The 231,533-nt window shown below is 34.9% G+C and overlaps 5 protein-coding genes across 11 annotated transcripts; 2 read left to right on the top strand and 3 right to left on the bottom strand.

The window, feature by feature from the left end:
* Positions 1-6,268: 6,268 nt before the first annotated feature.
* Positions 6,269-12,277, bottom strand: Atox1 (Antioxidant 1 copper chaperone). Its single transcript, XM_089108041.1, has 3 exons — positions 12,169-12,277; positions 9,942-10,017; positions 6,269-6,530 (listed from the first exon to the last, which is right to left on the bottom strand). Exons 1-3 carry the CDS (start codon positions 12,178-12,180, stop codon positions 6,394-6,396), a joined length of 225 nt encoding a protein of 74 aa, XP_088964167.1. The 5' UTR covers positions 12,181-12,277; the 3' UTR covers positions 6,269-6,393.
* A 4,511-nt stretch (positions 12,278-16,788) lies between these two features.
* NijC (Ninjurin C) lies at positions 16,789-55,974 on the bottom strand. Of its 4 annotated transcripts, none has more exons than XM_089100024.1 (5): positions 55,817-55,974; positions 39,601-39,748; positions 34,060-34,184; positions 22,762-22,982; positions 19,767-19,906 (listed from the first exon to the last, which is right to left on the bottom strand). In XM_089100024.1, the coding sequence occupies exons 2-4, from the start codon at positions 39,725-39,727 to the stop codon at positions 22,782-22,784; spliced, it is 453 nt and encodes a 150-aa protein (XP_088956150.1). In that variant the 5' UTR covers positions 39,728-39,748; positions 55,817-55,974; the 3' UTR covers positions 19,767-19,906; positions 22,762-22,781. The 4 variants fall into 4 exon arrangements, with proteins under 4 accessions (XP_088956142.1, XP_088956147.1, XP_088956150.1 ...); XM_089100028.1 differs by having other exon boundaries at positions 19,773-19,906; positions 22,770-22,982; XM_089100016.1 differs by lacking the exon at positions 22,762-22,982 and having other exon boundaries at positions 16,789-19,906.
* Positions 55,975-59,852: 3,878 nt separating this feature from the next.
* On the bottom strand, positions 59,853-68,573 carry LOC148955067 (uncharacterized). Its single transcript, XM_089100007.1, has 2 exons — positions 68,100-68,573; positions 59,853-63,353 (listed from the first exon to the last, which is right to left on the bottom strand). Exons 1-2 carry the CDS (start codon positions 68,542-68,544, stop codon positions 63,082-63,084), a joined length of 717 nt encoding a protein of 238 aa, XP_088956133.1. The 5' UTR covers positions 68,545-68,573; the 3' UTR covers positions 59,853-63,081.
* An 18,092-nt stretch (positions 68,574-86,665) lies between these two features.
* bonsai (28S ribosomal protein S15, mitochondrial) lies at positions 86,666-116,175 on the top strand. Its single transcript, XM_089108040.1, has 5 exons — positions 86,666-86,797; positions 95,028-95,193; positions 97,777-97,913; positions 100,634-100,850; positions 115,948-116,175. The coding sequence occupies exons 1-5, from the start codon at positions 86,749-86,751 to the stop codon at positions 116,135-116,137; spliced, it is 759 nt and encodes a 252-aa protein (XP_088964166.1). The 5' UTR covers positions 86,666-86,748; the 3' UTR covers positions 116,138-116,175.
* A 3,458-nt stretch (positions 116,176-119,633) lies between these two features.
* On the top strand, positions 119,634-229,227 carry LOC148955065 (uncharacterized). Of its 4 annotated transcripts, XM_089099987.1 has the most exons (21): positions 119,647-119,948; positions 129,073-129,202; positions 141,324-141,454; positions 143,311-143,425; positions 148,849-149,051; positions 156,159-156,377; positions 159,311-159,485; positions 162,401-162,652; positions 166,978-167,138; positions 180,250-180,465; positions 184,749-184,991; positions 187,224-187,370; positions 190,362-190,562; positions 193,034-193,233; positions 196,546-196,731; positions 203,414-203,674; positions 206,979-207,199; positions 210,516-210,660; positions 213,306-213,587; positions 220,362-220,592; positions 226,788-229,227. In XM_089099987.1, exons 2-20 carry the CDS (start codon positions 129,082-129,084, stop codon positions 220,543-220,545), a joined length of 3,663 nt encoding a protein of 1,220 aa, XP_088956113.1. In that variant the 5' UTR covers positions 119,647-119,948; positions 129,073-129,081; the 3' UTR covers positions 220,546-220,592; positions 226,788-229,227. The 4 variants fall into 4 exon arrangements, with proteins under 4 accessions (XP_088956120.1, XP_088956113.1, XP_088956107.1 ...); XM_089099994.1 differs by lacking the exon at positions 226,788-229,227 and having other exon boundaries at positions 119,634-119,719; positions 220,362-220,891; XM_089099981.1 differs by lacking the exon at positions 226,788-229,227 and having other exon boundaries at positions 220,362-220,891.
* The last annotated feature ends 2,306 nt before the right edge of the window (positions 229,228-231,533 follow it).

Here is a 231,533-nt window from a genome sequence, read left to right as displayed (position 1 = left end):
ACGAGTTTGTGAGACACACAAAATAGAAGGCAAATTAGATGGAAAATTGGCTGAAATAGTAATTGACTCAGGGAGTGAGCAAACTTTTGTGCGAATGGACCTAATTAAAAAGACGGAAATAGACCATAAAAATAATATTACAACAGCGTGTTATTATGGAGATAAGCACCAATGTCCGTCTGCTTGGGTAAGAATAGAAATTGCAAAGAAGGACGGTACGGTCCAGAGAAAAACGATAAAAGTAGGCTTAGTACCTACGTAGCAGTGAATGTTTTAGTAGGAGGAGACTTTGGGGATATCGGAAATCTCCTATCGTTGAAAGCGACTTCTTTAACAATGGGAAAATTACACTAAGACGGAAAAATATACAACTTCTGTTGACTACGGGGGGAGGTGGACCGGCCCATAAAACAAATTGGGAGGCTGTGCCGCCCTGTCGGAAAAACGAAATACTTGATACACGGGTTCGAAATATTGATAATCAACAGAAATGGAATGCAGAAGTAGAAAGACAATATAATATTTAAACTAAGACGCGCGAAACTGATTTTTCGGGAAAATTTAAAGAAAATAGAAAACTTGAGAACATTTTTAAGGAATATGAGACGCTAACAAGTACAGGCCAAAACGAAACACTGATTGTACCAGAGAAAATGTAGACGAAATTTATTGTACGCGCTTTTCCTCGGAAAGTTCGAGAAATTTTAGTACAATAAGAAAAACCAAATGTCGGAATTCAGTTCCCATTTGATAACGAGCTATTTGTTGCGGTGGTAAAAGTAAAGAAAACTAAGAAGGAGAAAAGAGATATTAAACGGAGCTACAAAAAAGTAATGCAGTCAAAGATGGTAGACACTGTACTCCAAATTAGATTTAACGAAGATTTATTATTTTACGCCATGGAAAAAATTCAGAAGAGTGAAAAAGAAAAAATAAATGCAAAAAAGAGACAAAATTTGGAGATTCAGCCTGCAATGGCGATATATAAAAAAAATGTTGTATGGGCTGTGCCTTGATATTATAAGTAACGGGAGGCACAAAGAGATCCAAGACCCATGGAGAACAAAACAAGATGGTTACAAAATAGAGATGCACGACCTATAACAATTTGGGGGAAAGTAAGGAAACATTGAATGTCGGGTTGGATTGGAAAAACTTGGAAGAAATCTGAAATTAGTACTATCAACTCAAAAGATATATCGATCCTTTATGAGGGAGAAGAATCCTTTGGGGAAGATCCCCTCTGGGAAGTCGCGAAAGAAAGTCCTTATCCTCAATGCACAACTGGAGGACAAGTTGTGATCCCTTTACCGAGGTTTTTCCTCTCTGATCTGGAGTCCTTGGGGGATACTTTCTCCCAGTCACTTCACATTTCACCCAAAACGTTATCCAGTAACCCTATTCATAGTTTTTACTCTTCATGGGAACCGACAATTATTTTCTGCAAATTTTATTCAGTGGGAGATGTATTCAAATTTCATCTTCAAGTAGCATCAACGCATATTCTTAGTTTGATTATCCCTGGGGAGGGAACCCAGAATGAACTGATAAATGATTCGCTCTAACTTTTAGCTGATTTCCCTGTACCCTTATCGTTTTCACAGGCCTGTTTATTTTCGGCCTTGGATTATTTCAAATTATGCCAAGGGGCAATTTACATTTTAAGTTAGATGTGGGGCTGTTTCCACAGATGGAAACTAAGAGGCTAGTGCAGCCAATTTTTCATGATGGCTGGCATTATCAAATATGCCAGAAACTGATTCTCTGCTCCTCTCAAATTTAAATTCGTGAGAGCGAGAAAAATTGTGTTTTTGATTGTGCTGCGCACGATCATTTTTTACGAATCTTGGGGAATTCAACTTTCAAAACCTAATGCGGGTGCTATACGATAGAGACTATTGTGGTTCTACGGTAGAAACGTGTGGATGACGACGGATCCTGAGCCAAGCGGTGGAAGTACAGGCACTGGTGGAAGAAAGAAGAGAAGATATAAGTTTGATGATATGGAAGCTAAGTGTTATATTTGTAAGGGTGGACCAGCGTGGCGCATGGGTGGTCATTTATCTTACGGGGGGAGGTGTTGGGGTTCCACCCCTGTTTCTTTTCTTTTCAGATAAATGACAAATTTTCCTTTCTGTAATTACAGTTGCCTATAAGATAATTTGCAATCTTAAGTTGAATTCGTCGTCAAGGCAACGATTTTGCAAGAAAAACTAAATTGCTTGGATTAAAATTCAGTATGAGTCATCGCATGGGCTTGCTAAAATTCAAGTCATTGATTCTGAAAGTATGTGTCGGGCAAATTCAATTGAGGGACTGTAGTCATTTGATTGGCCCGCGTCACACTGGGCCACACCCCAAGTACCAAGATTCTGTTAGTGTGAAATATTATTTGGTTAGTCTGCATTTAGACCCCGTTTGGGGAAGCCTATTCTTTTTGTTATATGTGACCTTTAGAAGATTACAAGTAAGATATTTTCTACAACTGTGTAATAATTTTCCAGGAACCCAGACAGGGTAGAAACAGAGTTACGAGATACCGTCATTATTATATTGACAGGAGTGTTCGTTACCTCCAAGGAGATAGTTAGAGATTTTTTAGTGGTGACCTAGGTCGGGTACACTCTTGGCCTTAAAGTGGCCATTTGACCGCTCGATCACGTTATCATGCCCTGGGGGCAGGGTATACTGTAAATTGGGTATTACCAAACCCGATATTTACAGAACCGGTATGGTAGGCGCGGGCATCCCACTAAAATTTGGCGCCGCCGAGGGCTTCCCCCTCTAGTAAGTGGTGTAGCACCATTTTTGCACCAATAAGTGGTGACACCCGCACTTTACAACACCGATACCGGGTACATATGGTAAGGAACAAACAACATCCTTCTCCCGAGGTATGTTAAAGACTTCCTTAAAAATCCCTATAAACCTTTTCCTTCTTTTTGAAAAGGTCTGGTTAATTAACATCTCTGGATACATGTTGTTTGTAATTATTTTCCTTAGAAAAGACAACTGTCCTCAAAAAATTTTGGTGAGCAGATACTAAATATCCGGTCAGTTAAAGAAATGATCAAACCAATTTTTACTTGGCGAGCGTGACCGGATTTATAAGACAAAAATCTATGGTTATTTGTCGGTTTTCTGTAAATTTTGAAATCCAGACTATTTTCATTTTTCAAAAGAATAATATCAAGAAAAAGAAGTTTCCCATTCTCTTCTAATTCAACAGTAAACTTTAAATCCCCCCCCCCCCAAAAAAAACAATCAAGATGTTCCAAAAATCCTTTTAATTCTTCCTCCCCATAATCCCATACTGAAATTATGTCATCCATATACCAGCCCCAAGAAATGTGTTTAAAAAAATATGAATCCAACGCAATTGTTTTAATATTCTCCACAAAAATATTAGCTAATAAAGAGGATAAAGGGGCCCCCATAAGTAAACCATTTATTTGTTCGATATACTCCCCTCTAAATTGAAAAAAATAAGAGAACTCATTGCACAACCTTACTAAATGCATAATTACACAAATTTCCAAATCTGTTTTGCCACTAATCAAATCCAAGTTTCTTAACAGCTTTCTTTCTAGAAGAGTTTCGGCTGCTTCTACATCAATATTATTTTGTGTACATTGATGTAATTTCGAAGACTTTTACAGTGAGAGAAGGAGGTCATACCCAAACTCTTGTTTGTGGTGATTTTTGTTCGTTTCAAGCTTGATTTGCATATTCAATTTAAGTTTCATTCGTTTTAAGATTTATTGATTAGTTTATATTAATATCTATTGTATGTTTGTTTGCATTGATTGTTTATTTAATTTCTGTTCGTTTTAAGTTTCATTTATACTTCAATAGGAAATTTTTTTTTCGTTTTAAGCTTTATTTCCATATTCAATCTAAGAATTGATCGCTTTAAAATTCATTTATTAATTTGTATTATTACTTGTTGCATATTTTTGCTATAATTGTTTATCTAATTTCTGTTCGTTTTGTGTTTCATTTATTCTTTAATAGTAATTTCTGGTCGTGTTGATTTTTAAATTTAAAATATATTTTTATATCCTGATCATAATTTTAAAATTGACTTTAAATTTATTTTAAAAAAATAATTTTAGGAAATTTTTTTTAATTAATTCATAAAAATGAAGATCCGTCTGAGATAAATAATTATCGTTCAATCTCACTTCTCCCAGTTATATCTAAAGTATTTAAGAGAATTATTTTTTGAAGTCTTTCTCCCTTTTTATTTGAGATTAATCCTTCAGATTCGTTAATTTTTCATCATCAATATGGCTTCCGTTTCAAATTTTCAACAGTTCATTAACTAATCGACGCCACACAGCTTATACGTTCCCAACTTGACCTTAAAAATACTGTATTGGGCTTATTTCAGGGTCTTTCTATGGCCTATGACATAGTTGATCACAGTGTTTGATTAAGTAAACTCAACAGCTTAGGGATTTGTGGAGTTCCCTTCTCGTGGTTCGGCTCTTATCTGTCTGGTTGAGTATAGACTTTGAGTCTGGGCGGGGTGACTTCGCATCCCCTACCTGTCCGGAGGGGTGTCCCGCAGGGCTCTGTTCTTGGTCCAATACGTTTTCTCCTTTATATTAATGATTTGGTTACGGACCTGGGTCCATCAGTGCACCCAGTACTTTTTGCTGACGATAGCAACTTTTTCATCACCGGCCCTAATTTACCATCCGTCGTCGGCTCTACTCAAATCCTTCTCATCAAACAGTTCGTGGTAACGAACTGTATAGTAATAGAGTACAGGATTGGTGTCTCGTTAGCTGCATGACCATTAACAGCAGGAAATGTCAGGTTGTATTATTTCGAACCCCTTATAAAAAAAGGAAGCTCAGCAATCACTTGGCCTTAAATATTCCACCCATCTCCTCCCGCAGGTCGAAGTTGCCAAGTTTCTTGGTGTCTACATAGACTCCTCCCTATCATTTGCAGCACATGTTTCCTAAATCATAGCCATAATCTTGCAACAGGTAAGTATGATTATTCGTGTTAATTATTTTCTTCCTCCCGATATCCTTGTCACCGTTTACTTCTCTTTTATTTACCCAATATCTCATACTGCGGATCTGTTTGGGGCAGCACTTATCCTTTATCCTTCAGTTACGAACAAATTAAAATCTGCCCAAAACCGTGCCGTCAAAGCAGTTTTTCGGCTGCCCTGACTATATCCCACTCAGGACTTTAGGTATTATCCCTTTTGAACGAACCATCAAAAAATTAAATCTATCCCTTGCATACTCCGCTTACCATAAAAATTCCCCCCCCCCCCAATTATTACGCTATCTTATTTTAATTGTAATAATTCTAGAAGCATCTGTCTCTGTTCATCCAACCGTTCCTTCATTGTCCCCAAGTGTGTCTCTAGTTCCGCCCAGTGATCTCCCATTTATGAATCTATACTTCAATGGAATATAATACCCTCCAGTGTCGAGCTATCCACAAGTTTTCGAACGCTGTATAACAATGTTACTAAGCTTTGATATTATTATTCTCTAAATTGTTAATCAATTTGATTTAATTACCCATGTTTTCTCTTTTTTTTCTCTCTTCTTCATTTTCATTTTTTTTATTGTTATGGTCCTCAACAAGTTCGCTTCCAGGATCTTTATTATTATTTGTGTTATATTTTATTTTTATTTGAATAAACTGAACTGAATTGAGTTGACATAAGATTCAGAGCAAATGCTTAGGACACGATTGACGAGGAAAGTTACATCACCTCTTTTAACTTGTGGATGGCGATTAGACCTAAAATGAAGATATCTATTGTTTTTGTGTGGGCTTTTTGCAAATAGTAAAATCTGGTTTATCACTGCTGCGAATAATTGACACATCTAGATACGGTATTTTATTTGCATTTTAACATATAAATTTCCAGAAAAAAAGCTGGAACCTACAATTTCACCAATTATTAGAGATCATTTTGATCCATTAAATATTAAGGAAAATGCATCACAAGTATTAAGACAGAAAATAAGCGTAACGGAGCACGAGATTCCTTTCAAAAGAAGGATATGAGATCAAATTACAAGACAGTTATCAAAACAATTTAAATAACAATTTGCTTATGACAGTTTCAGCTCTAATTAAAGATTACCACTGACGCATAAGATAGTGGGTTAAGGGATACATTTCTAAAGTAGCTATAAGCCCCCGCCCCCTCCAGCACAGAAAGAAATCTAGGATATGGTCTACTAGTAGGATGTTCGTTTGCTTATGCAGTTTCAAGTCATTTTTAATTGCACATATCGTTTACTTTTATTTCTAACTTGTACATTATCTAAAAGTATTAAAAATAATAAAACTAATATCACACAAAATGCTTAGTTTTCACAATATTCCTGAACGATCATCATATTAACGTCATTGCTTCAGTCCAATGTATACAGTTTCCTTTCCTGTCTTTTTAATCGTTTCCAATAGAAAGTCTTCCGGCAAAGTTGAATCGACATAGACCTTCTGACCTGGAAGGTCAATATCAACGCTGTTGACGCCTTGACCTGAAAACGTTGGTAGAGTTTAATAAATTGACATCAAAATAATTATTTTTAAGTACAATGGGTGATTACAAGATTAGTTTAATGGGAGGGGGTTCTAAATCCATCATTAGTATTCCTATAGGATTTTATTTCTCCCTTAAGTAGTCTGCCTTTTAGTTCTCCATTCCTGAATTAATTTTGTGTCTACTTCCCTTCTGGTTAAAGTCAGTTCATATAGACTTATTCCTGAAGCTTTCTTTCACATTAGTATAACTTTTTTTTGAGAAGCCATATATAAATGGACTATGGAGAAGGGCTTGTGACAGGTACGTAAGGAAGATTTTTTTGGAGGAGGAGAGGGCATCAGAATAATTGCTTCTAAATAAAACAGGTTATTAAAAGAAAAATGTTGACTTCCAAGGAGTATAAAAGTGTTTGCGTCATTATAATAATCTATGATATAACTTAATATACATATAATATGGCTTAATAGTTATGATGATAACATAAAATAATCTAATATAATTTAATTCATAGCAATTAATACAATAAACTTAATATAATAAAAGAGATTGTAGTCATTTCATTTATCCTAATAATTGCGCCTCTAAACGTGAGTTTTACCCTTGACACTTTCAAGAATAAACATACAGCAATATTTAGCCCCCGAGGAGCAGTTTTAAAGTCTCTAATTTTCAATTCTTTAATATATATACGGTTGCCGAAGTTTCCACTTACTCAATTCAAACGGTTAATATGTTCACTGTCCTTGGTTCTCCCATGTGTGCTAATCGAGACTACTGTGTACATCTGTCAAAATTTGTAACAAATTATTTTGTCTAAGAAATTAGCTATTTGCATAAGCAAGGCCGTATCCAGTTTTTTTTTTTGGGGGGGGGGGGGTTGCGGTTGCAAAAGTATTTTTTCGGGGGGGGGGGTGTTACAAAAAACTTTAAAAAACGCATACAGATTAATTTATGTGCATTTTTGTTACTTTTTTACGAGTCAGACAAACATTTCAGTAGGAGGAATTCAAAGTCCCCCCTAGATAGGGCCTTGTGCGTAAGTTAGGGTTGCTTCTGGGAATTTTTTATTTTTAAACCTAAAATACTCGTAGTAAAATTACCATAAGACCCTGAGATCGACAATGTGTAATAAACTTCGATCAATAAATCTTCGATCGGAGATTTATTTCTGAGTCGTTCTGCATGAAATGAGCGATTCTTCTAAATTTTGGGCCCTTGCCTCGGGACTGCATGGGTTTCAATATCTTTGAAGATATATATTTTGAGTACTTTGATTAAATTGGCTACTTTTAAATTTATATGCAACCTCGTGTTTGGTCATAATAGACCCTGGGGTCGCAAAATAATGACAGAGGAGGTCTAATTTCCCTTAGTCAATTTAAGGTCTAAAAACTGCACTAGAACTCTTGATTTTTCTTTGAATGAAACCTGTTATCAAACTACGACCGCTAAGGCTGGATTACTTTTGGTGTTTCTCCCAGTTTTCCGCAACTACTTAAATTTGATTATGCTAATAACTTTCGATGAATGCCATAATTCTATAAATTTATTACTTTACATGATAAATATTTTTTGCCCATTTGGAATCATTGCTTTATTCATCGCGAATTGCTTTAAAAGTTTGAAAATTTTAAATATTTATTAGTTACGGGATTACCAGTTAGCAATTTTTATTTATCAATGTTTGAATAAGTGTTTACCAGAGGTATTTTGGGAAATTTTTAAAGCTAATTCATCTTATCACTGTTATGAGACTATAAATGTGAATGACCTTGCATCTGAGCTCCAGAATACTGAACATGCTGCATTTTTGGCTTGTTTTGCGGGACTGGTGTGTGGAATTCCCTCCCGGATGCTATTAGACATGCTGATAATGTAAGCCAGCTCAAGAGTAGATTGAAGCGTTACCTTTTGGGTGATAATTTGAATGATTAGAAATTTGAATAATGTTTGGTGTAAAAATTGTTAGGACAGATAAAAGTCGCATTTTCGCGAATTTACCCAGCCAAAGCGCATGGAGTCGGCTCTATAGTCTAGCTGATATTTATTGATTTTGTCATATTTGATTTAGTTGGAAGTATCTCATTTTTTTTTTTTTTTTTTTTTTTCTTTTTAGTGGATGTTGTAAGGATGATGGGTGATATTTCTCACTTGCGATTTCTAGAGTGTAATCCTTTTAGAGTAGGAGATGTTCTTTATGTTGATTTAATTCAAATGCTGATTTTCCCCGCAAAGAGATAGTTGTTATGTGAATGTAGAGCTTTATAATAATGGATTTACAGCCATCGTAAACAAACCTTCGTGTTTTTGTAGATGGCTGCTGTAAATTTATTTGTATTTTTTATGTTAAATAAATAAATATTCTTTAGATGCATATATTGTTGTCAAATTTTTGTATTTAGTTTCTTATGCCTGAATTTTGATTTCATTTTTTCAAGGGCAACAAAGAAGTTTAGTGGTTTGTTTTCCAGCCCACCTAAAACAAAATAAAAATTGGGTCCTTCCGGTTCCAGTGTATAATTTTGACCTTGGGATGCTTAGTCGTCTCTACTCTTTTTTTCAAAATACTCAAATTTTCATCATTTTCTTACTTTTAGAAATAGTTTGACAAAAGCATTTTGATTTCAAAACCGTTCTTGCCATCTCTTCAAGAAATGAAAAAAGCATTTTAATTCTACAGTTCGTCATTATTGGAAGCCAAAATCACTCGAAAGCACCTTTTTATACTAACGTTTACGTGCTTGAACTCCAATTAATTACCCCACTTCTTTCTTTCATTACACTGATGCACAAAATGAAGTTTTTTTCTTTCAGAAGAATCTAAATAATAGAAGCAGAATCTAAAAGAATTTTTTTGTGTTAAATTCAAATATCATTTCTGTTTTCCCCGTTAGCCAGGAATTTTATGACAGATATGTTTGAATTTTGATAATATTTAAAAAATATGTAACTAGTTATTAAACTCAAAATTAGAATTATTCATTCTGACTTACCTAGAAAGTGGCAGATAGTAATTTTTGGGCCTATTTTCCGTCAGGAGCGTCACTTTAAGTTAACATCTCTTGAATAACCGTTTCCTCGAATAAATACCCCCCCTCAACCCTCTGAACATATCCTGTAGTAGCACAATGGATTGATAGCTGCTTTGCACCCCGGAACCCAGGGTTCGATTTTAGCTGCTGCAAGAAGGGACGACAGGCTTGCTACCTGTCTCTGCAAAATACCCGGCAACCAGTAGCGGTTGTAGGCCTCGTAATCTGGGGGGGGGATAAGGTATACCATGGGTATTTAAAAATGTGAAATAAAAAGAATTTCATGCCAGATATCAGAAAACTGGGGGGGGGGGGCAGCTGTAACTGTTTATGATATGTGAAATTCATTTTAAAGGTGCACAAGTAGACACTACCTTTTAGTTTTCCAAGAACTCTTTCTACTGCCCCAGAACAGCCTTCACAAGACATGGCAACTTTAAATTCGTGAATCTAAAAACAAAAGAAATAAATTATCATATAAAACAAACAATTATACTCTATGGTAATCTACAATGAAACTGTGAATGACAGCGAATATTTTAGAAAATTCGTTCAATGGATTAAAATCTTTGGATTTTTTTAAAATAATAACTAAAAAGTCTGTAGTCAATTGGTCAGACAACACGGGTATTCAAAAAACACTTTCTAAACCTGTTCTGAAGTTATTTTATCATTATTTGGTCAGAATTATCTTATAAAAATCAAAAAATACACACACAAAAAGTTTCCGGAACTTTAGTAGGGTTCAAACCGATAAAATACAACACAAGATGATAAAGAGAAAGACAACTTTAGGAAAAGAGAATTTATGATGAAAAACAGAGAGAACAGCTCAAACCCGGATTAAAAAAAAGAATAAACCAAACTTTAATTGAACAAATTAATTAAGAATTGAAAGACATAGTAAGCGACACACCAGCTGGATAAGATACCTATAATCTATAAGAGAGGACGCATGGAATATTAAAGTAGAGATCTAGAAGCATCAAGGGAAAGTCAAGTTTATGTGAATAACAATGAGTGGTAATTTCTTTGAGATTGTAAAATCATGAACAAACTGAAATAATATAGATGGTAAAATTCATTTTTACTAGAGCTTGGTGTCATCTTTTCTGAAGCAAAAGAAGTATTGGCAAAAGATAAAAGAAGCTTTTGTGAAACTAATCGCTATCGATTGCTGAAATCATTTGGGAGACTGATGCTAGCGCATCAGTCTCTCTCCTTAAGCTCCTAAATAAAATTGGCATCCTCTCTTCCCAATCTTTCATGATTTATACTTCCTTTATTCGCCCTCATCTCAAATATTCTAGTCTAGTTTGGCACCCTGATCTTTGCACGGAAGAGTCAGAAAAAATAGAATCTATAATAAAAAGGGCCCTGCAAAAAATTTTAAAAGTTGGTTAGAAACGCTTGCGCGCAGGAAATATTTGTTCTTGCTGAAGAGAGCAATGGGCAGCTTGCTTAACTTGCGGCCCTTGACCCAGGGGCTAAAGGGGGTCATGTCATCCCTGGAGGCTTAGTTACTTGACGTTTGACTATTTTACAAAAAATGGGTATCTTGGAATTTAATAAGATATCTTTGGGGGAGGGCAGCTACAAAGAGGGTGTGGGAGGAGGGCTTGTCACCCTCCTGTCAATTTTGATTCTAAGAGAGGGAACTAGAACTTTCATTTTCCAATCGAATGAGCCCCCTCTGAAGTTCTTACGACAATTCCTTGCGTAAAAAGTGGCTCTGGAAAAAAAAAACATACAAAATAAATACCCATTACATTGAAGGCTTATTACCTTTTATTACAAGCAACTAGAGCGCTGCGTCTGATATGCCTGGATCTCGATTAACTACAACGTAAAGTTCCTAAAAGTTTAAAAAAGGCAACATTTATTTGCAAGAAATTTAAGATTTTGAAAAAAAAAATCTTAAAAATATGTTTGCTTTGGGATGGTAATCACAGAAAAGTAGACTCAAACCAAAGTAATTTTTTTTTTTCATTATTTGAGATTGGTTTACACCTTTCTTCTGTGAATTTTCTTAGCCCAAGAAAAAATGCAAGGAGTAGAGACAGTACCTTCAAAAATTCTGTATGACATAATTTAGACTATGAATTTATTCTTGAAGGTCTTATTCTCCTTACTCAACTACTTTCCAAGATGGCAAAAAGTATGCCATCTGTAATTTTACCAACTAAACTGAAAGAGTGCAACTACAGCTAACAAGCTATTCTGAATCCCATTGCACAAAAAAAAATCATCAAATAAAAATTGATTTTTCGTTTCAAATTTTGTACCAGCTCCATTTTTTATAGAGAATCGAACTGTATAACACTAGGTTAAAAATGCCAGTCTGGAAAATGGAAAAGTAGAATTTATTTGGAAATCAAAACGCACATAAAATATATTATATGTCTGTGGTCTAAAGGGAGAATCCGAAAAGAGCAATCTGTATATGTGTCATAAAGCAGAAATCTTTATTGCTATCTTGATTGTATTGTAATGCTACCTATAAACTAAAGAAACAAAAATAAACTAAAAGCAGTAAGGAAATTATAATCACAAAGCTTAAATTTAAAAATCAACTTCATTCTAATGTAGAAAAAAATATACCTTTGAATCCATTCTATATCATGTGGTGTGTATCCAATGATTGTGTAAATTCGCTCTTTTCACGTTCTTCTCGGATTTCCAGATCGAAGTCGTGTTTACTATCAACTCATATCCTAGATGGTGCTTAAGTAGACATAAACTCCAGCTCCAGCAGGATAATCAAACGACTAGGGTACATTCTAGGAGCATCGATGGAAGGAGGTATTTTGCCCCAACTGCTGTTTTTTTCCCTCATCGCTTCCTAGGTATTTAAACATTTTTCTTTTATTTAAAAATACTTTTTTTCTGTATTTTGTTTAGAAAATGAAAAAAAATCCTCCCCTCCTAGATTCTAAAAATACATTTCCCAATCCCTCACAACATTTTCGTAAATTGAAACCACAGGTATGTTTTCAGTAGAATAGAACGAAACTTAAACGATGAAACTCAATATAGTTTGCGCGGCCAGTTGACAGTTAAAGACTCGTATCTACTTTTTGTTGGAACAATCAAATAACTCTATTTCTGCCTACCCAGCTTCGATATGTATTTTAGCTTACGATTTAGTTGCATATATCTTGATCCCTCTTTAAGAGTAATTTACGTCTTGAAAAACTTATCTTGAATATTACATTCAGCTTTTTAATTTCTTTCTGCCTTCTTAGAAATCTGAAAAAAAAATGCAGAAATAATGTGTGTATTGATATTTCTTCATGAATCAAATATTTTCTTGTCGTGGGAAGAAAAGACGCCTTAGAATTGCAGTCAAGTCGAAATGTTAAGTCGCAGTTGCTGAAGTTCATGGGATATCCTAGTCAACTTTTCTTTTTCTCTAAATATTGCTTTGAAGGGTATCAAAGATGTGGGCGACTAATAACAATCGTTATATGCAATATTATTTTTATCGCCGGAAGTTCTTTCATTAGAAACTCCCCTTCTACCAGGTTTCAGCTTTTGAACCATGCCGGATTTGGTATCCAGGATTGCGGTATGACGCATTCTAAGATTAATTGGGTATTATTGTCACATGGATAAATTCAGTTAGTTATAATCTAAAAAAAAAGGAAAAAAAATTAGCCGATTGCGATTATATTTAGGCTGCCAGGCTGATGTTCAAAAACAAGTGAGAGTTAATAAGACTCGGAAAGCAAATCCAGGCTGCTAGTTTAAAGTATTTTTCGCTAGTGGTTTTTTCCCCTCCCGTTTTTCAGTCCCGATTCAGTAATTAGTTTTTCAGACCACCCGTTTTTCAGACCAGTATTTAGTTTTTTGGGTTAATCATGTAAATGTGTCTCTATATAGCCAGTTTTGAGACACGCGTGTTATTTCACGAATTAGAACTATAGGCATTGATCCACTTCAACGGATATTGACGTCCTAAAAACATTTTAACTTGAAGTTTTAAATTCAGTTTCTTAAATTCAGGTCATTCCATCTAAAATTCTATGTGCTCTTATAAGCAATTTGACAGAATTTTGTAATAAAGTGCGTTTTATCCATCGATGTTATAACGCTCATCATTATCCTACACAAGTACTTAGCACTTTCATTTTCCTTAATAAACCAAGCGTTTTCTTGCCTCATAACAGACCTGGAATGTCAAGGCACCGTTGCTGCAGTTCAGTGAGATTTTTTTCCCAAAACTTGCACTGGATTGCATAAAAAAACGTATGCGATTTATATCAATGATCTCGAAGACCGTATAAGCTATATTACTTGCATGAAAAGGAATTATATCACCAGTTTCATCAGAAAAAAACTTTTACCAATCCTGTTCGTTGTTCAGGATTATGGTATGCCATATTCTGATATTCTTTTTGTTACATTGATTAATTTTAGTCTAAAAATAGTTATCTATTTCCTTACAATTAAAAAATCTTAGGAGGGGTGGAATTTAATCACTCGCGAATAACAAATTTGATAGCTACTCAATATTTGGTAACTACTATATATTACCAAAACCTGGACAGCAAGATGAGGTCAATACAGGTTAGGGGATTTCTGCCAGATTCGTCCATTGAGAAAGATCTATATGTGCAAAAAATTATAATTTAATGCTACTGTAGGTAAAACACAATTTTTGTTATGGTGCAAAGAGAAATTAGAACATATGTCTCATGACTAACAATGTTTCATTACATGCACAGTTTTTAGCTTTGTAAATATTAAGTCAAGAATAAACCTCAACTCAGGTAAGATTCATTGTAGTGGATACGTTAAAGTAGAAGCAGCTGCGATCCTTGTGGTTGCTTGTTGCTGCTGAGTTACGCTATTGTTTCTTTTTATTTCAGTATATGGAGAAGCCTACTGGAATGATGTTAAGTATGGTTCTGGAACGTTGCCCCTTCAAAAGGCTGTGAGAGATTTCTTAAATGTCTAACAGAGGAATTGTATTTTGACAGCCTTAAGTACTCCTTTGAATGTCTGAATATCAAACAACAAGGTGTTAGTCTATTTGATCTCACTTTTTAGAGCTACAATCAGGCCAGAATTTACCAATAGGCTCACTAGGCCCGGGCCAAGGGGCGCACAATGCTAGATTGGGTAATAAATTATCACTGAGTGATTTTTTTTTTTTTTTTTTTTTAGCAAAACTGGACTGATGTGATCTGCGGTCAAAGTGCCAGGTTTACTCCGCCACCACGTTGCCTATTCGCAGAAAAATGATTTTCAAACAACACAAGATTCTGTGGTCACTTATAAACTGTCAGATGTCTCCCAAGAATGGCAGCTGAGAGTTCAGTATCACCTCTCTCTTTCATTACTTTTGGCTCATCAATTGCGGCTCTGTTCAGTACTTCCACTATCCCCGAATCTTCGGGGATTTCCCTGAAAATCTGTAAAAAACGGATTTGATAAAATGCTTGGGCCTAGAAGCGTCAAAGATTTAAATCCGGCCCTGGCTGTTACGGATGAGCGATGACTCATCATTGCAAAAGACTCCTTTTCGGACATCCCTCTGAGACCAAACAAAACGTAGGTCGTTCCTTAACGGGACAAAACGTAGGTCGTTCCTTAACGGGACAAAACGTAGGTCGTTCCTTAACGGGACAGGGTCAAGAATCAAATTTACCCCCATCATTTGGCATTCTTATGACAGATTTTCTGTGAAACTTTGAAACACAATTGATTGTGTGAAGTCAAATACGATACTGGGTTAATTGGTCTGAAGTGGCATTGCAAAGGTTCAATTTGGGTAAAATTTAGAGGGCACATTCTTCACTTGTTCATGTGCTTGGAAACTCCGTTAAAGAGTTAAACAACTTTACAAGTTGTTCAAACCAAGGGTTGAGACTTGTGTTTTTGATAATTATCTCTTCAATACTATAAAACCCGTAGCCTATTATTAAAAAAAAATCCTTTTTTATGTAGAAATAATGCAAGAACGTTCGTCAAAAGGAAGTAAATTAATTTTATTTTTAGTTGTTTTTTTGTAGAAAACAGCCATTATCGTTAACAATTTCATATTGTCCAGGTAGTTGACAATTCTTGACATATTTAGTAATTATGACATAGCGTCGGAGCAAACTTGAAAATTTTGTAAAGAAATTCGTAATTAAGCCTCTTGAGACCAGTCTTGTTCTTACATTTGCAATAGGTGCTTTTTCGAGGTGGCTTCGCATTGAAACCATCTAATACGTGCATTTTTTAAAGCGATTGTCTGGAGAATTGTACCGTCGATACGTTTTCCCTCGAGAAACCGGCCTTTGCCGCAACTTCGCTTTCATGGCAGCACTATTTTATACCAAGTATCTGACAACACTGCTTGTGATTGTACGATTGACAATATGTTTTGTAGTACCAAGTTAACCTGATGATAATTAAGAATACCGAATTCAGGTGATAAAATATTAATATTTTTAAATACTAGTAACATGTGACTAAAGGGATTTTTCCGTCGTCCAAACAAAAAACTGTTAGTTAGCTAGCAATTTTCCCAACAATAGTATTTTTTCTGTCCAACTAAAGACTGTTAGCTAACATTCTTAGAGAATATATTTAGCGAATCGAATACTTGTTGAAGAAAAATGTTGGAGAATTTATTTTTGTTAGCTAACAATTGTGTTTCCTCCGTCCAAACAAACACCTATTAGCTTACAAATACATTGTTAACAAATAGTTGGACATCAGAAATACCCCTTATAATGAAATACCTGGTGGTAGCTAGGTGAGTAAAATTGTGGCCTGGAGTCTTAATAAGCATTAATTCAATAATTTAAAAAAACAAAAATGTCCCCGTTGGCAAAATTGTGCCTACTTAACTCCAAATGCTGTGCGTAAAAACTGAATTCTGGACCAGTCTTTTAATTCCGTTTATGCTCTTCTAAATTGTATTCTTTATTTTTTTTTCAGAATTAAGGAACTCAACATTATTATAAATGGTAACGGTATTAAATTTGCATATTTTATTTGTTTGTAAAGTCTGAAATATGAAAAGGTTTACCAAAGGGAGTATTAAAGGGTTCGGTCCCCCTTTCCTCTTTATATATATTTTTCCATGACAGTCGCTTTTCTTGGGGGAAGAATAATCTTGAAAGATTAAGTTTCTTCATGAGTCATCGGGAAATCTTTGATTTTCTCCGATAATTTTATATCTTAATTTTATATTTATTAGAGGCCCTATTAAAAAAAGCTTTGTAGTCAAGGAAAATCCCAAAACATTTATTTTATAATGTTCATATAAAAAGATACAAATTCAGACAATTCCAAAATATATAATAAGCGACAAGTTTCAGATCCAAGCTGCAAGTAAATAATCACGCCTCGTAAATAATCACGCCACATACTAATGATGCTACGCAATGATCTGACACGAATCAGACGCTAATACTAAAATAATTTCTTTAAATTTGTTAGATTTACTTACTAGAATAACTCTAAAAAGCCCAAAACTGTAGGATTTGCACGAACACATTCAAAATAGTATCTACAGTCCACAGACAAAAAGTATAAAATGCAGATGTCCAACTAAGCAATTTTTTTCGTAACCAGTTAATTTGGTAATTGCGCTCATCTGTGTTCAGATTTTTTGAAAAATCTTTTCATGGATGTAGCTTGTTGAAAACAAGCTGATTCAAAAGACTTCATCGTTACATCAGAAATTCAAGAAAATTAAGCATAATTTACGAAATAATCAAGTTTCCTTATGATCACTTACCAGCTTTAAATCTATGCTCATTTAATACATATTTTTAATAAGCATGAATTGATTGCTGTCTTAAAACACTGTCTTAAAACACACAGCAACATTATCAGGAATAGCTCAATACCCAACACCTTACTTTAACATTACAGCATAGGTCTGCTGGAAATCAGTATATATACGCTTTGTACATAATACAAACCGATCTTAAAGGTAAAGGATTCGGCACTAAACTCTATAGTCCAAACCGATGGTGATCGGTCCAAACCGATCTTAAAGGTAAAGGATTCGGCACTAAACTCTATAGTCCAAACCGATGGTGATCGGTCCAAACCGATCTTAAAGGTAAAGGATTCGGCACTAAACTCTATAGTCCAAACCGATGGTGATCGGTCCAAACCGATCTTAAAGGTAAAGGATTCGGCACTAAACTCTATAGTCCAAACCGATGGTGATCGGTCCAAACCGATCTTAAAGGTAAAGGATTCGGCACTAAACTCTATAGTCCAAACCGATCTCCGTTCCATGGCTCTTTGTCCAGAAAAAGCAATAGGGGATTGGGTGCTAGCCATCCTGTGCTTTCGCATACCCTTTCTGTATACTTTTCCCAGGTTTCTCTATTTACCCATTAAGAGCTGGATCAACTCTGCCTTAGCTTAGAGTCACGCCCCTGACCCTCGTTCCAAACCAAATCATCAGTGACGTCAGAACTCGAACGCCAAGATTCCTTTGCTCTGTTAAATGCAGGATCACCGTAGAAATTACGTTTGTATTTTTTTCATTATTATTAAACAAAAAATTACTACGGACATGGTCACATGAAGGGGGGAGGGGGAACCAAAAAACTAAATAATTAGTGAATTGCATGAAAAAAAGGAACTCCTACGGAAGGTCGTGAAAATCGTGACATTTGGGGGGAGCACACACCTAAAGACACCCTTAATCCTGCGTCCATACATATCTTTATTTGTTTGTTTTTCTTTCTAACGAAATCAGATCCAGCTGGATCACAATCAGTGATCAATTATTGCGTTCCACTTCAAGACTGGCCCAGCTCTTTCCTACATAGCCCCATATTAACTGGTTACAGATTTAGACACCAATTGGTGTTAAAAAAAGGTGCATTTGGTTCATTATAGAATGCTGTTATTAAAAATGAGTAATGTCAGATCAGTACACAATGAATGTGGAGTGTAATAACGAACTTACAGTCAGAGGGAGCAGGGTCCCTCTATTAAAGTATTATTTTAAACCCAAAGGAAGATCTGCATAAAGCATTTTTTTCCGATTCTATTTTATCTCTGACACATAAGGAAAAGCATCTGCACCCTCCCTGTTCTTCAATGCTGTATCTGTCTCCACCAGTGTTGTCTTACAAATTGGTATTGCTGCTGCCCCAAAAAGTGATGGTGCTGAAACAATTATTTCATTTTCTACAGAAATATTATATTTTCCTGAAAAAGTTACATTTTTAAACTTGTGGGCATTATAAATTTTTTGTCATCGCAGCCCTAGCTAAATGTAAGGTTATTAATGACCGATGGGGATAAATTTAGGGGCAAATCATTTAAAAGTTTTCATACTTAAGTAGGTCAAGATGATAAGCTGGATAAGGATTTTTATAGAAGAAGTGGACAATTGGCTAGCTAGAGGTGGGAGTGTGAGCGTAAAATAAGTGAACGGATTGACATCGTCCATTAGATCTTGTAAAGCTGAAAGGGATCAAAAATATCAAATCCCTAAGGTCCCTAAAGGTAGTAAAATTGCATACGGGGCAAGAAAGAATACTCTATAGATTTAAACCTTTGGCATGTAACGTAAGGAATTCTTTTTCTGGGGCGTATCTATTAAGTGCTTGCAGAAAATGTTTAAAGGGAAAACGATACATAAATATGTTCACAGGGAGGAGGAGATTGAAAACAGTCTTTTACAAAGAAGTTTCAAGTTTTCGCTTGAAATTTAGTATAAATACCTGCTCTTGTGCATCTAAGCAAATAGAAAAGGAGATCTATATCTCCTGTGCGATGAACGTTTGCAAGAAAATTTTAAAGATAAAAAAGACACACATTTTTCCAAGAAGGAGAATGAAAACAAATATAGAAAACCATCATTATTCCAAAATGTAACAAAATCGTTCATTTTTATGAAACTTCATCGAACGAGAATCTTCCCCCGAACTGTATCCGTATCAGCTGAAGCATGCGTGCCTTCGGGAAATGCTTTGATAAAACGAAACAATAGTAAAAAAAAAAATACAATAGGAAATGCTTTAAGGGGAAAATATACACCCACTTCTCAAAAGACAGTTACAGAGCTATACAAATGCCACCTGACTTCCGAGTCGAAAAAAACAAAAGTTGTTGTCCTTTTACACCAGATAAATTAGTAATTTCACTTTCCTACTTTAGTCAAATTGTTAGAATCAATTAGATTTAAAGTAATAATATTCAATGAATCTGCATGCTGAATAACAAACGTCGATATGATCACGTTGACTACTAGCAACACAAACACCAATAAGACACTAACATCGTTGCAAATATTCGCTGCCCGATGATGCTTAGGATTGTCAATGTTGAGTCCACCAATGATTATAAACAATAGACCAATGAAGACCTGAAAATGTATTTCGTTGTAAAAAACAATCTCCTTAACTTCTTCTAATGTAAAAAAAAGTGGAAAACTTAATAGCTAAAAGTAAAAAAAAAACTAGGGTTGAAGAAGCTACACATTAGATACTTTCAAGACTTGAAAAGTGGAAAACTTGATGACTGAAACTAAAACAATAGCTAATGATGGCAAAACTGATCATCGACTCACAAATCCAGTCCTTTTGTTATTTTAGAAATCAACATTAATGAACGCGACCAAGGTAGTACATCCACTGCAGTAACGCCAAAGGAGTCAAATTTCTATCTTCTATACTCCCTCCCTATACTGGACAAATAGGATCAGTTCCAGGCTTCCCATTTTCAGGTCCTATTTCCAAATAGGACGGACTTTGCGAGCTCTGCAGCAATATTAAGCCTACATGTATTTGGTCAAATTTAGAACATTTTTTAGAAATAAGCTAGAAATAAAAAAAATTGTCAAAACGCTCCAAAACACCGTAATGATAGCACAAATTTAGCTTTGGTTATCCATTATGCAAAAAATTTTCCTTTTTGGATTTCTTAAAAATCAGCTTTTTGAATTTCTACTTAGTTTTCTTCATTGTTTATATTGTCTGAACATTTAACACAATTCATGAGCGACTTGTGCAAAAAATTAAATGAATCGTGCGCAACTGTGCCATGTCAGAAAGCATCATACAAGTGATAACGGAATATTTTTTTTCGTTTTTGCCCAAAAATTTTCCCATAAAAAGTGCAAGCTGAAAACAAATTGTGTTTAAGTATCACATCTATAACTCAGAGGCACAGCTTAGTTTCGTGTCTTTTCTCCTCTAGCAATGCTTAGTTTGACTAATTTACAATCAAACATTCTATTGCTATCTCAGAATTTTGCACAGAAGAAATAATAGCGCTGTCAAGAAAATTTTTGGGTCCCGTTTTTGGGTGGGCTGATTTTTTTTTTCTTGTTTATTGGGCTTTCCTTAGCCAAGGGCTTAAGAATGAAAGTTTAATCTTCGTTATGATATAACTGCCAGTGTATATGAAAAGCCTTTTTAAATATAATTTTATTTTGAATTGTTTAGGCGACAAATAATATATTTTGTTATGTTTTTTCTCAGGAACAATATTAGGCCAAACAACGTAGATATTGTAGTGAGAACTTCGGTGTATTTTCATATTCATGTCTTCAAAAGCTAGTGGAAACTGAAAAAGTAAGAGACCAAGAGAGAAAAGGAGAAGGAGGGGTAGGTAGAGAGAGAAAGAAACAGATAGGAAGGGAGAGAATGTGACAGATAGAGATGGAAAAGGAGAGAGAGAGAAATAAAAAGAGGGATAAGGAGATAAATTCTATATATTTGATACCAGCTAATGCTTCCCGGTCCTAGATGCCAAATTGTATCAGAGAAGAAGATTAAAAAGTATTTTTAATCGGTCATTTGTGATTGTCGAATAGTGATCACGTAAATCCTCTTCACCAACTTCATTTACATATGGTTCTGTGACATTAATCAATTTGCTTTCAAAAATGAAGGTGACAAGAGGGGCTACAAGTAGCTACAGGTGTTAGAGGTAATTGTCATGATTTGTCGTTTGTCAAATCATGACAATTACCTCTGACACGTGTAGCTACTTGTAGCCCCTCTTGTCACCTTCATTTTTGAAAGCAAATTGATTAATGTCACAGAGCCATATGTAAATGAAGTTGGTGAAGAGGATTTACGTGAGTTGACTGGCGTCACTATAGGGTAAATATTACTTGAGTAGAAGCTAAATAACTAATAATAGTCAGAAATCACAAGGGGTGTCACCCCTATAACACACTCAAAGATTAAGGAAACATCATTCAAGTTCATTCCTCACTTTTTTTAAACAGAGAATTATGACAAGAATGATGTTAAATTTTGTTTCAAACATGAAAAGTTTTCTTGTTCCTTTTTAGTTAACTAAAGTTAATGTTATCCCCCAATATAATGTAGAAAGTGGGAAATGAACTGGAATGAGGCTTCCTTAATAAAAACAGGTCATCTTAATAAAAACGTTGCTTTTTCCTTTTTAGAACAAGCAACTTTTCATTTTTGAAACAAAAGTTAACATCATTCCTTAATAAAACAGGCCTTCTCATTATTGCCTTCTTTCCGGATTATTTTTTTTGTGTAAAAACCAAATAACCAAATAGGACTGACACTATTGACGGCAGCAGATCGAATGCAAGTTATATAAAAGGTGTTAAGTTATATAAATTCAAATTAAGATTTAAGCCTCATCATTCGAAATCAGGATAATTGGATAAGTGTCTAGCACAATCACAAACTGCATGGGCATATCCAGGATTTTTGTTGGGGGTTATTTTTTCGAGTTTTGGGGAGATTACAATAAAAAATGTATTAGAATTTGTTTTTATGCAACTGTTACAGGGGTGTTACCCCTTGTGATTTCTGACTATTATTAGTTATTTCATAAACTACAGGGCATATCCAGGATTTTTGTTGGCGGTAATTTTTTCGGGTTGGTGGGGGGGATTAAAAAAACGACTAACAATTTGTTTTTATGTAATTTTGTACGCTTTTACGAGCTGGATAAAATTTTGAGGGGGAGGGTCAAAACCGTTACCCCCTCCCCCTTTTCTCCCTGGATACGGCCTTGGCAAACTGTATTTTACACCATTTTGTTATGTCTAACTGGTATTTTTACAGACACAGCCTGCTCTTGACAAGAACGAGATGGGTGGGTTGAAATTGATAAAATGCGCTGGCTTTGGTTTTGAATTATAAACATATTACAAGTGACCTTGAATTAAGTTTATCATTATATTTTCTAAAAATGCGATATCCTTTTAAGAATTGAACATGAACTCACATATTTGCCATTTTTAGTTGTTAAGGATCAGATATAATGGTTGTAATTGATCCAATAGAGGTGGGATCAAACGCTGATATAAACAAGTTTATGATGACAACACAAAATACCAGAGCCAAATTGGCGGTACTGAGCCAATTTGAAGATCTTTTGTATTCAGCATCATCTGTTCGACAATCGCGAAGGAAATTCAGAGACAACATCAAGATTCCTACGAGAACCTGGAAAGATACAACCTTCAAAATTAAAATACAAAATAAATTTGAATTGTTTAAAATTAAAATTTTAGTTTCACCTTTGCCTGGTATGATTTACAGCCAGTGTGAATTTATGACTTTTAAATCAAGGATTGACAATAATTCATCATGAGAAACTAATACTTGCAAAGGTGGTAAAAGACTTAAAGACAAGGTTTTTACCATACTAAAATAAACGCATATGATTATTCACGTTAAGCCTCTTTTTGCTTATCATTTTGTTTTCCTATCTCTTTTTTAGCCTTTTTTAATTTTAGTTGGACCCTTATTAACTTAGTACTTGATCATTAATGATTAGCTTAATGCTTATTATATCAGAAGATTGTCTTTCCTCAGATATCTCGCAAAATGCGTGTCTTTCTTTTTCTTCTTTTTCAGGCGTTTGATATCCTAGCTCCCTCTAGTCCTGCAATATTTTTGTCGTTCATTACACATTTGTTTCAATCAAAATTTTCGATAATTTTACTGTTCGAGGTGTTGTCGTCAGGGTCATATCCAGAGGGGGGCATCCAGTTTGTACCCCTATCCTGAACTTTTTGTCCGACTTGCAAAAAAGTAACAAAATGCATATAAAAAAATTGTTTGATCTGTTTTGTAAAGTTTTTGCACCACTAACCATACCAAAATCCTGAATATGGCCTTGGCTGTCGTTCAAACAAATTAATTAATTAAAAAACAATTTAACTCGCAAAGCAACTCTGTAGAGGTTAAAAATAAAACTAGTTACTGACAATTTTTAAAATAGCAATTATAAAATTGGATATAATTTCCCCTAGAGGGCTTAAGATTTTTTAAATGAGAAGATTTAACATTGTCATCTCTCTACAAAGTACTATCCTTTAATATATTATAGCGCTTCAATCATTTTTAACTCGTGACTAATATCCGAAATATTTTTCTGCTATTGAAAACAAGTATTCAAGGTCGTCGATAAGTATGTTAAACATAAAAACTATTGTGAATATCAAATAAAATGGTAGATTATTTAGAGACTAAAATCGCATTTGTTCTTCCATCTAGATTACAATTTTCCTAGAATTTTAGGAGTATCATTTATTTCATGAAGCTTTTGATTGACAAGATGAGAAAGATAATCAAATTCACATGATGTTTAAAAGCCAGGTAACTATCTCAACTTGGCAGCATTAGGACCTAACAACAAGCAGATTAGATCCACTTTCAAGTCTAGATCCAACTTGTCAAAGAACGGATGTTGGTCTGGCAGCTTCCTGCTGGGACTACAATCTTTTGCTGTGGAGAATTCTTGTCGGTTGTATAGACTAACTTCATGTGATATTATCTAAGCAGTCCAGTGTTGTGAGAAGTTGTGGGGCTGTGCACCACCACAAGCCTTTTATTACTACTACTACTACTACTAACAACTCGCCGCCTGAGGTCAACAGAGCTGCGTACCCTCTTCCTCCATCCCAATCTGTTCAAAGCCTCCCTTTTTATAACCTCCCAGGAAGTTACCATTTCCTTTAAATCTCCCTTTATGACGTCCTCCCACCCCAGACGGCCTGCTCTCCGTTTAGCCCTAGACGGTTGGCCGAAAAGGACAATATTCGGCAATCTGTCATCCTTCATCCGCACAACGTGCCCTAGCCCCAATCTTTCCTTCATTATAGCCCTAGAGAGCGGTATTGAACCACATTTTTCGTACAGCTTATTGTTTCAAATACGGTCAGTCAGCCGGGTACCCAGAACAATCCGTAAGCAATTTTTCTGGAAAACTTCTTGCAAATATTCATCCGCTTTTCGGAGCACCCATGCTTTAGATCCATATTTGACCACTGTCATCACGGTAGCTTCTAATATTCTAATCTTGGTTTGCAGACCTATCTTCTTATTCTTCTAAACTTTTCTTAACTGTGAAAAAACACCCTGAGCCTTGGCTATTCTACTTTTAGCATCTTCATTGCTCCCATCATCTTTACTAATAATGCTGGTAAGGTAAGTAAAGCTGCCCACCTGATCAATTTTTTCGTTACCCAGCGTAACCTTTTTCTCTTCACTTATTCCTAGCCTTAGTGATTTAGTCTTCTTAACATTAATTTTCAGACCTATTCTAGTACCCTGAACTTGCAAAACCTCTAAAAGTTCATTCATTTTGCTCACACTTTCATCTAGGATGCTTAAATCATCAGCAAAATCTAAGTCCAGGAGACTTTTTCCTCCCCATTTGACTCCGTGGTCTCCCATTGCCTTTCTTGTGCTCCTTAAGACAAAGTCATTCAAAATAATCCATGTAAAGTGGGATAGAACACAACCCTGCTTAACTCCTAATCTAATACAAAACCAGCTGCTAACCTCATTTTCTACCTTAACCACAGCAGTGTTATTGTCGTACATAACACTAATCACTTTAATGTAATTTTCTGGTATACCATTCAAGGCTAAAACCTTTACTAAAACTCTTCTATCAACAGAATCGAACGCTTGCTCATAATCTATAAAACTGAGGACCAAAGGTGTTTGACAACACAGGCACTTCTCAATTATTAACCTAAGAATGAAAATTTGGTCGACACATCCTCTAGCTTTTCTAAAACCACACTGTTCTTCTCTTAAAACTTTGATCTACAGCATCTCTCAGTCTAAAAAGTATCAAATTACTAAATCTTTTATTCCAGCCTTAAAACCAAAAGAATAATTCTTCCTGCGTGGCTACATAGTAACATTAATTTGAACCTTTAAATAGTTAACCTCGACAGAATTATGACTTTAAATAGCATCGCATTGAGTCCTTAAGGAGTGATGACATTTGAGGTAATTGTAGCCCGGTTAACGACAAAATATTCTAATGGGTTTCTAATTATTGATACTTCTAATTTTATTTGTTGGTTCTGTTTAATTTCCTCTGTTCCACTTTCATTTCCGTTAATTTACTCTAAGGCTGTTTAATTTCTCTGTGCTATGTTATTTGATTACAGGTTGCCTCCCCACTTTTGTATAATATTTTCAGACAAGAATATATATGGAGTTTAAAGCATGGATTCCTAGCGTAAGACGTCAACTCTGTTTGATACGAGTGCATTTCCCAGTATTGAAATCTATTCCAGGCTTGTCCAAAGCGTCTGTTTAGTCGGATGTTCTAAGAACTTCTTGCTATCTCCTGGCTTGAGTGCTAAATATATATTTTTAGATGAGTAATGATTTCTTACCTTGAACTGGAGGGAATGATTGCATTTCCCGACACTCAAAAGTTTTCAATGATTCAAATAACGTGAGTATTAGAATATGGGACTTTACGACATTACTACTACTACTAACAACTAACTGCAACACCAAGTCGCCTGAGACCAACACAGATAGCCACGCTCCTTCTCAATCCTAATATTTTAAAAGCATCCCTCTTTACACCCTCCCAAGTTGTTCCCATTTCACTTAAATCTTTCCTTACGACACCCACTTTAAATCTGTCCTCCCACCCCATTCGGGAGCAACCTGCTTTTCGTATGGCTCTAAATGGCTGCGCGACAAGGACGATCCTGGGCAATCTATCATCCTAAATCCATAAAACATGTTCTAGCTGTCTCACCCTTTCTCTCATTATAGCTCTAGAAACCGGGATTGGCCCACATTTTTCGTATAGCTTATTATTTAAGATACGGTTAGTCATTCGGGTACCCCAAACAACCCGTAGGCAATTTTTCTAGAACATCTCGCAAATCCTCCTCCGAATTTGGGTAGGTCCACACTTCGGAATCATATTTGACCAATGTTATCACTAACTATAGCTTCCAATATTCTAAACTTGGTGTGCAGACTTATCTGGTTTCTTTACGAAGCAAATAACTTGGTATGATGATACTTTTTAGACTTAGAGAAGCCGTAGATAAAGTTTTACGAGAAGAACAGCTTCATTTTAGGAATGGAAGAGGATGCGTCGACCAAACTGTCATTCTTAGATTAATAATTGAGAAGCACCTGATTCATCAAACGCCTTTAGTCTTCAGTTTTGTAGATTATGAGCAAGCGTTTTATCCAGCTGATAGAAGAGCCTTAGCGAAGGTCCTATCCTTGTATGGTATACCAGATAAATGTATCAAAGTGAGCAGCGCCACATACAAGAATAACATTGCGGGGTTAAGGTAGGAAATGAGGTTAGTAACTGGTTTCATATTAAACCAGGAATTAAGCATGGTTATGTTCTATCCCATTTATATGAATCATTTTGATGGATTTTGTTCTAAAGAGCACAGGAAAGGCAATGGGGGAATACGGAATCTAACGGGGAAGAAAAAGTTTCCCGGACTTCGATTAGACTGGGCATTAAAGCATCCTAGATGAAAATGTTAGCAATATAAATGAACTTTAGGAGGTTTTGTGAGTTCAGGGTGCAAGAATAGGTTCGAAAACTAAAGTTTAGAAGACTAAGTAGCTAAGACTAGGAATAAGTGATGGTGAAGAGCTGATTGTGATCGATCGTTTTATCGGGGATGCCCAAATCATCTGTGGAATCTCAGGCTGAGATTACACAGATGATTTCGATATCCCTGATAAAAGTAATAGCGAGGTGGATGGATTTATTGATGTTTTGAGGGTCTGGAATTAATGTTAAGAAAACAAATATTAAGTAAGAAATAAATAAGGATGAATACTGGAAGAAAAATTCGAAAGGAGTTGGGACTTCGTGAGAAGGAGTATGGAACGAAGCCCTTAAGAGCGTGGGAAAGAACCATGTGAATTTTTCACAGCCTCAGGGAGCTGGATACGGTGATGAGTTGCCAACAGTATAGGATTAGTAATTACGTAAGTTACTGCCTTGTAATTATTTAATTCCCAAGAGTAGCGTGATTGTTTTGGGTAGCTAACGGAACCTCATTCCTTAAGATTCGTATAAGATAACCCAATTAATGGTGTTGAACTGCAATGAAAGAAGGAAACCTGTCAATGAAAACTGAAATGCCAACAATGGGGTCTGAATATTATCAATGACATATATCAGATGAATACAATTATGAGGGTGATTGTGAATATATAAAATTCATCAAGCATAAAGCTATTATTCACAAGTTATTGATCACTAACTGTGATTGTAGCACGACAAGGCGTTTTCCGGCTAACCTGACATCTGGAATTCAGGTGTTTGGTAGGAATTTGTTTAACCGTAAGCTTCCCAGATTCGCTGCGGACAAGCTTGCAGAGTCACACCACTGATCCCCGGCAAACTTAACTTTCAGTATTTTTATTGAAAAAAAAGCAATTTGCTAATATTGATATTTATAAGCGCATTTGTTTGCATCTTCATTAAACAATGAATAAAGCAGAGTCTACCCCTTATATTTTCGTGAGTTCTCGTCCCTGAGCCCTACCTAAGATTAATTACAAGAAATAGCAAAAGAATTGTTTAGTTTGTCTTTGTAAGTATACCAGAGTTAAAATTTGTCTAATTCACAGTGTCTAGTATTTCCATGCCGCCTGCAGTATTTGGTAACTTCATAAGATGCACTTTCAGTGCATCCTTCCAATGCACTGATTTTTCATCAACCAATTCGAATTTGGCGCTCTTCATTCCGTTTGTTTTGCTGCCTGTTTTAGTGTTACATTTATATCTACATTTTTGTGCGTGGCCGAAACCATGCTAATTTAGCATTATTATTATACGCATAGACGTGGAAAGCTTCAGCCAATGGAAAGTCAACTTCAAAATGGAAAGCCAACTTAAAATGACTCAGCCGTATTATTTCCACTCAGATCAAAACTTTGACTTTAAAATTAGAGCTTTGACAATTTTATCTTATTGATAAATACAAATAGCGATAATATACGCTATAAGCTTATCCTTTTTTTTTACCTGATCTTGTGCTGATCAAAATGTGCTGATAATTGTGCTGATCAATTATTTTCTTCTCGCCAAAAATCTAAAAAAGGCAAAAATCTGACAAAAGTAATATAGCGGCATACGAAAAGAGGAAGTAGCAACTGAAAACAAGAAAATTCTAATAATAGAAGAGGAATCCAAAAAGGAAATCCTTGTTTACCATCACGCTATAGTTTCTAAAAAAGTTTAATGCCTTAATCCTCCAAATTGGTAAAAAAAAGGGTAAAATTGGTAAAAACCAAAGTGAGTCACCTCATAAACTATGTAAAATAGTATTTTCAATTACGAAGTAACAAAAACATTAGCAGCTTATAGCTGCACGGCTACTCTGTTTCAGTCTGTCTTTCTAGGGCTATAATGAAAGAAAAACTAAGATATCTAGGGTAGAAATTACGAATGAAAGTTGATAGATTGTCCAAGATTGCGCTTTTTGGTTGTCGATTTAGGGCTAAATAAATGCAGGTTGTTCCTGAATAGGCAAAAAAGAGGTCATAAAAACAACTCGAAGAAAATTTTGAGAAGGAAAAATGTGGAGAAGAAACGTGCGCAGCTCTATTTCCCGTCGGCGGCTTGGTGGTTCAATGAGTTTTTACTAGGAGTAATAATAGTATTTCAATCAATTGCAACCGTTTTCCTTCTTCGGCATGACCAACAACTTGTGTTCGTGAAGTATTCGTCACTTGCACGCACCTTTTACGCAGTTGTTATGCACCCGAGAAAGCTAACGTTCTGAATTACCAATTATTTAAAAAAATATTTCGAATGAGGGAAAGAGCAATATTGAAGCATGAAACGAGCAGATATGGCTTTGTATTTGAAGGGGCTGTCGGTCCCCTCAAACTTAGATCTTTGTGCTAAATTTTAAAAGGCATATGATTAAAGGATCAGAAACTGTAAAAAATTAAAACCAGCCTGTCGTTTAAAGTTTGTTATTACCTATTTGCCTTTCAAAATGTTATAACCGGCATTTTTATGCTTTCAAAGCCACTAAACTTTCCCAATTAATTCGAAGCGTTGTGATAAGTAAGTAATTAAGTATTTATTCGTGAGTAAACCAAACAAGGTATTTCACTCTACATACTAAACTAAAACTAAAAAACATCAAAAAAAAAATATACAAGAAAACACTAATCTAATCATAAAGTCTCAAATGAAGAAAAAAATAATAATCTAATCTTAAAATCTCAAATGAAGAAAAATGATCAAAAACCAATGATCACCAACTACAAAATTTCTAATCTCCTAGTTCTTTAAAAAAAAAACAATAACGATATTTCTAACGTACTTACTATTTACTACTAAATTCAGAGTAAACGAATAAATAAGACTTAGTTGGGATAAACACAAAGACAAAGACATTCTCGTGGTATAATATAAAGGACATTCAAATAAAAGACTGCTGCAACTGCAAGTTTCAGGAATTTGGCAACAATGACACAAGCTAAATAATTTCTTAGACCACACTGCTTTTCCATTTACAAAAAATTAAACAAGAAAAACGGGTTTTAATTTCTATAAAGCTGTGAATACAAAACACTTAATTAAACAAAATATTAATTAAATATTCGGAGTATTTTTGTTTAATTAAGTGTTTTGTATTCACTGCTTTATAGAAATTAAAACCCGTTTTTCTTGTTTAATTTTTTATGACACAAGCTAGAAGGAACTTTACCAATTCTATGCAGGAAACTATTAAGACGACAATGGCCAATAATAAATTGTGTCAAGTGGTGTTTTGGGTCAACAGAAGAAGTAGCTACTAAATCATTTGTACTCGAAAAGAAACGGCTTGGCCGATAGCTAATTGAATTTTGAAAATAAAAAGCCAAACCTTAGTGAAAAGGGTATAGGGTTAGGGTGTGAGAGGCCTCTTCCCTCACATGTCACATACCTTTAGTTGTTTTAACTTTTAATGTCGTTCTTTGCTTTCATTTGAAAAAATAACTTATTCGGTTAATTTTATCCAATTTATTTTTAATCATATCCTAGGCAACCCTTCATTTAATTGGGGTATCACCCATCTCAATCTTCCCCTCTTTACGCTAACTTTATAACTTTTGTATAATAGGAGTAACTTTTGTTTTTCAAAATAATAGCTAATTTTTTTGTATGTTTTAAACAAGAGATGAGATTTTCATAGATAAGAGGGAAGTTGCCACCTCCACTAACCGCTGTTTACTGGAAATTCCTGTTTCCAGGTCAATTATTTACGTAATATCAAAAATTACCGATTTCTGTCCATGTATATCATTTTAGAAACAAGGGACAACCTATCATCCCCTCAGCACCCGCTTCCAATACTTAATCTAAATAGACAGGTCCTATCTATGAAGCGAAGTAGTAAGCCCCCTCCCCATTACTGTTTTTTCTATAATTTGAAGATAACTTATTCGTGTATACCTTAGTTCTTCTTGAGCAGCATTCTTATTCATGCCCAGGTAGACTTTCATGCCTGTACCATAGACGCCGTGAGACACCTAAGACGCCCGTAAGCAGCTACTGGTCAAGCATAAAAATCAGTGATTGGCTAAAACAGGTTACAGTTCAAGGTCACAGAACTGTGTTTCTAAGATTAAATATTGGCATTTCACGGGCGTTGAAGTCTACAAGGGTAGACTTTCACATTCGTGCCAAAGATTTTAGATTACTCTATACACTAAATCATCAATTAGTAGTGTCTAGGGTTAATTTAAAGCTATGGTATCGGACGGGTAACTACCTTCCAGGAAGCCATGACGTTGGTAGACTCCAGGATGAAAATTTCAAAGAAACTTTCCAGGAACAGTTAAAAAATAAACTAGAGATTTTAATTTGACAATGTAGACGATGGATGGAATAGTTTTAGGAAAATAATTTGTGAAGTTGCTGATGGTGTCTTAGGGAAGAAAGTAAGGAATGCAGCTAATAATATTAGTGAAAATACTTTATGTTTAATAGAGAGGAGAAGGGGTCTGTCAAGAATTATCTGAGTGATATATCATATTAAAACAAGAGTAAATGTAAATAAAATGGAGAAAGCATTAAATTGTGAGCTATGGAGGTGTGAAGTGGCAGCCATGGATAAAATTGCCGAGGATCTTGAAGATCCAGCTAAACGGCATGACAGTAAAATACTGTACTGGTATGTCAATAAGTTGAGAGGGAGTAGTCAATCTGGACTTGTCACAGTTAAAGGTAGGAACGGGACCACACTAGTTACAAGGAAAGAGTCAAAGAGAGAAGGGCAAAACATTTTGAAAAGGTGCTAAACCGGGATAGAGTTACAGGAAAAGATATAGAGGAAAATGAAAAAGCTTCCGACACCTTGGATGTGAAGGAAAATTTATTTTTGAGGAAGAATTAGTGACGCTACTAAAAGGATTAAAAAATAATAAGGCCCCAGGTGCTGATAGTATGGTAATTGAGTCTCTTAAACATGGTGGCAATTAGGTTAGAAATAAGTTACTGAAAATTATGAATATTATTTTTGAAAGGTGATTTTTGAAAAAATACCTAGCGATTTTAGGAAAACGCTGATTAAACCCCTGTATAAGAAAGGCGATAAGAGTGAGTGGGGTAATAATAGAGGCATTAGCCTGATTTCTGTATGTAACAAATTACTTACTATTATGATACTTTTTAGACTTAGAGATGCTGTAGACAAAGTTTTGAGAGAAGAAGAGTGCGGTTTTAGGAAGGATAGAGGATGTGTCAGCCAAATTCTCACTCATAGATTTATAATTGAGAAGTGCTTGAGTGCTCAAACAACTCATCAAGTCCTCAGTTTTATTAACTAAGAGCAAGCGTTGAATTCCGCTGATAGAAGAGCCTTAACGAAGGTCTTATCCTTGTATGAAAACCAGACAAACAAATTAAACTGATTAGTTCTTTCAGAAAAGGCAATGGGAGAACATGGAATCAAATGCGGAAGAGAAACATTCCCTGGACTTAGATTATGCTGATGACTTAGATTATGGTGTGGGCAAAATGAATGAGCCTTTAGAAATTTTGCGAGTTCAGGGTGCTAGAATAGGTTTCAAAATTAATGTTAAGAAGACTAAGTCGCTATCTCTAGGAATAAGTGAAGATGAAAAGGTGACGTTGGGTAACGAAAACACCGATCGATTGGACATCTTCACTTATCTTTAAAGTATTATTATTAAAGACGGTGGGAGCAGTGAAGATGTTAAAAGTAGAATACCCAAGGCTCAGGATGTTCTTTCACAGTTGAAAAAAGTTTGAAAGAATAGGAAAAAAAGTTCAAAGCAAGATTAGAATATTGGAAGCCACTGTGATGGTAGTGGTCAAATGTGGTTGTGAAGCATGGGCCCTCCGAAAGACGGAGACAAATTTGCTAGATGTTTTCCAGAGAAATTTCCGTAGGCAATTGCCTACGGATTGTTTTAGGTACCCGACTGACTGACCGTATTTCAAACAGTAGGCTCTATGAAAAGTGTGGTTCAATCCTGCTTCTTAGGACAATAATGAGAGAAAGGTTGACATGGCTAGGGCACGTTCTGCGAATGAAGGAGGACATGTTGCCAAAGAATGTCCTTTTCGGCCAACCGTCTAGGGCTAAACGAGAAACAGGACGTCCGTGGATGGGCTGGGATGATGTCTTAAAGAAACTTCTGTGATATTCGTTCTAAATTCACCTCTATGCCTCAATCCTTTGTAAGGAGAATTCTAAAAACTAGACTTTAAAAGGTTTATTTTAAAGTTTTACTGTGAAAACATCCTTCTAAAAGAGATAGGATAATAGCTAATCTTTGTCATATACAATCTGCACCCAGTAAATCTAAGTCATCTCGAGTTTCCTAATGTAACTTTAGCAAAATTTCAAAGCTAGCCAAATGAGACCAGACTTTCTGGTCTCATTTCTGGACAAAGCTGGCCAGACTTTCGTGGCTATACCTACCATGTTCGAAGTAACTTTTTGGAGCTGTTATATCCTGGCATACAGGTCTAGCAACTACACATCTGTGACTGAAACTGCATGTTTAGCAGATTAAAAGCTTTTGATCGACTGTTTTTTATTAAGTGTCACTTATGCTTAGAATTATATAGTTTTTATTTGAATTTCAGTAAAGTATCATTGATGAAAGCTGACATAGACAAGCTTGTTCACGACCTAAACAGTTGGGATTTCCGTGTTGTTGATATTCGCTCAAATTAACGAATCAAATTCTCAGTTTCAGCTGTATCATACAAAAGGAAAACTTGTAAAGGAATTACCTGGAGTACAATGGACGTGGCGATCAAAGCCACCATAGCATTGTAGAAATCGTGCTGTTTTCCTGTTGATAGAATATATTTCAGCTGGGAAGCGTTTGCCGTCAAAAGAGCAACGTCAAGTAATCCTTTTAAAGAAAATTTGTGATTACAGCACATAGAAGGATGACGAAGGATGTTACGATGTGAAAAGATGTTTATAGAGAGAAAGGTATATGATAAACAGAGACATGAAGAGAGGGACAGAGAGAGAGAGTGGGGAAAGAAGAAAGGTAGAGAATAACAAGCTCAAATGACTACAACTTTTCCACGGTAAGTAATAGTTAGATTATCATAGTCTGCGAAATAAAGTAACTCAGTAAAAAAAAAAAAAACGCTTTAAAAAGGTCACTTTACGTGGGAAAACGTAAGAAACGCATATAACACGTTAGCAAAAGAAAACCTTGGGTGAAACAATTTGTGATAACGAACTGTAAGTAAGGAGCGCCCGGCTCAATAGTAACCGAAACTCTAATATGCAATTTTATATTTATAGATATATTAAAGAATGGGCTTATTACTGATTCCAAATATATATTATTAATTAAGTTTAGTGTTATCCATCAAAGGCTACGAGCCTGAGAAAATTTGTCAGATTTTTGAAAAAGGGAGGAAACGCCCCCTAAAAGTCAAAGAATCTTTATGAAAATCACATCATCAGATTCAATGTATCAGAGAACCCCAGTGTAGTGGTTCCAAGCTCCTATCTGAAAAAATGTGAAATTTTGTATTTTTGTCAGAAGAAAGATCACAGATTTATTTTTTTCCATGGGTGATAGTATCGAACCAATCACCCTAGAATACTACAAGAGGGCTAATTCGGACGGAATTTAAAATTCATAATGCCTTTTTAAGTGACTGAAAAAAATTGAAGGGCAAATAGCCCCCCTCCCACGCCCTTTTTCCCCAAAATTCGTCTGATCCAAATTTTGAGAAAGCCGTTTTGTTCAATGTAGTTGAAAGGTATGATACCTTTGTCTTTGGAGATGATATGAACCCTCAGAATCACTGGCGGAAGGGGTGCAAGTTATGAAATTTGCTCATTGTTGACATATAGTATTTGTTATAGGGAAGTGTACCAACCTTTATAGGGGAGGAGAAATTTTCTGGGGATGGATTTTCTACAGAGAGAATGCATTGGAATGGAAGTTTCCGGGGGTGAACTGTCCAGGGGAAAGTTTACAAGGGGAGAATTCGCCAGAATTCGTATCCGAATTTACTTTCTTGTCGGTGACCCTATCTTACATTTGGAGATACTTTGGGGGAATTGTCCGAAAAAAATTCAGCGGAGTTGGAATTTCCTGGGGGATTTTTAAGCCATGGGGGTATTATCAACGGGAGTAATTCTCCACGGGGAAATTTTCTGCAGGAAAATTTCCCATTGAGGGGATTTCTGGTAAATTTTTCCACACGGGGGAATTCCTTATAACCTTGAAAAAGATCAGAAATCAAATAAAAAAAGCCTTCCTTCAAGTGAAAGTGTACTAAGGATTATTTTTCAGACGGAATCGTACGCAAGAAATTATCTGGGCGGGGGGGGGGAATTCGCAGCGAGGATGGAAGTGTTCGGGGGTAATTTCCCGACGGAAGAATTTACGTGGGAGGAACTTTCTATGGCGGAATTTTTCATGAGGAGGGATTTTCCGCGGAGAGGGATGGATTTCCTGAGATTATTTGAAAAACAATCGGAACTAAATAAAGAAAACAAGTTTTTTGTAGTGATAGCAAAAAGTAACATTAAAATTTAAAACAAACAGAAATTATTCCGTATATGAGGAAGGCTGCCCCCTCTTGAACACTCCATCCTTTACGCTGAAGTTCGACATTTCTGTCACAATTTTTTAAGAACGATTCCCGAAACACAAGGGCCGTGTAATTAGAATCAGGACTTTTTTTGAAAGTTCTTAAAAAATTTTAGCGTGAAGAGATAGATGGGTATTGAGGAAAGGTCAGGCCAATAAAATGCTGAATAATTTCTGTTCATTTTGAGTATTAATGTTGCTCTTGACTTTTAGTAGAAAAAATTTGTTGTTTTTTGTTTAATCTTTGAGAAGGGGGGGGATTAACTTTTATTAATCCCTCTATGAGAAAGGAGGTAATTATAGAGGCAAATTACTAATTATTAGTATTATTAGGAAGCAAATTACTTAGTATTATGATACTTTTAATTAAATATGTAAAACTATCTCTAAGTAAACAATTAAATACTTAGAGATGTTGCAGATAAGGCTTTAAGAGAAGAACAGTGTGGTTTTAGGAAGGGGAGATGTAGCGTCGACCGAATTTTCAGTCTTAGATCAATAATTGAGAACCTCTTGAGTAATCACACCCCTTTAGTCCTGAGTTTTATTGATTTGCAGCAGGCGTTTCACTTTTGTGATAGAAGAGCTTCAGCAAAGGTCCTATTCTTGTACGACATGCCAGATTAATAGACTGAAGTGATTAGTGCTATGTACGAAAATGACATTGCTGCGGTTAAGGTAGCAAATGACTTTAGTAGCTGGCTTCGTATTGATCCAGGAGTTGAGCAGGATTGCGTTCTATACCCATTTATATTGATCATTTTAATGGATTTTATCCTAGGAACACGACAAAGGCAATGGGAGAGCGCAGAATAAAATAGGGAAGTAAAGCTCTTCTAGACTTAGATTATGTTAATGATTTGAGCGTCCTAGAGGAAAATGGCTGAATTATTGGAGGTTTTGAAAGTTCAGAGTGCAAGAATAGGTTTGAAAATTAATTATAAGTAGAATACATAACTAAGACTGGGAATAAGTGAAGCTTTAAGAGATTAATTCTTCCCTCAAACATGGGAGAAAGCATATGTTCGGGTTATACCTAAAGTGAAGGACCCGAAATCATGTGAACAACTCAGTGCAACCTAAATAACTCCGAGTCTCGCCAAGGTCGCCAAATCTTTTACATATCGTGAATTCCAGACGCAAATAAACCCTTCCCTAGACCCTTTCCAGTATGGGTGTTTGAAATGAAGCAGCCCTACTCATTATCTTGTGCATCCGTATCACCTAATAACTTAAAGGCTAGACAGGGGAAACACCATAGTAAACCTTCTGCTCGCTGATTACCGTAAAGCGTTCAATTTGTATCCACCATAGTACTGCTGCACAAAACCTGAGGCAAATGGTGGCTAGAAAACAGACTCTGCTGTTGAATAGTCAATTTCCTCAGAAGCTGTCACCAGTATGTCTATGCACTTTTTGTCCGAAATATCAACTCTGAATGGGCTGAAATAACGTATGGTGCTCCCCAAGGTACCAAGCTGGCTGCTTTACTGTTCTTGCCTGTGATCAACTATGTTCTCGTTGACTTTGATGAACGCTTTAAATATGTCGAATGATCTCTCCACCTTGCGCAAATTTCTCGTGGATAAATCCCAAGCAATACTTCAGTTCCAATGTGAAATAAAAGACAGTTTCACTGATTAGTGCAGGAATAATGAAAGCTGTTTTAAATATAGAATCTTGAAGGTGAAGAGGTGATGTTTTATAACAAAAAGATCGATCAAGAGAACAACTTCACTTACCATGGTAGTATTATTGGTAAAGACGGTGGATGCACTGAAGATATTAGAAGTAGAATACTGAAGAACCAGGTTTTTTTTCAAAGTTAAAAAAAAATTCTGAAGAATAGGAAGATGAGTCTGCGAACAAAGATTAGAATATTGGAAGCTAAATTGATGACAGTGGTAAAGTAAGGTTCTGAATCGTGGGATGTTTTGAAGACGGAGGATTTTTTATATGCTTTTCAGAGAAATTGTCTATGAACTGTTTGCACCTGTCTGAATGATCGTATTTCAAGCAGCAAGCTGAACGGAAAATGTGGTTCTATCCCACTTTCTAGGGCTATAATGAGTGTATGGTTGAGATGGGTAAAACACATGCTGCAAATAAAGGATGACAGATTTTCAAATACCATCCTTTTCGACCAAGCATCTAGGGCCAAACGAGAAGTAGGTCGTCCCCAAATAAGGAAAGAATAAGGAAATTGAAACTTCTTGGGAGGATGTAAAGAGGGAGGCTTTGGATGGATTGGGATGGAGGAGGAGCGTACGTAGCTATATTGGCTAGAGGTGGCTTAGTGCTGCAGTGATTTGTCAGTAATAATAGTAGTAGTTTATTAAAATTACAATTCTAGAAAAAATTGAAACAGTTCATAGAAATTGTCTATGAACTGTTTGCACCTGTCTGAATGATCGCATTTCAAGCAGTAAGCTGAACGGAAAATGTGGTTCTATCCCACTTTCTATGGCTATGATGAGTGAATGGTTGAGATGGATAAAACACATACTGCAAATAAAGGATGACAGATTGTCAAATACCATCCTTTTCGGCCAAGCATCTAGGGCCAAACGAGAAGTAGGTCGTCCCCAAATTAGGAAAGAATAAGGAAATAATTAAGGGAAATTGAAACTTCTTGGGAGGATGTAAACAGGGAGGCTTTGGATGGATTGGGATGGAGGAGGAGCGTACGTAGCTATGTTGGCTATAGGTGGCTTAGTGCTACAGTGATTTGTCGGTAATAATAGTCGTAGTTTATTTAAACTACAATTCTCGAAGCATCGTTATTCAAAACTAAACTTGGACGTAGGCAGCACATGCAAGGAGGGATGGCAGGCCCTTCAGCTCCTACATTTAAGAGATCCCTTGCTCACACAGTATGTGGTAATAAAGTACCAGTAAAAACAGACCATTGAGAAACTTAAAGTCTAAAATAAAATTTGGATCGTATCATATGCACCACAGGAATCGGGTTTTCCACAATTTTAAATTTATCCGGCAAAAGATACTAGCATATGAACATCTGTGGATCGCTAAAAAAAAAAGTGTTAAACTTTTTAGGAAAAAAACTTAGAAAATTTATATGATTCAAAAACTGTAAAATAAAATTCAACGTGTCTGAAAACCTTAGAGAGACATTTCAAGCTGCTGTCTAACAATATAACGACAAATTGTTCCGGAAAAGGGTGGTCATAGACACATGTTTCCTTTTTTTGTGTTTTTCCATGTTTTTTTTTGTGTTTTCTTGTTGTTGTTTTTTCAGAGATGAATGGTTCAAGTCAATGGAGATGGATTATTGAGAGAGATAGAGAAAGACGGAAAGACGGAGAGAGGGAGAGCGAGAGAGAGAGAGAGAAAAAGAGAGAAAGAGAGAGAGAGAGAGAAAGAGAGTTCAAACAGGAATTTAAAATTCTAATGCCAAGCAACAATTCTGATGATGCCAAAGCAAAACAATTTCTGTCGTTTTATCTAGCAGAACAAGAATTTCACTCCGAACACGGATAAAACATTATCAAGCAACAAGGAAAACTTATCTAATCGGCTCTCTCTATCTCTTCCTCGCTTTCTCTCTCTTTTCTTTGTTTGTCTGTCATCTTTACTCTTAGCTCCAAAGCCCCCCAAACGTAATACCATTTGTAAGGAGCTTGTAAAAAGAATGATGAAAGTCATGTTTATAATCAATCAACGCAAATATACATTGTCTTACCTTGGGCGACTGTTTTCTTCGTTGCATACTTGTTTGTATCTAAGCCCTTCCGCACAGCAATCACCTCAGGTGGAAGAACACTTCCCTCTCTCATTTCAAGGTTCCGATTGCGATCTTTGAAACTCATGCGTCTTACTGTTCCCTTCAACTTAAAAAATTAACACATGATAAATTTTGACAAGCTAAATTAAACTCTATCTGGGACGTACACAGGGGGGGGGGAGGGCACTTCACCACCTCCTCTAATAATTTTTGCGAGTTTTCTATTTTTGTACTGTGTCTCTTTATACCGCATTGACAAATTTACCCCTAATTCATAAAGTGTATGCCAAGCTGCAAAACCCGCAAGGCTACTGCCAATACCTAGTAATGATTCGCATTGATCGTCACGCCAAACTGAACATGATTTTCTTAATAATTCCATATAAATTCGACACTCATATAAACAACAATTTGTTTCTCATGACCTATTACCGTTATTTTTAAATGGCCACGAAATATAGAACGGATGATCGCAGAAAGTTATGGGGCAGCTGACTCGATTGCAAAAACTGATTGGTGCGCAACATGCCACCCTCTTGTGTCTATGAAGGCCCAAAGGATATGGGATCACCATAATTTATATAAAATTCAATTCCGGTATTCCTGGAAACTTTTCTAGGAGAAGGGAAGTAGGATTAAGTTTAAGAACAGCACGATAGTACACCATTTCTCCTTCTACAGGTATTCAAACATATTGCTTTACTGTGGTTGTACAATTGGAGGTTGGAAAATGAAAATCTTGGAGGATTTGAACAATGAATGTGATTAGCTCCATGTGGATAGTTGAATTGAAGTTATCAGGTATTTTGCAGTAGGTTGCATCAAGACATGGCCAATTGTAGAAAGAGAAAAGCCAAGACAGATAGTCGAAATAATTGAGAGGCAAATGTTTAAATGGGATTAATTAGAGTCAGAGTAGCCCCCTAACTTTTGGAAAGAGATAATTACAGTCAAAGATAGCAGCAGTCAGTCAATGGTCTTGGTTTTACCTTAATTTATACTGACCCTATGCTCTTTGTTCAACATGGAAAGATTGTTGAACCATTGGAATCAGAGTCAGAGTAACCCTCTAACTTTCGGAAAGAGATCATTAAAGTCAAAGATAGCAGCAGTCAGTCAATGGCCTTGGTTCTACCTAAATTCATACTGACCCTATGCTCTTTTTTCGACATGGAAAGATTGTTGAACCGTTGGAATCAGAGTCAGAGTGACCCTCAAACTTTCGGAAAGAGATCATTAATGTCAAAGATTGCAGCAGTCAGTCAATGGCCTTGGTTCTACCTTAATTCATACTGGACGTATGCTCTTTGTTCAACATGGAAAGATTGTTGAACCGTTGGAATCAGAGTCAGAGTTACCCTCTAACTTTCGGAAAGAGATCATTAAAGTCAAAGATAGCAGCAGTCAGTCAATGGCCTTGGTTCTACCTTAATTCATACTGACCCTATGCTCTTTGCTCAATATGGAAAGATTGTTGAACCGTTGGAATCAGAGTCAGAGTGACCCTCTAACTTTCGGAAACAGATCATTAAAGTAAAAGATAGCAGCAGTCAGTCAATGGCCATGGTTCTACCTTAATTCATACTGACCCTATGCTCTTTGCTCAACATCGAAAGAGATCATTAAAGTCAAAGATAGCAGCAATCAGTCAATGGCCTTGGTTCTACCTTAATTCATACTGACCCTATGCTCTTTGTTCAACATGGAAAGATTGTTGAACCATTGGAATCAGAGTCAGAGTAACCCTCTAACTTTCGGAAAGAGATCATTAAAGTCAAAGATGGCAACAGTCAGTTAATGGCCTTGGTTCTACCTTAAATTCCCCACTGACCCTATGCTCTTTGCTACATGTTTCAGTCGACCCAGAACGTGAATTCGCCTGTCTGAATTTGTTAAAAACCAGTCGAAGAAACAATTTAACACTGACATAAATGCAGCTCCAATGAACTAAAAATAACTTTGCTTCCAAGCAGGGGCGTTACTAGCCAAAATGTTTGGGGGGGGGGAAGTCAATAGATTTTACCGACTGGTTGGTCATTTTTACCGACTTCTTTTATTTTGTTAATAATTAGAAGAAAACTTGAGTTTAACTTCTTGTGCTTTGTGTTAATACCGAATCGCTATCATAGGAACTCCAACGATTTTCCTGAATTAATTGAGCCCAATCCACCCCGAGAGGCACATCTTTAATAGGCTACACTATCCTCTGATATAGCGAACGATTTTGCTCTTTTCTTGTGGAATAAAGCAATTGATGAGGAGAGGTATGATGATATTATGATTTATATAAGCCAAAGTAAGAAATTTAGAATTTCAATTAGTATATATAAAAAGAGTCGGAATAAAAAAAAATAACTTGAATTAAAAGGCCAACCGTCTTGGCTTGGCAGACAACCATACTTCTAGCAATTTGTCAAGTTTCAACTCGTCAGCAACGTCAGTCTCGCAGCACATCATGAGGAGATGATCCAAACGGTCGTGATCCATTGTTGCACGCAAACGTGTCATAACCAATTTCAGTTGGCTGAAACTTCTTTCTACCGTTGCTGCAGTTGGTGGCGCTGTTGCGATCCACTAGTAAACTGACCAGAGAGTTGGGAATATTGTCTTGGCAGCATAAATTTCTTTAAATAGAGCCTCGAAAACGGTCCGATCAATGGCTTTACTGCTTTCGACCTCAGTCCTGGTCAAAAAGTATCTGAAGGCCTTGAGCTGTAACACGAGTTCCACGGGATCTAGGCCTCTTCGCGGAAACAGCTTTGCTACTTCCGACAGGCTTTCATAACTGTCGTCCATTTTGCCCAATAGACACTGGTACGCTGACTCTAGAAAAGAGGAATTGTCATGGATTGCATCGTCCAAGCCGTTCACAGGATTCTGAGGTTACCGCAAAACTCCTTAACATAAAACGATTTCCAGTCATTTGACATGTCGGCTCCAGAATTAGGAATCACCTCTGAATAACGAGAAGGTGGACGTCGAGGACGGTGCTTAAGTCGGAACTCGTTTTCAGCTATTGAACCAAATTTTTCTGCTGCTGCTTTTGTTGCCTCACTATGCTTCTCTATCTGAGCCATATCTTGGAGGAGAGCATCTCAGATGTCACGTGTTGACCAGAGTTTTGTATTTGCAGTCATCAGATCGAGCTGTTCATCCAGCAGCTTTTCTGCAAGAACCTTCGTCCTGAACATGATTTTGCGCATTAACATAAGTGTAACAATAAAATCAAAGCAAGTAATGTGGCGATGCGGAGCTCGAGCTTTTTCTTTTATTATTTTGTCCTCATCTTGTTCTATTAGCTCTTCAAGGACTTCAACAATGGTGTCAACGCGGGCCCACAACTCTGTCAAGCTCTCGGACCTGGAGGTCCATCTTGTCATTGACAGATTTCCTAGCTAGAGCATCGACTCAGCTCTCTCAAGTGCTCGTTTGTGAGCTAGAACTCGCTTCGTTCCACCAGTAAAGAAGACATAGAGTTCCTGCAAGATTTCAAATATTTTTCGAACTATGGAACTGCTACTACAGGCGTGTTCCACAATAAGATTTTCTCTATGAGCCATGCAGCGAATATCGCGAATTTTCCTTCCCACTTTAGCTGATATATGTTCCTGGACACCTTGAAGACCATTAGAAATGGTGCTCGCATAATCGTAGCCTTGGTACGTAAGCACCTATTTGGTTATTCCTGCCTTTTCTAAGATTTTTTGGATTTCATCGGCAGTTTCTGTCCCCATTCTTATTCAACTGGGTCATGAGAAAAACGTCTTTCTTGGACTGTACCAGCAGAACCAGCAAATCTAATACAAATCACAATTCTTTCTTCGTGCGTGCAGTCCGGTGCGGTATCTGCGATATTTGAATATGCACCATTAGTATTCACAGTAGTTACACTCATGCGCTAAATTTCGGTACCCAGTACCTTAAGGAATCGGTTTTGCGAGACATTGCTAGGGTAGTTTACCGTGTTCTTCTTCATTGTTCTTTAACGCAACCAATTACTGAAATGTGGATCACAGCGAGCAACTAGGTTTACAATTTGACGAAAGTTTCCATCACTTTCATCAGCTGCACCACGAAGGGCCATCTGTTGTTTTCTCAGTGTCTTTACTATGTCCATTAGGACCTTCACGGCTCGTCTGTTTTCCATTGCTTCCCTTTCTTGTTGCCTTTTCAAAGCCTTGGTCTGTTCATCAAAAATTTTTTCAATGCCAATTTCGAGTTTGCTATAAACCGCCATGTTAATGACTGCTGACTGATCAGCGGCGCTTTCAAAATGTTCCTTCAGCTTGCTGGGGTTCTCAGCCCCTCTACTCATCATCTTGGTCTAAGAAAACAGTCCACTTTTAACCTACATATCTTTTGGCTTTACGCGTTTTGGCCCAAAAGGAAACAATGTGCATGCAAAGCAATAGATTTGGTCCTTGCTGATACTATGCTCAAGTTACCTGCACTTTTTGTACCAACAAACGTTCATTCTCTTCTGATGTCTGGTGCCTATCGATGCGTTTTTCTGCTCCAGAAAAGCTGCTAGATACGGCTGGTTAGGACCCATTGTAATTAAATAGCGTTTCTGATGCTCTTTAAGTGGGAATGGTCGCTTTCCAGGATCATGATCGACACGACAGTCAAGAGGCAGATTTTCTAAAGTCATGCTCTTTTGAGTTTCAGCTTTGATTATAGCTGCTGAAAAAACTTCAAGTTCTTTTAAGCTTTCACCTACAAATTCACACATACTGACAGTATCGATGACGAGAGTTTTAATTTTATTGCCCGAGGCACTGTCAAAGCGAAACTTTGCTCGGCACTCACCAATTAAATCATACGCAACATCTATCAAGGCCAGGCACTTTGTAAGTAGCTCTTCGTTGTCCTCCGACACACTAACGCTTGACTTTCTTGTGTCACTAACTTACACTGATGTTTTCGTTGAAGTTTGTCTTTACAGGCTGTACTGGGCAATCTTGTTTCGGTAAAGGGGTTAACGGCTCTGATTCACTCAACGAAGCCATATCTTTAACTTCTTCTATTATTTCTGCATTCACTTTGATCATATCTTCAACAATGGAAAGTTCAACTTCGGTTCCTAAGGGATCTTTATCGGTCATCGATTTTGACGGCTCTACGGATACCTGCACAACGGCTGATAACCTCACTCCATCATCAGCCAAAAGCATAAAAATATTAAAGGTATAAAAATACTAAAATATAAAAGTCGATGAAAATATTCATTCACCCCCCCCCCCATCGTCGGGAAGTCCTGTATCAGGGGCGTAAGTTCAGAAAAATCGCTGGGGAGGGGGCAAACTTCAAAAAATTTTGCCACGTCATTGCGGAAAATTATGCAATTTCCCCACAAAAAATGAATTTTATATTATATTTACAACTTAGAAAAAGTGGCAGATCCAGGATTTCAGGGGGGGGGTTGACACTCGGTTGCCAAATAAAATTATAATCTTGTCTCAAATACTTCTAGTTGTAGCCAAGGCCAGGGGCGTTGCTAACATTTTTCCTTTAGGGGTGGGGACGACGAAAGTGTGCCGACAAAATTCGACATTGCACCGACGAATTTCTAAAAAAAAAGAAGGCATGGATCATTTAACGTTTCTCTTTAATGATGGCAAGCAAATGGTATGAAAACAAAGATTTCTGCTGCGAAGTAGCGAAAACTTCGATAATATAACTGTAATAGTTTTCCACAAAGGATTAACGTTTTTATAAATTCAGGTCAAGAATATCTTCATTTTGTTTTATTGCTATTTTGCCAATAGGCAAAATAATTGGATGGTCTGAAGCAGCATTTTCAGGGGCTTATGGGTTTGCACGTCAAATGGCCTTTCTCAGTACCTATAGGGGGAGATTCACCCCCTATGAAAAGCCCCAGGCCCAGGCCGTCACTAGCTCTTTTCCATTGGGAGCGGTCAACAAAATGTGCTTCGAAATTCATAAACATGCCGATTATACTCTATTTAAAAAGGCTTTCGTCTCCAATCTTATCATAAAGGCAAAGGTATCCTAAAGAAAACTGATCTGTTTCTGTGGATGCTTGAATTCTGTAGGCCTATCTTAGTTTCAACGAGAGTTTCGACGACGCAAAATTCCAGCTGGGGGGGGGGGCAAACGGGGGTCTGGGGGGCAGTTGCCCCCCCTGTCCTAGAGCCAATTAAGCCCCTGCCCGGCATTAACATTTTAATTTAAAACACTGCGCTAGTCCAGTGGAATCGTGTAGGCTATTTGCACAGCCTACCCACTGGTCGATTCGCAGTGAACAATTTAATTGTATAGGCTATGTCTTACCTTTTCCTCTGTTGGAATGAACTGCCAATTTCATTTTCTCAGGAGCTGATGCAGCAAATGGGTTAGTCACTACCTGCTCGGTCCCTAGGATCCATTTCGGCTCAGGTTCATTTTTATGAAAACTGGCGTTATGACGCTTACGGTAATCCTTATCGAAAATATTCTTACACGCAAAGCACTTCATTTTCACCCGATTTGTCGTTAAACTTGACATATTTTTTTATTGCTAATATGTTCTTTGCAAATGAAATCAATCGTGAAACTGAACTGAACCCCGACGTGGCGATGATTCACAAGTCAGAAGTTCTCAACAAGTTGCTACCGAATAAATTTTCATCGAGTCATCCATTGTTTCCGGTCGATTTGACGCTCCAATTACCGAATGAAATCGAGATAGCGGCCCCTTTCAATCAAACCTAAAAATTGAGTCGGTAAAATCGTCTCATTTACCGACTGAGCCCGAGGTTTTCGTGACTTTGGAAGGATCTAGTTTTCAGTGGATGTCACGCCTGTGCTTTCATCTTCATTCAGTAATTTCATTCATCTCATTTATTTATTTCAAAAATTGAGTCCGTAAAACTACAGCGCTTCGCGTCGCGGTTTTACCGACTCATTTTTTTTTTACCGAGTCACCGAAAATATTTTAGACAAAGAAGATTCATGTGCAATATTAATAGTATGAAAAGACTTGAGGCTTTCAGCTCCAGCAGTGCCTTTTGTCCTCTTTTTACTTCATATGTCATTTTGCTGGTTGTTCCTACTTATCGCTATATTGTATCTGAACCTCAAATTTTGCTAACCATCTAAATAAGACACAATCAATGAAAGCTGATGTACAAGAAGAGCAGTAAAAACAATAGGAATAAGCATGTGTACTTTTTTCTTTTTTACATCACCAGCGGCTTTTCGAGGATTAATTTAAAAAAAAAACAAGGTTTTTAAACTGAAAGTAAGGAGCGACATTAAAACTCAAAACGAGCAGAAAGTATTCCGTATATGAAAGGGGTTGTCCCTATCCTCAACGCCTCGCTCTTTACGGTAAAGTTTTTTATTGTTTTAAAAAATAGAGTTGTGAGAAAGAGTCAAACTTTAGCGTAAAGAGCGAGGCGTTGAGGACACATTTCACATTTCAGCTTTGTACACATTCAGCTGTTCTTTCACATTTCAGCTTTGTACACTGATGAAATGAAAATAAGTCTACAGATAAGTAGATAAATAAATGCGTCTTTTTGACAAAATCTAGTAAAATGAAACTAAAGCTAGTACGTAAATTACTTTGACCAAACCTAGTAACTAATAAACTGTAGGAGCTGTAGCCCTATTGACGATGTCAAACATTGTTGTGAGATTTTATCTTAATATTCAAAATCCTTCAGACAAAATTAACATTTGGGTGTGATACATTCATTAGTTATACGTGCCTGTTTAGTTTAATATAAAGCGAAATAACTGCTTTACAGTAGAGAATGTTCATGTATTCAAAGTCATGAAATCAACTCGATTTCTGAGAGAATTAAATAAAAAAACATATTTTTCATCTGAAAGTATGAAGGAACATTAAAACGAACAGAAATTATTACGTATACGAGGGGGCTCGCCCCCTCGTCAATACCTCGCTCTTTACGCTAAAGTTTGAATGTTGTTCCAATTTTTTTTTAGAATGATCCCTGAATCACAAATGCCGTTTAATTAGAACAAATAGTTCTTTTGAAAGTACTGAAAATACTTAGTGTAAAGAGCAAGGTATTGACTAGGGGTCGAACCCCCTCATATAGGTAATAATTTCTGTTCGTTTTAAGTTTTAGTGTTGCTCCTTACTTTCAGTTGAAAAAACTTTTTTTTTATTTAATTTATGAATGTTTTTTAAATAATGCTGGGAAATCTAGCGTAAATTCTCTTCCCCGTGAAAAATTCCTCCATAAAAAGATCCTCCCGCGTAACCCCGTCCTCACAACCCTCCCACCAGAAAAAAAAACCCTGAAAACGATTGTATAATTCCCCATAACTAATACTATATGTTAACAATGGGCAAAGTTCATAACTTGCAGCCCTTCCCCCGGAGACTGTGAGGGATTAAGTCGTCCTCAAAGACATTAAATTTACTAAATTTTTCGACTATGCTGAACAAAAGGGCTATCTCAGAAATTTTGATCCAGTGACTTTGAGAAAAGAATAAGCGTGGGAGTTGCCCTCCAACTTTTTTGGTCACTTAAAAAGAGTACCAGAACGTATGAGCTCTCTCGCAACATTCTAGGACCACTGGGTCGATACCATCACCCTTGGGAAAAAAAAACAAACAAAAAAACAAATAAACACGCATCCGTAGGCTAATCTTTCTTCTGGCAAAAAACAAAATTCCACATTTCAGCAATTATGAGCAGTTTTCTGATGCGCTGAATCTGATGGTGTAATTTTCATTAAGATTCTTTGTTTTTAGGGCGTGTTTTCCCCTTTTTTCGAAAATAAGGCAGATTTTCTCAGGCTCTTAATTTTTGGTGGGTAAGCCTAAACTTGATGAAAATTATATATTTAAAATCAACACAAAAATCTCATGCTTTTGATGTATCTATTGGTATCAAAATTCCGATTTTTAGAGTTTCGGTTACAATTGAGCCCGGCCGTTCCTTACTTACAGTTCGTTACCACGAACTGTTTGAAATATCATTGGAACAAACTCTGTCTTATAAAGTAGCTGAAAAAAATTAATCCGCACATACAGAGAAACTGTTAACAACTACGGTTGTTAATGACAGAGATCATCCAAAACATCTAGAGTTCAAAAGAATCATTAAAACAAGAAAAATAACGTTCAAACCTAAGGCAATCAGATTGCTTTAACCTCGTAAGCTTAATTTTCAAGAAAAATGCAACACTAAAACGATTAACTAAGCTACTACTATTCCGGCTCGTCCCCTTTATCAGAAGAAGCAAGTTATCAGTGAATCTAGCTATAAAATCTCATCAGGTGAAACAGCAAAGGATTTTATCTTCACAAATTTCCTTGTTACACACAAACAGTGAAACGCTGCTTCAAGCTAACCACAGGGGCATGGGTGTAGGCAGCATACTGTCTAACCGGAGCATCCGATTCTGTGATGGAGGAGGGCTTATAAACACTTTCCGAGGTCCTTTGAATATAGGTCTTTACAAACTCCCCATTCTATATTTCGCTACAACTCGGCCTTTAGCATTTTCCATGTTCTACTTTTCTGGCAATACTATCAAACAGTTCGTGGTAACAAACTGTAAGTAAGGAGCGACTCAATAGTAACCGAAACTCTAAAAAAAAGAATTTCGATATCAATAGATACATCAAACGAATATAATTTATATGCTGATTTCAAATATATAAGTTTCATCAAGTTTAGTCTTACCCATCAAAAGCTACTTGCCTGAGAAAATTCGCCTTATTTTCGAAAAAAGGGAAAACATCCTCTAAGAGTCGTAGGACCTTAATGAAAATCACACCAGCAGATTCAGCGTATCAGAGAACCCAACTATAGAGGTTTCAAGCTACTATCTGCAAAAATGTGGAATTTTGTATTTTTTTGCCAGAAGAAAGATCACGGATGCGTGTTTATTTGTTTTTTTTTGTCTTTTTTTCCCCAGGGGTAATCGTATCAATCCAGTGGTCCTAGAATATCGCGGGAGGGTTCATTTAAACGGAAATTAAAAGTTCTAGTGCCCTTTTTAAGTGACGAAAAAATGGAGGGCAACTAGGCCCCCTCCCACGCTCATTTTTTCCCAAAGTCACCTAATCAAAATTTTGAGATAGCCATTTTGTTCAAAATGGTCAAAAAATATAATAGCTATATCTTTGCGGATGACTTAATCCTCCATAGTCCCCGGGGGAAGGGCTGCAAGTTATGAACTTTTCCCAATGTTTACATATAGTATTGGTTATTGGGAAGTATACAGACGTTTTCAGGGTTTTTCTGGTCGTGGGGGGGGGGGGTTGGATCAGGGGTTACGTGGGAGGATCTTTCCCTCCCCACACTACTCACAAACTACAGCCTCTAGACAGGACAGTCATGGGGCCCCTTAAGGCCTACTACAACTAGGAAGCCGCAAGTTTTATGACTGTCAATAAATGTAAAACTATATCAGTGTAAGATATTGCTGATTTGCTGGGGAAAGCATATCCAAAGGCTATCACTCCTGAGAATATAATCAGGGGATTCCCAGTGAGTGGGGTCAACCCCACCAACACAGATGTCTCCAAGGATCATGAGTTCTCGTCATATGTCTTGAACAGAATACCACATTTACATCTACCACATCTAGTGAAGCACTTACCAGGGAAGTTTTTATGTTCAGCGCAAGTCCTGTGAGACATATACACCCCTTCTTTAACATAAACCCCGAAACGGACGCAGAACAGGTATTGTCTCTAAATGAGAAGCAAAGGCCAGCAGATGACTCGTAAAACTCCATGCAAACACCTTTCCAAAATCTTCAACAAGAAAAACCGACAGGAAAAAAATGCAAAAAGTGGAACACCGGTGAAAGAATGCATTACTGCTGGGATAAAAGCTATACCTACCAAGAAAGCCCTACTCCTGGGAAGGAAATAGTCAGAGAAGTAAAAAGGCTAAATAGTAAAAGGCATGTTTCTTCTAACATTTAGCAGTTGGAGTGAAGATTCTGACTTAGATGAGCCTCTATACAACAACTCTACAGACTTCAGTATGGACGTTGAAGACGAGCCCCCTACCAGCAACTTTCAATTTGACATTGAGAAAGTCAAGGCTGGCGATTACATTATATTGCCACTATCAAAACAGTAGCAATTAAAGAACTTAAGGTCCCCTTTCTGAAGGAGACTGGAGTGAGAGACTTTGTTCTAACTTAGGAGATGGATAGTGTCTTAGACAGAAGTTGAAATGAAACTGCAACCACTGACATGTGGAACATCAAGATTAGCGAAGCGGCATACTTTTGGTGTTGATCAGTCAATTTATAATTAATACCTTTAAATTTGTTTTTTTAAAACTTTATTGGAATTGATTTTGCAGTTTTTTTATACTGACCATATTCTTTATTTTATAGCCAAAAAAGAAGTGTTAATGTTTCCATGGCCACTTTTCTGTTTCTTTTGCTGGGTGGCCGAACGTAAGATAGAGACGGCCAAACCAGTACTGGGGTGGCCAAGGTTTGGCACTTTTAACCACTTGGATAGAGGCATCCAGGTAGAAAAATGGTGGAATATTTCTATTTGTCTTTTTCAAGGATGGTATTGAATGAGTTACCTTTACTTTGCCATACTCAGCAGCTTCTTATCGCTTAAAGAATTAAAAAAAATCAAAACCTGCTGATCGTGGACCAGTCTCCTATCTATATATAGAACCAAAAATCAATCTTGAATATCGAAACATAAATATCTATACCGGAAACGATATTTAGAAATGTCTGTTTATTTCCAGCTTTTCCCTGTTAATCCAGCTTTCAACAGTCTACCAGTGACCATCCAACAAAAGAATTCCAAAATACAAAAAGTTCTCGTTAATATCTAGTGTAAATTTGAAGATCAAATGGGGGTTGCTGCCCCCTGCCTATCTTCCCAAAGCCCATGCACAGAGGCGTTCCGAACATCCGCTGACTTCAAAATCGATATGGTTTCATTCGAACTACACTACTTCTAAGAAACTGTCCAATCGCAAAACAGTTTATCTGCACCTTTTATTGATTTTGAATTAAGGGTAGCTTCTTACGTAACTTTCGCACTGAATTGGTTTGTATGCACAAAGTTGCTGAATCTCCTATGGCTGAGTTCATTTTCATAGTGTATCTGCTGTTTGACTTTGACCTAACTGTCAAAATCCATAAAAATGCATCTGATGGACGAATCAAAAGGCCCAAAAACAATCACTAGCCCAAAACAGTGTATCAGAAGGACCAATCACAGGCCTGGGTCTCTGCTACCATCAGCACCTGTACCAGAGCCGTCATTAGTGTTTATCTTCAACCCTGTTTCTTAAAGCATTTAAAAACAGTCTTGGCTAAAGATACCTGAGTGTGACTTGAATTTACACCTTGTTAAAGTCGTTGATGTCAGTATCTTTAGATTTTCTGGATATAAATAACATCCGACGAAAGTGGACTGTGGATTGGTGGAAGTTTCCTTTTGTATTTTGTATGGTGTAAAAGAGTGTATCTGCACGAAACTTCCTAAAGCGCATTTTAGAAACAGTGTATTAACAGAAAATTGTTTTCTGAAGAATGTGGTCAAGCTTTCGTAAAAAAAATGGCTATGCGTGAATCAGCACTATTTGCGTACTATTTATTTACTTTTTGTTCAAGCACGGTAATGACTTGCCTATAAAAATTTTAGAAATGCAGGTACACTAATTTGGGACTGGACAGCCAATGCTCAATGCCTTGTTATATTAGCAAAAAGAGTGTTTCAATCAAGGCCGTAGCCCAGATTGTTTTCGGGAGGGGAGTACTTTTTTCCAGCTGTTGGGGTATGGTACAAAAAAACGTTACTTGTTAATAATACGAAACACTCAAGAATTATGCTTAGGTCAAATTTCAGAAAACCGGTTTCAAAGCTACAAAAAGAAGTGACGGATGACGCAATGCATTGGACTTATATAATTTGGGCTATATATTTGCACATTAGGTGGGGGGTTAGATTAGGGGTGCTATCCAAATAATATACCCCCCCTAATGTCCAAATATGTAACCTAAATTATATTATTGTATAAACTGAAGATCATATGAAGGTTATATTCCATTAGGATTAACCTAACTTCACTTCTTGGGTGTTCCGTATTATTAACAAGTACCTAAAAAACTTTAAAAAACGAATCAAAAGTTGGTTTATATGAATTTTGGGTACTTATGCATTATATCTTACACACCGTTATATACTGTATCGGGAAATACTAAAGGAAACCAGTCAAACGGGTATTTGCAATAGACAAATGGATCGCTAAGCGTGGTTTCTCATTGTGTTTACAATATTTAAGCTATTGTTTTTTTGAGGGTTTAGGGGGGGAATGTACCTAGGCTAGGTTCCGTATTTAATATATGCTATGCTTTACCCCCCTCCCCTAATGTGCAAATATATAGCCAAATTTGTTTCTAAACTATTACATTTTCATCCTATTTTATTTTATTTCATTAGCATTAATTTAATTTCTGAACGTTTTTCAAGTAATGCAGGTTCCATTTTGGCTCACCGTACATGAAAAATTAAAACACAATTTGCATATAAACTTTTGCAGATTTATTCCGGATATAAAGGGTCGCCACCTCCTCAATACCTTGGTCTTCACGCTAAAGCTGTTAGCACTTTTAAAAAAGCTTCTTATTCTAATTAAACAGCCCATGTGTTTCAATTTTAGTAAAAAGCCAAAATTTAGCGTAAAGAGTAAGGTATTGATGAGGGGACAACTCTTCATACATAGCATAATTTCTATTCGTTTTTCAAATTATGTCGGTAAATCCGGCTCATCCTCTATGAAATATACCCCTCCCCCTCACAGAAAAATCCTACACGAGTATTTCATCCAACGAAAAGTGCACCCCCCCCCGTCAAATTCCCTCCAGACAGTTTCATCCTCTCTGAGAATCCCCCAACCTCTCTGCAAAATTGCTTGTGCACGATTCACCCCGAAAAATTCTTTTGATCATTTTTTCATTGGAATAAGACTTTAATCTCTAATCGGTTTCTCGATCACTCCAAAATGCTCCCTTCGGTGGAAATTATTTCCCAGAAAACAAAACGCACAGAAAAAAGCCCCTGGATAATTCCCCCAGAACATCTTCACATAAAAAATTTGGCAAAGATAATTTCGTATAGTAATTCTGTCAGAACCCCCCAGTGTAACATTTTCCTTAGAAGAATATTCACTCATCAGAAATGTCCCTCCCAAAGGAAGATTCTCCCCTTAGAAATCCACCCCAATCACCCCCCCCCCCCCACAAAAATGGCTCTATACTTACCTATTACAAATACTATATGTAAACAATGGGCAAAGTTCACAACTTGCAGCCCTTCGCCCAGGGACTGTGGCGGGTCATTTTACACCTAAAGACATAGTTATTAGAATTTTCGACTATGCTAAACAAAATGATAAATAAAACATAATGCAAAAAATAAAACTCAAATAAAATTCTCAAAATTGGAAGCCTTATTTTCCACAGGGTGAGGGGTGTTTTCCACAGGGGCGGGGGGTGGCATTTTCTGGGGTGAGGATAAACGCCTAGAACCATTTAATATATGCTATACTTTACCCCCCCCCCCCTAATGTGCATATATATAGCCCAAATTAGTTTCTAAACTATTATATTTTCATCCAAATTTTTTTTTTTTTGATTAGCATTAACCAAACTTGAATTCTTTCGTGTGTACCATATAATGCATAAGTACCAAAAATTGCATGTTATTGCCTATAGGGAGGATAGAGGGCTATCATTTTTAAATTCTAATACCTCATTTTTTAATTGAAAGCAGGGATGCCAAAAAGATATTTTTTTTTATTTAAAGCGGAGACGGAAGAAAATGATATCAAATTCCCTGGGAAACCATAGAAATATTTTAATACCCCCAGGGCCCCCCATTAGGACTTGTTCATTGTCTTGGGTATTTTTGGATTTCTTATAGGCTACTGGCTTAATTTGGATTTTGTATGTGCTTCTTCTTAATTGGATTCCTTGTAACTTATTGAATGCAATGGTGAATCTACTATTTGTTATTATAACTATTATACAACGATCCTGAAACGCCACATCCACTTCATTCCTACTAGATTTCTACTTCTTTTAGTTAATAACGAAGAAGACAAGCGTCAAGCCAGCGACTTGCGAAGTTTTTAACTCATGAATAGGCCCAAATCTGTTGTAAATTCAAGCTGAAAGTGTAAATTCAAGATGTCGGCGCGCCACCGGCATCTCGACGGCAGCGGCGCCAACAAATCATCGGCTGCACGCCACTGCTGCTATTTTTGGCCCCACCGCCGCCGGCCTTCCCTTTTCGGTGCGGCGCTGGGGTCTAAATCTAACGGTTATAATCGTTCGTTAGTTTTATAATTTTTTTGGTAATTATGTACCATCACATTCAGAAGTGAATTTAGGTTGATATTAATGAAATATACATAAATATGATGAAAATATAATACTTTAGTAATAACAGCCAAAAAGTTGTGACTATAAGACAGAAGTACCGTATTTACTGTTTTTCTCAGTGGCGGTTCTGGCCTCTCCTGCGTCCGGGATTTTTTCTTGATTAGCACCCCACTCCCTGTCTCTCACATATTTTTTAGTCCAAAATTTTCATTTACTAACAAAATAGTTTTCGATTTATTAATTAATTAATTTTTTTTAAATTATTATTTAGATTATCTTATTATTATAATTAATTTTTTAATTACTATTATTTACTATTATTTTTTCATTGTTTTAATTTATTTTCTTAATTAATTAAAAATTAATTCATAATTTTCATTTATTAACTACGCCCTCTACTTTATTTTAATAAAAAAAAAAACGGTACTTACGTCTTATAGCCACCACACTCAAGTTCTTGGTCTGAGTAGAAACGGTTTCTTTCTGTATTTCAGTATATACTCGGTGATAATCAGCTTAGTGTGAGAGAGATAAACTACAATGTAGGTATGTTTTAATTAAACTTTTTTATATAGAGTTCGTATTTTGGTTAGGTTAGAAACCGTTTAATATAATGCGTTCTGGGCGGCCTGATTTCCATAATTCTCTGTCACACTTTCCATAATTTTATTACTAAAGTATCTTATCTTCCTCACATTTATGTATATTTCATTAGGAATAACCTAACTTCACTTCTTGAGTGTGATGGCTATAAGACATAAGTACCATAAATACACTGACTCTCGGCAAAAAAACTAAAAAATCTCACCAAGTATAAGCAAAAAAAATCCTTTTCACCAATAAATACAGTAGTTTCTCTAAAATGGTCAAGGTGGTTTCACAGCGTAAGGATGACTGTGAAACCTATTTCCTATTTTCGTAACTGGCAATACTTCAGTGTTTCAAAAGAAATCGATGCGGGCGAATTCACAGGTGTATGCATGCGAACCAATGTTCTCTCCTTGAATAAATTGACTGAGCAATCAAAATGACGCAAAAAAAAACAAATAAAACATTGCGCCATTTATTAGAATTTAAAGCCTACTTTGAAAGTATAAAAAGACATCTCGTCTGCATTTAATTGGGCAAGTCGGAACCGGAAGTTCTCTTAATCATTAATACAGACACGGAGAGGGGGCTTCTAAGGTAAGGTCTGACCAAACGAGCCTCCCAGAAATCCGAGAAGTCCAGGTCTAGAAATCAGGACACTCGCGTGCACACCTCATTCGTAAAAAATATCGACTTTTCAGAACGAGAGAACAATAGAACTATAGGTCATAAATACTGTATGGGAAAAAGACACAATAACTCTAGTAACAAAACTCTAAAACTGAAGTTTGAACAACGATGAATCAAGAATGTCACGTTTTAAAGGGGATTCCATATATTTAATTTTCGCTAAATTTTAATTTACCCATAAAAAGCTACAAGCTCGAGTAAATATCCCCAATATCAAAAGGGGAAAACACCCCCCCCCAGGGGCGGCGTTTGGGGGTGGCAGTTGCCCCGCCAATAATACGGAAAAAAATATTATACATCCCATGCTCTTTGACTATCCAGATATGGACACCTCTTGCCCCCCCCCCATAAAAATGCTGGAGATTCGCCCCTGCCCCCCTCCAAATGGAGGTAGGGTCTTGATTAAAGTCTTAGCATCACGTTCAAGATGTCAAATAACCTAGTGCCAGTCGGTTTAGAATTATTAACAAGCAATATTGCCATATGCTGCCACAATCGTCCCTAAATCATACAACCAGTCAGTACAAAATGAAAGCCCATTTTATAAAACCTATATATAGCCTAAAAGTTCATGTCTTACTTAAGAAAAGCGGCGATTTCTTTCATTTTCTGCCGAAAAACAGAAGGTTTGGCCGAAACGGGGCAATTTTTTTTAAAAAGCCAGTTCTCGGCTACATTTTGAGGGGACTCTTTTTTTTTTTTTTTTTTTAGACATTGTTGTCCCTTTAGCCCAGAGTTTCAGGCCAGTCGAAAAAAAATTAACGATTTTTGAGTCCACTTTGTTAGAAGAGGGACAAATCCTTTGAATATTTTTATGTACATTAGTCCCCTCGGCCCACAGACTTATGGCTGTAAGTTTCAAATTGATTAGAAAACAAAATTGTGGCCCACTTACGGGACATAAACCCCTTCCCCTTCCCACGGCAAAATATGGATGATCTTTTTGACCAAGAAATAATTCCTGAATAATTCATGCTACTACTGGACTCCCAAGATCAAGCGTGTCCCTCTTTTCTTCCCCTATAAAATCTATCTGTAAGGAATAGACAGTTGGCATAATTTATTGTCCTTATTCTGGGGGCTCTGGGGGTTATGTCATCCTTGGATGCAAATTCATTGACATTTTTGGCTATTTTGAACAACATAGGAACCTCCAAATGTTGATCAGATTTCCTAAGGGGTTAAAAAAACAGATATCAAGGAAGGTTCTAGGACAGGGGCTGGCTACCTTAAATCAGTCTTGACCTAAAAAAAGGGCACCAGAACGCTTAATTTTCGATCGAATATGAGAGAATTAGTTCCTAGCACCCCGTCCCCGATACCTATTCTTATATTTATCTGAAGGCTCATGGCAATTTAGACAATCAGGCATTGAAATACATTCTATAGCCATAACTCCCAACCATAAAACCTCCCGCCAACACCCTGAACCACCACTCCTCCTTATAACAGCAGATCTCGAATTATAAATTTTTCTTTGTCTTTTTTACTTATATAATTTCCCACTGGCCGCTCAATCTTACACTTGAGGAGGATTACCAGAGGAAGATTTTCCAAGGGATAGAATTTTCTAGGTAAGAGATGCATCCATCCATAAATTCTAAACAACCCAATGGAGGGCGGTCCGTGAAATGCAATTAAAAAGGTCTTATCCTAAATTAACTCTGACACTTATCGAAATTCCATCTTCTACAATGTTTATAATAGTAATTTGCTTACCTTTGCTGTCATTTTGATCTCGACTGGAAAACTAATTCTGGAAACTAATAAAATCAGAGATACACAATGGGGGGAACTGGAAAATAAACTACTAGATAGCAGGCTGAGGCAGTTACTGAAATCACCCTACGAGGCCCCGTGTAAAACCATTTGCACAGGAGAAAAAAGACCGAAACACTCAAACATTCACACGCAAAGCTGAATGTCCATCGTGCCAGGCGCTCAGTCTCAGGAGGATAAAATACAACACTTCAGGCAATCAGTTTCTCCATGATAATGAATGATCATGGCTAGATTGGCTCCTTGGGGAGGAGGGGGGGGGGGGAATTAGGAGAATTCTGTAAGAAATTACCATTACACTCGCTTTAGGAAGATTTTCTAAAAGCAAAATGAATTTTAAGCGGGTACTACTCACCAACACCCCTTAGCTACCGCCCATATTCACGACTTGTAGGCAAAATAGTACAACTTAGCTTCATTTCCTCTCGCTTGGTGTTATCAAAATCTCCCTTCATCTTCCCTATCAACATGTCCTGGGGGCAAAAATAATTTTTTTCCTAAAAAAATATCTTTCATATATAATATGCTTAATATAGTATGCATATATAATTTACTTTGCTTAAAAATCATATATTATATATAATTAATATGTTAAGATTATTATTAATAATCTTTCAATTTTAAGCTCCATGTTCAATAGCATCGGTCTAGAAAATACATCAATACATACCCCCCCCCATCTTTAAACTAAAGCTTTTTAAAATGATACAAAGTCAAATCCACAGTTTATATAATTAGCAGTATGATCATTCTCTATCTCACCCATTATAAAAACCCGGACCGGGGTTAGCTTGTTTCTGCATTAGCTTTATTTCCGTTTTGGCAGATATAAACATAGGCGAAGTCAGATTAGCGGGAATGCAGGTTAGTCTGTTTCCGACTGTTTCCATCAAAGTGCATTGAAACAAACGGAAATAAAGCTAATGCAGAAAAAAGCTAAGGCAGAAATCAGTGGGAGGAGCTTTTTGTTCATGAAGAGCAGAAATGATATGCCATAAGCTTGCTGGTACATTCTGTCTACTATGGTAAAACCTAACTAAACCTGACTCTTGTCACAGCATCTTTAGCGATGTCTTGTTCTTCTCATTAAACAGTTTGGGAGATCGTTATCAAGCAAAGCGCCCAGGGATGGTACCTGAGGGAATATAGATTTAAGTGGCTGCCCCATCCAAGCAGAAAGAAAACTTGACAAGAAAAGGATTTCCAGTTCGTCTCTGAATAAAATACTAAACAAACAGCATTGTTTAAAACTATCCCCAAAAATCATTAACTGCAGTGTAAAAACCTAAATAGAAACATTACTTGATTATGAAATATTACCTTTAAAGTCTTGGCATAAAGAACTAACATCCCAAAAAATAAAAAAAATAGAAAATTGAAACTCAGATAAGTTTTTGGAACTACACTCCAAAAGTAAAAAAAAATTCTGCCTTCGAAATCATTAAATAAAAAAAAACATTTTTTTTCAGCTGAAAGTAAGGAACAACAAAAAAAAACTTATATTACGTATTTGAAGGGTGTTTCCGGTTGCCCCCTTCTCAATACCTTGCTCTTCGCGCTAAAGTTTTTTAGTATTTTTAAAGAAAGTTTCTTATTATTCTGATTAAACGGCCCTTGTTTCAGGGTTCGCTCTTAAAGAACTGGGACAAAAATTCAAACTTTAGTGTAATTACATACTTCTTGTCTGTGGTCTAACCTTGCAGTTTTCAGCTTATGCATATTTTATACATGATGACGGCACCGTAAATAAAGATTTAAAAAGGGAAGAAATCACAGAGGAGTAATAATCACACGTATTTTATTGTTAGTAACATAAAATACAGAAATAAATAGCATAAATACAATAACAATAAAATATATTTTACTAACTCCGTATATAGCAAAAACATTTGTAAAGAATGAGCAGCACTAGAGCCTCTCAGTCTGCAAAAATCTCTTAGATTTCATTTTTTTTTAATTAAAAAATAAGAACAATTTCACTTTATAGTATCTTAGAAAACTAGAAACAAAATATACTCATTTAAAGGGCTTCGACATGCCTTCTATAGCGCACTACATTCTAGAAATAATAATAAACTGAATCTTTTCACGACTTACAACAAACTATACTAATACCATTCCTTTTTAATTTAATTTAGATTAATTTTAGATTTTAATTTTAGATTCCTTTTAATTAGTCGTTCACTGTAATTTCAAGCCACTAACGAACCTAGATTATTATTTAAATTATGAATAAAAATTGATAGCAACTAATCATCCAATAGACAAAAGAATAAATAAATAATGAAATAAAAAGTTGAATATAATAATGGAATCCTTTACAGTAACTAACAGTCTAACATAGCTATGGTCAACAAATTTTCACGCACATAAACATAATTTAACATTTATCAGTTTTGGCACAAAGAAATAGAAATCATGGGGACTAGATATACTTTAAAGGTAAGTTCAAACACTGGGCCGTTTCCAGTTAGCTCTATTTCTGAGGAAAAAACAAAACCAAAACATAGTCCATTATCACTTATGTGACAACTGCGCTGAAAAATGTTCTTTTTCAAAGTTCTAGGGAAGTTAATCAGAAAACTCGTCGAAAGTTCAAACAAAATAAACTCTTGCACTGACCTCATACGAGAACAATTTTTCTTGAACAAGTCATAGCAAATACTTTTTTTCTGCTAGTAATTGGAAAGTTTTAGCTTCTTTTTTTTATCCTATATACTTTTTTGATTAGTTATACATATTATTATCTATTTTTATTTGTTTACTCCAGTTATACTTGTATTTTTTTTTATTAACGTTAACTTTTATTTATTATTTAGCTTTATGTTCCAATTCAACCTAATATTTCTCGGCTCAATCTCATACCGAGTTTGCACAGTCTGTTCTGTTTAAAAATTCCCCGATTCAATTTATAAAAACAAAGAATACATACACCAATCGGTTCAGATTACAATATAAGAACTATTGAAATCCGACTATCACATGTAAAATAGGCAAGCATATAATTCCCCTGCAGAAAGGATTCACAGTACCTATGGATGTTTTAAAATCCTTTCGCTTTTTTAAATTTTCTTCAAAAAAGAAGAATGCAAGACGGAAGTGAATTGGGTCAGCTAGACTTTTTTCTACTTATGAGAAGGCACGCTAATTAAGCAACTCCTCTCATCAGAACTCCTTATTTTTGAAACTATAATTGAGGATACATCAGGCTCACTAATTATGTTCCTAGCTCGTTTTTTTTTTCTAGACAAAAAAAAAAAAAAAAAAAAAAAAGTTTACATTAATTTTTTTAATATCTCTAACTCTTTTTACTGACTTCTTTTTTCCAAAGTGTTTGAACTTACCATAAACACTGAGATGGACTTTATCACAACAATTGGCACCAAGATATGAAAACAATTTGATTTAAAGGCACATAAACTGATGCGAGGACAATTACGAATGGAACATCAATGTACTTTATTTTTTTTTAGGGGATGGGAGAAGGAGAACGAAGGCGTCGTTAAAAGGATATCCGAAACTAACCCTATATTGGAAGATGAAGGCCAAGTCACTCTAAAGAGTGTCCCAAGAATTCTGCCAAAGTGTTTTTAGAAATAAATGTCAAAATCTGCGAATTATTTAATACCTTGACATGGAAATCCCTTCCTTTTGAGCACCGGGCACCATGATAAGGTGATGTCTTCTATCTTTACTTAGGTTATAAAAGCATTAAAACCCTGTCGTAGCACGGGACATTGCTTAACAAAATAAAAAGAATAAATAGGCAAATTGTACATGCTATTTACGAAACTAGAAAGATACTAAATTAGATTTAGGACATGGAAGGAAAGTACGGTCGACAAGCACACGTACTTAGCTGGTTCAGCAGAAATTCCTGGCACTGAGGAAGCACATTATATCTTTTCTGTGAATTAAAAAAAAGGCCAAAGAAGCATAGGCACACTTCGTAAGGAGAGAAGGAAACAAGCTGAATTATGGTTACCATAATCATAAAATACACCATAAAAATTATTTGTGTCAATCAACTATTGATACGTCTATGGAAATCACAAATATATTCTACGAAAGTGTATCCAGTTTTTAGATCATTTTTGAATGGCCGAACAAAGCATACGTATTTGTCAGAATTATCGTCTATCCTTATTATATCACTTACAGTTTAAAAATTAATCCAACTTTCTTCCTGTTCAAATTTGAACTCGATCGTCTTGAATGACCTTCACCTGCTGGAGGAAAAACCATCCACAAAGTCAAGACTTCCTATTCAAGGTTCTGGACAATGAGTTAGACTTTCCTCATAGATAGCTAATTGTATAGAAAATTCAACAGAGGGCCTAAATCACAGTCCAAAGCCATGAATCGAACATTTTTCTTTGGGGAGGGACGTATTTTTACGAGCAGGTCGGAACACCTGAACACAAGAGGGGAGGAGATTGGTGATACCCGTTCAAAGGACCCTCCCCTCTTTAAAATTAGAAACATTTTCCCTGACCATAAAACGCACCTTTTTTCATTTTCACCTCCCAACGCAACCCCTTCTAATCCATCCACTCATCATAAGGGTCAGACCTGTTTGCAATTATGCAGTTGGAATCATTCATTATGGCTGCATACAAATAAAAAAAAATAAATATATTCAAACAAATGTGCAAATATAGTATAAGAGTATATAAAAATTTTCTTTTTGTTTAAAAATATCTAGTCAATTGTGACAACCTTCGAATCCCATTTTGGTAGATCACTATAATGGAAAGATTTTATAGATTTTTAGATAACCTTTATTTGACTAATACAAACTTTAGTTTCATCCCAGATTTTATCAAGCCCATTCTAATCACCCCACATTTTTCTAATTGCTGAAAATACCCAGAAAGTTATTTGAGTTCATTATTATAAGCAAATATAAGGTCACGAAGAAAAAAAAGCTGACGACACACAATAGTTTCTTTTCGCATCGAAGCGTCATATGTTACCTCCTTTGGTGGACTAGATTTCAAACAATAAGAACTCTTTTTAAGGGACTGATATGGTTCGCTGTCCTCCATCCATCTCTTTTAGAAGTCTATCACAGAGCACTTTCAACTTTTCATTTTCTTCTCTAAGGGTGCTTAATCTTTCTGGACAATGTCGCGATAGACTAAGATTATATTCAAGGCGACGTCGGCTTTGAAACAGGGTTTGTTCGAGAAAATTTACATCCTGGCGCAGCTGCTGGAGTCGGAAACGTTCGTATTCGAGCTGCCGTCGGAGTTCAGAGCATCTGTCCATTTGAGACATAAGAATACCTATAAATACAATCTATAGAACCTTTCCACTTTCAAAGGCATTTTAAGCTCTTCATTCGCACATAAGTTTTCCTTTAAATTCAGCATTCCAATGCTGAAGCCTGGCACAACTTTTTTTCCAATTTTTCCTGGATATTTAGAGCGATTGATGGTAGCTAGTAAAGCAAATAAACCAAGTAAGCCAACAATCCCTCATTTCAAATTCTTTCAAGTAAAAGCCTTCAGATATTCCGTTCTTAGCTACAATTAAACTCAATTTTCACCAAAGGCAATGAAAGATGAAACTGAAATTTTCTAATGTTTTTATATAGAGTAAAATCTAGTTTATTATTCTGCCTTAATTTCACACTTTTAATAAGGTCCGTGGATACCATTAGAATTCACGATCAAAGCCCATGCACTAGCGTAGACTTAATCAGACTTTTGGTGCCTGGGTAACATGAAGTGTTGCAGCAATATTTGGTCAGTTTTACTGAAAAAACTATAGTAGGAATAACACTTTAGCTTAATTTCTTCGCAATCCATTTAACGCTGTGGCTGTCAATCCTGTCAACGCTGTGATTCTGTCAAGACCATTTTTCTTCAAAAAAACCTTCGATCATTTCCTTGAAAGTCTCAAAATACACTATTCCTGCTCAGAACCAGACAATTCTTTATCGAATCATTTTTTTTTTAATTAATTGAAAAAAAAACTTTTTTTTTTTGAAAAACTTCCACAAAAGAAGTTTTTCAAAGTGGAAATGACGTTCTAGTCTTTATAAGGCACAGGGGGTGTTAGCCCTACTTCTGTTCATGGAAGTTTGTGTTCGTTTCAAGTTTAACTTGATGATTTATTGTAATTTCTGTTCGTATTGGGTTTCACTTATATATTAACAGTGGTTTATGTTTGGTTTACACATGAATTACAATTGACCTTATTTTTTCTCATCCTAGGTTTAATGTAGCTCTTTACCTTTCTCTGAAAACTTCATTTGTGGAAGAGATGCTTTTAAGTTAATGAAAAATAAAACACATAACTGGAAATAAAAACTGGTTTCAGTAAAGTGCAAATGACGTTTTGATCTTTAGAGGGTGCTAGAGGGCGCTAGCCCTACTTCTGTTAAACGTAATTTCTGTTTGCTCTAAGTCTGACCTGGTTATATATTGTAATTTATGTTCGTTTTGGGTTTTACGCTTGACTTATTATCTGACTTTATTTCTACTCGTGATTGATTTGAAAACTTTCTTGCTTTAAACCTTTGGCTCTTTACCTTTCTTTGAGAAGCTTCTTTTCTGGAAAAGGTTTCTTTTAAATCAATAGTAGAAAAGGCGGGCATGTTGCCTCTTGTTTGAATCACAATCAAAAAGGATTTTCCCGTCTGGTACATGTAGATACCCTCCCTGGGGTCCAAGCCCGAGTGAGAGTCCAAAAGGTACTAACTATAAGAAAAAGTTTGTTTGTCTGTTATAACTATAAAGTTTATCTATTTATTTATTTTTCTTATAGTTTTTATTATTTTTTTCGAGCCTATTTAATCTACTCAATTAATTTAGTTTATTCAATCTATTTAGTTTTGTTTTCTGTAGTTTTTATTTTATTTATATTTTCTATTCTTCTCCTTTTTGCTCTTCTCTCTGTGAGCAAGTGATTATTTTCTTTACAGGCCAATGAACCTTTGGGGGACTAGTAAAATGTAATATTATATTGTAATTCATGATGAGTAAAATCTTATCTTATCATCCAAGAGCTTGGCTTGGGTAACAGAACTTGAACACCAGCACTTAATTGGCCAAAAAGACGGAAAAGTACGAAAATATGTTTGATTTTCAATCAGTTTGAAACTTAACGAAAAAAAACAAAAAAAACAGCCCAGACCAAATGAACATTTTCGAGGATCGCAAAACCCACTTCAGCTTTCATGACCTAGACCAAAAGGCGATCAAGGACTGTAAGCATTATTGATGGTTGACTTTTTTTCCGATTGGGTTGATATTTACAGAACATGTACCCTGGGCCAATAGAATTTCAAATATGCAACGAATTTTGCCAAAATGGCACGTGTTTTAGATCAGATGGACCTCAAAAAACAATAACTGTTGCCTAAATGGTATAAGTACGCCAAAAAAACAAAAACTTGAGAATTTTGACTACCCCAAATCAAAAAGGGAAATAAATATTACGAAAAGGCAATATTTAATATTGGTTAAAGTTATCAAGTTGAAACTTTAAGGGGATATAAGGGGAAAAGGAGGAATACTAAATTGTATTCATATATTATTTGGAGTTCAAGCTTTCAGAGGAAAGTAAAGAACAATAATATAAAACCTAAACCTGCAAAATGAAATTTTCAAAAGACCACCGATCCTTAAGATAAACCTCTTTTATTTCCTACTCTGAACATTTTTAGTCTTCACTCCACAATTAACCCCCGCCCCCAACCAAAATCTGGATGTTTCGAAACGTAGTTTTGATTTGAAAGTTTCTTACTTTTATATATAACAACATTTCCTATACCATTTTTTTTTTGTTTAAGATTAAGCGTTCACACTTAAACTTTGAAAAATTCTTCTTAAAAAGACAAGCAAACTGAAAAATAGCAGATTAGGATATTCCTAGACCATTTCTACTTTCTATAAATCTAATCAGCATAATTGGCTCCTTCAAGTAATATTCTATTAGTTTAGATAATTTAACGGATTTCGATGTTCAAGGAGATCTATAAGTCATATTTAAGTGAAATAGGTATAATCATAAGATATATTCTTCACTCCTGTGTAATTTACTGTGCTGATCAAACTTAATTGACACACTCTTAGTCTATATTCCGTTCACTGAATGTTGTCTCACGGAGTACATTTTAAAGTTTCACAGCTATCGTAGACAGTTTTTGATGTTTAAGGAGATTTATTTGTCATAACAGAGGGAAAAATATAATCATAAGACATATTCTGCTCTTATTTGTAATTTACTGTATTGGTTTGGCTTGATTAACAATTTTTGGTTATATGTACTAGTCCGACAAAGTCAAAATTCTAACAAGTCCAGGATAGACCATTAAGTACAGTCACAAGATATATTCTTCTCTCATAGGTAATTTAATTTATTTATTTTATTGGCATAAAATTTCTTTGATTTTATTTCCTTGTTTGAGAGTATATATATAGTCAGCATTTTAGCTTTACATGTTTGAGCTGATTTATATGCAGGTTAATTTACAGTAGATTATTCCACTACAGGGGTATATAACCTAGTTCGTATTTCTCCAGACATAGGCAACAACATACAGGAGAAAACCCCAACAAATAAAGATTAGTTAGGATACACAACAAAAGTTTTTGCTGCTAATTGAAGGTTCATACAGAAGAATATAATAACAAATATAAGATGTGAAACAAAGCTTTTTCTCAAAGTTTTATTTTAACTACAAATATGATGGTTCATCATAGAGGAATGCCTTATAAATACAAGATATGCACGAAAGCATTCTCTCAGAATCACAATTTATCAAAACATATGAATGTTCATCAGGGAGCAACATGTCCCAATTGTCAAAATTAGATAATAGAAACCGACTGCTTAACCAAAATAAAATGAAAACTTTCAGTTAATCTAGTGAAGGGATGTTTTTTTGTTTGCATAATATTATAACAATATATTTGTGTTTATTATTATACAAGGTTATTCAAGTTTCCGCTATATAGTGTTTATATGAGAAAATTTTTATTTGATCTTATTAGCACTTTCTTAGCATATACTTTTCATGTTTGAGAACCATTGGGTATAGTTTTCCAAGAAAGATACTAACAAAATTTTCATACAGCTTGCTTTTTTTGTCCAGAAGTTTTTATACGAATAGCTTTGAATTCACCTTCTTTTAAAATATTTGTATTTTTGCTAAGTAAAGTTGCTTACAACTTTTTTTCTTACCTAAATTTTAAAACAATTTGTAGCTTTTTTTTTAGCAAACTTAATTTTAATGCAACTCAGATTTCTTTGGTTCATGATGTTTTTTGCCAACTAATTTTTAGTGCTAGCTTTTCCTGTTCACTAAGGTTTAATCAACTTCTGCTAATTAAAGATTAATACAACTTTTTCGCTAACTAGCTTTTAACAATTTTTTTATTACTAACTAAATTTTATTACAACTTGCTTTTTCTTCACAAAATCTTATTACAATTTTTTTTCCGAACTAAATTTCAAAACAACGTGTTCTTTGTCGTTAACAAATTTTTAATACAACTTGCGCAAATATCACTGGATTTCAATTAAATTTTTTAACATTATCATAGGACAAGTATCATTATTTAAAATACCTACAGAACCGGTTACCTGGTTTTAATGGTTGTCTGATGGACCAATTCAAATAAAGGTGGTCTCCAAATGGGACCACATATGAAAACGAATGAGACACATTCCTTCCATTTGTAAGCAAATCCTATTGTGACGGCAATAATATGGCCGTTAAGGGTGATTAAGATATGGAATTAGAAACATCTTTACCTGTGAGTGTAATATCTTGTAATAGCGCGAGTGTAATAGCAGTAAAACATTGTTTTATTAAACCTTAGTGAAAAAAAATCTATCATTGCAATTTAATTGGCAAAAAAATAATAACTAAAAGTTAGTGAATATGAAAATATTGTAGGAAATTTTAGTTAACAAAAACAAGATGTGTTGAAAGTTTCAAACTGAATTTCTTATCAAATTAAAAATCATAAAAAGTCGAATTAACAAAACGTAAAATAGTAATAATGTTTCAGTCTTACCCTGCAGATCTCCAGCATCAAACGGGCGATTTGCTATAGGAACAATGCTGTTCTGCTGATGCATCCTGTATCTTGAAGGTATAATTGATCGGTTGGCATAGGGTCTTAAGACAAGAGGACTAGTTTGGCTAGTCGAGGGAGAATTAGGTACACTAAAACTATTTCTTTTGCTCTGAGCTTGCCCACCCTGAGCTGATGTTGGAAAACTTATACACGATGCTGAAATAGTACGAGCACTGGAGTCTATTGATATTTGAACACTGGCACGGTTACAATGTTTACCAAGTGAGACTGTACTACTGTTCAACCCATTATCATGCCTCAAACTCACGCTATTAAAATGAGTCTCAGATGAAGGTCTCAAAGAAAAGTTTATGGACGTTATGGATCGCCCTTTTCTTAGATTGGAATGTTGGTAAGCATGTGAAGCAGGGGGCTTTTCCATTAACAGCAATAATTCAATTTATACAAGGAATGCCTGAAAGATGCAAGATGTAAATAAAATTATACTAAACTAGAGTATCTTAAATGAAGCAGCACTTGAGTCAAGGATAATACAAAAGCACAATGCTATGCAATTATGTTCCAGATATTATGTTTGTGTTTAGATACATGTTTGTATATGTTTGTGTTTGGATACAGAAATAATAATCCTCACAATTCCAATATTAAATAAGTCCCCCAGGTCATTTCTGAAAGTTGAAGCAAATTAGGTAATAATTTTGTTTAATAATTGTATATGTCTAGAAAAATAATTTTAAAATACCAGTATTTATGCAAATAAAGTGCGTTTGTTTCTGTACATTGGAAAAACAGCTGAACTAACCTAGCAAGAAACATAGGTTTTAAGCTGAATAATCTGAAAAACATGAGAATGGCTGTAATCTATTAGAATCAAGAAAACCTTTACTAGAAAAACAACTTCTTGCAAACTCAATACCACATCTAAAGTTAAAATAGATTAAGCACTGAAGGGGATGGTAAATGAGGCTCCAGAATTAGGAATCACCTCTGAATAACGAGAAGGTGGACGTCGAGGACGGTGCTTAAGTCGGAACTCGTCTTCGGCTATTGAACCAAATTTTTCTGCTGCTGCTTTTGATGCCTCAATCTGCTTCTCAATCTGAGCCGTATCTTGGAGGAGAGCATCTAAGATGTCACGTGTTGACCAGAGTTTTGTATTTGCAGTCATCAGATCGAGCTGTTCATCCTCTAGCAAATCTGCAAGAACCTTCGTCCTGAACATGACTTGGCGCATGAACATAAGTGTAACAATAAAATCAAAGCAAGTAATGTGGTAATGCAGAGCTTGAGCTTTTTCTTTTATTATTTTGTCCTCATCTTGTTCTATTCGCTCTTAAAAGACTTCAACAATGGTGTAAAAGCTGGCCCACAACGCAGTCAAGCTCTCGGACCTGGACGTCCATCTTGTCATTGACAGATTTCCTAGCTTGAGCATCGACTCAGCTCTCTCAAGTACTCGTTTGTAAGCTATAACTCGCTTCGTTCCACCAGTAAAGAAGACATAGAGCTCCTGCAAGATTTCAAACATTTTTCGAACTATGGAACTGCTACTGCAGGCGTGTTCCACAATAAGATTTTCTCTATGAGCCATGCAGCGAATATAGCGTACTTCCATTCCCACTTCGGCTGATATATGTGCCTGGACCTCGCATAATCATAACTTTGGTACATGAGCGCCTCTTTGCTTACTCCTTCCTTTTCTAAGACTTTTAGGATTTTATCGGCAGTTTCTTTCCCTTTTTTTGATTCAACTGGTACAATGGCTAAAAGTCTCTCTTGGATGGTGCCAGTAGAACCAACAAACCTGATGCAAATCACAAGTCTTTCTTCGTGTGCGCAGTCCGGCGTGGTATCTACGATAATTGAATATGCGCAACTAGCATTCACATCGGTTAAAATCATGTGCTTAATTTCGTTACCCAGTACCTCAAGAATTGGTTTTACGAGACACCGCTAAGGTAGTTTACCGTGTTCTTCTTCATTGTTCTTTCACGCAACCAATTACTGAAATGTGGATCACAGCGAGCAATTAGGTTTACAATTTGACGAATGTATTCATTATTTTCATCAGCTGCACCACGAAGGGCAATCTGTTATTTTCTCAGTGTCTTTACTATGCCCACTAGGGCCTTCACCCAACGTCGGTTTTCCATTGCTTTCTTTTATTGTTGCCTTTTAAAAGCCTTAGTATGTTCATTAAACATTTTTTCAATGCCAAATTCGAGTTTGCTATAAACCACCTTATTAATGACTGCTGACTGATCAGAGGCACTTTCAAAGTGTTCCTTCAGCTTGCCAGGGTTCTCAGCCCCTCTACTCATCATCTTGTCCCAAGAACACAGTCCACTTTTAACCAACGCATCTTCTGCCTTTTCGCGTTTTGGTCCAGAAGAAAACAACATGCATACAAAGCAATAGATTCGGTCCTTGCTGACGCTATACTCAAGGTACCTGTACTTTTTGTACCAACCAATGTTCATTCTCTTCTGATGTCTGCTGCCTATCGATGCATTTTTCTGCTCCGGAAAAGCTGCTAGATACGGCTGGTTAGGACCCATTGTAAGTAAATATCGTTTCTGATGCTCATTAAGTGGGAATGGTCGCTTTCCAGGATCATGATCGACACGACAATCAAGGTAGATTTTCGAAAGTCATGCTCTTGTGAGTTTCAGCTTCGATTATAGCTGCTGACAAAACTTCAAGTTCTTTTAAGCTTTCACCTACAAATTCACACATACTGGCAGTATCGATGGCGAGAGTTTTTATTTTAATGCCCTAGGCACTGTCAAAGCAAAGTTTCGTTGAAGTTTGTCTTTACAGGCTGTACTGGGCAATCTTGTTCCGGTAAAGGGGTTAACGGCTCTGATTCACTCAACGAAGCCATATCTTTAACTTCTTTTATTATTTCTGCATTCACTTTGATCATATCTTCAACAATGGAAAGTTCAACTTACGTTCCTAAGGGATCTTTTTTTTTTTCAACTTAGGTTCCGATTTTGACGGTTCTACGGATATCTGCGCAACGGCTGATAACGCCACTCCATCATCAGCTAAAAGTATAAAAATATTAAAAGTATAAAAATACTAAAAGCTAAAAGTTTGTAAAAAATATTCATTCCCCCCCCCCCATAGTCTGGAAACCCGGCATCAGGGGGGTAATTTCAGAAAAATCCTGTGGGGGGGGTCCAACTTCAAAAAATTTTGACATGTCATTGCGGAAAATTATACAAATTCCCCCAAAAAAATGAATTTTCTATTATATTTACAACTTAGAACCAGTGGCAGATCCAGGATTTCAGGGGGGGGGTTTTGACGCTCGGTTGCCAAATAAAATTATACTCTTATCTCAAATACTTCTAGTTGTAGCCAAGGCCAGGGGCGTTGCTAGCTATTTTCCTTTAGGGGTGGGTACGACAAACGTGTGCCGACAAAAACCGACAATGCACCGACGAATTTCTAAAAAAAAAGAAAAAAGAAAAGAAAAAAAAGGCATGGATCATTTAACGTTTCTCTTTAATAATGGCAAGCAAATGGTATGAAAACAAAGATTTCTGCTGCGAAAACTTCGATAATATAACTGTAATAGTTTTCCACAAAGGGTTAACGTTTTTATAAATTCAGGTCAAGAATATTGTCATTTTGTTTTATTACTAATTTGCCAATAGGTAAAATAATTTGATGGTCTGAAGCAGCATTTTCAGGGGCTTCGGGCTTCGCCTGACAAACGCCCTTTCTCAGGACCTTTAGGGGGGGAGTCCCCCCCTTAGAAACGTCCCTGGCCAAGGCTGTCACTAGCCCTTTTCCTTTGGGAGCGGACAACAAAATGTGCTTCGAAAATCATAAACATGCCGACTACACTCTATTTAAAAAGGCTTTCGTCTTTCAATCTTATCATAAAGGCAAAGGTATGCTAAAGAAAACCGATCTGTTTCTGTGGATGCTTGAATTCTGTAGGCATATCTTAGTTTCGACGAGAGTTTCGAAGACGCAAAATTCCAGCTGGGGGGGGGAGGGGCAAACATCAAGCTGGGGGGGGGAACGGGGGGCTGGGGGGCCGTTGCCCCCCCCCCCCTGCCCTATAGCAAATTAAGATCCTGCCCGGCATTAACCTTTTAATGTAGATCACTGCGCTAGTCAAGTGGAATCGTGTAGAATATGTGCACAGCCGACACACTGGTCGATTCGTAGTGAACCATTTAATTGTATAGACTTTGTCTTACCTTTTTTTCCGTTAGAATGAACTGCCAATTTCATTTTCTTTGGAGCTGATGCAGCAAATGGGTTAGTCACTACCTGCTCGTTCGCAAGGATCCATTTCGGCTCAGGTTCATTTTTATGAAAACTGGCGTTATGACGCTTACAGTAATCCTTATCGAAAATATTTTTACACGCCAAGCACTTTATTTTCACCCGATTTGTCCTTAGTAGTATAAGAAATACAGGAGCTGCCTCACCTATCTCACCCCTTCAATTTACCCCCTTTTTCATTTGAATTCACCCTATTTTAAATGAAAATCTGCAACATTTTAACAATTTCCCATCATGACCTTTAACATCAAAAAAGGTCCTCTGAAATAAGAATTTTTGATGCAATTTGAAAAAATATTTTACTACTGATAAAATGTAAAAATTTAATATTTATCAGATAGTTCAATATACTACTAATCAAGTTCAATATCAATATCTAGATAATTACTATTATTTTTTCCTTTTCTTTCAATAGCCTTTAGAATGATACCTTTATCTTTTTCTATTTTTTTTAAATTTCTTTTCAAAGCCAACTTCTTTAGAGTCAGATCATTTTGGTGCAAATATATAAACACCTTCACCCACAAAATTAATACTAACAACAAGTTTATTACCACATTTAGTTACTACGTTTTCATTTTTTAATTGTGTATTCTATTCCAATGTCTAAGTCTTCTTTCTTAACGGTTCGATTGTATTTATTTTCCAATTTCATTTCTCTTAAAAGTTTCTCCATTTATTTGTAAATTATTATATTATACAAATTTTCTGAACCTTATTTTTTTTTTTTTATTACCATCCCATTAGCATATAAATCTATAAGAGTCTCCGATGGCGCAAATGGTTAAAGCGCTTGAACCGACTTGAAGCGGCTGACTGATCATCGGTTGCGATTCCAACAGTCCGACTCTCACCGTTACCCCGTGTAGCAGTTGATGATGTCAATACGATCTGGCTTCAGATCAAGGAGTAAGAAGCAGCCAGCTTTCCTCCAAACAAAAATCCCTGCGGGGTTTGCCCCAGAACCCAGGCTGATTTGAGATCACCAAAACCAAAATAAAAAAAATAAAATGGATAACAGCCTGGGGGAGGGGTTTTGCAAAAATTTTCAAATTTCCCTAAATTATTTTGAAATATTATTCTTGGACTTTACAGACTTTGTTATATATTTATAGCCATTTAATTTTACCTATTTCGCATATTTCTCATAAGGAAAAAACTGTAATATTTTCTATAAATAATTTTCTCTTTGAATCGTTCCATTATTGGCCAATTGACCAGATTTGTTCATAGTAAGCAATTGTTAATAAAATGATTAAGCAGTTTTATACTTAACCTTTCTTTATGCTATTCTTAGATATTTTTCAAGTATTTCAATCAGAATTGTGCCAAGACTTAAGGAAGCAAGGGGTAACATAGCAAAAGCAGATAAACCTGAAGCACTAAATATAAATTTAGATACTAAGAAAGCATTACTAACATTTTCATAATATTTACAACTTCTACGATAAACAATAATCGTTTCTCTAATTCTTCTTCCATTTATATTAAGAAATAAAATCTAAATAAAATTTTGTGGATCCACTCCCTTAAGTCTTTTTTTAATGAACTCTGCACAAAAATGTCAACACTTTAGATTAGTTAAATTTTGTATTGGAACAGAGTGACAAGCCGTTGATTTCTTGTAAGTTTATCATTACTTTATTATTTCACTTTCGAGTAAAATACCAAATGAGTCAGCTAACTCTACAAGTAGATGTTTATGTTCAGTGAAATGTCATGCCCAGTGAGTTCCAAACGAAATTCACAAGTCATAACAAATAACATCGCATTCTTTTTTATTGATTTTATTTGGTAAATTATTTCTAGAAGATACGCCTCTGAAGTAAGGAATGTGGTGTAATTCAGCAGTTATATCAATATTTGTTAAGGGATTTTTTCTTTTTTTACTCGCTTCACGTTTTTTGGATAAGAAGATGAAACTGCAGTATCAGCAAGTTTTTTGGCTCTTCCACGTTTCTTAGGAACTTCAACGTTTTCAGCAAGTTTTTTGGGTCTTCCACGTTTCTTAGGAACTTCAAGGTTTCCCATTTCAACGATTTTCTGTGTACCTGGAAGTCTTAAAGCTCCTCCACCGATTTTCCCAGGTAATTTTAAAGCTCCACCAGAGTTGCCAGTAATTTTATCAGCAACTTTTTTACCAGCATAAGTTCTTAACGCTGCAGCACCACTTGCTAAAGCCGTTTTTCCAAGTGCAACAGCTAAAGGTATTAAAAACGGTATTAAAAATTCTCCATTTTGGACTAGCTTTTTGTACAAAACATCAATATCACATTCTTTATTTCGTTTCTAAAATTTTTCTATTGCATTCACTTGCCTTTGGTTTAAAAGAAATGTAATGGGTTCTTTATAATTTTTTCTATTATAATTTACCCGAGTTTAAAAGGTTTGTTTTGACTTGAAGCATTTTTATTTTTCGTTTTTTTGAAAGGGGATAGATAAATTGTATAATCAATAAAACTTGGCATATATAAGTGAATTATTTTATGTAATTAAAAACCTAACATTATTTATTTTGTTTCAGCCTTCCTATTATTCTCTTTTTAAATGCTGCACCGGGATCTTTTTCAAGTATATTAGTTACAACATTTTCGAAATTGTCTAAACATCCAGGTAACTGCATAAAACACTTCAATTGTACCAATAACGTTTAAAGATTAGCTGCATCTGCACCGTTTTTGGGGTTTGCAACATTTCTAATTCCTCTGTGTTCTGCATTAATATCTTCTTTTGCTATTTTAAGATATTTTTACGAATAATCCTTTGTTATCAACTCTAGTCGATATATTGTCTGATGATTCATAGATTTTAGTTAATTTATTAAGATCCTCGCTTAAATACTGATTTGTAAGGATTTGTTGGTTAACAATTTCATCCTCGAAATCGTTTAAAATAATTTTTACATTTTGTAGAGTAATAGCATAATTGTTTGATTTTGTATCACCTAAATTAATTAAGCACTTGCCCTGTAAATCAAGATTACCATTATCATCGAGTAATCTGCTTTCACTGTTATCATTACTGGATTTACTTCCTAAACTTCCAAACTTATTCATTTATTATACAAATAAACTTATTAACAAATTTTATTCGATGAGTAGTATAGAAGCATATAAAACAAGCCAGTGATTTTTTTCTTCATAATGTTATGTCAACATTCTTTCTATATTTTAGAGTTTCTTTATTTTTTTCAGATCAATAAGTAAAAATCCATGATCCTTTGTAGCACGATTCAAGTAATTGAGAAATTTATATTCTTTTAAGTGAGATGCATTATTTTGTCCAATTCTACCGATTTCGATTCGATTACAGCATTTAAAAATGCAAAATAATTACAATTTAATCGCATGATTTTAGGGGTATTAAAAGAGCTTTGAGAAATATATACTATTGAGGCATTTCGTTTTCTACCTCTCACGAATAAATCTTCAACTCTTTTCTGATCCTTTTCTGTTACAAAATCGTCAAAGGATAACTAAATTCATATAATTAGGGTCTAAGTCATCTACTTTTACGATATCGTTTTTATCATTACTTGCAAAAAATATATCCTGCCCACTTTTTTCTTCTAAACAATTTATGCTTTGGATTAAGTCTTGATGTTTGTCGTTTTCAAGATCTTTAGCATATAAATAAATTTTATTGAAATATACATAATCATATATTAAATTTAAAAGTAAATTGGTTTTACCACTACCCAAATTTCCGCAAATTAACAATCGAAAAGGTCATTGAGGTGCTAGTGGATGTTTATTATGCGATTTACTATTCGAGTGTTTAAAATCGTATACCTTAATAGGTGCTTTTTGATTCATTTACTTAGTATAAAATTTTAATAGATAAAGTACTAGTAGTATATAATGTAGTATACCTACCTAACTAACTTAAATACCTACCTAACTAACTAACTTTACTACCTAACTAACTAACTTTTCATACACTGAGATACGCCACTTCTTATACCTTTCTTGATAAATGTATACAGATCATCATCAGAAAATAAGGGAATTTCAGTTTTAGAATATTTAAGAAAAGCTTCCCATGTTAATCCCGGTTCATGAAAAAAGTGTAAGGGATCTAGTTTATAATTATTTAAACATACCTTTCTAAAATTTTCAGCTACATCTGATAAAATTAAAATATCACTTTCTGGGTATAATTTGGTATAATCTAAGAGTGTTTTACATTTAAATAATTTCCAAATAGATTTTGCTCTTTATATTCTTCTTCAGAAATATTTTTTCCTGTTAATCTAGAATAAAACTTGTCTATTGAAGGTAATTCTGAATCATTTATTTTTTCATAGCTATCAATATATTCATAGGGATAAACCCCTTTCTTTATTGTTTCTTTAAATTCTAAAAAGGGAAGTTCTAGTTCCCTTTTTAAGTGACCAAAAAAAATGGCGGGCAACTAGGCACCCTCCCACGCTCATTTTTTTCTCAAAGTCACCCAATTAAAATTTTGAGATAGCCATTTTGTTCAGCATAGTCGAAAACCTAATAAATATATCTTTTAAGATGACTTAATCCCCCACACTTCCCAGGGGAAGGGCTGCAAGTTCTGAACTTTGCCCATTGCTTACATATTGTATTGGTTATTGGGAAGTATACAGACATTTTCAGGAAGAATTTTTTTCTGGTGGGGGGGAGGGGGGCTGGAGGAGGGGGTTACTTGGGAGAATCTGTCTGTGGAGGAAGTTTCTTTGGGGTAAGGGACATTTCTATGAAGGGGGCGCCGGATTTCCAAGCATAATTTAAAAAACGATCAGAAATTAAATTAAAAAAAACAAGAACTTTCAACTGAAAGTAAGAAGCAACATTAGAACTTAAAATGAACAGAAATTATTACGTATATGAGGGGGTTATCCCCCAAGTCAATACTTCGCTCTTTACGCTACAGTTTTTTTTAGCGCTTTCAAAAGAGCTATCTATTCTAATTAAACGCCCTTTGTGATTCAGGGGTTTGTGAATTAATATTTTTTTTAACTTTTAACGTAAAGAGCGTGGTATTGACTAAGGGGAGAACCCCATCATATACGTAATAACATATACGAAAAAAAAAAAAAAAAAAAACAAGCGATACGGCTCAATAGTAAGCGAAACTTTAAAAACGGAACTTTGATATCAATAAATGTATCAAAAGAATGGGCTTATAATGCTGATTCTAAATATATGAATTTTATTAAGTTTAGTATTACTCATCAAAGGCTACGAGCCTCAGAAAACTCACCTGATTTTTTAAAGAGGGGGGAACATCCCCTAAAAGTGAAAAATTTTTAATGAAAATCACACCGTCAGATTCAGCGTATCAGAAATCCCTATAACATAGGTTTCAAGCTCATATCTGCAAAAATCTGCAACTTTGTATTTTTTGCCAGAAGAAAAATATACGAATATAGTTAATTTGTAAATTACGTCAGAACCAAATTTAGAGACAGCCATTTAGCAAAAGAAAAGTGAAATTTTTATGCAAATTTTGTTTACTTATTCAATGACGGCGAGCCAAAATAAAAGCTGCATTAACAAAAAAACGATCAAAAATTAAATAAAAAAACAAGTTTTTTAAACTGAAAGTAAGGAGCGACATTAAAAATTAAAACGAACAGAAATTATTCCGTATATGAAAGGGGCTGTCCCCTCCTCAACGCCTCGCTCTTTAAGCTAAAGTTTGACTCTGTCTCACAACTTTATTTTTTTAAACAATAAAAAACTTTAGCGTAAAGAGCGAGGCGTTGAGGAGGGGACAGCCCCTTTCATATACGAAATAATTTCTGTTCGTTTTAATTTTTAATGTCACTCCTTACTTTCAGTTTAAAAAACTTGTTTTTTTTATTTAATTTACAATAAAAGATTTAGAATCTTGGATCCTTCCTAGTGATAGCTATCTTCATGCAAAAGTAAAAATATCGAGAGAGGATGGAAAGAATATCGACGCTGTAAATAAAGCTACTTTAACAAATAATGGGTTTAATCTGTTTAAAAATGCTGAATATATCATTAATGGTAAAACAATTGAATCTATTGATTATGTTGGTATATCGATAAGCATTAAAAATCTATTAGAATTTTCTGATGATTATTCGAGAAGTGCAGCAACAGATGTGTTTTGGTATAAAGATAAAATGCAAACAAATGATTCATTTACAGAAGAAAGTGAGTTTGTAAGTTCTTCTACAACTGCAAAACCAGGTGAAAGTCCAACAATTAAAACAAAGAAAAATGACAAATTTAATAGTGGTTTATTAAAAAGACATAATAAAACAAAAGAAAGTCACGTAGTCTATATGTATTTACCATTACCAAGATTATTTGGATTTTGTCAAGACGTTAATCGTGTATTTAGAGGTGTTACACATAAAATTGCGTTGAAAAGGAATAGTAACAATAATATGATTATAAAAAAGAGTCCTCAAAATTTTAAAGTAGAAATAATGTATTTATCTTGGATTCTACCAGTATTAAATCCTAGTTTATTTATTAGAAATGAGTTAGAAGGTAAATTAGTTAAAAAGTGTTCATTTGAATTAAGATGAGAAGCGTGTAATACTTATAAAAGTGATAATAGAAATGACAAAGAATTGACATGGAGAGTCGTCAGTGAAAGATGCAGTACAACTAAAATTGTTGTAGTGTTACAGAAAACAGAAAAAAAATAGTAATGCTTTACAAAATAATATGGTTTTTGATCATATTAATATTAAAAAAATTCAAGTGAGAGTGAATGGCTATAAATATCCACACGAAGATTTGAAATATGATTTCAGTAATGATAATGAGGATTATGCTAATGCTTATCTAAGATTTTTAAACTTAGGGTACAAACATTGAAACGTTGACAGTTGAACTATTGTTAACTATAATGACTTTAAAACAGTATATCCATTATTTTATTTTGGCGTTTCAAAACATGAACCTAATATTTATGCATCTGGATCAAATGTTGATATAGAAATTAAAATTTTGTTAGATCAAGAGCCTACTGATTCATACAAAATTTACTGCGTTATTTATTGAGAAAGAAAAGCAAACATGGATGTCATTGATCATAAATTATATGTTAATCTATAAATTATTTTTGATTCAGAAAATTTGTTTGATAAAATAATTTACAAATAAATGGAGAAAATCTTAAGAGAAATGAAAGTGGAAAATAAATACAATCGAACCATTAAGAAAGAAGCCTTAGACATTGGAATAGAATACACAATTAAAGAAATGAAAAACTTATTAACTAAATATGGTAATTAACTTGTTATAATTATTAATTTTGATGATGAAATGGTTGATATCTTTGCACCAAAATGATTTGATATTAAAGCACCCGACTTTCAAAAGAAATTTAAAAAAATAGAAACAGATAGAGGTATGATTTTGAAGGTTATTGAAAGAAAAGAAAAAAATAATAACACTTATCTAGATATTGATATTGAACTTATTAGTAGTATATCGAACTATCTAATAAATACTAAATTGTTACATTTTATCAGTAGTATAAAAAGAATGAAATATTTTTTCAAATTACATCAAAAATTCTTATTTCAGAAGACCTTTTTTGATGTTAAAGATCACGATGGGAAATTGTTAAAATGTTGCAGATTTTCATTTAGAATGGGGTGAATTCAGTTGAAAAAGGGGGTAAATTGAAGGGGTGAGATAGGCGAGGCAGGTCCTGTATTTCTTATACTACTGTCCTTAAACTTGACATATTTTTCTATTGTTAATATGTTCCTTGCAATTAAAATCAATCGTAAAACTGAACTGAACCCCGATGTGGCAATGATTCACAAGCCGGAAGTTCTCAACAAGTTGCTAACAAATAAATTTTCACTGAGTCATCCATTGTTTCCGATCGATTTTGCCACTCCAATTACCGAATGAGATCGAGATGGCGGCCCCTTTCAATCAGAACTAAAAATTGAATCGGTAAAATCGTCTCATTTACCGAAAGACACCGAGGTTTTCGAGATTTAGGGAGGATCTAGATTTCAGTGGATGTCACGCCAGTGTTTTCATCTTCTTTCAGTTTTACCAACTCAATTTTTTTTACCGAGTCACCGAAAATATTGGGGAGGGGGCGTCCCGCCCACACGTGACGCCCCTGCTTCTTAATCTTAATTTTCAAGCCTATGCTTGTACCCTCTTTTATCAAACCTTCCAAAATGTAATTTATTTTGGCAGCATTGTGCTTCCCCTTAGGGTAAACCTAATGCAGAGCAAAGCCTAGCCCATAGTAGCTGAAATTTAAATAGCACGTTTTGAAAAAAATGTTGAGTGAGGAAGAATTGCCATTTGGGCCTAATTCAGGACTGGGAACTATAATTTCCATTAATCTTGATGATGAATGTTTATCTAGGATGATACCTAAGGCGTCTGCATAGGAGAGAGTTTTACCTTCCCATTTAATTCCATTTTAATCAAGGAGAGTTTGACCTTCCCATTTAATCCCATATTCTGTTTTCCATGTTCCTTAGGACAAAGTCCATTAAAGTATCATATAAATGGGGATTAGCCTCCTGATTTAACATCAAACAAACTACTAGCCTCACTTATAACCCTAACAGCAGCAATATTATTCTCACACATAGCACATCACTTTAATGTACTTGTCTAGTATCATGGTTGACCCCTTAGGGGTAGCCTAGTAAAGGACAAACCTAGCCAATAGTAATAAAAATTTAAAAACTTGTTTTGAAAAAAAATAACAGTCAAGTCAGGAAGAATCACCATTCAAAGCTGATTCAAGAATGGTAACTATTATTTCAGTCGCTCATAATGGTAAAAATTGATTGTGAAAATAAATTAGTGTAATTTCAAAAAATAGCCTTAACCCCTACAAAAACTTGTGCCAGATTGAAATGAAAACTACACCATCAGAATCACAATAGTTGAAAACTCAATTTAGCTGAATTACAGCCCCCCCCCCCCTCCCATTTTGAGCAAAAACAAAAATCACTTCTTCAAATAGAAAGAATTATTGTGTCTTCTGTTTTTTTTTGTTTCTTTAGTCACCCCTAGTGGTACACTGAAACATCATAAAGACATGTCTAAGGGCTCATTTAAAAGAAAATTATTAGATCTAGCACGTTTTATAATGAACTAATTTCAAATTGTACAGGGAAGCAAGAAGTACTAGGGGATACATGTAAGAAGGTCATTACATTATGCGAACATGGAACATACATTACAAACAAACTTTTCCAGTGGGAGAAACCCAGGACCTGTGGGTTATTTAGGATTTCTGTTTGGGGGGAGGGGGACACTAGCTAAAGGCTATCAGAAGTCCAGAAACTTACCAGTAACAAAGATTATTAGTACTATGCTACTAAATAGATAAAATAACAAGTTCAATTAACCAAATTGAAGAGCTCTAATCTTGCTAATCCTTGAATCAGATACAAAGCAACAAAAGCACTGTCAAAAATTGTTATATTTTAGTATGTCTTGATTTCCTGCCAAAGTTGCTTAAAACATTGTTAATATCCACCTTGACATTGCAATTGATAGTCATATGTGCAATATCATTCAACATACCCTCTCCTGTCTGATTGTGGATGTATGTTTTGAGCTGCTATAGCCTGTGAACTGAATGCTCTGTAGATTTCATGGTAGCAGGGAAAATACAATCAAGAGTGAACACACAGTAACAAAAACAAAAAAAAAAGTTGTCGCATGCACCAAGAGTTTCAGAAACTTTATTGGGATTTGAGACTTGCCTATAGACCTCCATTTGGCTTGCCAGACAGTTAGCTCAGCAAGGAGGCTAGTCTCAGAGAAACAGAACTGCTTATAGTTTCACAGCTTCCTCACAACCACAGCTAATTTAGCATTAATATTAAAACAAGTGAACAGAAGTTGGATTTGAAATACTCTAGCTTGGTGGTTAAGAAATCCCATATGAAGTTCTTCACATAGCTACTTGGGGTACAGGGAAAAGACAAAGCCTCTGCAAAATAGAGAAGTTTCTGAAGAGAATGACCAACATTGGTGTTCTTGGTGTTAAGGTGGGTGTCCCAACTCTTTCAGCTGTCTGAACTGCATTTTCCAATAAAAGAAGGAAAATCTTCTTTCACTCTGCTCCTTTAATACAGACTTACAGATTGATATGTTCACAGTAGGTAATTAGATCTGAATTTTCCTTCTACAGAGAAACAGAAATTGAAAGCAGAATCAAACTCACTTTATCACAAGAATCAGAGAGAAAAAGAAGCTGAATTAGGTAATGGCTGCTACTAAGGAGTTGGCTTTTGCCATTAGATTTGAATCTGACTGTTTCTTTACAAAGATCCCCAGTACTCCAACAACAGCAGGAAACAGCTCCAAAAAAGCACCAATATTATCATGTCTTTTAATTCAACATATGTTACAAAAGCAAAGGAGTTTTGCTTTTGTATGGTCAGAGCAGAACAATAACTTTTTGCAAGTATTCATATAGCATCTTAATTAAGACCAGTCTGGAGGCCTTCACCAGCACAAGGTTTAAATGATTTGAAGCAGAATGCATGTAAATGGCAAGTGGATACTGCTTTACTATCCCTGCTTCAGCACACTTGTAAAAACCAGGGATGCTACTATCTGTATGAAAGCCAACCCCATCTAATTTGTTCATGACACTGCACAATTTTTGCCTTATTCAAAATGTCCTGAATGACATTGTCTGCACTATAGACAATATTATTTTGCACTGGAGGAGATATATATATATATATATTTGCACTTTTGGTGGATGATTCCAAATACTCCCATAATTTTGTGTTTCTACAATCCATCCTCAATCACAACAACCCTCTGAATACCCTTTCATTTTCAACACTTTTTGCAAGGAGATCCCTTAAAAAAAAACAAAAAAAACTGTCTAGTGAGAAACAAATGGCCATAATTAGTTGACTCACAAATGGTAATTATTATTTTAATTAATTAGTCTTAATAGTAAAATGGGTAAAATCCCTCTAGAGGGTACTGACCTCTGATAACCTTTAAAAATATTTGTGTTATAAAAGGGAAACCTTGCAAAATAGATCTTCAGTTTAAATGAAGTAAAAAAAAGGATTTTCAGCTTCACAACTCTGCTCAGTCCCAATTTATGAGGTTTCAAAGATTTGTAAATATATTTCTTAAAAAAAAAAAAAAAATGATATGGCTCAAAATTCTACTCAAAGAGCAGGAGTTACATTTTCAAAACTAAAACCAAAGAAAAGGAAACTCGAAATTAAGTTATAATTTTGTTTTGTTAAAATTTCAATAGGTATAGACTTGTCAAGTGGGCAAATTCCTAAGACTTAGAAATCAGAAGAGGGTTAACATAGTAGCATGGCAATACCTTTCCAGAGTACGTTTTTGGCCCTGGATTCAATACTAAACTTATTTGCCTAACTCGATTATTTTTCAAGATAGCAAGAGGCTCCTAAACTAGAATTTTACAATAAAATTTTATTTTGTAAACAAACTTGAGGGAATTTTTAAAAAGAGCCTAAAACCTCCCAATAAAGGCATCACAGCAATACAAAGTACATTGCTAGAATCACCATTGTAGGAAGCTACAGCTCCCACCTTGAACCACAAGGAAAATAACATTTTTACATGGCTTGCATTGATAAATCCTTCTCTCCTTTTTTGTTCGATTTTTCTTCTCTTGATTGCTAACAGGGCACTAAAACATCATACAGATTTGTTTAAGGTCTTAATTAAAAGCTAGTTTTTATATCTATATAAATTAGTTTTAACTTTACATTATAATTCTTTTTAACTTTACATTATAGTAAATTTACTATAATATTAAATTTTAGCTAGTTTTGGGACTGTTGAGAAGGAAACATGTTAAGAGAACAATTCTTACTTCATAATACACAGAACAATTTTAGTAAACACATTATTTTAGAACAAAAACAAGAGTAAGCCATGGGTTTTTCTTAACTGCAGTTCTGCTATACATTACCTTCAAACACCCCTCCCCCTAATGTGTAAACACATATTGCAAAACATGTATTTCCTATGCATTTGTCAGCACCAATCTTGTTTCAACCCATATACCTGTAATTGAATCAATGGCAGTGAAATCAAGACATGGAAAAACAGATGGGGAATATATAATTTGGGCTATATATTTGCACATAAGGGGGAGGGGGGATATAGTATAATGGAACTGAAGTCAAAATGTATTAACACCAATTATTCTGCCTATTATGAACAAAGAACTGTTTTCTTCACTTTTTTCCTTCTCAACAGCCCAAATTCTAGGCTTATACCCAGTGCTGTGTTTAAAGCTTTGATGCATCTAGGCGTAAGTATTTGGGCTGCTCCATTTTTGGGGAAATCCCCCAAAATTGGGAATAGTGGAAGCACTGAACAGAACATACCTGATGAGCCAAAAGTAATTATTAATATTAATAATAGAAAACTAATCTTTGTAACAAAAAGGAAATAATAAGAGAACTACAAAGAAAAAAAAACAGAAGAAAAATATCACAATATAACTAAAACAACATAAACAGAGTTGAAGAAGTTGGCTCCAAGCATGTCTTAGTTGTGTTTCTCTATAAGTTTAGCAACAGCTAAAGACTACTGATGAGCTTTGAATTGCATGTCCAAACTGCATATCTCAGTAGGTATTTTTCAAAACAAATAAAAGTGGAGAGGATTTTTAATTTATCAGCATTTGTAAAGAATCTTTCCAGAAGGGGGCAATGCACAGGCTGGGGGAGAGCAACAGTGTTGTACAGAATTACAAGATAACAGCAATTGAAACAAAGCTTAGCAGAGACTATGGAGGCATATGAAGCTGACATGCAGTGTTTGATGCCTTCTGTTAGGAGATGGCAAGTGTGAGAAATGGTACTTTCAGTGAGAATACAAAGGTAAACAATTTGGTCAAAAGGGAACATCTTTGAATTCTCTTTATATTCTGATGAAAAAGCACTATGTTTGACTTTACAGTGTTAAATTCAAGACCAGATTTTAAGCGTTCTGTTTGCAGTTTTTGCAAAGTTTCAGAAATCTTGACCAAAGTTTGGGAGATGTTAAAAATGTCATCAGCATAGGTTAACTTTAAGGAGACATGGAAGAGATGTTTTGGGAGACATCTGGCCATAAAATTCATTTGTTGTTTTAAAATCACTTTTCTGTGAATAGGCAGCAGAGAAACAGATTACATCTGGCACTTTGAGTAAATTTTTTGCACTTCATATTATTGACTTGGGTGGGTAAATTTGAATTTCCAATAGAAGTAATTATTATATTCATAAAGAGCATAAAAAAGGCATTCAATGGTATGTTCAACTTTTATTTGTAAGTCAATAATATGAACTGCAAAAAAAATACTGCACTTTGATGATAAATCACATCTGTCTAGTATTTGCTAAGAAAAAATCACTCAGTGATAATTTATTGTACCCAGGGGCATCCTGAGTCAATTTCATTGGGGGGGGGGGGGACCTTTGTAAATTTTACCAAATTGCTACCTGATCTGTGCAAAATTTTCTGCAGGAATCAAGAATTTTGCTAAATTTTAGGCAATTTGCTAAAATTCTGCCAAAATTTTCACCTTTGGCAAAAATTTTAACAAATGCCAAAAAGGTTGAGAGGGCAGCATTCCCCTCCCACCTCTTCCATTGCGATGCCCTGTAGTTTGTGCCTCCTGAAATTGCTTATTGTCATGTCTTCCTGGAAAAATCCTCACTGTCTAGTGAGAAAAAATTACCATTTTGCAGCTGACTTAGGAATGGTGATTATTATTTTTGAATAGCATTTTACTATTACAGCTAATGAAAATAATAGCCATCATCCTACCTACCATTCATGAACCAGCTAAAAAGTGGCAATTTTTTCTTCCTATAAGCTATGATTTTATTTTAGAAACACATTTTGGTCAATATATACAAAATCATATTATTGAGTTAGGACTAAAGTGAATACACAATTTGATGCCTTTTTTTATGCTGATTACAAATATAATAAGCATTTCTATCGGAAATGAATTTCAGCCCCCCCCCCCTATATAGGCTATACCTAACCTAACCCTGAATTGGCATATATTGGGGGTTGTAGCTCCATTTCCGATAAAAATGCTTATTATATTCAAATTTAAAATAGATTGGGCCCAAAATGTCTATGGTATTGCACCTTGGCCTGAAATCTATCGATATCTATTCAGAGGTTTCTCATAGAGCAATTGAGGAAGTCTTGGATCATTAATAAAAGTGTTTATTTAAGCCATCCTCAACGACATTCTCAGTGAATTTTTCCCGAGCTCTTCTTGTCTTTTTTTAAATATTATAAATAGTGCAAAATTTTCAAAGATCTATCAGCATGACCAATTTGCAATGAATTCCATAAGAAGTAAATTTTGTAGTTCAAGTAAAAACATCTCAAGTGAGTAATTTATTTGGTATAAATTCTATGTCTTTTTGGCAGCATGACTTCACTAATACTCAACTAAGGTTTTGCAATAAAAAACATTGGATCTGATAAGTTAAAGGCAGGGGCGTCGTTTGGGAGTGGCAAGGGGGGGGGGGGTAGGCTAGTTGCCCCCCCAATAATGTGAAGAAAAAATTATTATACATCTCATGCCCTTTGAATATCCGGATATGGACCTCTCTTGCCCCCTAATAAAAATGCTGGAGATTCACCCCTGGTTATAGGCTAGACTAAATTCTTATACAACTTCCAATTTTCAACTTTGGCTCTCATTATTCTTGAAAGCTTAAAACTACATATGGCGGTCAATAGCCTACATACCAAATCATATTATTGAGTTTCAAATAAAGTGAATACACCATTTGATGCCTTTTTTTATGCTGATTAGGAATATAATAAGCATTTCTATCTGAAATGAATCCCTAGCCCCTCCCCCGAGACAGGCTATACCTAACCTAACCCTGAATTGGCATATATAGGGGGGGGGGAGGAAATTCATTTCCGATAGAAATGCTTATTATATTCGTAATCAGCATAAAAAAGGCATCAAATGGTGTATTCACTTTAGTCCTAACTCAATAATATGATTTGGCATATATTGACCCATATGGCTCTAGTTTAGTGCCTTGCTTCCTCAGAAGGGAACACAACAGAGCATAAAGAAAAAAACATGAGTGGCTACAGTAAAGAGTAAGGGAACCTGGTTTGGCAAATTTCTAGGTGGCACTCAGGCTCATGAGGCTGGCTAAGATGAAAAATGTCATTTGATGCCTTTTTTACGCTCTTTTGTAATTCAGTAATTTCTTCTGCGGCTAATTGCATCTTGAGCCCTTAAAGAGGCCCCAAATGTATTTCTATTTTGTAACCACACAAAGAAGTTATCAGCACTAGTTAAGTTGTTGAAAAGTAGTTAAAAACATATCACTAATTTATAAATAAGTTGTTATAAGTTGTTCAAGAGTAATATATTCCAAAAATACTTATTTATAACAATTCAAACCTCATATATTACTACTACTACTAACAACTCACCAAGGCGCCTGAGGCCAACACCACTATGCACACTCCTCCTCCATCCCAATCCATTCCAGTGCCTCCTTTTACACCCCCATGAAGTTCCTATTTCCTTTAAATCTTTCTTTAGTGACAGCCCTCCCACCCCAGACAAGGACAACCTGCTTTCTGTTTTAGCCCTAGACAGTTGGCCAAAAACAACAATCTTTGGCAATATGTCATCCTTCATCTGCACAACGTGCCCTAGCCACCTCAACCTTTCTTTCCAGTTATAGCCCTAGAGAGCAGTATTGAACCACATTTTTGTACAGCCTATTGTTTGAAATATGGTCAGTCAGCCATGTACCCAGAACAATCCTTACGCAATTTCTCTGGAAAACATCCAGCAAATCTTCCTCCATTTTTCGGAGCACCCATGCTTCAAAGCCATGTTTGACCACTGTCATCAGTGTAACTTCCAATAGTCTAATCCTGGTTCGCAGACTTATCTTCATATTCTTCCAAACTTTTTTCTAACTGTGAAAAAACACCCTGAGCCTCAGCTATTCTACTTTGACATCTTCACTGCTCCCACCATCTTTACTAATAATTAATTAAAAAAACTCTCCAAAAAATAAGTTTTTCAAAGAAAAGTAAAGGCCATTTTCAATTTTATGACAAATATTGTCTTTTGTACTTAACATTGAAAATAAACATTAAAATCATAGTAACATTTTGAACTGATGAGCTTTCAGCAATTAATATCATTATACATCAAATATTCAGCTTAATTTATAAGTTGTTAAAGATGAATATAGTTTCCCTACAAACAAGTGTTTGGATACTGCCTCCTTTCCTAACTGTAAATAAAAACTAAAAGCCTTCTGCATCATTGGTGCTTAACTGAAAATGGATTATATTATAAATATTTTCTTTTCCAGTTCTTACAGTATTGAAAATAAAAATATAATTACAGTGAAATAAATTCTTGAACTGATGGATCTTTCAACAGTTAATATCATTATAATTGAATATTCAATTTGATGTTGTTTATACTTTCCAAGACTGTTCAAGATGCACATAGTTTTCAGTAAAGTGCCAATGACGCAGTAGGTCTTAGACTTTTACAGTGAGAGAAGAAGGTCATACCCAAACTCTTGTTTGTGGTGATTTATGTTTGTTTCAAGATTGATTTGCATATTCAATTTAAGTTTCACTTATTTTAAGATTTATCTATTAATTTACATTAATATCTATTGTATGTTTGTTTACATTGATTGTTTATTCAATTTCTGTTTGTTTATAGTTTCATTTATACTTCAATAGGAAAATTTTTTTTTTGTTTTAAGCTTGATATTGATATTCAATCTAAGCATTACTTGCTTTAAGATCTATTTAAGATCTTTAAGATCTATTTATTCATTTATATTATTACTTTTTGTATGTTTTTGCTATGATTGTTTATTTAATTTCTGTTCGTTTTGGGTTTCATTTATTCTGTAATAGTAATTTCTGGTCCTTTTGAGTTTGAATTTTAAAAGGTATTTGTATCTGCTGAGCTTAAGTTTAAAATGACCTTTACGCTTCTTCGAAAAACTTATTTTTTGGAAAGTTTTTTTTTAATTAATTTTTGTTTGTTTTGATTGCAAAAAATTTCAAGTTTTTAAAAATTCCTTATTTCAAAATCAAACTAAAAAAAAAAAAACAAATATTCATCAAAGTAACAAAACTGGTATCAAAGTAACAATATCAAAGTGAAAAAATGGGTTTGTGTCAACCTTGGGGTTTTTATTATATGATGCTTGAACTATTTTTAACAAAATTGCTATCTCAAAATTTTTATCAGATGGGTTTGAGGGAAAAGGGCATGGGAGGACTAGATTAAGCTTCGGTCTCTTTTGACTCTTTAAAAGTGAACTAGAACTTTCTATTTTCAATCAAATGAGCCCTCTCTGAAGTTTATATGAGTATCACTTCTATAAGAACCATATATATCCCCAGAGTATAACTTACAATGCCCATCCCTAGGCCCTCAGGGGTTGTGTCAACCCTGGAATTTTAATATCTGATGATGGAACTATTTTTAACAAAATGTGGTCACCTGAAATTTTTATTGGATGGGTTTATCCATCCAATACACCCAAAGGCATGAAGGGGGGGGGGAGGAGCTAGTTGTGTACCGTGAGTAGTATGTGATGTATTTAAAATACAAAAAATAAAATTCTTTCTTTCTAAAGATAATTCCAACATAAATTAAACTTCCCCTAATTAAGTTCAAATCCCGTTTCCAAGAGTCTAAATTTTTAATCAGCAAAAGGAGAAACTGTGTTTTGGCCTCAGCCAAACAACAACACTATTCGGTTTTGAACTTCGTTAAGATATTTGGTAATAAAAAAGATACTAAATACAAAGTTTCTCAGGAAGTTTAAGTTATAAGAGCAGTGTCAATGTTTAAATCATCAAAATATTTAAAACAATTTATTGGGTAGAGAGTTAGCATAATGAAGTGAGTTGGTAAACATGATTACAAGGTAGCAGCCCCCTCCACAGGACTTGAGCCAATCGTGAAATAGTTCTCACGGCACATGATCAGGACTTAGGATATATAGTGAAGAAAAGTGTTTTTTGTGCGATTATTATGGTTGTTATTATTATTGGCATTCAGGCATTGCAATTCTAATTATTATTATGACTTAGTCATTGTAAAGATTTGGTCATTACTGTTATCTCAGCCACTATTGTTGTCAGTTGAAGTGAAGCGCAAAGGCGTTTGACACCGTAAATCATTCATTGCTTCTTTTTAAACTAAAGTCTTATGGGTTTTCAACACAAGCTGTTAAATTTTTTTCATCTTACCTTTCTGGGAGATGACTAGATTGTGTTGATAAATCTCGTGATCTCTGTTCCAAAACTTTTCCAATTAGTTATGGAGTGCCTCAGGGCTCTGTTCTTGGGCCTATTCTATTTATTCTTTTTATAAATGATTTGCCAGAAGTTTTGCTTCTTTGTAAAATTATAATGTTTGCTGATGATGTAGTAATTTTTGCTTCTCACTGGGACCTATCAGTTCTTTTCCAGAACCTCGAAAGTATGTTACTAACTGTATCTGATTGTTATTCAAGGAATTTACTAGCTCTTAATGAAAAAAATATGCCAATACATGTTATTTTCATGAACTGGATCAGTAGTGTCAGATACCTTCTCTCTTTTCTTGAATGGTCTTGAATTAAAACAGGTAGATCAGTTCAAATATTTAGGGATTATTTTAGATGAAAATTTGTCGTTTCATAAATATGTAAAAACACTGTTGTTAAAAATTTCCCGAAATATTGGCATGCTAGCTCGTCTTCGTCACTTCTTTCCTAAATATATTCTAAAATCTATTTATTATTCTTTTGTCCACCCATATTTTCTCTACTGTATTTTGGTTTGGGCATCTACCTTTCTGTCTGTTTTCAAATCTCTCCAAATACTTCAGAATAAAGTAATGAGGATTATTTTTAATGTTGATTGCAGAACTTCAGTTAGACAGCTATATGGGACTTCAGGAATTTTCTCTTTGGACCAACTTCATTTAATTTCTATCTCTAGTATTTGTCACGATTATCAATATAGTAATTTACCTGTAAATTTCTCCAGCATTTTCTCAACTAATTCTCAATTTCATAATTATCCTACTACACATCGTTCAGACTTTTCGTGCGAAATTTTCCCAATATTTAGAGCGGGATTCAGCATCTTTCAAACTGGGCCAAAAATCTGGAACTCAATTCCTGCATCAGTTCGAGAATGCAGCAACAAGCGACATTTTCTAAGACTGGTGAAGAAATATCTTATGACATGCTAAGCATTTTGTTCATTAGGGTTTTCTTTTTTGTTGTTGTAAAATTTAGTTAGAAAATGGCTATGTATTTTCGTCAGCAATATTTTCAGCGCTAAAGTATGCCACCAGGCATGTGCGCTGTTTTGTGACATTTATTTATGTACGTGTTATAAATAAAAATATTCTACTCTACATACATATATACATATTTATTTGTATATATACTGTATATATATATATATATATGTATGTATATATACACACACACACACACACACACACACACACACACACACACACACACACACACACATACACACACGTTCACACACACGCACACACACACGCACACACACACACACACACACACACACACACACACACACACATACAGACACGTTCACACACACGCACACACACACACACACACACACACACACACACACACACACACACACACACACACACACACACACACACACACACACACACACACACACACACACACACACACACACACACACACACACACACACACACACACACACACACACATATATTATATTATATATTATATTATATATATATAGTAAAAAGTGAAAATAGAAATAAAGTATAGATCAAGTACCAAAAATATATGTGGGTGAAGGTTCATTTTGCTTTCTCTTTGTTCAAAATATATGTGGGTGAAGTTGTTCATTTTGGTTCATTTTTGCTTCTCATATTATTTATATATATATACACACACACACACACACACACACACACACACACACACACACACACACACACACACACACACACACACACACACACACACACACATATATATATATATATATATATATATATATATATATATATATATATATATATATATATATATATATATATATATATATATATATATATATATATATATATATATATATATATATATATATATATATATATATATATATATATATATATATATATATATATATTATATTATATATTATATTATATATATATAGTAAAAGTGAAAATAGAAATAAAGTATAGATCAAGTACCAAAAATATATGTGGGTGAAGGTTCATTTTGCTTCTCTTTTGTTCTTGCTACTAATCTAACTGAATTAATGTATTGTGTTATATTTTTGAAGGAGAAGCAAACTAGTGTGTTAACTAGTGCAAACCAAGCTCTTCTCTACACTGCTGAGACCTGGCCTGCTGCCATGGGCACCCATAAGCTGAATTTTATGGGGGGGGGTACTGGTCTAATTGGCACTTCCAATGCTGTACAATGGAAATCTCAAAGCAAAAAATATAAGGCAGTGTCATTCAGCCAGGGGGTTGGTGACCCCCTGCTCCCCCCCCCCCCCCTTATATGTGCCCTTGTTTGCTGTCGTTTCGGTCCTAAACGCTATAGACGTGGCTCAAACCAAGTTTCTCAGACAAGTCGAAGGTGTTAAGTGGTATGACTTCGTCTTCAACGCCAGACTATTGTCACTATCCAACCAAACACCCAACTCACATCAGCCTGCCTCACGAACTCTTTGGTGGTTCTGCCACCTTGCCCGCATTTCTGCAGAAATGTCAGCCAGTATTGTCTTTAGTTTCGATCCCTTTACGCACGGCTGGAAGCACCCGCGTGGAAGGCCTCGTTCTAGATGGAAGGACAGCCTTGGGTCACTTGGGGACAACCATTGGTCGGTAGGATCCCAGACAAAGCAATCGTGCTAGCTCAGGACCGTCTGCACTAGAGGTGACGAGTAGCATCTTTCTCTGTGCTGGACCACCAGCAAGAGCAATAAGTCAAGTCGACCTATTCTTGGTTGGATTTTATCTAAGTTTAATCTCGATTCCTGAAATACAATCTTGCGCAACACCTGGCTAATCTCATAAGTTAGCCACATAGATTTTTATCAAAAATTAACCCACATATATGTAATAAATCGGTAAAAAAAAAAGTTAATGCTAATGTGCTTATGATTTTGGAAATGGGATAATATCTCTATTTTTATCTAGTAAAAATTACCAAAAACTTTTAATCTTGTGAGTGCCACATACGCGCATCTATCTACGCCCCTAAGAAGTCATTCTTAATCTGTGTATGAGTGTATATGTGCGTTAATCTGTGTTTGGGTTTTTTCTGCGTTTATAAGCTTTTGCTGACTTTTTATTTATTACAAAAATAAATCTTTATTGCTTGACTCCATACACAAGGACATATGGTAATACACATTGGACACACTAAATGACACTGGTAAACAAGGTATAATGACTAGTTACCAGTGAAGTCACCCTATATCTTCTAGATAAAACACATATAAATATTTCCCTTCTTTGAATTCCTTTATTCAAAAATTGGTTGGCATTGCAACACCATAATTCAGTTCTAGTGTATTTTACTGAGAAATTGAGCACTTTAGTCCATTGATCATTCAGTGACATTCCATATTTATTATTGTTGACTCATTAAAGATTGTAGTTTTTTCAGCCATTCAAGAAATGCTTAGTGTATTCCTGAGAGTGAGTATGTATATTAACTGTCTATTAGATCTGTTTACAGCTGATGATGTTTAAGATATTATTGTCTAAATGCCCAACAATGGATAAAAAGTAGAATTCTTAGCCCTAACAGTTTTTTTTTATTATTGAAGTGTCAAACCTCTTTCCCATGAGAAAAAATAATTGCCTCCTCCACGCAGCTCTGGACTGTATGCACATATGATAAGTTTCTTCTTTTTCTGAAAAAGAAGAAACTTTATGTCTATTTTCTATTTTTATTTTTTTTTATGTCTATTGTGAATTTTGGAATCCACAATAGACTCCTTCCGGCTTCTAGAGCATTTTCTTGTGATTATTCTTTTGGTGTTTTGAATACCAACTTCATATAAACAAAAAGTTTTTTCGCCTGCAACATCAACGCTATCTTTATATTAACGAAAGAGTATGGCGGTAGTGTCGGCAAAAATAAACCTGTCAGTTGCATTTAGCGTTTGGCGGCACTAGGCATTTTTTCAGTGTAATAATAAAAATAATTAATTTAATTTGTGCAGTTAGTAAAAATTAGTGTAGCAATAAGAGTTTGATCTCAGTTCCTGATAGAAAAACGATTACACTGTTTGAAAAATGCCAAGCGTCACCAAAAGCCAGATGACATTGATGTTTTTTTTGCGCCAGTTTCCACTCTTATAAGTTATCCATACTCTTTGATATTAACTAAGAGCTTTTTTTATGCTATAACATTTGAAGGATTCTAACACTCCTGGTTAACAAATTTTCAAATATGCTTGCCATTCTGTGATCAGTTTTTTGTGTTATTATTAAATGACTAATGAGTCACTAATCTTGCAAAAGTATATGTGTGTATGCTTTTTTCAGTTCTTCCAAGGCGATTCAAGTCTGATATTGAAATTAGGTGGGTTCAGCCATTGAGAGTTCGAACACATGATCCCAAAAAAAGTGGAGATTGGCCGCCCTACACTGACCCGGAGCCTTCAAGGTTAAGACGTAGCTATCAAGTTTTAGCTGATACTGATGTCTACAAGTAAGCTTAAAATTTACAAAGATCAAAAGTATTCAGTAAAGAAAATTTCTGGATAGACAGAATAGCAGGCTAAACTTAAATAAGCTATCTAATTCTTGTTATATTTTTTCCTCTTTGATAAAGTGAAAATACTGCAGGATATTGAAATATGTACTTTTTTTAAATAGATGTTTCAGTGGTGTCTTGAAACAATTGAAAACGATTTTCGATCTTTTTATACACTGTTGAAAGGACTGGCAAATATCCCCTCTTGTATATGTTAACTACTGTAGATTTAAAAGCTTTTTACTTTAGTTAGGTCCTACAACTTTGAGTTAAAATTAAACTTCGTCCGGTATAGTAATTGTAAAATTGTAATTTACCTGTTTCCAATTCGATTAAGCACTGTGAACTTACCCTAACTAATCAGGGGTCAGTGGTGGTTTTTTAGCGGATAGAGTGGGCACTTACCCTGCGCTCAGAAATTTTAGGGGCACAAAATTTCAAATAAAGAATCTAACGGTTATGATCATTTTGTAATTTTTGATTTTTTTTTTTTAATTAAGTAGGGGGTGCAGTTAATAAATGAAGTAATTTTTATATTACTAATTAATTAATAAAATAAAAATCAGTTAAAAATAAAAAATCATTAACCAACAATAATAATAGTAATAAAAAAATAATTTATCAATTACTTAATAACATAGAAATAAATTCAAAAATAAAATTAGCATGATAGTAATTCAAAATAAATTATTAATTATTTAATAAATTGAAAAATTTTGTTCAATTGATGTGCCATTTGGTACCAAAAATGAGTCTTTTGTGTCGTTTACCATTGAAATGCTTGACCGAAAATCTTTAATAGGACGTTTAAAATTCCTTTCTTGAATGCCACCCCCTTCCAGTCCCCTTAGTAAGTGAAAAGGAAAAACATATTTTGAAAAAAAAAAAACTCTCTAGAGAAATAATCTAAATTCAAACTTATTCAGGAATTTATTTTTGGCGATAAATACATTATATGTTTATTCTAACTGTAGAGGTAACGGACTAAAAAAAAGAGGAATTTAAAAAAATAGCTTGAAATTCTGGTATGTTTATTTTTCTTGTTTTTCTCTTGAGCGCTATCAGGACACTGTGGCATCGAAGGAGCGATGAAAGTGTAACCACGGGAAATGTCGGCGATTTTGATTTCCCCATGCCGTCAAGGCATGGATTAGTTGGCCACTGTTTATACAACACACATATATCCGTCATTTGGGGGCTGGTACGGATCCTGTCCCCCAGAATTCCGATAATTTTCTTGTTTAATCTTTTATTCATAATATATGATTTTAATAATCACTTGTCCTAAAATATTAAAGGCCAATAAGCAAAACTAATGAAAGTACTCTGAGAAGTTCAAAATTCTTCGCAGCATTGTGACAGAAAAATTGCTACAATACTACCATGAATTTCCCTAAGTTGTACTAAGATCTTAAGTTATTTTAGTGTCCCACAGTTTTCTAAAAATCTGTTAAATATTTTATCTAGTGCAATATTTCATAAATAGTAGAATTTTATCTACAAGTCCTCAAACATACGAAGGATAATATATCCATTGAGCTCTTTAATTGCCGATTTTTTAAAAGGAAAGTTGAAGAAAATACAAGATGATTCCTTTTGGGCTGATGGTAACAACAGTTTTTAAAAAGGAATAAAACAAAATGAACTCAATAAAAACTTATTCAGTGCATAAATGATATAAACATATATTATTATCACCTGCTGTCTGCAATAGGCAATTTAAGAATTTTGATTTTTTTTTAAGTTGTAATGATATTATTTCTTTTTTTTATCTATTTTTATTGATAGGTAAGGCTATCGAGAGGAAAGACCGGTCCCTGTGGACAAAGTTTATTTTTACTAAATTTTTACAAAAATTTATTTTTTACTATAAAAGAGCACTAAGATACTGTAAATAGTAAAACTCATTGGGATTAAAAAGATGAACCCAGATTCCTTTTAATTTTCAATTTATTTTCCATAACCACTGTATAGCCTTGTAATTGCATAATTACAGAATTATGTACATATTAGTGCAGTTGGCCTTACCGTAGGTAATTGGGGGTTTTGTGTGTTGCTCATGGACTCTTCAAGGAGCTCTATAATAGGCCTCTATATATTATGCACATTTAACATCTTATTCCATATTTTGTTCTGTGGGAAAGTAAAGTCATAAAAGGTCATGAAATGAGCAAAAGTGTCTAATTTTAGATTAGCTGAACAGAAATATAAAAAATTGTAAATAATTGTACGCATAAAAAATGTTATATTAGGCCTGATCTCTTTGAGGTTTGTGTTCTGGGGATTTGTGCCTCCTGTCGCCCCATCCCCTCAGGTCAGCCAAGGTGCATGGGATTTTCTAGACCGCATAATTGCCAAAAGTGTCTTTATATTCTCTGATTTATCTTACGCGTATGGAGATGTTTTATAAGTATATCTGATACAGTAGTTAAACTCAAGTTCGATCAAGATTTTAATAGCCGAAACTTTGTTTCGAAACTGCACGAGATGATGGACAGCAAGAGGTGTCTATACTTTTATATCTTTGGCTTATTTCAGGAATGCCTCCCCGGCTGTCAAACAACTTCTTTCTGCTGAATATCAAAACAACTGGCAGAAATTCAAAATATATAAAAATGATATGATCAATGACGTAAGGAGACATCCATGTGATTTTGGATCTTCTGAAGCCTCAAGTGAGTACTTTTTAAATGAACCATGTTTACAGAGAAGCCTGCACAGACAGAGCAGGAATTTGCACTTCTAATGATAGTCCAAAGGACCCCTTCGCTCTCGGAGAAATTTATAAATAGTGTCTTTACAAAGCGTTTTTCATGAATTCACCTCCCCCCCCTGGATCACTTTTCCGCTATCCTACTCATTCCTCTACTTTTAAGTTTCAGTTTCGAGACCCGTAGGTGTAGTTCTACGCATCTTTCCAATTTTCTAAATTTTAGAACCTAAAACGAGGAGAAATGGTCTACCCTCCTACTGCTACATGCCCTGCCCCCGACACTGTAAGGTCAGAGTGTTATTTCCGCTTTATTGAAACGACTTGTTTTTTAAGAATTTGTTTTTAATTTGTCACAGTTGTAACCAAAAGGCAACAATAAGTTAATATCACAATTCCAGCCAACGTATAAAAGAAGGATACTTAATATAATGCAAGTCACACTAATTGACTAGATTGGCTGTTTTAAACAAAATGATATTTATTCCTAGAATAATCGTCAGTTTCTACTGACATTCTTTCTCATAGAAGCTTCATTTCGGTAATTAGTTGGCATATGCACACAAACTAGAGCAATACAACCCAAATCAACAGAAATACAAAAATCACTTGACTCAATATGACTATGATCATACTTTTTATGTACAGCAATTACTAGGCCTCCTAAGGGACGACCTAACGGTAACGTTAGCAGGTTTTCAGAAAAATATGTCATCTAAGGATAGCTCTATCATAGACACATTATTCTCACCAAGACGGTATTCGATAATGCACACGATGTCGAAGGCACCGAACAAGGGTTCGAGAGCATCTAACTTTTCACGGGCACCGTTAATATTCTGATAAAATACAGACGCCATTGTGTCAACATGCTGTCCGAACTTTTGTTCCTGCAGAATCATGAACAGGTAGGTGCTTTTTAAGTTCGGCACACAGCATCCTGTGGCTACGATGACTACCCTCACAGTTGGCACATTTAATACTCTCTTCCGGACAGGTTTTCTCAGTGCAATTGTGATTACCGGCTCACGTGTGAAACTTAGCTGCGAAAGTACAGTCGTGGGCAAAATGCCCAAATCCCGGCAATTATGATGCTGTTTTGGTTTCTCCGTAGGTATAATAACAAAGAATAAGCATTAATCTATTTTAACACCGAATTTGATAGCCCGATCCAAATCGTCCTTTGATTTTGACTTGAGTTGGACGACTCTAGAATTATCAAATCGGATTGCACTGATCACTTTTTCAACAACGACTGGAATCTGCGAAACGTCATACCGAGTATCCAGTTTAATAATCCAAGCAAACTCGGATTTCACTACTTTTGCACGGGAATTTTGCGTACTAGGTAAAATAGCAGTCGCCGCTATAGCACACTCTTCTGGTACCATATGAACTACCAGCTTGTCTTTACGAGCCACAATGTGCTTAACTTTGTCTGTAAAAGCCAATTTTTGAACAAATGCTCACTGATTAGCTGGGTTTTGCATGTTCAAACTATTAGGTAAGTTCACTAACACCACCGGAACAGCATTAGTTCGACAGTGTGGAGCCGAATGCCAGACAACCGGACTCGGGGCACTACTAGAAGTTTCATTTTTCCACAAGAAAGTTCCATATAGAAAGGACGCAATATATATATCCATATATATATGTCCACAAGAAAGGACGCAAAAATTATAACGCAATGCTGCTATCGTATCTGTGTCATTATGAATAGCCGGGACATGCGAGGGATCAATAATTGCAAGTACTGGCAGTTGCTCTAAACGCTCCACGAATCTACTTAGTAGCTAAAAGAAGATCACTTACAAATGTTGCAGTTGGGTGCATTCCTCTTTATCAAGTACATCAACATGTAACGCACTTTTACAAACATCAATCACCTGTTTGATCACCTCTTTCGCCAAAACATTTGTAGTTATTTTTATGACTGTATTTTTTTCTTTGGCCAATTGTCGCTGTAAAAAATTCAGCACGGGACAAACAAAAATAGGGTTCGCCATTGCGTGAGCACTGACCAATCAACGTGTAGCATAATGAAAAATGATTATCTATAAACAAAGCTAATTCATCAGAAAAGGCCTAGTCAAAGGTTAGGCGTAAAAAATTGCTCTGAAATACGCGTTTTGACGTCGCATATTTTACGTCAGATAACACTAAAATATTTCACTGCTTTCCCTTCAATATTTGTATACGAAACTGGCAACAAGATTTTGACTCCAAGGCCGTACCCAAAGGGGGCCGTAACCCCTACCCCCCTAATACCCCTACGTAATGACGGAGATGCGTTTACCATAAGTGCTGAACGACTAGATACTAAGTCACTGAATTGACTTTGTCAGTAATTTTGTTCTTGTATCTAAACCTTAAACAGAATTTAAGTTCAAGCGAGGTTCATTAAAGGCAGAATATCCAATAAAATGTTCAAATATAAAATTACGCAACGGATTTCACCTGCTATCCTTTGTATATTATGATCCAATTCCAATTAAACATTTAGTGTAATACATTTTATTAAAAATATTATATAGCATGCAATTATATGTTATATTATTATTGTTGTAAATTATTGTTATATGATACATTATTTAGTCATGATAATTACTATAATAATCATTATGCTTTTTAACAGGTTTTTAAGAGAATATTTTGATTTTATAAAGGTTTCTTTTCTTTATACAGTTGCTGCATTAACAGCCAGTATTCGCTATTATCAACGTCTAGTATTGGTGGATGAATACAAGTCGAAATCAAAAGCAGTTAGAAAAGAGTGGAAGGTGCAGCTTCAAGAAATGGTCAATAGGAGAAATGGTCTGTTAAGTCATTTAAGAAAGAGTGACTACAAACGCTTTGAATGGCTCCTTGAAAAGCTCAATTTGGTATACCGTCCCAGTCCAGTGTAAGTTTGTTTCATCTTCTCCCTAAAAAGAAAACATAATAAAAAATAATAATAATAATAATAATAATAATTTTTTTAATAATAATAAAAAAAAATTGATTTCGTTGAAAATTAATACTCCAATGTTTTGGATGATCGCCTTTCCGTAGTATTCTCTTGGGCATCTTATGTGTCTATGATGTGGGGCGATGGCGTTAATTGGTTTTCAGCCTTTATTCCATATTTTTTGCCCCCTCCTCGATTTTGAAAATACTCTATTTTGGTATTTTTATTGAAAAATGATTTTTTTTTTTTTTGTATTTTCAATAAAAAAAAACTAAAGAAACAACAAAATTGCCCACCTTCTTAAAATCTAGAAATTATAAATTTTGAACCTACCGTTTTTTCGTGAATTGACGCTACTGATGTGAAGTTCAATACAATTCGTGGGGCTCATTTATCTAACTAACTGTTTTGAATAATTACTTAAGTTTATCTAATCAACTAAACTTATTACTAATTATTTGGACATTCTCATAAATGAGGGAAAGAGAAATAGTACATTTAAGGATCGTTTGACTTTAAAAGTAAAATCTTGACTTTAAAAGTCGTTATTTAATTAGTTCGTAATCTGGTGCACCACCCTGATACATTAAGCTTTTTTTCTTCATAAAAAGAACAGAAGTCGGTAAATTGATAAATTCATTGTCTTTTTGCTCCTTTCTTGTCTTTCTGAATTTTTTGTAAATTTCTTCAGTAGCATTGCGACCAAGGCCGTATCCAGGGGTGGGGGGTTCAACTCCCCCCCCCCCCACCCCGAAATGTTTGTCTGACTCATAAAAACGTAAAGAAATTAACATAGACGAATAGTTTATGTGTTTTTTGAAGTTTTTTTTGTAATTTGAGGGAACATTTATTTCAAAAACAGGCTACCATAGCAGCCGTTATCGAACAGAGACTAAAATGCGAGATATAGAATCGTTAGAATACCGATAGAATACCGTTAGAATCTTTAGAATACCATGTATTGTTTAGGTGAATGACTTGCTATCTGTAATTAATTTCTTGCACCATACTGCCTTTCCATTTACAGTGTAAACGAAAATATATTAATAAGGGGTAAAAATTTTCTTAATAGACACCTAATTTTATTGGCTTTTTAAGAAATTCTACCCGTAATTAATATATTTTCTTTTTAATTGGCTTGCTATCTTAAAGAATAGTTCTCCAAAGACAAGTAAGTATAAATAATGTGGTCTGTAAAAGTAAATAATTTCTTAGACCACATTGCCTTTCTATATCAGAGGCAACGCTGTAGCGTTGCCTATAGTAAAGGCCATACGGCTCCAATGTTTTATTATTATTTTTTTTTTCCGAGAGGCACTTCATATGGAAGGGTCGTCATAGAAACTTCAAAGAGGGCTCATTCGATTGGAAATCAAGAGCTCTAGTGCCCTTTTTAATGGTCGAAAATGATTGGAGGGCAACTAGCGCCCCCCACGCCCATCATTCTCCCAAACACATCCAATCAAAATTTGGAGATATCCATTTGGTTCAGTGTAGTTGCTTTCCAGATAGAAAATATGTTTTTGAAGAGGACACTCCCCCAAAACCCTCAGGGCAAGGGTTTTAAGTTAGGCCCTGGGGGCATATAAGGTTTTTATAGAAGGCGTTGTCGTAGAAACTTCAAAACATGCTCATTCGATTGGAAATTAAAGGGCTAGTGCCCTTTTTAATAGTCGATAGTGATTGGTGTGTAACTAGCCCCCTCCCCCCTCCCCCACGCCCATCATTTCCCCAAACACATCCAATAAAAATGGTCAGATAGCCATTTTGTTCAGCGTAGTTGATTTCCAGATAGAAAATATATTTTTGAGGAGCACCCCCCCACAACCCTCAGGGCAAGGTTTTTAAGTTATATCCTAGGGGCCTATAAGGTTTTTATAGAAGGAGTTGTCGTAGAAACTTCAAAACAGGCTCATTCAATTGGAAATTAAAGGGCTAGTGCCATTTTTAATAGTCGAAAGTGTTTGGAGTGCAACTTTCCCCCCCCCCCCCCCCACGCCCATCATTTCCCCAAACACATCCAATTAAAATTTTGAGATAGCCAAATTGTTCAGCATAGTTGATTTCCAGATAGAAAATATTTTTTTGAGGAGGACACTCCCCCAGAACCTTCAGGGCAAGGGTTTTAAGATATGCCCAGGGGGCATATAAGGTTTTTATAGAAGGCGTTGTCGTAGAAACTTCAAAAACGGTTCATTCGATTGGAAATTCAAAGGGATAGTGCCCTTTTTAATAGTCGAAAGTGATGGGAGGGTGACTAGCCCCCCTCCACGCCCACGCCCATCATTTCCCCAAACACATCCAATAAAAATTTTGAGATAGGGATTTTGTTCAGCATAGTTGATTTTCAGATAGAAAACATGTTTTTGAGGAGGACAATCCCCCACAACCCTCAGGGCAAGGGTTTTTAAGTTATGCCCTGGGGACATATAAGGTTTTATAGAAGGCGTTGTCATAGAAACTTCAAAAAGGCTCATTCGATTGGAAATTAAAAGGGATAGTGCCCTTTTTAATAGTCAAAAGTAATTGGAGGGCAACTAGCCCCCCACGCCTATCATTCCCCCAAACACATCAAATCAAAATTTTGAGATAGGCATTTTTGTTCAGCGTAGTTGATTTCCAGATTGAAAATATTTTTGAGGAGAACACTTTCCCACAACCCTCAGGGCAAGGGTTTTAAGTTATGCCCAGGGGGCATATAAGGTTTTTTTAGAAGGCTTTGTCATAGAAACTTCGAAACAGGCTCATTCGATTGGAAATTAAAGGGCTAGTGCCCTTTTTAATAGTTGAAAGTGATTGGAGGGCAACTAGCCCCCCCCATGCCCATCATTTCCCCAAAGACATCCAATGAAACTTTTGAGATAGCCATTTTGTTCAGTGTAGCTGATTTCCAGATAGAAAATATATTTTTGTGGAGGACACTCCCCCACAACCCTCAGGGCAAGAGTTTTAAGTTATGCCCTGGGGGTATATAAGGTTCTTATAGAAGGCGTTGTCGTAGAAACTTCAAAGCAGGCACATTCAATTGGAAATTCAAAGGGCTAGTGGCCTTTTTAATATTCGAAAGTGATTTTAGGGTAACTAGCCCCCCCCCCACGCCCAGCATTCCCCCAAACACATCCAATCAAAATTTTGAGATAGCCATTTTGTTCAGCGTAGTTGATTTTCAGAAAGAAAATATGTTTTTGAGGAGGACAATCCCCTACAACGCTCAGGGCAAGGGTTTCAGGTTTTATAGAAGGCGGTGTCGTAGAAACTTCAAAAAAGGGTCATTCGATTGGAAATTCCTAGGACTAGTGCCCTTTGTAATAGTCGAAAGTGATTTGAGGGCAACTACCCCCCCCCCCCCTCTCAAGCCCACCTTTTCCCCAAACACATCCAATCAAAATTTTAAGACAGTCATTTTATTAAACGTAGTTTTAAGTTCTGGAAATTAGGTCTTTGAGGATTACAACTCCACCAAAGCCCTCAGGGCAAGGGTTGTAATTTAAGGATTCTCCGAATCCTCCATATTATTTCTTATGGAAAGGATGTTCGTATAAACTTCAGAGAGGGCTCATTTGATTGAAAATTGAAAGTTCTTGTTCACTTTTTAAGAGTCAAAAGAGATTGAATGGCAACTAGCCCCTCTCCCTCGTCCACGCCCTAGATGCATCAGATAAAAATTTTGAGATAGACATTTTGTTAAAATATTGTTCAAAGTTCAATGAACAAAATATTGTTCATTTTGTTCAAAGTTCTGATAACAAAAAACTCCGGTGTCGACACAGGCCACCAGGGCCCAGGGTTAGGCGTTGTAAGTTATGTCCTGGGGCATAACTTATTAAGGGGGGTTTATAACTTATGGGAAGGGGTTTTGTATGGGAAGAACATAGGAAATCCATTATAATTATCCAATTATAAGGTTAAAATACATACTCTGTGATAGATGCAAAATTGCTTTGGCACACAAATTCCTATTAAGGTCAATTCCAAACAGTCGTGATTCCTTTGTGCCAGTAAGTGAAATGGTCTAAACACCCTTATTGGAGCTATTTTTTCAATCCATTCATTGTTGTCAATCGCTGTCCACAAGTTATGCAAGCTGTCTATTGTTCATATGTAAGGTTTTTATCAAAGAGGTAATCGTGTAGACTTTGAAAAAAGCCTCATTCAATTTAAAAGTTGAAAGTTCTAGATCCGTTTTTTAAAGTCAAGAATAATCGGAAAGTAAGCACCCCCATGCCAAAAAAACTTGAAACTTTTTGCAATCAAAAACGAACAAAAATTAATTTAAAAAAAAACTTTCCGAAAAATAAGTTTTTCAAAGAAAAGTAAAGGACATTTTAAAATTAAGCTCAGGATATACAAATACATTTTAGAATTAATATTCACAACGACCAGAAATTACTATTAAAGAATAAATGAAACCCAAAACGAGCAAAAATTATATAAACAATCATAGCAAAAACATACAACAAGTCATAACATAAATGAATAAATAGATCTTAAATCGTGTACTGCTTTGATTGAATATGAAAATCAAGCTTAACACGAAAAAAAATGTTTTGCCATTGAAGTATAAATGAAACTTAAAACGAACAGAATTTAAATAAACAATCAATGCAAGCAACCTTACACTAGATATTAATGTAAATGAATAAATAAATTTAAAAACGAGTGAAACTTAAATTGAATATGCAAATCAAGTTTGAATCGATTAAAAGTAACTACAAACAAGAGTTTGGGTATCGTATCACTACAGAAGCCTAAAACCTACTGCGTCATTGGCGCTTTACTGAAAACGAATTATATTACAAATATAATTTTCTTTTGTACTTAATATTGACGATAAATATTAAAATTACAGTAAAACTTTGAACTGATGAGCTTTCAGCGATTAATATCATTATACATCAAATATTCAGTTTAATTTATTAGTTCTTTTCAAGATTGGTCAAGACAAATATAGTTTCACTACAAGCAAAATTTGGATACTGCCCCCTTCTTTAACTGTAAAAACCTAAAGCCTTCTGCATCATTGGTGCTTCACTGAAAACGAATTACTCGTATATTACAAATTTATTATTTTCCAGTTCTTACAACATTGAAAATGAAAATAAAAATTACAGTGAAAAAAAATCTTGAACTGATGGATCTTTCAACAATTAATATCTAATATATCTATATCCAATCTATAATATCTAATTAATATCTAATATCCAATTTGATCTTGTTTGTATTTTCCAAGACTGTTCAAGACTCATATAGTTTTGCCATTTTCTTTAACTCTGCCATTTTTTGTAACTAATCGTGTTAGTTTGTTATGAAAACATTCTATGGCTTCTAGGCATTTCTGTTTGAGCGGAAAACTGCACCTCAAACTTTGTGGAACATTTATTTTCTTGCATGAAACACCAAAATATAATAAAATGTCAAGTTTCGGAGTGTTCCACCACTTGCAAGCAAGTGCCATTGATATTTTTGAATCCGCATGGTCAATTTAGGGGGTGGAGGGTAGGCCAATTCTCGTAGCAGCCCCATTCCGTCGTGGTATGGTTATCATTTTCAACACCTGGCGTCCGGACTATCATATAATCTACCAAGCATACAACTACCCCAAATCAGTATCAATAAATAAATGACACCCAAAACGAACAAAATTTAAAATAAATATTAGAGTCAAACTCAAAACGAGCATAAATTATTGTGAGTAGGGTTCAAAACCCCTATGCTTTCTAAAAGCCAGAATATAATTTGTACTTTACTGAAAATAAAATTCAAATGAGTTTACTGAAAAAAAAAATGTGCATTGTCAATTTAATATACATATGCTGAATTTTATTCCCTAAAATCTTAATTAATTTTTGATTTCTTAAAGTTATAAAAGTGAAAATATTTCAAAGAATTGTTTTCAGTAAAGCGCCAATGACGCAGTAGGTTTTAGGCTTCTGCAGTGATACGATACCCAAACTCTTGTTTGTAGTTATTTTTATTCGATTCAAACTTGATTGGCATATTCAATTTAAGTTTCACTCGTTTTAAGATTTATTTATCCATTTACATTAATATATATATTGTATGTTTGTTCGCATTGATTGTTTATTTGATTTCTGTTCGTTTAAAGTTTCATTAATACTTCAATGGCAAAACATTTTTTTTTTGTTTTAAGCTTTATTGTCATATTCAATCTAAGCATTACTCGCTTTAAGATCTATTTATTCATTTATATTATTACTTGTTGTATGTTTTTTTGCTATGATTGTTTATTTAATTTCTGTGCATTTTGGGTTTCATTTATTCTTTAATAGTAATTTCTGATCGTTTTGAGTTTGAATTCTAACAGATATTTGTATCTCCTGAGCTTAAGTTTAAAATGGCCTTTACTTTTCTTTGAAAAACTTATTTTTGGAAAGTTTTTTTTTAATTAATGCAATAAAAACCAAATGAAAGTATAGAAGAACGGGTATACTTTATCAATAAGACAATGAAAAAAAAAATCAACTAATAATAATAAAAGCTCGAATGTTTTTACTTCACTTCTAAAAGCCTTTTTAAAAAAACCTAACCAACCTAAAATAAAAAGACTTGCATAAAAGATTTAATAGAAATTTTACTGGATTCCATTATTTGACGCACATCCTGTTTGTCCTGTGTATTGTGATCTGGACGTATGTTTTTTTTTTCTTTTCTTTATAGTTTTGCTTATTTTAGGTTAGTTTTTAAGGTTTTTTCCCTTAAATTTGCGGCGCCAGGTGCAATTAAATATCTGATTTGTCGCTAATCTTTTACATCGCTTCATTATGAGGTTTTGGATGATTGTTGAATTTTCATTTAATGGAGTTTATAGAGGAACTTTTAGAACTTTTATCAACCTTAAGGTATTTGGACCGAGCTGTGTGCCTTCGTGTTTATCGTTTTGTTTGTAGGGGTGGGGGGACAAGACGAGAAAGCTCAAGAGAAGGGGTGACTTTATATACTTATAGAAAACAACCATTGACGCTACATCAGATCATTCACTAACAGATTGGAAAGAGTCATGGGGAACGACAGGACCTGCCCTGTTAGCCCTGTTCTTGATATTTTTAAGTAGTGTCAACAAATTTTTTGGAGCACCAGCATACAACGGGCATCCATACTCAGCGATTGTTCTGATGCAAGACTTGTAGAGTGGGAGGACCGAACTGTGTGGTAAAAGTTTTGCAGCGAAGGATCTTCCATGGCATTCTTTTACAGGAGGTTCTTGCCAGATCGAAGTGGGTTTTATAGGAGAGGTCTATGGAGAAGTGAATTATGAGGAGAAAAACCTCGCCGTTCCTCTTAATAGCTTCATTTGTGATGATGAAGTTGGGGTGTGTGCATGGCACGTTCAATCGGGAGATCAGCAACTCCTTTGTTTTGATGCATTGAAATTGGCATTCCATGCATCGGGCCACTTTTCGACTTCCAAAAGATCAGTCTGTAGGGGTAGGGAGGCTTGGGCTGAAATTTTATGTTTTGGGATGGCTACTTGTGTTGTGGTGTTGCCGGCAAAGTGGTGCAGAGGGCTTGCAAGGTTGTCTCCCATGTCATTTATGTACAGAATGAAAAGTATAGGTCCCAAGATACTATCCGGGGCTACGCCTGCCTTTATTTAATATTGGCGGGAAGTAAACCTGTCAAGAACAACTTGTAGTGAATGATCAGAAAGAAAGCTCTTGATCACTTTTAACAGACGTCCGTGGACACTATACGTGTAAAGTTCCTTTAGTAGGCCACGATGTCATACTCTATCAGAAGCTTTGGCAATGTCAAATGACAATAACCTGATGTCGTATCCTCTTGCTAGAAGGTCAATCTACTCCTGGTGCTGGGCCATTTGGCAATCGATCTTTGAACGGTTTCGGCGAAATCCATATGAGTGATCGCCTAAAAGGTCATTTGACTCCAGATACTGATACAGTTTATAATTGAAAGTGCTATCGTTAACTTTCTTAATACTGGAGAGGAAGTGAATAGGCCTATATGAGCCTAAGTTCGTCTGATCACCATTTGGTTTAGATATACATATGACATGGGCGGATTTACATGTGTGCGGAAATGTTTACAGAGCGAAACACCCGCTGGAAAAGCGATGACAAAAATCTAGCTAGTTCGGCACTACAGGACTTCAAGAAAACCTTAGGTCAGGACCCGTGGATTTGGTCACATCAAGACTCTGCAGAATCTGAAGGACTTTGAGAGTGGAATAGTTTACACAATCAAGGATAGTATCGGTTTGATCAAGGAAATCGGGAACTTCTTTACCGTTATCCTCTAAATTTGAAAATTAGGCAAACGCCTTAGGAAAAACTTTGCCTCTGGATCTTGCACGATAGCCCCATCGTTGACTTTAAGAGAAAGAATTGAAGTTTCCTTAGACGACGGGAAAGCCTCTTTGGCAATCTTTCACCAGCTCTTAGCAGAAGTATTTTGAAGCTTGCTAACAAATTTCTAAGGTGGCGAATTGTGCAAACTCATTCTTTACGTGCTTTTATGAAAACAATTCTGTTCTTTTCACTCTTTGAGAGTAGCCTCCCCCTTGTGTGCCTTTTATTTTGTTTGGATAGTCTTTTTGCAGGGGATGTTGAGCCAAAGTTTGTGCTTGCTTGATACCTAGATCTGCTGGGATTTCTTGTTTTCCCTTAACAAAGGTTACCGGAAGTAAAGCCGAAATATTCGGATTATATTATGATTAGTGAAAAAAGAGTTTTGTTATTTTCCCACCGTTCTTAATTTAAAAAAAAAAAAAAATCACACTCGTTTTTCTGCATTTTCATTTTATTTTAATTGATTTTTAAGGATGTGTGTGTGTGTGTGTGGTGTTATGCAGAACATGATAAACTGAATATGTGACTTTAACAGACATGGACATAATATTCTACTTAAATCAAAATACATGTTAATTGTTATTATTGTTATTGTTTTTGTCATGATAATTGTTATTATTTCAGGTCGTCGTGCGCCAAGTCCTGAAAATAACTTTTTTACCAAAACAAAATTACAGTAAGCCCAGGCCTTGTCGCAAATGATGCTATGACGGTAACGAATTTTGTTTAGAGAAAAATAAGTATAAAAAAAAAAAAAACTTTACTGTTTTTTAAATGTCTGTCGTAACGATAAAGTTGGTACTTGATTTAGTAACATATATACAGGATCTCCTATTTGTGTTGGAAACACCGGGAGTAAAAAAAAAAAACAGTGACGGCTGTACAAGCCATTGCTTACTGATGCTTAGTTGCCTTTGTGGAACGGTTAAATACGTAAATTTTAAACTTCCCAGTTGCTACATTCCTAAATATGCAATGAGCAGCTCCAACGTTGCAAATGGCAGCCCCTACAAACCTTTGTATAGTTGCTATCTCGCGTAAAAACACAAAGAAGATTTTACACAAAAAGTTTGTTTCTCAAAAATTCATAAGTCAAAAGTGACAAGCAGCATGAAACGAATGCGGAAATAGGGGAGTTTTATCCATAAGACATTTACTCCAAAGTTCAGTAAGATGCATTTTCAACAAGGAAACAAAAATCGTAAAATATATATAATGCAATGATCTCAAAAAGGCTCTACGGCATGTAAAAGAGGGGGAAAACTACAAATACTATTCAAACACTAACTCACAAAAAGTATATAAAAACACAATAAAAAAAGAGGAAGAGAGAGAGGAGAGGGGTGAAGCAGAGAGAGAGGAGAGGGAGTAAAGCAGAGAGAGAGGAAAGGGAGTAAAGCAGAGAGAGAGAAAGATTTCAGCAGTTTACAATAATTTATTCTGGTCACTCAGCAAAAACTAGATTGGCAACCAATGGTTAAAAAACAATCAGAAACTAAAGCATTTTTACAAGTCTTTTGAATGTGTGAAACGAATGGTATTCTCGTGTCCCAATCAAGAAGTGCATTCCATATAATACGACTTTCAACTAAGGGACCGAGATCAGATGTTAGTGTGGAAGTATGTGTAATTTGAATATTCTGAGAGTTGCGGAGCTGATAGTTCAACAGCTCAGATATGAAAGATGAAGTAAACCCAAGGGGCCTGGAAAGACCACCGTGGAGCTTTTAGGGAAGGGAAGAATGCACAGAAAAGAATACAAATCTTTTCAGTATCCGTTAACAGTTTAGATGCTGAATGATTTGTCTCCTGGATTAGATTTGTGGCTTTAATATAAGTAGTAGGAAGAGGTTTAAAAAAAGATGGAAAAATAGACAACTATATAACTGGGCAAATAGAAGGATACTACTAAACAATAATGTGAAAGCGGATTCTCAGAGTTAGCCAATGAAAAACGTGTTTAAGCTTCCTCAAAATGCCAAGGCCTCCGCATACCTTCATTTTAATCAAAATGCTGCTTAAAAACATCAATTTTCTTTAAGAAGCCTAAGAAACGGACATGGCCATCCGTTGATCTACAAATGGGTACTTTTGACACATGGATTTCAGATAGTTGAGGATAAATCGGAGATACAAGAGAAAAAACTAGATTTAGTATTATTTATGGCAAGAGAGTTAGGGTCAAACCAAAGTAATATTATCGTGAAGATTTAATTATGAATATTACCGTGAAGCTCAGTCTCGGTTTTCACTGAAGTAACAAGAGTCCTATCATCAGCAAAAGCAACAAGAGATTCCAAGGAAATTAAACTATGATTATGAGCAAGGGAAATGTGGGATAACATGCGCAAAAAAGACCGTCTTCAGCTAAGGAGAGGCTATTTTAAATATTGTAAATTCCTGCTATATTTGCCAAGGTGGTACAGAAATCCCAAGATTCTTTCTCATTTTGGACTTATAGACCCTCTAGTGCTGCTTGACCACATCGCTAAGGATCTGAGGACCAATACTCCAAGGAAGATATGTCCCAGTGACCCCCTCACTTATTTTTTTCCATATTACTGATTCTATGGATATTGTTTAGTTATTTATGTTGTGTTTTCCTTATTATTTCCTTCTGGATAGTATTATTTTGTTTTTTCTTTTTTTACTCTGCATTTATTTTATATTGTGGGTTACAAATAAACTTACTTACTCACTTACTATAGACGACAACAATAAAAAGGGTTTTCCTCTCTAACATCGAAAATAAGGTTTTTCAATTTTATTAAGGTTATTCTGGCTCTAAAACTTACCCTTGAGGGACCCCCTCGTCAACTTTTAAGAATGAACGGAAAATTGGTTCAACCGAGATTATTCTACCAGACAAAGTAAGACTTAAATCAAAGAAACGCGCTACCTCTTACGCCAAAATGATAAAGTTTATATAAAGGAACACTGCGAGTTACAAATTAAAGGCTTAACGAACGTCCAAGAATAAAGCAGCAGGAATTAAATTGAAGTATATTGTAGAATGAAAATAGTTGAACAAAAATGCACAAACCACACTCGGTTGAATGATTTCTGCAAAAACCAAATTGAAAATCATGAAAAAAATCGGTAGAAGCAAGAAAATTATTCAGACGGGAAAGCATCGTCTTCTCCAAAATTAAGCTAAAACAGACAACAGAGATATTGGCCGATAGTTTGCTGGATCCTTTTGCGGCCCACCCTTATATAGTATGATGACTCTACACTAGCGCACTTGAGAGTATTCGAAAAAGTACCCTACTGAAAGGAGAGGTTCAGAAGTCACGTTAAGGGAGAAATGATATAAGTAAGTATGAACTTAATTAGCTTTGTAGGAATATTATCTGGGCTAGATGACCAGGAAGTCTTAAATCCTATAAAAATTGTTGTAATCTCTCTATCAGACGCTGGTTCTAAAAACATTGACTCAATGCAAGGCGGCCTAGGATAAGACCTGAAGTCAGATTTTGACGGAAAAAATTAGCAGCAGAAGTGGTTCTTTTACCAATATTCGCAAAATTTGAAATAAATGCTTATTGAACATTCAGTTTAAGCGATACGTTTATCATCGACAACCAGACATGAAGGGACTTCAGAAGACTGAAAGAAAAGCCCAAAGACAGAGCTTATCACCTGCAAAGTTTTACGAATATCTTTGCCGCAATCTGGAAAAACAAAATTAAAATAATAATGGAACGTGGCCTTTCGACATGCAGAATCATAGATATACCTGCAAAGTTTTACGAATATCTTTGCCGCAATCTGGAAAACAAAATTAAAATAATACTGGAACCTGGCCTTTCGACATGCAGAATCATAGATATGCCTGTAGATTTTGAAACGCTGATGGTGACAGCCTTCATTGAAGGGGTAGCCAAATTATACGCCATCTAGAGGTTTTTTTCCTTCGAACTTTTATGAAGACCAGGGTTAGGCTGTTCAGTGATTTATGGGAAAGGCTCTCTGAGATCTATGGTTAGGAGGGGAATCAGAGCAAATATCAAGAGTATCCTCTTAAATAGACTCATAAAAAGTGTCAAATAAACTAAGAAATCAGAATCAAGCTCAAAGATACCCTAAGAATTTTCTGCCAATCCTGACCTAAGAAGAGATAACTCCGCCTTGCCAATATTATATTGGCAAGAATATCTACTAGATCCTTGCCTAAAGAATATCAAGAATATCCTTGCCTAAAGAATATCTACTAGAACTACGACTCCTCTTAATAGTCATGTTATCGAAATAGAAGCAAGAGTAAACAGGGAAATGATAAGAAATGTCACTTACTAAGACACAATTTTTGATCATACAGAAGATATTGTCAATCAAAGATTGTGTACTCTCCGTTATACGAGATGGGATATATACAGAAGCTAAAGTACCAGCAGCAGGCATAGACAAAAGACTGAAGACCTCATATTCATCAAATTGGTATTAAAATCTCCCATAATAATTAGCTGCCTCAAGTACTCAAGGATTGTACTGAGGAGATCATTAAGAATACGTAGAAATGGAGGAATAGAGCCACTAGGAGATCGGTAGATATTGCCGACAATTAAATCCTTGTTTCCACATTTGATATTTGAACAGTGATTCAAACACACATTTGATATTTCTGGAAAAAATATTTCTAAGAGAATATGGGAGATTATTCAATATATTTAAGGAAAGACCACCCTTGGCTATCCTTTGTCGGTTCAGCTAATCCATTGTTTATCCCGAGTTACTCAGAACCATATCATCTTTTTAATTTGATAAGGTCTCGTATAAACTGATAACATCAGGTCGCCCGTCAGAAACAATCTGTTTAATTAGAGAACAGAGACCCTGAATATTATGCTGTGGCAACAAAAAATAATTGACCCAGACATTCACCCGTGCTCCTCCTCTACCGTACTTGCTTAAGCGCTTCACTCTGAGGTCAATTCCACGAAGTTTCCACTTTTTCTAAATTTTTCCTTATGACCTATTTTTAGGTCGTTTAAGGGTGTCTAACTTTTCACCTAAATCCAGGGGGATTGACCAAATCACAATATACCTTTCATCTTTCTTTTACAAACCGTAACCTAACTATTCTACCCTTTCTTTTTATCATAAAACCCGACATTAAGATCAAACCACATTTTTGGTGCTGCTTATCGTTTCATGTAACAATCGTTCAAAGGAGTACCCAAAACTATCCTTAAATAAATTTTCCTCGAAAAAATCTAGAATATATTTCTCTAATTTTTGAAACACCCACGTTTCAGAACTAAATTTTTGAAAAAGCTCTGTGCTGATACTTTTACTATTCCAATCATAGCTCTAAGCCTTACATGTTTTTCCAAGCCTTTTTTCAATGAAACTATCCAATGGGTCAATTGTCTTTATACACAGGATGAGCTCTTGTGCCCGTTCATTCAAAGTCTAAGCAGATAAGTTTTTCTAAAAATTTCCAAACGTACTGAATTCTCAAGAACCTCCAAAAATAATTCATTCATTTCAAGTCTGCCCTCAAAATTGTTTTATTGTCCACACTTGGATTTTTTTAAAGGCTAGATTTTTGTGGGGGAGTTTTGATGGTTTGGACTTAAAAAGCTCAGTGTTTATGACACTTTTTCAAAGCAATTTTATTGCTAAATGTGGAACCAAATTAAGCGTAATGTTTTTTTTAATGCGGTTATGCGCTTTTTTATGGTAGTTTTATAGCCATCTTTGTCTTTTGTCATGAATGTTTCTACTAAAAATTCTGAAAAAAAGTACAAAAACTATTTGGCAAATGCTTTGAATCCTTACAATATGTTTGTATTTTTCTTTTACTTTTTTAGCATGGGAAGTTGCATAGAAAAATGGACTTAAACAGAAAAATGGACTTAATTTTTTTTTCTCAATAACTATGGGTGGTGGAAATTGTGACTTTATTTTTGTAATCCGAAGGTAAAGATACATAAGGAACAGCAGTAACCATGTATAGAAGAATCTGTTCGTTGACCAGTTTTGTAAATTCCCACACAATTTTCTTTCACTACTATACAATTTCCCCACGTGTTTAATTTTTCTATCGTTTTTCTTGTTTGTTTTTTTATTAGAGTGTTGTCTTCAAAATTAAAGGGGTTTATATAACCGCATAAACATGACGGGCAAATGGTCAGCTAGACTAAAATGAGCTCTCAGTGTAAAAAAGGTCATGAAAAAGTACTCTTGGGCTCCCACATTAAAATGATGTCTATCATCCAAGGTTGTATTCGGATTTTTTTTTTTTGGGGGGGGGGGATATTTTTTTCTCGTGGTTCTTACAAAACGAATAAAAAATATGCCTATATCCATTTTTGATACTTTTTTACTTGGCGGACAAAATTTCTTTTTTTTTGGGGGGGGGGGGATCAAACCCGGTAACATCCCCCTCCCCCTGGATAATGCCTTGCTATCACCATAGGCACAGCTGCGGAGGATTCAGCAAAAATACTTCCTAGTGCTATTGCATGACATATAACCATGACTTTTCTGTTCTCTTTTTAATTGGAATATTTTGCTAAAGATAAAGTGTTTTATATAAATGTATTCACATGGAGGGGAAAACAGTCAAGTTAGGCTTTGCTTATGAAAAAGGTTAATAATTTTTGTTTCTTCTTTATAGCCAAGTATTGCTGACAAGTGGCCCATTTTAAGTGTATTCCTAAACTCGCCTTAAGATAAAATTATTTCTAGGGAAAATTGACTTTTTTTTTCTTTCATAGGGATATGAGAAATATTTCCAGAAAACCTGCAATGGTCAAACTTGTTAATGACTACTGCACTAGGACAAAGAATGAGAAGCTGGAAGCTTACAAGAAAGAATTGGAAAAGGAACAAATAGAATTTCTCAAAGAAAAAGAAATAATTCTAGCAGAGATTGAAAGTGAGGAGAAGAAGCTTGGACTAATCTAGTAGCTAATTATTCTAATTTAATAAATTTTTCCTTTTGATTTAAATAGAACGTTAGAAAAACTTGTTTGTAGGACATTCTAAGAACAAGACGTGTCTCCCGTCTATTACTTTGCCTTTGCAGTCTCATCGTATAGAATTGGTGTCTCTAGTCGGGAGACGGATCATTTGATCTTGAATTCTAATAGAGTCAAAAGCAAAATTTTAGCTTTGTAGAAAGTATCCAACGAGCGAATATAAAGTTGAAAGCTTTAGCTTTCTGCACTACATGCGTTATGTGTAGTTCTCTTCTTTATTTTCCGCGTCGTCATATGAAATGGAAGGTCTTAGAAAGCTGGAAGAGATTGGATATCAACTAGAATAACTTCAATCAATTTTTGAAGAGCATTCTACGCTATATAATATTCTGTATTTTGCAAGTAGAGATTTATTCTACAGATGCATAAACATATCTTACAAATCCAGCCTCAAGGTAAAATGTTTTCTTCTTGACATTTATTTCTTAAATAACTAGGGATTTTTTCTTAAATTCAGATGCTACTTTAACGCTTAGAAATGTAAGCTACCTTTTTGACACGGATTAACATACCGCTAAGACGCTCTGGGTTTCATTGGTTCTTTCAGATGTATCTTTTCTTGTCGAAAATTTTCTATCATTTCTAACTGAGGCTTTGCTTTTTTAGTACTTACGTTGATTTATTGCCGAACTCGGTGAATTTCATATTCTTCGGTAGTAATTTAGATTATTGAAAAAATTTAGTGATACTATTCAACCAGCAGATGTAGATCCCATGCCCCACACAGCGCAGCACGGCCACTATTATGACCCATTAGTGAATCTAAAGCTTACAAAGTAAAATTATATATTAAAGTTTTTAAATAATATTTTGGCATGGCTTGGGCCTTTCATGCTTTTTTTCCAGCGTAAGGACCAAAATGTTGTATTTCTGCTAAACATCCCTTTTTATCTTATAATGTCTCCTAAAAATGTTAAAAACACCATGGAATCATCAACCTTCGGGAAAATGTACTTTTACCACCCCGAAATTGAAACAAATCTGTCGGTTGTGATACACAGAGTCCATTGGAGTCTGATTTCCGTTGGTTCATTGCTGTGTATGGTAAAGATGTTTTGTAATCAAATGACACTCAGCAGGGATATTGACAAAAAATTGTAAATAGGGGGAATTTCTAATGTTTTAATAGGCTTTTCAGGTAAAGGCTTCGATTGAATAAAAAAAAGCCGTAGAAGTGATTTTTTTCCCTACGGAAAAAGCCTACCCTGAAATAGTTTTAGAATATTTTCAGCTATACTGTAAAATTTGAAATTAAAGTATCTTATTAGTGCATGTGATGAAATGTGGTAAATGCTTAGATTTCTGGGGAAACCTGGTAAATGAAATATCTATATTTTCCAAAGAAATATGGATTCTGTATCATCATTATTTTTGCCAAATTCATTGCTTCATTTTCCAAACTAATTGCTATAAAGTATTTAGGGAGGGTTAAGGTATGGAGTGGTCCCTTCTCTTGTCCGATGTGGGTCTGAAGATTGAGAACATTTTATATGTTCTTGTGAAGAACTGGAGGTACTTAAAACGAAAATTTTTGGGAGGGAAGTGATAGATAGAATTTGTTTAGAAAACAAAATAAGAAGTAGTTGCAATGTGGATATTAGAAATTTGGGAAATTCTGTAAGTGTGGGGATTAGAAATAGGGAGGGTTTTCTATCGTATTATTCTCAAAAGTGTTTGAACTTAGTATTATGTTTTATGCGTTTTGTTGTATTTATTTGTATTATCCATGGCCCATGGGGCTTTTGTGAGAAATATATCTATACCTATACTCGCATAGGATCCATTGCATTAACTGAGCCAAGACAGTTGACTTATGAAACCGCTGAAAAAGGGTTTAGGGCCTTTTCTTGGCTTTACCATATCAAATTTAGAGTCAACTAATCGTCTATTCTTTTCATAGTATGCGGAGGTTAGGAAAGGGCTATTTTAAGCTATATACCCTTAGTGCAGGACAGAGCTTTTAAAGTAAAAAAAAAGTGTATTTTTTTCAATAATTGCTTATTTTACACCAGTTTTCAGTGTGGGAATCTCTTCTAGATCAAGACGCGTATTATGCTCAGAAGGTAGTCCACGCAAACCCACCTCCCAGGAAAAAGGCATTTGTATTATTAGACTCCCAATCATCTCTATAAATTATTAAAAAAATTCAATTTGAAGTCACAGACAAAGACGTCCATCTGTTACGTGAATTGATAATAGCTTGCCAAAGATCGTATAGAACTAGCCTTCCAATACGTCCCTAGTCACCAGGTAATCTGACTTAACAAGGAGGTTGACAAACTGTCAAGCAAGGCAATTCAGAAATCATCTAAACTCGGTCAAAACTCGGTATCTACCACCATTAGGGATGCTCTGAGAGGTAGAAATTACAATTTACCCCACTGTTGACATTTACTATCACTAAAGATCTTTAAGGAGTGCATGAATAACTTGGCGTTTCTGAAGATTAAGACCCAAGCAATGATTCTCCGGAGGAAAGATCACCTGTTAAAGAAGCACCTAAGTCCTTTCTATACCCAATATGAATCAGCAGTTGAGACTGTTCACCATCTCCTGCTTGAATGCCCAAAGTCGACAACAATCTTCCAAGTTCCAAGCTTACAAGGACCACCAGGAAATTGGGAATTCAGGGAAATTTCAAGCTATTGCTAGAATCAGGCCTCCCACTTTATGAGCTAAATAGATTTTCAAGGAAATGATTGACTTCTTACAAAGTCACAATATCTTTTAAAAGATGTTGTTAAAATAGGAACAAGAAGATTTGACAAGTTGAAGAAGGGGAGTGTCCAGTCACAAGAGCCATAGAGGTACTTGTCGAATATTATTCTCTTAAACTGCGGGAAAAGGTAGCAGGACCCTACGCTTTCCTTCTGTTGCACTTCATGAAGAAGTAAAAGTTGTTTTTTTCCTTTGGAAGAACAAAGGACAAAACTCAAAGCCATGGAAGAGAACATGTGAGTACAACTATCACGCAACCAACTATGAAGTCAGAAGAACCCCGAAGGATGCGAGTCCAAGTGCTATTTGCCGAAGACGTTGAAAATTTCAGGATTGTGTTTTTGGGCCAATAGGACCTCAAGGCAGGAAAAAAATGTATGCAAAGAGTATGCTGAATGCAAGAAATATTATCAATCCTGACCTCGCTATTATTGTTCTAACTGTTTAAACTAGTCATCCTGCTTTGTTGCGTTAAATAGTCTTCAAATATTGTATTTTAAATTTTCCCAATATTTTTTTGTAATAATGATTATATTTGTAGAGAAACTCTCTAACAATGCCATATATCAGTCTTTTTATGATGAAACGTCCTTATAACTTTTTTGATCATCTTCGCTTTTTTGAGGGCTACGTATTCAAAATAATAATAGATAGCGCTTTACTCGTGATAGAACCATCTATCCAGTGTTTACTATATTCTCGATTGCGATCCATAAAAAGAAAAGGGTCCAAACCAGCTTCTGTGTAGGCTATAATTTACAAAAAATGGCAAGATAATAGGAATTATAAGGTAATATCAACTTCTCAAAAGCCTTATGATAATCATCCAATGTTTGTAGTAAACATGTCCATTGCCTACATGTCTCAGTAGCCTAGCCAAATTGGTATTGGCCTAAATTTATTTCAAATCAAAGAAAACAGAAGCTGGTTTTGAAAACTTGATTCAACAGCAAGAAGACAGAAAGTTGAACAAACACTAATGAGTCATAAAAGGATGATATATTATATATATTTTTAAGGCAAGTGTTCTGATGAGTACTCTGTTTTAAATTTGGCTTGGAAAATGATAGGCTGTGCTAGGCTAGCTTTAAGTGGTAATTTTTTTGCAGTTCACATTAGGCTATTGACTTACAAATAAAGTAAGCATACCACTTGATGCCTTGGTAAAATTCTACTTTAGCTACTTTTGACTATCTTGGAAAGGGGTTATGTTAGGAAAATGTTACTTTCAGGGATGAGTCTTCAGGCTAAAGCATGTCCCAGGAAGGTATTTTGAAGTACCTACCTCTACTCCTTCTCCCTCTAGGCTAGAGGGTCCTGACCTTTGACTGCCTTTAAAAATTTGTGTGTTATAAAAGTGAAGCCTTGCAAAATAGATTTTCTGTTAAGTAAGTACAAGAAAATTGTTTTCAGCTTTACAACATTGCTCAGTCCCAATTTATAAGGTTTTAAAGATTGCAAATATGTTTCCTAAATTTTGAAAAAAAACCATTGATATGGCTTAAAATTCTACTCAAATAACTGGAATTGAATTTTCAGGACTAAAGCCAGAGAAAAAGAAAAACAGATAACTGAAAATTAAGATAAAATGTTTTGTCAAAATTTCAATAGGTAGTAGACCTGTCAAGTAAACAAATTTCAGGACCCACTAGAGGAGAAAAATTGGAGGTAGGTACTTCAAAATACCTTCCTAGGACATACTTTAGCCTGTAGACCCATCCCTGAAGGTTTCATTTTCCTAACCTAACTCCTTTCCAAGATAGCCAAAAGTAGCTAAAGTAGAATTTTACCAATGCCTTTTCTTATGCTCTTTTGAAATATAATGATCACTTTTGTCAGAAATGAATTTTATGCCCACCCATAGCCTATATATACCAGTTCAGGGTATTTCATAAATTATTATTATTATATTTGCATGTTAGGGGGGATGGGGGTAAATTTTATTTCTCATGTAAATGAGAGGTAAGTTTAAACTTTACCCCCCCCCTAATGTGCAAATATATACCCTGAATTGGTGTATATAGTGGTGAGGGTAAAATTCATTTCTGACAAAAATGATTATTATATTTGGAAAGAGCATAAAAAAGGCATTGAGTGGTATGTTTACTTTACTTGTAAGTGAATAATATGAACTGCAAAAAATTTACCAGTAATTTTACCCAAAGTATTGCTCCTGGGGAGAAAACAGTAAAGGTGACAAGTAGCAGCTCTCCAAAGGAAACATCTTAATAAAGTAAAAGTAGTGGGCTACCATTAGACTCCTTATTCTATGATCCATTTTATGGTTAAAGCTGCATTTTTGACAATTCAGCCCTTTGGATTGACCCATATATAAGCCCTAGTAATATCTTTCATTGTTGGTTTTGATATGTGTGTAGGCCTACAGTTGGGACTATGGTGAAAGAAATACTAAAACTATAAAAACAACTGAAAAATTCTAAAGTACTTACCATAGGCTAGCCGGTAAATTTTTACCAACTCAATTATTGACCTATAACTAAAGTAAACATACCACTGGATTCCTTTTTTTATGCTCTTTCCCAATGTGATAATCATTTTTGTCATAAATGAATTCTACCCCATCCCTATACTTACCTTTTCAGGGTAGCCTATATATTTGCACACCCGGGGGGTGGGGGTATATTTTATTTCTCGTGTAAATGGGAGGTAAGTTTAAACTTACCCCTACCTTCCTAATATGCAAATATATACCCTGAATTGGTATATGGGGGTGGGGGTAAAATTCATTTCTGACAAAAATGATTATTGTATTTGGAAAGAGCATAAAAAAAGGCATCAAGTGGTATATTCACTTTATTTGTAAGTCAATAATATGGTTTGGTAAAAATTTACCAGCTAGCCTACCTATATCATACCTAAAAGTACTTCACTGTACCCTCAACAACCCCTAATATGCAAATATATGGCCTATTTCCTATGCGTTTTGTCATGTCACTTTTGTTTAAACTTAGTACCTATAAATTGGTTCAATATTAACAAAATCAGGAAAGAGAATATCCATAGGAAATATATAATTTGAGCTATATTTGCACAATAGAGAGTGTTGAGATTAAAGTGGGACACTTAGGAATAATAAAGGTAAGTATTTTAAGATTCTTTAAAGTTTTTTTTATATAATTTTATAATGTTTCCTTATCAGCAGCCCCAACTGTATATTGATAATGTTGTCTATTGTTTAATCCTTGTATAATGGTGATTGTGCTGTGTAGACTTGATGATGTCCTGTTTAGTCTGATGACTTTTCAAAAAATATACTACTGTATTTTAAATAAGCTATAAATATGATTAGCCTGATAATAGAAGGAAACATAATAAAGTGGTTAATATGAATATACTACATGGTATAAAATAAGGATCTTAATGCTTTAGTGTTTTATTATAAGTAGAAATTTTAAAAATACAGAGTAACAGCTCTCTAGAAGAAGACATACTAAGACAAAAAGAGATGCACTTTTATGCTTGTTTTTATGGTGAAAGTTGTACTTGTGACAATTCACCCCTCTCACACAATGGTCCTATATAAAGCCTTTAGGTATATAGAAAACTGACATAAAATAAAATTGTATCATTTGATTCCTTTGTTTGTGCTCCTTTTCTACAAAATAGTTCTTATCCTGACAATACACACTGCCTCTCCCCCTCCCTCCTGATGGTAACATATATAGCCCTAATAATATCTTGGTTTGTTATTCTTTCTTTGGGTCAATCTGGTATAAAACTGACCTGTGTAGACTGAGACATCCAGTTTAGCCTGTATGATTGTGCTCAGTCTCAAATAATAAAACAAACTATTTTAAAAGAGTTAAGAATATGAATAATAATAGAAAGGATGCTAGATATTTTTCCCCTGGATAATTTTGGATGTTCATTAGAAAAGAAACTGAAGTTCTACTTGCCTGTAGGTTAGCTGGGCTGTGCAGCCAGCATGCCCTGTTTTCCCCAAATGCATCCAATCAAAATTTTGATGAAGCTACCTTATTCAAAGGAGTTGAAAAGTCAGATAACTATGCTTCCAGGGATGACAAAACACCCCACAGCCCCTAGGGCAAGAGTTCTATGTTATGTAAGTTGCCCATGTTTATATATAAGGTTGATTATTAGGAAAAGTGAGCATGTTTGATCCTGAGCCTCCAAAAAGACTAAATAAAAACCTTTAGAAAATATTGAGGGGGATGTCAAACAAAATCAGAACACACTATAGGCAGGATGGTTATTGAAAGGTTACAATAGAAATGTCTAATGGCTAAGGGTATTAAGTTGAAACTTTACAATCAGGTTGAGAGGGAAGTAGAAAAAGGAATGTACAACCCTCAGGGAAGGATTGTTAACTACCCAATTTATCCACCCTTAACATGCAGGATTTATCATTGGGAAATATAAACTGCAATAAATTGGTCACTACTAGGGCAGTACTACCCCCCCCCCCCCAACACCAATAATAAAGGCATAGACCAAAAATATATATGCAAACCAAGGAGGGTTAGCCCCAAAATTTTGTTCAATTTTCATCTGATGACTCAATGAGGCTTAGAAAATTAGGTCAGTCCTCTCCATCTCCTAAAAAAAGGAGGTAGAAGTATTTTAGTAGATTCACACATTCAGTGTATTTGGATATCATAAAACAAGCAATTAAAAAAATCAATGTCATAGAAAATTAGGCCATTGAAATGTATTCCTTTGGCATTTTATGGCAAAAACAAACTTGAATCTGTTTCAATTTATCAATTTTAATGTTAAAGATCCCATTTTATTCTGAGTATTATTTCATTTATATATGTTGTTTGCTTTGGATGACAACGCACATCCATGATCTTTAAATAATGACAAAGACCACAATGCCTTTCCATCATAAAAAACTACAAACTTGGGATTGTTTTAATATTTCAATTTTAGTGTGAAAGATCCCATTTTATTGTAAGTTACCTTTCATTTATATACAGTTTGCTGAGGACAGTTCTTGGATATAAAGCTGAAATATTCTTAAGGTTTAAACAAATTTCACCATCTCAGGTACATGTTGTTTTACTCCATGATCATTTGTTGGCAAAAAAAAACAATACACAATTCCAAATATTTGTAGAAGAGAGCTTGAAACCTCTACAGTAGGGTTCTCCAATTGTTTTGCAGTTAAGTAGGTGGGCAGATGACTCAAAGTGTGCATTTTAAAGCCAAAACGTCCTAACTCTCATATCTTCTTCAGATGAATACAGAATCAGTTCTAAGAAAGGGGAGGGGTATCAGAGGTAGAAATTGATATATAATTCCTCTTGATTCCAGAAATACTCGTGGTCTAGACCATTATTATGAAAATAAAAAGTAATATTAAACCCCAAAATGAGCAGAATTTATTCTGTATAGGAGAGGTTGTCCTTCCTCAATCTCATGGTTATAGAAACTTTGGAGGATGCTCATCTGATCAGAAATTGAGAGCTCTAGTCCTTTTTTTAAGTCAAAAATGATTAGAGACCAACCAGCCCCTGTTGTAGAACTGTTTTGATGTCATGATCTTTTTTAATATCTAGAAAGTTATCACACATCCATGAGTTTTCTTTATTAAAAAATGCACAATTCCAAATATTTGTAGATGAGAGCTTTCAATCTCTACAGTAGGGTTCTCTGATTGTTTTGTAGTTGGGTAGGGGTAGATGCCTCAAAGCGTGCATTTTAATGACAAAACATCATAACTCTCATTCGCCTTCAGTTAAATACAGAATTGGTTCTAAGAAGTGGTGGTGGAGATAGAAATTGACATATAATCCATCTTAATTTTCAGGAATATTTCTGGTCTATACTGTTTATATGAAAGCAAAGAGTAACTTTAATCCACAAAATGAAGAGATTTCATTTGATATAGGAGGGAGGCTACCCCATCCTCAATCCTCCACCTCCTCTTATCATTGTAGAAACTTTTGGAGGATGTTTATTTGATTGGAAATTAGGAATTCTAGTCCTTTTTTTGTAAGTCAAAAGTGATTGGAAACAAACCAGCCCCTGTCCTAAAGTAAATATAATTTAAGTAAGTCCTTTCATTCTCTAAGGAGTGTGATCAAGGAGATTTTAATTTTTATTGAATTACTCTTATATACCTATTTTATACTTTTAATGTGATTGCTCAATTTTGAGTGTGAGGGAATTTTCTGTGGGGAGGAATTATCCCAGCAGGAAAACACTAGCTCCCAATAGAAAGAAACACAATAATCTGATTAGTATGAATGTGCTGTATATCTAGAATCTAGATATACATCTCTGAATACATAAGAATCTAGTCATAGTTGGCGACTTTAACTTACCTGCAATTGAGTGGACTGAGGGGCACAGCCATATGAGTAACATGGTTACGCAGTCTTTTCTTGACTGCTTAGAAGCACACTCGCTGTTCCAGGCAGTGGCATTCCCGACCAGATATTGAGAGGGACAGAATCCTTCACTCCTTGATCTTGGTTTGGTTAAATGATCCTGAGTCACTCATTGATATAGAATTGCAACCCCCATTTGGAAATAGTGACCACATAGTCATAAAATGCAGATTTCGACTGTACTTAAAAACATTGAATCTAACAAGACATGTGTATACTAACTACAATCAAATCAGGTGCAAACTCAGTCAGTGGGATTGGTCATTTGTCAAAATGATGGAGGTAAAAGACATATGGGAGAAAATGAAAAATATGTTGTTGGACACCATCAGTAGAAATACAACTACCAAATGGAGACAAAAACCAAGAACTCTTCCTTTTATGACCAGAGAAATGAAAACTACAAGAAACAAGAAGAAGAAACTGTCCAAGCTCATAAATCAGGACCCCCACAGAACTGATAACCTGGTAAAGTTCAAAGCTGCAAGGAATAAAGTTCAAGCCCTCTCCATAGAACTGACAGAGAAATGCAAGGAGGCCATCACAGCAACCTCAAAAACCAATTCCGAGAAGTTCTAGAGATATGCCTCAGCACATAAGCCTGGTGGACAGATGGTAACAGAGCTGGTTTGTAATGGAACCCAGTCAAACAACCCTCAAGAAATTGCTGATGCCTTGAACCACCAGTTTACATCAGTCTTCACACCACCAGACAATGCCCTTCTGCCAACCCCACCATGCAACAAAATCATCACTCAAATGTCAGTAATATCAGCGGATCAGGCTGAGCTCGAATCTTGGCTTAAAAAGCTTAATCCAAATAAGTCTGTTGGGCTGGATGGCATACATCCACAACTCTTAAAGGAAGCTCATTCCCAACTGGCAATGCCACTCTCAAGACTCTTCCAGAAATCTATTGACACCAAAGTCATACCTGGACTGGAAAGTAGCCCATATCTTGCCAATATATAAAGGTGGAGACAAGAGCAAAGCTTGCAATTATTGTCAGTATTACGTCTGCTGTTGGGAAAATCCTAGAAGGTATTGTCAACACTGCTGTTCTTAGACACTTGACCACAAATAGCCTTCTATCAAAACAACAACATGGTTTCTAACCAGGCAGATCAGTCAAAACCAATCTGATTGATTTGTATAATCACATAACTTAGCTTCTTGACCTTGGTCTCCCATTAGATATGGTCTTGCTAGACTTTGCTAAAGCCTTTGATAAAGTCTGCCATTGAAAGCTTCATTTGAAATTGAAGGTAATTGGAATTGAAGAGGGTGTGGTGGACTAGATCATGTCTTTCATGAAGGGAAGAAAGCAGCAGGTGACAGAGCTTACTACTCAGAAATAGCTGAGGTTTTAAGCGGGTTCCTCAAGGAACAGTTTTAGGACCTACACTCTTCAATGTATTCATTAATGACACTCCAAGAACCATTAAAGGCAAACTTAGCCTGTACACCAACAACTCAAAGCTCATCAGTCCTGTAGGAACTCAGCAAGGTGTGACCCCAATACAGTCAGATCTTGACAGCTTTGGTGAATGGGCCAAGAGATGGATGCTCGAGTTTAATGTAGACAAGTGCAAGGTTCTCCATTTTGGAAGAAACAACCTATGATGGCAATACTCTATGTCAGCAAATGCTGGTGTGAGACAACCACTTTCTGAGAGTACCTCTGATAGAAATCTGGGGGTTGTTGTAGACAAAGACCTTAATTTCAACTGCCACACCTGAGCTGCAGTAGCAAAGGCAAAACAAAACTCTTAGTCTCACCAAACACACAATGACAAGTAGATCCCCAGCAATAATCACAAAACTACAAGAGCCTGGTGAGAACGAGATTAGAATTTGGAGTGTGTGTTGCCACGCCAATTAATAAAACAGACCAGATGGTCCTCGAGTCTGTCCAAAGACGGGCGTCTAAATGCGTAAAGGCGCTCAAAAACAAAGAGTATGCATGCCAACTGCAGTGCCTCAGGCCACCAACTCTAAAGTACCATCAGCAAAGAGGTGATATAATAATGACTTACAAACTGCTCCAGTCTGATGACAAAGACTTATTCCAGTCTGCCCAATCATCAAGAACCAGGGGTCATTCAGCAAAGCTTTTTCGGAAGCGTGCTAATACAAGGAAGAGGGATCATTTCTTCTCCAACCACATCATAAGCCTTTGGAACAATCTGAGAAAAATGACAGTGAGTTCACCATCCGTTGACAGTTTCAAAGCGAATCTTGATAAGGAATGCGAGACCAAACTATGGCTCACACAATGGGATGAAGCTGATGTCCCGCAGCCCTATCATCACTAACTGGCGTACACTGGACTCGTCCATATCGCTAGCAAGTGCGATTTAAGGTAATATTATAAAGTAAGAATTTCATTGTTTTGGCACTCTTTTAGTTTAACTGCCTGTTTATCCTAAGGCTATATAAGGATCAGAGTAGGGATAGGGGTGAATTGTAACAAACACAACTTCAACCATTAAAAATAACAATCCAAAAGTGCCTCTCTTTTTGTTTTAGCATATTTCCTTCTGGAGAACTGCTGCTGCAAAATTTGAATAGATTCAAGATCCATTTAGAGCCATGACATCATCTGAATTTACTTCTTTAGAAGAAGAAGATATTACAGAAGATATACACTCTTTAGAAGACAATACATTGAAGACAAAATTTTGTAGCATCAAACTTTCTTATTTTTGGATATCAGTAAAAGAAGAATATCCACTGCTTTGTGGTAAAGTTCTATGAACATCCTATTTGTGCAAAGCTGGGTATTCAGCTGTCAGGGTTATAAAAGTAAGAATTGCTCAAAAAATAAATGCTGGCAAAAAAATGAGGATCTCCATGTCCAATTTCATTCTGATATTTGAGAAGTTGTGTAGTCAACAACAAGCCCATCTCTCCCATTGATAATTTTAATGGGATAATGTTAATCATTAATTGATGTTCTCGAAATTGTTTCTGAAAATATGTGTTTAATTTATTTTAAAGCTAATCTAACCACATTAAAGTGCACTTCAAGCGCATTTTGAAACCTTATTTTATGTATTTGCATCAGGACTGGTGTCTGTAACCAAGACCATTTTTCTGCCCAGACTCAACATCAATATTACTGAAATGATTGAAATTAGATATTTATATTATCCCAAGGAAAATAGTATCTGTTTTGTGCTGTTAAATGAATGATTTTTTAATAAGGTAAGTTTTCTAATTTTTCAACAAGGTAAAGACTTTTGAAAAAAAAACTGACTTTATTAGGGATTCAAAACCTAAAAAGGATCAAGAACCTCTCCATTGATCCATCTTGGGTCTATTCATACCTAAAAACTGCGATTTCCCATGATTTCTCTTTTAATTGTTGGAAAATTATGGTTTTAAGGCAGTACCACATTTTAATCAATGTTGCCATATTTAGTCATCAAGATACATAAGCAAAATTAATCTATTTGATCTGATAACAGTTTTTGTCCATAAACTAAAAAGTATCTATTGATTCCAAAAGATAACTGTATCTACCTTAAATATATATAGTTGTCCAAGTTTCCACTAATTCAATTAGATTCCAATCTCACTGTCTTTGGTGCTTTAGTATATTAGTTCTGACTACTTAAATTAAGCTTCAGTAAATATTTACTTAACCACCAACACAAGACAATATTATATGCTAGTTTTTATTATTACTTGTATATTAAGGTAAAGTCATTTTTCATTGACAGTTTTGCATAATTTACCTTACTAGTGTTTTTTTTTATTCCAGGGAAATAGTATGTTCAGTGGATCGCTTGCTTTCAACCAATCGCAGCACATTTTTTCTCAGAGGGATAATAGTAATTACCCAAAGAGGATTAAAATTGAAAATGAGGGCGAACTTGTCAATTTGTACTCATGTAAGTATTTGAAGGTATTTTCCAGCGAAATTCTGCCTGTCTTGTTTTAAGTTCCAAGTTAGGATGCCAGTAGAAGAAATTGAAAGTAATGAGGAGTTGATAATGAGAACATACAAGAATTATAATGTACTTACTTGTACTTGAAGCAGGAAAGGAGGAGAAGTGAGTTTGTTTCTACCTTCCCCATGAACTTTAATAATTCAAGTGTTTTAATAAGTTGGTAATAATTCACGTTTTTTATTAAGTTGGGAATATTTTTTTGGGGAAAAATTTTCTCAGAATGTAATGTTAGTGCAGTCCTTTCTTAGAATAACAAGTTTTAGCACTGAGAGCAGTGGAGTTTCAGACCAGTGGTACCAATTGAGAGCAGGGCATTTGCCTTTTGTATTTTTCCCATCCCAGCTTGATTCTGAAAAATACCTTTTTTGTAGTTTCATTGGCAAAAAAAATCGAAAAAAGTACCCCTAGATTTTGAAAAATGCGTATTGCCTTCCTCAGTGTTTTCATGTATTTGTGCCACTCCATTCCTACCTAACTCAGAAGGCAGTTTCATAGATAATTTTGGAGACCACACTGCCTTTCCATGACGATAAAATAAAAGTCTATAATAGGGATAAAATCCTTTTTAATAGGATTTATATTTTTTTGTGAAATTTATTATACACTGTCTATTAAAAAGGATTTTATCCCTATTTTGGACTTTTATTTTTGGCAGTTTCAGTGATATCACTTTTTTATCTGGTATTTTTCTGTGAGACTTGCTCTGTCTGTACTTAACAATTCACTTACAGCTGTTCCCGAAAGGGATTTCACTGAGCTAGACCTCTGCTAACAAACTTCCTGGACCCCCAACTTCAAAATAGGCTCAATATCTGATTTGATAAAGCTATAAGTTTTTCAGGCTCTCAGGATTTAAATGATATTGCAGCACTTTATATCCTTTAGCCTTAAGGACCGAAATGTATCTTTTTATGTATAAACTAGAATATGCAGTTCTAATTTAACTTTATTCTAAATGAAAATATAGACATAATTTTATACTGAATAATCCATATTGAATGATTTGCTCCTAGCTGTTCTCAGACAAAATCGAATAGTCTGAGCATCTGCAGACATACTTCCTGACTCCCCCTCCCCTTGAAACTGGGTTGAACCTTGCTATTTTTTTGTCCAATTTTATGTCACTTCCAGGCACAGAGAGTCTCAGCTAAAAAGCCAGGTACTTGAGTGGCTTCCTTAGGATGCCACTGGTTAGGGGGCCAAACCATTTTTGTAGGCCTTCTTTGATTGTGAGAGGGGCATCTATCTTAGTGCCACAAAATTGCCAGATTTTCAGATTTTCGTTCATGCGGATGGATTCTGAGGATTTTCTGTAGGCAATTATGTTTGGATAACTCCTGTGCGTTTTTATGCTGCTTCTTCATATACCGTGCTGCAAATATAGAGAATGATCGGGACCAATGTCATGTAGATTCGAGCTATTGCATAAAGACTGATTTTGAAGTGGTTCCAATGGGATTTGAGATGAAGAGCAACAGTTCTCTCTGCTTTCTGTAGTATCTGTTGGATACCAGCGCTGAAGATTTGACACTAGAAAACTAAGAGCCTTTGCGTGTAAAATTGTCAACCTACTCCGGGTCCACTAAGTGTACAGCTAGCAAAGAAAGATCCAAGTGGTTTATTGAATGAATTTTGTTCTCTTGTTGCCTATTTTAAGGTAGATTTGACCCACCACCCTCCATCATATCACCAATAATTTTATAAGCTTCATCTGAGAAGATGTACCTTGGTGCTTTCACTATTACCATGTTTTCAGGGATTTAACAAACGACGAATGACGGATTTAACAAACTGGAATTTTATTACAAATTTCCTCAAAATCATTACAGTAATTTTTCAAGTGTTTTCTATATATATGGTAAAAATTAGTAGATATTGACAAGCTCTATTTTGTTGGCATTATTGGCAGAAGAACTTTTTTGTAAAAAATCATCTGTAGAGTAGACGTTTAGTAGAAGTTGATGTCCTTAACCTCGTGGCGTGTTCCAATTAAACTGTTATTTCTATATTTTTGCAGCTAAAAAAAAAAAAACGCTGGTAATTTCTAAAAACAACAAAGCCTCCATAAAAAACAACTTTCTTATGTTCCAATGATCCAAATTCAATGATGAGGTGTAACAGTTCCGTGGCAATACTTATCAGCAAGAGGGCGCCAAATGACGAGAATGTATGGGGAAATTTTTTAATTACTTTTTGGGGCAATTTTATTTGTTTTTCCATTTTTTCAATAGAATTACCAAAAAAAGATGTTTCAAGATCTAGATGGGAGGGGCAGACGGCTACAATTATTAGCCTTGAGTGGTAGGTTTCACATGTAGTTCCCACTATATTGTAAATAGCTGACGAAAATCACAAGAGGACCAGGGGTGCCAGATTTAAAATGATCTTTTTTGTATCGTCATTTAATATAATGGAAAAAGGGCACCCCTAGATTTTAAAAAATATGTTTTTGTACCTTCATTTAAAATTTTGAAAAAAAACATCATTTCCCCTACATTTTCATGAATTGGCGCCACTTTAGAGGACTAGTCGTGATTGTGAAAAAATCAGTAGCCTAGAGTAGTTGTGATTTATATCTCCAACTTTAAAACCATTAAAGTACTTTTAATGCCCCTGTTGTTTAAGGGTACCTCTATTTTTCTTCATTTACAATTTTCCATCAGAAGTCCATTTTGTCTTTCTGAAAGTTTATGCCTTTTTCCCACAATTTCAAAATTGATAATAGAAGTGCTCGTATACTCATCTGTTATTAGATGACATTGAATTTACCCTAAAAATATGACGTATCAAAGTATCCATACAAGGGTAAAACAGTAGTCAGTCATGCTAGGGTTGTCGAGCTCTGTTAGAAAAGTTTAAGCTATAATTCAGAGAAGTGAACTAGCACCGACCCGTTGGCCTGTGGTTTTCTGAGTAATTATTTATCGGGCCCTTGCATAAATACGGCCCTGACTTAGAGTTCAATTGAAAATAGTTATTAACCTCTTCATCGCTAGTTTATTTGCGTCAGTCCTAGTATATGGCCTCAACTCCCACGTTAGTATACACGTTAGGACCAAATCCAAAAACCCATTCCCAACAAAAGATTTTTTTTTTATTGAGGTCCAAAGTTGTGTATATATTCAGACCCTCCACCCCCTCACTCTTTCGATGTCAGAAATTTGGGAATTTTAGGCCTATAAATATACTTCTAATGTTTCTGCTGATCATGTCATGCCTTGAAATCCAAAAGAACATCAAACATAACGTCGTCAGTGGTGTCAATTCCCAAAAATGTAGGGTGGGGTTAATTTTTTTCTCAATCTAAGGGGGGGGGGATTTTTCAATTGTTCATGTGAACATGCCAAAAATGCATTTTCAATGGAAATATCACAAAATGTGTTGTTTTTTTTTAAATCTAGAGAGGAGAATATAGGGTCGGGGCCGTTGACACCCCTGCACGAGGGCCCTCTAGGTAACCATGATTATCTCTAATTCACACTAGACGTCACATTTTAGCATTCATGTTTGTTGGAATTTATCTTTGAAGGGGCTTAAAATTCGTGGTCAAACAGTTTGTGGTAACACACTGTAAGTAAGAAGCAACCTAGGCTAATAATAACAGGAACTACTACTAACAAATCACCGCAGCACCAGCCGCCTGAGGCCAACACTGCTACGCACGCTCCTCCTTCATCCCAATCTATTCAAGGCCTCCCACTTTACACCCTCACAGGAAGTTCCCATTTCCCTTAAATCTTTCTTTATGACATCCTCCCACCCCAACCGCGGATGACCTGCTTTTTGTTTAGCCATAGACGGGTGGCTGAAAAGGACAATCTTCAGCAGTCTGTCATCCTTCATCCGCAGAACGTGCCCTAGGCATCTCAACCTTTCTATCAATATAGCCCTAGAAAGCGGAATTGAACCGCACTTTTAGTACAGCCTACTGTTTGAAATGCAATCAGTCAGTCGGGTACACAGAACACTCCGTAGGCAATGTCTCTGGAAGACATCTAGCAAATCTTCATCCGTTTTTTGGAGTGCCCATTCTTCAGAACCCTTTTTTGACCACTATCATCACTGTAGCTTCAAATATTCTAATCTTGGTTTGCGGACTGTCTTCTTATTCTTCCAAACTTTTTACAACTGTGAAAAAACCATCCTGAGCCTTGGCTATTATACTTTTAACATCTTCACTGCTCCCACAGTCTTTACTAATAATACTACCGTACCAAGGTAAGTGAAGCTGTCCATCTGATCAATCTGTTCGTTACCCAACGTCACCCTTTCCCCTTCACTTATTCCTAGCCTTAGCGACTTAGTCTTCTTAACATTAATTTCCAAACCTATTCTAGCACACTGAACTCGCAATACCTTTCAAATTTCATTCATTTTGCGCACACTTAAATCATAGGATGCTTAAACCATCAGCATAGTCTAAGTCCAGGAAAGTTTTTCCTCTCCATTTGATTCCGCGTTCTCCCATTGCCTTTCCTGTGCTCCTTAAAGCAAAATCCATCAAAATGATCCATATAAAGAGGGATAGAACACAATCCTGCTTAAGTCCTGATTTAAAACGAAACCAGCTGCTAACAGTGTTATTCTCGTACATAGTACTAATCACTTGAATGTATTTGTCTGGTAAATCGCTAGGTACTTCCTCTTTTTCAAAAATCAAAATACGACACATCCTCTACCCTTTCTAAAACCGCACTGTTCTTCTCTTATAACTTTGCCTACAACATCTCTCAGTCTAAAAAGTATCATATTACCAAGTGATTTGCTACCTACAGACACCAGCCTATTGCCTCGATAATTACCACATTCACTTGTATCACCTTTCTTATACATTGGTTTAATTAGGGTTTTCCTAAAATCGGTAGGTACTTCCCCTTTTTTCTTAAATCAAAATATAAAAAGTTAATCAAGTTCGAAACTACCCATCCAAAGCTACGAGTCTGGGAAGATTTGTCCGATTTTCAAAATAGGGGAAAACACGCCCAAGAGGGTAAGTAATCTTGATTAAAATTGCACCATCAAATTCAGCACATCAGAGAACAATTGTAGACGTTTCAAGTTTCTATCTGCAAAAACATGGAAGTTTGCTTCTTTTTTTAGAAGGAAGATCACGGATGCGTGTTTATTTTTTTGTTTATATTTTGTTGTTTTTTTTCCAGGGGTAGTCATATCGAACCAATAGTCCTAGAAAATCAGGTGACGGTTCATTCGAACGTAAATTAAAAGTTCTAGTGTGCATTTAAGTAGCCATTGATAATTTTGGGACAGCCAGTCGATTCGAAATTATTAAAAAAGCTATATATTGAATTTCACAGTTTCAGAGGCAGTATTACCACGTGATTGCGCATTCTTTCCTAAAGAGTGACGTAGTTCATACCAAATAAACGGTTAATGTAGATATTTATTTCATAGCTTCGTTTGACTAAATTGATTCACTTGATATATGATAAAATTATGTACAGTAATATTTAATTGTACATCTACTAATTGTACATCTACAACAAACAGTACTTGGCTCACAGCCTCGGACTTAAGCAAGTTGTAAAATCTCCAACCCATATAGCCGGTGGAACATTGGACCTGATCCTAAATCATAAATGAACAGAATCTTGACAAGAAGACTCAGATTTTCAACTCCATCTTGTACGAAAAATACAAGGAGCACTTTCCAACGAAAACAGTCTATAAATCTTATACTGAACGACCCTGGACCACACCTGAGATTAAATCCCTTATCAAACAGCGGGGCTAGTCGCATGATGCTCGATTGTTCAGCAAAGTCGTTGTTCTTTGTCGCACAGCCAGAAGAACTTACGCATCTAACCATGTTGATCCTACCCTATTCAGTAACAGCAAAAAATGGCATGAGTCGGTGTAAAGGTTAACAGGCGAAACCCGTGATCCTCACCTAAAAATCCTGAAAGAGGACGATACTTACGTAACAGCTACTTAAGTTAATGGCTTTTTTTTGCTGGTATTTGCACCACTTACCCAAGTTTCTCACAAGAGGAACTCGCTGCAGTCCTTGACACTAGTGCACCTTGTGACCAACGATCATCAGTTGAGCCCCAACAAGTGTGCACAGAACTACTGAAGCTCAAACCTCGTAGTTCCTCATGTCCTGGAGAAATCCTACTGCGTCTCCTTCGTGAATTTGCGCCCTTCCTTGCTACCCCTCTCGCTAGTATCATCAACCATTGCATAACACTCGGCAAATTTCCCAACCCCTGGAAAAAGTCCTACATCAAAGTGACCCCTAAGAAATCTCCGCCAAAATCATGAGATGACTTAAGGCCTATCTTGCTGACTCCCTGCATGGTCAAGGTAACAAAGACCTTCGTTGTAAGACTGCTGATGAGTGATATAGAACCAAATATAGACCCTATCCAGTACGGATGCCTCAGCAGCTCCAACACGTCAGTGTACTTAGTGCATCTGTATGACGACATTCTATCGTGGCTCGAGAAAGGGAAAAGCTTCGTAGACTGGGCCCTCGCTGATTACAGAAAAGCCTTCGATCTCATCAAACACAATGTCACTCTCAATAACTTAAGTAAAATGGGCGCCAAAAGTGACTTGCTGCGTCTAGTCGCTGATTTTCTTTCCCAGCGGGAGCAGTGCGTTTTCGGTCTTAGCGAAGACGGTTCAAATTCTGCATTTCTCCCAACCATTTGCGGTGCCCCTCAGGGTACTAAACTAGCCGGAATTATTTTCCTCGTTGTGATTAACTTCATCCTGCGTACTTTCAAGGACAGATATAAATTCGTTCATGATCTGTCATTCTTACTCAAATACCTACTAGAAGGCCAATCAGCGACTCCCGTTTTGATCCTAGTCTACCCACGGTTTTTCAGAATGAATGCGAACGGGCTAGCCTTACCCTCAATGAGCAGAAGTGTAAAGTTATGCGTTTCAACCCTCTTAAATCGGACTTTCAGGAGCCCCCTACCTTATTTAAAACAGTTGGCAGTGAGAAAATTCTACGGGTAATTTTCTCTGTTGACAGCAAGTTAACCAACCACGTAAGCAACCGTGTGCGAAAAGGGGATGCAGCGCTACAGTCACTGATTACCATGAAGCGGATTGGTTTCAGTGTGACTTTCATGAAGCTTGCTTTCAAGACTTATTTCCTACCCATCATTGACTATGCGTGCCCAATGTGGGGCTCTAGTGTACAATTGAATGCTGGGATGTGTTAAGATGTCAAAGCTATCCAAATACGGACTCGTAATATTATGCTGGGTCAGGCATTCACTACTTACGACAATGCACTTAAGGTTCTTGGCCTGGAGTTGCTTTTTAACAACCGTCAGAAGCATTTTTTCCAGGTCGGCCAATTACAGCTCCGTAGCAGCAAAAACAGGACGATCCTGCCCCCCCTAGTCCCCGTTACGTCCCGTACCCGGAGACAATACAAGCTCAACCCAGTGACATGCCGTACGACTTGCTACCAGCATTCCTTTGTCCGCTTTTTTACAGACATGGTCAACAAATCCTAAGAAAAGTAATATGGTTTTAATCATTTTTTGTTGTCGTATTGGTTATTTAACTTTGTCGTATTTGTGAAAACCCTCGGTATTAGTGCTTTTAGTCTAAAAAGAGTAAGTTTAATAGAATATGTCTATGTCTATCTACTATTATGGAGGAGGGCCATTAAGTAGGGAGAGGATCAAAAAGTGATGACTGATGATGACTCACCTAATGACTAAAAAGCGTATTTTCAGGCCCAAATTTTCTAATCAGCCTTGAGCTACAGTTAATCTCTAATCTCTTTATTTGGATTAAGTCTGAATACAGGCGCTGAGGGGCGATTGCTCCCTTGTTATAGCAGAGAAATACGTTGTTTGTAACATAAATTTTTATCATATTGTCCCTGGCACAAAAGGTGGAAAGATGAGAGACGGATGAATCTTGAGTTTGGTCAGGGAATTTCCAAGAGGGAGAGGCATGTATTGGCAGCTACTTGGCTTTTATCCACGTTTGAATGGAAATATTGGGTTTTATGTTTATTTTTTATGTATTAAACAGTTCGTGAAAACAAACTGTAATATAGAAGGGACTTGTGGCTAAAGGCCTCGAGTCGCTTTTTAAAACCCGTCAGAGACTGATTTGGCAGTTCGGCCATTTCCAACTCCATAGCAGCAAACACAGGACGATTCTGCCCCCGTTACGTCTTGTATCCGGAGACAATACAAGCTCAACCCACTGAAGTGCCGTACGACTCGCTACCAGCATTTCCTTGTCCCTTTTTTTACAGACATGGTCAACAATTTCTAAGAAAAGTAATATGGTTTTATTCATTCTTTGTTGTCGTATTTGTTATTTAACTTTGTCGTATTTGTGAAAACCCTCGGTATTAGTGCTTTTAGTCTAAAAAGAGTAAGTTTAATAGAATATGTCTATGTCTATCTACTATTATGGAGGAGGGCCATTAAGTAGAGAGAGGCTCAAAAAGTGATGACTGATGATGACTCACCTAATGACTAAAAAGCGTATTTTCAGGCCCAAATTTTCTAATCAGCCTTGAGCTACAGTTAATCTCTAATCTCTTTATTTGGATTAAGTCTGAATACAGGCGCTGAGGGGCGATTGCTCCCTTGTTATAGCAGAGAAATACGTTGTTTGTAACATAAATTTTTATCATATTGTCCCTGGCACAAAAGGTGGAAAGATGAGAGACGGATGAATCTTGAGTTTGGTCAGGGAATTTCCAAGAGGGAGAGGCATGTATTGGCAGCTACTTGGCTTTTATCCACGTTTGAATGGAAATATTGGGTTTTATGTTTATTTTTTATGTATTAAACAGTTCGTGAAAACAAACTGTAATATAGAAGGGACTTGTGGCTAAAGGCCTCGAGTCGCTTTTTAACAGCCGTCAGAGACTGATTTTCCAGTTCGGCTAATCCCTGCTCCGTAGCAGCAAACACAGGACGATTCAGCCCCCGCTAGCCCCCTTACATCCTGTATCCCGAGACAAAACAAGCCCAACCCAGTGAAGTGCCGTACGACTCGCTACCAGCATTCCTTTGTCCCCTTTTTTACAGACATGGTCAACAATTCCTAAGAAAAGTAATATGGTTTTATTCATTTTTTGTTGTCGTATTTGTTATTTAACTTTGTCGTATTTGTGAAAACCCTCGGTATTAGTGCTTTTAGTCTAAAAAGAGTAAGTTTAATAGAATATGTCTATGTCTATCTACTATTATGGAGGAGGGCCATTAAGTAGAGAGAGGCTCAAAAAGTGATGACTGATGATGACTCACCTAATGACTAAAAAGCGTATTTTCAGGCCCAAATTTTCTAATCAGCCTTGAGCTACAGTTAATCTCTAATCTCTTTATTTGGATTAAGTCTGAATACAGGCGCTGAGGGGCGATTGCTCCCTTGTTATAGCAGAGAAATACGTTGTTTGTAACATAAATTTTTATCATATTGTCCCTGGCACAAAAGGTGGAAAGATGAGAGACGGATGAATCTTGAGTTTGGTCAGGGAATTTCCAAGAGGGAGAGGCATGTATTGGCAGCTACTTGGCTTTTATCCACGTTTGAATGGAAATATTGGGTTTTATGTTTATTTTTTATGTATTAAACAGTTCGTGAAAACAAACTGTAATATAGAAGGGACTTGTGGCTAAAGGCTTATTCACATTGAGATTTTACTAATACCGAGCAAGATTAGCCAATGAGGTTTTTCATTGAATTTTCTAATTGGCTGAAAATTTCTACGAAAAATTATGATTGGCTCAGATTAGCACTAGCTAAATCTTGTTTTTTTTTTTCGTTTTTTTTTCTAGCTTAGGAGAGCTATTAACTTCTGTTTTTCTTTGCGTCATGTTCTAGCTTGGCTTCGGGATTCTCAACCATTCACGAATAATTATGGAAGGGAAGAAAGTAAAAAGCAGTCGTTCATAAACATTTTCACTCTGGGAAACCTTTGAAACCGATATCGTGGCTCAAGGAACCCTTGAACAACATCTTTTCCGTAATTTTCTTCGTAGCTTAAGTGTTTTTATCAAGATGTCTACTTAACCCAGTGTTACAAGACGTCCTCCTTTCGGTGAATATGTCCTCCTTTTCAACCTCTGTCCTCCTGCCCTCTTCTCTTCTACAAAAGGTTCGGGTTTGTGCCCTTTTTGTTTTTAACCAGTGCAAACACTTAAATAACCATCCCCGATAGAACACTAAATAGCTGTAAAAGATGTAAATGATATGTATAATATTTTGGTCATTAGGACAGTTTTTTTTTGTGGGACATTTAGAAATGTATCCCTAGAAAGCAGGGTTACGCTTTGCACAAGCCCCGCGCTGGCAACGCAGAACTAAATCGCGTCCTGTCAACAGATTCTGTGTGATGGTTTGACAAGTAGATTTCGTTTTGGTCAAACAGTTCGTGATAACGAACTGCAAGTAAGGAGCGACCCGGCTCACTAGTAATCGAAACTCTAGAAAATAGAATTTTTACACCAATAGATACATAAAAAGAATTGGATATTGATGCTAATTATATAAGTTATTCAAATTATATAACTTACGAGCCTGAGAAAATTGGCCGTATTTTCGAAAAAAGGGAGAAACACCCCCTAAAAATAATAGAATCTCAATGAAAATCACACAATAAGATTCACCGTATCAGACAACGCTACAGTAGAGGTTTCAAGCTCCTATCTGCAAAAATGTGGAATTTTGTATTTTTTGCCAGAAGAAAGATCACGGATGCGTGTTTGTTTTAATTTTTTTTTTTTTAGGGGTAATCGTATCGACCCAGTGGTCCTAGAATACAGCGAGAGGGTTCCTGGTCCTGGAATACAGCGAGAGGGCTCATTCGAATGGAAATTAAAAGCTCTAGTACCCTTTTTAAGTGACCAAAAAAGCTGGAGGGCAAGTAGGCCCCTCCACGCTCATTTTTTTTCCAAAGTCACCCGATCAAAATTTTGAGATGTCCATTTTGTTCAGCATAGTCGAAAAATCTAATAACTATGTCTCTGAGTATTATCTAATTCTCCAAAGTCTCCCGGGGGAAGGGCTGCAAGTTGTGAACTTTGCCCATTGTTTACATATAGTATTGGTTATTGCGAACTATACAGACGTTTTCAGGGGATTTTTTTCTGGTGGGAGGGGAGGGGTTACGTTGAAGGATATTTCAATGGTGGAAGGGAGTTTTCTGTGAAGGGGGCGCCGGATTTCCCAGCATTCTATATAAAAAACGATCAAAAATTAAATAAAAAAAAATTCAACTGAAAGTAAGGAGCAACATTAAAACTTAAAACGAACAGAAATTATTACGTATATGAGGGGGCTCGTCCCCTCGTCAATACCTCGCTCGTTACGCAATTTTTTTTTAGTACTTTCAAAAGAATTATTTATTCTAATTAAACGGTCTTTGGGATTCAGGGGTCATTCTTAAAGAGTTGGAACAAAACTCGGACTTTAGCGTAAAGAACGAGGTATTGAAGAGTGAGTGAACCCCCTCATATACGTAATAATATCTTTTCGTTTCAAGTTTTAATGTTGCTCCTTACTTTCAGTTGAAAAAACTTTTTTTTTTTAAATTTAATATACTAAACAAAATCTATTTGGATAGTAGTTGCTCTGGTCAAAAATTATTCCAAAGAAAAGTCTCAGATATTATTTGGCTGATTATAGTATAATATTTAGTCAAAAATACCAAGCGCACTTCTTTTCTTTGCATATATTCTCCTTTGAGATATTTTCCGATGGTAACCCTGACTCAACCACGTATGAGAATAGGGCCTTCAATTGTCCTTGCTATTTTTTTATGAGGGTACAAGAGGCACGTATGTAGGACAAGCAGTACATAGCTGCCTGACGTCTTTGGGTCTGTTCCCCTTTTTTATTAAAGGTTTTTACTGTAATTATAGCCTAGGGTACGGCCCCTGATTTGTTATATGATCTGTAACAACTGCCTATTTTCCATTTTTTTTTTTCAATCTCCCCCACCCCCTCCTCCGAATTAACTTCCTTTGTGCGTGCCTGACTTTCAGCTTCCCTATACTTTTAATATTGTTGATATGTTTTTTCATGTGTATAATCTTTTCTTTAGATCCAGATGATGTGACCTATTCTACGGCCCGCTCCAATTCGCCAGGGTGTCAACGACAACAGCAGCAGATTAGCTTTGTTCCGACATCGACAATTCGAACTACTCATTCTTACAGAAAAACTGCATCTAAGGTAAATTGCACAAAACTGTTATTTTACAAGAATTATACAATGAAAAACATTTGAAATTCTTCTCAAAAGGTTCTATGCACTGTAAATATAAAAAAAAACCTGCTATAAAGATGAAAAATGCTGGTCCAGTCCAGAAACTTTTCTTTGTAAGTGCAAAAATCATAATCATTAGTACAATTCAAAAACATTAGTACAATTCTTTTTTTTATGTTGTAAGCGGGCAAAAATAAACTTATCCTATAATGTATGCACTAATTATAGCCTTGATGACTTATTGTTACTTCTCGCTCAGGGACAGGCATGCAAAATGTTCCAAAACTGCCAGTAGCAGAACTCGACAAAATTCTAAATACTGCCGACACTTTAGCAGGACAACTTGTGTTTTGACAGCTTTTCTTTGAGCAAAAGTATTTTTATATGTAAAAATGGTATTTTCAGACAAAATTTGCCGACAAATTTGAAGATTGCTAAGTAGCATGCTACTTTGTTATGGTACTTTTTGCATGCCTGCTCACGGGATTGTTGACTAATGCTCCATTCACACTAAGATTTTACTGATATCGAGATTTAGCTAGACTTAGTTTAAGTCAATCAGAATTTGTCATAGAAATTTTCAGCCAATCAGAAAACTCAACGAAAAATTTGATTGGCTCAAATTAGTGATTGCTCAATTTCAGTATTAGTAATATCTCATTGTGAATGGGTCTCAAATTAATTTCTTTCGGGAATATAAGATTTAGCCTATAATAGGATACAAAAATTCTGGGACTAATGCTTCTTAATTTACTATTTTTGATAGCGTATTAAGTAGCCAGAAACAATGAACAAAATGTTTTGCTTTCTTGTTTCGAGATTTTAGCTCTTAATATCTAGCATATATATGTTTCTGCATTGACAGAATATCAAAATAACTTTAAAAAAAAATCGAGTATTGTATCATTAAGTTATTTCTGGCCCTACCCAGGGCTAAAAAAAGAGTGATTGGATCTATGGTTAAGAAAATTCACCTCCCAACGAAAAGAGAAAAAAGCCCGATGAACCAGATATAACGCAGCCTATGAATGCACATTTACACACAGGGAGGTGGTAGGGTTGGTTGGTTCTGGATTGTATATTTCTTTTAAGGGGGTATCTGATTACATATTGATCAGGGTCATGGTTGGAGAATGTACTTACTGATAAACTTACATTTTTACTGTAATACGCTAGAAAAAAGGGTTAAATGAAATTTAGATTTCTTTGTAAACGCTTTTCATTAAAAAGAAAATAAATTTAAATGTTTTTCTAAAAGCAAAAAAAAATCGAATACTAAAATGAAAGAAAATGTGAAATTCCATATTTTTAAAGTCAGGTTTTTCATTAATTAATTTTTTTGTGTATGTTCCCTTTTTTCTTATAATAATGGAAATTTCTCCTGCTATTTTTTTTTTTTTTATTGGTAATGTTAAATTTTAGATATTCAGAATTGCCAGAAAAATCTGCTTCATGTATATAATATTATAAAAGTTCTTTCTTTTATTATTCAGACTGCTTATATTTCCTTACCACTAACAATTTTACTTTCATTATAATGATTATGTACCGATATATAAGTGATTTTTTTATATTCTAGTGTGCAGCTTGTCTCGTTGACTTCTAAAAATAGTCCTATGTACTTGGTGTTCAATGGATGTTTTTTTTTTTTTTTTTTTTTTTTTTTTCTTTTCTGAATCAGTGTTAATTTTTAAGGAATTTCTTTACGAATATACCAAGCGAAGAGAAACCTAAAGCCAAATTTTGAAAAAAAAAACCAAAGTTTGAGTTTTGAATAGCTCTTATGTTAAATTTTATTACTTCCTTGTTTTTTTTTATTTTAGAGAAAGCATCCAGAAGAGGCTGACTTTAGCGCCGAAGCTCCTTCGACAAATTCAGTTGTCTATCAGACAGGTTCCAGCGGAATGGCTTCTCATAGTAAACCAGTTGCACCCCAAGGCAAGCTATATCTTATTTTGCTTAAGTTAAAAATAAATTCATTTCACTTTCAGAGGCTATCTTGAATAAATTAGAAATCAAGTGTGTTATAAGGAAATTGTAGGCTTAGTTGGCTTAAGCCCCCCCCCCCCCCGGAATAATGTGTGCTAGTAAAAAAATTGGCAAGTAATAAAGAAAAGCAGGACATTTTGTTGTTTTATAGCCCTATTTTGCATTTTGGGAAAGGTAGTTAAAACTTTTGTTCTTATTTTGCTCGATAAATTTAGCATAACAATAAAAAGGAGTAGATAGAGAAAATAGAAATAATATAGATGAAAAATGCAATTCAATTTATTATCCCTCCCTTCAACCCCACTCACAGCCAATATTCTTTGGTTGTAGCCCTCTTCCTCGCAGACAATATTTCTGGGTAGTGCTGATTACCTTATTACAAATATGCTAGTATAAGATAAGACACCAAATGGCCACGTAACATCTGAATCTCATGTACTGGGTGAGGCGGAAAACGCCTGATCGTGCTGCAATAGTAAGGTAATTCAAAGGAATTTTCTGGGAGGGTGGGGTAGAAACTTATCCAAATGAAGAATTCTAAAAGGTGAACTATATAATTCTATCCAGAATCAAAGAGATCGTCATGATAAATGGATGTGATAGCTAGGACATTCTTTACAGATAGGGGATGGAGGAATATTGTAAGCCCTGCACCACTTTTGGGGAATCTCTCTAATTCTATTAGAGTAACCTGGCGGTACTCCAAAATCAGGGTAACTCCCATGCGCCACGGATTTCTACTTGTCCCGTCTCTGGCGGTTTTCACAACCGTCAGGGTTCTTTGACAAGTATACTTTCCCCGTGGTATAAAAGTGCCACACTATTTGGCCCCGGGCACCATAAAGATTAAGCCCTTCCTCCTTTCTTTCCCTCGAGGAAAGATCTGTTGCTAAGTATAGGATTCGCTTCTTATACCATGTCAATCCAATCTCAGCCTCTCTCTAGGCTCCAGACTCTATCTCGGCTAATCAAGAAAGTCAAGGGTGTAAAATAAAAAAAATCTTACTTTTCACTTTGAACTCTATACAAGAACTAAAAACTAAAACTCTTACAATTAATCAAAACACTTTTCGATGTGCCTCCGTGCACGCACCTCTGACCAAAGGCAATGAATGGCCGAATCAAATTAAAGTCCCAGTATCCTTTGAAGCTTTTCGGGCTGTAAATTTAAGCTGTATGAGTCATCGCTGGTGGTATTGCCAGGCAATGATTAATTATCGAATTCTTTCAGGACGTCTCGTAGTAACAGCCTGGTTCAAGATTTAAACATTACAATTGAATATAACATAAGATAAATTTACGAGAAAGGGATTTCTCTGATAAACAGGGCCAAAGGTCCCAACACCTCCCTCCTTAGAAAAAATGACCGCCACCACGCCATAGGTCAGAGCATAAAAAAAACATAAAATAAAGAACACCAAATTCATAATCACCAGGCTTATTTATCTTCTCCTCTTTCTTCTTTGTACCTCTCCACTGCAGCTACCCGTTGGCTTATGGATCCGTGATTATACCATCCGCTTGGCTTAGTTCCATTGCCCTTCTGTATCTCTGTCCAACCAACCAAAGCTATTGTTAGTACAGCCCTCTTCATACAGCTTGGGATTTCGAAGAAGAGAGAATCCACGCGATTTGTGGAACCTAATCGTGCTTAGCATGATTAAATAAAGATTTTCTCGCTCTCACGGAATTTACACTTAGGAGAAGCATAGAATCAGATTCTGCCACATTTGATGATGCCAGCCATCAAGAAAAATTGCCTTAACTAGCTTCTGAATCTCCATTGGTGGAAACAACACCACGTCTCAATTAAAACGCGAGTTGCCCCTTGGTATAATTTGAAATCATGTATGGCCGAAAATACAATGGCTAGTGAAAACGATAGGGGTACCGGGAAAACAGCTAAAAGTTTGAGCGAATCATTAATCAGTTCATTCTGGGCCCCCTCCCCTGGGAGATAATCAAATGAAGAATAGGTGTTGATACTAACTGAAGCTGAAATTGAAGACTGGAAAGGCAAGGCCTCGGTAAAGGAATCACAACTTACCCACCAGTTATACATGGAGGGAAATGGCAATCTTTCGCCTCTTCCCCAAAGGATTCCTCCCCCTCATAGAAGATACAAATCTCCTTTGAGTTGATAAGACCAGTCTCAGATTCCTTCCCAAATTTCTTCAATCCAATCCGGAATTCAGTATCTCCCAATCTTTCCGTAACCGGTCGCAGTCCAGTCGATTCTGGTTCATGTTTATCTGTAGTTTCTCTTAACAGGTCAAGGGCCTTCTCCCTCCTAAGTTTTTTCGTGTTACTATAGTTTTGTAATTTTCCTACTGGGTCTTAGACCTCTTTGTCCCCAATGAGCTCTTTTTTCGTCTCGTAATTTTCCTAATTTTTTATTTTCCGCCACTGCAGGCTGAATCCACACATTTTGTATCTTTTTTTGCATTTATCTTTTGATTTCTACTTTTCTGAAATTTTTCAATCGTGCAAATTAAATCGTCATTCAATTTGAATTGGACTCCAGTGTCCACCATCTTTGACTGCATCTCTTTATTGTATTTGCGTTTAATATTTCTTTTCTCCTCTTTTTTCTTTTCTTTTGTCGTAGTATTAAATAAATCTCCGTCAAATGGGAATTGGATTCCCACATTTGGTTTTCACTTTGATATGTACTGTTTCACCTTGTTTGTTTCACCTTGATATGTACTTGTCAGCGTCTCATATTCGGTATAAGTGTTCTGAAGTCATAACATTTGACATAAACATTTCGTTTTTTTCGACAGGGTGGCTTAGCCCCACATTTTTTTTTATGGGTTGCTCCACCTCCCCGCCTTGTCAACGAAGTTGTGTATTTTTCCGTCTTAACATTTAATGTCTGATAATCTCTCACTCATTGAAATTCCCTTACGGGCTTCGCAAGCTTTAGTAAGGGTTTTCATACGAGTCTGATGATATATTTCATTGGCTTGTCTATCTTTTTCAATTTTATCCATACGAGCCTGATGATATATTCTATTAGCTTGACTATCTTTTTCAATTTTATCCATACGATCCTGATGAATTATTTCATTGGCTTGACTATCTTTTTTGATTTGCTGTATCTCATCCTGTATTTTTTTTTCTTATACTCTCGGTGCTTTCTCTCAAAGGTCTCCATATTAGCTCTCCTCTACTTCTCTACTCTACTCTACTTCTCTACCCTAGCTCTTCTCTACTTTTTCTACCCCTCTTGCCGTTCTTGGTCTCTGTGTGTCCAAAAATTGGACATTTTCTTTCTGAATTTGAATTTTTCTCTCTTTAAAATTTTTATATAACCCCCGAAATAACCGGAATATTCAAACTTAATTAGAGAATTAAAAATGTCATTTAAATTTTGTATAACCATTGAGTTTAATTTTAGTTAAAACATTGAAATTTATGCTCTTAGACATTTAGAATTTAATAATCATTAAAATTTTAAAGATTAGTTAAGTCACGAAAGTCATAAGCATTTTTCTATATATAATTTCATCAAATTTAATCAGACTATCGATTATGTATAACCCTTTGTATTTTAGTTTTTCTAGTAAAAATGATTATTATCAATAATTTTTCAAATATCTATTAAAATTGAGTGCTGTTTGCTATTTTTATTTATGCTAATTATTAAAAATTTCTATTTTTCTTGGTGCTCTTCTCAGTTATTCTTTTCATTTTATTTTTGCTTAATTTTACTTCAATTCTGATGGTGATTAAATAAAAAAATAAGTTTTTTCAACTGAAAGTAAGGAGCAACATTAAAACTTAAGATGAACAGAAATGGTTCCCTATGTGAGGGGGTTGCCCCCTCCTTAATACCTCACTCGTTGCGCGAAAATTTTTTAGCACTTTAAGAAGTATCATATTCTAATTAAACAGGCTTTGTGTTTCAGGAGTTTTTCTTAAAGAATTGGGACAAAAAGTCATTCTTTAGCGTTAAGAGCAAAATATTTAGGAGGGGGCAACCCCCCTCGTATACGGAATAATTTCTGTTCGTTTTAGGTGTTAATGTTGCTCCTTACTTTCTGTTGAAAGAAACTTGTTTTTTTATAATTAATTTCTGATCGTTTTTCCAGTCATGTCCGGAAATCCAGCTCCCCCTCCGTTGAAACTACCCTCCCCCAAAAAAATCCTCCTTGGAGAGTTCCTTCCACGCAAATCCCCCTGGACAATTCCATCCTCGCTTATATTTCCCAAGGAAAATTTCTTGCGGACGATTCCGCTTGAAAAATTCTCCTTACAATGCTTTCATTTGAAAAAAAAAACTTCAATTTCTGATCTTTTTTCAAATCATACCGGAAATCTCCCTTAGTGGAAATTTTTTCCCGGATACCCCCCCCCCCCTCAAAGAAGGTTTTTCCTGCAAAATATTCCTCCAAGGAGAATTTCTCCCGCGGAAAATATCCCCCCCCCATGCAAAAATCCTCCAGACAATTCCCGTGCCACTGAAAGTTTCCCCCGGAACATATCCACATGTAAAATTGGGTCGGCAAAGAGAAAGTCAGACAAATAGAAAGAATTTCATATAGGAATTCTGGCAAATTCCCAAGTGTAAAATTTTCCTTGGAAAGTCCAGCCCCGGAAACCGCCCTTCCCATAGAAAATTATCACCGTGGGAAATCCCCACCCTTTCCGCTAAAAATGCCTGTATACTTCCCAATAAGAAATACTAGACCTAAACCATGGGCGAATTTCACAACTTACAGCCCTTCCCCTAGGGACTGTGGGAATCGTGTTATCTCCAGAGGTATAGTTATTGGACTTTTCAACCATACTGAACAAAATGGTTGTCTCAAAGTTTTGATCGGACTACTTTGGGAACAAAGGGGTCTGGGAGGTTGATAGTTGCTCTCCAATATGTTTGGTCACTTAAAAGACACTAAAACTATAATTTTGGTTAGAATTATCCCTCTCTCGTTATTCTAGGACCATTGGTTCGATTTTCATTAAGATTCCTTTTTCGAAAATCAGGTAAATTTTCTCAGGCTTATAGCTTTTGATGGATATCAGTAAACTTACTTAATCTTATCTATTTGGAATCAGCACAAAATACTAACTCTTTGATATATCTATTGATGTTAAAATTTCGTTTTTTAGGGTTTCGGTTACTGTCAAGCCGAGTCATATTTTTTATCATATTTTTGGTAGAATTATATGTATAAACAGTTTTTAACAACTTAAATTTTATTTTCCCCGCTGAATTTTCTATTGTATTGTGGGGTTTCTTTTTTTAATTTTCTTATTTTTTGTTAGTTTTTCTAACGATTTTAGTAAAATTCTCTTGCCCCCCCCCCTGATTTTTTATTGTTTTGTTGATTTCATTTTGATTAATTTCTTTTGTATATTGAATCTAGGTAGCTCCAGTTCTGATGGGGATTATCAATTAGTTCAGCATGAGGTGTTGTACTCGTTAAATAATCAGTACGAGGTTTTGGAGTTTCTGGGCCGCGGGACTTTTGGTCAAGTTGTTAAGTGCTGGAAAAAGGGAACCAATGAAATTGTCGCAATCAAAATTCTCAAGAATCACCCTTCTTATGCCAGGCAAGGTCAAATTGAGGTAAGAACAAGGTCAAATTGAGGTAAGAACAAGGTCAAATTGAGGTAAGAATAAGGTCAAATTGAGGTAAGAATTAATCAGGCCCTAGTCCATCAAAATATCCACCTTTTTTAAGTTTTTTCTATGATGTTCTATAATTTGTTGCATAATTTGCTGATTTGACTCATCTCCGCCCACCCCCCCCCTCTCACGGTTAAAATCTATTGTATGTGCATGTGATGATGAGACGCCGCAATCAATGGTAGAATCTGTGAACCGATATGTCGCATAATAATTTTGGTATGAGGAAGGGGGATTATTTAAGCATGTGTAATATTAAATAACCGAGTTTCTGGACTGTCGCCATTTGGTCAAGTTTTTAAGACCTGGAAAATTTAAACTAATGAAATCATCATAGTAAAAAAATTCAAGAATCGTACTTCTTATGCTTGGCAAGATCCATTTGGGTAAGAGCTTGTTACTTTATTAAGTACGCATTGTTTTATAATATGTTTGTATTATTTTATTTTTATTATGTTGTATATAAAAAAAAACAACAACAGACTAAGCCGTAGGCTTATCTCGTTACAAATAGCCAGTGAACAACAATACATAAAAAGACAATAAACAAGAGTTGGACCCCTGGGTATTGGGTTGTACCACAATAACAAATAAATTCATTAAGCTAAACATTACAGAATTAACCAAATACACTAGAATGCACAAAGAGACAAATTTATGACACTCTTCTTAAGGACACTGAGTAAAAACAGATCATGCCAATGCCATAAATATTATAGTTAAGTTGCATTACGTTATTATATCATGTTAATTAAGAAAAATCCGATTAACCTAGCAAATTTCTATGATTCAAATGTCTAAAATGATTTAAATCTATTTTAGTTATTAAATTGTGTAAAAAGGAAAAATAATAATTGTTAACATCAAAACCGGCCTTTAACCAAATTTGACAAAATTAGTCTAAAACTTAAAATGAAATGTCAGTTTCTTTCTGCTTAGATAGGAAAACTATCAATAAGAAATCCTGTAGATGTTGCCTTTGAAAGTGTTAATGGTGACCCTAAACATTTGTAACTTAGCTCTATCAACGAGATGTCAGTACACAGCGAATGGGGAATAATAAAATAGTAATAATTTAATTAATATAATTTTAAATTAGCAACTAATTATAATCGTATTGTTATTATATAAGATTCTTTAATTATATAGTTATGATTGGTTAATATATTGGGAATAATTGTAGGGATTGTCGAAAACTTTTCCCAGGAGAAATTGAAGAAAATATATCAGTTTAACTGTTGTTTTTTTAGCTTTCATTGTGATGAGGTTAATAATGCTGTCCAGAAAAATGTAGATAGGTTTTGTGGTGAAATTTAATTTTGTTAGTTGATGAGTAATAAAAATATAATAAGATCTCCTTTAAGATATTAAATAGTGCAGTGATAATGCAGTGCAAGATTGTGAATACATATACTATACTTTGCAACATAATTCTATGTTTTAATGCTTATTCGTCAGTTTTCATTAATGTAATAATAATAATCTATTTATTATCCACTATAAAAAAAGAAGCGGAGTACATCGAGAACACAAAAAAAAAAAAAAAAAAAAAAAAAAAAAAAAATCGCACACTGAACAATTATTTACATAAAACGACGTAAATTATGGTGCGCAGTAAGACCTGCAGATAACGACAGCTTTCCCGCAAACGCAGTAACTTTTTCCCGTAAATCAGGGAGGCCGAATCGCGATATTAGATGCCGGTTCCGGAACCACGGAGGGAGGCACAAAAGGTACCGAGAAAATTAAAAATAATAAGTCCAGATAGAATTCAGATCTTTAGGCTTCAGAATTGGAAGAAAACCAGATAAAAAAAAGAATAGAATGATCGCAAAATGAAGAATATAATTTCCCAAGCGCTGTTCTATTGTACCTCCCTCTATTTGCAACAATTTTTAAATATCCGATCTGATTTTTTTTTGGCATTAGAAACTGTCAGAGCCCGAAGTGTTTTGAGGTTATTAGTACTGTGAAGACCAAGCCACCGAAGAGAAGAGACACAGGGAATAGAGAAAAAACCACTGTTAAGAGGGAGACTAGCACTAGAATTAAATGAAGTATATTCGCACTTATCAATGTTCAACATAAGCCCAATCTGTCTGAACTGGTCTGAGATCCAGGTGACAGAATGTGAGAGCCCAGCCCTAGAACGACTGACAAGGAGAATATCGTCCGCATAAGCAAGATACGAGACATCAATTCCATCAGAAATGAAAGTTGAAAGCAAGGATGAAAGGATAGGAGCAATACATAACTGAAAAATAGTTGGAGAAAGCACACCACCTTGACGGACCCCACGCCGAAGAAACACCTTTGAATCAGAAACTACTCCATTTCATTTTAACCGAATAAAAGAGTTCGAATACCAGTACTGTAACAAAACAACAATAGAAAGGTTAATATTGTTCGAAAAAAATGAACAAAGTGCATATGAGTGGATTATACATATAAAAGATTTCGAAAGATCAAGAGCACAGATATGAAGGGGAGATTTATCATTAACAGATAGCAACAGGAGAGAAGCTAGAACGTAATGAGCGTGCTGACATCCCAGCCTTTTTTGAAAGCCAAACTGGTTTTCACCAAAATTAATATTTTCTGAAATGAAAGGGAGAAGAATATATTCAAAAATTTAGCTAAGTTTACACGAAACAGTAATTGGTCGGTAAGAACTACGCTCTGACGAAATTTTTCCACGCTTCAAAACCGAGGTGACTGTGCCACTGAGAAGACTGTCGGGAACCATAGAAGTAGATAAACACATCTGAAACAGTAGCTGAAGGTGATCTATCTAAGTTGGGCAAACTACTTTTAGATGATAAGACGAAATTCCGTCTTGATCAACAGAGCTAGATTGCATGTTCTTAATAGCTCTGACCAATATCAACAGTATAAACTGATAATACATTACTCTGAGAAATATGATTAGGCAAACATGACCCAAGACAGTTACTGAAAATCTTTTCAACTTCCCGGGTCACCTTGCGGAAGATATAATTATAATATAATTTCCAAGTATGAACTGCTATAGAACTCTCAGAAAAATCACAAATGTGCTTAATTAAATTTATAACATGCAACCAATCCTTTCCCGAAGTAGGACAATCAAAATCAGATACCCTAGACTGCCGTAAACATTTTTTATAAGCACGCGTGGTACTTTGCTTCAGATCGAAGACAACTCTTCGATTTGGCCGACCGCAAGACACCCATATTTGTAGCCAAAACTTAGCTTTATTCTTTACAATTTTAATTCTGGGTCCAAAACCCATTCTGGTTTTCTAGTTTTAACTTTAATCTTTTCTAGAGGAACAGCAGTCGCCTCTGCTTGTTTTAAGCACCAAATTATTTTATCATAATATTCATTTAGAGACTGCTAATCATTTGAGAAACGGTCAGTAACTTGAAGCAAATGGTAAGGAACTTTTATAGAACCCAATAACGCGGACAACGTAGTAATATATAGTTATTCTACTATATATTACTACTCCAGTTATTCTCCAGTTATTCTAGTTATACTACTCCAGTTATTCCTGAAAAACCACTTAGAACTTTGTGTAAATGGTCTAGTAGAATGGGAAGCGACTAGTGAAGCAAAGAACGAAATCAGGAGGTGGTCAATATCACGATAGTCTTCATGAACAAGAAAAGTCGATACATTAATATTTGGCGGGGAAACTGCATGGTCGATATTAGACAAACTTCCAGATTGGTGAATATATGAATAATCAACACTTTTCTCGACTATTTTATAAGCAGAAAAAGCATCAAGGACTATATCGGATCTAACTTACTGACTTGTAATATCTGTGTTGAAGTCAGCAACCACTATGAAATCATAACCAGTCGATACAACAGACGCAAGAATAGCCTTAAGATTTGCCGAGGCTTTCATATACGCGTTTAAAGCGGGTATAGTTTTTTGTTGCACGGGAGATACACATTTATCAGCACAGTATTACCAAACCGAACCGCAAGGATGAATTTATCACTGAAAACACACTGGAGAGAGAAAACTCAGGTTATTCTTAACAATGCACTCGAGACCTCCAGAAGGTCTACCAAAAGTGACCTCAGCATTATTTGTAAAAAACGGAATGATTACAACTTCTTTTTAACACGTTAATACTAGTAGAAGTCAGGAGGTGTTCTTGAAGGCATACTATGTCAAACTGGTCACACAATTCATCAATCATATGGTCCTTTAAACGATTAGTCTACCATTTATATTAAGCAAAACAATCAAAACAGGCACAATCATTTCTTCTTGGCAATGATATATCTCAGCACTTTGCATCGAAGACTAAAGGAGGCATGATTTTCACCACAATTGGCACAGCTTGCATCAAGCTGGCAGGGAGAATCCTTGGTGGAAATATGAGGGCCCGCACAGCTTGCACACTTCGCAACCAAACTTACACAATGAGCTACTCTATGGTCTGGCGAACGGCATTTTAGACAGCACTGTGGTGCCGACAGATATTCTTTCACAGATAAATATTCATATCCAAGTTTGACACCATTTTGCATAGCCTTGGGTTTTGACATGGAGTCACAAAACTCAAGCTTAACCGTACCAGTGTCACCAAGCCGCATAGCTTCCACCATACCTGGATATCCTTGAAAAAATGGGAAGTTTAATTCCTTTAATAGTCCTCTGACTATCTTAAAAATCCGTTTAGTAATCACCTGGGATGGAGAGTCTGCTGAAATCACTGAAATGGAGTTTTTGCATTCTTCAGCGGCAGAGTTTTTAACATTGATTATCCATTTGTCATCTCGCAAACTCAGCATGGTAACTGCATCATGACAGCTCACTTTATCGAGCACTTCTTTGCGTTTTATCGGGTCATTTAGTGTTTGTGGCACTTTAGAGACAACAACAGTGGTGTGAGAGTCAGTTGACGGCGTCGCACGGGCAGGCAGTGGTGGAAAATTATTATCATATTAATCAAGCTTACTTGAAACACTCTTTGGGAAGTATTCCGTTCTGTTTAATTTTGCACTCAAAATCAAATAATCCAAAAGAGGGATAACAGGTTCACTATTTGGAGAATGAATTGCAAACATTGGTAGGTATATGTCATCATCGTGACATTTCTCGAACATACTTAACATATCCTTCAGATGCTTCAGATGGCTTTCCAAAGCCTTCGGCCCTTGTCTTCTCGGAAGCTCAGTCCCAGGTACAGCCGCATCGTAGAGGAGTTTTTTTTAGCTTCGATTACAATCGGCATGTCCAGAAAAAACTGCTTTACAAACTTTAGTATTTCGTTTTCATTAACTCCATAATCACGGTTAAACTGCAAAAAAATTGAAACAGGCAACACAACAAGTCCATTTTTCATTATTCACTGTACATATCGTAAGAACTAGATGCCAATAAGCAAAGGAAGCGTAGTTTTCTGCTACCAGATCCCCGCAGTTTAACGGAGTAACACTCCCGGCAGGTACAACGGCCCTTGCGGCCCTTGTGAATTATAATCAGAATATCAAACTAAATTAAAAAGATAGTAAAATAATAGATGACCTTATATGAGTGAGTAAATATATCCAAATGGTAAAAAAGTCTGTAAATATCAATTTATTATTTCACTTATTTTGAAACTGACGGTCACTGCAATTCACTGTAATTTATTCCAAATTTAATCCGGCTTGAATATCAATAGATGTTCACAGGTCAAATGCGAAATGATAATATATATATATATATATATATATATATATATATATATATATATATATATATATATATATATATATATATATATATATATATATATATATATATATATATATATATATATATATATATATATATATATATATATATATATATATATATATATATTTATATATATATTATATATATATATATATATATATATATATATATATATATATATATATATATATATATATATATATATATAATTATTAATTTGTAAGTTTTTTTATGTTTTTCTTTATATGTTGCGTTTAATTTGATTTAACTTAAAAATGTTTTTCCGTTGACAAAATCTTTCGGAGGTGGAGTCAAAATATTCGGATTTTTATTATTCAAAGTTTGTTCTTTTTTTCTCCACTGTTTTATTTAAATTATACCCGTTTTTCTCTCAGTTAAATTCTTTAAATGGAAAAGCAGTGTGGTTAAAGAAATTATTTGTGTTTTTTGAACCTTTTGTGTTTTTTGTTTTTTTTTAAATAAGGTTTATTCATTTTTGTCGAAAATTGCATTTTTATTGTTCATTTTTATTTACCTTTTACTTTCTTTTTATTTATTGTGTTTAGCTGTGCACCCTTGCAAGCAATGGTTTTGGTTTACTACTAATTATTTTCCAATTGGCTTTGTTACGCATAAATTACTTCACTACTTCTTCTTATGTTATTAGACTATCTTAGAATGTAAGTAGTTGTTAACAAGGTATTTAAGCAGCATTGTCAGTGAGTATTGAGAAGATGAGAATCGAAATAGAGAATGATTTTACTTCACAGTATTGTTTTTCCATTTTTGAAAATGCTTAATTATCATTAGACAAGGTTACATATATATCCAGGAGAACGGATGAGCTAACGGCTTATTGACATATGACATTTTCAGAATCAGAATATATTTAGCCTAAGAATAAATCAGTTGTTACTTTAATTTTATCTTTTAATTCTCTTTTGTTCAATTATGCCTTTGTTTTTATTTTGTTTTGTTATATTTCTTTGTTAAGATTTGCTAAGACTACCGAGTGGAACTTCGGAAATAAGAATGTAACTAATATAACAGGAGACGGAGAGAGGGGGGTTAGTCATCTCCCATGAATTGGATGCGAAGGAACCCACTTTTAAAAGTTAAAGAAATAAAGAAGAAAAAACTCTTTTGATATCTATTTCCCCTCCCTAAGGGTTGGGCCTCTGTGCTTTTAATACATTAATTAATCGTCAAAATGGGAAAGTAATAAGAATTTAAAAATCTTGTATTTCAGTTCTTTTTCGCTTTTTTTAGGTAACGCAATTATTTAATTTTCCTTGTCTGATTCTGCTATGAATCCGTTTTAGGTGAACATTTTGTCAAGACTAAGTCAGGAGAATGCTGACGAGTACAATTTCATTCGGGCATTTGAATGTTTTCAACACAGAAATCACACGTGTTTGGTCTTTGAGATGCTGGAACAGAACTTATATGACTTCTTAAAGCAAAACAAATTCCAGCCTCTGCCTTTAAAATATATTCGCCCGATTATGCAGCAAGTGCTTACGGCGTTATTAAAGTTAAAGGTAAGTTATATGCAACCATAGAGAAACAGAGGAGCTACTTATGACGAATATTGTGACTAAAAATTTATCGTTCTTTTTAATGGCTTAGATTTGGATACAGGAGAACCAATCAAATAGAGTTAAATTTTTTTTCTTAAATTAATTATTTTATTTTCATTAATTATACAATTAATTGATTTAATAAAAAAAATCCCAGATCCTAGTACCTGCCATCTTCGACCGATATTCCGCTGGATACACAGAGGTTATGGATGCAGTTGACAATAATACAGCATTTTCTCGCCAAGATCCGACCGAGCACGGACCCACTAGACTAGACCATAGCTGTGGCTGTTGATCAAGTCTTGTTGGAAACAACATAGATGGAGTTGACCACCCATTATATTTTGTTGGGAATACATAAAAACTAAGTAATGAAAGTGACATTTTTACATCAGAAGAAAATAAGGATTCTATTCATGTAATCATTATTAAATATTAACTAAATTAGTTATTATTAATTATCTCATTAAAATTAATGTAACTTGACGTAGAAGGCTTTTTAAAAGGCGGGATCTTTGTTCAGAAATGAGGAGTGGTATAGTTGGCTTACAAGAATACATAACAGATACAAATTAATGAAGTTAAAGCACACTTTTTTACCATGGAATTATAGGAAAGTAGCCTCTTTTCTCTAAATTAAACATGTATTGATACAAGGTAAATCCAAAGTCACTATACTCCACATAAAAAGCCTAAATTTCTTATCTTGTATTAGGGATGCTTTATGAATAAGGATGCATGTTATACAACATATGTTGAAAGTAGAATAACAAAAGGATCAGGGTAAAGTAGAAATTAAGTCATACTTAAAGCCCATAAGGTTATTTCTCCTTAGCTAAGATCTGGAACCCGTTGAAGGCTTCCATATATTCGGTCACAAATGGCACAAGTAATGGCTAAAATTTGCCAAAGAATTGGAACAAAACCAACATCATGGCAGGCCTTCAATCAAAAGCTTCGTTCGGATGCCGGGTGTGACGGAAGCGCCTGGTCATGCTGCAAGTACAAGCAAGTAATCTCTTGAAACCAATATCAATTTGCGGGGCCCCAATGGTTATAACTACAAACCGGTGAATTCCATTTGTGTCATTCATTTAATTCAGTTTTATTGGCTGAGTGTTTTTCTGGTCTCAAGTGTGTTTTCAGGGTAAGTTTTTGCCATGCAGTACGAGGGATCATTCTTCGCAGTGTTTGTATGCTGCACTGAGATAGCAGAGCATTGGCGCAGCCTTGTTATTTTTAGGTTGTGCCTACACTGAGATGCGGGCCCTGTGCGGCTGCACAGGTCATACATGTCTATCGCCACCAATAGGCAACAGAAAGATTGGATATTTAAGAAAAAGCTATTATTAAAATATAAAGAAAAATTAAAGTATTTCTTGGGAGGTGGCTGCAGCAAAAGCTTTGCGTGGTGAGTTAGAGGAGTATATAAGTCTCTTTCTTTCTTTCCCATTCTCACTCGCAGGTGTCGCTCTGACATTTTGTAGTTCAATACAAAATAGTTTGAATAAATTACGAGTAGAATCAAGTACACTATCTTGCTAATATCAACAAACTGTACCGTTGAAGCTGCTTGATCATATACTTTTGTCAATGAAGTATTATTGTAGACATATGAAAATACGATATTTTTTTTTATGGCAAAGTGAAAAACAGGTTTCTGTAAACTGACTATATATTTTTTTTTTTTTAGAAACACTCGAAGTTTTTTTTATTATTATTCAGTCACTTTTGTTTACATAAAAGAATCAGCTTATGTTGCGTTTAATAATTAACTTAGAGTAACTCTTTCCTGTTCCAGAGGTTTAATGGTTAAATGTAAGGTAATGGTTTTAAACTGTAGAACGAGAACAGTTTTCTGATTAAGTCTTATCGCCATAGATTATTTCAGGTTGAAATTTAAGTGTACAGCCTACCTCCCAACATGTTGCATAGTAGATATTTGTTGATGTTCTCGTGAGAGCTGTGATGAGCTTCTCAAAAGTACTACTACTACTCCTAATAACGACTCACTGCAGCACAAAGCCGTCTGTGGCCAACACATATGTGTAAGCTCCTCCTTTGCTCCCATATATTCAGAGCTTCATTTTTCACCCCCCTCCCACGAATTTTAAATTACCTTTGGTCTCTTTTTACCCCATTTGGAGACGATTTGCTTTTCGTGTGGTCCCAGATGAATGGCCAAAAATCTAAATCTTTAGCAATCTGCCATACTACATCCGTAGAACGTGTCCTAGCCATCCCAACCTTTCTTTCATCATAGCTCTTGAAAGTGAGATCGAACTGGGTTTATCTATATCGAGTTAGTTGATATATGGTTATTCAAGCGGGTTTATAAAACTACCCGTAGACAATTCCTCTGCAAAACATTTATATTTCCTCTGCTCGTCCAAGTACATTCATTTTGGAACCAAACTTGACCAATGTCATTACTGTATTTTCCAGTGCTCTAATCTTGGTCCCCAGACTTATCCTCCTATTCTTCCAAACTGCTCTCAAATACGGAAAAATACTTTGGGTCTTGGCTATTCTACTTTCACATATTCACTACTTCTACCATCTTCACTAATAATACTACCTAGATAACTGAATCTATCCACTTGATCGATCTTCTCGTTACCCTACATCCCCTCTTCATTTATTCCTAGTCTAAGCGACCTAGCCTTCTTAGCATTAAATCTACTCTGGAGTAGATTAGATTTAGCTTAGGAGCCCACCCTTAGCTTACCCCTAAATGATAGGCTATAAAACTGTTTTCTGGCCTAGAATCTTTTGCTACCGCTTAGCTTTCCCTCCATTTGCTTCACAGTACAACTGCTTATTATTATACATAGAGTTTGGGCACAATACTCAGATTGAGCATTTTTAGCAAGGGCTAATATTCATTTTAGCAACTGGGGCTCATCCATGCTGATTTGAAGCCGGAGAATATAATGCTTGTAGATCCAGTTCGACAACCTTACAGAGTGAAAGTAATTGACTTTGGAAGTGCTTCTCATGTGAGCAAGGCAGTGTGCAATACCTATCTGCAGTCAAGATATTATAGGGCCCCTGAAATCATTTTAGGTAAGTGTAAATTGCCTGTAATGATAACTGAGAAGCCTGGTTTCTTTAGTTAGGTGACTTTTTTCTGTGGCATATTTTGTATTCTCTTTTTCAATTCCATTTTTCTTTCTCCTTAAGCTGGCATTAAGTTTTGTTGAAAGAAGGGGAATTTTATAAAGGGAAAATGGGTAAGTGACACTCCAAAGCAAAATTTTCTGAACTATACATGTGTTTTTTTTCGACTGGGGGGAGGGGGTGCTAGTTTATTTTGATGTAAATTTATTTCGATTGTGGGTAGCATATTTACCAAACACTAAGACTGCACTAGAGAGGTATTAAATGGGAACCCTGGAGAAGAGGACTGGAAAATCTCAGTAATATAAAAGTGCAGCTGTTTCGGCAAGAGCTCGACTAAGTCGTCATTAGCGCGTGACGAGAAATGAAAGCACAAAAAACTTTACAAAGCGGAAAAGTAAATCAGATATGAATAAGCTGTAGTAAAGGAAACAGCTAAATTAAATTTAAAAAAAGAAAATGGAAAAACCGAATCTTTAACTAAACAGAAAGGAAATAAACTAAACAAAAAGGAAAATGAAGAGTTGGCAATTTGAGGAACCACTCTCTTACGTGAAAGATAAGAACAGTGACTGGGTTGACCGGTTATCTGTCCATTTTCCTTTTTTTTTCTCTCAATTTACCTTACACTGAAGAGAGCTTACCTGAGCCCCTTGTGGATTCCTTTTGATCCCTTGATGATTTCATCAGTTCTAGGTTATAACGCCTCTCTTACATATGTAGTGCTGTATAGTATAGGCTTAGTAGCGCCTAACAAATGTTTAATCTCCTGTTACGCTTAAAAGTGAACGTAGAAGTTAGGCTGGGGGGGGGGCTTGCCTCCTTTGTCTCACCCGAAATTTCAAGATATTTAAGCATTTTGCTGTAATGTCAAATATTTTTGAAATAATCGCTCTTTTTTCACTTGTTGATGCCCCACCCCCACCGAAAAAAACATGTCATTTCCTGCTTGGCTCTGCAGTCTCTCAGTCTTTTGTTTTAATCCTACTTAGTCATGATAGTCCTCAAAGAAGCCGAAGTTTAGCTAGCTGTCAAAAATAGTGTTTTGATGTTAAAACAGCGATTAATTATTTTTTTTATCTATTTATTGATAAAAAGTACATTTAGAGCTTACATAATAAATAAATTCACAATCTTAACCACTCTTCTGGGCCCCCAAGAACCTGATTCTAGGTTGTCATAAGGAACAGTCCAGTACACCTTAAAAAACAAGTGTCTTGTCCAAAATAACGGACTACACCAGCTGTCGATTATTTTATAGTTCAGTCCATTTTTACTTATCAACGTATGAACTAATAGTAGAGTTACCCAATCAGTCAAGAGATGATGATTTAGGACATCTTCTTTTTTCCTTAAAAAAAAAATGTTAATGGCTGTTGCTGAGATCTATCAAATCTGTTTTTTTGCGGAAGAGTTTAAAAAAAATATCTACCAGGGCACATTACCAATAAATATATTTTTTACCGCCTAATAATTGGTTTTAAATTTGTTTTATTATTCGGAAAGGTGAGCATTGTTGCTCTCTGAAAGTGCTCTTCGTTTTGTTTAGGTAAACTATTTGTACTGTCTAATATTTTTGTATAGTGCCTACTAAGAAACAGACAGCTTAGATGGTGTAAAACCTTGATAATCTTTAGAAAATAGTTTTAATTTCTGCCAGAGGTTTACCCCAAAGAGTATGAGTGACTTCTAATTGTGGAAACTGGCACTAGTGTCTGAAAAAAAAACATGAACGTCATCTAGTGTTTGGGGACATTTGGCATTTTTTCAAGCTTTGTAATCGTTTCTCCGTTGAGATTAGACACTTATTACTAGACTCATTTTTACCAACTACACAAATCAAATTAATCATTCTTATTATTAATTAATTATTATTTTTATTATTATTATGAACATTCTTATTATTAATCTGAAACAAATGCCAAGCCTCGCTAAACCCTAGATTTCGTTAATGTTTTTTTTTTTGAAATTGGCGCCAGATGTTATTTGTAAGTTACCCATACTGACCCTAAAAAAAGGATAAAATGTTGTATCCGATCCAATGAACGTATGTGTGCATTAATACGAGAATATTACCCACAGAGAAATGTGCTGTTTGTTATACCTTGTGTTTGTTGTAATACTGTATTGTACTCTGCGTTTGTTGTAAGAGTTAGATACTTTGGTATTGAATGTTATCACTTGTTCTTGGCTCTAGTAATAGGAGTCGAATTAAAATTTGTTAAATTAGGTATCTAAAGTCAAAATTATACAATTTCTTAGTGAAAATAGAACAAAATTGTCCAATATTGAAGCCTGTATGAACACACTCCTGTCAATGTCAGCTGAATTATAGTCTACAAGTATATCTAGAGATTCAAGGAAGATTCTCTGGTGTATACTTACTACAAACGTTCCATCCGTGTAGTAATTCATGATGTCACTTGCGATTATGGAACAGCTCCATTGTTGAAGTAACTAAAATTGTCATTGTCAAAAACCCTTCAGTGGAAGAGTCCTCTCGCCTTGAAATACACGAAATTCGCTTCATTTTTCTTTACGTGGCTAGCATTGACGTGTCTCTTTTTATTCTTTTTTTTTCTTCTTTTTACGGTCATAATATAAAGCTGATTCTCATAGAAAGACAAATTAGACATGATATGAAACCTAATGTAAATTTTCATGGAATTCTTATAAATTACATTTTGGATGCCATTTCTGGAATGGATGTGGCCTATTAATCCTTTATACATTCTGGTATTAAGTGTTTTATGATATTTGCTTGTTTAATTTTTATATTATATTATATGTATAATAGTTTTTTTGTGATTTGGTTTATCTGTTGTATTATCGGTAATAAAATTTCTTTTTGTTGTAACTAGGATTGCCTTTCTGCGAAGCCATTGATATGTGGAGTTTAGGCTGCGTTGTGGCTGAGCTGTTTCTTGGATGGCCACTATACCCCGGTTCCTCCGAATATGATCAGATACGGTATATATCTCAAACTCAAGGAGTTCCTTCTGAGAAAATGTTAAATGCCGCCACTAAGACACCGAAGTTCTTTTACCGAGATTTTGACTCAAATTACCCGTTTTGGAGACTAAAAACACCAGAAGAACACGAGTCCGAAACTGGTAAATCTCTTATATTTTAATTTATCAAAAATTCTTTTTAAAAATAGTAACACGGAATAGTTTCAAGAGACAAGAGTGGTAACAAGATGTGTTTCAGGGAATACAGACAAGAGAAGAAGCAAGTTCACCTCCAAGGGAAAACCAGGGTGTGGGAGGGGGGGGGGGGGGGCTTAGGCCTGTCCCAACCTCCTTGATATCTCAATTTTTCTCCTATAATTAAGTTTTAGTATAATTTTGGCTACTTTTGACAGTTTTTTAGTTTCTACCCCCTCCTGCCAAAACAAAATATTTTGTTGTACGTGCCAGTACCATTTCGTGCTACCCAGAATAGTGATAAAGTTGGTTGTAAAAATCCTAAATAAATATATTACTTGGATTTACTTCTTTTTTTCCTGCATTTTGATTTCTGCTTTATATTGTGCCAAAGGCTGAAGACCCACTAAGGAAAAAAGAGCACAACAGCTATGTTTATGGTTTTTTTTTAGTTTTTTCTAGCTAGCTGTTCTGCATGCTAATTTAGCGCTGATTATTTTATATCAGTAAAGAAATAATTTTTTTTTACATTTTCTTAATTTTATTTTTTTTGTACTTATATTCTATGGTAATCTAAAAAAAAAACTTCAAACAGAAGAATCAGTCTATTTTCTGAAAATCTTTGGTTGAAGTCAAATAAAATTTTACCTTTATTTGAAATCGAAACTTTTAAAAATTAAAATTTCGTTTGTTTTGAAGGTTTTAGATTATACTGGGCAACGCTGCATTGCGAGTGGTGCTAATTTTTTTAAAGTTTTTTTTTAAACCATTAAAATTTCTCCTTTTATCATTTGTTTATACTCCTAATTAATTACTAAATGACATGCGACTAGTCTTTATAGTAGGATCATTTTTTTTCTCTGTTTGTTTGAATGTTTTCTTGGACATGAAAATATTGCCCATGAAAAAAAGAATCTTAAGGTGAGGCACCAAGATTTTAGTCTAATTTAAGCACTTAAGATTCAGCATTAACTAACTGAAGCCCAAATTTCAAAGTTATTTGTAGCTTTCCAAAGTGTATTTTGACATTCATCAATTCAGCCTCGGATATGCACTTTATATAAAACCAAAAAAGGTTAATCCGCACTTTCTTGCAACAACCAAAATAGGTAGCATAGAAAAAAAGAGAAATGATGAGAAAACCTGTCGCTGCATGGTCCATGCTCCCCGTGGAACATTCCATTTTGTGAAAAGCCTGTAGTTCTAACTTGCATCAAAAGGACAAGATTCACATATAATTAGATTCAGGCACGTGCAAAAAATGTTTCCAGTGGGGGGGGGGGCGTAGTAAAAAAACTGTAGATGATCTGAATTAGAAGTGCCCAGAAATTTGAAAAAAATGGGGGTGGACCCAAAGGCCTCCCCCAATTCGTATATGCCTGATTAAGTTCAATAGTTCCAGATCTTTTCATACACTGAACCGCAATTACGATATTACTTAGTATTGTTCATAGAGAATGAGCTACACTTGCTTGTAAAATAGAAAAAAAGTTCCTATTTTTGCACGTTTATGACATCCTTCAATCTAATAGAAAAATACAAAGCAAATATAGTAAATGTGATTCAGTAGATGAAACTCAATTTCAGCTATTAAATGATGGCAAAATTATCTCATTAACTCTCATTACATCTCATTAACAAAACACTCTCATTAATATCTCATTAACAACCCAGAAAGATGATCTACTGAAAGATGGACAGATGGTAGCATCAAACCCCTGCAGGCATAGTATAACAATTTACAGCTCAGTCAGAACCAAGGCCGTATGCAGAGGGGGGTAGTTTTGGAGCCCCCCCCCCGAAAAAATTATTTTATAACCCCCCCCCCCCCCGAAAAAATTCTTTTATAAATCCCCCCCCCCCCAAAAAAAAAAAAATATCCTGGATACGACCCTGGTCAGAACCCTTTTTGTACTAAATCCTTTTCGGGCATATACCACTTTCATTTATTCAAAGGTTTTAAAACGAACAAATTTAACTAAATACTTTGGCGGATAGGACAAGGGAGAGGAGGTTGAATTGGCGGGGGAGGCCATTCCTTCCACCTTTAGATTTTCTTCTGGCTCTCGTCCTGGATTTTCAAAAATACATTTTTCGGTATTTTCACTAAAAAAAGGAGGTTTATCTGGATGTTTTCATTGAAAAATAAAAGAAACAACGAAATTATCCCTCTAGATTTTGAAAGGTAAATTTTGCCCCCTTCTCAATTTTTTGCAAATTGACGTCATTGCTTCTAAAAGCTAACAACGATTTTAGCAATCTATTGTGAACAATGATGATTCTGAATTTTAGTTTTCTTCTCTATGTTATATATCCAGCTTATTAACCGGCTAGACATCTTGAAAGTTGATGTTAAGGTTTATATTCTATGAGCAAGTTTACTACTGTTACTTTTTTATAGGCGATATATGGGTTCTCCAATATTTCGATGTGTTGATGGAGTCAAACTCTAAGTCAGAACTAACCAAATTAAATATTGACAGAACTCTCGATATTCGATATATCTAGATATTAAAATCCATGCTTCGAAGCCGTCTCTCTTCATCCTCCTAATGGTAGTTACATATTGCAAAAACAAGGATATATGTCCTAAAAACATATCCCACACAAATTTTTAATCTAATAAGGCACATGGCCAGGGGGAAGGGGTCCCCCCTGGAATCCGAAGTTTTTCTCAATTTGTGGGCACTTCCTATTCACGTTATTAAAACGATTTATGTTATTTTTATTTTAGTTATTGTTGGCCGTTTCTGTTTGCGATTGTGTTTGAGCTTACCCTTTAATTTTTTCTTAGTAGTAATATTGGGAAGTTGGCCTGCGACGAGAAAATCGACTCGAGACAGATAGATTTTCTTAATGTGATATATACTTTTTGATTAGCTCGTTGGAATATATTTGTTGTCCCGTAAATAAACTAGTTCACAAAAAAAAATATCAAAAGGAAAAAAATGAACAGACAGAAAAAAAGGCAGGTTTTCAGGGGGGGGGGGGTACACAATTTTGAGCTCGAATACCCTCTGCACTTACGTGCTCGCATTTGGCTTGAGATTTCCCCCAGGATATTTCAGACCTCTCTTCTGTGTGTGTCGGACTAACGACGCTTCTTGACTACTTATATCCTTGCATCGGCCCTGTAGTATGTTGCTACAGCCGGATTCTATCTCTGGGTCCCCTATTACCAAGCTTAAGTCAAATCCGTTGCGCTACCACAGGACAGACCTTTCTTTTGTATGATGAATTATGGTGATTGAAAAACTCTATAACGGATAGTAACTTCTAAGCAAGAATCGTGTAGTACATTCAAAAGAGAGTAGATGGGTTAGATACCTTAGCCTAGCACGTATTACTTATTTTTGGTCTCTATTATGAAGGTAAGAGAAACTTGTTTTTGTGTCCACGAAAAAATAAAAATAATAGTTGGTTTTGTTTTATTAGAAATTAGCACAGCGTTAGCATGTGTCCTTGAAGCATCTCTTTGAGAAGCCACATTGCTTGGTTGTCAGGAAATGAAGATTGAAGTTGGTTTTAAGTAGAAACAATGGATTTTGTGACCCTCTTTAAGGAACGTGTTATCAGGAACGTGAATATAATCTATTATGATATATAAGTAAATAAAACAAATATAACATTTTCCAAATATTTTTTAAAAATTTTTATTCAACGTTAAAAACTCCGTAAAAATATACTGGCTTTAATCCCGCGAAGTTATTAATCAAGGCCCATTCATACGATTTTTCTAATTTTGATATTTAGCTAGCGCTAATTTGAGCTGACCAGATATTTTTGGATTTTTGGATTTGCTGGAAACCTCGAAGGAGAATTCTGATTGGCTGGAGTTAGTGCTAGCTAAATCTGTGTATCAGTAAGTTCACATTGTCAATGGGCGTTTACTGTTGCTGTCTCTAAATCTTTAATTTGCAAATAATTCAATGAATTTATAAGTTAAAACGGAAGTGTCACTATTTTTCTCAAGCTTTGGATGTGCTTACATTTGCTCCTCATTTTACAGCAAAAAATCATAGCAATATGTCATCAATAATTATCATTGCACTTTGCAAAATAGTTGAAATTTTTCCACAAGTTCGTAGAATGAAAGAAGAAGGATAGGTGTATTTTTCCTTTTTCTTCAAATCTGTTTTGCTTCTATTTCGTCAAAATAATTTCACGATTATCCATTTGTTTTTCATCTTTCTTTGATTAATTGTTTTCAGCTTCATTTTATAGGTGGTGATATATGTATCCCGTGATATAGGTTGCAATATAGATATTAAGTGGTAATATGACTTTTTCAGGTATACGTTCAAAGGAAGCGAGAAAGTACATTTTTAATTGCTTAGAAGACATTGGGCAGGTTAATGTGCCAACAGAACTTGAAGGTAGTGAGCTCCTAGCTGAAAAAGTTGACAGACGAGATTTCATTGATATGCTGAAAAAGATGCTTACTATGGATCAAGTAAAATTCTTTTTCTTTTTTTTTCCTTTTTTTATTCCTCTCGCTGAGTACATACTAGATACACGGACCTTACCGCCTGTGGCAAATTTTCTACTGTGATCATTTCTTAAAAGGAACACTAAACATCTTAACTTTATTGTGCTTTTTTTTTCTTTTTTTTCTTTTTTTTTTTAACTTCGTAAGAGTTACGTGAAAAGCAAAACCTAAAGTAAAACAGGGGTTTACCTCCTCTTTCCCCCTGATCAAATTTCCTAGACCTGTGTTCCCACAAATTTTTGTATTGACAAGTTTTGCCATTTTGCAGAGATTCTTCGGCATATTAGTGCAAAGCACCAAATTTTTGTCAAGTAAATTTCAATATGAATAACTTACCAGTAACAAAACTGTCTAAGAACACCATTAGAATCAGCAAGCATACTAAATCTGATTTATTGCCTTATAGTATTTCAAGTTTTTCAAAGAAAAGTAAAGAGCTTCATTAAACCAAAAATGAGCAGAAATATAGTAAAATAATCTTCTAAGCGTAAAATTACCACAAATCACTATGAATAAATAAATTTAACTCAAAACGAACAGAAATTATAATAAAAAGCCGGTCTTGAGAATGCCTTCTCAATTCCAGAGCATAATTTGCGCTTTGCTGAAAGAAAAAAAAATAAATACCGTGGATTATACGGATGTTTATTCCTTAAAGTTTTAATAATTTATTTTCATTAAAGTAATAAAGGGAAAATATTTAAAGTGCATGTTGTTTTCAGTAAAGCGCAAATTATGGTTTGGTCTTGAGAAGGCATGGGAGTTAATCAACCCTTCTAATGTTAATTTTGCTCGTTTTGAGTTTGACTTGGCTGTTTATTGTAATTTCTGTTCATATTGAGTTTCATTTATTTATTCATAGTGATTCGTGGTAGTTTTACCCTTAGAAGATTATTTGACTTTATTTCTGCTCATTTGGGGCTTAATTGGAGCTCTTTACTTTTCTTTGAAGAACTTGTTTTGTGGAAAAGTTTTTCAAATTAATTTCTGTTCGTTTTTTATTGACATAGTCTTTTTCATGGATAAAAAGCAATGTTTTATATCTTCGGTTTTTTTTCTATAAGAATCCATACTTTGGCTTGGTATTTATATGTTGGAGAAACTTATTTCAAAAATTTTTAATCCTGGCACAAATAGTATTTTTAATTTAATTGTATACCTCTTCAAGTTGACCTGAAAAATAAAACTTAAATATCATTAGCGAAAGATTGAATCTATGCTCTTTGACAACCTAGATACACTTAAACTCTTTTTGTTTATTTAAATGGTAAGAGCAGAAGTAGTAATAGTAGTAGTAGTGCCGAAAGTTTCAGCTTAATAGCCCCAATCGTTCCCGACGTATTGCTGAGGTATTTTATTGGTAACCATAAACACAATACCTTTCGATTTAGTTTTAAAGCATAATGGGCCAATTGTATAATTGTAGGGGACTTGACATGCCCAATATCCCTAAAGACATAGTTGCTGGAGTTTTCTACTATGTTGAACAAATTGTCTGTCTCGAAATTTTCCCTGCATGTCTTTGGAAGATAAATGGGCTTGAGAGAAGGGCTGCTTGCCCTCTAATCTCTTTTTACTCTTAAAAAGGGCCCTAGAACTTTTAATTTTGAATCGAATTAGCTCCTTTACAAGTTTCAACGATATTTCTAGCAATTCCAGAGTGGTGCTGCCTATGATATTGCTTATATGCCCGTTTGGAAACCTGCATGCATACAGCTTTTGCGTTTAATGGAAACTCCCTAAATGTTTCACCTTAATGCCCAAAGCTTCATTGTTACAGTAGTGGTAGTATTAAAAGTATAGCATAGTGCCTTCTGGCTAATTCAAAATCGCCCACAACTTACCCTTAAAGGTCTAACTTAATAATATAAGTTATTCTTGAGCTATTGCTTTGTCACCTTTTTGAAAGTACAAATGCTCATAGTTTGTTTTGATTTAGTTCTTCAACCGCCTAAATATTCCTTAAAAGCTTCACCTTAATACCCTCATCTTGCGTAGTAGCAATAGCTGTAGCAGCATTAGTAGCAGTATACGCATAGCACCTTTGGTTTCTTCAACACACGCTGAAAGTTTCAGCTTAGTACCTGAAGCATTTCTGATGCATCTGCTTGACAACTTGTATGGGCATAGTGTTTTTCGATATAGTTCCCTATAGTTCCTACATATTCCAAATTTTTTGCCGTAGTACCATTAGTTTCAATAGCAGTATTAGTAGTGTATTACTAGTGGTAGTACTAATAGCAGCTGTAATATTAACATATTGCTTATAGGTCAGTAGAACAACCCTCTCATCAAGTAGTAGTGTAGAAGTAGTGTGTACATATTGCCTTTTGGTTAGATGACCTTCCCTTTTAAGCATTCTCTGAAAGTTCCAACTTAATACCCAAGTCATTTTTTGAGATGCGCTGTTTTGACAATGTGCATGAACATAGCGTCTTGTAATTTAGTTCAAATTTCTCCTCAATATTGTAAATGGAGTAGTGTGGTAGTAGTAGTGGTGATTTTTGCAGTAGTGTTGATAGCATGCAAATATTACCTTTTTGATCATCTCCCTTATCATTTCCTGAATTTTTCCAAATTAATATACTCAGTTACCTGAGTTACGCCCATTTGACAATCCGTATACCCATAATGTGTTTTGATTTAGTTCAACACTCCCCTCAATATTCTCTGAAAGGCTCCCCTGAATCTCCTTCGTCTTTTTGGAAAATAAAGTTCAAACATGTATAGCTTTCTAAGTAACATATACTATATGTAAACAATGAACAAATTGCCTAACTTATAGCCCTTAACCTCAGGACTACGGGGAGGTTGACATCCCCTAAGACATAATTGCTAAACGTTTCAACAATGCTGAATAAAATAGTTATCTTCAAATTTTGATTGAATGTGTTTTAGGGACTGATAAGATTGTGGGGGAGGGACTGGTTGCCTTCCATTCACTTTTGACGCTTAAAAAGTGCACTAGATCTTCCGACTTCCAATCGAATGAGCACCATCTGATCCGAAGTTTATACAACCAACAAATTTCATAAAAACCTTATATGCCCAGGGCATAAATTGCAACCCTTTCCTTTGAGCTCTGGAGGGTTGTGTCCAACCTGAATACATTGTTGTAAGCTCTTCGGACTATTGTAAGCAAAATGGCTGTCGCACAAAATTGATGGGATGTGTTTGGGGAAAATAGGGTACCAGGGACGGGGCTAGTTGCCCTCCATCCTTTTTGACTCTTAAAGGGGAACTAGAACTTTAAAATTCCAATCAAATGAGTCTCCTCTAAAGTTCACACAGCCACCCCTTCGATGAAAAACTTATATGGCCCCGGGGTATAGCTTACAACCCTATCCCCGGACTCTGAGGGTTTGTGTTAACCTCAAAGGCCCTGTTATGCCATCTTTGGACTGTTTTGAACAAATGGCTATCTCAAATTTCTCTTGGATGCAAATGGGAAAAATAGACCGTAAGGGAAAGGGGCTAGTAGCCTTCCGATCACTTTTGACTCGTAAAAGAGACACTAGAACTTCTGATAACCAGTCAAATTAGCCTCCTCTGAAGTTTATGCGACCACCTTTTCCATAAAAACGTTATATGCTCTCAGGAAATAACTTACAACCCTTGCCCTGAGGATTTGGGGGCGGGGAAAGGGGGGTTGTCATCCTCAAAGACATAATTTTCAAGCCTTTCAACTGCGCTGAACAGAATAGGTATCTCAAAATTTTGATTATATGTGTTCAGGGAAATTATAGGCGTGGGGAGGGGCTGGTTGCCCTCCAATCACTTTCGACTATTAAAAAGGGCTCTAGGCCTTTAAATTTCCAATCGATCAATCCCCTTTCGAAGTTTCTATGACAGCTCCTTAGATACGATGTGCTCTGGTCTAAAAAAACAACAAAACATTGTGCCCACATCGCTCTTTACTTAGGCAGCGCTACTGAGCTGTCTATGATAAAAAAAAAATGTCTGAAACTATAATCTAATGTTGATAAAATATATTACCCTGATCGAAATGAAGGGCACAATTAATACACCCACTTTTTTACTGGCTTAATGCGGCACAAAGGTGATAAGTAAAATAAACCCTGGTGACTCCTCTAAATACAAGAGCAAGACCATACATATTTATTTACGACCAGTTTTATTTCCTAAAATGAAATAATCAATCACCTTGTACTGGCGTAGTGGAACAAGCCAAGACTTTGTATACGAGAGTTCTTTGGTTCAATCCCGCGTGGTGCAAGGAAACAACATAATGTACAAACTAAATGAACAATTTTTTTCTTATACTGGGCATAATACGTATTTTATGCTTTCCCTATTCACAGACAAGATCTCAAGAGCGGATCCAGGATTTTTTTTCGGGGGGGGGGGGGGTACTAATTTTCGACTCGGTTTTCGGCTAATTTTACTGATTTTTATTAAGGTTTTACTAATTTTCGACTCGGTCAAAAATTTCGGGGGGGGGGGTTCAAACCGGGTACCCCCCCCCCCTCTGGATACGGGCTTGCAAGATCTAATCCATATCATCTTTATTTCGCAGTAAATCGGTAATAGAGTTCTCTGATTCGCTGAATCAGAGCATAATGAAATTCATATCACTGGAATTAATATAGAGAGCCGATTCTTTTGATTCATTAAATAAATAAAAAAATTTGTCTTAACATAAAGTAGGGAGCAACAACAAAACCCAAAACGAACAGAAACCATTCTGCATATGAAGGGGCTGCCCTCCTCCCCGAACACCCCACTCCCCATACAAATTTTTTTATTTAGCACTTTTAAAAAATGAGTCTTATTTTAATTTAACGGCCCTTGTGTTTCAAAGTCGCTCTGAAAAAAAAAGGGACAAACAGTCAAACTGTAGCGTAAAGCGCAAGGTATTGAGAAGGGGGTATAAAAAAAGTCACGCAGGATCAAACACTCCTCTGTTTTCCAATAATAAATCCTTTTTTGGAAAAGATTTTTTTTAATTAATTACACTTCGATTCTGTTTGAACCATTTGTAGTATTGGTTAATATAAAGAGTACTTTAGAGTGTTTTTGAGTTTTTCTATTTAAGAAATAAGAAGTTCAAACAAGCATACCTTTCTCAATACAATACAATATGTAAACAATGAACGAATTTCCTAACTTACAGCTAAAATGAATTACATTTGCATTGTCTAGCTTCCACTGAGGGTTGTGGGGAGGTTAACATCTCCTAAGACATAATTACTGAACCTTTCAACAATTTTGAACAAAATTGGTCTCTTAAAATTCCGATCGGATGTGTCTTCGGGAATGATTTGCTTGAGGGTGTCTGATTGCCCTCCAATCAAATGAGCTCCATCCGATCTCCATGCCTGGGCTCCGGAGGGTTGTGTCCACCCCATAGACATTTTGTATGATTAATGGACTATAGGTAATATAATAGCTATCTCACAATTACAGTTGTATGCGTTTCGAGGAAAGAGGATGTCAGAAAGGGGGGGAGGCTAGCTGCTCTCTATCAATTTTGACTCATATAAGGGAACTAGAACTACACATTTCCAATCAAATGAGTCTCTTCTAAAGTTCACACGACCAATCTTGGTCGTGTGAACTTTAGGATTCAATGTCCTTGGAGCATAACTTACAACCCTTACCCCCAGACTCTGGGGGATTGTGTCAACCCCAAAGACCTTGTTATATAATCTTTGGACTATTTTTGAACATAGGGCTATCTCAAAATTTCTGATGCATTTGGGGAAATTACGACGTGTGGGGGGTCCAACCCTTTCCATAAAAATCTTATATTCCTCTTTCAGTTTCCAATCGAATGAGTCCTTTTCGAAGTTTCTACAACAACAAATAGCCATCTCAAAATTTCTATCAGATGCATTTCGGGAAAATACGACTTGGGTGGGGGAGGGGGTATTTGCCCTCCAAATTTTGATTGGATGTGTTTGAGGAAATGATGGGCGACGGAGGGAGGTTGGTTGCCCTCCAATAACTTTCGACTATTAAAAAGGATGATAGCCCTTTCAATTTCCAATCGAATAAGCCCTTTTCGAAGCTTCTACGACAACTCCTTCTATACGAAGTGCCTTGGTCTAAGAAAAAAAATGAATAAATAAATAATACATTGTGCCCACATCGCTCTTTACTTAGGCAGTGCCATTGCGCTGCCTACGATTGTTATAGTGTCCATTATAGATTTCCAGTTTCCCCTGTGGGGCTTCCTACCGAAATATCAACTGAATTTGCTTTCTCTGAAATTCAGTTTCTTCGAAATCTGAAATAATAAGAACTTTAATTTAGAAACATTTGCTAAATAGTTGTTTGTTACAGAGATGGGTATTGTTTGCGAACTCTTTAATTTGGAATTAAAGGTTAAGTAATAGGACACATAATGTGTTTTATCATAGGTTTATTACCTGAATGGATACCAGGCGGCATAGAAAAATTATTAACATCGATCAGGTTGTAATAGGCATAGTAGCAATCAATCTGTGACATAGGCACAGTTTTGCTTATTATGCTTCGAACACCTGACAAGTAGCCTTAACTGGTGCTATGGCAGAAAAAGCAAAAGGAGATCACCAAAACACATGCTCTCTGGGGTCTCTTATTTCACATGCTGCCTGGGGAAGTTATTATCTTTGGTTTTTATATCTCGTGGTCTTTTCTTCATAAATAATAAGCTTAAGAAATTGCACTCCACGCGTCCTTTCTTGCTAATTTCAGTGGAGGTTTCTTTGAACTTCTGGACCAATATTATTTAATTAAGGCAACGAGGAAGAGTTGCTTTTCAATCGTGGGGAGATTGATATTATAGAAAGGCATATCATTCTTATAGATTGCAAGTGGGAATGATATGTAGGAATATGTTTAATGGCATTGAAAAACGTTCTTTTCATACTGCGGGTGAACGAGGCATTTCCATGACGCAATCATTTACATTGCCGTCGCAAACCAGAAAAAGAGAAGGAACATTTACTCACGGTCATTTAGCGACATCGATGCGACTACCTTACTTTAGACCTTACCTTAGTTCCTTGAGAGCCATTGTGGTGCATAGGGCGTCGACAAAGATTCTCAACGTATTCCGAAATGGTGCTGTAGCGGTAACGTCATCTTACTCAGATACTAACGATGTGTCAGCCGTCCTCGAATCTCGGCCAATAGTTTACCGCAAGGTGTTATTTGGACCACCTCGTCTTCTTCTGCCACCTGGTTTCCAATCATAGGCTGTTCAAGGAAGGCAGCTTTCTTTCATAGGAAGTATACATTTTCAATCAGTGAATCTCCGCAGCCTCCTTCCCCCCCTCACTCAGTTTTTACCTCATAATTTTTAATTTTAATGCCCATTTTGCAAATTTGGAGGTTTTTTAGTCACTAACTAACTTATGTTTTTGTTTTAATCTTTTTATCCCCTTGTTAATTTTACGAGTTTTCGTTTGTTTTTTTGGCATTTTTGCTGACTTGACATTGACCTTCTAATTTTATGAGTTTTTGTTTTATTTTTGTTTTTATTTATTTTGTTTTTGTTTTTATCATTTTTACGTATTTGACATTGACCCTTTTATAATTTTCTGTTGTTGTTTGATTGTTTGCTTTGTTGTTCTTCTTTTGTTTGATTTGACGCTAAAGTGCGAATTCGGCCCTTTTGGGCTTGTGATAGCCGTTTTTCAGCAATAAATCTTATCTTATATGTCCGGATTATGTTCACCTCTTTTTCCTTAGAACAACAGTAATGACTGGCTGGTCCATGGCGGATTTCAGAGTTACTAATTCTCTGTTATCAGCTTATATTTAAAATTCTCCTCATACACAAATTCGATCTGTTGTTCATTTTCCGACAATCAATAGTGAACAGGAGTATAGAGAGTCTGTTGCTATTGAAGAGACGTTGTCTCTGTCTCAGAGAATATTTACTACTATTCCAAGTGGGATTTAGTCTATTAAAAGTTCTAATTTACTAACTCGGGAGAAGGATGTTTTTGTTCCTTACCATATGTACCCGGGCTAAGGGAAAAACTTAAAAGAATTCTACAGAACAAGGATCTAAGGGTAGCTTTAAAGAGTAATAATACTTCGAGTAGCTATCTAAATTCTAGGAATGATCTAACCTGATTGATGCAACTAAATAGTGTCTATCAGATCCCTCGTATTATCGGAAGCTCATATGTGGGACGTACTAACCAGGATTGGGAAATGAGATTATTACAAGATAAAGATGCTATTGCTTCTGCTTTAAAGCAAAATTATAAGTCTGAAGATTTTACTTCAGCCCTTTCGGAACATATCTTTAATTTTCCAGACCATTTTATTTTGTTTGAGAATGTCTCTTTGATTTCTAGAGATCGGGGTTTAAAGCAAACTTTTCGTGAAACTCTTGAAATAAAGGAAATCATATTCAAGAATATTGCTTTGAATCGGGATACAGGTGAATATGGGATGAACTCTATCTATGATAATTTATTAAAATCTGACAGAGTAAAGTTCAATTCACCCAATGTAATTGACCTTTGTCCAAATGTTATATCATTGAACGCTAATGAACCGAATCCAAGAAGGTCAAAGAGAATAGCTTCCGCCTTTGCTTTGAAAAGAATTAGAGATTCAAACAATATGTAGTGTTATTTGATTTAGTATATAAACTTTTGTTTTAAATTGTTTTATTTTAGTTTTACCACTGATGACGGTCACTGTATATGTGACCAAAATATCAGGTATTTTAGTGAATTTCTATCACTGTTATAAAAATCACTGTCTATTAAAAGGATTTTATCCCTATTTGAAATTTTATTTATCGTCATGGAAAGGCAGTGTGGTCTCCGAAATTATCTACGTCATATTTATGGGGATGATTTGATCAAAATTGTGGATAAATATATAAACACTCAGAAAAAACATGCAAATATTATCAACCAACAGCATTTTCTTCTACAATGTAAGAAGATGAGAATCGTGCCACCTTCGCTAAAGTTAAATTTACATTTTGGCACTTTCAAGGAAAAAAAGTTTGAACGGAGCTTACATGTCTAGACTTTAAATCACATTATTAAGGTTAAAAGTCGAAAAACAGCTTTAATAGTGAGAGATAAACTTTCCCTGGAAAATCTTATATAAAAAAAGGTTAGTGTAAGTGACTTTTGTTTTATTCAACAAACAGGAAAAAATCACTTCAATCATGACTTTCGCCTTTCCAGAGAAAGATTGCAAAAAAAGTTTTCGAAATTATCAACAAATAATGCGGTAATACCTTCGTCAATTCTAGGACCAGGTGTGGTTAATTTTTCACCAAGAACTTTAACGATACAAGAACAATCAGTGCTTGAAAAGGGTCCGAAATTTTGTTTTAAACCGGATCAAGTCCCCGTGGAAGACATTATCTCTTCAATAGAAACATCTTTGCATAAAAACACAAACCTAATAAAAGATGTTAGCTTAGTAACAGCTTCTACCGTAAAAACCCTGTCTAATTTTGTATTGAAACCGGAATTTCCTAGTACGACCATCAAAGACATAAGAATTCTTAAAAACTTGAAAAAGGATGGTTCAATTACTATTAAAAAAGCAGATAAGAGTAACACTTTAGTTGTGATGAATACTGACGACTACGAATCAAAATTAAGAAGTTTACTAAAGGATGAAAAAACATACAAGAAGCTATCGTATAATCCAACAGACTCGTTTACAAAAAAATTTAAGAAAGAATTGAAGTGCTTAAAGGATGAAGGAAAAATTACACCTCACCTCTATTACAAATGCCTGCCACGCAGTTCCTTGTGCCCTAAATTATATAGACTTCCCAAAATTCATGAGCCTAACCTACCATTACGACCAGTTGTGTAAAATACAAGGTCGCCAACAAGTGTTTTTAGCTAATGGTTAGTGTCACTCTATAAACCACTTGTCTAGATAAATTTCTTATATTAAGAAATCTTCGAATTTAGTTGAAAAACTGAAAAAGTATAAATTTCTTCGAGTTTTTTGCTTTCAAGCTTTGACATTGTATCAATATACACAAATATTGATGTAGAAGTAGCCGAAACTCTTCTAGAAGGAAAGCTGTTAAGAAATTTGGATTTGATTAGTGGCAAAGCAGATTTAGAAGTGTCTGTAATAATGTATTTAGTAAGGTTGTGCAATAAGTTCTCTTATTTTTTTTCAATTCAGAGGGGAGTATTTCGAACAAATAAATGGTTTACCTATGGGGGCCTCTTTATCCCCTTTATTAGCTAATATTTTTGTGGAGAATATTGAAACAATTGCGCTAGATTCATATCTTTTAAAACATATTTTCTGGGGCCGGTATATGGATGACATTATTTCAGTATGGGATTATGGAGAGGAGGAATTAAAAGGATTTTTGGAACATCTTAATTGTTTGGCAGGGGATTTAAAGTTTATCGTTGAATTGGAAGAGAATGGAAAACTTCCTTTCCTTGATGTTCTTCTTTTGAAAAATCAAAATAGTCTGGATTTTAAAATTTACAGAAAACCGACAAATAACAATAGATTTTTGTCTTATAGTTCCGGTCACGCTCGCCAAGTAAAAATTGGTTTGATCATTTCTTTAACTGATCCGATCTTTAGTATTTGCTCTCCAAAATTTGTTGAGGAGGAGTTGTCTTTTCTAAGGAAAATACTAATAAGCAACATGTATCCAGAATGGTTAATTAACCAGACTTTTTCAAGAAGAAGAAAAAGGTTTCTAGAGATTTCTAAGGAAGTCTTGGAGACAACTCGGGAGAAGGATGTTTTTGTTCCTTGTCATATGTACCCGGGCTAAGTGAAAAACTTAAAAGAATTTTACAAAGCAATGGTCTAAGGGTAGCTTTAAAGAGTAATAATACTTTGGGTAGTTTTCTAAATTCTGGGAATGATCTAACTTCATTGGGGCAACAAAGTGGGATTTATCAGATCCCATGTACTTGCGGAAGCTCATATGTGAGACGTACTAACCAGAGTTTGGAAATGAGATTATTAAAAGATAAAGATGCTATTGCTTTAGCTTTAAAGCAAGATTCTATGTCTGAAAAATTTAATTCAGCCCTTTCAGAACATATTTTCAATTTTTCAGACAATTTTATTTTGTTCGAGAATATCTCTTTGATTTCTAGGGATCAGGGTTTCAGGCAAAAATTTTCGTGAAATTCTCGAAGTTAGGAAAATCTTATTCAAGATTATTGTTTTGAACCGGAATACAGGTGAATATGGACTGGACTCTATCTATGATAATTTATTAAAATCTGACAGAGTAAAGTTCAATTCACCCAATGTAATTGACCTTTGTCCAAATGTTATATCATTGAACGCTAATGAACCGAATCCAAGAAGGTCAAAGAGAATAGCTTCCGCCTTTGCTTTGAAAAGAATTAGAGATTCAAACAATATGTAGTGTTATTTGATTTAGTATATAAACTTTTGGTTTAAAGTGTTTTATTTTAGCTTTACCACTGATGACGGTCACTGTATATGTGACCGAAATATCTGGTATTTTTGTGAATTTCTATCACTGTTATAAAAAACACTGTCTATTAAAAGGATTTTATCCCTATTTGAACTTTTATTTATCGCCAATTCTATATTTAATATCGGTCACTGTTTCATCATCACAGTCGATTCAGCTACCCAGGTATTTGATCTCCTTGACTTGTTATAAATTAGTATTCTCGTAATGCAGAACAAGCGGTGAATAATAGAGATGCTTTTTTATTTTGTCAACATTGTTGGTAAACCCGACATTTTCTTCATTTCCTATAGGTATGTCAAGTTGCTGATGTATCCTCTGTTTAGAATCTTCTAGCAAGATTACGTCATCCGCGAAAACTAAATCAGACAGCTGCTTACATTTATTCCCTATCTAGAGTTTTCTCTTAATATTTAGTTCATTATAACTGTGAAAAAAAATTAGAGATTAAACAACCCTGACGCCAGACATGATCTTGAAAAATGTGGTTGTGCGATATGACAACGGAAAAATGTGGTTCAATACCGCTCTCTAGGGCTATAATGAAAGAAAGGTTGAGGTGGTTATGGCACGTTTTGTGGATGAAGGATGACAGATTTCCGAAGATTGTTCTTTTCGGCCAACCATCTAGGGCTAAACGGAAAACAGGTCGTCCCCGTCTGGGGTGGGAGGACGTCATAAAGAAAAATTTAAAGGAAATGGGAACTTCGTGGGCGGGTGTAAAAAGGGAGGCTTTGAATAGATTGGGGTGGAGGAGGATCGTGCGTAGCTGTGTTGGCCTCAGGTGGCTTGGTGCTGCGGTGAGTTGTTAGTAGTAGTAGTAGTAGTAGAAGCCATTTTCAACCTTTTTTTTTTTGTTTTTTAAGTAATATTATGCTAATTTACTTGTCCTAGAAAAAATAATTGTAGTTATTGGCATTTGTAAAAATACTTATAACTTAATACGCGTTGAGGAAGTGGTGGACTTAGTCTTTTTTTTTTTTTTTTTTATCTTTTTTTTTCTTTTAATTACTAGTGAGAAGGAACAAATTGAAAGGGTGTGAAGTCAGACTTAAAAAAACTGTATATCTCATTGGTCCCCTTAAACCTCAATAAAAAAAAAAAAAATTGTTCACCAGGTATTTGGTATAATATAATCAGAACCAGTAATCCATCTTTTTTTTTTTTTTTTATTAATGTTTGTCTTATCGAATTGGTAGGTGTGACTTCTGAATAGCTCAGACTTTTTTTTTGTAAAATTTTGCTTGGCTTGAGGTTTTAATTACTTTTTCCCGTTGTCCAAGTTTTCTATGCTCCAAATATAGTCATACCTTGGCTATATCTATAACAAGCTATCTTTCAGTACGGCTTGACTTTTATGGTAAGGACGCATGAATCAAAATGAAGCTCTGAGTCATATTTTTCATTATTGAATCACCTTTGTCTTTTTTATTATTATTAGCTTTTTTGACTTCGTACCTTTGGTTTTGGAAAGGCTCTCGTATTCAGTAGAATACTCTAGTTCATTTTTTTGTAATATTAAAATTGATATGTGACTTCCTTTTTTTCTATTTTCAGAGTTTTTCTATGGTCCAAATACCCTCATACCTTGACCATATCTATAACAAACTATTTTTTAACACGACTCAATTTTTTCAGGAACGACGCATAACTCCTGGCGAAGCATTGAATCACCAGTTTTGCACGATGACTCATTTACTAGACTACGCCCACTGCTCTCATGTCAAGGCATCTGTCCAGATGATGGAGGTCTGCAAAAGAAGTATCTACAACAGTTCCTCGGGCTCTAGTAACCACCAGCAGCCATCTCTTGTTCAAACAATCACATTTAATAATCAACTTGCTCCTCCTTCGGTAAGTGGGGTATCAGTGGGATGAAATAATATGGATAATGTTTACTCACCACAATAACTTTAGAGTTAGAGACACCACGTCTCGCTGAAATATTTTATTTGTCAATAAAATCATCAATAAGGTCATCATTGTGTTGTTAATGTCAATTTGTCAATGTCATTATGTTGTTAAAGTGAATGTGTCAATGTCATTATGTTGTTAATGTCAATATCAGTAATAGTCATTTAATGACTATGCGGAAATTAAGATAATATTAATTGTTTATGATTAAGTTTTTTAGCTAATTTTAATTTTATACTGAAATTTACTAATATCAGAGCTGATTTAAGACTATGAAAAGGGTTGTTTACAGGCTTCTGTCAGAACCTAGCAATATAGTCGTTTTCGGTGATTTTGGATACCATTGATGTTTCACGGGAATTTTCTTGACCAGGGTAGAAGAACTGGTAGAAGGAAATTAAAATAAAAGTGTTTTTGCCTCTAGGCCAGTCTTAGGTCTGGTCATGTCTGAAAACCTCAATTTTCTAAGACTGTTCTCCGAGATGTTTCAAATGAAGTTTTTAAGGTAGTATCAACTTTTCGCCAATGTTGCCATTTTGAATCGTAAAATCTAATTATTTAAATTTGTCAATGACTTTTGTCCGTGATAATTCAAACATTAAATGTCTATTGATTCCCAAAAACCATTACGCCTTCAAAGACAAGCTACATCTTCTTTATATGTTTGGCACTATTTGTTTTTGGCTCATTTTTGCTGCTTTTTCACCCACGTTTCTTTTCTTTGTTTAACTTGGCGCCGGCGACAACCAAAAACTGCATAACTGCATCTGGAGTTCTTTTTCTTTAACAAAGGAATTTTCTAATTAAGTATTATTTCCTTTTTATTTCAGTGATTTGTTTTCAATCTACTGTCTGAGAATTATGAAAAAGCAAAAGAGCTCTTTGATTTTACGCATTTGACAGCTATCTTACATATTTTACTGAAATACCGTATTTTACGATGCCTTGCAATTTTTAGAGCACAAAAGTACAAAGAGGGTAGCAGAAAAAGGATTGAATGTGATTTTTTTGTGTGTATAGCTTTTCCCCGGTTTAAAAGGCCGTATGCCTGACTTGGGTATCTTTTTATCAGAACGATATAGTGTATTATATTACAGGTAATTCACTTTTTCTTCTTCTGAATTCAGATAAGTTCTTTTGTCTTTTATAAACGCTTTACAAAGATAAGAGTTTTAGATGGGAAAATGGCCAATGAAGATTAGCTGTAGTTCGTATTGGTATTTAAGGTAGATTACAGATTGAGCCCGACACTTACTACTTTAAAAGGCTTACGTTTTTTTTCAGCTACATTTCTTTCTTCTTTTTTTTAATTTAGCGCCTACTCCAACCAAAAACTGTATAACTGTATTTGGAGTTCCTTTTCTTTCACACATGAATTCCCAGTTTTCCTTAAGATGTATGGTTATGTAAGTTTCCAGGTAGACAGTTCTAACAACCACACTTCATTGTTCACTGTCCTTGTAACTTTAGACTAATAGGAGCCAGTCAATATTCAAAAGAGAAAAAAAGGGTACTTGTTAAGAATCCGGTAGTCACGCGAGAAAGACCGAGATGCTACATGAAAAACAGGTTTTCTCTGGCTTGTGAGGTGTTGCTCACTCCGTGACAAAGATTTAAACTTTTGTCTTTGGAGTTTAGGGCGACTAAAAGGTATCTAGGTTGGGTTAGGTTAGGTTATGTATTTAATATATGCTATGCTTTACCGCCACCCCCTAATAGCAAATATATAGCCCAGATTTGTTTCTGAACTATTATATTTTCATCCTATTTTGTTTCATTTTATTAGCATTAACGAAACTTCACTTCTCGCGTGGCTACAGGATTCTTAATAAGTACCAAAAAAGAAGCAAAGGCTAGAAGAAACAACAACAAACAAAACATTGGATATGGGATAAGGATTTACTATTAGGAAACACAAACCGTATATATTAAGCGAACAATATTTTTATATATTTATAATTATATATCTATAATTTTTTTCTCGAAAACGGCACTATAGATGTTTCTATATACAAATGTCTTATATCAGGGCCGTATCCAGGATTTTTGTTCAGGGGGGGTTTTACTAATTTTTGACTTTTTTGGGGGGGGGTTTTACTAATTTTTGACTCAGTTTTCGACTAATTTTACTGATTTTTACCTACGTTTTACTAATTTTCGACTTATTTTCGAGTCGGTCAAAAATTTCGGGGGGGGGGGTTCAAGCCGGGTAACCCCCCCCCCCCCTGGATACGGCCTTGTCTTATATGTACAGTTTTCTAATCAAGGTCGAAGTGTAAAACCTTCTCTAAAATCAGCTGGACTGATAGTTAAAGTGACCTACGGATTTTTTGTTTGGAAATGAGATTGCTGGACTTCTCATTTGATCTAAAACAGGAATTCGATGCCTTTTTTGATGCTTCAGTTGGTAGTACGTCTCATTATGGAGAAAAAGTTGAGTGACAACCACATTGCTAAACGGCATTCAAGATGGTCAAGGAAGAAAGTTATGTATTCGACGCTATAATGATGACACAATTAAAACCAGAATGACACCTCTCATTACCACCTCTGGGCAGTAGTTCCCCTTGTGCTGTGAAATGTTTCTTCAGTAATGCAATAATAAATTTGTCCTATGAACTAAACCTTTTAATATAACTAGAAAGTACATTTTAAGTAATCAATAAAACGAATTTGAAAAAGGTAGAATAACTAAGCAAATGGCTGTAGTGGCAGTCAACAAATTTGATGCTGTTTTTTCTCCTTATAGTCTTTTTCTCCCTACTTTTCCTTTTTTTTATTTTTTTCTCCATTCCTTTTTTTCTCTTTACACTATAATTACCTTATATATTACTTATGTATAATCATTTAAATTATAATTCGACTTCATGGTCATTTAGTTATAACATATTTGCAACAACACAAAACACGAAATTAGACATTTCCCACTATGGACTCCCTGGCCCGAAAAACAGGGTAAGAGAAAAGAAAAGAAAAAAAAATCAAACAGTAAAGAAAATTTAACAGTAAAGAACAATTAAAAAACAATTTAAGTCTATAGTATCAGGAGCCTGGGCTTCGCTCGGACCCTGGCACTGGGCAAGCGACAGGCTTATATATATATGATTCTCGAATTGCGGATTAGCATAATTATCGTGTTATTCTTTAGTTTTAATTCATGAGCTGGCAAATCAGCAGTTTCAATTGAATTAAGAAACGCTGGCGTGAATTCAATTTCTCCTTTCTATTTATCCTTCACAGAACCATACAATTTATAGGATTTATGTTCTCCGGGGATTCGCTGCGATTTAAAACCTTTTTTCCTGCTTTTCACCTTTAATTACGTTATTATACATTTCAGTAACAACCTGGCATGTTCGATTGCATATACCTAATATATTAGGTATATGCTAATTTAATATAATATATTATATTACGCACTAGCATAATTGTCGTGTTATTATTTAGTTTTAAGTCATAGGGTGGTAAATCATGGGATGGTGAATTCAATTCCTCTTCCTTTTTTTCTTTCTGCCAAAATAAAACGTTTCTTCCATGACGATTGAATGGCTGCGTTGATGTATTTCAATTAAACCGTTGATAAACGTATATGTTCGACAGTAAAAACTTTCTGTCCAATTCCTTATTTACATTGTCGAATTTTATATTTTAATGGGAAAATGAGGTGATTTGACATGAATAGTTCGGAGTTTTTGCCGTATCTTCGGGCCCAGATATACTAATAGTCCCACTAGGCCTGGGCGTAGGGGCGCGCAATGCTAGGAGGCGCAATAAATTATCACTGAGTTATTATTTTCTTAACAAAACTGTACTGATGGGATCTATCGTCAAAAGTGCCAGTTGCACTCCGCTGCCGCGCTGCCCATTCACAGAAAAGTGATTTTAAAACAGCGCAATAATTTTGTGGCCACTTATAAACTGTCAGATGGTTCCAAAGAATGACAACTGAGAGTTCGGTATCACCTCTCTTTCATTACTTTTGACTCATGATCTGTTCAGTGCTTCCACTATCACTGAAGTTTCGGGGATTTCCCTGAAAATCTCGCGAGAACGGAGCGGCAAAATACTTTAGCCTAGAAGCGTCAAAGCTTTAAATCCGGCCCTGCATTTCTTTACTTAGCATATGAATATTTATGTCTGAAAAAAATAATGCAGCTAACTTTTTTTAATACTATTTTTATTAATTTTTTTTTTGTTTACTTAATTTGTTCTTCCTATTTCAGTACTCTCTATATAACAATCGCCCATCGGCTTCAAACCGTCACCACACGAATCCTCGTTCAGATCCATTTCCACAACAAGTCGTTTCGTCTCTTCTTTGCCAGCCGTCTAATTATGGGTCTTTAGCATCCCCTGCAAAGGCTGCACCAATGGTAGTACAACAATCAAATACGGTGCAGCTTGCTCACCAGCAACAATACGTCCCAGTTTCTGTCGTAGAACCGACTCGCCAAGTACTTCTAACAGTAAGTGTTCTATGTTGACTTGCTCTGTTTTAATTTTTTGGTATAGGGCCAAATAAAAGAAAATTAAGCTTTTTAATTTTGTAAAGTGACTCATTCTGGATTTGGGATATGTTTCAGTCAGAATACTTGATCTTGAAAATGTATTTAAACAAAAATTAATTTTCTAGTCATGCAGTTTGGAGCAGAAGTTTAAATTTGGTTGGTAAATAAGCCGCAGTTTGGAGCAGAAGTTTAAATTTGGTTGGTAAATAAGCCGCAGTTTGGAGCAGAAGTTTAAGTTTGGTTGGTAAATAAGCCGTCAGACTCAGCTACTTTTAAGGAATTCCTGGGAAAAAAGACTTACTAGCAGTAATATATGGCCTTGATGTCAAACATGCCCATTTTCAGTATTTTGAAATGCAGCTGTGTTATTAGTGTCTTTACAGTCGACTCTCGATAATTTGAATCTCATGATAATTAGAACTTTTTAGCGGTCCCTTGAAAAATACTTTATAAATTGAAAAAAAAAGAAACACACCTCGAAATAATTTGAATTTTGTAACGAGGGCATCTCGCTTGACAACACTATTTGAAGTCAGAACTCTTACACTCTCAATAGTTTGAAGTTCCCCACTATTGTGTAATGCAAACACATGTTGTTTGTTAACTTCCGTCGGGAATTGTGGTATGAAAACGGCTGATCTTGGTAAATAATGACATGACGAAGGAGAAACGCAAAATTTTATTATTTTTGAATAACTACACCATGCATAGCGACCCGCCAGTTTTAGAGCACGTAAAATTAATTTTCTTTCCTCCCAAGACAACGTCAAAATTGCAACCATTGGGCCAGGGAATAATTAAAAAAATTTAAACTCTGTACCGGAGAGAGATTGTTTTGCTTCTGCTGAATAGCATTGGTAAAGGTGAGAAAGAGAAAATAACATTTTTAACCTCCATAATTATGATTGATAAGGCCTGGAAAAATGTCAGTTCTACGACCATACATAATTGCTCCAAAAAATGTGAGTTTGCTAAGGTAACGCTGCACGGTCAACGGAGTCGTGAGAATTTACAGAATTAGTCCCTCTAGACACAGAGTGAAGACTTGTACCAAACTGTAGTGAGTTTACCTTTGAGTGTTCTGTTCACATGGACAGTGAAATTGCTGTCCATGGTGCTTTAACCGAGGCCGATTTGTTGACTTTTCAAGGTGAGGACGAGGAGGATAAGAAGAGCCATCTGCTTCAGTCAAATTAAGCAAGGCAACATTTATCCATCAACACCTTACGTTCTTATGCTCTCAGAGAAGAAACGAGTGATAATTTATTTATAGCTCTTATCACCATTGAAAATGAATTGAGCAATGTGAGATGGAAGTCGATTCATCAAAAAAATATCATATACTACTTTGTAAAATAATTTTTTCGCCCACATGGTTTTAATATACTCCATATACATATACGATTAAGAAGTGAAATAAAAGTTTATATGTATCTATGTACATATATGTCTTATATATTTTCAATAAAGCACCTGTTTATTTGAAAGTCTTCCTTGTTCCTTCTTGATTATTTGAACTCTTGTGATTTTGAACATCCCTGTAAATTGAACGTTTTCTCTGGTCCCTTGAGTTTCAGATTATCGAGAGTCGCCTGTATTATCATTTTTATTGTTTATGCATAAATTAGTCTTTAGTTTTTTTGTGGAACTCGCCCAAAACGGCCACTACATGTAAGCAAAAAGCTGATAAGGTGTCAGTAATTCTAGTAAAAAGGACCAAACCTCTCAAATGCCTGTCCCTGGGCCCTCTTCCCCAGACTTTGCCCTCCATGCTAATTCGAAATCCCTATGATCCTAGGAATGTATCCCTGCAAGGTTGAAGTCGACTAGCCCAGACGTTACCGAGATATAACTTCACGAAACAAATTAAGCTTCCATGTGTGTATATATATATATGCAAAAATACCTATCTTTATAATAATATTTTTTTTCTGCACAAGTTTAAAAAAAAAATGCACAAGTGTTTAAAAAAAAGTAAAAAAAAAACTAATAATCGACTCAAGTTGCTTTAATGTTTTGATGTTAGCTCTAGATCTGATTGTACTATGTATTGTTTCTTTTTTTATCTAATTTAATTCAATTTTCTCTTTTCATAAGATTTATTCCCACTACTGTTTCTGTAATGGTCCGGTTAATCCTTTCAATATTTCGATTTGTTTTATTTATTATTTACTGTTGTTTTTTTTCTAGAATGGGGGTCCTCCCGTTTGGTCAGCCAGTAGACCAATGGCACTTGTACCGCATTGGCCCCAGATACAGCCTCAACAAAGTACAGCTTTGCATATAGATGAGAGTGACTGGCGTAGGCCATTGATCGTTGATTCGTCTGTTCTTCAGGTATTCATCTAGTCTGACTTATCTACTTTTTGGAAACATAATCTTATAAAAACGGCCAAAAAAGAATAAGAAGAAAGATATTACGTGGAAAGCAGGGTCGTATCTAGGATTTTTTTCTCTTTTTTTGGGGGGGTGGGGGGGTACACAAAGATTTTTTTCGGAGGAGGGGGGTATGATCTTTTTAAAAGACGCATCAAAAATGTGTTTATATTCATTTTTGTCATGTTTTTGAGAGTCGGACAAAAATCTCAGGGGAAGGGGGTTCAAATTTTATACTAAATGCAAAGAGCATTTAATCCGCAATTAAGATAAAAAATTTTCTGCTTTTTAAATTATCCAAAAGGAACCGGTTCTGTTCCTTTTTTGGGTCTCTACGACTATGCGTTTAAGGATTTTAAATTTCGTATTGAAGCTCTTAGAAATATTTTGTCCGGCAACTGGGTAAATTCTCTGATGATTATTCTAAGTAACAGTAACAGTGAACAGTAACAGTATCAAGTCGTGTGCAGGTGACAGTGTAAGGATAAAACCGAAATCCCATTACGTTTTTTAAATATTCTTTTGGAAAATGGTAATTAAGTGGAGTTAATTTATACAAATTAGTATCAGATTTGGCGAATTTTTACCAGGTATTAAAAAAGAAATCTGTTGAAAATTAAAGTGTAAGTGGTGTCAAATTTTTTACAAATTGTCTTTTTACGGTTACTTTAGTATCAGGCATTTAAGTTAAATTGTAATTTTGGGAGGAGGGGGGTAGGCTACAACCTAAATCTAATGATTAAGGGCCTGAAAGGATGATCATTTTGCTCCAGGATTCTAAGAGGTGGAAATGCTTATCATTGGAATTGTTATCGCATTTGCTATCACAATTATTAATAAACTAAAAGAATATGTATATTATCGCACATGGAAAAACTATTTCTGAAGCTTCGTTGAAAGAGCAGAGTGAAAGTGGTCGAGACTAATTTTAGAACCTAATAGTTCCTAAAGGCATTATGGCTCATGATCAGGCAGTGTATCATTCCTGCATTATTTGTGTAGTATTTGTTGAAACTTTCAACATATGTCGTACCTTATCGGTCATAACTAACTATTTCGATAACTAGTAATTTTTGGTTATCATTTAGTTATCATTTTGTGTATTATCATTTATTTATCATTTAGTTATCATGTAATATTTGGTTATAATTTTTGGTTAACTATTTTTGATAACCAGTAGTTCCTACACACTTATGGGTATCCGCCCTGTTGTTACGTTCTGATTGATAAAGTTTTTAGCCATATAGTTGGCATTGTATATTTTTCGAATTTCATTGTATGGAATTGTGTAGAAGAGGCTTTAGCCCTCAAAAACAAGTTTGTTATGTTTTAACAGACCAAATAATTAATTGGACAAAAATTCCTTAGAGTAGGCTAAACCTGTTGCATAGAATTGTCTCCTAAAGTTTTTTTCCTTGTGAGGAATTGCAATTATTGATTAAGGCTATATATACATCACATTTAAATAGAGGACCAATACTCCTGTCGAGACTTGAACTCTTCTTTTCTAACTTGAAAACGTTTCTAGGTGTGACACAATGTATGGATTTATTTATAAAAGAAATGTTTTCCTGTGACTACTTAGCGTGGAAAAATTGATCGCCAATAGGTTATAAGTGCATATGATTTCTTTTTTAATTGTGGGGGAAGGATAACGGGTGGTTTTGGCTTTAATTTAAGTTATCCAAAAAGTCCCAAGGAGATAAATTTATTCTGTATTATTTAATCTCAATTCCTAATCTATTTCACTTGTAGTGAAGTTTCTAAGAATAGCTTCGGTCTGCTCAAATTCTTGATGGTTTGTTTTTGAATGGACGTTTTTTTTCCAAGCACTCGTAGTACTGCTTTTAATTTTGCTCAAAACCCTTTGCAATATTTATGTATCCCAACTGGAACTGAATAAATATGTGTCTTATCCTCTGAAAATAAATTTGTCTCCTCCTCGATCTTCTATCAAACTCCTTGATCCCACACCGCTTTTAGCATCTGCTTCGAAAATCTTCTACGAAGTTCTAAAGTATTCCAGGTCTTTTTTGCAAGTTGTAGTTGGTCCCAGTCCTATCTTTCCCTTTTTCCCTTGTGGGCAAATTGGTAAGACTTTTTGAGGATTTAGCCCTTTGACCATATTAAGTGTGTTTTCAGGATACAAACTCAGTGTGCTCGAAGTACTTCGCTCGTCAAGATTAGGGTGTAATACTTGTACGGCAAATACTCATTGCAGTTCAAAGCTATCTGAAGGATCACAATTGGCACCACAAACCTTCCAAAAATAACTCAACTTTACTATTAAAATAATACCCTGAGACACCGTAATAATTTACTCAATTATTTATTTACACCCCCCCCCCCATGGGGAGGGGGTGTTACATTAGTATGTTCAGCGTCTTTATCGCCTGTGTCTAGTCCGATTGATGTTATATGATTTGTATGCAGTTAAGGCTTCTTGACAGTTGCTAAGGGGCATTACTTAAAATATTTAGCATCTATGTTAATTAAAATTAAATTTCAAATTCTACCTTTTTCTTCCGGAAATTTTTTTGGATGGGGTTCTGGTAAGCTCATACTCTCTTAATTTTAAGGGAGTACGCTACGTTGATTGATCCCAACCGTTTTCCTGCACTTTATTTGATTTTCAGAACGATCAGAGGTTTTGATTTGGGAAAATACGTAATTTAGGATATTCCGAGGAGAGCAACAGTAAATATGAGGACAAACTGCAAAATTCGATTGATGTTTCTTTTATTGGACCTCTACTTTTTGACACTTTACATTGACTATTGACTTTTTTTACATTTGACTACTTTTTTGTACTGTCTTTCGACATTTGACTTTTTGTCATTTTTTCATATAAAGAGCTCTACTTTAAAAGGCAACATATTAATCGATTTGATTGCATTTTGTAGAATATAATCACTTTGTTTATTCCAGTTTATATTTCGGAGGTATTTTTAGGCACGGCCTACTGTTCATCAGGATCAACGAGCTTTGTTTCCTGTTGTCCTGGAGGTCCATGAGCCTCCAAATGTACCAGATTATACAAAAAGATATGGAAAGCAACAACAGAACAATCAAGAGCATCCATCTCAGCTGCAACAACAACCACATTATTCTCAAGCCCTAAGACCTAATGCTACTATTGAGAAGAAGGATCAGGTTTGTACAAAAACTTGAAAGCAAACTCTTTAAATGCGTATAACCCTACCTCATTAAAGGCATTCATGCTCATTTAGGTAATGGTAGGGGTAAATATATACCAAATCATATTTTTGAGTTAGGAATAAAGTGAATACACCATTTAATGCCTTTTTTTATGCTGATTACGAATATAATAATCATTTCTCTTGGAAATAAATTTCAGCCCCCCCCCCCTATATATGCCAATTCAGGGTATATATTTCTACATTAGGGGGGTGGGGGCAAATTTTGTTTCTGATGCAAATGGGAGGTAAGTTTCATTATTCATTATTTTCTTGCATAGAGAGTTAATGAGGAAAATGTGTAATTGATGATGTTCTGAGGAGACATCTGAGGAGACATCTAGGGGTGGGGGGTCTCAACACTTTTTGGGAGCCACCAGCCTGAACTTTTCCTTCGTATGTGCTATATTAACGATTAATTCTAACAAAATCAGAGAAAAGTACTGGTATGCGTCTCGTTAATGTATATGTCTGGTAAACTTTTGGGAAATCAAAAATATACCAAGTTGTTCAGTTTTTCAGCTGATTCTTTTTGTGGGCATATAATGTAATAATGGCAAGGCAGAAGCGATTTGCATATTTTCAAACTGTTATTGGTTCAAGATTATAAAATATAATACTAAAAATTAATAAACAAACTAAGATTAATCCTAAATTGTAAATGGACTTTTACTTCCTAATAACTCGCGTCATTATTTAAATGCACGAAAATGCATACAATGTTTACAACGGTGCCACAATGTTTACCACAATAGTTACCATGGTGCCATAGAACATACTCATTGCCCGCTAGCAACCAGCAGTAATTTCTAAGAAATCTTCAAAATTTTCAATTTCTAAGAAAATAGCTAAAGTTTAACTATGTGTCAAAATAGGACTTTAATCGCTTATAGTTAATTACGTGTATGGTATGTTACTTATAGTAAAATTAAAAATATATAGTAAATACATGAATATGTATACCTATATATATATATATATATATATATATATATATATATATATATATATATATATATATATATATATATATATACATATATATATATATATATATATTAATAATATATTGCTCATAATTCAATTACTTATAGACCCAAAATAGCTTCAGTGAGCCTAGAAACATCTTTTTTCAATTATTTTTTTTTTTGTATTTTTTTTTGTATTTTTAGATTTTCAGTTTTTGTTTACTCAATTGCGCTTTTTGAATTGTGTCCATTGTGTACCGAATTGGCCATGTAGATCTTCCTTGGATTTTTTTTTTTTTTTTTTTTTTTTTTTTTTTTTTTTTTGCTTGCAAACTTTAATTTATATCTTATGGAAATGGTCTCTGTATTTGCTTCTTTTGAAGATTTTTTTCAAATTTGAACTTTTTTCATTAATAGAGGAATTGGCTAACGTATTATCTATTACAGGTTCTTTATTCGTTTTATTTCTTCTTTGCTCATTTTTGGTTTACTTACTATGGAACGATTTTTTTTTTTTAACGTCTATTTAACATGGCTTCTTTGTTTCCTGATACAAAGTTATCTATTTCCTAATTACTATTTTTTGTATTTTTTTTTCGCATTTTCTGTTTTCATTTACTAAAACGTATTTTCCGAATATTGCCCATGGTGTATCGGATTAGCAGTATAAAAAAAGACAAAGTTCTTTTTTTGAAAATTCGAATTTATAATTTATGGTATTGGTTTCTGCTTTTGCATCTTTTAAAAATTTCTTTTCAAATTTAAACCTTTTTTATTAATGGAGAAAGAGGGGAGGAATTCCAAAGTGTATTATCTATTAGAAACTGTTTATTCGTTTTATTTCTTTTTTGTTCATTTTGTTTTACTCACGATTGAACAATCTTTTCAACGCCTGTTTTAATATTGTTTCCTCATTACATGATTTCAAATATTTATCGCGCTTGCTAATCCTAATAACCTGTATTCACCCTGGACAGTATGGTCCAAAATTAATAAAGGAGGTGCAGCTGAATAGGGGCAGTTTCAAAATTGTTTAATGGTTGCATTTATTCATGGTTAGCTTTTCTTAGTTTTGATCACTATTACAACGAGTCGCTGCTTACTTACAGTTGCTCACCACGGACTGTTTGACAATAAGAAATTGAAACATTTTCCATTTCTTATGCATTTGTTATTATATAGTCAAAGAAAAATAAAGTTTACTATCCTAAATTCCATTTTCAAAATCCTGGTTTAATTTCATTGGTTTATATCTTTGACACGTTCTCATAAACCAATCATGCGATTGTTTATTTCTAAGACCCATCTTCTTTAATTTGATTGGTTTCAAAATATCCTTTGTGAAATTTTAAGCAAGTCAAAGGAACGAAAAGTATTGAGCCACAAGATTTTTTTTATAAGTAGTCTCTCTGTATCTCTGTGGTTTAAATATATGAAATTTAATTGGATTTTAATTAAGGTTCAACTGAGTCCTGTTAAAAAGAGAGTCAAAGAGGGAACTCCTCCTGGGGCAGTGACATCAAGTCGTCATTACGCGCAAGTGCAAGTCCCAGTTCAGGGTCAACCGAGTCAAGCGACAATTACCATAAGAGATACACCGAGCCCCGCTGTCTCTGTTATTACTATCTCGGATAGTGACGATGAAGGGAATAAGCAATCGTAAGTTTTGACTATTATTACTAGTGTTAGTATGGATACCCAGTATAGGCTACTCTATAGTATATAATACTTTAGTATTGATACTTATAGTAATCATACTTAAACGTTAATGTGTGAAAATCCCTTAGGTTTGGTGAGGAAACAATTTGTTGATAAACATTATTTACTCAATCTTTAACGAGCTTATCAAACAATACTCAAATTCCATTAATTTGGGTAACTCTAATAAATCTTTTGTCGGAAATCTTAGAAATGACTTGCTGAGAGGAAACTGGTTTGTTATTTACAAATACTGCATGTTCTTTAATAATCATTTACAAAGTTAGTAAACTCGCTTGAGTAAACATCCTAAATGGATAACATTTTAAAGATACTAAATTGTTTTTGCTCTAGATTCTGTACATATGAAATTTGTGAACGTCTTGCTTTGCAAGATTTTTGATTCGCAAATACTTTTTGTTATTGAACGTTTAATACGTTCGCTACGTAGATACGTTGGCTATGTTCGATACGTAGCTGAAAAACACTAAAGTGCTGGGAATTGATAATCTTTATTTTCATCTAATTGTTTAAAGTAAATCAATTAGAAATACTACTTGTATGAATGAAGAGACTCGGGTATGGCCCGTTGGATGTTCTTCACATATGTTTTTTTTTCATTTTTTTTTTTAGTGATGTACATATAAAAAATAAAAGTTTAATAGGTACAAATGCTTTTATTAGACAATGAAAACGATATCACAATCTCTGGACATTTTAGTCATATACACAGTGGCTGTCGTCAGTGACTGTAAGCACATAATTGCTATTACTATGTGTTTATCTGCTGAAAACGGCCACTGTCCCCATATATGTGACCGAAATATCCAGATGTTTTGTTATTGTTTTCACTGTCCAATTAAAGGATTTGTCCCTATTGAACTTTTATTTGTACTTTTTCGAAAGGCAGTGTAGTCTGCGAAAGTACCTAAGTGGTGTACATGACTACATCATTGCTATAAAACTATTTATATTACTTTATAGTTACTGTATTAATGGTGACTCGTGTTAGAAGATTGCTAAGTATTATAATTATTGCTATAATAATTATTACATAAGACTGAAAAGGGAACCAATAAACGAGTATAGTTGCTATAATAATTATTATGTAATAATGTTATTATGTAATGGCCGACTGTAATAATTATTACGCAAGACTGAAAAGGGAACCAATAAACGAGTATAGTTCTCCGGCCAATAGATTCTGCGTGACTTTTGATCTTCCATTGGGCTGAAATCATCCCGACCTCTACAATAGAGTTCTCTGATATTTGAATGCATTATACATATATGTTTAAATACATTGAGACAGTATAAATAGACAGGAAAAAGATCAATATTACCGTTGAAAATCGCATAGCATATATTAGATACTTAACCTAACCTAAGTACCTTCTTTGCCCCTTCAACCCCAAAAAACTAAAGTTTAAATCTTTGTCATGGAGTAAGCAACACCTCCTACCATTTTCTCTGTAACTTGAAGCGAAATGATACCTTGAAAAAAGAAAAAGGCGATATCGATACATTTATACCACACACAGACTGGCTGTAGACGCTGTGTCTAAATTGATTTATTGAGTCCAACTAAAAACAAGAAGAAGAAAAAAGAATATAGATATGGATATAAAAATAATTTTATTACATTTATTCTGCTGCTTCTGACAGAGAGCATTTTCAAATGTACCACAGAAAGGAAGGTGGGGAAGATGCTGGTACTATTATTAAAAAAATGATTTTTTTTTTTGCATCAAATACCATTTTTTCAATGTTTTGACACGCCTTATTAAGGTCAATGATAAGTGTATCGATCTTGCCAAAGTAACCAAACAGTATAGAGCCAGTGATCTATACTGTTGATCTATACTATAACAGTGATCTAAATATTCTTGCCAAGGCCTCCGCTCTACTATCATCAATGCAAAATAAAAAACTACAAAATAGAATATAGTTTATAAAACAAACTATAAAACAATTATAAAAGGAAATCTAAAAAAGCTAAGAGCCACCTAATCACAGCAAAAGCGAAAAAATGAGATGAAAATAGTCTTCGATGCAAATTGAATGATAAAACTCCGTTTGGCAACGCTTATTCAGAACTTATTTATTAGTATTATTACATAATTACTATTGCTATGTGTAGAACAGTTATTTGGCAACTGTAACTACAAGGAATGTAATGTTATGAATGCAACTACAATTCTAATCTTGTTAATAAACTGATAGGCAATTTAGGTTGGGGGGGGAGGGGGTCTGAAATTGAAGTTGAGAATACAGTCTGGAAACGTGACCATAAAAACTATTAATATCCTCTAAATTTTTCTGTAATATTCAATGTAACCTTAAAATTTTCGTTACATTAAATATACCATTTTAAAAATTCTGTATCAGTTATTCATATATGTACATCCGTGCCATATCCCTTTTTGTAATCTTAAAATTTCGAATTATTGTAAAAAAGTTTTTGTGAGTTTTCCATATCTTCATATTCTATAAAAGACCTATTTGATTTGTAATATAAGCTTGTTTTATTATAATTTTTTTTTTAGCCATCACCACCAGCCAACTCCTTCGTGATGGTAAAATAACTAATAGTTTTGTGTAGATTACTATCGGTCAATATAACTGTTAAGTCCTCATAACTCCCAACCAGCCAATTATTGATGTCGTAGAAAGATTCTGGTTTTGTTGAAGTGCACAAACCTTTAAAATATCTAAGACATCAAATTAAAAATAAAATTTTCCCCTGCACTCATCCTAGGCCTATTCATACCTGAAAACCGTGATTGTCTAAGATTCTGCTTTTGTCCGTTCCAAAATGATATAGTTTTTAAGGCAATATGACAATCCAGTGTTGCCACGTTGAACGTGAAAACGAATAAAGGAAACTAACTAGTTGAAATTGATAACACTTTTTTTTTCCATAAAATTCAAATAGTAAGAATCTGCTCATTTCCAAAGACAATTACACCTTCAAAGGAAAGCTAGACATTCTTAAGCTGTTTGGTGATATATATTTTAGCTGATTTTTTGCTGATTTTCAGCCATATATTTTTTTAATTTGGCAACCGTTACTACCGAAATTGCATAACTGCATAGGGAGGTCCTTTACATTAAAAATTGAATTCCTATTTTTCGTGATTTGATAAGATCTATTATGGTGGTTTAAGTATCTCCTTAGCCAATTAAAACAATCATATTTCACTTTTACTGCCCTTGGTACAATAAGATATTTCATAATTATTGTTTTCTCTTTAATTGATTATATAATTTAAGGAGAAGTTCTTCAACCCAGCACACACGCATTCAAAACATCCAATCTTGTGTCACAGTAGCTGATAGTGACGAGGAATTTCGGTCACCAATGAAATACAACGGGAATGCAAGCTTTTCCACCACTCAAAACATTCACTCTGCTGCCAATATGAATGGATTTGTACAATACATTAAAAATGAACCAACGTAAGTTTTTTTTAACCAACGTAAGTTTTTTTTATGCTTGCTTGAAGAATTTAATTAAATCCAAAGCAGGAGTGCCAAGTGGGAGGGGCCAGTTACCTCTCCCTCCCCCCCCCCCCAAAAAAAAAAACAGTGGCCCCTCTCCCTCTTCATTTTTGTCAATTGGTGCCCCATGTCCAAAAATATTTGTTGTTATTGCTGATTATAAAGATTATTACCTACACTCTGTGCTAAATTAATTATAGAATTGATTTCAAATAACAAAAAAAATTCCTAAAATAAATTACCAAAATAGTAGATTCTTCCAAAATAAAAAAGTTTCGCCATAGTTGAAAATCTCAAGTAGAAATCCTAAAACCTACTGCGTCATTGACGCTTTACTGGAAACCAATTTTATGACAAATATTTTCTTTTGTACTTAATATTGAAAATAAACATTAAAATTATAGTAAAATTTTGAACTAATGAGCTTTCAGCAATTATATCATTATACATAAAATATTCAGTTTCATTTATTATCTGTTTTTACAGTTGTCAAGGACGAATATAGTTTCCCTAAATACAAGTGTTTGGATACTGCCTCCTTTCTTAACTGTAAATGAAAACCAAAAGCCTACTGCGTCGTTAGCGCTTAACTGAAAACGGATAATAATACAAATATTTTCGTTTCCAGTTCTTACAGTATTGAAAATAGAAATACAATCACTGTGAAACAAATTCTTGAACTGATGGATCTTTCAACAATTAATATCATTATACATCAAATATTCAATTTGATGTTGTTTATACTTTCCAAGTATAAGTCAAGGCGCATATAGTTTTCAGTAAAGCGCCAATGACGCAGTAGGTTTTAGAATTTTACAGTGAGAGAAGGAGGTCATACCCAAACTCTTGTTTGTGGCGATTTTTATTTGTTTGAAGTTTGATTTGCATATTCAATTTAAGTTTCACTCGTTTTAAGATTTATTTATTAATTTACATTAACATCTATTGCATGTTTTTTTGCATTGATTGTTTATTTAACTTCTATTTGTGTTAAGTTCCATTTATGCTTCAATAGCAAGATATTTTTTTTTTCGTTCTAAGCTTGATATTCATATTCAGTCACGGTATTATTCGCTTTAAGATCTGTCTATTAAACTGCACCAAAGATTTTTGTATAAGTTTGCCCTGACACCATTTTTTGTTTATGTCTTTTTCCGACTTCGTGCACGATTAAATAGTAATTTCTTGTCGATATGAGTTTGAGGTTTAACATTTATTTGTATCTTTTGAGTTTAAGTTAAAAATGGCCTTTACTTTTCTTTGAAAAGCTTGTTTTTGGAATTTTTTTTAATTAATTTTTGTTCGTTTTTGATTGCAAAAAATTTCAAGTTTTTAAAAATTTCTTATTTCAAAACCAAACTTTAAAAAAAAAATCAAATATTCATCAAAGTATCAAAACTGATATCAAAGTAACAATATCAAAGTGAAAAAATGGGTTTGTGTCGACCTCGGAGTTTTTATTATCTGATGTTTGAACTATTTTTACAAAATTGCTATCTCAAAATTTTATCGGATGGGTTTGGGGAAAAAGGGCGTGGACTAGGTTAAGCTTCGGACTCTTTTGACTCTTTAAAACTGAACTAAAAATGTCTATTTTCAGTCAAATAAACCCTGTCGGGAGTTTATTTAAATGTCCCATCAATTAGGACCATATATACCCCCGGAACATAACCTGCAATACCTACCCTTGGCCCCTTGGGTTGTGTCGATTTCCAATCAATTAAGCCCTCTCTGAAGTTTATACGAGCAAACCTTCCATAAAAACTAATTCTGCCCCAAGAGCAATACTTACCACGCCTTCCCCAGCCCGGGGCGGGTTGTGTGAGTTGAACCCGGAATTTTTCTTATGAACTTTGAACTGTTTTTAACGAAATTCCCATGCGTAAAGTTGTGTTTGCTACATGATATTTCAACTATTTTTAACAAAATGGCTACCTCAATTTTTTTATTAGATGTATTTGTGGAAAAGGGCTTGGGGGGCCATTTGCCCTCTGATCACTTTTGACTCTTAAAAAGGGCACTAGTACTCTCGATTTCCAATGGAATGAGCCCCCTTTGAAGTTTATACGACAACACCTTCTACATGAAGTGCCACTGGGAAAAAAACAAATGGAGTGTGGGGGGGGGAGGCTAGCTGCCCTCCAATCACTTTTGACTCTTAAAAAATGAATTACAACTTTCGATTTCCAATCAAATGAGCCCTCTAGGAATTTTATACGAGCATCCCTTCCATAACAACCATATATGCCCAGGGCATAACTTATAACGCCTACCCCCGGGCCCTGGGGGGCTGTGTCGACACTAGAGTTTTTTGTTATCAGAAGTTTGAACTATTTTTAACAAAATTTCTATCTCAAGATTTTTATCTAATGCATTTAGGGCGTGGAGGGGGGGGACGAGTTGCCCTCCGATCTCTTTTGACTATTAAAAAGTGAACTAGAACTTTCAATTTCAAATCAGATGAGCCCTCTCCGAAGTTTATGCGAGAATCCTTTCCATAAGAACTATATATGTCCCTAGAGCATTACTCATAACGTCTGCCTCCGGGCCCTGGCGGGTTCCGTCGACACAGGAATTTTTCTTATCTGACCTTTGAACTTTTTTTAAATGAAATGGCTATTATAAAAAATTGATTAGATGGGCTTGGGGAAAAAAGGGTGTGGGGGGGGGGGGCTAGTTGCCCTCGGATATGTTTTGACTCTTAAAAATTGAACTAGAATTTTCAATTTCCAATCAAATTAGCCCCCTCTGAAGTTTATACGAACATCCCTTTCATAAGAAGCATATACGCCCCCAGGACAACACTTACAACGCCTATCCCCCGGGCTCTGGGGGATGTTTTTGTTATCTAATTTTTGAACAATTTCCAAAACACTGGCTATCTCAAAATTTGTAGGGGACGGGTTTGGGGGAAAAGGAGCGTAGGGGGGGGGGGCTAGTTTAACTCTCTTGACTCTTAAAAAAGTAAACTAGAACTTACAATTTCCAATCAAATGAGCCCACTATGAAGTTTATACGAGCATCCCTTTCATAAGAACCATACATGTCTTTAGGGCATGACTTAGAACGCCTTCGCCTGTGCCCTGGGGGTTCCTATTGACATCGGATTTTTTCTTATCCAACCTTTGAACTATTTTTAACAAGATGTCTATCTCAAAATTCTCATCAGATGGGTTGGGGGATAGCTGCCCTCGGATCTCTTTTGACTATTAAAAAGTGAGCTCGGACTTTCAAATGAGCCCTCTCTGAAGTTTATGCGAGCATCCCTTTCATACGAACAATATATGCCCCAGGGCACAACTTACAACACCGGCCCCGGGGCCCTGGGGGGTTGTGATGACACCTGAGTTTTTATTATTTGACTTTCGAGAAATTTTTTACTTAATGCCAATCTCAAAATTTTCATTGGATGCATTTGCGCAAAAAGGGGCGTGGAGGGGGGGGGGCTAGTTACCCTCAAATCTCTTTTGACTCGAAAAAAATTAACTAGAACTTTCAATTTCCAAGCAAATGAGCCATCTCTGAATTTTTTACGAGCATCCCTTCAATAAGAACCATATATTCCCCAAGGGCATAACTTACAACACCAGCCCTCAGGCTCTGAGGGGCTGTGTTGAACCCTGAGTTTTCATTATACGGTCTTTGAACTATTTTAAAAAAAAGCTATCTCAAAGTTCTTATCGGATGGGTTTGAGGAAAAAAGGGCGTGGATGGGGGGGGCTGTGCGCCCTCCAAACTCTTTTGACTGTTAAAAAGTGAACTATAACTATCAATTTCAAATCCAATGATCTCTATCTGAAGTTTATGCGAGCATTCCTTTCATGTTAAACATATATGCCCCCAGGGTAAAACCTACAACGCCTGCCCCCGGGTCATGGTGGGTTTTGTTGACACCAAAATTTTTGTTAAATGATCTTTGAACTATTTTTAACAAAATAGCTATATTAAAATTTTTATTGGTTTTATTTGGGAAAAAAGGGTTTGGGGGGGGGGGGAGCTGGTTACCCTCCAATATATTTTGACTCTCAAAAAGTGAACAATAACTTTCAATTTCCAATCGAATAAGCTCTCTCTAAAGTTTATACGAGCATTCCTTTCACAATAACCACATATGCCCCCAGGGCATAACTTATAACCCTTGCCCCTGAAGGCTGTGGAGGGGAGTGTCCTGCTCAAATATATAATTTCGAGAACTTTCAACTACGTTGAACAAAATAGCTATACCAAAATTTTGATTCGATGTGTTTGGGGAAATGATGGGAGTGGAAGGGGTGTCAGTTGCTGTTGGTAGTGCTAGCTACCGCTGGCACCACTTATTGGGGTGTAAGTACGGGTGTTGCCACTTATTGATGCGAAAATGGCGCAAAAAGGTTGCTATGCCACTTAGTCGAAGGGGAGAACCCCTTATCGGCCCAAATGTTAGTGAGATTCCCGCTCTTACCCCAACGGTTCTACAAATATCGGATTTGGTACTACCCTATTTACAGTATACCCTGTCCCAGGGTATGACAACGCGATCGAGTGGTCAAATGGCCACTTTCTAAAGCCAAATGTACCCGCCTTGGGTTACGGCTAGAAAATCTCTTGACTCTCTCCTTGGAGGTAACAACCCTCCCTGTCAATATAATAATGACGGTACCTCGTAGCTCTATTTCTACCCTGCCTGGGTTACGGCAGATAGTACACAGTATGTAGAAAATACCTTACTTATATTCTTCCAAAAGGGTCACATATAACAATAGGAATATCCTTCCCCAATCGGAGTCAAAACGCAGACTAAAACATAATAATAATTTTTACAGCACTGTTCATATGGGTGTACCTCTACTTGGCCCTTTCAATCAGCTACATCCCCAGTCAAACCCAACTCTAACTCTTAGTTTTATCTGTCAATGATTCTGAAACGATGAAGTAAAAAATAAACCTTGGTTCAAGGCTTACCATTAGCAAAACAACTATCACGAAGTAGCGGGATTTAACCTGTCGATTGAATTTATACTATAAGTAAATGTAATTAAGAAAATGAAAACAGGTCATTTATCTGAAAGGAAAAGAAACAGGGGTGGAACCCCAACAGTTGCCTTAGAATCACTTTCGACTATTAAAAAGGGATCTACACATTCAAACTTACAGTAAAATGAGCACTTTCTTAATTTTATATAACGACATTTTCTTTGCAAAAACTAACAAGCCTCCGGAGCATAAACTTATACATCCTGACGAAAGGTCTGTGGGGGAGCTTTCATCCCCTAAAGTTTAATTTTCCGAACTTCAAACTACGTTTGATAAAATGTCTGTCTCAAAATTTTGATTGGATATGTTTGGGGAAAAGGTGGGCGTGAGAGGGGGGTTAATTGTCCCCAAATCACTTCCGACTATTGAAAAGGGACCTAGCCCTTTGAATTTCCAATCGAATGAGCCTTTTTTGAAGTGTCTACGACACCGCCTTCTATAAAAACCTTATATAACCCCAGGGTATAACTTACAATCCTTGCCTTGACGGTTGTGGGGAGTGTCCTCCTCAAAAACCTATTTTCTATCTGGAAATCAACTACGCTGAACAAAATGGCTATCTCAAAATTTTGATTGGATGTGTTTGGGAGAATTATGGGCGTGGGGGGGGGGGGGCTAGTGCCCCTTCTATTAGTTTCGACTAGAAAAAAGGGCACTATCCCTTTTAATTTCCAATGAAAGCAGTACTTTCTGAAGTTTTTTTATGATAACTCTATCTATAAAAACCGTATATACCCCCAGGACATAATTTAAAACATTCGTCATGGAGGCTTTGGGAGAGTGTCCTCCTCGAAAACATATTCTGTATCTGGAAATCAAGTACGCTGAACAAAATGGCTATCTTAAAATTTTGATTGGATTTGTTTGGGGTAATGATGGGCGTTGGGAGGGGGGCTAGTTGCCCTCTAATCACTTTTGACTACTAAAAAAGGGCACTAGCCACTTGAATTTCCAATCGAATGAGCACCCTTTGAAGTTTCTACGACGACCCCTTCCATATGAAGTGCCTCTGGGAAAAAATAATAAATAAATAATAAAACATTGGAGCCGTATGGGCTTTACTATAGGCAACGCTACAGCGTTGCCTCTGATAATGTGAAATATTAACAAATGACGTAGACTGATTTGGTGCAATGCATTGGGTAAAATAGCAGTGCATTTTTGAAAAATCAATGGATTAATTTGAATTAATCGATCCCCTGACTTGTATTGATAAGGGCTGCCATCTTCATGCTAAGGTCGGAAATTTTCAAGACTACTCTCGTATTATTGGCTTGGACTACCTCTATTAAGATAACAGCACAGAAATTTGTTTTGGCAAGGGGAAAGGTGGGGATTGGGTAAATTCAAAAACACGCAAAAAAGGCGAATTATGTGTAAATATTGGAAATTCCGGGAAACAACTTTGAAGAGTTTTAGGAGAGAAGGCCCGAAAGCGCCTTCTGTCTGACGTCTCTGTCTGTGTGTAGCTATGAGTGAGAGTGTAAGTATACTATGAATAGCAGCAACCGTGAGAAGCAGTTGCTCAAAACCTATTTTTGTTAGGATTTCATATTCATCGTATGCAACCATATTCGGGGACCAAGAAAAGAAAGTCAATTTCCGTAATATGTTTTGTTTATTCTAGTGCTTCTGCAAATACTTCAGTTGGTGCACATTTATCACAGAAAAAGCGATTGCTTGCTAAAGCTCAATCTGAATGCTACCTCAATCAGCAGCCAAAACCCGAACCAAGGCAAGACTATGAAGGATATAATACTCACTCGAATGGAAACAGCTCTGTGAGCAGTCTAATCACATCTACAAGGGATTGTGCAATTGAAAGTGTGGCTAGTGGAGGATTGCCTAGAACCCAATCTTTAACTTCTAGGGACTATCAGACTCATAGGTGAGTTAAATATGCTGCGGTGAGATGGTCTGGTTTTCGTTTCTAAAGTCCCACTACATACACGCTCTGAGGGGTCTAGACTAACCCTCTAGAAACGTGTTATTATTTTCGATTTTATCAGGAGTTCTCGTCAGACTCCTCGAAATTGTGTAGACACTTGTGACTAAAAAAACAATTGTCAGATAGGAAGACTATCCACGGGCAGTGATGAAGTGTAGACGTTCAACGTGCAGGATATGAAGACGTTCCAAATGCAGTAAACACGTAGGCAAGGGTTGTGTCATTCTGGGCCTATTTCCTTCAAGATCTTAGGATTTTTTATGATCTTTGCATTGTTTACTATCATATAACTTGCCTAGTTTGACAAGTCCAACCCCCCCCCCCCCTCCCTCATTCTTCTCTCTGAAGCAATTCTTGCGTTTCGAGATCTAGGGCGTATTAATATTTTGTACGAGATTTTTTTTTCTAATAATTTGTTTCGGAAGTTCTTTTTCTCATTCTTGCTCCTCTTTCCACGTGTAACCTTTTTTTCTTTATTTTCTTTTTTTTTTGCTATTTTAAGACTGAGTTTCCAGAAACATTGTTTCTGCTTTTGTGGCTTTTTTATCCGTAGATATATTTAATTTGTTCTATCATTTTTCTTGTTGAGTCTGTGATGGTGGCTAAGATTGAAATTTCAGTGGTGTAATTTTTTTTTCATTTCTAACAGCGCAATATAAGAAAAATAATAATTTTGTATTTTTTTAAATCATGGTTTTAGCGATAACTGCAACCTAGTAAAGAAAGAACAACGGTCAATAGTAACCAACAATTAAAAAAAAAACTACTACTAATAAATCACCTCAGCACCAAGCCGCCCGAGGCACAGCTACGCACGCTCCTACTCCATCCCAATTTATTCAAAGCCTCCCTCTTTACACCCTTCCATGAAGTTTCCATTTCCCTTAAATGCTTCTTTATGAAAGAAATACTCCCACCCCAAACGCGGACTACCTGCTTTCTGTTTTGCCCTAGACGGTTGGCCGAAAACGATAATCTTCGGTAATCTGTCATCCTTCATCCGCAGAACTTGCCCTGGCCATCTCAACTTTTTGCTCATAGCCATAGAAAGCGGGATTGAACCACACTTTTCGTACAGCCTACTGTTTGAAATATGTTCGGTAAGTTAAGTACCGAAAACAATCCGGAGGTAACTTTCTTAGAGTACGTCTAGCAAATCTTTATCCGTTTTTCGGGACGATACTTGACCACTGTCATCACTACAGATTCCAATATTCTTATCTTGGTTCGCAGACTTATCTTCCTGTTCTTCCAAACTTTTTTCAAGTGTGAAAAAAAACAAACTGATCCTTGACTATTCTACTGTTAACATCTTCACTGCTCCCACCGTCTTTACTGATAATACTGCCAAGGTAAGTGAAGCTGTCCACCTGATCAATCTATTCGTTACCCAACGTCTCCTTTCCATCTTCACTTATTCCTAAACCTAGTGACTTAGTCTTCTTAACATTAGTTTTCAAACCTATTCAAGCACCCTGAACTCGCAAAGCCTCTAAAAGTTCATTCATTTTGCTCACAGTTTCATTAGGTTGCTTAAATCATCAGCATAATCTAAGCCCAGGAAAGTTTTTCCTCTCCATTTTCTTCTGTGTTCTCCCATTGCCTTTCCTGTGCTCCTTAAGACAAATTCCACCAAAATGATCCATATAAAGGGGGATAGAACACAACCCTGCTTAACTCCTGATTTAATGCTAAACCAGCTGCTAACCTCACTTCCTACCTTAACCTCAGTTGTTTTATTCTCGTACATAGAACGCACTGATGTTATTCTTTTTTTCTTTCTTTTTCTTCGCCGCTAGCGGGGCGCTGGAACATCATATAGAACTGTTTAAGGGCTCATTTGAAATTTGAGTATAGATTCAATCTGAATGACAATGAATAATTGTAATGTGTTTCAATTATCTTCTGTTCGTTAAATTTCACAATGAATATTTATTTGAAACTTTAGAATTCAATTTTAATGCTCTTAATCGAAGCATATATTTAATTGAAAATATTATAATAAATATCAACTAAATTGCAAATAGCTCCGAAAAAGGTCACAACAAAACCTGTTGCATACAACTAACTATTAAATAAATAGTTAACCAAAGATAAAGCAAAAAGGAAAATACTTCCCTTAATCGGTTAGATATGCACGAATATTACGCAAACATATTGGTATGTGTTATTTTGGATCGAAGGAAGAATAATACTATGTAGGCCTATATATGTATATATTTATTATATTATATATTTATTATTTTATATATTTTATTATTATTATTATTATTTTTATTATATTATTACATTATATATATTATTATTATTATTATTATTATTTATTTTATTCTTATTTTATACATTTATTATTTATATATATATATATATATATATATATATATATATATATATATATATATATATATATATATATATATATATATATATATATATATATATATATATATATTTATAGAATATAGTTTTAAAGTGAGAAGACGCTTGAAAAATTCTACTGTAAATTTTGCAAAAGATAAAAAGTTAAAATTTCGATTTAGTCTAAGATAAGGTATCCCGTCGTTTGTCAGCAATATTATTTATATTCATTTGTATAACATTTCATATATTGCTATATATATATTTATGATATAGATTTATTGTAAGCTATATAAATATATTATAAAATTATGTAATATTGGTTAATACAAACTAATATATTATTATAATAATATTATTATTAATACTATTCCATTAGTCTTACTGTTCTGTAAAAAGAACATTAAACAGTCAAAGGAGTAATTAGTATGTGCAAATGTAATGGAATATTTATTATAAATAATGGAATATTTATTATAATCAGATAATAAAGAATAATCAGATATTTTGTTTTGTGTGTGTGTGAGCACTGCTCTCTGCTGCTAACCATTCATTTTTTGCAATTGTATATTGATATCTTTATGCTATTTGTTGTTACTAATTGTTAGAGATTTCCTCCCTTTTTGACATTCCTTTTAGCAATTTGTAGTTTTAACAATTACAGCTTGATACAATTTGTATTCATTTGAATTCTATTCTTTAAAATTATTTAGATCTTGTTTACTCATCAAATTTTTCTTTTAGCAATTAAAGACAATCGAAAATAACAATTCAAAGACATTCAAAGCTTATATTTGATATAGGTTTACTTGCAACTTCTACAGAATTTAATTTTCTGAATTGATCGTTTAAATATTATTACTAAGTTTTTTTTGTTTTTTTTCAGCCATTCAAGACAATCCAATCACTCAATGGCTTCAAATCATTCAATGAGTTTAAGTCAACAAGACTTGTCCCGAAATAGTGATCGTAGATGCCAAAATAGAGAATATGCCGATTACATTCGGGAAATGCCGAGGACCTCAGAAGTGTTGCGGAGCGTGGATCCGACTAGGCATAATGAGCCAGTGAGGAGCATGGAACCGCCTAGGATTGTTGAACCGCAACGTACGCGTATTTTTATTAATTCAGTTTAAACGAATAATATCTTTGAATATAAATTTTTTATTGGATAAACTTCGCTATTAAATCTCGCTTTGCTTTGCGTCTTCGCTTTTGGGTTTTTGGCGTAAAAATACAAGTTTGGAGATATTAAATTGTCTATTAAAAAATAGTTATTAACTATTTTTGTTTTTGGAAAATTTTTTTATGGAAATTGTAATTCTGATTCAAGTTCTGATTTCTGATTTTGATTCGCTCAGATTCAAAGCATGCACACATTTTTAGTAGTTCAGTTTATGCAAATAGTTTCTTTGGATTCCAATTTTTGATCGGAATATGAATTCCGAGTTCTTGCCCTAGGATGGATGATAGGCTATCGATCAACAAGTAAAATTAATCATTTCTATACAATTTTGAAACAGGTTATGCCAGCTTTGCTTTACTCTAATTAATATCTGTCTTGGCTTTACTTTAATTAGCCCTTGCTCTCAAGTTTTTCATCAATTCCACCAAGTCGATTTTAATTTAAAAATCAATGGACTCACCTTCAGGTTTTCGACGTCAAATAGTTTTGGCGATAGTAAATTATTTATTAAACTCTTCAAACTAATGAAATTAGAAATTTTTAAAACAAATTCTATTAATTATTTTTGTTTTGGAGAACATGTTTTTTGAAATAGTAATTTTGATTAGTTGATATTATGGTTCAAATTCTGTTCAAATTTAAAACGTACAGACGTTTTTATTAATTCTGTTTATGGCTTTAAGCTATTAGTTTTTTTAGAAACAATTTTTTTTTATCGCAATACAAATTATCTTTGCTTTTAAGTGTTTGACATAAATTCCGAGTTTTGGTGATAGTAAATTATTTATTAGACTTTTTGAACTAATAGAGTCCAAAAAAAAATTAAATTTTTGGGGGGAAATGTTTATTAAATTAGTAATTTTGATTAATTCATATTCAGATTCTTGATTCTGATTCCTTTCAGATTCAAAACGTTCGCGTGTGCTTATTAATTCAGTTTATGTCTTTAAACTAATATTTTCTTTGAATACCAATTTTTGGTTGAAATATAAGTTATCTTCACCTTTAGACTTTTGCTTTAAAATGTTGAAATGGTGGTATTGAATTATTTATCTTAACTACTAACTTACTTAAATACTAAGTACTCTCTGAACTAACAAAATCTGAATTTTTTTTTTCATTTGTATCAATGAATTTTTTTTTCTTGGGGGAAATTTTTTTTTGAAGTAGTTATTCTGATTAGTTCTGATTCTTGGTTCTGATTACGTTCAGATTCTGGGCATAAATTCAGAAATTTATGCGCACTTAGTATGGATTCGTAACGAACCTGATCGAATCTTCGATGTATTCAATTTAGGTGCGTGCAAGGGAAAAAAAGAACAAGAGAAAGACATGCTAAATCCTTAAGAGCAAATTATTTATAAAATTATTTACTAGACTTTTTGAACCAATAAAACCGAAAAAAAATGCATTTTTTTTTTAGAATTAGCCTCTTGATTCTGATTCCATTCAGATTCAAAAAGTACGCAAGTTCTTATTAATTCAGTTTATGTCTTTCAACTAAAATTTTCTTCGAATGTCAATTTTGGTTGGGATTTAAGTTATTTTTGCCTTTAGGCTTTTGATTTAAAATGCAAGTTTTGGTGATATTTGATTATGTATACTTACTGCTAACTATTTAAATACTAGATGCGCGTGAAGGATAAAAAGAACAGTGAAAGATATGCTAAATGCTTAAGAAAGGTCGTTGAAGAATAATTTCGCTTTGTGGTGATGTGCCAAAAACTATCCTTTACGGGGCCTGCTTAGGTGCCTTGGGCTCGCCCCACTCCGTACACAAAGATCACGTGCCATAAAATACCCCGGAAGGTGTTAATACAGACAGACCAGACCAAGCAGAAGTAAGATTACGTAAATGGTTTAAAATCTGTAGGTGACGGTAAAAGAAGAAGCTATTCACAGGGCGTGATGATGGAGTGTTCACCAGTGTGTCAGTTTCACTGCGTCGAATTTGTAGTTCTATGAGTTTTCTGCAAGCTGCTGAATTAATTTTGATTCTATGGGTAGTGTAATGGCCGTTTAAATTACGTTTCTGGGTATTGTTTTTCTCTTAAGATGATGTGGTACCTCCAAAGGATCGCCTTATCTTGTCCACTAGGAATTATTTTAGTTTGTGTGCTCAGACTATTTAGAATTCATTTGGCTGTTCTGTCATAATTTGTAAAGATTGTATGAGAGACCCAAATAAATGAGAGAGAACTAAAAGCTGGCTCCTAATTTCCTAGAAATCTTAGAAAAGTCATTTAACTTTTTCCTTTTTGTGCCAGAGATAGAGACATTCAGTTTTAATGAAACCTACATCAGCATAGAGTGTAATTTGTCTTCTTTTTTTAATTAAATAAAGCAGAATGTTCTTTTAAAGTTCATGAATGGGCAGTCCCTAAAAGTGTTCTAGCATACCTGCTAGAAAAATGCTAAAAGCCAGGTCAAAGGAATTATGATTTGGACAATTTGACCGCATTGGGTGTCCCCTGTAGTTTTACTCATTTCGATTGACAAGCTTGCCAAGAAAAGGGACGTAAAATTTCACTGTCTTTTCAGTCAAATTTCATAATAAGACCACAAATTCTCGCCAACTATCGATGATCACTATTTCCTGGTAACATTTCGCTAATGGGCCCTTTGTCTTTGTGACGGTCAGTCGGCGCCAAGGGTTGCGAAATTATTGTAAGTTACAGGATCACCTAAAGTTTCTGAACAAATTTTTCCAAAGTTGAGAACTAGCTAGTTTTTTTTCCATCGAATTCTTTTAGGTATCGGATCCTCTTAAGCTACAAATTTTATGCCTATTTACTATGTGTATTTAAAAAAAATTGTGTTTTTAAAATGACAGTTTTATGTTGAATATATATATTTGTATGTGTATATTTTGTGGTTAGATCTCGTAGAGTAAGCGTTTTTATATGATGAATAGTAAAAGGTTTGAGGTGGTTAGACGAACATTTTCAATACTTCTCTTGATCCCAAGCTCTTTTAAGCTCTAGACTGTGAAGGTTAAGGTCTGGACAATATAGGGCTTGGAATAAAAATCTATAGTTCACGGAAGCTGGCGAATCTAGGACTTTATCAAGATTTTAAAGCTCTAACTCGGGTTTCCATAAATAAACCTTGTCGGGGTTGTATTGAAATTCGTTCGTTTCACCCCATATGACAACACCGCGAACTGAATCCATGCAATATGATATATATCTTTAGTTACTCACATTCTATTTTTACTAATATACTATTGATTTGTAGCCATACAAAGGGAATATTGGCAACCTTCAGAGTACTTCTCCCGTGAAAGAAGGGAACAAAGTGGTCCCTCTGGTCGGGAAGCCCCTCAACAAGCTGTTTATTCCAGCCAGAGACAGTCCAAAGTTTGGACAAATCCACCAGCCGTGTAAGTAGTATTATTTTTTATGGGATGGAAGGGGGGGGGGCAAAATTAGGTATTGTGTTAGCTATTAGTTGGCATGCAAGTTGTAAATTCTTAGTTTATTTCTTCCATTATTTTTTTTTATCTAAATAATAATTTGAATTATGGATTCGTTGGTAGTTGTTGTTATGTAGCTTCTATAGTTCCCTTGTCTTGTTTGTGGCCAAAATGTATTTTGATGGCGAGTGCGAATGTTTCACAATTGTTGTTTAATTCTCTCTTCCAAGCTAACCCAGGTGGAAAGTTTCTTATTTACCTCGGCAAAAGGTTTTACTATTGGTGAAATAACATGATACTTTATATCCTTTCTAATTTCTTGTAACCATTTTCAAAATCCATCATGATCCGTTGGCCATAGACACGTTGTTTTATTTTTTCTTGAGATACGGGGTTTAAAAGTAGGGTTTATAGATTAAGGGTTTATAGGTTTAAAAGTTCCATAATACATCTCAGTAACCAAATCTAGCGGGGATTAGGGATAGTAAGTATTGGGATAAGAATGGGAGGGCAAATCAGGTAGTATGTTATTTAATACTTAGTGTACATACTGTATATTCTTAGTTTGTAGGTTGGGAGTTTTCGAGCTTAAGTTTTTGAATTGAGTGGTTTGAACTCTGATCAGCAACAATGAATTTTGCGTACAGGCTTTTGAATTTTCTAAAAGTTTTTTCTAAGTGGCTGGTCTAACGTAAATGCGTTCCCATGGCTTTGTCGCAGCCTATTTATTATTGTTGCCGCAAATAAAATATTAAATTGCTTAGCTTTGAGTCTTATGCCCGGACCACATCATAGTCACATCCATCGATAAGGAAAGCAAAATTTCATGAATGACAGGGTAATTTCATTGATTTTAGCGTCACACTTGTATTTAAAAAGCAAAATATTAAAATTGCCAGAAAATTAGTTTAATGAGTTTGCACAAACAGTAATTTGTGTCCAACTGTTCTTTACCAATATTAAATCTTCTTAACTTTTCTCAGATTCCTCTCCAAGATAGAAAAACTGCCATTCTAAGTTTCCATCTTTTCTAGCTTTAAAAATTACCCCGTAAACCTTGACTTTCATTGGGCAGTCAAGAAATTTATGCTTTGAATTTGGACTGTATTCACCTCGAGAAATTAGGAACAATAAATATAATTTATGATGCGGTCGTACATAATTTTGTTTTTATCGACAAGTGTAACCGGAAAATGGGACGGGCATTACAGTTCGTCCAAGCTTCCGTTATCTGAGTTATCCCCTATACCCTGGATGCAGTTCGTAAAAGATAACAACAAATACTTATCTGGCAACTTGTCAGCTGAAGCGCTAAAGGCAGTTAGGTGTATAACAGCATTAATCATGTATACTCCGCTGTAAACAGAGCTTATTTAGAAATGCCTGAAGGTGTGCCACGTCTTACGGTTACTGTTCCCTTTTTGTTCTCTGCATGTAATTTCACTTTTTTTCCATTTTTGAACAGACTGATTTTTTTTATATATATATATATATGTGGCGTAACTTGTCCTCAGTTATCCTGCATTTTCTACGGCTAGCAGGTGTAAATTATCCGACAACTAACCCAGAAAGTTTCAAGTAGTAATCGGGCTTGTCGGATAAGTAATCTTGGAACACTCAAATGCACTATGTTTTCCAGAGAAATTGCCTACGGATGGTTTTGGGTTCCCGGCTAACTGACCGTATTTCAAACAGTAGGCTATACGAAAAGTGTGTTTCAATTCTACTTTCTAGAGCTATAATGAGAAAAAGGTTGAGATGGCTATTGCACGTTTTGCGGATGAAAGATTACAGATTGCCAAAGATTTTTCTTTTCGGCAAACCGTCTAGGGTTAAACGGAAAGCAGATTTTCTGCGGTTGGGGTGGGAGGATGTAAACAGGGAGGCTTTGAATGGATTGGGATAGAGGAGGAGCGTGCGTAGCTCTGTTGGCCTCATGTGGCTTCGTGCTGCAGTGAGTTATTAGTTGTAGTAGCCACCTATTAAGTGGCTGATTGCTAAAATGCTCTTGAAAACAAATTATTAAGGAGATTAGTAGTAACATGTCAGATTAAGGAAAATACTACTTAGCTTTTTATATTGTTGATTTTACTATCCTCATTACTTATATCATTGTGTTTGAATTCAATTCTTATGTAGCCTATACTCTTTCATTCATCAATCTTTGGCTTCTACCTTCCGGAAATGAAAGGATTCTTTCTTGGTTACATCTTTTCTTTGTCTAGTTTTTCTGTTTGAGCATTTTTTTTTTTTCGAAATTGTTAGATGCAATAGATTGCACAAGCTTAATTCCAGTGTATCGCTTCACAATTAACCGTTCCAATAAAGTTTCTGACAGCAAACTTTTAAAATAATAATATGAATATGAAACTTCATAAAAGAATATCCAGCAAATGTAGGTAAGGTATTGACAGCCTTTACATTGCTTATAGTTTTTAGAAAAAATTTTCTCAGAAGAGCCGCTAATGTAAGGGGTTTGACTACTCAAAATTACTTTAAGATCTGCTCCAATTGATTTGACTATTCCCAGTCGACAACTAATCCAAACATTCTTTCTTTATTTCAGACCAAATGAAAGCAAATCTGCTGCATAACCGTGTTTTATTTTTCAGAAATAGTGGAAGATCAATAAAACATCTCTCTCCTCAACCTCGTCCGTCAGGGTCCTCAATGAATTCTTGTCTCTCGCCGCATGCTCTTCTGCAACCACATAGTGAAGCATACCGCCAACATGTCCTGCCAAGAGCACCGACGCTGTATGTTGCTGCGGCAGCTCCACAAGGGCCTACTCCTTATACTCTGCCATCAAATCACATTCCGACCTTTTCGGTTGGACCAAACGCTTTGCCTACTTTCCCGACGGCTCCTCAACTATATGGAGCATTTCCTGCTAGGTCAGACAATCTTTTATTTTTGCAGTTTATTTATTATAATATTTGTTTCATTTATTATTTATAATATTTATTATTAGTTATAATGTTTATTATATTTATAACTTTATTATATTATAAGTTTATATTTATATATAAAATTATAAGTTTATATTATTTATATAATAATTTATATTATATTTATATATATTATATATATATATATATAAGTTTATAAATATTATAGTTATAATATTTATTAGTTTATTATTTATAATATTTATTTATATTTTTTTTATTTATTTGGTAGTTTATTTATTATACCATTTATTTAAGATCTTCAAAAGAACGGAAGAAAATTTAGAATTTTCCTGAAAGTTCACTTTAAATGGAATTTTATTTAAAACAAAACTCGTATATTCGTTCTTTCGGTAGTTTATAATCCAGCAAAATGATGGATGCTTAAGTTTATGTATATGCACATAGAAGTAATTGATATATTAATAGATTGATTAATAGAGCTAGATAAATAAATATAAATATGTTCTGAGAGGATACTGGCTATACAACGTTGGACAAAAACGAAGAAAACAAAAATTAATTTATTATAAATATGAAAGACTTATCCTTAGTGGTAATATCTCTGATATTTAATGTATTCTTTACATAAAGGCCTCGCTTTAAACAGAGATACTGCAGATATGTTGAAAAGACCTATTTATGATGGTATAATTTAGTAAAAGTTTATAAAAAAAAGAGGATTTAATAAAAAGTGATTCTAATTTTTTCTTTCTCATTTTGGTTCAAGATGAGGTAGTAGTTGCTAGGCAAGAATTCTTGGTCAATCTATACTTTAGTGGTCTTCTTTTTTCTTTTTCTTTTTTGTCAGTTCTCTGGCTCGTGAGGTTTACTCCGCAGAATTTTTTTGGGGGAAGGGGGCAAAATATGGGCGTTTATGTATCTTTCAAGATATACGAATAGACCTTAATACGGTCTTGGACCACACAGGCGAAAAACGTCGAAAAAAAAAAGTTGATCTATGTTACAAGTGAACATAGATCACATATATAATGTTTTCTTTACATAAAGACCTCGCTTCAAACAGAGATACTGAGTATTTTTTTCTCTTTTTTTAATATAAAACCTATTTTAAAAAAAGATAATTTAATAAAAAAAAATTAAATATAATTTGATGAAAAGATATTCAGCTTATATTCGTTGTCATTTTAGTTCAGGGTCAGTTACTGTCTTAATGCAAATCAGACCAGTTGTTAGGCATTAATTTTCGAATGGTGTTTGTTTTGTTTGGTCGTTTTTTTTCGTTTTTGTTTCTTTTTTTGGGGGGGGGGGGGCTCGGTTGAGTCTACTCTCCGGAGGAGTCTTCTTTTTGGATTATTTCAAAGGGGGGGGAATATGGGCGTTTGTTGTTTCTTTCAAGAAGAAAAAAAATAATAGAAAGACATAAGTTTTTATTGCAGGTTTTGCTTAATTATTTTCTGAATGTTTTTTTTTTTTTTTTTTTTTTTTTTTTTTTTAACGTCAGAAGCTCTACAAAGAAAAGCTTCAAAAATAACTACGCTAAACTTGCGTATAATAGACAAAAACAACTCATGTTTTTAAATAAAGTATATCAAATTACGTAAGAAAAACATCTTGAATATTATATTTTCTTTGTGTTTTCTAAAGAAAAAATTCTTTTCTCTTTTTCTTTTTCAAAACGTTAATAAACTAGTAACCTGCTACTGCGGGGCGGTGAGTACACAAATCAAGCATATTTTTCTCTTTTTTTTCTTAAAACTAAAATATGTAATTGTAGCAGTGCTTCTTACATCAAATTAAAATACTATCATAGTTTTTCAGTCATCCACAGGTTTTATACTTTCATGTAATTAAGTCAGAAAAATATTCTGAGCATAGCATTAAATTTCCTTTGGCATTAAAAAAAAAAAAAAAATCTTTTTCTTCTTCTTTTTCGAAACTTTAATAAACCAATAACCTGCAACTTCGGTGCGCTGAGAACAGAAATTAAGCATGCTTTTCTGTTTTTCTTTTATAAACTAAAAAGTGTAATCATAGTAGTGTTTATGCTATCATAGTTTTTTTTTTTTTTTTTTTTTTTTTTTTTTTTTTTTTTTTTAATCCACAAGAATAGTCCTGAAAAATTCTCATGCAATAACCGTGTATGCTAAAAGAATCTGATTAATTTGAATAAGCTTAGGATGGAAAACCGTGTCTCAAAATTTTCTTAAACAGAGTAAAAATTGTCTGGAAAACCGAAATTTCTTGAAAAGAAACGAACTTAAGAAATTTGACCCTAAAAAAATATGGTGGACGGACAAACGCTGCTTGTATATTTGAACTTAAATGTAAAGCGCGATAAAACTTCTTTGACCAAAACCTGTGTTTCCTAGTTCCCTTAGTGTCCTATATTCCCAAGTTCCGATTTTTCCAGAAAACCACAGTGGGGGAAACGCAGAATTATTGCCAAAAAATATAAATGTCTTTTGATCGCAGAAGAATCGCAAGTGAAGGGAAACCAAAGTCAAATTGAAATTATATTTGGAAATAGAGCCACAGTTATATTAAGATAATCCGGAAAGTTCTTGGCTTGATGACGAAAATAGTCATTTTTGCTTTCAAACAAGCCTTATCATAAATTCTTTTCTCCCTCCAACGCTAATAAATTTTATCTAGCAGTGTTCTAATACCATCATACCATTTCTGTAGTGATGTTCCAGATGTGCTCCAAATTGTGAGTTCTGGAGCTTTTGATTGTATGGAACCAATGATTTTGTGTTTCTCTTCTACTCCATATATTTCTAACTATTGAATTTTATCTAGTAGCGGTCTATTGCAAGCTCTGGAGCTTTTATTTGTATGGAACCAATGATTTTGTGTTTCTCTTCTACTCCACATATTTCTAACTATTGAATTTTATCTAGTAGCGGTCTATTGCAAGCTCTGGAGCTTTTATTTGTATGGAACCAATGGTTTTGTGTTTCTTCCACAGTACCGTATGTTTCTTTGGATCACCATAGCTGCAAAAAACACCGTAACTGTTAGACTATCCTCAATCTTCTTAAGATCTCTTTTATATCACTGTAACCAACTTTTTTTACTGGAACAGAAGATTAGATACTTCAGTCGATTTGTCCTTTTGTTAAATGTTGACGAATACCTTTTTTCATTACTGTAATATCAATTCAACCTTGTAGTAGCTCAGTGGATTGATGCTGTGCTTGGCAATAAGGGGCCCAGGGTTTGATCCCTGCCGCAGCAAGTTTGGGTGACAAGCTTGCTGATCCTCGCTGTAAAAAAGACCCAGCAACTGAAACGTCGATTCGATGCCCTATGCGCCAGCAATGGCTCTGAAGGATATTTAAACTTTATCCTAGTAACATCGATTTGTTTCACACTCTTTTTCTCCAATGTAGTTTTCAATGCGCCTTCTGCCTTTAATGTAGGAAGATAATGTCACGTTCTTAATTAATATTGAATTCAAATTTGCTCTTTATCTTTGCCTTGAAAAGGAGGGCTTGTTCCTATTTATTTTTTAATTTGACGCTTTCTTCAATTGACCTTATAATGACAGTGTTGATTTTGTTAATGATAGATTGAGCATTACTTATCTGGTTATCACTTCTTCTAAGAAAATACTGTCTTTATTTTTTCTCCCTTCCCGTAGGGATATTGTCACTTCTAACTAGAGGTGGCACCCTTCTTTCTAGGTTTTGTTGGTCACTTAAGGATATAATCTCTCCGCTATTTCCGAATGAGCCGTACTATTCGAGTGATTAGGACGCTGGACTTGCAATCCTGTGTCCGTGAGGGCAGCACCACTTACAATAGGTCCGTCGCTATGCACTTGTTGCACATATAGTCCAATAAAAGTACGGAGAAAAGTGGGTCGACCCGGGCAAAATTGCACCAAAAGGTTTTTTTACACCAAGGGGGCGAAATATTAGGTATTTACATTTTTGACATTTAGGAAGCTTTTTTTACGCTAAAGAAGGTTTTCCCGCCGGGAAAACCTTCTGGGGCTGCTTAAAGGGGGTGAAAGGGGTGAAAAATCCTTTTTTCGATTTTTGTTATTTCGGTACGTTCGGAGACTCGATTCTGGTATAAATCAACTCGCTGAAACCGAAAATGATGTTACTTTTATTGTAACACGTCTGTAACTTATATTAAACTATAAATAAGATTTTCATAACTCCATCGCAAAAATAAAGGAAATAGCTTTTCTTCCGAAGTGTTAGAAAGATCAGATCAATGGAAGCCTGAAATACTTCAAACAGCAACACGGGAAAATCTTGAACGGCAATTTAAAGGAGCAGAGAAGTACCCCACTCTTTGTTGCTTCGCTAATCGTTGGAAACCTGGTTATCCGATGAGAATCAACCGTGTGAAGACCAAACTGCAGAAAAAGAGAAACTATAGGCATAGACGCATAGAAACTTGAAAAATCATTCTTATTATCGGCTTGTTGGAAAACAAAAACATTAACTCGTCTATATATAAATAACAGTTTTGATAATCATTATTTTTAGATCACATAATATTGAGAATCATCATTTCATTAATGAGTACTACAAAAGAGCACGACCACCGTTATTGCAAAAAACTAAAATTCTTCTTCTTCTAGAGATGTTGGTTCAGAGTTATTACAGCTTGTTCCCATGCACTCTCCGCAAGCAAGTGTGCAGGACATGCCATTCTTACGGCAAGTGCATCTGGCCGTGATCTGATTTGCATTTGCAGTGGATAATTTGAAGAAGACTTTGAGGAGCTGGTTTCTTCTCCCTCATTACTGGGTTGTAATTATCAGCAGAGAGTCGCCATCCCCAGTTGTCCAGTTTCATCGCAGCAGCCTCGCTTTTCCATTCCATTACCTGCAAATACACGCGAAAAGAATGGAACTTTGCAGCTGAGGGTGTGGGAGGCATCCGATCAGGGCAAACAAATGTGGAAGAGGAAACGAGCTTGGCCAAGAACAGACGATGTCTCAAGGACCCGAGAGTTTCTCCAGGCTTTCCTTTATAAATTCTCAAAAGAGCTTGTTCACCAGCTACAATGAGCACGTCTTTCGTAGCCTTCTAGTCCATAAAGACCTTAGCGGCCTCACGGAAAGACGGATCGGACCGGTACAATGACAGTCCGACAGATTTACCAATTCCTTGTAATCTCGAAGTGGTGTCACAGCCTAGGAACTCGTGCAGAAATAAAATTGCACCACACATGTCCCTTAGTTTTTCTTTGATGGAGCAAATATTCCGTAGCTTATGTTCGTTTGAAGCTTTCGCCTCGGATCTGAAATACAGGCCTTTGTGGGTGGCCGTGACATGATAGAGAAGAAGGATAAGGAGGTCAGTGTCGTTGCCGATGAGACACGTCAACTGAGTTCTTGCATTATGAATGGCTTTGGTTGCAATCAGGACATCCGCGTCAGCAGAGGCATGTTGTACCGAACAACCTTGAAAATATATGAATATAGAAGTTCGATACGTAAGTTAATTCGTAAGTTACGTATATTTATTACTAATAAAAACGTTCGTAAATAAAATTCAAGAAGTTTCGAGAAAGCCATTTAAACAAATAAAAGTAAAATTAATATGCAAATTTTGTTTTTATTATTCCTGTACAGTGAGCCAAAATCAAAACATGTATTAATTCAAAAACGTTCAAAAATTAAATAAAAAAAACAAGTCTTTTAACTGAAAGAAAGGAGCGACGTTAAAACTTAAAACGAACAGAAATTATTCCGTATATGAAAGGGGATGTCCCCTCCTCAGCGCCTCGCTCTTTACGCTAAAGTTTGACTTTCTCACAACTCTATTTTTTTTTTTAACAATAAAAACTTTAGCGTCAAGAGCGAGCCGCTGAGGAGGGGACAGCCCCTTTCATGTACTGAATAATTTCTTTTTGTTTTAAGTTTTAATGTCGCTCCTTACTTTCAGTTAAAAAAAACTTGTTTTTGTTATTTAAATAAGAAATAGAAGCATACCCGAGTCATCGAATGACTACTCCAATGAGCATCCGTTGCGATTCCGCTATACTTTCATGTCTATATATATATATATATATATATATATATATATATATATATATATATATATATATATATATATATATATTTTGAGAGGTGAGTTGATCTGAATCAAAAAATGCCGTCTGCATGTAGGTTGTCAAAAGGGCATATCAGCAATATATAGTTTGGTGTGTAAAGTTGAAATTAACAAGGCTTGTTGGGGGGGATGTTATATATATATATATATATATATATATATATATATATATATATATATATATATATATATATATATATATATATATATATATATATATATATATATATATATACAAAAGTATACCTATTATGCTATTTTGGCAAAAGTGGTTCTATTATCTGCAGTCCATTGTAAAATAAATGTAATAAAGACATGCTATAAATAAAGGGAATCTTTTTATTTGGTTTTTATCATTAATTTCATGATTTTATTTGATAGTGCTTGATGGCATTGTTGTTGTTGTTGTTTTTTTTTTTTTTTTTTTTTTTTTTTTTTTTTTTTTTCAGAGACTAACTTGTTTTTTTAATACTTAGTCATTGGAAGAGGTATAGACAAGTGAGCCTCACCAATCGATTTGGTGTAGTAATAAAAACCCAAAAATTATTATCTTTATGTTGCATTGTCGCTTAATCGGGCGAATAGAGCTTTATAAAGTTGGATTATTACCTTTTTTGCACAAGCAGGTATGAAATAATTTTGCGTTTTTAACTTTAAAAAATATTACTTTTTTTAGTTTACCGCCACCTGCTCATCATGGCAATTCCCGTGGATGCAATGGCACAATGATAGCGCATGCTCATCCCCTTCCAGCACATATACAAACAGCTGCTGTTTTCCCTGCTGGTCATTATGCAGCATATGGTCCCTTAAGTCCCGTCTCGTCCCAGTATGCTGAGGCCTGTTGGCCATTCAAATGATTTATTTTTCTCCCTGACAATCACCGTTTTATTTCTTGCATGCTAGAGTAATTCCTGTCTTCTATTTCATTGAGCGTAGACGATAGTGATTTTTGTTCTCAGATTCTGTGTTATTATCAAATCCGGGCGTACTTTTAATAATCCTTTTTTAACGAAATAGTTCTTTATATTAGAATCCATTATGTGTGCAGGCTGTGTTTAAAGTTTCTAAATCGTTTTTCTATGTACAGGGTGCGAGATATCTATTAGGCGTAACGAGAAGGATTTTTGTTGATTTGGATAATTGAATATCTGAAATCCATCATTAAAGAATAGTTTGTCGCACAAATAAATTATATATATATATATAAATTATATATATATATATATATATATATATATATATATATATATATATATATATATATATATATATATATATATATATATTTAAAAATACATTTTAATTTTGTGTATTGTGAAACCAAAGGAAGAAAAGCATTGATATAGGGGAGGAGATGTAAAGTGAATGTTCAGTTTTGAAGGGTCATGCTTAAAACTTGTATTGAATCATTTAGAATATTTAAATTTTATGCTAAAGGGGTATGCTTCAACATAAAAACTTCCAGACTTGGAATGGTTGTGCTCAATTGAAACATTAATAATTTGTAGTCTGTTCGAATGAAGGCTTTTTGGGTTTGGGTATGGCCAGAAAATTTAAGCAGTTATTATTTTTCTTTTGATACATTTTTGAAGAATTTGTTTGATAATTTCTAAGATATCCCCACTAAAACTTTTTCTGTGCTGTCAATAGCGTCTTAGTAATATGTACTATTGTGTTGAATGCTATGTACTAAATATGTGCATTGACTTGCTCTGGAATGTAGGAGTAAATATTTTGGGGTTAAAATATATGAAAAGGTTAGAGGTTAAGTTAGAGGAAAGGTTAAGGAGAGGTTAAGTTATGGAAAGGTTAATTTAAGGTAGAGGAAAAGTTAAGTTTTTATTTTATCACTTGAAACTATTTATAGTTTGAAAAAATGATTATATTTAATGCTTTAACATAATGATATTAAGAGGTTGGGATTATTTTTAAAATGACGCTGCTCATACAGAGGTTTCCTGCCCAAAAGCTTAGCAACTTCATTATTTTTCATTCACGAAAAGTTTAAAATATTTATATATATATACAAAAAATGCCTTTAGTGAGGCTTTAAAGGCCGATTAAGAAGAAACTTTGTTATCCTAGTTAATTATCAGCTAGTGGCGTCCGTGGGGAAGGGGGTAGTTGGCTGCAAACGACAAATTTGTCCCCTTAGATATCTGAAATTACCCCCCCCCCCCCCGAAATTTCTGTGAATTTGCGCTAATGTCATCAACTCAGTATGTTGAACCTTTGGTTGTTTTTAAGCCTGCTTTTTGTTTTCATTTATAATAGCAGTTCTTTGTATGCATAATATCAGCGGGTTGATCATGCCCTAGATTGCAAAATGAACGATTTGAAAATATTTTTTTTTGTAAAGGAAATATCGAAATTGCTTCATCAAGAACTAACTTAAAATTATAATTGCCTTTGAAAGGTACATCAATAATTACCTTCGAAAGTATCCTTTAAGTTCTTTAAACTAGAAATTCTGTACGATGTAGACTTTGAATCTCGACACGAGTCTAAAGTAAAGTAAATGCCCGTCTTGTGTCTGCATATCCGTTTCATTTATGGGTTACCTTTTTTTTTTTCACTTTTTTTTGCAAAATAATTGTCTGCAAAGTAGACTTGGCTCAAAAATTGAAGAAATTATTCAGTTTTTTATGACATAGCTTTTTTAGAATGAAGATGGTTTCTGCTGATAATAAATGACATTAATGTTTGTATGTATATTAGTGTACAAGTGTTGTAAGATTTCAAATCAATGCGCAAGCGCGTTTTTCGTTTGAGACTTGTTTTTTCTTCTTAGCATCAGCCTTTATTAATAAGCAATTAGTTTTTAAAAGCCATTTTAACTGTCAATTTGTGCTTTTACCTAATCACTCTTATTTTTAAAACTAATCCTCCCTTTTTTTCTTATTCTACGATCTCTTATTGCAACTTAATAGTAACAGTAGGCTTGTGTGTCTTTATTGTGCGTTCTTTTATCGTGTCAATACAAATTTCGGTGAATATTTTAAATATATATATATATATATATATATATATATATATATATATATATATATATATATATATATAACCTGGGTAGTGCTTGCACCAAGAGCGGTGCCAGGGAATTCCTCGTGGGGAGGGGGGAGGAAGATGTTAAAAACCACCAAGATTTTTTTTCCCGTGATTTCAGTAGTAGTATTTTTCGTTTTTTTTTTTTATATAATCTGTTAGTATCTTCTTGTTTGATAGTCCCACGGGGGGTCACCCCCTCCCCCTAACCTCTCCCTGTCGGTGCAAACTCCTGGCATATAGTCCAAGCCTTAGGAGGATTCCTTTTTTTTGTTTTTAGATGAAGTAGATCAAAGAAACGAGAGAAGCATATTTTGGGCCTATTTTTTGTGGGGAGGGGGAGGAGTTTGTAATTCACGCTCAACCTAAGGACTATAATAATGCCTGTGCAAGAACTTTGTCCTTTGACATGGTTTATATGTATATATATATATATATATATATATATATATATATATATATATATATATATATATATATATATATATATATATATAGTAAATTTAGACTATCTTTTTGTTTTCGATTGTTTCTACGCATCCAAGTCTAGACTAAATACATGTCTATCTCGACTTCCATGCGTAGAAATGATGAAACTTCCGATGTGGCCGCCCTTTGTACAACTTAACTGACGAGATTCTACAACTTATCGCATTCATTTTGCTGTTAAACAATTTCATTCAGTTTTATTGTTGTTGCAAGTATCTAGTCTGGTCACTGAACACTCAGCTTAGTAAAGGCGTCTCTTTTTAGTTTTCCTTAGTTCTTTCTTCTTCTTTCTTTTATTATTATTACTATTATTTTTAACAGTAGTGCAATTGATTTCGAGTGGTCAAGTTGTTGAGATTACTGGTCAACTCGCTATTGGCAGCAAGTTTTTCCACGATTGTTTTTCAATAGAAACATTTCGTATTTCCCCGCTTAAAAAATTAACAACTGAAAATGTTTCCTTTTTTTTTTTTAAACTGAAAACTGAAACTTTGATGTTTAACACTTTAAGGACAATATTGGCGAAATTTCCATGGTCAATTTTTGCTGTTAAACGAGTCATAGCAGTTGTAGTTTTATATTTGTAGTTTTGCTTAATTCTTTCCTTTTACAAACAGTGGTGACCTCATTAGAAATACTGTCTTTAAGTACAATAAGAAAATACTATCTTTTCTTTTCCTCTTCCCATATAGATACGATGGCTACTAACTGCGATGACACCCTTCTTTTTAACCTTTTGTTAATCACTGCAGGATATAACTCCTCTGCTATCGGCATATGTCTAAACATATGCTTTATGGAAAGGGGGCCCTGCGCAATATCTCAGGAACGGCTGCGGTTATTAAGTTGAATAGGTTTCTATTTAATATAATTGGTTTCTGGTGATCGGTCTGTTAAAATTAACAGTAAATCTCTTTTCATTTTTGGCGCGCAATTCACATAAAGATCATGCTTCAAAAAAAAAAAAAATTGAACAAAAACACTTTTAGAATTAAAGCTTGATTTGGCATATTTCAAATCGGAATTGGATCTATATAGTGCAGTATAATGATAAATCATAGAGGAATAGTTCACTTGAATGTAAAAGGAGGAATTAACTGCAAATCACTTTTTACGCTAAAAAAGGGTCGCCAGTTGGAATGATTTTTTGTAAGATATCTGTTTTTTAACGCGTTGGAGACTGTTTTAAATGTTTTTCTGAACATACAATTACGGGGGGTAGATTGTAAAATTTATTTATACAAATTATTAGTATAATTTAGTAGTAATTTTACAATTACCTAAATTGGTAGTTTACCAAGTAAATTGGAAAATTTGTCTCCTATATCTGTCTTATTTTCATTTTATGTGATTTTAAATAGAATGAATGTATCATTTTAAAGTAGTTGATGCCGATCGGTTTTAAACACCTTTTGCGCTGTAGCGGGAAACAGCTCATGAACAATGAATGAAGGAAAAACTTAGAACTAATCATGTTAATTAGTCAGTAATATACATTAAAATATTACTTGCAGAAGCATAAATATGACATTGAGTCCCCCTTTTTTTATCCGCTACTCAAAGAGTTCATAAGTTAAATCATTTTTCTAAAATTTTTCATTAAGCTTACGATGGACTTTTTGAACACACACGAAAAAAAATTGAATGCCTCAGTTAAATATTTCGTTGTAGCCAGTGGAAGTTTGCCGACTCTATGAGCGGACGATTTAACACTGATGACAGATGACCAAAAAGCGTCATTGATTTATTGTATTAGTGGGACATAGACATGAGTGTGCTAATAACAATCTCATGAGTTTCAAATATTATTTTACTAATTACAAAGTCAGTCTCTAGAGTAAAACAGGAGAACTCCTGTGAACTTTGCTTTCCTCTTCTTTATCAAATAATTATTGTTCATTTTAAAATTCTTTTAATTAATTATCTAATTTAATTTTCGGATATTATTTTATTATTTACAAAGTCAGTCTCTAGAGTAAAACAGGAGAACTCCTGTGAACTTTGCTTTCCTCTTCTTTATCAAATAATTATTATTCATTTTTAAATTCTTTTAATTAATTATCTAATTTAATTTTCGGATATTATTTTATTATTTACAAAGTCAGTCTCTAGAGTAAAACAGGAGAACTCCTGTGAACTTTGCTTTCCTCTTCTTTATCAAATAATTATTATTCATTTTAAAATTCTTTTAATTAATTATCTAATTTAATTTTCGGATATTATTTTATTATTTACAAAGTCAGTCTCTAGAGTAAAACAGGAGAACTCCTGTGAACTTTGCTTTCCTCTTCTTTATCAAATAATCATTATTCATTTTAAAATTCTTTTAATTAATTATCTAATTTAATTTTCGGATATTATTTTATTATTTACAAAGTCAGTCTCTAGAGTAAAACAGGAGAACTCCTGTGAACTTTGCTTTCCTCTTCTTTATCAAATAATTATTATTCATTTTTAAATTCTTTTAATTAATTATCTAATTTAATTTTCGGATATTATTTTATTATTTACAAAGTCAGTCTCTAGAGTAAAACAGGAGAACTCCTGTGAACTTTGCTTTCCTCTTCTTTATCAAATAATTATTATTCATTTTAAAATTCTTTTAATTAATTATCTAATTTAATTTTCGGATATTATTTTATTATTTACAAAGTCAGTCTCTAGAGTAAAACAGGAGAACTCCTGTGAACTTTGCTTTCCTCTTCTTTATCAAATAATTATTATTCATTTTTAAATTCTTTTAATTAATTATCTAATTTAATTTTCGGATATTATTTTATTATTTACAAAGTCAGTCTCTAGAGTAAAACAGGAGAACTCCTGTGAACTTTGCTTTCCTCTTCTTTATCAAATAATTATTATTCATTTTAAAATTCTTTTAATTAATTATCTAATTTAATTTTCGGATATTATTTTATTATTTACAAAGTCAGTCTCTAGAGTAAAACAGGAGAACTCCTGTGAACTTTGCTTTCCTCTTCTTTATCAAATAATCATTATTCATTTTAAAATTCTTTTAATTAATTATCTAATTTAATTTTCGGATATTATTTTATTATTTACAAAGTCAGTCTCTAGAGCAAAACTGGGAAATTTTTGTAAACTCGGCTTTCCTCTTTTCTTTTCTTTTCTTTTCCTTTTTTTGTTTTTGTTCTGTGTCATCTATTATTCAATCATAAAATTCTTTCAATTCATCATTTAGTTTCAATATTATTTTATTATTTACGAAGTCAGTCGATGGAGTAAAACAGGAAAACTCTTGTAAACTCTGCTTTCCTCTTTTCTTTTCCTCCTTTTTTATATAATCTATTTTCTATGTCTTTCTTCCTTTTCTGTTTTTTGTTTGATTTAGTAGATATTAGTTCGAAACGAAATTCATTATTGTTTCTAAAAGGGTTGATGTTGTAATATATTATTTTTTATTTTGGGGTTTATTCTTTGATTAAAATAAACGTGTTGATGTTGTTCTAAGGATTAACGTGGGCGCTTTTCTTTACATCGTAAAACTTCTTATCACTTTTGACATCGCATTTTTTTCTCTACTTATTCTTTCTTTTTTTTTCAGTTTAAAAAGTAAAAAAATAACTACCGGAAGATTTCTGGAAAAATTCAGAAGCTGCAGCTTCTCCATAGCTTGTTTATTGTTCTTTCAGCCTTTTTATTCTCTTTGTAATTTTCGCTTTATTTTGGTATTGAAGTTATTGTAGAAAGCAAATTAAAACTGTATTTGTTTGTTTTATCGTTCTTTTTATGAAACTTTATTTAAAATCGTTCCAGAAAAAAAAAGCTTTAAGTCTGTCATCTAAATGAATCATGTAATTAAGCAAGAATTTTTAAAATGAGATAAGTCATTAAACAGTATCTTTTTAGGTTATGCCATTCCCTGAATTATGCACTCATGCCACCTTTAGATATATATTTGTAATCTGTATTCATAATTATTCAACCTCTATAATATAAATCATGAAATTGCTGTTTAATCTGAGAACGTGCACCACTTGAACAGAGCTGTCATTAAATTGTTTCTAAGAAAATACCCCAACGAAGGCTAAAAGAACGTCCACCTAGGTTGCTGATCTTTAAAACGAGGCTGGTCTCTCCTAGATTAGCTAGACAAATTTAACGTTTTTCAAGCTAAAAATTGCCGTATTTACTCAATATGGGCATATTATACGCCAGCTTTTGAACTGGCGTATATTCTGATTATTATTATTACCAAATAGAAAATGGCTTCAAGTAGGGGAGATTTCTTTCTTGGTTTTGCTCATTTTAAGTGTTTTTGCCTTTTGTTTTGGCTTAGGGAATATTTTCAATGCAAGATCTGTGAAGTTACTTGTTAGTTCATTTAATATTCTACTTGGTGACTTGGCCAACCAGATTATTATCTTCTTTGAGTTTCCATGTTTTGAAAATTTGAAATAATTTGCCAAGAATGCGCCTACTTTTCTGTGAAAAAGCCGGATTATCATTCCCGCGTGTACGCTCTTAAAACGTTAGAAGAAAATACTGCTTTTGTCTAGCCATTTAATTTTAGCTGTATGTATATATTCATCTAATTTGAGATGCACTTAAAACTTTTCTCAAATTAATGTTTATTTTAAATCTGAGTTTAAATATTCCCAATTCTAAAATTTTAAATCCCTTAAAGGTGCTGGTTGACAATAATAATGTGCAATTTGCTATCCTGCATGTGAGTTTGCCATATCGAAAGATGAATGGATAGTGTTTGAATAGTCGTATGCTTGTTTTTTTTATGATGTCTCGTTGCGCCTCAAACAAAATTCTTTTTCGATGCCTGCAGAGCCGTTCCGGGGGGGGGGGGGGCAACCGAGGCAGTTGTTCTGTTTCTTGGGAATTGCATCCAATTTTTCACTTTAATTTGGCTATTTTTGCTTATATTTGAATTGGAAGGGGGCGCTGTAATTAATTTTGCCCTGGCCGCCACCAACCCTAGAAACAGTTCTGGATGCCTGTTTAGTTAGCATACTTCTTTTCTCTTACATCGTTTTATTCTTCTATATTGTAATTACTGTCTTATTTACCTCAAGTAAATAAGACTTATTTACCTCTAGTGGAGCTATTTACCTCAAGAATCATTGAATTAAGTTTTCAGAAATGTATGTATGCGTGATACTTTTCCGGTGTCGAAATTAGAACACCCTTTCATCTGTTAATGTGAAAAAACACCTTGACCTAAACAACAAATTTATTTAAAATTGCCAAAAACCTTTGAAGGAAGAAAGGGAAATAATATACAATCTAATAAATTATAAGAAAGTAAACATGGGACCCGTGCTGGATACATAATTAGTGTTTGGAGAGCTCCAAACACTAAAACAAAAGACGGGCTACCTCGTTTTGTTTTTAGCCCCATCGCCCGTATAATTAGTGCAATTTTTGAGTTTCTGGGGGCATGTATCACCCCCTAGATCCGCCCCTGGACATTACTAAGCTTTCCTCTGCGCGTTTATGAATATTAAAAAAGATAAAAACATCTGATTTTTGTAGTTAGCCTTTGGGCAGAGAAGACGCAAATCCTTGGATGAATGATTTTTGGGGATTGCTTTAATTAATACAAAGATCAATTTGTGTATTGTTTGTGAAATAGTATTCCTTCAGGCGATAATAGTGCCACTGTGGGATTGCAGATTAGTCACTAAGTGTATATTATCTTTCCATACTAATATATCTATATAGAGTTCAAACTAGTTTGAGTTGTTGTTAGTTTTGATTGTCGGTTTTACCTGTTTAATGTTTAGTAATTACTGCCTTGATATCATTGGTTGTTGAATGTTAGGTTAGCATTATTATGTACTAAGCCAATCAGTTTATCATGTGAGACAAATAAAGAAATGAGCTTAATAGGAACAGCCCTTTGTAAAAGGGCATCTGAGGGCTGTTTGTGTTCAGCTAACCGATAGATTAAAAAATCGTTGGGTTGACTCATGGAATTGGTTGATGAATGACTGCTAATCCAGCTTCATACCTAAACCCTTATAACTAAGCTGAAGTTTTTTTTTTTTTTTTTTTTTTTTTTTTTTTTTTTTTTTTTTAGTTTAGTTTAGTTTAGTTTACAGATCAGACCCATTGTTACTGATCGATTTAATTTTTAACGTATTTATGGCCATATATAATATACTTTTTTTAGGATTTGTTTTCGTACAAGAAGCAGAGGAAACGAGCATATGTAAGAGTTGATTGGCTTGTTACAGGATAATTTTATTTTTTTGTCATCCTAGCTATTTTCATGATAATTAATAATTAGTTGATAAAGGCATTATAAATATCTTAGTTCTTAACTAGGAAGAGCCGGGGACTCGAATTTGAATTATTGAGATATAGGACTTGTCTTGTTTAGATTCAAAAATCTTCACGCTCCTGCTTTGTAATTGACTATAGTACCCTAGCAATATCTAGCTAATTGTTATGCACATAGTAGATTTTAGTGGTTTTTGAGGGAAGCAGATGGTACCAAATAATTTTGATGGTTTGTTCGGGTCTCTCCTTTCGTGTCCATTCCCATTTTCAATGTATGTATTATGTCCCGTTTTTCGGTTGTTCTTTGTAAGAGTGCCTTTTTATTATTATCTTCAGGAATGTTTTCTTTTTTTTTTTTTTTTCTGACTGTTTTTAGGTGACCTGCCAATAAGTGGCAGTGGCGTCATTTGAACTTTAATTGAGTGATGGAAACATGATATTTGTGATGCACTAAGTGATTATTTATCGGCTGATCACACTTTCAACTATATTCGATAATAGTGTGTCCCTCTCTGTTTCTGTATTCGTATACTATTCAATAAAGTTCGCGGGTTCTAATCTCTTTCACTTAGTTCTCTTTTCTAAATTCGGGTTTTATTTGTGTTGCAGAGAACCAATTGAGCTGCTCTTTCGAATTTTGGTGACCTATCTTTCGTAAAACGTGACATTTAATACTATCTTATTTTATATCCGTAAGCAACGCTATAGCGTTGCATATAGTAACAGGCTATAAGGCTTCAATATGTTATGTTTTATTTATGTACTTTTCATTCCAGAAGCATTTCATATGGAAAGTGTAGTCGTATAAACTTAGGAGGAGGCTCATTCCATTTGAAGTGGAAAGTTTGAGCGCCCTTTTTTAGAGTCAAAAGTAAAATTTTGATCTAGCTATTTTGTTCAAAATAGTCCAAAAGTCAAATAACTATGCCTCCCGGAGTTGACAATAGCCCCCGGGACAAGGGTTGTAGATTTTACAAGTTGCCATTTGTTAACATAAAAGGTATTTCATTGGGAAAAGAAGGTATTCTTATCCTGGTTGTCTAAAAGGGCTTAGGGTATTAAGAGGAAACTTTAAAGAAAGCTTGAGAGGGATTCCGAACACAATCCAAATACACTATGTGCTTATTCATTGTTAAAAGGGAATGTCAGCAATATCTGAGGAACGGCTTTGCACTGGCGGATCCAGGTGGAGGCGCAGGGGGCACGCGCCCCTCTTTAATGTAGTGGTGGATTTTGGGCTATTAAATAGCATATTAAATATAAAATATAATATTTTTTTGTAAAGGGTGAACAGCTTTTTATTATTTTTATGGTGGTATGATTTTTTTACTTATTTTTTTTATGTATGAATAATTTAGATCATTTTAATTTCAACAGATTTAGTAGAACTTTAACCTTTACTGGATTTTAGATTAAATTTTAGACTATTCCCACTACCTACCTACGATGCACAATATTAGAGGTTCCCTTTAAATTGCTGGTATTTTTTTCGCAAATTTGTCGGAGCACCCTACTCTGCCCTCCCCCCTAAAAAAAAAATCCTGGATCCGCCCCTGCGGCTCAGAAAATTAAGTTACAACTTTCAAAGTATGATGAAAAGGGATTAGAGGGTAACTATACCCTCTTCCACCCTTTTTAGGTACCCCCTCTGCTTGACACTGATCGAAATTTTGAAATTGTCATTTTGTTCAAACTGGTAAAAAGGTCTAATAAATAGCTATGCCTCCAGGGATAACATGCTCTCCCTCCCCCTAGGCCCGTGGCAAGGATTATAAATTATTCAATTTGTCCGTTTTTTACATGCCGGATTTATCAAAAGAAAAATGGGAAATGGGTGTATTCAAAAAGGTTAAGAGCATTAAGGTGAAACTTTGGAGAATGTTAAGGGGTATGTTAAACTAAATCAAAAGTCACTATAATAGATAGAAAGATAGATTTATTCACACGAAAATCCCAATTGGGTCATGGTGATATTACGCAAAACAAGCTAAAAAATACAGCAACAAAACATAGACTGAAAAGACACTAAAACTGATTATTTAAGAAAATCATC

This window comes from Artemia sp. Qi Xiang Cuo, chromosome 2, assembly GCF_049724085.1.
Source record: "Artemia sp. Qi Xiang Cuo chromosome 2, ASM4972408v1, whole genome shotgun sequence".
NCBI classification, from domain to species: Eukaryota; Metazoa; Arthropoda; class Branchiopoda; order Anostraca; family Artemiidae; genus Artemia; species Artemia sp. Qi Xiang Cuo.
This window is presented reverse-complemented; position numbering and strand designations above follow the sequence as displayed.

What these genes read in the sequence shown, in the direction of transcription:
- bonsai (XM_089108040.1), top strand. Translation starts at nt 86,749, where the DNA reads ATGAATTCCATAAGAAGTAAATTTTGTAGTTCAAGTAAAAACATCTCA. An exon ending in GCTGATACTGATGTCTACAA is followed by an intron (nt 95,194 to 97,776) that starts GTAAGCTTAAAA and finishes GGCTTATTTCAG; the next exon opens with GAATGCCTCCCCGGCTGTCA. An exon ending in GTATACCGTCCCAGTCCAGT is followed by an intron (nt 100,851 to 115,947) that starts GTAAGTTTGTTT and finishes TTTCTTTCATAG; the next exon opens with GGATATGAGAAATATTTCCA.
- LOC148955067 (XM_089100007.1), bottom strand. Translation starts at nt 68,544, where the DNA reads ATGGAAAAGCCCCCTGCTTCACATGCTTACCAACATTCCAATCTAAGA. An exon ending in TGATGCTGGAGATCTGCAGG is followed by an intron (nt 63,354 to 68,099) that starts GTAAGACTGAAA and finishes TTGTATTTATAG; the next exon opens with GTATTCTTATGTCTCAAATG.
- NijC (XM_089100016.1), bottom strand. Translation starts at nt 39,727, where the DNA reads ATGAGTTTCAAAGATCGCAATCGGAACCTTGAAATGAGAGAGGGAAGT. An exon ending in GAAGAAAACAGTCGCCCAAG is followed by an intron (nt 34,185 to 39,600) that starts GTAAGACAATGT and finishes TTTCTTTAAAAG; the next exon opens with GATTACTTGACGTTGCTCTT. An exon ending in CCACGTCCATTGTACTCCAG is followed by an intron (nt 19,907 to 34,059) that starts GTAATTCCTTTA and finishes ATACATTTTCAG; the next exon opens with GTCTTCATTGGTCTATTGTT.
- LOC148955065 (XM_089099987.1), top strand. Translation starts at nt 129,082, where the DNA reads ATGTTCAGTGGATCGCTTGCTTTCAACCAATCGCAGCACATTTTTTCT. An exon ending in CCAGGCAAGGTCAAATTGAG is followed by an intron (nt 149,052 to 156,158) that starts GTAAGAACAAGG and finishes AATCCGTTTTAG; the next exon opens with GTGAACATTTTGTCAAGACT. An exon ending in GATGAAGGGAATAAGCAATC is followed by an intron (nt 193,234 to 196,545) that starts GTAAGTTTTGAC and finishes ATATAATTTAAG; the next exon opens with GAGAAGTTCTTCAACCCAGC.
- Atox1 (XM_089108041.1), bottom strand. An exon ending in AGTTCTTGGAAAACTAAAAG is followed by an intron (nt 6,531 to 9,941) that starts GTAGTGTCTACT and finishes CAACGTTTTCAG; the next exon opens with GTCAAGGCGTCAACAGCGTT.